General features: G+C 41.2%; 1 protein-coding gene and 3 pseudogenes across 2 annotated transcripts; 2 read left to right on the forward strand and 2 right to left on the reverse strand.

The window, feature by feature from the left end:
- The first annotated feature begins 48,692 nt into the window (after positions 1–48,692).
- On the forward strand, positions 48,693–49,227 carry LOC114224529 (ubiquitin-conjugating enzyme E2 N pseudogene; annotated as a pseudogene).
- Positions 49,228–67,792: 18,565 nt separating this feature from the next.
- Positions 67,793–193,207, reverse strand: KIZ (kizuna centrosomal protein). 2 transcript variants are annotated; one of them, XM_028123763.2, is made up of 14 exons: positions 193,000–193,207; positions 184,956–185,018; positions 182,335–182,497; positions 173,106–173,198; positions 153,352–153,997; positions 152,681–152,999; positions 114,757–114,870; positions 107,131–107,278; positions 99,172–99,337; positions 97,755–97,820; positions 84,251–84,355; positions 81,398–81,494; positions 70,287–70,330; positions 67,793–67,951 (listed from the first exon to the last, which is right to left on the reverse strand). In XM_028123763.2, the coding sequence occupies exons 1-14, from the start codon at positions 193,086–193,088 to the stop codon at positions 67,839–67,841; spliced, it is 2,226 nt and encodes a 741-aa protein (XP_027979564.1). In that variant the 5' UTR covers positions 193,089–193,207; the 3' UTR covers positions 67,793–67,838. The 2 variants fall into 2 exon arrangements, with proteins under 2 accessions (XP_027979564.1, XP_027979565.1); XM_028123764.2 differs by lacking the exon at positions 114,757–114,870 and having other exon boundaries at positions 193,000–193,206.
- On the forward strand, positions 121,771–122,912 carry LOC114224501 (annexin A1 pseudogene; annotated as a pseudogene).
- Positions 193,208–231,014: 37,807 nt separating the features above from the next.
- Positions 231,015–232,003, reverse strand: LOC114224533 (glyceraldehyde-3-phosphate dehydrogenase pseudogene; annotated as a pseudogene).
- Positions 232,004–288,358: the final 56,355 nt, after the last annotated feature.

Below are 288,358 nucleotides of genomic sequence, written 5' to 3' on the forward strand. Positions count from 1 at the left end.
AATCAGAGCATGTTTAGAATGGGTTTAGCCACTCGTTAGCTCTGTTTCCTGGTTGCTCCCGGTTTTGTGGCACTGTACGTATCTGGTCTATTAAAAGGAGTACTTTTAAATATTTTGCCCTCACGATGTTTGGTTTGCATAACGAGTTCACTCTAAATACTTAAAAGATGGAATCTAGCCGGCGTTTAGCATTTAATGCAAATTTCCAGCTACATTTATGAGTATAATTGCCGATGTCTAGCGGGTTTTTTGAGCGTTTACGATGTGTGAAAGCATTGGCTAAGGGATTATCTCATTTAATCGTCACTTGAGCCTTCAGGTACCATTACATCTTTATGTAACAGATGAGAAAGTCAAGTTGTAGGGGGATTTGGTCACTTGTTTATTCACACAGCTTGTGTTTCAGTCCAACTAAAGATCATTGAATCCTCTATCCTTGCACTAAAAGGATACTTTTATCCTTTGTTTTGTGGTGGCTTCAAATATATTTTTCCAGAGTATAAAAATACCTCCTCTCAGAGGAGGTGTTTATGTCCATTTGCTCAAGCTTGGAAGTCTCTCTCCCTGGAATCCCTTCTTGGCTTGACAGATCACACTCAATCCTAAAGGCTCACCTCAAGAGGCTTTTGAAGTATTTCTCCTTGCTACCTGGCATGCAATATTCATTGCCCCCTCCTCTGTGATCTGATGCCATTTTGCTTCAACTTGTGGAAATTAGAGAAATTGTTATCCAATATTTTACTTAAGAGCAGCTGAAATTATTTTTTTAAATTTTTATTGTTATGTTAATCACCATACATTACATCTTTAGTTTTTGATGTGGTGTTCCATGATTCATTGTTTGTGTATAACACCCAGTGCTCCATGAAGAATGTGCCCTCTTTAATACCCTTCAGCAGGCTAACCCATCCTCCCACCCCCCCTCCCCTCTAGAACCCTCAGTTTGTTTTTCGGAGTCCATTGTCTCTCATGGTTCGTCTCCTCCTCCGATTTCCCCCTAAGGGCAGCTGAAATTATTAATGTCTATGGTGAAATCCCTCATTTCTCCTGGAAACAGCTCCTCCTCCTCAAGTATTTGGTTTCCTTGGGAGGTGCTGTGTTCTTATATGAACACACACACATCATATTGGTGGATGGACAGCTGGGTAAGTTAGGCCACTGAGAGTCCTTGCCCAGCATTTTTGAACTTTGAACCATAAGGAAGCTAAGGTACCCCTCCCAGATGGTTGAAACCTGAAAGATAAGAATGGGATTTGTTTCCAGTCTGCAAAGAAAGAAGTTTTTAGTTCCCGTTTTTTTTAAAAGGGTTTTCTTTTTAAGATTTTTTATTTATTTATCTGTGAGAGAGAGAGAGACAGAATGAGAGAAAGAGAGAACACAAGTGGGTGAGGAGCAGGAAGAGAAGCAGACTCCCCTCCGAGCAGGGAGCCACCATGGGGCTCGATTCCGGTACTCCAGGATCATGACCCAAGCTGAAGGCAGACACCTAACCGACTAAGCCACCCAGGCGCCTCCCAGTGATTTTTGAGTACAGCTAAATCCCTCTTCCTGCAGTTTGGTTGCTAAACCTGTCTAATTCCATGAACCAATAAATTCTTTTGCCCTAAGCTGGTTTGGGCTTAGTTCCTATCCCTTGCAAAGGAAACAGGACAAACAAACCAGTAATGGCATTTGAGAAGTACACAACTAATTCACTGGATGCTAAAATTGCTTTGCATGAAAGAGGAACAAAAATTGACATTTTGAGCAGAAAAAAGGAGGGTAAAAGGCAGAAAGGAGAGGGAACCAGAAATGTGGGAGGAGAATATGAGCTGTGTTCTGAGATACCTTTCTCAGCCCAGGGTTTCCAGTAAAATCTAACAAACTCAGGCTAGGTGTCAGTTTTGTTTAGTTTTGTTTAAATCAAAAAAGAGGATGAGTCTCTTGTTGGGGTCACTGTTGTCTAAGACCGTAGGGCTGGGCAACATAGTAGAGCTCTAGAAGCAGAAGTGAGGAGAATTTATAAGCATTGGAAATAAAACATTTTTGCCTAGACTTGTGGGCAGAGAAAGGCCTCCAGCTGACATCTGGATTATATTAGTGTGAAGAATAATATGAAATATATAGAAACCAGTGTTTTTAAACATTCTTAAATTTATGTTAGGGTTCTATCAACATTGTAATTATAGAAAAGAATCTTTGAGAAATTTTTGCCTACTATTTATCTCTGGATTACCAAGTGCTTCCTTTCCCTCATTGTCTTTATAGAATTCATTGTGAATAACATGATATATTTGAAATAATAGTTGTGATGGTTAATTTTATGTGTCAGTTTGACTAGGCCACAGAATGCCCAGATATTTGGTAAAATTTTATTCTGGGTCTTTTTGTGAGGGTGTTTGCATATGAAATTAGCATCTAAATTGGTAGAGTAAAGCAGATTGTCCTCCATAATGTGAGTAGGCCTCATCAAATCAGTTGAAGGCCTGAATAGAACAAAAAGACCAGCCTCCCTGAGCAAGAGGGATTTCACCAGCAGACTGCTTTCAGATTCCATCTGCACCATCCGCTTTCCTGGGTCTCCACGCTGCCAGCCTTTGGACTGGAACTGCACCCCCCTCCCCCACACTGTCCTAGGTCCTGGGTTATCCAACTCACACTGCAGATTTGGACTCAACAGTCCCCCTAATTGCATGAGCCAATTCCTTATTTTGTATATATATACATATACATATGTATATATATATATATATATGTATTTCTATTTCTCTGGAGAACCTTGACTAATACAGATTCTGGTACCAGGAGTGGTTCTAGAGGACTAGAATCTTAAGGATGAATTTTCTGAATTGGTTTTGGGGCTTCTGGAATTGGCTGTCTAATCTGATTAGATTTAAAGACACTAATGACTGTTTCCCGTAGTAAAGAGAGCACTGATAGTCCACAGCATGACCTGGCAAAATATCACCATTGGGTATCCTAATCAACCTAATCAACTTGTAAGAAGCAAGGATCTGAGTGACCGTGTATATGGTACTTCAAACATTTTTGTCAAACCAAAAAATAGATAATGAGATTGGCTGATTTCCCCTAACATCACCGAGCAAAGTAGGGAAGAAAAGGATGAGCTCAGGGATTCAATTTCCCAACTCAAGCATCACATAAATGACCTAATAGTGTCTATCTGCCCTGGAAGAGACCTTTATCACCTACAGCAGGGCTGAGATTGCTGAGAGCCAAACTCAGAACCTCATTGTGGAAGTGGCTGACCTTCAACACACATTGAATTCTCAGCCTCACAGGGTGTCTCCAATTAAGGTAAAGGCACTGATTGGGAAGGAATGAGATCCTGGAAATTGGAATGGGGACATGGAGAAAACTGATGGAGTTGGGGGCCTTAAGACTGCTAATTCCGATTTGTCTTTGCCAGTAGAAACAGCCTCTCTATTCCCACCTGTGGGGATTTAATCTGTATTACCTCCAGAAAGTGTAATGGCTTCTCCTCTGGCAGTTGCCCTGAAAGAATACTGATTCTCCCAGGACCTACTCTCACCACCCCTCTTTGCTTCTAGGCAATGTCTTAGTCTGTTTGGGCTGTCATAACAAAATACCATAGACTGGATGGTTTATAAACACTAAAACTGATTTCTCACAGCTCTGGAAGTTGGGAAGTCCAAGATCAAGGAGCTAGCAGGTTCAGTGTCTGGTGAGGACCTGCTTCCTCATTGACAGTCCTCTTCTCACTGTAAGAAGAGGTGAGGGATCTCTTTAAGGTCTCTTTTATAAGGACACTAATCCCATTCATGAGTAGCCACACTTCCCAAAGGCCCCGCCTCCTAATATCATCACCTTGGGGGTTAGGATTTCAACAGAAATTTGTGAGGAGCACAAACATTCATTCTATCTATAGCAACCTGTAATTAAACGCAAGTCCTAGCAGGCCACTAAAAGTGAAGTGCAAAATGTGACCCATGAGGTGCACTACCTTCCAAAAGAACTGCTTGAGTTTTCTAATTTATAGAGACAGAAATCCAGAGAGTATGTATAGGAATGGATATTAAGTGTGTGAAATAATGGTAGAAGAAACCTCAAGTTGGGTCAGGCCACATTTATTGAGATGGGCACACTGAGCAGGGATTCTGTATTGAATGTTGCAGCTCAGGGGAGGGGTGTTAAAAAGGACTCTGACAGTTTGTTTGGTTGGCTAAAACATGGATAAAAAGATGGCCCACTGTAAGTGAGTTAGAAATACTGGACCTGCTTTGGTTTAATGTAAAAGAAGAGAAAACTCAGGCCTGGTTTACAGATCGTTCTGCCTAATATGCAAGCACCACCCAACAGTGGACAGCTGCAGCACTACAGCCCCTTTCTGAGACATCCTGAAGGACATTGGTGAAGGGAATCCTTCCAGCGGGCAGAACTTTGAGCAGTACACCTGGCTGTTCATTTTGCTTGGAAGGAGAAATGGCAGATGTGCAATTATATACTGATTCATGGACTGTGGCCAATGGTTTTGCTGGGATCAAGGACTTGGAAGGAACACAAATTGAAAATTGGTGAAAAGGAAGTCTGGGGAACAGGTATGTGAATTGATCTCTCTGAGTTGATGAAAAACATGAAGATATTTGTGTGCCATGTCAATGCCCACCAAAGGGTGACCTCAGCAAGGGAGGATTTCAATAATCATTTGGCTAGGATGACCCATTCTGTAGAAAACAGCCTCTTTCAAAGCCATCACTTTCATTGCCCAGTGGGCTCATGAACAAAGTGGCAAATGGAGGCAGGGATGGAGGTTATGCATGGACTCAGCAACATGGACTTCCACTCTCCAAAGTCAACCTGGCTACAGCTGTGCTGAGTGCCCAATTTGCCAGCAGCAGAGACCAGCACAGGGTCCCAGTATGCTACCATTCCCAGGAAGCATCACTCAGCTACCTGTGGTGGGTTGATTACTTTGGACCACTTTCATCATGGAAGGGGCAGCATTTTGTTCCTAATGGAACAGACACACCTGGATATGGATTTCCCTTCCATTCACATAATGCACCTACCAAAACTACCATCCATGGACTTACAGAAGGACTTATCCACCATTATGGTATTTCAAACAGCATTGCTTCTGATCAAGCAACTCACTTCATGTCAGTGAAGTGCTACAGTGGCCTATGCTCATGAAATTCACTGGTCTTTCCATGTTCTCTACCATCCTGAGGCAGCTCGCTTGATAGAACAGTGGAATGACTTTTTGAAACTCTGTTACAGTATCAGGTGGCAATCAGTACCTTACAGGACTGGGACAAGGCTCTCCAGGAACCTGTATATGCCCTGAAACAGGATTCAATATATGATGCTACTTCTCCCATAGCCAAGACTCGCTAGTCCAGGAATCGAGGGGGTGGAAATAGGAAATGGCACCACTCACTATTACCCATAGTGACCCACTAGCAGAAATTGTGCTTCCTGTTTTTGTGACCTTATACCCTGCTGACCGACAGGTCTTAGTTCCAAAGCAAGGAATGCTTCCACCAGGATACACGGCAATGATTCCAATGAACCAGAAGTTAAGACTGCTACCAGATCATTTTAAACTCAGGCAGAGAAGGGAGTTACTGTGATGGACCATGACTACCAGGGTAAATGGGACTGCTACTCCATGGTAGAGGTAAGAAGTTGTGTGCTCAGAATATAGGAGACCTCTTGGGGCATTTCTTAGTATCAGCACACCCTGTGAATGAAAGTCAATGGAAAATCACAACCCAATTCAGACAGGACGGCTAAAGGCCAAGACCCTTCAGAAGGGAAGGTTTTAGTCACCCCACCAAGTAAAGAACCAAAGCCAACTGACGTATTTGATGAAGGCAAAGGAAATACTGAGTGGGTAGTGGAAGAGGGTAGTTATGACTACCAACTACCCAGAAATGAGAACTGTAATTGTTGTATTTCCTCCTTATTTTGTTATGAATGTTTGTGTGTGTATAATATCTTTGTCTTCATACTTCTTTTCATGTAACATAAAATGCATTGACTGTATAACACAATATTTAAGTATTGTTAATTTTATATAGTAGTATTTAAGTTATGGGGTATCTAGAAGAGTAAATATGACCCAAGGATTTTGCATCCTCTTCTGGTTAAAGGGTTAGTAAGGTTTTGGTTGTATGCAGGATAGTTGGATCATGTTAGGAGAAGTATGAACTTATTATTGTGTTTTTTTGAAGATGCATATGCATGGACCTGCACATGTATAAACACTTGAAAAATGACAGAGGTTGCATTGGAGAGGAGTGGAGAAAGGATACTTTTAAAATAATGATGACAGAGGGGCACCTGGGTGGCTCAGTCAGTTAAGTCTCCAACTCTTGATTTCAGCTCAGGTCATGATTTCAGGGTTGTGAGATCGAGCCCTGCATCAGGTTTTGCGTTCAGCGGGAAGTCTGGTGGAGATTCTCTCTCTCTCTCTCTGTCCCTCCCCACCTCTCACTCTCTAAAATAAATAAATAAATCTTTAAAAATAATGATGCCAGAATAATTCTTTATCTATATGGAAAAAATGAAATTGGATATCCTACTAAAAACCCACAAAATTCCAGTTAGATTATAATCCTAAATATGAAAGGAAAAATTAGAAAAATTTTAATATAGGAAAATATCTTTATGACATCTGGATGGGGGAGATATAAAAAACACTAACCATAAAGGGAGATATAAAAAACACTAACCAAAAAGACATAAGACTGACTACACTATAGTTAACAACTCTGTTCTCCCAAAACATGATAAAGGCAATAAAAAGACAAACCCACCAGAAAATTAGGAAAAATCATTGCAACACTTATAACTGACGAAGGACTAACATGTAGGATATTTAAGGAACTCTTACAAATCTATTAGAACAAGGCCTAAAACCCAACACAAAATTCAGATAAATGTTTGAACCAGTCTTTCCCAAAGAGGAACTCTAAATGGCCAAGTTATGTGAAAAAATGCTCAGTCTCACAGGCAATCAGAGAATTGCAAATTAAAGCCCCATGAGATATCATTATGCATCTATTAGATTGGCAAAAATTAGAAAGTCTCACTCTACCAAGTTTAGTAAGAATGTAAATTAGTAGAGGGCGCCTGGGTGGCTCAGTTGGTTAAGCGACTGCCTTCAGCTCGGGTCATGATCCTGGAGTCCCGGGATCGAGGTCCGCATCAGGCTCCCTGCTCGGCGGGGAGTCTGCTTCTCCCTCTGACTCTCCCCCCTCTCATGTACTCTCTCATTCTCGTTCTCTCAAATAAATAATCTTTTTTAAAAAAAGAATGTAAATTAGTAGAATCTCTTAGAAAAAGAATTCCATGTTATCGACTAAAGTTGAAGATACACAACCTCTACTGTCCAGCAGTTTAGTCCTGGAGGAATGTAAGACTATGCTTAGCACCAGTGTTCAGGCTAGCTTGAAGCTGGAACCCACCCTAACTTCTTCAATAGTAGAAGAGATAAATAAGTTGTAATTCTCCAAGTGGAATACTCTACAGCAATGAAAAAGAGTGAACTGGAGCCTCACAAGAAAATATGGATCCTGGTTTGCTTCACAGTTTCAAGCATGCATGGTAGGGTCTGTATGTTACTTGTCTTTTGCATTTTTCTTAGCACTTAACTACTGTTACTCAAACATTTCTTTAGGAAACATTTATTGAGTATCTACTGTGTGCCATTAGGAGGGCAAAGATAATTTTCTAAAAGGAAGGTGGGGGAGATGGAAAGGATTACATTACCTGGCTATTTCTCCAGGTCCTCCTTCACCACCATCATTGCTCTTCCCCATGCCAGGCATTCTTCCCAGCTTCCCCATCTCCCCACCTCCAGCTCCAATGGGCTCATTGACTCCTCTTTCCAGATAACTTGGCCTTGCCCCAGCTTCTCTGACAAAATGCTCAGAAAAGCAGGAGGCTTATTTTTTTGGAAATATGACAACTTTCCATTCTTTTGTATAAAGACCATCAACTGTTGAAAAAGAGTTTCCCTTCTTAAGCCATATTATGAAAAGTCCAGTGTTCTCTTATAATATTTCAGTAAAAAATTTAGCTCCTAGAAAAATCCAGATTGAAATGGTTTAACAAAAGAGAAATGTTCTGTTCCAATTTTATCCAGTTTAATACCTCTGCAAGATGCTGTTAAAGTGACCATAGTCATATCATTTCCTCTTTATCTTTTAGTGACAATATTTTGTCTTTATGTGGTACACATTTCAGAAAACATCTTTGCACCCTTGGACCTAGAATGGGGATCAGGACATGGTCCCCCTTTGGAGTTGAAATATTTGCTGACATGGACTCAGTTCAATCCTAAAATGAACCTTGGTCTGTTAAGAGTCTTTGTGGATTTGGAATCAGAGAAACTTAGGGTCTAGTCCTGGGGTCTTGAGTGTGATGGTTGATTTATGCATTAACTTGGTTGGGCCATGGTGCCCAGATATTTGGTCAAACATTATTCTAGATGTTTCTGTGAGGATTTTTTTTATAAGATTAATATTTAAGTAGGTAGGCTTTGAGTAAAGCAGGTTCCTCTCCACAGTGTGAGTGGACCTTATCCAGTCAGTTCAAGATCTTAGGCGAACAAGATAGACTCCATTTGAGCAAGAAAGAATTCTGCCAGCAGAATGCCTTCAGACTTGAACTGCACCTCTTTCCTGAGTCTTCAGCCTGCCAGCCTCCCTCATCAGATTTTGGACTTGCCAAGCTCCACAACTGTGTGAGCCAATTCCTGAAAGTAAATCAGTCTTTTTCTCTCTGTCTTTCTCTCACTGTTTCTCTCTCTCTCCCTCTCTCTCTCTCTCTCACCCTGTTGATTCTATTTCTCTGGAGAACCATGACTAATATATTGGCCAAGATGCCTTAGTTTTCTACACCTTAGTTTTCCCAACTGTAAAATAAGGATTACATACTTCACAGGATTTCTGTGAAGATTCAGTGGTATAACAGAGCACAGCCCAAAACATGTTAAGCACCCAGCAAGTGTTAGTCATTGAATGGTTTTCTGTTGGGTTTTTGCCTTGAAGAAACCTATCAATTTTATTCACAAGTTCCTCTTAAAAGATTTTGGACAATTTAGTAATCTAGTAGAGCTTCATTTTTCCATCCCCCACCTAGTGTTAACTTCCTGATGTCGAGGCTGTCTTCATTCTCTCTCCCTTTTATTTCCTACTCGCTCCCACCTTATTGAGTATATGCTGCTAGTCTTCTCACCACCTTTCTGCCAATTCAAATTCTACTTATTCTCTTTCCTCTTCTCCATGGATATCTCCCAGAATGTGAGCCCAAACTGGCTCCTGCCCACTCTCATCTTCCATAGCACTCCCTTGACTTCCAACATGGTATTCCATCTTCCATTTCATTATTCCTCTTTCCTGTTTCATTAGTGAACATTCTCCTTAATCTATCAGGATAAGATAGGTTTTGCTGTGGTAATAAATAATGCCTGAAATCTCATTAGCTTACCATATGTGGGGGTGGGCTCTACCCCAGAGATGTCCTCTGTATGGTGACTCAGGGATCCAGCTGCTTTCTTCCTGTAATTCCGCCAGCTCAACACATGACCAGCACCATTGCTACGAGAGGGAAAGACCTACCAGGAGGGCAATCTTGGGTGTTTTTAAAAGCCAGGCTTTGTTGTGGCTTATTTATTTCCACTTTGGTCTATTTGATCAAAACCCAATCATATAGTCCCAACCCAACTGCAGAGGAGATGAGGAAATACAATCTTCCTGAATGCCCAAGGATAGGAAAAGGAAACAGGATTGGTGAAAACATAGCATTATCTCTGTCACACTCCTTAATAAAGTTGCAAATCAAATTGTTAAATATATATTTAAGATCCACAGTCTTTGCTATGTATGTTGGGCACCATAAGCAAAATAAATTATTTCTCTCAAAGAGCCTACCATCAGTAGCAAGGATAAGATACAGCCACAAAATATAAAATAATAAGGGGCACCTGGGTTGCTCAGTCCATTAAGCATCCAACTCTTGATTTTGGTTCAGGTCATGATTTCAGGGTCATGGGATCGAGCCCCGTGTAGGTTGAGTCTGCTTGTCCCTCTCCCTCTGGTCCTACCCCCACTCATGCTCTCTCTCTCTCAAATATATAAATATATAAAATATTTTTAAAATATGAAATAATAAAATGAGTCACAGTTTGACCAACAACAAATAAGTCTCATACCACAGTATATGATTAAAATTCCAAATGGACTGCACAGACAATAATTGCTACAGACATTTAGAAAAGACAGAGATCTCGTTATCTAATGGGGTTGTCAGGTGGTAGAGAGGAAGTGAAATAACAGTAAAATTTGATTGAAAATAGGAGGTGTGGAAGGAGACACTGTAAGTTCCCTGGAGACCAGTTTGTGTCTTTTCATTTACCTTGAGGTGGGCATCCAGTAGATTCAAAATAAATATATTTATTGAATTAAATTCTTAGAACAATAGTTCTCAAAATGTGGCCCAGAGATCCCTAGAGTCCCAGAGACGCTTTTGGGGAGGGGCCATGAGGTCAAAACTTTTTTCACAATATATTCAGATGTGGTTTTCCCTCTTCACTCTCATTCTCCAAGTGTAGAGTAGAATTTTTCAAGAGGCAATCAGATGTGATATCTTAACAGACTGAAAATCAGGAGCAGATGTGGCAGCAAGCTAGTTGTCCTCTATGAAGCCAGACATTGAAGGACTGCAAAAAAATGGAAAATAATGCCATTCTTCTTACTAAATTTCTTTTGTTGGGGAAATGGAGTTATTTTCATAAAATATGTTAACATGCATGGGTTTCTTGCTATTCTTAAGTGAATTGATAAATTAGTATTTTAGAATATTCTCAAGGTTGATTTGTAACACAGTAAACATTGATAGATAAAATGTACCTAAACAAAAGCTCCTTGGGGTGCTCAATAATTTTTAAGAGCATAAAGGAGTCCTGAGACCAAAAACTTTGAGAATCTGTGTCCTAGAACATAAAATGGAAATGGAGTCTACATGTTTCTGTCTTAGAACCAATGTAAAACTTGTTTTTCACATTTCCAAGATTTTTATATATTCAGATGTCTCAAATGCTCCTTGCTACCTAAAACACTCTGCAATCATTATCACCACATATAATTCACAGTTACAAATGAGCATGACCTTGGTGAACAAACACACAAACATCTTTGTTTATATGCAGTCCTATCTTCATTGAACATGGGAAATTTCGCTCAGAAATAAAGGTACAGAAAGGCAATACAGGAATGTAGATAACCAAAAGATATATTTTTAAGGCCTTAATACGTACACATTGCTAAACTTATTCATAAAGATTATTTAACTGTGAAACTTTCTCAGTATATGCTCATACCTTAAGTTAACCAAAGAGATATAACAATGAGTAGTGTACCCCAAAGTGTGTGAGAAAGAGGATCTACAGTCAAATAACTGTGGAGGCATTGGGTTAAATTGAGCTAAGCAGACCATATTTCTGTGACCCTTTTAGAGCCTTTTTGTATGCCCCATCTCTAAATATCTCTAACCATGGAGACCCCCCCTTTTTCTTACAAGGCATCTTGCAGGCTTTGTATCCCTCAGAAGTGCAGAGAAATGATGCTCAAATGTGTACGTGTGTACAGGCTGCTTCTGATGTTTTAGCAAGGTTTGGCTGCATGTACTTAGGTTGCCAAGGACAGGATTTGACCAAAACCATGAATCTAAATCCATACTTGTTATTACATGGATTTAGATGACAAATTCCATGCTCTAAAATGTAACCCCAAATAGTCAAAGCCTGCTAGAACATTATTCACCTGTAAAGCAGGTATAAGATGCCCTAGATCCGGCACTATGAAAGGGTCTTACTACATTTCAATTCCTAATATGACATCTGAGAAAATTCTGGCAGATTTCTGTTTAAGGCCACAGGTTGTATTGTCTCCTAAAGCAAAAGACAGGGAGTTGACAGAAGGCACATATTTCAAAGAGTTCAACAGTAATAATTCCGTTTGGGGGTATAAATAGGGGAAGCTGGATAGAAAAGACCTTGTTTAAAGGATAATAAAGTGTAAAGCACTCAGAAGTGTTGAAGGTAAGACCTCAACCCTACAAGCTGATAAGCAGGCCCAGACTTTTATTTATAGTGACATGAGTGACATTTATCTGCCTTTCACTAGAACATCTAATCCACTTGTCAAGGTGTGTCTTGAACAGAGACCTGGTTTCTGGCCACAGTTGGCAGGCTTCGCATACAAATGTGACTACCCTGGCTGGAATTCCTGACTGAAAAACACATCAATGGGATACGAAATTATTGGGTAAATATATCAAGTCAATTTCAATTTGCCTGAGAGAGGACACTGTCTGAAAAGGGTCTTGGCGTTGTGATAGAAATTATAGCCTGTCCATGAAAGTAGAAGTGGAGATGAATTACCAAGGGGTTCACAAACTCCAGTGTCTCCTTCCTTAGTCCCAAAGTGCAAACATAATGAGGCATGGATGTCTCTTTTTTACCCGCAGTTGTTAACATAGTCCAGTTTTAGGAACTGAAAATCTGGATGAATCAAGAACACCTACAAAAACGGCCCAGCTGCTATAGTTAAGGAACTGTTAGAGATCCGGGGTACAGTGCTCTCTTAAGGAGCTTGTTATAGATGATGAGATGAGGCATGACCACATTTAAAATTAAGTAGTGATAAGCAATTTGAATAGCAGTTCAGGAAAAAGAAGGCCACGGTTATCACCAAATTAAACACACAGAACTTACTAGAAGACTTCAGAGGAGGGAAAGAAGAAATAGTTGCTGTGGGTAGTTAGTCCAGCATGTATTTATGGAGGAAGTGGGAATGGAAGTAAGTCTTGATGGAAGAGTGAGATAAACAAGATCTTCAGCAAAATTGACATGCTATTAATTAATTCCAGGCCATAGTGATCCCTTCACACACACACACACACATGCACATGCACATGCACACGCACACGCACATGCATGCACACACACTCTGCTCTTCTATTCTTCATACCCACACTGACATCCATTGTTTTTCAGTATAGGGTCTGTGTTATGGGATTTCACCTCATCTTCATTCTAGGTGACAAGCACTTTAGGAAAGTCTCTTCTGTCTCCTCTTTGCCTTGTGTAGAGCTCTACCCAAATATAGTTTTTCCCCACCAATCAACTTTATTGGGGTATAATTTACATACATTAAAATGCATCCATTTTACATGTACAGTTCAATGAATTTTGACAAATGTATACACTTGGATAACCACAACTACAACCAAGATATAGAACAATTCCATCGCCCCCAAAGTTCCCTTGTGCTTTTGTGCTGTGCCAACTACCTCCTCACCCCTGGCATCAGGCAACCTTTGATCTGCTTTTTGTCCCTATACAGTAGATTCATTTCTAGAGTTTCCTATAAAGGAATTCATACCATTTATAGTCTTTTGTGTGGTTTTTTTTACTTGGTATAATATTTTTGGAATTCATCCATGCTGTGTGAATCCATCGTGTTTTTACTGCTGTGTGCTATCTCATTGTGAGGATTACCCTTTCATCAATTTGGTTACCCATTCATCAGTTGATGGATATTTGAGTTGTTTCCAGTTTGTTGGAATACAGCTCCTATGGACATTCCTGTACAAGGTTTTTTTTTTGTTTTGTTTTGTTTTGTTTTTGAGGAAGTACATTTTTATTTCTTTGGAGCAAATACCTAGGGATAATGGTTGCATGGTAAGTATATGTTTAACTTTGTAAGAAACTACCAAAATGTTTTCAAAATAGTTGTACCATTTTACCTAAATATATGCTTGATGATTATAGGAATGACCTCCATGAACATTGTTGTCACTGTTGAAAAACTTGGAAGGCTCTCTGATTTCTATAGAATGGAATTCACACTCCTTAGGTTTGCATCCTTGACCCTCTACAATCTCCCCTTATTTCACTTTTTGGACTTTGTCTTCCACTGCTCTGGTATATGCTTACTTCACTCACGCACCACTGAACTCTTTGCCCGCTCACAGGTGAGCCATACATAAGTCACAGTGTAAATGGATTCATACAGGTCCAACTCCTTTGTTTGCCTCATTGTCCATGTGATCAGTGTCTCATGCTTACCAGTCACAAGGCCAGGGTTAGGGCTCAACAGGGTCAAGATTAGGCACCAACTTACATGTGTGACTCAGTACATTCCTCAGACAGATTTCAAAAATATTATTAATTTCAAAATTATATTTGTCTCTAAACATGCCAAACATGCATCTAGGATTTGAGAAATCCTTTTTTTGAAAAGGAGGGGAGTACAAAGGACATTCTCTCTTCACAGACACAGTTTACAAACATTTAGTGAGCATCTATATGAGGAAAGCTTTATGGGAGATACAAATCTGTAGTGTCTCTGCAGGATGGGTGTGAGTCATTGCAACAGTATGAAAGGGGGGAAATAGCAGATGGTTTTTAGAGAGCCTGAAGTATCTAAGTAGGCTGACATGATTTTAACTGAAGCACAAACTGGAAAATTGGAATGTACGGTTCATGACAAAAAGGAAAGAAAAAAGAAAAAGAGAGCAATGCAGCCCACTCTGCCTCATTATTCATTCATTGCTTAAGCAGATAAACTTAAAATCAATCATTTGGTGATGCTGAATTTGAATGAAGTCTATTCCTCTTAGAAACATTGTCATGGGCAAGATTTGGCCCCATAATGTCTCCTGGGCTCAGCTTGTAGTTTCTCCAAGGTAATGCTAATCACGAAGATGGGGACCAGGATGGAAAGGAGAAGAATCATGTATTAAAAAAAATCACCAATGGCTGATTTTGCTTGTAACACAATGATATCAATTTTTTTCTTTTTTTATTATGTTATGTTAATCGCCATACATTACATCATTAGTTTTTGATGTAGTGTTCCATGATTCATTGTTTGTGTATAACACCCAGTGCTCCATTCAGTACGTGCCCTCTTTAATACCCATCACCAGGCTAACCCATTCCCCCACCCCCTCCCCTCTAGAACCCTCTGTTTTTTTTCTCAGAGTCCATAGTCTCTCATGGTTCATCTCCCCCTCCGATTTCCCCCCCTTCATTTCTCCCTTCCTACTATCTTCTTCTTTTTTTTTTTTTTAACAATAATGTATTATTTGTTTCAGAGGTACAGGTCTGTGACTCAACAGTCTTATACAATTCACAGCACTCACATACCCTCCCAATGTCTATCACCCAGCCACCCCATCCCTCCCACCCCCCCACCACTCCAGCAACCTCAGTTTGTTTCCTGAAATTAAGAATTCCTCATATCAGTGAGATCATATGATACATGTCTTTCTCTGATTGACTTATTTCGCTCAGCATAACACCCTCCAGTTCCATCCACGTCATTGCAAATGGCAAGATCTCATTTCTTTTGATGGCTGCATAATATTCCATTGTGTGTGTGTGTGTCACACACAAGCACACACACATATATATATATATGTGGTATATATAAAATATATATATATATAGGGGATATATATATATATATATACCACATCTTCTTTATCCATTCATCTGTCGATGGACATCTTGGCTCTTTCCACAGTCTGGCTATTGTGGACATTGCTGCTATAAACATTGAAGTGCCCGTACCCCTTCGGATCACTACATTTGTATCTTTGGGGTAAATATCCAGTAGTGTGATTGCTGGGTCATATGGTAGCTCTATTTTCAACTTTTTGAGGAACTTCCATACTGTTTTCCAGAATGGCTGCACCAGCTTGCATTCCTACCAACAGTGTAGGAGGGTTCTTCTTTCTCCGCATCCCTGCCAACATCTGTCGTTTCCTGACTTGTTAATTTCAGCCATTCTGACTGGTGTGAAGTGGTATCTCATTGAGGTTTTGATTTGGATTTCCCTGATGCCGAGTGATGTTGAGCACTTTTTCATGTGTCTGTTGGCCATTTGGATGTCTTATTTGGAAAAATGTCTGTTCATGTCTTCTGCCCATTTCTTTTTTTCTTTTTTTTTTTTCCTAGGCAAAGAATTTTATTAACCTTGTTTCAAACTTTATTCCCAGGCTTCTTCAGCTTAAATAGCTGCAAAGAATGAATTGTGTATAAGCAAAAACTGAAAAGAGCTGCAGTGTCCAAGGGGCTTGGGCTTAAAAATATTAGAGATCTAGATTTTATCAGATCCATGAACAAAATTTTAAAAAGCAGTCATAATATAAAATAGCAGCTCCCAGTAACTTCTTCAAGTTTTATGTTCTTCAGAAGTTGACTCAATTCAGTTTGCTTCATTCTTAGAAGCTTCATCAAAATTCTCCACAAGATCCGGAACTTCATCATCATCATCCTCTCCGGTAGCAAGTGGTGCTTTTCCATCCACAGATTGTTTGGGCAGAGCTTCAGCCAGTCTTCTTAAACTAGTCAGACTGTCTGCACCAAGTTGGTTTAAGATACTGGGTAGCATTTCTGTCAGCTGCTTTGTCCCAGCATGGCCTGTAATGGTGAAAGTGTTCGCTGCCAGTGATGCCTGAACTTTGGGGTTGTTAAAATGGATCACTGTTCCTTGGTTTGTGAACATATTCACTTCTTCAATACCAGAGATATTGTTTACCCCTAACTTCTTTAAGGAGAACTGAAGTTTTTTTATCATCTGCTGTAGCCGTTCTATGAACCACCTTCTTCTTTCGGCAAGCAGTTCCTTTCCCACCAATGCGCACTTGTGCTTGCAGCTTGGCGAGTTTCTCCTGGTTCATGATAGTTTCTTTCATCTCATTGGAGCGGAAATGGGACCGCACGGGGGAATAGGGTTGGCGCTCAGGGGGTCTCGGGCGGACCAGCTGAGATTAGGTGCACACACGCGGGGACGCAAGATGGCCCTGCCCGTTTCTTGATTGGATCATTTATTCTTTGGGTGTTGAGTTTCATAAGTTCTTTATAGGTTTTGGATACTAGCCCTTTATCTGCTATGTCATTTGCAAATATCTTCTCCCATTCTGTCGGTCGTCTTTTGGTTTTGTTGACTGTGTCTTTTGCAGTGCAAAAGCTTTTTATCTTGATGTAGTCCCAATAGTTCATTTTTGCCCTTGCTTCCCTTGCCTTTGGTGATGTTTCTAGGAAGAAGTTGTTGTGGCTGAGGTCGAAGAGGTTGCTGCCTGTGTTCTCGTTTAGGATTTTGATGGACACTTGTCTCACATTGAGGTCTTTCAAACATTTTAAGTCTATTTTTGTGTGTGGTGTAAGGAAATGGTACAGTTTCATTCTTCTACATGTGGCTGTCCAATTTCCCCAACACCATTTGTTGAATGATATCCATTTGAAGGAGAAAATACATTAGTAACTTAGTGTACAAAGTGTGCAAGCACTATTTCTCATTTCTTGTCTCTTTTTTTAAACCTGGTTCACACTGTTCTGTGAATCCTCATATTCTTTTCTGAAATGAATCTTCTACCTGAACTAGTGTGTTTCTTTGTCCTAACAGATGTTACTTAAATAGAATCATTCAAGAAACTTGGATAAGAGCTAAAACATAGAATTGGACTCTTCTGTTATGCAAAAATGAGTCATTATTTGGCTTATGGCTGCACAATGTGTGCTGCTCATACTCCAGATGTAGTACAGCATAATAGGAGAATGCTTAAATTAATTAGAGCTCTCAGGAATGCAACAAAGGTAGGGATCCCAAAGCTTTTCGGTGACTGAATAGCAGTAAACATGTTTCTTTCTTTCTTTCTTTTTTAAGATTTTATTTATTTGACAGAGAGAGCACAAGCATAGGGAAGCAGCAGGCAGAGGGAGAGGGAGAAGCAGGCTCCCCACTGAGCAGGGACCCCGATGAGGGGCTTAATCCCAGGACCCTGGGATCATGACCTGAGCTGAAGGCAGCCGGTTAACCAACTGAACTACCCAGGCATCCCAGTAAACATGTTTCTATCTTTCTATCATGGAATCACTTTCTTGAGAAACGGCTCAGAAATCTCTAGCTTTAACAGAGAGTTCTTTAGCTGATGGTGGGGGGAAAAGAGGATTTTATGACACTAAAGACCAGGAATTTTTTTCGTGCAGCTGATCCCACTATCCAAGGCAAATCGAATGACCTAAAAACTCCAAAATAAAATGCATTGTCCCACTGTAGAGTACACAGAAATTCTGCCATCATGTGAGCATGAATTTTATCATCCAATTCATAGTCTCATTTCTAAAATCTCATTCATTTTTGTCCAGTCAGCATTGTCAGGCTAGGAATGATCCTTTCTGAAAAGGTGCTGCCCTAGAAAGAGGGGCTGTCCTTCTCCAGAAGAATAAAACACCTGGAGCTTTAACTTTACCTAGTGACCCAAGTCATGGGGCCTGATTCCTAAACCTATTGCTGTGTGACCCTGAATAAGCCTCTCCCTTCCTTTGGATCCTACCCTCCTCACCTGTAAAATGAGGAGCTACACCAAGTCACCTCTAAGGATCCTCTGGCTCTAACTGTTCAGAATTAGATGCTTCTTCCATTGTCTGAATGCCTATGACAATTGTGATCTGCATTTAATATGTTGATATATATGGCCTTATTGCTACTTGTTTTCGGCTGACGGTCTTCCTTTCCTGGAGCCATTCAATACAGTCAATAACATTTGATAAATTTGACTGAGCAGCTAATGTGTGCTGGATTCTGTTGTAGGGGCTGAGTGTTGGGCACAAAATGCCTGTTCTCTTAAATTTTACAGTCTTGTTTGGGGTGGGAGAGAGATAGTAAATAAGTGAAAAAACAATGTGCAATACTGTGTTGGACTATGATAAGTGCTTTTATTTTACTTTAAAACAGGGCAAAGGGATGGGTGGTAATGGTGGGGTGGAGCCTCTATTCTAGGGTCAAAGAAGATCATTTTTCCATTTTTTAAATTGGGGTATAATTGACATACCATAAGATGAACAGTTCTTAAATGTTCAGTCAATGGGTTTTGGCAATCGTTCAGACCTGTGGTTGTGTTAAAACATGTCTGAAAATTCTGTGGCCTTTGTGACTTGATTCCAGTGCTTAGAATGTGGTAGAAGGGACACAGTATGTCTTCTGAGGCTAGGTTAGAAAAGACAATGCATGACCACCTGACACTCTCTCTCTCTCTCTTTCTCTCTCAACCCATCCACCACGCTGTGAGGAAGCCAAACAGCCACATGGAGGTCCTGGTCAACATCAACATCAACTGCCAAAAAAAAAGTGAATGAGTCTTTGGATAATTCCAGCCCCAGCCTTCAAGTTCTCTAGCTGATATCCCAGACATCACAGAATACATTGTTCCTACTGTGCCCTGTCCAAATTGCTGTCCCAAAGAAACTCTCAGAGTTAATAGTTGTTTTGCATAACTGAGTGTGGGGTCAATTTGTTACACAGCAATAGACAACAGAAACAACATCCACATGAGAATCACCAACCAAAATAAAGTACAGAACATTTTCATCCCCCCAGAAAATTCCCTTGTGCCCCTCCAGGCAATTCCCCATCCACCCAGAGGCACCTCCCTCTAACTTTTACTGTCATAGATTAGTTTTGCTTATTCTAGAGAGGGAGGGCCCTCAGGACGAAATGAGTTTTGATTAGACACCCGCAGGAAGTAAGGGAGTGAGTGACCCAGGCAAAGATCCATGGGATGTAGGCAGAGGGAATAGCCAATGGAAAAGCCCCCAGACAGAAACATAACTGGGGATTTTGAGAAACATCAGGGACTACTGTGGCCTGAACGAGGTGAGTAGGAGATGGGAGCTGGGAGAGGGAGCAAGCATCAGATGAGACCGAGTTGACAACCATGATGAAGAATTTCAGTTTTAGTCCAGACAAGAGGAGAAACTACTAGAGAGTTTTTACAGTAGGAGTTACATGGTCTGACTTATGTTTTCAAAGAAGTCTTGAAGTTATGTGGAGAATTATGGGATGGGAAAGGTGGAAGCAGGAAGAACTGTAGGGGTTAAAAATGACCACAAATTCTTTGCCACTCCTCCCATCCAGAGGTGGAGTTTATTTCTCATTACTTGAACCTGGCCAGTCCTGTGACTGCATTGACTAAAGGAATGCACAGCAGTAATTCTGTCTAACTTCCAAGACTGTGATTTAAGAAATCTCTATTTCCCTTTCAGTGCAGCTCCCTCATAGAACCCATGTTGTGTGGCAGCCTAAGCCATCACATGGAGATTTGAGGCCAGTGTGGAGGCCACTGGCTAATAGCTCCAGCTGAGCTCCCAATTGGGCTGTGATCACAAGCTGCCAGCCACGAGAGTGAGTTCATATTAATCCTAGACATCTTACACCCCAGCTGACACCACATGAAACTGTAGAACTGCCTGATCAACCCATAGAATCATGAGAAATAATAAATAAACTGGTGTTGCCTTAAGCCATTAATTTGGGGATTGTTCATTATACAGCAGTAAATAACTGAAACAACCTGTTAGGAGACCATTAGTCGGGGTGGGAAATAATGATGGCATGGCTGAGGGTAGTAGTAGCAGAGGCCATAAAAAGAGAGATGACAGGATTTGTTATTGTGGAATAAGAGAGAGAGAAAAGACATGGGATATGCCAAGGATTTAAGCCTGAACACTCGGAAGAACAGAGTGGTCATTTACTGAGATGGGAAGAATGCTAGAAGAGCAAGTTTGGGGAGAAGTCAAGAACTCAGATTTGGACATGTTGAGTGTGATATGCTGATTAGACTTCCAAGAGGAGATGTTGAGTAGGAGGTGGATCTGTCAGTCTGAAGCCCTGGGCAAGAATTTGGGCTGGAGACATAAATTTGGAAGTCAGCAGTATATAAGTGTTATTTAAAGTCATAAATATAGATGCAATTACTTTGGGTTAGTATTAAAAGGGAAGGGAAGGGTTGTGAGCACTAAGCCTCCAGGAAACTTCAATATTTAGAGGTCAAAAAGATGAGGAAGAATCTCAAAGGAGACTGAGAAGAAGCTGTCAGTGAAATGAGAAAGAAATCAAGGGACTGTGTCCCAGAGGCCAAGAGAAGAACCTGTTTCAAGAAGGAAGAACAACTATACCCAATGCAGCTGATGCACTCCTTGAATGCAGCTATGAAGTCTTCTATTGTACCAATAATTTTGTATTTGTTGAACTTGCTCTGTGGCTGAGTATGCAATTAATGTTTATTAATGTGTCTTCTACAGCAGAGGGGTGCAATATTCTGTACAAGTCAGATAAAGCCTGCTAATTGTGTTCAAATCCTTTATATCTTTCATTATTCTTTTGGTCTGCTTTATCTATCCATTACTGAAAATAGCTGGTTAAAATGACCCACTAATGGGTGATTTTATATATTTCTCTTTGTAGTTTTGCAATTTTTTTCCTTTATATATTTTGAGGCTATGTTATTAGGGGCATTCAGATTTAGGTTGTTTAGATTGTTACATCTTTATGAAGTGATTATATTGAGAAAAGCTTTGTGTCATAAAAATCTAATTTGTATAATATTCATACAGCTATACTAGCTTTCTTTTGATACTTGTCAGATATATAATTTCCCATTCTTTTTCTTTCATTCATTCTGTATTCTTAATTTTTTATGTGTTTCTTTCAAATGAAAAAATAGCCTTTTTTTTTTTGAATCCAGCCATCTCAGTCCAGGTGCCAAACAGGTTGAAGTAGCCATCCTGGACATCCAGCCCTGGTAAGCATTCAGATGACACCAATTTCAACCATGGGGTTACCACATGCAAGATCCCAGGCAAGCACCACCAAGCTGATCCCAGTCAACCCAAAGAATTGTGAGAAATAATAAAACATTGTTTCAAGCTATTAAGTTTTGGAGTAGTTTGCTACATATCAATAGGTAACTGAAGAGAGAAATTTCTAATATCAGAATAAATAGAATAGTGGAAATTACAAAAAAAGGAGCACTAATGATTTGACTATATATAAAATATTAAACTTTTGTATGTTAAATTAAAAACTATAGAAAGATAGAGGCATATTTGGCTTCCAGTGTCATGAGAGGCCAAGGGCTCTGGGCCCCTTTAGCCCCACAACAGCTAGATACTACACACTCTCTGAGGCACTGCCAAGTTCACAAGAAGTTTGCAAGATCTCCAGGGGTCTTTCTCCTTCCTTATCCTCCAGACAAACTACAAACCAGAGTTGAACCTGGTGGATCATGGATCTGGGAGCCAGGGACTGGGCAGCCAAGGGCCAGAGTAGGAATGCCTGAGGGCCTTGGGCACAGAAGCAGGGTGGAAGTAAGAGAGAGTGGTGAGTCATGTTGCAGCCAGTGATGGAGTCTAATAGCTACAGCCCATCAGGGACAAATCTAAAGTCCAACAAAGTTGGATTTGATAGCATGCTACAATGGGGGAGCCCCTCACCAATAAAGGAAGAGGCAGGGATATTCTAGGATTGGGGAAAAGTGGAGTTTAGGCAAAATCTGAATAGAGCGGTATTTTGATAGGCTCAAAGCAAAGCCAGGTTGTGTATAAAGGAGTTTATATTAGTCTGGATTGAGAATTTCCTATTTACTTGGACCAAGATTCTATTTACTTGGAAACTACAAAATTAAAGTAAATGGTACTGTTGTACAAGGGTAGACATGGAGGCTGCTTGTCTTTGTCAAAGTGACCCACGATGCTCATCCTCAGAGCAAGACAGATGCTACGTTTTCACTAATAAGGGTTCAAGCAGCAGAATTTCTTTTTTGGAAAAGAACAATTTTAGAGAACAAGATTTCTCAGCACCTTGTCCTTTTTGTTGATTAGCAAATTGGCTTTTGTAGGTTCTCACCCAGAGTTCTTTAGCAACAGTTTGTTGGAACGGCAGGGAGGAGAGGAGGCTGTCTCAGATGATCATTTTTGGTCTAAACCCTCCATGGGGGCTGAAGAGGTAGGTACAGCACATTTCAAGGCAGCACTCTTTGTAGGAAAAAGGAGAAGGGAGAAATGGTTAGATAAAGGTGGTATATTGATATAAAGGAATACTGTAGCAATGTAAAAAGACCAAGGTAGAGTTATAGGTAGCAATATTTTGTCAACTGTAGCACTTTTGTAACCAGACACAAGAAACTTAAAATTCCTAAATGTAAGGGCATATTTGTAAGTGCACAGCAAAACATCTCTAAGGATACTTACCTATTTATGGTTTGAATAGTATAGAATGAAAACCTATTCCTGTGTTATTTGGACAATTAAAAATTTTATAGGGAAACTAGAAGCACATGAAGCTAAAATTTCTACTGCTTGTTTGGGAAGCTAAGACTACAGTGTTTATTTTCTTCTGTGTTGACATGTCTACATTTAGTAGACTTTAAAATTTTTTATATGGTAAGTAGGACAGTGTTAGAATAACAATTAAAATAAGAAAAGAGATTACCCAAAATGAAAAATAACAAATAGAACATGTTCATTAAAGGGGATGTGAAATTGTACAGCAAGTGCTCCTGAGCACGTTCCAAACTCTTCCTTTCCCGGAGACTGTGTACATGGTGGTGGGGGCAGAGAAGGCATACAGGACCTCTGGAACCATTGTTCTTTTTTAAAATTTATTTATGTATTTTTTAAATTAACATATAATGTATTATTTGTTTCAGGGGTATAGGTATGTGATTCATCAGTCTTACACAATTCACAGTGCTCACCATAGCACATACCCTCCCCCATGTCTATCACCCAGCCACCCCATCCCTCCCACCCGCCTCCACTCCAGCAACCCTCAGTTTGTTTCTTAAGATTAAGAGTCTCTTATGGTTTGTCTCCCTCTCTGGTTTCATCTTGTTTCATTTTTCCTTCCCTTCTCCTATGATCCTGTCTTGTTTCTCAAATTCCACATATCAGTGAGATCATATAATTGCCTTTCTCTGATTGATTTATTTTGCTTAGCTTAATACCCTCTAGTTCCATCCACATCATTGCAAATGGCAAAATTTCATTTTTTGATGGCTGCATAATATTCCTGTGTGTGTGTGTGTGTGTGTGTGTGTGTGTGTGTGTGTGTGTGTGTGTGTATACCACATCCATCTTCTTTATCCATTCATCTGTCCATCATCTAGGCTCTTTCCATAGTTTGGCTATTGTGGACATTGCTGCTATAAACATTGGGATGCACGTGCCCCTTTGGATAACTACATTTGTATCTTTGGGGTAAATACCCAGTAGTGCAATTGCTGGGATATAGGGTAGCTCTAGTTTTAACTTTTTGAGGAACCTCCATACTGTTTTCCAGAGTGGCAGCACCAGCTTGCATTCCCACCAACAGTGTAGGAAGGTGGAACCATTGTTCTTTGGAGACCCAGAATTGGCATAGTAGCCTAAGATGGATGGCCAAGAGGTCCTCTAAGAGCTAGGAGCATCCCCATGGGGTCCATTTGACTTGATCCAGAGAGAAAACAGTTTCCATGGATAACAACTGCGTAGCCAGGACCAGTCTAACTTGGATGCAAGCTGTTGCCACAGTGAGGACCAATTGCCACCACTACTCTCCCTTCCTTCTCTGCCTGCTTTTACTCCTGCTCAGCTGCTTGGCTGGTGGCAAGCTGGCAGGGTTGGTATGTAAGCCAACTGACAAGCTGCAGCTGGCCAAGTGTGACACACCCCATCTCCATTCCCTCTTTGTACCACAGATCTTCTGAGAACAGAAGTAAAGCCAGAGCCTTCCTTCGGATGAGGGCTGCTCACTTTTCTACTAATACTAGTTTAGAGTCCAGGTTTCCCCATTCCCCTCTTTGGTTTCCTCGACCTCTGGATTCTAACAGTCCTGACCAATGTTAATTGGCCAATGGATTTGACCTTGGCAGTGCCCAGAGGTCAGACCAGGGGGTGTCTCTGGGCGGCGTAAACAGAACGTGAAGTCTGAGCACTAACCCTCCATTTGTTAAGACTTCCTTTCTACTCCAGGCCCAAGACCCTCTTTGGGACCAAGAGAAAGAAATCCTGAGGTTCTAGACAAGAGTGTGCACCCAAAATTAGAAAGATTCAAGACAGAAAGTACAAACAATGCCCCAGGGGGAGGCAAAAAAATTGCTTTGCCATCTAAATAAAACCCCTTATAACGTTTATTCCATTTGGGAGTGAGAAGATGATCCCGACAGTGACCTCTGAGCACAAATAAGAGTTAGTGGTGCCCAGTATCAGAAAACAAGAAAACCTATGTTTTTAAAAACTTGTTTCATTTTGAAATAACCTCAAACTCTCAGAAAAGTTTCAAAAATAGTACAAAGAATCCCATTTACTCTTTATTCAGATTCATGACTGGCCCATATTTTGCCACATACGTTTTAGTATTCTTTCTCTCTTCCTCTCCCTCACATGCACTTTTTTTCTGATCCATTTGAGTACAGATATCATGTTCCTTTACCCCTTGAGATCTGAGTGCTTTTCCTAAAAACAAAGAAATTCACTTAGACGTGATCAAAATCAGGAAAACTATCAACACAGTATTTTTATTATGGAAGTATAGTCAACATGCAATGTTATATTTTTTATTTTTTTTAAGATTTTATTATTTTATTTATTTATTTGACAGAGAGAGACACACACACAGCGAGAGAGGGAACACAAGCAGGGGGAGTGGGAGAGGGAGAAGCAGGCTTCCCACTGAGCAGAGAGCCTGATGCAGGGCTCGATCCCAGGACCCTGGGATCATGACCTGAGCCGAAGGCAGACGCTTAACGACTGAGCCACCCAGGTGCCCCAACATGCAATGTTATATTAATTTCAGATGTACAGCATAGTGATCTGACAATTCTATACATTTACTCAGTGTTCACTATGATAAGTATAATCACTGTCTGTCGCCGTACAATTTTATTACAACATTAATGACTTTATCTCTGATGTTGTGGTTTTCATATTCTTGACTTACTTATTTTATAACTGAAAGTTTGTACCTCCTAATCCCCTTTACCTATTTCACTCACTCACCCACCCACCTCCTCTCTGGCAACAACAGTTCATTCTTTGTATTTAAGAATCTGTTTTTTGGTTCTTTATTCTTTTGTTTTGTTTTTTAGATTGCACATATAAGTGAAATTGCATGGTATTTGTCTTTTTCTGTCTGACTTATTTCAGTTAGCATAGTGCCCTTTAGGTCCATCCATGTTGTTGCAAATGGCAAGATTTCATTCTTTTATGACCGAGTATTGTTCCATTGTATGTATATATATCAATCTTCTTATCTATTCATCTATCAATGAGCACTTGGTTTAGATTCAATATTATTATTAACTAAACATTCATCATTCAAATTTTGCCCTCAGTCCTAATAATGTCCTCCATGGCAGACTTTTTCCAGGATGGGACATAATTCTGGGACAGTTCCTAATTCTTTCTTTGTCTTTCTCAACCTTTACATTTTTTGGAAATACAGGCTAGTCTTTCCACAGGATGCACCTTAGTGTGGGCTTGTCTGATTTTTCCTCATGATGAGTTTTGGACTACACATTTTGGGAGGAATAGCCCAGAATTCACACTGCATTCTTGGTGCATCAGAGGTCAATGTGTCCCATTGTTGGTGATGTAAATACTGATCTCAAGTTTCTCCACTGTAAAGTTACTATTTTCTCTTTGTAACTAATTAGTAATTTGAGAATAGATATAGCATCCATTGATGATTCTTGCATCACTATTAATATGATGATGACTGCAAAACAGTGATATTTCTAACTGCCTCATTTCTTCTATATTTATTAGTTGTCATTCTATGGAGAAATAATTGGGAGAGAAGGAAAGCTCTTTTTATAGTAGAATGCCAGCTAATATGTACTATATATAGGCACACACATATATACATAATATATTAATAATGTATGTGTATATATACTTTCTATATGAAGTTTACACTATTAATTGACATTCTAATATCTAAATTTTACATATGCATATGTATGCTTACATTCACACACACACATATATATATGCAGTGTGTATATAGTAACCATGGAATGGTAGATTCTTCTTTATGGGTTATAATCTATTATTGTCAGTAATTACTTTGATGGTCAAATTGTCTCAAATCTGGTCCTCTTCACGATAGTTCCTGCATCCTTTTGATATATTTCCATGATTTTTAGAGTCAGTCCTTTCTTTCTAGCACAAGAAGTTGTTCCCAGCTCTTCTTGGACTTTCCATGCCCCAGCACTAGAATCAGCTACTTCTCCAAAGTGCCCTGGAAGCTTATATGTTCAGAAATGAAACCAGGTCTAGTAAAGAACCAGTATTGTCTATGTCTAAAGCTCTTGAAATTGCCCCAAATGCTCCACTGGGATATCCACGGAGCATCCCATCTTGTTACAATAAAAGTGGAGGTGTCCTTTCCTTCAGCACTAACATTTCATGTAAAATGAAATTTTATCTCATTTAATTTTGTCTTAATTATTTGTTGTATAACACATTGTAAAATAGTTATTAAAAAGAGACTTTTGATGTGTTCTATATGTTTAAATATCTTATGAAATTTAGAACAAAATGTAAAATGGCTTCCTACCTTTTGTTTTTGGATACAATGAATATTTTTGGCCACATAATGGAATGAATAAGCTTCTATAGGCTCATCTGAACACCTTCCTAGCTATTATGTAGAGTACTGTTTGTATGGGAAAATGCTTTCTGACGGTAAAAACAACCAGTTTGTAAATGGACTTTGAAAGATAAATGATTCATAAGATGGGTTCAAAAGGCAGTTGAACTAGCCAGTGAAGTTTAAATTCTCCATTACTTATGAAATTCTTTTGCTTCTATTCACCTGTAATTACCTTTAATTGGGAACCAACTCAAAGCTTGACTCTGAGTGGTAGCTGTACATGGAAGGCAGCCTTTTAGCACCTGAGTTGGCTCTTCTATTCTTTTCCATCTTCCACCAGGGGTCAGTTCAGAAAATACTTGTCTAATGAACTCAGGAAAAAAAGGGATTTTCTACCATGTCACATAGTTTGGAGACATGGTTTGTCCAAAATGCAAGGATGTGCAAAGAAAACAGGGTGAGAGAGGGTAATTGATGCCACAGAGATTTTAGGGAAAAGTTCTCAAAGTGTGGTCACCCAGACCAGCAGTAACAGCATCTCCTGGAAACTTGTAAGAAATGCATATTCTCAGGGGCGCCTGGGTGGCTCAGTCGGTTAAGCGGATGCCTTCGGCTCAGGTAATGATCCCAGGGTCTTGGGATCGAGCCCCGCATCGGGCTCCCTGCTCGGCGGAGAGCCTGCTTCTCCCTCTCCCTCTGCCTGCCGCTCTGCCTACTTGTGCTCTCTCTCTCTCTCTCTCTCTGTTAAATAAATAAATAAAAATCTTAAAAAAAAAAGGAAAGAAATGCATATTCTCAGGCACCTGGGTGGCTCAGCCTGTTAAGGGTCTGCCTTTGACTCAGGTCATGATCTCAGGGTCCTGGGATTGAGCCCTGCATAGGGCTTCCCACTCAGCAGGGAGTCTGCTTCTCCCTCTCCCTCTGCCCCTCCCCCACTTGTGCTCTCTCTCTGTCAAATAAGTAAATAAAATCTTTGAAAGGAAGGAAGGAAAGAGGGAAGGAAGGAAGGAATAAAGAAAAAGAAACGCATGTTCTCAGTCCCCACCCAGACCTCTGGATCTGAATCTTTGTGGGTGGGGGCCCAGAAGTCTTGGTTTTAACACTCCCTCCAGGAGATTCTGATGATTCTGATGCCACTCAAGTTTGGGAATCAATGTTCTAAGGAGTAGGGTGGGAGGTCAGAGCCGCACTGCTTAACAAGCCAGTCAGTTTTCCAGTGGACACAGGCAGGCAGCAGGAAAGGGAAGCATCTTATGCTTAAGGGGGCAGGCTCAAACAGCTCTAGGTTTGTCCAGATCTGGGTGTTCAGGTAAACCAGAACCTGCAGGAAAACCTCCAAGTAGAGAGTTCTATGTTCACAGAAAATCCACAGTGAACTGTGTTTGGAGATAAAGTGAGGAATATTAAAAATTATAAGTTAATTTGTGGGGTGCCTGGCTGGCTCAGTCAGGGGATCATGCAACTCTTGATCTCAGGGTTGTAAATTCAAGCCCCACGTTGGGTGTAGAGATTACTTTAAAATCTTTAAAAAAATTATAAGTTAATTTGAGCAAAAATTGATTTGAATCAGGGAGCACCAAACAGGAAGTGGTTAGGAACAGTCCATGTACAGGAGGTAGGGAAGGACTTGCATAGAGAAGAGGCAGAAGCAAAGCAGAGAAATTATTTGATTGGCTGAAGCTTGAGTGGTTGCCTTATTTGGAAAAGTCTAGTTTGCTGTAACTGGTTGACCTTAAGTTTTAATTTGTAAACTTTGAGAGATTTACAGGCTTAGGTTTTGGTTTGCTTACTTAGGTTACTAAGGCATTAAAGCCACCTCACTGAGTGGCCTCCTTGTTTAATTAATTTAACACCAGTGAGACCAAAAATAATTTCTGTTTGCTGTCTCTCCTGGTTCCCAGCCTACACCTGATTCTGTTTCAGAGCACTCTTCTTGGGATGTTGAATTTCTACTTGTTGAGTCTCACCTGACAAGTGAGGATGTGGGGGTTCGAAGGGAATAGCTCTGGGAAGCCCTAGCAGAATAGTCTTATGTGGAAAAGGTTGGGAGCCAGGGACTGAGGTCTAGTGGGTGGAGACGAAGGTGGAGGGAGCTTCTCCCTGACCTTGTGGTCTGTCATTCACAGGCCAGGGAGCACCCCCCAACTCCATTCCCTCAATGACAATGCAACCACCTCGGAATCTCTGTTCATAATCACTAGGATGGGGGAATAGGACCATGATCCCAAACTGAAGCTATAATAAGATTTGACATCTATTTACAATTTCAGGATTAAGCTTTCTGCTGTCCTAGAAAAAGGGACTGGTGTGCTGGACAAATGGAGGCGCCAGGAATGGTCTTGAAAAGCCTTGTAAATAAGCTGTGCAAACAGGACCCAGTGTGCTACTCTGGACTTGTGTGGGCCAATGTCATCTCCCACTTTCTGCAAATAGAGGCTCAGGGTGACTTAGGCTTCTTCAGGAAATTACAAAACTAGGATCTGTGACAAATGCTTTCCTGACAAGGGCAGCACAGGCAGCATAAAGATCTAAACGCTCTGTATTTAAAGATGAGTTCAGGCCAAGACTGGCCTCAGACGGAGAATCGCCGAGTCTCTTTCTGCCCACTCAAAGCCGGGCTTGAGAGTCCTACTGGGCTGAGAGGCTCTTCAAGGATCTCAAGTTTGCCCAGCAGGGACGATGTTGACCTTCTGTTTTAATCAATGGTTCTTCCCCTGAGGCCACACAGAAGATGGAGCCTGCAATCTGTCCTTTTGCCTTCTTTTCTCTCTCTAAAGCCATTCTTCAGGTCTTGCAGAGCTGTTTCCTTAGGAAGAAATAGGTAAACATTTACATCTGACTTCCACAGTCCTAGGGATAGTCTGCGGGGTTCCTGTAGCATTCTGTTTTCTGATGGTTTCCTGGGATGGAGGGTGGAGGAGAACTGTCCAAACCAAAGGTCACGGTCCCTTTTCCTGCAGGTATGGGACTCGCAAGAAAGGGACTCCACCTAGAGAACCAAGATCACGAAGAAACCTTCCAAAGTCCTTGTACACATTCTGGCATCTATTAGAATAAAATAATAACTCCCCCACATAATGTAAAGGCGGTAGAAGCTCACCAGGAACCTTCAGGATCCTTCCATGCAGTATCAATAAGAAGCTTGTGAATTTATTTGGCGTTGGGCTTGATAATGCATAAACCAAGAAGAATTATAAGAGTGTATGTCTGGTTCTTCGTGCAAGAAAGATACTTCTGTTCAGTGCCATGACTAGAGTTAATAGATTCTTGTTTTCTGGACTCCTCCCTGTGTCTGGAGATGTGTTACCATATCTTTCACCAACAGAGGTGGGAAGGCCCTGGGTTTATTTACTTTCACTCTCTTGATACCACTTTGAAAAAACTGTTCTTCCTTCCTCTTTTCTTCCCAACCACCAGGTCTCACTCTTTCTAAGCATCACCCAGAGTGATTTGTCTCTACTCAAAAAAGGTATAGTAAAGTAAACATGAAGGGGGTAGGGGTTCCCATAAGGGAAATGCACAGCTTGGAATCACTATGGAGAGAAAGAAATGATCCACTAAGAAATAAAATAAGAACAGGCATAAGACCCATAAAGAAGCCACTATACCAAATACCAAGGACAGTAGGTTTTTATGTATGACCATAAATGAAAATAATATACGTGAAAGCACTTTATAAACTAGAAAGGACTAGTTTAGAATAGGATTCACCACAAATGATAACACCTATTAAAACTTAGGACCTATGACAAGGGTAGAACAAGTGTTGCTCTCCATTCTGAGAGGAGCAAAGAGCTGCCCAGATAATAATCACACTGGAATTTCTAGTTATGATCTTTTTCTTCAGTTATTTCAAGAATTCATCATGTCTATAAAAACCAAATGCAGTGAGTAAGCATCAGGTAGTTTCTGCAGCTTAAAAAACTTGCTATAAGAATTTATTTGGGCACAGATAGCAAAATTCAAATGTGGATTGTATGTTGAATGGCATTGTTGAGTTAAATGTTGATTGTCTTAAATATGACAGTAGTACTATGATTAGGTAGGAGATGTCCTTATTTTTCAGAGATGCAGGCTGGAGAATGTAGAACATCGGGGAAAAGGGATACCAAAGATGAAAGGGAGAAGGAAGATATCAGAAGCCCCCACTGGTCTGCTCAAGACCCCACCCAGTCAGATGGAAAACATACTGTTTTGCACATCTCTTGTTGCATAAATAAACCAGCCTGAAACATGGAGGCTTAAAGTAACAATTGCTTGTTTGTTTCTAATTTGCACTTAGGGCAGGCTGCTAATCTCTGCTTCATGTAGCATCACCTCCTGTGCTCAAAGGGTTGAAAGCTGAATGGAATGACTTGCTGTTGCCAGGTTCCTTGGTTCTGCTCCTCAGATCTTCTCATGTGGTTGGCTTGGGCTGCCTCACAGCATGGTGGTCTCAGAGAAGTTAGATTTCTTACACAGCAGCTGGTTCCCCTTGAAGTGTGAACATGGAAGCTTCCAGAACTTCATAAGCCTTAGGTCTAGAACTGGCACTGTGTCAGTTCTGTGCAGGTCATAGGGCCAGGTCGGATTCAAAGACCAGAGGGAGAGGCTCATTGTGGGGGCCACTGAACGAACAGTTTGCCACAGACAGGGATCAGGAACTGTGGTCAGTGGAATTTCCTGTAGGCCAGCAACTGCAGGAACAGGGCACAAGAGAGGCGACAATGTTTCAAAAAAAAATCTTTGGCTCCTTGATCACTGTTGAACAGTAGTGACCAAACTGCTCCATGAAAACAGGGGAAAACAAAGGTATCTTTATTGAAGCTCCTCTCTGAGAATTGAAGAAGCTTATATGCACTGAGGTATAATATAAAGTATTTCCCAGACCTATCTGATCATGTTGCACACTTTCTATCAGAGTATCATCTGGGCTGTAAGGACTGTAAAGACTCCAATTTGGATGAAAGTAAAATTTTTAAAATTTAATAGCACTTAAAAAAACTGTGGTAAAATACACAACATAAAATTTACCATCTTAACCATTTTCTTAAAGATTTTATTTATTTGTCAGAGAGAGAGACAGCACAAGCAGGGAGAGCGGCAGCCAGAGGGAGAAGCAGGCTCCCACTGAGCAAGGAGCCTGATGCGGAATTCGATCCCAGGACCCCGGGATCATGACCTGAGCCAAAGGCAGACACTTAACGACTGAGCCACCCAGGCATCACCTAAACATTTTATTTTTTTTTTTAATTTTATTATGTTATGTTAGTCACCATACAATACATCATTAGATTTTGATGTGGTGATTCACGATCCATTGTTTTCCTATAACACCCAGGGCTCCATGCAGTACGTGTCCTTTTTTTTGTTTTTTTTTTTTTGCAGTACGTGTCCTTCTTAATACCTATCAATGGACTAACCAATCCCCCCTCCCCATTTTTCCCTTCCTTCTCCTAATGTCCTCCATGCTATTCCTTATGTTCCACAGATAAGTGAAACCGTATGGTAATTGACTTTCTCTGCTTGACTTATTCACTTAGCATAATCTCCTCCAGTCCCATCCATGTTGATGTAAAAGTTGGGTACTCATCCTTTCTGACAGCTGAGTAATATTGCATTGTATTTATGGACCACATCTTCTTGATCCATTCATCTGTTGAAGGGCATCTCGGCTCTTTCCACAGTTTGGCTATTGCAGACATTGCTGCTATGAACATTGGGGTGCATATGGCCCTTCTTTTCACTACATCTGTGTCTTTGGAGTAAATACCCAGGAGTGCAATTGCTGGGTCATGGGGTAGCTCTATTTTTAAATTTTTGAGGAACCTCCACACTGTTTTCCAAAGTGGCTGTACCAACTTGCATTCCCACCAACAGTGTAAGAGGGTTCCCCTTTCTCCACAACCTCTCCAACATTTGTTGTTTCTTGCCCTGTCCATTTTTGCCATTCTAACTGGTGTAAGGTGGTATCTCAATGTGGTTTTGATTTGAATTTCCCTGATGGCTAATGATGATGAACATTTTTTCATGTGTCTGTTAGCCTTTTGCATGTCTTCTTCAGAGAAGTGTCTTTTCATAACTTCTGCCCATTTTTTGACTTGATTATTTGTTTTTTGGGTGTTGAGTTTGAGAAGTTCTTTATAGATCTTGGATACCAGCCCTTTATCTGTAGTGTCATTTGCAAATACCTTCTCCCATTCTGTGTGTTGCCTCTTTGTTTTGTTGACCGTTTCCTTTGCTGTGCAGAAGTGTTTTATCTTGATGAAGTCTCAAAAGTTCATTTTTGCTTTTGTTTCACTAGCTTTTGGAGATGTATCTTGAAAGAAGTTGCTGTGGCTGATGTCAAAGAGGTTACTGCCTATGTTCTCCTCTAGGATTTTGATGTATTCCTGTGTCACATTGAGGTCTTTCATCCCTTTTGAGTCTATCTTTGTGTATGGTGTTAGAGAATGGTCGAGTTTCATTCTTCTGCATGTGGCTGTCCAATTTTCCCAGCACCATTTATTGAAGAGACTGTCCTTTTTCCATTGCATGTTTTTTCCTGCTTTGTCAAAGATTATTTGACCATAGAGTTGAGGGCCCATATCTGGGTTCTCTATTCTGTTCCATTGGTCTATAGGTCTGTTTTTGTGCCAGTACCATGCTGTCTTGGTGATCACTGCTTTGTAATGTAGCTTGAAATCGGGCAACATGATGCCTCCAGCTTTGTTTTTCTGTTTCAACATTTCCTTGCGATTCAGGGTCTTTGCTGATTCCATACAAATTTTAGGATTGTTTGTTCCAGCACTTTGAAAAATGTCACTGGAATTTTGATCGGGATGGCATTGAAGGTATAGATTGCTCTGGGTAGCATAGACATGTTAACAATGTTTATTCTTCCGATCTGTGAGCATGGAATATTTTTCCATCTTTTTGTGTCTTCTTCAATTTCTTTCATGAGTGTTCTGTAGTTCCTAGAGTATAGATCCTTTACCTCTTTGGTTAGGTTTATTCCGAGATATCTTATGGTTTTTGGTGCTATTGTAAATGGAATCGTTTCTCTAATTTCTCTTTCTACAGTTGCGTTGTTAGTGTATAAGAAAGCAACTGATTTCTGTGCATTGATTTTGTATCCTGCCACATTACTGAATTGCTGTATGAGTTCTAGTAATTTGGGGGTGGAGTCTTTTGGGTTTTCCACATAAAGTATCATGTCGTCTGCAAAAAGAGAGAGTTTGACTTCTTCTTTGCCAATTTGAATACCTTTCATTTCTTTTTGTTGTCTGATTGCTGTTGCTAGGACTTCTAGTACTATGTTGAACAATAGTGGCGAGAGTGAGCATCCTTGACGTGTTCCTGATCTTAAGGGAAAGGCTCTCAGCTTTTCCCCATTGAGGATGTTATTCGCTGTGGGTTTTTCATAGATGGATTTTATGAACTTGAGGAATGTTCCCTCTATCCCTATACTCTGAAGAGTTTTAATCAGGAAAGGATGTTGCATTTTGTCAAATGCTTTTTCTGCATCAATCGAGAGGACCATATGGTTCTTCTCCGTCCTCTTCTTAATGTGTTCTATCACATTGATTAGTTTGCGAATGTTGAACCACCCTTGCATCCCGGGGATAAGTCCCACCTGGTCATGGTGGATGATCCTTTTAATGTATTGTTGGATCCTATTAGCTAGGATTTTGGAATCCTTATTCATCAGGGATATCAGTCTGAAATTCTCCTTTTTGATGGGGTCTTTGCCTGGTTTGGGGATTAAGGTAACGCTGGCCTCATAGAATGAGTTTGGAAGTTTTCCTTCTGTTTCTATTTTTTGAAACAGCTTCAGGAGAATAGGTACTATTTCTTCTTTGAATGTTTGGTAGAATTCCCCAGGGAATCCATCAGTCCATGGACTCTTGTTTTTTGGGAGGTTTTTGATCACTGCCTCCATCTCGTTACTGGTTATTGGCCTATTCAGGTTGTCAATTTCTGCCTGTTTCAGTCTTGGCAGCTTATAGGTTTCCAGGAAGGCCTCCATTTCATCCAGATTGGCATATAGTTGTTGATAATAATTTCTAATAATTGTTTCTATTTCGTTGGTGTTAGTCGTGATCTCTCCCCTTTCATTCATAATTTTATTAATTTGGGTCCTTTCTCTTTTCTTTTGGATAAGTCTGGCCAGTGGTTTATCGATCTTATTAATTCTTTCAAAGAACCAAGTTCTAGTTCCGTTGATCTGATCTACTGTGTTTCTGGGTTCTAATTCATTGATCTCTGCTCTAATTTTAATTGTTTCTCTTCTAATGCGTGGCTTAGGCATCGTTTGTTGCTTTTTCTCTAGTTCTTTAAGGTGTAGAGTTAGTTGGTGAATTCGGGATTTTTCTATTTCTTTGAGTGAGGCTTGGATGGCTATGTATTTCCCCCTTAGGACCGCCTTTGCAGTATCCCATAGGTTTTGGACCGATGTGTTTTTGTTCTCATTGATTTCCACGAATTGTTTAAGTTCTTCTTTGATTTCCTGGTTGACCCAAACATTCTTGAGCAGAGTGGTCTTTAGCTTCCAAGTGTTTGAATTTCTGCCAAGTTTTTTCTTGTGATTGAGTTCCAGTTTTAAAGCATTGTGGTCGGAGAATATGCAGGGAATAATCTCAGTATTTTGGTATCGGTTGAGACCTGATTTGTGACCCAGTATGGGGTCTATTCTGGAGAAAGTTCCATGTGCGCTTGAGAAGAATGAGTATTCTGTTGTTTTAGGGTGGAATGTTCTGTATATATCTATGCGATCCATCCGGTCCAGTGTATCATTCAAAGCTCTTGTTTCCTTGTTGATTTTCTGCTTAGATGATCTGTCCATTGCTGAGAGTGGAGTATTGAGGTCTCCTACAATTAACGTATTGTTACCAATATGACTCTTTATTTTGGTTAACAGTTGGCTTCTGTAGATGGCTGCTCCCATGTTGGGGGCATAGATATTTACAATTGTTAGACCTTCTTGTTGGATAGACCCTTTAAGAATGATATAGTGTCCTTCTGTGTCTCTAACTGCAGACTTTAGTTTACAATCTAATTTGCCTGATATAAGAATTGCTACCCCAGCTTTCTTTTGAGGTCCGCTGGCATGGAAGATGGATCTCCATCCCTTCACTTTCAGTCTGGATGTATCTTTAGGCTCAAAATGAGTCTCTTGTAGGCAGCATATGGATGGGTCCTGTCTTTTTATCCAATCTGCAACCCTGTGCCGTTTTATGGGAGCATTTAGGCCTTTCATGTTGAGAGTGATTATTGAAAGATATGAATTAATTGTCATCATGTTGCCTGTGAAGACGTTGTTTTTATAGATCTTTCCTGTAAATTTCTGTTGTATATCACTCTTGGGGTCTTTCTCCTTTTATAGAACCCCCCCTCAGTATTTCTTGCAGGGCCGGCTCAGTGGTCACATATTCTTTTAGTTTCTGCCAGTCTTGGAAGCTCTGCCTCTCTCCATCCATTCTAAATGACAGCCTTGCCAGATAAAGCATTCTTGGCTGCATGTTCTTCTCGTTTAGTACCCTGAATATGTCTCGCCAGGCCTTTCTGGCTTGCCAGGTTTCTGTGGATAGGTCTGACATTGTTCTGATGTTCCTCCCTCTGTACGTAAGGAATCTCTTCCCCCTAACTGCCCTTAAGATGGTTTCCTTGGTTCCAAGATTTGCGAGTTTTATTATTACATGCCGGGGTGTTGGCCTGTTTTCCTTGGTCTTGGGAGGGGTCCTCTCTGCCTCTAGGACGCGAATATTTGTTTCATTCCCCAGATTAGGGAAGTTCTCAGCTACGATTTGCTCAAATATATCTTCTAGTCCTCTCTCTCTCTCCACTCCCTCCGGGATTCCAATTATTCCCACATTGGAACGCTTCATGGTGTCACTTATTTCTCTGATTCTATTTTCATGGATTCTGAGTTGTTTTTCCTTGGCCTCCTCTTTTCCCTTTGTATCTATTATATTGTCTTCCAGGTCGCTTATTTGTTCTTCTGCCTCACTTACCCTAGCTGTTAGATTATCTAGATTGGATTGGATCCCATTGATAGCATTTTTTTAAATTTTTTATTGTTATGTTAATCACATACATTACATCATTAGTTTTGGATGTAGTGTTCCATGTTTCATTGTTTGTGCATAACACCCAGTGCTCCATGCAGAACGTGCCCTCTTTAATACCCATCACCAGGCTAACCCATCCCCCACCCTCCTCCCCTGTAGAACCCTCACTTTGTTTTTCAGAGTCCATCATCTCTCCTGATTCGTATCCCCCTCTGACTTACTCCCCTTCATTCTTCCTGTCCTGCTATCTTCTTCTTTTTCTTTTTTCTTAAAATATGTTGCGTTATTTGTTTCAGAAGTACAGATCTGTGATTCAACAGTCTTGCACAGTTCACAGCACTCGCCGTAGCACATACCCTCCCCAATGTCTATCACCCAGCCACCCATCCCTCCCACCCCCGACCACTCCAGCAACCCTCAGTTTGTTCCTGAGATTAAGAATTCCTCATATCAGTAAGGTCATATGATACATGTCTTTCTCTGATTGACTTATTTCACTCAGCATAACACCCTCCAGTTCCATCCACGTCGTTGCAAATGGCAAGATCTCATTCCTTTTGATGGCTGCATAATATTCCATTGTGTATATATACCACTTCTTCTTTATCCATTCATCTGTCGATGGACATCTTGGCTCTTTCCACAGTTTGGCTATTGTGGACATTGCTGCTATAAACATTGGGGTACATGTACCCCTTCGGGTCCCTACATTTGTATCTTTGGGGTAATTACCCAGTAGTGCAATTGCTGGATCGAATGGTCGCTCTAATTTCAACTGTTTGAGGAACCTCCATTGATAGCATTTTTAAGTTCTGTCAATTCAGCTTTCATTTCTGCCCTTAGAGACTCTATGTTGCCCTTAATTGATTTCTCCATTCTAGCCATTGCCTTCACAATTGCTAGCCTGAATTCCATCTCCGACATCTTGGTTATATCTGCATCCATTTGTAAATCTGAGGCATAAGTCATAATCTCTGAGTCTTTTCTATTTTGGGGGTTCCTCCTCCTAGTCATTCTGTTGATGGGTGTTTGAGGGAATGTATAGAGTCCAAATTGTTGACCAGAACCCAAGCAAGATGCACTTGTTTTCTTGGGACCTTAGTGTTGCTGGCCTCTTATTTTCCCAGCCTGTCTTCTGGCGGAGGGGCCTGCCATGCTGTTACTCAGGCAACCCTGTTTGGGCGGAGTTGCCCTGCCCCCCTGTGGCGGGGGATGGGCTCAGCGGGAATCAGTTTCGGGGGCTTTTGTTCTCTGGCAGCTTTCCCTGGCAGCTTTCCGTGCCTCCTCCGCAAGTCAGAGCAGAAGAGACCGTTTCCAACCCTCTGCCTCAGAGCAGAGAGACTGCAGTCTGTTCTTCAGTGAGCTCTCCAGGCCACACTGTCTCCGTTTCTGTCCGTGCTGCTATAAACTGCAGCGGCCTGGGTTGTGCGCCCCTCAGCAGCGCTCCCAGTCCTGCCTCTAGGTCGGGGCACATCTCTGCCCTTTGTGCTTCTGAAACTACCAGCTGCTCCCAGTTCGCAGGCGCGACCCCCCTCACTCCCGGTTTCTGCCCTGGGGGCTGCCCTAAAGTCCTTTCTCCACGCTACCAGTCTGCCAGTCTGTGCCCCATCACCAGCGCGCGATGCTGTCACTCACTGGCGGTGTAGGATTCCCCACGGCCAGGCACCCCCCTCCCTGCTGCCATTTATCTTCCGATATCTGCTGGCGGAATCAGGGCTCCCCACTTCGTACCTCGAAACCAACCGCCTGCAATATTTTGTTTGTAGAGATCCAGACCTTCTTACATCTCAGGCTGGTTTCGTGGGTGTTCAGAGTGGTCTGGTAGATATCCAGCTTAATTCCAGGGACCAGTTGAAATAGGGTCCCCTACTCCTCCGCCATCTTTCCTTGGTTTTTCTATAATTTTTTAAAGAAAAGAGTCATGAAGAGCTTTGTTTCCCATGCTAAGGAGTTTGGACTTTCTTCTGTTAATCAGTGTTTGGAAGCCATTTAAAGGTTTTAAACAAAGGAAAAGATTTCCATCTAGAGAGAGTATTTTGCACTCTCATCTTAAGCTCATTCAGCCCATCAGCTAATAACAGTCAGGAAAAATATTTCATTGTTTCTTTTTTTTTTTCTTCACATTTGAACAACTCTGCAATTGGCATGTGTTGTGCTGCCCAGTCAACACTCGGGGCATAGGCGTCGTTGCCTGTGCTGATGAACCAACATGCAGAATGCCAGTTGTCAGCCACTTGGATGAAATTATGGGGACTCTAGAGGAGCACTCTTAAATGCTACACTGCCAACACGCTTCATGGCACAGAGAAAGAAAACAGGGAGAATCCTCGATATCAGCAACTCTGAATAAAAATGTGATTTAGAAGATGCACATTCTGTACGTGAAGGAGTTTTAGGAAAGCACTGACATATTTAATTGTTTGATATTTGCGTTTTTATATGTGCACAAGAGTGGAATGATTTTTTAAGGTTTTTTTAATTCAGGTAAAACACACATAACATAAAATTTACCATCTTAACCATTTTTCAGGGTACAGTTCAGTAACATTGAGGACTTTCACATTGTTGTGCAGCTATCACTGCCATCCATCTCCAGAACTCTTTTCATCTTATACAACTGAAACTCTGTGCCCATTAGACACCAACTCCCCAATCCCAGCCACTATAAAGAAGCCGATGTCCAAATCCTATACATCTGATTGGTAGGACCTGCCTAAATCACAAAGAACTCCACCTTCAAGGGGATCTAGAAAGTGTAATTGTTAGCTTTTCAGGCTCTGCAGTATAGCGAGCATACCACAAGGAGCTGGAATGGTTGCTGAGCGCCATCCTACCATATCTACTATAAATATTTACCAGTGCTGGTCCTGGAATACACTTGGGAAGGATTGTTCTGAACAGGGAAACCAAATTCAGGGGTGAATTCTGTTGAGTTTGAATGACCAAAATCAACCTCAATGAAGTCTGTCCCCAGGACCAATCCCTGTAACTCCCAACAGAAGCCTATGCAGGGTTTTTCAACAACAGTGGGAAATCACACTTCTCCTGGCATAAATCCTATCAAGGCCAGTCCTGGCTAAAAGACCTGACATTTGCTGCCACTGGGATTTGGCTAACCTTGAACCTTTCTTTCATCTTGGTGAATTGCTTTTCTAATTGCACTTCCTTTTCAAATGGTCATTTGCCACTGTGTCTTCCCAGACTTCTCTCATCATCATGTGGTTTGCTACTCTCAGCATTTGATTGTGTCATTGACTGACTAGATTTGTTTAGGGCCCAATTCTCTATTGGTGACAGCTCATGAGTTCCCTCCTCTTTTTCCTCAAGAAAAAATGTGGAAAACAAACAACTATGAATCCTAACAGCTTTTATCCAGTTCTCAAGCTTTCGTCCACTTTCAATATTCCTGTCACTACGGCTGTGTCATCGGCAGAGTGCTTCAGTGACGATCAGATTTCGATGTATCAAACTGGCAAAAACACATTAAAGAAGATTGCAATAATTCCAGCCCCAAATCCAAGCAGATAAGGATTATATTACTCAAGAACTTAGCCCGAGTGACAGAAACTGAACTCATCCAGTGGAAACACTCATTAGCATTCAGCAGCCAAGATTTCAAGTCGAACTGCTTCTGGTAGTGGTTCTGTATATTTATTTCAGAATCATCTGGAAATCTCTGGCTCCTTACGGTAGCTCCCTTTAAATCTTTTTGAACGACATGGTGTCGTCATTTGCCTTACCGCACTGATGTTTTCCATTTCCTCAGACCAGTCCAGCCATTGACACAAAGACTAATATTTGATGACAGATGGCTCTGTGAGCTTCTGGTAAGGCCATATCTCACTTTTGGAATGCAAGTGATAACCGAGTTCCTCTAGAGCCTTATTTATTATACTATTATTGTGCACAAACTCATTAGATGTAAAACATTCTGCCAGTCAACCTGATCCTGCTCTTCCCCAGCTGTCATGCTGGCAGCTCAAAGATGGCGACAGATGATACTGATGGACAGTACCACTGCCATCTCCTGCCTTCCCAAATTTAAAGCTGGATGCTTCTCAACTGAGGGAATGTGTTGGAGAAAAGAGCTAGGAAGTCACTCTGCAGCATCCTGTGGTTTACCATGGTGACATGGTAGTTTACTAAATGGTATTCATAGGACCCTGCTGGCCAAGTTTTCATAGCACTTGCAAACATACTTATGGCAACCGTATGAAATCAACTGAAATCAAACTACATCCCTCCCTCTGGTGCAACAAGAATGCTGTCAGTCTTGCATCCTGGTCCCAGTTCTTGCCAAGGACCAGTCCTTTCTCCCTTTTCAGATACACATGTTTCAAGTCTCAATGCTCATACATTTCTCATAGGCATTTTAACAATAATATAAGAAGTAACAATTTATTCAATCACTTGTTTAACAAGAGCATTCATTCTGGAGTACTTGCTATGCCCCAGCCACTGTGCCAGGCCAAATATATGGAGAGATGAATCAAGGACTTCCCTGACTCATAGGAAAGAAACAGGTCATCTATATGCAAATTATTTAGGGTGACATTTTAGCTGCTGTGACAAATAGGCCTCCAAATACAGTGGCTTTGAGAAAATGGAAGTTCATTTCTCTCTCATTAACAGACCCAGGATTGGCAGGTGGCTCTTCTCTTACATTCAGAAATCCAGGTCCCTTCCTTTTTTTCTTCCACTATCCCTAGGTCATTATCCTGGTCTGCATGGTGAAACTGGGTTGCAGACACAGGAGGTACAGAATGGAAGTCATAGGAAAGGAATTTTCTTTTAAGGAATGACATAGGTATTTCTCACATTCCATCAGTGAATGCTTAGTTATTTAGCTACACCTAGCTATAAAACAGATTGGGAAACAATTTCCAGCTGGTCAGCCATATTCCCAGGAAAAAGAGGAAAATGAATTTTGCTGGAAACTGGCAGTCTTTCCCACACAATACTATGTGCTAAATATTGTTAGAGGAACATCTCTGGAGAGGCCAAACCATGAAATGGTCAAACACCCAGGTTCAGGAGTCAGACAAGCCTATATTTGAATCCCAGTACACAAGACAATATCATTTACTTATTAGGTACCAAATAAGTATTAGATAAGATTATTATTTGCCATTCCATGGAAATACAGTCAAAAGATTAGATAGACTGCCTATGAGTGGGTCTTATCAGGCTTAGATAAGGAGGTAAATTTTGGCTGAGTCTCAAAGGACCAGCAGAAATCGAACAAGTGTGAGTTCAGTCATTTTGGGCACACATGTGCCAAAGGAAGTACACGACCAGGTAAAAATTTTTTTTTTACCTGTGAGCAATTAAAATGTTCTCATACCAAGGGAGCTCATTTTAGGCTCCTGAGTCTCGCATTCTGACTCCATATTGACATTGAACCTCAGATCCCCTTGGGAGGATGTGCGAGAAGAGAGATTATCAACATACATCATGAGACTCAGGGGACAGGTGTCATGTTGGCACCAAAGACAGGCAGCAGAAAAGCCAGAGTTATAATCCAATGAGAAACTCATCCTCCACGTTTGGAGGACAAGAATCCAAACAAGAGAATAAAGGATTCTGGGAAGATAGCAGAGTAGGAAGCACCAGGAACCTGTCCCCGATCTAGGCAGTAATTGCACTGGCAAAATTGCACTGATGTAAATATTTTGGAAGTTTGGAGTCTGTTTCAAGGCCTACAACTTCCAGAGGAAGATTTTAATGCCTATTGCAGTTAACTTTAGTCAATTTCAGCTCCCAACATGGTAGCCCTCCCCCCATCCCCACCTCCCCACTCTCAGTCATATGGCATACAGCTTCAGTCAACTTTTGGGAACCAGGGTAGGCAATAAGGACACTGTCCTCCAAAAATTGAGTATCTGTGTCCTGACTGCTCATTGTTGCTGCTGATCTTGGAGATGCAGAAACACAGGCAGGTGGCCCTTGTTGCACTTTTCCTCACAATCTTGCAAGCCCTTCCCCCTCCAGCTGAAGCAACTCCCAGGGGAATTCGAGGGCCAGTACCCCTTTTTTCCCCTCTTTTTATCCCCTTCATTTCTCTCCTTTCCTTTTCCCCTTTCTGAGAGCCAGACATTTAAAGTCCAGGGATTTCAAAAGGAACCACAAACATGAAGGAACTAAAAAAGTCACCATGCATGACTAGGGAAAGATGCAGGCTTTGAAAAACACCTGAGAAGACCTTAAGTTTATGCTTCTGGCTGATTCCCAGCATGGATACAGCCTACAACAATCAAAACACAAAAAGAAAAATCAGCAACCCCGAGGAAGAGGGAGAATCTGATTTCCAGAGTTACTACATTATTAGACTGAAATGTCCAGTTTGTAACAAAAAAATCACAAGCCATTCAAAGGGAAAAAGAAAGCAACAGAAACCATCAGCAAGAAAGACCAGATGACATGACCAGATGACATGGGCGCCTGGGTGGCTCAGTTGGTTAAGTGACTGCCTTCAGCTCAGGTCATGATCCTGGAGTCCCGGGATCGAGTCCCACATTGGGCTCCCTGCTCAGCAGGGACTCTGCTTCTCCCTCTGACTCTCTTCCCTCTCGTGCTCTCTATCTCTCATTCTCTCTCTCAAATAAATAAATAAAATCTTTAAAAATAAATAAATAAATAAAATAAAAGACCAGATGACAAACTTGCTAGACAAAAATTTTAAACAACTGTATTAAAAATGCTCAAAGAACAGCAACAACAACAACAACAACAAAAAAAAACAAGGAGAAAGTCAAGAAAATAATGTATGAACAAAATGAAAATACCAATAAAGAGATAGAAAACTTAAAAGAAACTAAAAAGAAATTCTGGAACTGAAAAGTACAATAACTGAAATGAAAAATTCACTAGAGTGATTCAAAGGTATATCAGAGCAGTCAGAAGAAAAAAATGCATGAACTTGAAGATAGGACAATTGAAATGATCAAGTCTGAAGAACAGAGATTAAAAATACTGAAGAAAAGTGAATGGAGCTTAGAGGACATGTGGGATACCATAAAATGGACCAACATATGCATTATGGGAGTCCCAGAAAGAGAAAAGAGAGAAAGAGGCAGAGAGATTACTAAAAGCAATAATGCCCCAAAACTTTCCAAGTCTAATAAAGGACATGAATATGAACATCCAAGAAGCTCAACAAACTCCAAGTAGGATGAATTCAAAGAGACCTTATTATGGACACATTATAATCAAGCTGTTCAAAGACAAGACAAGAGAATCTTAAGAGCAGCAAGAGAGAAGTAATGCATCACCTACAAGGGATGCTCAATAATATTATTAACAGATTTCCCATCAGATACTTTGGAGGCCAAAAGGCAGTGGGCTGTTAAATTAAAAGTGCTGAAAGAAAAAAAACTGTCAACTGAGAATCCTATATCTGGCAAAACTGTCCCTCAACAATGAGGGAGAGATTAAAACATTCCCAGATAAACAAAAGCTAAGAAAGTTCATTACCACTAGACCTGCCTTGCAAGAATGCTAAAAGGAATGCTGCAGGTTGAAATGGAAGGACACTAGACAGTAATCTGAAGCTATATGAAGAAATAAATATCTCAGTAAAGATAAATACATGAACAATTGTAAAAGCTAGTATTATTTTAGCTTTGGTTTATAGCTCCAAGTTTCGTATTCTACATGATTTAAGAGACTAATACATTTTCTAAAACTATTAGTTTAGAAACTACTATTATAACTTTGGTTTATAATTCTACATTTTTTTCTACATAATTTAAGAGATTGATGCATTAAAAAACAATTACTAGTTTATGGTTTTGGACATACAATGTATAAAAATGTAATTTTGTAACACCAATAACTGAAAGTGGGTGAGGAGTTTTGTATGCTACTGGGATTATTCCGGTATAAATTCCAATTGGAACATTATCATGTTAGGATGTTAAATGTAATCCCCATGGTAACCACAAAGAAAATAGCTACAGAATATACACAAAAGGAAATGAAAAGAATTACAACATTTCAGTGCAAAAAATCAACTAAATAAAAAAAAAAAGACAGCAATGCAGGAAATAAGATACAAAAAACTACAAGGCATATAAAATACAACAAAATGACATAAGTAAATCCCTCATTATCATAATTATTTTAAATGTAAGGGGACTAAGCTCTCCAATCAAAAGACAGAGATCGGCAGAATGGATTTTTTTAAAGATTTTATTTATTTATTTGACAGAGAGAGAGAGACAGTGAGAGAGGGAACACAAGCAGGGGTACTGGGAGAGGGAGAAGCAGGTTTCCTGCCAGGCAGGGAGCCCTATGCGGGGCTTGATCCCAGGACCCTGGGATCATGACCTGAGCTGAAGGCAGAGGCTGACAACTGAGCCACCCAGGCGCCCCTGGCAGAATGGATTTAAAAAAGAAAACATAATCCAGCTCTATGCCATCTACAAAAGACTCACTTTAACTCTAGAGACACAAACAGGTTGCAAGTGAAAGTATGGAAAACTATATTCCATGTGAATAGTAAACAAAAAAAAAGTAGGTACGGCTATCAGTAAGCTAATCACACACACACACACACACACACACACACACACACAAATCCTGTATGATTCCACTTACATAAGGTACTTAGGTCACAGACAGAAAGTGAAGTGGTGGGTGCTGGGGGTTGAGAGGAGAGGGAAATGGGGAATTGTTTGATGTATATAGCCTTTTAGTTTTGTAAGACAAAAAGAGTTCTGGAGATGGATGGCAGTGACGGTTGCACAACAATGTGAATGCACTTCATACCATTGAACTATTCATTTTAAAATGGTTGGGGGGGGAGAAGAAAAGATGGCAGAGGAGTAGGGGACCCTATTTCAGCTGGTCCCCGGAATTGAGCTGGATATCTATCAGACCACTCTGAGCACCCATGAAATCAGCCTGCGATGTAAGAAGATTGGATCTCTACAAACAGAATATCACAGGCGGTAGGTTTTGAGGTATGAAGCGGGGAGCTTGGATTCCACAGGCAGATATCAGAGGATGAACGGCAACGGGAGGGAGCCTGCCCATGGGAATCCTGCACTGCTGGTGAGCGACAGCCTTGCGCGCTGGGGACGGGGGCACAGTCTCACAGATCATGGCGGGGAAAGGACTTTAGGGCAGCCCCCAGGGTGGAAACCTGGAGCAGCGGGGGTCATGCCTGCAAACCGGGAGCAGCTGGCAGTTTTAGAAGCACAAAGGGCAGAGACATGCCCCGACATGGAGGCAGGACTGGGGGCGCTGCAGAGGGGCGCACAACCCAGGCCGCTGCAGTTTATAGCAGCACGGACAGAAACGGAGACAGTGTGGCCTGGAGAGCTCACTGAAGAACAGACTGCGGTCTCTCTGCTCTGAGGCAGAGGGTTGGAAACGGTCTCTTCTGCTCTGACTCATGGAAGAGACACGGAAAGCTGCCAGGGAGAGCCCCCAGAGAACAAAAGCCCCCAAAAACTGGTTCCCACTGAGCCCATCCCCCACCACAGGGGGTCAGGGCAACTCCGCCCAAACAGGGTTGCCTGAGTAACAGCATGGCAGGCCCCTCCCCTAGAAGACAGGCTGGGAAAATAAGAGGCCAGCAACACTAAGGTCCCAAGAAAACAGGTACATCTTGCTTGGGTTCTGGTCAATAATTTGGACTCTATACATTCCCTCAAACACCCATCAACAGAATGACTAGGAGGAGGAATCCACAAAATAGAAAAGACTCAGAGATTATGACTTATGCCTCAGATTTACAAATGGATGCAGATATAACCAAGATGTCAGAGATGGAATTCAGGCTAGCAACTGTGAAGACAATGGCTAGAATAGAGAAATCAATTAATGGCAACATAGAGTCTCTAAGGGCAGAAATGAAAGCTGAATTGACAGAACTTAAAAATGCTATCAATGAGCGAATATCATTCTCAATGGGGAAAAGCTGAGAGCTTTCCCCCTAAGGTCAGGAACGTGGCAGGGATGTCCACTATCACCACTGCTATTCAACATAGTATTAGAAGTCCTAGCCACAGCAATCAGACAACAAAAAGAAATCAAAGGCATCCAAATCGGCAAAGAGGAAGTCAAACTCTCACTCTTTGCAGGTGATATGATACTTTATGTGGAAAACCCAAAAGACTCCACCCCAAAACTGCTAGAACTCATACAGGAATTCAGTCAAGTGGCAGGATATGAAATCAGTGGCATTCCTATACACCAACAACAAGACAGAAGAGAGACAAATTAAGGAGTCGATCCCATTTACAATTGCACCCAAAACCATAAGATACCTAGGAATAAATCTAACCAAAGAGGCAAAGGATCTATATTCAGAAAACTATAAAATACTCATGAAAGAAATTGAGGAAGACACAAAGAAATGGAAAAATGTTCCATGTTCATGGATTGGAAGAACAAACATTGTGAAGATGTCAATGCTACCTAGAGCAATCTACACATTCAATGCAATCCCCATCAAAATACCATCCACTCTTTTCAAAGAAATGGAACAAATAATCCTAAAATCTGTATGGAACCAGAAGAGACCTCGAATAGCCAGAGGAATGTTGAAAAAGAAAAGCAAAGCTGGCGGCATCACAATTGCAGACTTCCAGCTCTATTAGAAAGCTGTCATCATCAAGACAGTATGGTACTGGCACAAAAACAGACACATCGATCAATGGAACAGAATAGAGAGCCCAGAAATGGAACCTCAACTCTATGGTCAACTAATCTTTGACAAAACGGGAAAGAATGTCCAATGGAAAAAAGACAGTCTCTCCAACAAATGGTGTTGGGAAAATTGGACAGCCACATGCAGAAGAATGAAACTGGACCGTTTCCTTACACCACACACAAAAATAGACTCCAAATGGTTGAAAGACCTAAACGTGAGACAGGAGTGCATCAAAATCCTAAAGGAGAACACAGGCAGCAACCTGTTCAACCTCAGCTGCAGCAAATTCTTCCTAGAAACATCGCCAAAGGCAAGGGAAGCAAGGGCAAAAATGAACTATTGGGATTTCATCAAGATAAAAAGCTTTTGCACAGCAAAAGAAACAGTCAGCAAAACGAAAAGACAACCGACAGAATGGGAGAAAGTATTTGCAAATGACACATCAGAAAAAGGGCTAGTATCCAAAATCTATAAAGAACTTATCAAACTCAACACCCAAAGAACAAATAATCCAATCAAGAAATGGGCAGAAGAGCCCCTGGAAGTGGAGCCCTGGACTTCCACTCGTGCGTGAGGCGAGCGGAGCCAGAGTCGAGACCAGAGGCCGAACTCGGGATCTGACAAGATGGCCGGGCTGCCCCGCAGGATTATCAAGGAAACCCAGCGTTTGCTGGCAGAACCAGTTCCTGGCATTAAAGCAGAACCAGATGAGAGCAACGCCCGTTATTTTCATGTGGTCGTTGCTGGCCCCCAGGATTCCCCCTTTGAGGTAGGGACTTTTAAGCTTGAACTATTCCTACCAGGAGAATACCTGATGGCAGCCCCTAAAGTACGTTTCATGACCAAAATTTATCATCTTAATGTAGACAAGTTGGGAAGAATATATTCAGATATTTTGAAAGATAAGTGGTCCCCAGCACTGCAGATCCACACAGTTCTGCTATCAATCCAGGCTTTGTTAAGTGCTCCCAATCCAGATGATCCATTAGCAAATGATATAGCAGAGCAGTGGAAGACCAACGAAGCCCAAACCATAGAAACAGCTAGAGCGTGGACTAGGCTATATGCCATGAATAGTATTTAAAATCGATCTGATCATCAAGTTCTCCTCTTCTCCTGTTCTGCCAAGACTTCTTCCTTTTTTGTTTGCATTTAATGGACACAGTCTTAGAAACATTACAGAATAAAAGCCCAGACATCTTCAGTCCTTTGGTGATTAAATGCACATTAGCAAACCTATGTCTTGTCCTGATTCACTGTTGTAAAGCATGAGCAGAGGCTAGAAGTACCATCCGGATTGTTGTGAAACGTTTAAAAGCAGTGGCCCTTCTCTGCTTTTATTCATTTCCCCATCATGGTTTGAATATAAAGCACTGTGAATGAAGGTAGTTGTCAGGGTTAGCTGCAGGGGTGTAGGTGTTTTTTTTATTACTTTTTTTGAGGGGGAGAGGTGGTTTTATTTTAATTTTATGGGCTCCTTTCCCCCTTTTTATGGTGATCTAATTGCATTGGTTAAAAGCAGCTAACCAGTTCTTTAGAATATGCTCTCTAGCCAAGTCTAAATTTATTTAGATGCTATAAATGGACAAGCTTGATTGTTTGAACCAAAATGGGAACATTAAACAAATATCACAGCCATCACTAATAACATTGTGACTTGCTGTCAAGTGTAGAATCCTTCCTTCAAGAAAAAGCTTGTGACCATTTTGTATGGCTTGTCTGGAAACTTCTGTAAACCTTATGTTTTAGTAAAATATTTCTTGTTATTCTAAAAAAAAAAAATGGGCAGAAGACATGAACAGACATTTTTCCAAAGAAGACATCCAAATGGCCAACAGACACATGAAAAAGTGCTCAACATCGCTCGGCATCAGGGAAATCCAAATCAAAACCTCAATGAGATACCACCTCACACCAGTCAGAATGGCTGAAATTAACAAGTCAGGAAACGACAGATGTTGGCGGGGATGCGGAGAAAGGGGAACCCTCCTACACTATTGGTGGGAATGCAAGCTGGTGCAGCCACTCTGGCAAACAGTATGGAGGTTCCTCAAGCAGTTGAAAATAGAGCTACCCTATGATCCAGCAATTGCACTACTGGGTATTTACCCCAAAGATACAAATATAGGAATTCGAAGGGGTACATGCATCCCAATGTTTATAGCAGCAATATCCACAATAGCCAAACTGTGGAAAGAGCCAAGATGTCCATCGACAGATGAATGGATAAAGAAGAAGTGGTATATATACACAATGGAATATTATGCAGCCATCAAAAGGAATGAGATCTTGCCATTTGCAACGATGTGGATGGAACTGGAGGGTGTTATGCTGAGTGAAATAAGCCAATCAGAGAAAGACATGTATCATATGACCTCACTGATATGAGGAATTCTTAATCTCAGGAAAAAAACTGAGGGTTGCTGGAGTGGTGGGGGGGTGGGAGGGATGGGGTGGCTGGGTGATAGACATTGGGGCGGGTATGTGCTACGGCGAGTGCTGTGAACTGTGCAAGACTGTTGAATCACAGATCTGTACTTCTGAAACAAATAATGCAACATATGTTAAGGGAAAAAAAACAAGAAGAAGATAGCAGGAAGGGAAGAATGAAGGGGGGGAAATCGGAGGGGGAGATGACCATGAGAGACTATGGACTCTGAAAAACAAACTGAGGGTTCTAGAGGGGACGGGGGTGGGGGGATGGGTTATCCTGGTGATGGGTATTAAAGAGGGCACGTTCTGCATGGAGCACTGGGTGTTATGCACAAACAATGAAACATGGAACACTACATCCAAAACTAATGATGTAATGTATGTGATTAACATAACAATAAAAAATTTAAAAAAATGCTATCAATGGGATCCAATCCAATCTAGATAATCTAACAGCTAGGGTAAGTGAGGCAGAAGAACAAATAAGCGACCTGGAAGACAATATAATAGATACAAAGGGAAAAGAGGAGGCCAAGGAAAAACAACTCAGAATCCATGAAAATAGAATCAGAGAAATAAGTGACACCATGAAGCGTTCCAATGTGGGAATAATTGGAATCCCGGAGGGAGTGGAGAGAGAGAGAGGACTAGAAGATATATTTGAGCAAATCGTAGCTGAGAACTTCCCTAATCTGGGGAATGAAACAAATATTCGCGTCCTAGAGGCAGAGAGGACCCCTCCCAAGACCAAGGAAAACAGGCCAACACCCCGGCATGTAATAATAAAACTCGCAAATCTTGGAACCAAGGAAACCATCTTAAGGGCAGTTAGGGGGAAGAGATTCCTTACGTACAGAGGGAGGAACATCAGAACAACGTCAGACCTATCCACAGAAACCTGGCAAGCCAGAAAGGCCTGGCGAGACATATTCAGGGTACTAAACGAGAAGAACATGCAGCCAAGAATGCTTTATCTGGCAAGGCTGTCATTTAGAATGGATGGAGAGAGGCAGAGCTTCCAAGACTGGCAGAAACTAAAAGAATATGTGACCACTGAGCCGGCCCTGCAAGAAATACTGAGGGGGGGTTCTATAAAAGGAGAAAGACCCCAAGAGTGATATACAACAGAAATTTACAGGAAAGATCTATAAAAACAACGTCTTCACAGGCAACATGATGACAATTAATTCATATCTTTCAATAATCACTCTCAACATGAAAGGCCTAAATGCTCCCATAAAACGGCACAGGGTTGCAGATTGGATAAAAAGACAGGACCCATCCATATGCTGCCTACAAGAGACTCATTTTGAGCCTAAAGATACATCCAGACTGAAAGTGAAGGGATGGAGATCCATCTTCCATGCCAGCGGACCTCAAAAGAAAGCTGGGGTAGCAATTCTTATATCAGGCAAATTAGATTGTAAACTAAAGTCTGCAGTTAGAGACACAGAAGGACACTATATCATTCTTAAAGGGTCTATCCAACAAGAAGGTCTAACAATTGTAAATATCTATGCCCCCAACATGGGAGCAGCCATCTACAGAAGCCAACTGTTAACCAAAATAAAGAGTCATATTGGTAACAATACGTTAATTGTAGGAGACCTCAATACTCCACTCTCAGCAATGGACAGATCATCTAAGCAGAAAATCAACAAGGAAACAAGAGCTTTGAATGATACACTGGACCGGATGGATCGCATAGATATATACAGAACATTCCACCCTAAAACAACAGAATACTCATTCTTCTCAAGCGCACATGGAACTTTCTCCAGAATAGACCCCATACTGGGTCACAAATCAGGTCTCAACCGATACCAAAATACTGAGATTATTCCCTGCATATTCTCCGACCACAATGCTTTAAAACTGGAACTCAATCACAAGAAAAAACTTGGCAGAAATTCAAACACTTGGAAGCTAAAGACCACTCTGCTCAAGAATGTTTGGGTCAACCAGGAAATCAAAGAAGAACTTAAACAATTCGTGGAAATCAATGAGAACAAAAACACATCGGTCCAAAACCTATGGGATACTGCAAAGGCGGTCCTAAGGGGGAAATACATAGCCATCCAAGCCTCACTCAAAGAAATAGAAAAATCCCGAATTCACCAACTAACTCTACACCTTAAAGAACTAGAGAAAAAGCAACAAACGATGCCTAAGCCACGCATTAGAAGAGAAACAATTAAAATTAGAGCAGAGATCAATGAATTAGAACCCAGAAACACAGTAGATCAGATCAACGGAACTAGAACTTGGTTCTTTGAAAGAATTAATAAGATCGATAAACCACTGGCCAGACTTATCCAAAAGAAAAGAGAAAGGACCCAAATTAATAAAATTATGAATGAAAGGGGAGAGATCACGACTAACACCAACGAAATAGAAACAATTATTAGAAATTATTATCAACAACTATATGCCAATCTGGATGAAATGGAGGCCTTCCTGGAAACCTATAAGCTGCCAAGACTGAAACAGGCAGAAATTGACAACCTGAATAGGCCAATAACCAGTAACGAGATGGAGGCAGTGATCAAAAACCTCCCAAAAAACAAGAGTCCATGGACTGATGGATTCCCTGGGGAATTCTACCAAACATTCAAAGAAGAAATAGTACCTATTCTCCTGAAGCTGTTTCAAAAAATAGAAACAGAAGGAAAACTTCCAAACTCATTCTATGAGGCCAGCGTTACCTTAATCCCCAAACCAGGCAAAGACCCCATCAAAAAGGAGAATTTCAGACTGATATCCCTGATGAATAAGGATTCCAAAATCCTAGCTAATAGGATCCAACAATACATTAAAAGGATCATCCACCATGACCAGGTGGGACTTATCCCCGGGATGCAAGGGTGGTTCAACATTCGCAAACTAATCAATGTGATAGAACACATTAAGAAGAGGACGGAGAAGAACCATATGGTCCTCTCGATTGATGCAGAAAAAGCATTTGACAAAATGCAACATCCTTTCCTGATTAAAACTCTTCAGAGTATAGGGATAGAGGGAACATTCCTCAAGTTCATAAAATCCATCTATGAAAAACCCACAGCGAATAACATCCTCAATGGGGAAAAGCTGAGAGCCTTTCCCTTAAGATCAGGAACACGTCAAGGATGCTCACTCTCGCCACTATTGTTCAACATAGTACTAGAAGTCCTAGCAACAGCAATCAGACAACAAAAAGAAATGAAAGGTATTCAAATTGGCAAAGAAGAAGTCAAACTCTCTCTTTTTGCAGACGACATGATACTTTATGTGGAAAACCCAAAAGACTCCACCCCCAAATTACTAGAACTCATACAGCAATTCAGTAATGTGGCAGGATACAAAATCAATGCACAGAAATCAGTTGCTTTCTTATACACTAACAACGCAACTGTAGAAAGAGAAATTAGAGAAACGATTCCATTTACAATAGCACCAAAAACCATAAGATATCTCGGAATAAACCTAACCAAAGAGGTAAAGGATCTATACTCTAGGAACTACAGAACACTCATGAAAGAAATTGAAGAAGACACAAAAAGATGGAAAAATATTCCATGCTCACAGATCGGAAGAATAAACATTGTTAACATGTCTATGCTACCCAGAGCAATCTATACCTTCAATGCCATCCCGATCAAAATTCCAGTGACATTTTTCAAAGTGCTGGAACAAACAATCCTAAAATTTGTATGGAATCAGCAAAGACCCTGAATCGCAAGGAAATGTTGAAACAGAAAAACAAAGCTGGAGGCATCATGTTGCCCGATTTCAAGCTACATTACAAAGCAGTGATCACCAAGACAGCATGGTACTGGCACAAAAACAGACCTATAGACCAATGGAACAGAATAGAGAACCCAGATATGGGCCCTCAACTCTATGGTCAAATAATCTTTGACAAAGCAGGAAAAAACATGCAATGGAAAAAGGACAGTCTCTTCAATAAATGGTGCTGGGAAAATTGGACAGCTACATGCAGAAGAATGAAACTCGACCATTCTCTAACACCATACACAAAGATAGACTCAAAAGGGATGAAAGACCTCAATGTGACACAGGAATACATCAAAATCCTAGAGGAGAACATAGGCAGTAACCTCTTTGACATCAGCCACAGCAACTTCTTTCAAGATACATCTCCAAAAGCTAGTGAAACAAAAGCAAAAATGAACTTTTGAGACTTCATCAAGATAAAACACTTCTGCACAGCAAAGGAAACGGTCAACAAAACAAAGAGGCAACACACAGAATGGGAGAAGGTATTTGCAAATGACACTACAGATAAAGGGCTGGTATCCAAGATCTATAAAGAACTTCTCAAACTCAACACCCAAAAAACAAATAATCAAGTCAAAAAATGGGCAGAAGTTATGAAAAGACACTTCTCTGAAGAAGACATGCAAAAGGCTAACAGACACATGAAAAAATGTTCATCATCATTAGCCATCAGGGAAATTCAAATCAAAACCACATTGAGATACCACCTTACACCAGTTAGAATGGCAAAAATGGACAGGGCAAGAAACAACAAATGTTGGAGAGGTTGTGGAGAAAGGGGAACCCTCTTACACTGTTGGTGGGAATGCAAGTTGGTACAGCCACTTTGGAAAACAGTGTGGAGGTTCCTCAAAAATTTAAAAATAGAGCTACCCCATGACCCAGCAATTGCACTCCTGGGTATTTACCCCAAAGACACAGATGTAGTGAAAAGAAGGGCCATATGCACCCCAATGTTCATAGCAGCAATGTCTGCAATAGCCAAACTGTGGAAAGAGCCGAGATGCCCTTCAACAGATGAATGGATCAAGAAGATGTGGTCCATAAATACAATGCAATATTACTCAGCTGTCAGAAAGGATGAGTACCCAACTTTTACATCAACATGGATGGGACTGGAGGAGATTATGCTAAGTGAATAAGTCAAGCAGAGAAAGTCAATTACCATACGGTTTCACTTATCTGTGGAACATAAGGAACAGCATGGAGGACATTAGGAGAAGGAAGGGACAAATGAAGGGGGGGAATCGGAGGGAGAGATGAACCATGAGAGACTATGGACTCTGAGAAACAAACAGGGTTTTAGAGGGGAGGGGGCAGGGGGGATGGGTTAGCCCAGTGATGGGTATTAAGGAGGGCACGTACTGCATGGAGTACTGGGTGTTATACGAAAACAATGGATCGTGGATCACCACATCAAAAACTAATGATGTATTGTATGGTGACATAACATAATAAAATTCAAAAAAATTTAAAAAATAAAATAAAAAATAAAAAATTATAAACTATTGGAAACACACAAAAATGCAGAGAACAGCATAACATGAATGACATGAAACCACCACTCAAATTGAACAGATATTTGAGAGATGCTAACATTTGACCATATTTGCCTAGAATATTTGTGTTTTAATCTAAAGAAATAAACTGTTACTGATACATTGAAGTTCTCTGTATACTGCCCACCATAGTGCCTTCTTTTCTTCCCCAGAGCTGATTGCTTTCTTGGAGTTGTCACGAAACCCCTTCCATGCATGTTTTTATACTTTTAGTATATACAAACCTTTCCCTCTCTTTCTGTAAACAACACACTGAATTGTTTTGTGTTTTTCCACTTTTACCTGTATTTTATCAACTGTATAAATCCTCCAGCAATGTGTTTCTTATTGTTTTCCTTTTGGTGGGCACTAATGTTTCCAAACTTTTACTATTTCAAACAATTCTACAATTAAGTTTTTGTCTCTCTTTGTACAACGCTGAGAGTTTCTCAACAGCAGTTTTGTCCCATATAGATATCAGAGAGCCACAAAGGTGAGTTATGCAGTAATTTTACATTTTCTAGTAGCCACATTAGAAAATTAAAAAAAAAAACCCTGGTGAAATTAACTTTATATAATAATATATTTTAACTCAACATATGCAATGTATCCATTTCAACCTACAACTGATATAAAAGTTAATGAAATAATAAAATAATGAAAAATATAATGATTTCACATATATATGGAATCTAAAAAACAAAACACACAAACAAGCATAAACAGACCCATAAATACAGAAAACAAACTGGTGGTTGCCACAGGTGGGGATAGAAGGGTGGGCACAATGGGTGGAGGAGAGTGGGAGGTACAGGCTTCCAGTGAGGGGAGTATAAGTCATGGGGGTAAAAGGCACAGCATAGGGAACAAAGTCAATGGTATTATAATAGCGTTGCATGGTGACAGATGGTAGCTACATCTGTGGTGAGCGTAGTATAATGTATTTAAATAATTAATGAAATATGTTACATTATTTCTTTCATACAAAGTCTTAATCCAAAATGAATTTCTCAGTTTCGGCTAGCCAAACTCTCAAGTGCTCAAGAGTCACACATGGCTGGTGATTACCGTGTTGGGCAGTGTAGCTCTAAATATTTAGAGAGGGAATCAGAGGGTCATAGAATATGATATGCCATCTGCAACCTTACTTGATACTGCAAATGTGTTTTTCATAGTTTATGAAAGTCCCTCTTTCCTGTTATCTTTCCCAATGCTCAGAGTGATCTGCCTCCAAACTTGGCCAGCTTACTGGGCCTAAAATGGCACCTCACTGTACTATTTTTCTTTTGCTGTTTGCTATACTAGTAAGTCTAAGTACTTTTTTCTCTTGTTTCAGGAAGACAGCAGTGTTTTCTTTTTTTTCTTCATTTTATTTTTCTCTTTAAATTTTTTTATTGTTATGTTAATCACCATATATTACATCATTAGTTTTTGATGTAGCGTTCCATGATTCATTGTTTGTGCATAACACCCAGTGCAGAGCGTACCCTCTTTAATACCCATCACCAGGCCAACCCATCCCCCCACCCCCCTCCCCTCTAGAACCCTCAGTTTGTTTTTCAGAGTCCATCGTCTCTCATGGTTCATCCCCCCCTCTGACTTACCCCCCTTCATTCTTCCCCTCCTGCTATCTTCTTCTTCTTTTTCTTAACATATATTGCATTAGTTGTTTCAGAGGTACAGAGTTGTATTCTTTTTTATTGATACGTGGTTGTCTATATATTCTATATACAGATCTTTGATGGTCATATATCCTACCTACAACATCTTCTAGCCCATGATTTGTCTTTTCATATTAGTGTTTTGGTTATACAGAATATTTTCATTTCAATGTGATAATATTTATCAATATTTTCTTTTGTGAGTTTGTGCATTTTCTGCATGGGCTAAGAAATTCTTCCTTGTTCTGCAGTCATAAAGATACTTGCCTACTGTTTTTCTTTAAGAGTTTTCAAGTTTTTTTCCACATTTGGTTCTTTATTTTAGCTCGAATTTCCTTTGTATGAAGAGTGAGGTAGAAATTCAATTTTACCACCTCACACCCCTTAGGATGGTTACTATTGAAAACACAGAAAATAAGTGTTGGCTAGGATGTGGAGAAGGTGGGTCCCCTGTGCACTGTCCTTGGGAATGTAAAATGGTGCAGCTAGTGTGGAAAACATGCATGGTGCTACAATGATCATTAAACAAACAAAAAACCAAAAAGCAGTATGGCGGGTCCTCAAAAAATTAAAAATAGAATTGATAATCCATATGATCTAGCAATTCCACTTTTGCGGATATATCCAGAAGAAATGAAATCAGGATCTTGAAGAGATATTTGTACACCCATGTTCATAGCAGCATTATTCACAATAGCTAAAACATGGAAGCAACACAAGTATCCATTGACAGATGAATGTAGCGTATGCATATGATGGAGTATTATTCAGCCTTAAGAAGGAAAGAAATTCTGACATATGCTACAGTGTGGATGAACCTTAGGACATTATACCATTATACCTAGTGAAATAAGCCAGTCACGAAAAGACAAATACTGCATGATTCCACTTATATGAGGTACTTCGAGTGGTTAAAATCATAGAGACACAAGACAGAGGATCATAGGAGAAGTAAGGGAAAAATGAAACAAGATGAAGCCAGAGAGGGAGACAAACCATAAGAGACTCTTAATTTCAGGAAACAAACTGAGGGTTGCTGGAGTGGTGGGGGGTGGGAGGGATGGGGTGGCTGGGTGATGGACATTGGGAAGGGTATGTGCTATGGTGAGTACTGTGAATTGTGTAAGACTGATGAATCACAGACCTGTACCCCTAAAACAAATAATACATTATATGTTAATAAAAAAAGACTTATAAAAAATAAAATAAAAAAGATTTTATTTATTTGTCAGAGAGAGAGAGAACACAAGCAGGGGGAGCTGCAGGCAGAGGGGGAAGAAAGCTTCCCACTGAACAAGGAGTCTGATGCAGGACTCGATCCCGGGACCCTGAGATCATGACCTGAGCTGAAGGCAGATGCTTAATGATGAGCCACGCAGGCATCCTGACAATTCCTTTCCTAAGAATTATTAGGCCAAATGTTAAGGGAAAAAAATCTACTTCATAAGCCCTTAAACAATCAACCTGTCTCCCTTCCTTCTTTGCATTTTTCTTTGTTTTTTATTATTTGCTTTTTAAAATATTTAAAGTATGAGAGAGTAGAAGATAGCGATGCATTTAAATAATGGGGAAGCTCAAGAATGAATTAACAGAGAAGGAATCACTTGTTCATCTTCCTATTTGAGTCCGAATACTTCATGAATACAGTTGATTCTATGCCCCCCCCCCAAATCATAGAGACAGAAAGTAAAATGGTGATTGCCAGGGGTTATAGAGAGGGAGTATTCAGAATTTTAGTTTTACAAGATGACAGAGTTCTGGAGATGGATGATGGTGACAGCTGCACATTGTGAATGTATTTAACACCACCAAACTGTACATTTAAAAATGGTTAAGATGATACATTTTATGTTACATATATTTTGTCACAATAAAAAAATTGGGGAAAAATGTACTGGGGGAGGTGGAAGGGCATCAGATTTGCCCTAAGTGAATAAATGAATTAATTGATGGTGGGAAAGAGTGAGGCAGGAAGAGAGAAGGGCCTTTTCTTTTCTTTTTTCATCTGGAAAGAGAGAAGATGCTAGCCATGAAGAGATGGCAATGAAAGGAAGACAAAGGAGCTTATAGTTCAATCTTAGCAAACACAGCCAAGGGAAGAAAGAAGTTTAGAAGGGTTAGAGTGGTAGTGTGCTCTCCTACGGAATTGACAAAAGGTCATTAAAGATGTCCTGAGACACTGACAGTGAAACTGATGAAAAAACGAATATTTTATGATTACCACGTAAAAAAAATTAATTTGGTGTTTTGCCATGTGGAGCACCATTCATTGAAAAGTCTGTTACCACCTCACTGGTTACTGAAACTACACCTGTCCACACTCAGTTCTCTTGCCTGGGACTATCACTAGGGCCTCCTTTCTGCTCCATGGTTCTATCCCTGATCCAATACCACAAGGCCTAATTACTATTCTTAACAATAAATCCTGATGTTTGCCACCGCAAGACCTCCTTTTTATTCTTCAAACCTGTCTGGGCTATTATGGCCCTTTAAATTCCTTCTGAGTTTTACGACCATCTTGTCAAGTTCTGCGAAAGACCTGTTGGGATTTTGATTGAAATGGAATTGGCTTTCTGGATCAATTTGGGCAGAATTGTGAATTTTAAGATATAGGACTTTCCCCCATGGAACATTGAGTACTCTCTTATCAATAAATGTTTTAAATTTTGTCTTTCAAACTGAGAGCTTTTCCCATAAGATCAGGAACACGACAGGGATGTCTACTCTCAACCAATCTTGTTCAACATAGTACTGGAAGACCTAGCCTCAGCAATCAGACAACAAAAGGAAATAAAAGGCATCCAAATTGGCAAAGAAGTCAAACTTTTACTCTTTGCAGATGACATGACACTCTATGTAGAAAACCCAAAAGACTCCATCCCAAAATTGCTAGAACTGATACAGGGATTCAGCAAAGTTGCAGGAGATAAAATCAATGCACAGAAGTCAGTTGCATTTCTGTACTAACAATGAGGCAGAAGAAAGAGAAATCAAGGAACTGATTCCATTTACAATTGTATCCAAATCCCTAAGATACCTAGGAATAAACCTAACCAAAGAGGGAAAGGATCTATACTCTGAAAACTATAGAACACTTATGAAAGAAATTGAGGAAGAAACAAAGAAATGGGAAAACATCCCATGCTCATGGATTAGAAGAACAAATATTGTTAAAATATCTATGCTGCCCAAAGCAATCTACACATTCAATGCAATCCCTATCAAAATTCCATCAGCATTTTTCATAGAGCTGGAATAGACAATCCTAAAATTTGTATGGAACCAGAAAAGACCCTGAATAGCCAAAGGAATGTTGAAAAAGAAAACCAAAGCTAGAGGCATCACAATTCTGGACTTCAAGTTGTATAACAAAGCTGTAATCATCAAGACAGAATGGTATTCACAAAAACAGACATAAAGATCAATAGAACAGAATAGAGAACCCAGAAATGGACCCTAAACTCTATGGTCAACTAATCTTCCACAAAGCAGGAAAGACTATCCAATGGAAAAAAAGACAGTCTTCAACAAATGGTATTGGGAATATTGGACAGCCACATGCAGAGGAATAAAACTAGACCACTTTCTTACACCATACACAAAAATAAACTCAAAATTGATGAAAGACCTAAATGTGAGACAGGAATCCATCAAAATCCTAGACGAGAACACAGGCAACCTCTTTGACCTCAGCTATCACAACTTCTTGGTAGACACATCTCTAAAGGCAAGAGAAACAAAAGCAAAATTCAACTATTGGGACTTCATCAAGATAAAAAGCTTTTGCACAGCAAAGGAAACAGTCAACAAAACTAAGAGGCAACCTACGGAATGGGAGAAGATACTTGCACATGACATATCAGATAAAGGACTAATATGCAAAATCTATAAAAAACTTATCAAAGTCAACACCCAAAAAACAACAAAAAAATCCAGTCAAGAAATGGGCAGAAGACATGAACAGACATTTCTTCAAAGAAGACATACAAATGGCCAATAGACATATGAAAAAATGCTGAAAATCACTCGGCATCAGGGAAATACAAATCAAAACCACAATGAGATATCACCTTACACTGGTCAGAAAGGCTAAAATTAACAACTCAGGAAATAACAGATGTTGGTGAGGATGCAGAGGAAGAAGAACCCTCTTACACTGTTGGTGGGAATGCAAACTGGTGGAGACACTCTGGAAAACAGTATGGAGGTTCCTCAAGAAGTTAAAAATAGAGCTACCTTAAGACCCAGCAATTGTACTACTAGGTATTTATTCAAAGGATACAAACAGTGATTTGAAGGGGCAAGTGCACCCCAATGTTTATAGCATCAATGTCCACAATAGCCAAACTATGGAAAGAGTCCAGATGTCCGTTGACAGATGAATGGATAAAGAAGATGTGGTATATATACACAATGGAATATATTACTCAGCCATTAAAAAGAATGGAATCTTGCCATTTGTAATGACGTAGATGAAACTAGAGGGTATTATGCTAAGCGAAATAAGTCAGTCAGAGAAAGACAAATACCATATGATTTCACTCAAATGTGGAATTTAACAAACAAAAAAATGAACATAGGGGAAGGGAGGAAAAAATAAAATAATATTAAAACAGAGAGGGAGGCAAACCATGAGACTCTTAACTATAGGAAACAAAGTGAGGGTTGGTGGAGGAGAGGTGGGTGGGGGGGATGGGGTAAATGGGTGATGGGCATTAAGGAGGGCACGTGATATAATGAGCACTGGGTGTTATATGCAACTGATGGATCACTAAATTCTACTCCTGAAACTAATACCGTGTATGTGAATTAAATTGAATTTAAATAAAAATTTTAAAAATTTATCTTTAAATAAACTTTAAATAAACCCTTATAAACTTTAGACTTTTTGCATATCATTTTTGTTGTTACTGTTAATGACATCTTTCAAAGGTTTTCAAACTGGTTTTCTTAGTGTATTGATATACTGTTGATTTTTGATGAAAAGCCACCAATTTTGCTGAGCTTACTGGTTCTAACACTTTGCCTTTGGAGTCTCTTGATTTTCTTTGCAGACAATCATACTGTCTGTTAAAACACATACAGAGACTAGTCTTGAAAATTGTGAGTGGACAAAACCACTTTAGTCATCAAGCAAATCTTAATTTAGCTTATTTTGTAAGACAAGAGAGGCTCACTTGAACTTCACTTCTTGCTTATGCTTCTGAAAATCATAAGTGAAACTTAAATTGTTCCCCCAAGTTGATATGTGGTAGCCACTAACCAATTCCCTTTCATTTAAGAAAATTCTAACGTAACCAATCACTGTGAAGCATAGTCCCTGGCTCTGCACTATATAAGTCGCTTGACAACAGCAGACCTCTGAGCCTCGTCCCATGTTATGGTTTCAGTGCTCCCACTTTGCAAACCATTTGGTATGTGCACAACAGAGTTTTACGAATTACTACTTCAGTGATTCACTGGTTTTACTTGTTTTTTTTTTGAACATTTGACATCTGTGGATAATGCACACAAATTCTTTCCCTCCCAGCTGGAGTTGCTCCCTTCTCTTGATGTGTCTGCCTGCCTTCACAGACTCAGTGCTCATCCTTGCTGCACACGTGTCTTGTGCTAGCCTCACGCAAGGACTGCTTGCGTTTCCTTTACATGTTCTTTTGTGCCTCTGAGCCCTGCAAGTGTCATTTCTCTGCCTCCAGTCCCCATTCCCCCAGCCCTACCCCATCCCAACAAATGTCACCTTCCTTAACTCAACCCAGGAGGGACAATTTTTTCACTCCTCTGAGCCTGTGTGTGTGTAAGCTTATCTATCATCTATCAATCTATCATCTATCTATAATATACTGTACATAATGTGCCATGTTTCAGGCTTTTTCTCCCTCATTGGAGTGTGAGCACCCCGAGGTTAATGACTGTTAGATCCATCTTTGTATTATCCCCAATGACTAGCACACCAGTGCCTGACACGCAGAAAGTGTCGGAAGAGGCTTGCTAGTGAGCAGATGTTAAAGTCGTGTCTGAAGCTTGGTTGGTAGGTGCTGGGAGGGCAGTTACCCCCCCTCCACACACACACAGAGTTGAGTCCTTAGCACTGAGCTCTGGTGCTTGATTCCATCAGGTCTTCACATTAATCAAGCTCACTGAAATCTGATTTAGAAATTGGAAGACCAGTGGGAAATAATAGAAAATGTATATACTGGTCTCTGCCCCCCCGGGTTCCTGACACAGAGCTCTTAAAATTCTTGGAATTTCCCTGGGTGACTGGAGTGGGCTTTTGTTCTATTGAGGTGACGCTGGGTGGGCTCCTGACAGCTTCAGATTAGGGGCTGGTCGCCAGAAAGACCAAGCCATGAGGAGGAGCTTGGAACTTTCAGCCCCATGTTCTTTGGAGAGGGGGTGGGGCTAGAAGTGGGGTTGCTAATCTGTCATGCTTATATGATGAAGCCTCCCTAAAATTCCCAATAGTATGAGGTCTGGAAGCTTCCAGGTTGCTGAACACATGGGGTTGCTGGGAGAGTGGCCAGCCCGGCGAGGGCAGAAAGTTCTGTGTACCTTCCCACATACCTTGTCCTCTGCACCACTTCCATCTGGATCCTCATCTGTGTCCTTTATCACACCTTTTACGATAAACCAGTAAAAGGAATTCAGTGTTGGGGCACCTGGATGGCTCAGTTGGTTAAGCGTCTGCCTTCGGCTCAGGTCATGATTCCAGGGTCCTGGGATCGAGCCCCGCATCCCGCTCCCAACTTGGCAGGAAGCCTGCTTCTCCCTCTCCCACTCCCCCTGCTTGTGTTCCCTCTCTGTCTCTCTGTCAATTAAATAAATAAATAAAATCTTAAAAAAAAAAAAAGGAATTCAGTGTTTCCCTGAGTTCTGTTGAGCCATTCTAGCAAATTATCAGAACCAAGGAGGGACTGTGGGAATCCAGCTTTGCAGCCAAGTCCGACAGAAGTTGTGGGTAATCTGAGGACCTATGACTTGTGGCTGGTGTCTGAAGTGGGGTGTCATTCTTGTGGGACTGAGCCCTTCACCTGTGAGGTCTGCACTAAGTGCAGGTGGTGCCAGAATCGAATCGCATTGCAGGACACCCAGCCAGTGTCAGGGAACTGGTTGGTGTGGGAGAACCCCACACATCTGGGGTCAGGAGCATTGTGAGTTGTGGTAGTGGTGTGAGGGTAGAGGGGAGTTTTTCATATAAAGAGTTTATGAACTTATACTGTCCCACTGCCTCTACCTGGGGAAACAAGACCAGCCACGGGTCCATGCATGACCCTCCAGAAACTGAAGGCCCTGGAGACCTCAAAATGGATCAGAGAGTTGTCTGGTGAACACAGCAGAGCAGAGCTTAACCATCCACTTAGCCAAGCCCTCCTATCCCTTGTACTGTTTATTTTCTTAGTGTATTTTAAAAAGTTGATTATCTTCTTTTCCCTAAAATGTATATAAAAAGGAAACTTTATATTATTCCTATTCATTTTAAATCAGGGTCACTTAAGAAAAATAGAAAGTAACTGAAAAAAGAATATTAAATTTAGCTGGAAAATTTGCCTGCTAAAGGTGTTGGGCCCCAAGCCTACTCTACCACTATTCAGAAGTAAGATTAAGTGTTAGCAAAGTGGTGGATTAGCACCAAACCGAGGATTTTTTCTGGATCATCATCAGTACACATGACATGTGATCTCCAGTAAAAGGTGTCCAGATGTAGGACTCTGTGCTTTTTGTTACCACTGCTGACAAATACCTGGTTAGTGTCCTGGCTGAAAGGCTATTTTATTTTCTGATAAGATTTAGAATTAAAAATAGAAATGTTTAAGATGATTTAAAAAACAAACATTTATACACAGAGACAGTCTGGAAGGGTATCACCCACTTGTCAATGTTTACTGCTGGATTTTTGTGTGTGGAATAATTTTAGAAGACCTTAGAAAAGTTGCAAAGATAATACAGGTAATACAGAGAGTTCTTGTATTACCTGGTTTCTAATGTTACATCCCCCTGATCTTATGTTACCATGGTTCATTTGTAGAAACTAAGAAACACACACTAGTACATTACTGTCAACTAAACTCCAACCTTCCTTTGGGTTTCCCTAAATTTTCCATTAATGCCTTTTTTTTGGTTTGAGGATCCAACCTAGGATCCCACATTGCATTTAGTCATGATGTCTCTGCTGGCTTGTGACACCGTCTTTTCTTGATTTTCATGACCTTGACAGTCTTAAGAACGGGACATTTCGGGCGCCTGGGTGGCTCAGATGGCTAAGCGTCTGCCTTCGGCTCAGGTCATGATCCCAGGGTCCTGGGATCGAGTCCCGCATCGGGCTCCCTGCTCCTTGGGAGCCTGCTTCTCCCTCTGCCTCTCTCTCTCTCTCTGTCTCTCATGAATAAATAAATAAAATCTTAAAAAAAAAACAAAACGGGACATTTCGCTGAATGTCCCTCAATTGGAGTTTGTCTGATTCTTTTTTTTTTTTCTTCTCATGATTAGACTCTGGTTATTGAGTTTTTGGAGAGAACACCACAGAGGCAAAGTATCCTTCTTGTCGCAGTGTAATAGGGGTGTGACAAGCACATGACCTCTCACTGGTGATATTAAACTATGGTGACTTGGTTAAAGTGGTGTCGGCCATATCTAGTGGAAATGAGTCAGCCCACGCTACAGGGGGCGAGGGAGGGAAGAATTACACTCCGCTTCCTGGGTCAGAGGGCTGAAGGAAACTTACTTATTTCATCTATTATTTTCCAGATGGGATCTACGTAAACACCCAAAGAAATGTTCCAGATGCTGTGCGGGCTGTCCTGAGATCCCACTGGGCTTCACAGGTGCTGGGGTAACACGGGGATTTCCCTGATAACTGCTTCCCACCTTTTGGTCCTTTTGTGGAATTGCCAGTATTTCCCAAAGTTGTTGCACCGTCTCACATCCCCACCAGCAGTGTGTGAGGGGTTTTCTCCATATCCTCACCAACACCTGTATGACTTTTTTTTTTTAAAGATTTTATTTATTTATTTATTTGAGAGACAGAGAGTGCGAGTGAGAGAGCACAAGCAGGGGGAGCAGCAGAGGGAGAGGGAGAAGCAGACTTCCCACTGAGCAGGGAGTCTGATGCGGGGCTCGATCCCAGGACACTGGGATCATGACCCAAGCTAAAGGCAGCTGCTTAACCGACTGAGCCACCCAGGGCCCCTGTTTGTTTGTTTGTTTTTTTTTTTACCTTTTTGATTCTAGCCATCACGTGGGAATGAGGATACCCTGTGATTCTGATTTGCACTTCCCTGATGACTAATGATGTCAAGCATCTTTTCACGTGTTTATTAGTCATTTGTATATTTTCTTTGGAGCGACATCGATTCAGATCCTTTGCTCATTTTTAAATTGGGTTAGTTGTCCTTTTATTATTGAATTATAAAAATTCTTTATATACTCTGGATACAAGTCTCTTTTTAGGTATATGATTTGCAAGTATTTCACCCATTCTTTTTGCTTTCCTGATGGTGTCCTTTGCAGCAAAAAAGTTTTAATTTTGGTGAAGTCCAATATATCTGTTTTTCTCTGTTAAGGGCTTTTGGTGTCATAACAAAGAAACCATTGCCTAATGCAAGGTCACAAAGATTTACACCTATGTTTTCTTCTAAGAGTTTTATAGCGTAGCTCTTACATTTAGGTCTTGATCCATTTTGAGTTAATTTTGTATACAGTGTGAACTTCATTCATTTTCAGGTGGCTATCCAGTGGTCCCAGCACCCTTTGTGGAAAAGATCATTCTCTTCCCATTGAATGATTTGATGCCTTTGTCAGAAATTAAGTGACCATATATGTGAGGATTTATTTCCGGTTTATCTAGATTATATATAAATCAATATTTCATTGATCTATATGTCTATTCCAGTCCCACACTGTCTCAATTACTACAGTTTTTAAGTAAGTTTCAAAATTGGGAAGCATGAGTACTCCAGTTCTGGTGCTCTTTCTCAAGACTGTTTTAGCTATTCTAGTTCCCTTGGATTTCCACATGAATTTTAGGATCACCTTGTCAATTTCCACAAAGAAACCAACTTGAATTTTGATGGGCACTGCATTCATCACTTTGCTTTTTGATAGCACTTCAAATGAATATGCTAGTTTATGTTCACACCACAAAATTTCACCTCAATAGCAATGCGGTCCCAAATTTTCCTGTCAAACAATTAGAAAGCTTAAAAAGACATGTTTGTTTAGGGTATCACATATGAACACAGGGTTTTAGTTTGTTTGATGACTTTATTTCCAACAGTTGTTACTGCTCATTAGTCATAAAAATCATAAAAATCATCAAAATCATCCGCGGATGTGTTGTGGTTTCTAGGACGTAACGCAGCTTCAATTTCTGAGTTACTGTCATCAGACTCACCCCAGAAGGCTGGAAGAGAAAACCAGGCAGCTATTTAACATCTCTCCATCTGAACAGCTGGCCTTCATCAGCAGGACAGGTTAATCAGAGCGCTGGCCTACAAAAGGCCTACCAGGGACACCAAGGGATGAACCTGACAGATGCATCTGGAATGCGTGTCAGTACTGCACAAATTCACACATTTCAGTGTTTTTTAGGGAAAACACTGCAGAATATTCCCTTCCCTTTTCATTGTGCCCAGCTCCTTACTGCAGGATGGGGCTTTAAGGCCAGGATTACCACAGAAGCAGGGTTAGGTGGGGGTTTCATCAGGCCTGGGCCCGCCTCAGCTCAGCCGCTCTGGCACTTTGATCCCCTCTGGTCTCCACAAGAGCAGAGAGGAGAAGGGAAGGCGCAGGGGAAGAAGAGCTGGCCGTGGGTGCACTTGGTTTACTTGGGAGGTGATCCTGGGAACAATGGGAGGGGCTGGAAGAGCAATGCAGAAGAGAGGAAGCCAAGAGAGGGTGTGTTCATGAGGGGGCGGGCAGTGTACAAGGGGGCTCAGTCCTGTAGGGCACCCTCTGAGAAACTCAGAACTCTCCTCAAACTGTCCCAACAAAGAGCAAGGAGATGGGGTTATTCACTGACCAACTTCCATTTCTTGTTGGTTGAGGTTTATTCTCAAGCAGGGCATCTACTCCCTGGCCCTGGGGGCTGGGCCTGCTCCCGCGGCCAGACAAAGCTCTGAGGCAGATGTGCAGAGCTGCCTGTCCCCGCTGAAGGCCATGGGCGCTTCTGAGAACTGCGCTGTGATCGCCAAGGCGGCCGGACAGGATGTGGGGGGACACGGTCTGCTACACTGACCATCTCCATGACCACCGATATCTCCTTGGCACTCACTGCCTGCCATTCTGTGATGACTTCTTATATCCGGCCCATTTCATCCTTGTACCAACCTGGGAATGCCTCCATCTACTGAGCAAACAGGCGGAGACTGGCCCCAATGACAGCATTAATGGATGTTCAAGCTTACCAGTCCCACCCAGGTTGTCAGACTCACACCCATGCTCTCGATCACTAGGGAGGGAGACTAGGCTGACAGGAGTAGAGCGAGCCCAAGCTCTGCAGGGGACATGCCACAGTGTTGGCATGCAAGGTGGAGGAAATTCTCCCTGTGAGCTGGGGCTTCAAAGCTGAATAGGAGCTTACGGTGCTAAGGAAAAGGGAAGGAAGAGCAGGAGCAAAGGCACAGAGGTGCAACTGTGGTGTCCAGGCATACCTCATTTTCCTGTGCTTCGCAGAGATTGTGTTTTTTACAAATGGAAGGTCTGTGGCAACCGTACATCAGGCAAATCTATTGGCACCATTTTTCCAACAGCATTTGCTCACCTTGTGTCTCTGTGTCACATTTTGGTAATTCCCTCATTATTCCCAGCTTTTCTGTTATTATTATATTTCATACAGTGACCTGTGATCAGTGATTATGACTCGCTGAAAGCTCAGATGACGGTTAGCATCTTTTAGCAACAAAGTGTTTAATTAATAATTTTTAAATTAACATATTTTAAATTAATTAATGTTAATTAACTTTTTTTTAGACATAATGCTGCTGTACACTTAAGGGACTACAGTATAGCGTAAACACAACTTTTATAGGCACTGGGAGACCAAAAATTTTATTTGGCTTTATTGCAGTAGTCTGGAACCGAATCTGCAATACCTCTGAGGTATGCCTATATTTGGAAAAAGCTGCTTGTGACTCAACCCGAAGAGGACAAGACCTTGGAAGGAACTGAGCTGGAAAAAAGGGAAGGGCCAGACCACAAAGGGAGAAAGTTATAGACTCTATCCTGCACTTAGTGGGGGGCATTAGCAATTTTTCACCAGGAAGGTAAGAAGGTTCAATGAAGTTTTAGATGCTGGGGGCCAGGTGGAGGGCAATCAGGACTTGGGAAGGGGCTGGATGTGAGGAAACCAGTCAAGGAGCCCTGTCATGTCATGAGCAGTGGGCACTTGTGGGGCATTAGCTGTGAGGTTGGGGACAGAGGCAAAAAACATTTCATAGGTAGAATATACCACTGTTGGCAATCAGTTGGATGTGGAGGCCAGGATACCCCGCAAATTCATACTTGCAAATTAGAATGCTGAGCCACATGGCCTGCGGCAGCCCTGTGTGTTGTCAGGTCCCAGCCCTGTCACTGAAGAATGGTGCCTCGAGCAGCCTTCCGATCCCCTCAGAGACTACACCACCCCAGGGGTCCCCTCTGTGATCACAGGCACCGTCACAGCCCTTACACGAGGGTGCAGAAAACAAATAAAAGGTCCTCACCAACTCTCGGTTAAAACACAAAATGAATTCTCTTACCTTTAGACTCTAAATTGGTAGTTAATTTCTTTTCATTTTCATGCCTGAAAAATAAAGAAATAGCCTAAGTCCTGAAAAAATGTGACGAACACAGTGATATTTTTACAATGAGCACATCAGCAAAGAAGCATGTGTGGTGCACTGAAGGGCCAGGCATTTTATGCGTGTTCCCCAAGTCTTTTCTTTTTTTTAAAAGATTTTATTTATTCGTTTGAGACAGAGAGATACAGAGAGAGAGAGAGAGAGAGAGAGAGACAGAGCACGAACAGGAGGAGCGGCAGAAGGAGAGGGAGAAGCAGACTCCCCGCTGAGCCGGGAGCCTGACGTGGGGTTGGGATCATGACCTGAGCCGAAGGCAGACACTTAACCATCTGAGCCACCCAGGCGCGCCCCCCCATGCCCCCCACGCCCCCGTACTCCCCAAATCTTTAATTTTTTGTTATGTTAATCACCATACATTAGTTTTTATTGTTATGTTAATCACCATACATTACATCATTAGTTTTTGATGTAGTGTTCCATGATTCATTGTTTGTGCATAACACCCAGTGCTCCACGCAGAATGTGCCCTCTTTAATACCCATCACCAGGCTAACCCATCCCCCCACCCTCCTCCCCTCTAGAACCCTCAGTTTGTTTTTCAGAGTCCATCGTCTCTCAAGGTTCATCTCCCCCTCCGACTTACTCCCCTTCATTCTTCCCCTCCTGCTATCTTCTTCTTTTTCTTTTTTCTTAACATATGTTGCGTTATTTGTTTCAGAAGTACAGATCTGTGATTCAACAGTCTTGTACAATTCACAGCGCTCACCATAGCACATACCCTACCCAAAGTCTATCACCCAGCCACCCCATCCCTCCCACCCCCCACCACTCCAGCAACCCTCAGTTTGTTTCCTGAGATTAAGAATTCCTCATATCAGTGAGGTCATATGATACATGTCTTTCTCTGATTGGCTTATTTCACTCAGCATAACACCCTCCAGTTCCATCCACATTGTTGCAAATGGCAGGATCTCATTCCTTTTGATGGCTGCATAATATTCCAGTGTGTATATAGACCACAGCTTCTTTATCCATTCATCTGTCGATGGACATCTTGGCTCTTTCCACAGTTTGGCTATTGTGGACATTGCTGCTATAAACATTGGGGTGCACGTACCCCTTCGGATCCCTACATTTGTATCTTTGGGGTAAATACCCAGTAGTGCAATTGCTGGATCGTATGGTAGCTCTATTTTCAACTGTTTGAGGAACCTCCATCCTGTTTTCCAGAGGGGTTGCACCAGCTTGCATTCCCACCAACAGTGTAGGAGGGTTCCCCCTTCTCCACATCCCTGCCAACATCTGTCGTTTCCTGACTTGTTAATTTTAGCCATTCTGACTGGTGTGAGGTGGTATCTCATTGAGGTTTTGATTTGGATTTCCCTGATGCCGAGCGATGTTGAGCACTTTTTCATGTGTCTGTTGGCCATTTGGATGTCTTCTTTCGTACTCCCCAAATCTTAATAGCAAGAAGAAAATGTAAGGACTGCGGCAGCAAGAGGTATTTGCTGATGCTTTGGTGGGTGGGTCCCTATTGTGACAGAATCACAGGGTCCCTGAGTATATTCCCTGCTTGCTCTGCAGAGACCAGGTCAGACTGCTCCCCGTGGGTGCCGCCCGCAGTGCTGAACAACGAGCACATGGTCAGTGAGGCAGAGCACTGACCTCCCATCAACAGCCCTCTCAAAAACACGAACGGGCAAAGCTTTGGCACTTTGAGACAAGCTACAAGTAAAATACTTGAAGTAGAGAATCCAGGAGGGAACACAAGAAGCTGCTGAGGAAGTTAAGACTCATCTCTGTCAAGCCAGTGATGGTAATCCTTAACAGCTTAACAAGGGAGTTCAGGATAAACTCTCAGCATGCTTAAATGAATATACGAAGGCATGGTAGAGAAAAACACAAGTATCCTGGACACCGATGTGTAGGCTTCTGGGTATCCCATGCACAAAATGCTAGCATCTAGGCATCTCATACCTAGCAATGTGCTCTTGCCAAGGTATTCGCTGGCATTCACATTTACAGATTATTTCATTAAAACAGATTCCGTCCAGCCTTTTAGATGAGTAGAATGAAGAAAAGACAGACGCCGACGTGCACAGTTCCTGCTCTGGCCGGGATCCTGGTCCTTTTGACACAGGAAACCCTGTGAACTCATCTTCTCCCTCCCTATGGCTAACATATGGCTTAAAACCTGCTGTTTGCCATAGCTGCTGTAATTTATGGGTTTGTTGTTTTTTTTTCCTGTAAAATAAGCTCCACTCAGGTATCATTTTTCTAGGCTCAATATCTGTCAATGCTTCCTTTAAACTTGGTGCCTGTTTCATGCTCTGCCACAACCACCTAGCAGCCTGCAGCTATTTTCCCAAGCAGAGGGGGCAGCCCCACGGCCACCTGAGAGGGCCTGGTGCTCACCAGCAGCCACGGAGGCAGCAGGGACCCACATGGGTCCATCTGACATGAAGTCCTAGTTGCACCCCCAACACACACACACACACACACACACACACTAAATGCAACTACTGGGTTGTCTGTCTACTGTTTACCTAGTTCCCATTTCATGAGGACACTGGTCCAGATGCCAGGGGCAGAGGCGGATTGTGACAATGCTGGTGGGGTAGAGAGCAGTAATTTTCCAGCTGTAATCCAAGTAATGAGAGCTGCAGGGGGAATGGGCAAGAGCGCCAAGGGCTGGGAGAACTGCGAGCACAGGGTGGGTGATGGGTGGCTGCAGGATCCCTGAGAAGGCAGGACACCTCCTGGATTCTGCACTGAAAGCTGGAGCAGACCTCACAGGCCGGGATGGAGGAGGAGAATGTGGTGGGATGTGGTAGCCGGTGAGTGCAGGCCAGATCCCGATGGCCCCGGCCACTTCTCTGAGCTCCAGAAACATGGCCAGTGCTCACGTGCTAGCTCTACTTGGCTGTCTCCAAAGTGCCTTGTGGTCAACATGCCCATCCACGACCAAATTCACAATCTCTCCAGTGTGGTTCCCTTCCCCTGCCAGGCCAGGCCCCTCCTGTCTCAGCCAACGGCACCTGGACCCTCTGCTCCCTCCCCAACCCTTTCCACTCCTGTGCCCTCCTGTGTCCTCCTGCACCCAATCAGACCCTAGGTCCCGCCAATGTACTTCCCAGTACTTCCTGAAGTCCTCGCTCTTCCCTCTGCACTGCTGCTACCAGCCAGCTACACCAGCATCTCTTGCCTGGAATTTGTAACAGCCCCTAGCTGGTGATACCACAAACACCATGTCCCCTATTCTCCATTTTCCACTCGGAAGCAAGAGTGGACTTGTCGAAACACAAACCTAATCACTGCACTTCCTCGCTAAAGCCCCTCGATGCCTTCCCATTGTTTCTTGGCAAAAAACTCTAAATCCTGAACAGCACCTCCAAGGCTGATCCCCAGATTTGGCTGGCTCCTTCTGCTACAGCCTCCCCATCCCTCCCATCCCCCACCGCCACCACTGAGTCCTCATCCCAGCTGCTGTTTCACATGCATCTGTGTAACTAACACATGTGTAATCACTCCCCCTCTAGAGTGTGAGCTCTGTGAGCGACCATACCTGTTTTGGCTCACCTGGGTGACCCAGTGCTTTGCAAGGGTGCTCAGGGATTATGTACGGAATAAAAAGAGTAGGGCCCTGCTTAAAGACACCTGACCAATATTTGCTGACACAGTATTTGATTTGCAGGTTTTCTACTTATGGGACTTCAGAATCAGGTTGTTCACGTTTCTTACTAGAAATGTGCAAAAATTATGTTGCAGAACTAAATGTGTGTAGTTCACCCACTGAGAAAAGTGGATAATGCTTCCAGGTGTTTCTTACTCTATCCCCATATCTTTGGGGCAATTATTTTTCCCTGTGGGAAACCCACCCCAAAGTTGATTTGAATCACACACACAGTTCTTCGGGTCAACAGTTCTTTCGAAGCTGCACCTAATGTGTAAAGCTCAGATGAGGCCAGTGGGCATGATGGGAGAACTTTCCCTAGAAAACTGGACATAGCCAACTTGTTTAGCTACTATAACAAATAAGAGAAAAAAATTTTTTCACTTCGGAAAGCATAAGAAATGGAAGAGTTAGTCTTATAGGCCATGAGATAGGGTCACCACAGTCCATCACATGTGCTTGGAATCTGACTGCTTCATCTTCCCCGAGAGCATGCAAGGAACATTTCCATCTTATCAAGCTCAGGTTGGCAGAGGTTTGCTGTGAAGAACCAGAGAGCAAATGGCTTGGGCGTTGTGGGCCATATCGTCTCAGTCACAACTGCTCACTTCTGTGGTTGTGGCATGACAACAGCCATGGTCGGCATGTAAATTGGTAGATGAGGCTGTATTACAATTCAACCTCACTGACAGGCACTAAAATTTGAATTTCATAGGACTTTCACGCAACATTAGTCTTCTTTGGATTTCCCCCAACCACTTAAAAATGTAAAGACCACTCTTAGCCTGCTGGCTGTACAGGATCATGCACTGGCCAGGCCCGGACTTGGCCTTGGGGCCACAGTGCACCAAGCCTGTTGCATGGGTGATGCGTGCCATACTTGCAGCCCACTGAAGGGCCTGCCTTTCCCCTGCATGGTCTTTCATGGGTAACTCTTGGAATCCAAAATAGCAGACTTGACTTTTTTCCCTAGAAGTTGACTTTAGACTTTACTTCTACATTCTGCAGAATTTCCCAGTAGTTTGGCAATTTCTCCCCTTACCTATACAGTGAAAACCATGTACCCATGAAGGGCATCCTCAATTGTTTACCTGTTGCCATATTGGCTTTATCACATAGCTTCCCTCTGTCTGTCCATCACATTGTCTTATTTTATGAGGCATTTCAGTAATTGTTTATCAATTCCCCTGCCATTGATAAACCAGATTAGGACAACTCTGTGCTCATCCTTGCTGAACTTAAGAACTTAAGGCTGGCCAGGGTCTTACCAGGTTCTAGTCTAAGAGCAGCACCTGACACCTACGTATGCAACCATGGCGACACAGAGTGTTAAAGAAATAGCTGAAATTATGTGTGTCAAATGTTCATTTTATAGAAGCAAAAGGCTAACATAGCTAGAAACAGTTACTTAGTCAACACAGTCAACATCAACACAGATAGATGACAAGACCTATTGTAAACATGAAGTTTTGCTTTGTGGAACCAACAAGTAGAGACAAAAATGAGATGTAGAAAACCTATGAGTTTCTAGGAAATCTATTATGAAATTATAGCAGAGCGTTTATGGATTATCAATCCAGCGCTTTCACCGTCTGGGTAGTGGGGCCCAGAGAGGCTGAGTGAGGGATGTGTCCCAAGACTCACAGAACCAGCAGATGGAGGGGCAGAAGTGGGACAGAGCTCCTCCCGGTGCACTGACACTTCCCAAAGGCACACGTTGCAAACACCTGTCCCCAGAGGAACAGGTGAGAAGTGGGCACACAGCAGGGTGGGGAGAACCTAGGTTGGGACAGCTGGTCCCTGTCCCAGTGCGGGACTGCTGATGGGAGACAGCGTCAACTCTGGGGCCAGACAGCCTCTACCCCGCCGTGCTCAACTCCGTTCCCTGTGAGGCCCTGGGCAAGTTCCCTACTTCTCTGAGCATCCATTTTCTGCCTTCCTTGCAGTGTCCTGGTAAGCTTCGAGACAATCGTGCTCAACAGCCTGGTACAGCAGGCCTCGGGGAGTGGCCCTGCCACAGGGTCGAAGCTTTCAGGTGAACAAGGGCATGTGCTTGGTTTAGTGATGTGCAGTCATGGGGTCTAAGGAGAGGTGACAGGTCCTCTGGCACAGTGACCAAGAAAGGGAAAGTCTGGGGACAGACTGAAAGGAAACAGTCCTGAGATACATGAAGTCTCCTCCTCGAGGAGCCTGGTGGGGTGAGAGGCCTGGGGGAAGAGACTGCCTCTGGCGGGCCTGGCACACGCAGGTGGGCTGAGCATCTCATCTGCAATGGGTTGTTCATTTGTTGGCTCACTCACTCGTTCACTCTCTCATAAATCCCATACAGGTGACACTACACATCTGCTCTGTGCTGGGGCTGCAGCACAAACAAGACATAATTGATTCTGCCTGGGCCTCTCATGCTCCAGTGGGGAGACAGACACCAAAATAAGAACTGTGACACAAGCCAAAGAAGGCAACTATGGGGTGGGCTGAGAATTGATGGCAACAGAATTAGGGGGCAACATCCAGGCCCCCAACATGTCCCAAGACCCCACAAGCCCTTGTCAAATTCAGGGCCAGGAGCCAGACATCCTTTCCCCAACAGACAGGATGGCAGTCAGGCAAGGACCCCAGGAAGGCACTCTGTGCACACCCATGTGCTCCCTGGAAGCCAAATGCAGAGTGTGCGAGCAGAGCACATGCAGTCAAAGTTGACTGCAAGAGTCTCCCTTGGGAAACGTGCATGTGCCCCCGGCCTTCCCTCTTCCACACCCTCGTGCAGAGACCTTCGGGGAGTGCATGATTCCCTGCGGCTGGGGTATGTGATGCTGCCCAGAGGTGAGGGCATCTAAGACAAATGCTTGAGTGAACGGTGGAGCTGTATACAGATGTTCACTCACTCAGCAAGTCCAGTGGTTATTGAGCACTGGTGACCGAGAAAAGCCCCCCATGCCCCAGTGAGGAGCTCACAGTGGGGGCAAGGTACCTGCAATTTGCTACCACCCCTATGCTACAGATGATGCTAGAAATAGCCATGGGGCCACAGGACGGGTGTATGACCAGATCCTCTTAGGAAACTTTTAGAAGATTAATAATTAAGCCTTGACAGTCTAGTAGGCATCAGCCAGGTCAAAGAGTGGGGGCAGAAGCATTCTGGCAAAAGAGCAGGACTAGAAGCTGGGGCACATGACCCAGCAGGTTGTATGAGGGCATGACATGAGGCTGTCCAATGGGCACAGGGATATGCGGGAACAGGCTGGGGGCCACTGCAGACGAAAGGACACGCAGTGCTTGAGTGGGGGTGTGGGCAATGGGAACCCTTGAGGGTTCAGCAGCAGATGTACAACAGTCAGGCTAGGGTGTCAGACACTCAATTCTTGGCCCTGTAGGAGGAGGAATCTGGAAAACAGTCAGACCTGGGGGATGTCCTAATATTAGTAACACAATGACTCTCAATCTCATGGTCAATATCATTGTTTTAAAGGAAAAAAAGTGTCCACAGCCTGTTAACAAACTACCCAAGTTATCATGACTTCGAGGTCATGTTAGTGGAGTCTGGCAATGAGACTCTTAGGATCCTGCTGAGGGCAGGGTCTATGGTGTTGGGGACAATGAGGAGGGGCTCCTAGTGGGAAGTGCCCTTCCAGTTCTAGGCTCTTACTCTAAGACTGAAAATAACTATCTAATGAGAAGATGTGGTCTCTAAACTCTGAATTCTAATTTTTAATGATTTGATTGCTAGCTAGAATCAGTGTTAAAATGTCCCAAATAGCATCTTCAGCTAGAATTTTCCTCAGAAGAGACAAATATTTCTGAAAAATAGAAGGCATAAAATAATTCAGAAAGGAAAAAAAAAAAGCCCACAAGTATGCCAACAAATCTCTGTAAATACTAATTTTAAGTTTTAAGAGCAGACTGAAGGCCAACATAGTTTTAATTTGACAAAGTCCGAGCGCCCCCTGATGGTTAGCCAGGCACCCTGCAGCAAATGCCATTTTTTTTTTAGCTGCCTGGGGTCAACTTGTTAACTCAGCTAGTCAAGCAAGTGACTGTTCTTCCATGCTCTGTGTAGAAAAAATAAAGTATGTGGGTTTGTGAGGAGAAACATGTAGGATATTTAGGCAGCTGCTTATTCAATAGCATTTAAGGAGAATGCAGATTTGTTTAGCCAGAGACGGAGAATGGGGGCTTTAATAGGAGAACCTAAAGGACTTTCAGGAAAACTCCATTTTTATTTCACTGGTACTGATTCCTTGTGATCTTTGTATTATCCCAAGGGAAAATGGCACAGTGACCAGGCAAGAAGAGAGATACCATGGTCCCCACCAGAGCATCAGCTGCAGCCTGGCGCCCTCCACTGGCCACGCCTGTGGCTGCAGGGTGGGCACAGAATGCCACCCACAGCGGCCCTGCCAGGGTGCCGTCCCTGGGTGACTTCTGCTACCTTTCCCCCAGGCAATTATGCTGCAAGCACACATCCTTTTCTTTCCCTAAAATGTTATCTCGATCCAGCCGGTAAACTGAAGTTACATGGCAGGCTGTTAAAATATACTCCATTGAATAAATGGATCCCGGAGCATGAAAACCGCTTCCTGGGGAAGGTAAAGCGAGACAATGTTTGCGGAGGAGAGGAAGCTCTGGCATGCACCCCTGAACAAAAGAGAACAAGTGGTCTTTACTCGGAGAACGGCTTCCTATTAGGACTCACTCCTTCGTACATTATGCCTTTCATCCCCACTCAACCACAAAATGATTTTGCTGAAGCAAATACAATGGTAGAAAAAGATTTACACTGAAAGAATCTTTAATAATAAACTGTTGCCGATCTGCCTACTTGCCCGTGATTTATAATACAATAAACATCGGATTCTATTACGGCTCATGCACTGAAGCTGCTGCTCTGAAAAACGGAATATGAAAGCACCCGGATCCCACCACCATCACAATGAAATGAGCATGTATAAATGTGCTAAGAGTATCTCTTTGCATCTTTTATAGCTTGTGTGTATTAATCTGTAACGCTTATTAAGAAAGTCATTGCTATGCAAAGCAGCACCCAATCCCTTTCTCTGGCTTTTCAACAGAGTGCACTGTTTAGCCAATAGGACGGACCCTCTGGCCCTCATTCTGCATTCATCACAGGCAACATTTGCACAATGTATCTCTCAAAGGCGGCTGAAAAGAAGGCCTTAATACTCATGTAAACAACTGCAAACCAATTACTTAATGAATCAGGCCCACACATAATGAGGTGCAGACAAAGAGCTATAAATGCATTTTTGCACCCAAGCCGCTGCTTTAAAGTAAAATCCCTCAGCTGTAGTTTGGGCTTAACTAGCACATCATAATTATTGTCTCTAGGACATCAGAGGAAGCCCCCCCCTTTTTTTTAAGGTCCAGCGGGGTCTTTTTTTTTTTTTTTTTGAGGTTGCTCATCAGCTCACTGACAAAATAGAGCAAAGAAGAATTTTTAAAAGTGCTGCAGCAGCACTGCACTGTTATGTTTATTCTGAAGTACTGGGTTTCGAGACCACTTGTAAAAGCAATAAAGCACAAGGAGTGACTGCAGTAAGTGGGATCCTTAAATGTAAGCCTCTAAGAAATTTCAGTGAATCCAGGAGCAAACAGCAAACCCAGAGCTCTCCAAAGCCCAGGGTGCTGTACTGACAACACCAAACCCAGCACAGGAACCACGCCGTGACAAACAGCATGCCAAACCCAAACACTCAACGCCCAGGCCTTTTCATCACTGGATTATTATCAAGGGTCTAGAACCAAAGGTTCCTTGAAGACCTTTTTTTTTTTCCTTCTTAAAGGGCGTGATGAGATGACTTGTAATTTATTTAGAAAATTAATTTCATGCAGGAACGATAGGTCCTTGACTCAGAATGAAGGGGGAAGACAGTGTGAATTTACTTTAGTGAAATACAGACACAAGCCTGAGGAAATGTTCTTGGGGCCCAGCTGCTTTCTAAATGTATTTTAAAACTGCCTCAAGCATGTATACCTATAAAGACAAGTTAAAGAAGAATTGAGCTTTTTCGTGCCCCTAAGATATAATGGAAAAGAGCACTTTTAACAATCTTTAACAACTACAGCATGTGTTATTGAGCCAAATGATACAGGAAGCCCCGAAACTACCTGTAGAATTCACTACCTTTAAAGTATTAAATTTAAATTTAAAGTATTAAATTCACTACCCTTAGAAGACCCAGAACTTGAATTTACAGTATAATCCAAAAAACATTAACACTTTAGCACTCTTCCTGTCCCATGATTCATTTCCTCCCACTTCCTTCAAAAACATGGATGAAAACCCAGGTATTACAGATGCTAATTTCTGAGAACTATGTGAGTGATTTTCTAAAATTGAACTTGTCAGGCAGGTTTCTAAATGCAACAATCTAATTTTAGAAAATCAATCTCATTTTAAGATATTCCGAATCCTAAAAATATTACAATGTTTTTCAAAATAGAAGTGAAAGAAAGTAGGATCTTTTTTTCTTGCATTTTAAAAATACTAGATTTCTGGATCAAATCACTTTGTCTTATGGGACACCATATGTGACATTAGAAATGTAAAGTTTCTGTTTTAAAATTTTATCAGGGTAAGAAGCTCATTCACAAGTAATGCAATCATCTAAAGGACATTGCTTTAATAAGAACTGTTATCACAAAAGGAAATTTGTGCGGTTTTAAGCAACACGCAGCCCGAAGCCAAAACGGTAGGTATCTCCTCAGACAACTGCTTCTATTCCCACTGATAAATTCTTTTTGACCCAACGCCACTGCACGGTCAGTATTTCATGTCGATGACAAATCCAGCACACAACTCACCAACTCGCTTATTGTTGCCTGGAAAACTTACGAGAAGGGCTACAGTTTCCACAGATGTGAAAGGATAAATTTTGTTCTTTCTGGACAATAAGCAGGGAAGTTGCAGGAAAGGAAAGGGTAACCCAGCCCAAAGGCTTGGTGAAAAAGAGGAATACGAAAACAAATCCCCCAGCAATTGCCAGTATATATGTCAGCCGCCTCAGGAAGAAGAAACAGGCCACTTTATTTCTTTTAAGGCCCGATGTTTTCTCTCTGCCCTTTTCCGACACCCTCCATTGTGTGGTCTCTAAGCAGCCCTACCGCGAGCAGCTGTAGACGCTAATTTGTGGTTCACTGAGGTGTCAATTGAGTCTTAAACCAACGAAACAACAGCTGCAAAACAATGCTTGGCTCTGGTGCAAATATTTTCAAAGGTAGACTGAAGTTTCAACTGTTATTTCAGATCAACAGAAACCCAAACCGTAACCTTCCCTCGAGTCACACAACAAAATAATACACAGCCAGAGTTTCATTCATTACGAAGTGACATTTCTCATCTTGTCGCCGCTGTCCAGAAAGGCTTTCACGACTTTACCTTGACAAAGGACTTCCTTCGCTCGATGAAAAACTAGCCTCCAAAGCGATTTTGTTAGCTGTCTTTGTCTTGAATGTCCCGCTGCCAATGTTCAGACCTGTGAGAAGCACAAACGTGGAGCGTGAGTGCTGGCCGCCACGCAGCGAAGAAACGCACTGAATGGCGCAGCAGCCGCACGACAACTTTGGTGGAACAAACGTTGACGGGGGAAGACGCTGTTCAAGCCGCAGAAGGCAAGGGAGCTTCTGAGGCAAGGAACAACATGTTGGCAGAAAGCTGAAAGGAAGTGTGTGTGTGTGTGTGTGTGTGTGTGTGTGTGTGTGTGTGTGTGTGTGTGTGTGTGGCGGGGGGGGCTCTGTGTGTGTGTTCCTGAGACACACAGAAGCCACAAAAAGTAAAAATCACTCCAAGAGCTCTATTTTAAATGACCAAGACACACGTGCACATGTATGGTCTCTCCCCTGGCACTAAGCACTAATAATCCACCTTGTTGTAACACGTGGACCCCGGCAGTGAGAGGTCACCAAAATGATGGGTGCTGGGAACCAGGTCTCAGAAATCACTGACACCCCAGGGTGATAGTTACCTCTCTGCCAAATCCTCTTTTTTCCATCTTGTGAAGGAGAATGAACCGCCATTGAAAGCCATCAAGGCCACTCTTTAACCAGCCTGACAAGGTTGATGGGGAAAGATGCACAATCTACCTCTTCCCTGGAGAGGGGGAACCAGACTGTCCCCACAGGGCAGGCCTGACCCCCACCTCCTGGGCACCCTTGGATGTGTCGGCTACCAGTCTGATTCCAAACTGGTGGTCACTGGTGTCACAGTTGGAGAGTGCACAGGCATCGCTGGGAAAGGCACTGGCTGAGTTTCTGACCTGTAACCTGCTCGCCTCACAGAACATCCACAGCGAAGTGATGCTCTTAACAAGGTACCCACATTTGCCCGAAGAGAGTCCCCACATGCTTAACACGACAAGGTCTTTTCAGACGTGAAAATGAAGGCACAAGGTTGAAGTGGCTTGCCTTAGTGACAGGTCCAGAGACACAGCCTAAGACATCTGACACAAAAAGTAACTGAAATCTGCACTTCTTCCACAATTAGATGTAGGGGGGGCTCCCGAGTTCAGGATACTCACCCCTCCCACTACCTGTAACAAGCCTGTTAGGTCTAACACAGGTACATGGCTTCCATTTCCCTCTGCCCTCCCAGCTCACTTCCTGCTTTTCTTTGGAGCTCAGAGAAGTCCCTGGGATTAGAGTGGGCGTGAACGTGAAAAACTGTAACCAACTGTAAAATAAATCCTAGAAGCAGCATCTAACTACAGTGTCAGCCAGGACCATGAGAAGGGCTTCTGTGATCCCAGTGTTAGAAGATCTGGAATTTTGCAAAGCACATAGCGTCATTTTGAGGGTAGAGCGAGGAGACTGAATGAGGGGTGCCTGACAATACAACCTATCACTTCACTTATGAATAATTAATCAACAAATATATTAGTACTATATTAACAGTACCAAGCCATTTGATATACAGCCAAGGGACTATAACTTATGTCGACTTTATTAATCCTTTGGGCCTGTCCAATGAACTATCGCAAATATACTTAGCACAAACAGACTTATGGAATCACCTTCCAAACGTGTGTGTCTGCTGACGGGCTCTACTGCTCTGAGAGAGGCCTCTCTCTCTTGGGACCCCATTTGTAAAATGAGGGGTTAGATAAATACTTTCTAAGATCCCTCGGGACTCTAATTCTGTGACTCAAATGTGAAGAAGGCGATGAAAAGCCCAGTTGAGGGCTCACAAGTGCTGTATCTTTCCAAAGTGCTGAAGACCTCCACCGGGGCAGAGGCCCTGCTTTCTACAGCAACAGACTGCAAGGTCTCATGTTTGCGGAGATGAGATCACCACCACCACCGCTCTCCAAACACTTTTCTCTAACAGGCGCTATGCTGGGCATTTAACCTGCAGTGACTCACTGAATCCTCAAAACAACCAAAATAACTGAGCTTTGCAGCAACTGATTCTAACACTAATATTATCTAGGAAATAGCTCTCCAAAGACAGACAGTGAATACTGATATACTGTAAGTACGTCCCTCAAAAAAAAGGTCTCATGAGATGACTGGGAAATCTGGGTATGGACTGGGAATTATGTGATTTAAAAAAAAAGTCACTATTCCAGTAGGTGAAATTATGACATGGTGGTTTATGTAAAAATAAGAAAGTAATTAAAGCATATGTCGACGCATTTACTTTCACAAAGGGAGCCGAGGTGACTCATACTAAAAAAAAAGGTGTAACAAGAGAAAGACCACTGAAAACAATAAAAATACAGTAACAGAATGTATGAAAACAAAGAAAATTACAGTTCCAACAAAAATTCTAGGTTGAAGGAACTATATTTAAGCTTAAAATTTAGCTTTACTGTGATTTAGAGTATTTTCATTTAAAGAACACAAGTCCCCCGACATTCTAGGGAGGGAAGGTAGCCTGGCATGATACTCCCATTGATGATTAAGGAACTGGGAGATGTAGAGAAGGGAAGGAATTTGGGGTGTTTCCAGTGGTACTTAGTGACAGGTTACTATCACGACATACCAGGTAGAATCCGAGGGTTCTGTTTGGGCCGTTGCCATGCTGGGGGCCAGCACATACCCAGGAGGGAAGACTTCCAAACTGTTGTTCATTAAGAACTGAAAAAGTACTGGTTTAGTCTGACCTGGTGACAGCTTGTTACAGAGCGATCTCCAGAAACCTTCAAAGGATGACCGCCCTTGCCTGAACACAGCACCGGCTGCCCCCCTAAGTCCCCTGGACACTGGCTTTGAGTGCTGAATATGCTCTGCTTACCTGACAGTTGTAACACAGAAACATCCATCTTTTGGAATCTGTCATCACTGTGATTTATATTATCCTGAAGGGTAGACTGCTTCAGCAACTGGTAGGCTTTTGTTTCTACAGATTTAAAAAAAGACACAGATAACTGGATATCCACATGCAAAAGAATAAATTTGGACCCTTGCCTTACACCACACAAAAATCAATTCGAAATGGTTTACAGACTTAAACACAAGACCTAAGACTATTAAATCCCTGGAAGAAAACATAGCAGAAAAGTTTCAGGACATTGGACTTGGCAATGATTTCTTGGATGATACTAGTAACCTAGTTGACCAAATTAAAAATAGACAAATAGGACTCTAACAAACTTACAAACTGTTGCATGTCAAAGGAAAAAATGAATAGAGTGAAAAGGCAACCTACAGAATGGGAGAAAATGATTAAAATAACATATTTGACTAACGGTTAGTATCCAGAATATATAAGGAACTTCTACAACTTGACACCATCACCACCACCACCACCAACAACAAATGACCCAGTGAAAAGGTGGGGAAAGAGCTTGAACAGACCTTTCTCCAAAGAAGACATACAAATGGTCAATAAACACAAGCAAAGATGCTCAAAATCACTAATCATTAGGGAAATGGAAATGAAAATCACAATGAGATAATCACATCCGACCCTCAGAATGGCTACTATCAAAAGAACAGAAAATAACAAGTGTTGGAAAAGATGCAGAAAAGTTGGAACCCTGTGCACTACAGGTGGGAGTGTAGAATGGTGCCACCATTCTGGAAAATACTATAGAGGTTCCTCAACAAGTTACATATAGAACTGCCACATGATCCAGCAATCCTACTTCTGAGTATATATCCAAAAGAATTGAAAGCAGGGTCTTGAAGAGATATTGGCACACCCATGTTCACTGCAGCATTATTCACAATAGCCAAGAAATAGAAGGAACCCAAATGTCCACCAACAGATGATAAACAAAATGCAGCATAGATAAAGAGCTGAATATTAAGCTGCCTTTAAAAAGAAGGAAATCCCGACAACATGCTACAACATAGATGAACCTTGAGGACATGATGCTGTGAAATAAGCAGTCACAAAAGAACAAATACTATATGATTCTGCTCATATGAAGTATTGAAAGTAGTCAAAATGAACGAAACATAAAGTGGAAAGGTGGTCACTAAGGGCAGGGGGGAAGGGGAAGGAGGAAATCAGTGTTTAGTGGGTATAGTAGTTCAGTTCTGCAAGATGACAAAGTTTCAGAGAGCTGTTGCACAATAATGTGAATGTACTGAACACTACTGAACTGTACACTTAACTTGGTTAAGATGGTAAATTTAATGTTATGTATTTTTTATCACAGTTAAAAAAAAAAGTAGAGTGACCAGACATCCCAATTTGTCCATGACGATGCAGGTTTATGCCTGTTGTCCCAGTATAACTATGAATAGAATTCCCTTTTGTTACCAAATGTTTCCTTGTTTGGATAGTGACTTATCTGGTCACCCAGACCAAATGCAGTGTGGTGGCACAGTCTGGCTACTGACTAAAGAAAAAAAAAACCTGTAAAAAACATTAAAACACTGACTGGATAGTTGATGATACTGACAAATTATTATTAATTGTTTCATTTGTGGAAAAAAGGCACAGAAATACAGAATATTCTTTTTTTTAAGATTTTATTTATTTATTTGAGAGACAGAGTGAGAGAGAGCATGAGAAAGCGGGGTGAGGGGCAGAGGGAGAAGCAGACTCCCCACTAACGAGGAAGCCCAATGTGGGGCTCACTCCTGGGACTCTGGGATCATGATGTGAGCCGAAGGCAGATGCTTAACCGACTGAGCCACCCAAGCGCCCCAATACAGAATATTATACGACCCAGAGAAGTTTCTTAAATTCTTCCTATAATGTTAACACTTTCAAACGCATGCAAATTATTTTTTGAACGTCACTTTTTAGAAATTCTGAAAACAAACAAAAAACAATTTAGTTGAACCCAGGTTTCAAGACTCGAAGACAAGTTGTAGGAGTTTATCTTCATGAAGTGGCCAAATCCCAGCCATTATTTTGAGTGGGGTTGTGGGTAAGGCTCCACATCCTAGTAAAATGGTTTCTCTCTTCTCTGGGCCTTGCAGAAGCCACTAGAGGAACGAATCCAAGAGACAGCACTGATTGCTTTGGTCTCCCAGTCCCTCCAGGGCACTCCTGGCTCTAGAGGGCAGTGAGGGCTGAGGAAAGGCTGGGTGAGGGCAGGAGGGCCAGGAAGACCAGCTGCCACAGGATGTGCGCAGAGGCCCGCAGCTGAGAAAATTAAACCTAGGCTTATTGTAGGGACAGAGCAAAGCCAGGTGCCCCAGAGGGATCAGCAGGAGCATGGACCTGACACCCAGGTCCATAGGACAGGGGGCCCTGTGGGGCTTTTAATCATGTCTGCCACGAGTTAATGTGGGAAGACTATTGAGAACAGCGACAAATAAAAACCACATAAAGGACCGGAGTGACACAACCTTCCCTATCACCTCAAGTCTCCAGGATACCTGAATGAAACCAATAGCACAGACATAACAAAACAGGATCCACAGCTGTATCTTCAACGTGGCCACAAAAATAAAAGGATTCCTGCTGTCAGCACCAGGGGCTGCATTCCTGCGTTTGCTGGCTCCCATTTAAGAACTTAACCATGAGCCCCTTATTACTGGATTAAAACTACCATCACACTGAAGAATAAGAATATAACTTCTCTGGTCCTACTAAGAATCAATCAAGATAAAAATAAGTATTGAAAATGAGCATCGTATTTTGGAATGCTAAATGATACATAATTAAAATATGTACAAAATATGTACAGATCAAGGACTCTTTACTCTGAAAATAATAAATTCTAAGGCAACATTTTTAAACACTGTTGGATTGTGAAATCAGTTTGGTGCATTGGAACAAGATTTGTGAAAAATTTAATACAGAAAACACCAGATGCAGTGCATGCAGAATGGGAAAGTACTGTTGTGTGTCCTGTGTGTATGTGTGTGTATGTGTGCGCGCACGCATGCATGCTGGCCTGGGACAGAAAGTATTTTTTGCTGTAGATTAGTCTCATTGTCCTAGGGTGGCTCCAATAGGAAGGCATCATAATATTCTCCAATTAATCCTAATGTCCATTATTACTTCAGACTTGTTGTAAGGTTATTTGGGGAGAGGGGAGATATTAACAAAATCAAAGACAGAGCAGAGCCTCTGGATTCTAAGTAGGTAAAACATCACTGTAAAGGAGGGGGAAATGTACTGTTTTGTTTTTATTTTATAAAAACTTTCCAGCTTTTAAGATCTAAGTCCAGAGCATAATGACCCTATGCTATTTCTGCATTCAATTACACTTAATTGGTCAAGGAAGAGATAGTGAAGACAGACATTTAACAACAACAAAACACAGAGGCTCCTGGCAGCTGGAGGCTGGGATTGGGGTTCCTCTCGTCTATTATCTTAAGGTAAATCATTTCACTCCAGTGGGCTGGCTTTCCTGCTTCTCAGAGACAAGAAAGACATGTGCCTTTTATTTTCAGGATAGGGTTTTTCTGAAAAATGGCAAGCTAGTAGTTGAAAGGTAATTTCAGATTTGGGGGGAATTAAATGTTCCCATCCAAATATTAAACAGTACTAATATTGTTAGTGGTCTAAGTCTAGCAAGGGAGAAATGTGAAGTGAGTTCACTCTTAGCAGCAAGGAACCATTTTACTACTCTGGAAAGATCAGCCATTTCCATGTTCTACATACTTTCTATTCTGGTTTCCTTCTTCTTTTTTTAAACTGAGGTATAATTGACATACAACATCATATTAATTTCAGGTATACCACATAATGATTCAGTATTTGTATGCGCTGTAAAATGATCACCACAGTAAGTCTAGTTACCATCCATCATCTTAATAGTTACATTTTTTTTTCCTGTGATAAGGACTTTTAAGATCTACCTTCCCTTCCTTCTTAAGGGGTTTGGGCTCTGTAACTGGGCTGTGGCCTTTCCCTTCAAGGCTGCTCCAAGTCTGCTTTGAGAGATGGCTCATCTCTCCTGTTCCATTCAACCAGAGCACAACCCCCTTCCCAACCATGGATCCTCACTGGTATTTGATCTTCAAACCTTCTGTGGCCCTTCTCTAATAAGTCGCTGAAGCCCACCCGGACACATTTTATCTGCAGCTACCCTGACCTGAGTGAAAGAGGGTTTTGGCAAAATCAAGCTGAGGACTGCTGGGCACATCGCCTGCTCCATCCCTATGCATGATTCCTTCAATGGTTTAAATGGCAAAGTGAAGCTTAAAAGGTAAAATGATTAAATGCATTCACTGGGAGGAATAGACACTAATGGAGACAGGACCAGAGACACCAAAACAGCTGGAGGAGTTGGAGCAGACTGTGCTGTTGGCCATCAGGAGGTCTGTGTTGAGGATCAGGTGCTCAGAGCTAGGAATTACTCTCCCATGGAATGTCCATATCCTTAGTTTAGCCAGTAGAGCTGCAATAAGCAACATATGGAGGACTGGGAGCTCACCCAAAAACGGTATGGTAAAAAAAAAAAAAAAAAATAGCCAGGAGAGGCTAAAGGCTACATAGCCTGTGTAGAAATAGGGGAAGAAGGGTTCAAGTACACAGATACTGCACACAGACTGGACAGGGCAGGACTGTAAATGCAGATGCTTTCTGGGGCCAAGCAGGTACCGTACATAAGGTACTCTGGTGGGGTGAGAGCGGCAGGAAGGGGAGCCCTGTAGCAGGCTGGAGAGCACGTGCCTCCTCCAGAGGGGACAGCTGATTTGCTGTCGGGTGGGAAAGAGGGACAGACTTCTTGCCAGACTTCTTATCTTTTTTAAAAAAATAAAACCCTGCACAGGCCAAACAGTACTTGCCACCTCAAAACTTGAAGATGGTGCACAATTTTTTCTGTGTTCACTGTATAAGCACAAGAACGCTTAGAGAAAAACTTCAGCCAAGGGATACAAGTTCGATGTCAGGAAAAGCCTTCCCAGTGGAAAGTTGATTGGAATGTACTATCAAGGGGGGCTGCAACAGCTGTGTGCTTTTTAAATGGCCGTCTGTATTAAAGGGACCAGGCTGCACAGTCTCTGGAGGCAAGGGTGCAGTTTTTGCTAGGGGCGCTCCGATAATTCAGATACAGAAGACTGGGACGACGGCTTTACAAAGCAAAAAGGCAGAGCTACAGGCACGAGGTTTCTGGCAACTCCGGCCCAGGCTGGAGGGAAGCCTCAGGAAGGAAGGAAGAATCAGGCTGTTAAAAGTTACACTGTGTTGCCCTGCAAATTCATAGTTATTTAATGAATGAATGAATAAAGGAGCAAAAGTAACAAATCTAGAGGTTCAAGGTAGTCTGCTTAAATAAGGGAAGGGCAAGGCTCATGGTTCCCAGCGAAAAGACTTTAGGGGCGCCCGGGTGGCTCAGTCGGTTGAGCGTCTGCCTTCAGATCAGGTCATGGTCTCAGGATCCTTGGATGGAGCCCCGCTGGGCTCCTTGCTCAGCAGGGAGTCTGCTTCTCCCTTTGCCCCTCTCCCCTGCTCGTGTGCTCTCTTTCTCTCTGATAGATGGGTAAAATCTTAAAAAAAAAAAAAAGACTTGCATTTTCCCAACTACAAGTTAACTGAAGTCTGTAAACTGGAGACCTGGGTGGCCCCTTAAGGCTTCACTTTACGGCCTGTGCCTTAGAACTCTTCTCAGTATTGTCAGACTCTTAGAAAATTACTGAGTAGTGCAAATAATTCGATAAAACAAATATTTCTAAAGAATACAACTCTTTTTGATTAGAATGTTCCGGTGTACACAGAAACACACGCGTGTGCTCAAGCGTTCTGTTCTGGAGCTCTCAGTTAAGTATCCATAATATATTCAAATCTACGTCAAGATTTAGTTTAAAAAGTAGAAAATAGTGGAGTTTAAAACATAAAACAAGGCAAGGGGGTTAAAAATCTATCCCTGGCTATTAATTTCAGACCAGTGACACAACGAGATAAATACATTTTTTCCTACTTCGTTACATGAGCTGGCCAAACCCAATCATCTGTCTTCCTGCAAAGTGGGTGAGGGATCACTGAGACTGTTTTCCTTTTTGATACGCATTTTGTGTCTAGAAAATGGAACAGCCAGGGAAAGAAAGAGAAAACATGCTGAAAAAAGGGAGGTAGGAGAGATGATGTTGGTGAGAAGGGGGAGAGAGAAAAAGCCTCAACTTCTTATCTTTGGTTCTCTTTTATATGCAAATGTACACCTGCTAAAATACGTCTAAATCTACAAATAAAGAGTAAAAGAAAATATCTGATGAACAAGTGCTTTTAACAACCCTTTACAAGAGCCAGATAAACGTGGGGTTCACCAGCCTCGAAGGGGTGTCTCCAAGGCAGAGTCAGCCCAGAGCTTTCGCAGAAATCCCTCATGAAAAAAAGGGAAGAGATGGGCCTGGAAAAGGAATAACAAAAGGGGATGCAAACAATACTATCACTCAGGCTAGGAAAAAACGACCTTGAACCGACAAAGAACTGGGTATCCTCGAGTACAGGAGGATAATTACGATTCCTATATGAAGTGTGCAGTAATTTTAAAATGAAATTTGAAAAGCATTTTCTGTCTGCTGAGTTTCCCAGTGCTGTCACCCTTCACATATGTATACACCCATGCAATTTTTCCCTCACACTGTGCTCGATGTGTGGCTGATTGCGGCAAACCCAGTCATTTTTGCGAAGGAAAATAAAAATTGTGGGATGTCTTTCTAAAATTAATTCTAAAGATAAAGATTATTGCTTAAAATCCAGAAATCACTTGTCTAATAATCTGCTCAAATGAAAATGAGAGAATATTAGGATATGGGGGTTTTCATGGTCAGAAAATACAGAAAACTCATCTATATTTAGGATTTTTAAATTAAAGGCCGTAAGTGTATGTGAAGGTGAGACACACAGGTTGGAGCTTAACAAGAATCGCTTTTCATGTCCAGATTTTCTGCAGTAAACCCCACTCCACCAAGTCATCCTAAGCCCGTAGATCTGTCGCCAAGGACAGGGCTGATGCATACAGAAGGGACGAAATGCCTGATCCAGATGAGTTGCCTGGAGCTGCTTCAGAAAATAAGTATTTACATCACATTCTCAATTTCTGTGGAGCAATCAACAATTACACTTGAAAATAAATGGCAGGCTTGTAACCGCCCTTTAACAAACATTTCAAAACCAAACCGAAACACTTTGGGGGGTATTACATCACATGTAAATTTATAGCCCTAGTGCCTGCCACTTAACACTGTTCAGTCCTGGGAGGTGAGTGTTTCAACTCTGAAAGTCATGGAAGCTTCAACTTTTCAAAGACAGAGTAATCTGATCAGGAAGCTGTATTTCATTGGCACACAAAGCAGGATTTTTAGCAGCTTTGCACGCAATGATTTACAGGAGAAAAATCAGAAATAAAGACGGTAATATTATCATTATCATTTATAGTAGGACCAGGAATAATCACTGTATAAGATGACCTGGATGCTAGAAATGTAAAATATGCAGAAATCCCTCCTCATCCACTGTAGTGGGTTGCAAAGTATCTCCCCCGCAGGTTTATGTCCACCCAGAACCTCAGAATGTGTTCTTGGGAACAGGTTCTTTGCAGATGTCATTACTTATGGACCTTAAGATGAAATCATCCTAGATTTATGGTGGGCCTTAAATCCAATGTCTGCGGTCCTGGTAGGAAGAGGAGTGAACAGAGACACAGGAAAAAAGGCAAGGTAAACATGGGGCAGAGACTGGAGTGGTCCTGCCACATGCCAGGAGCCACCGGAAGCTGGGACAGGCACGGAGGAGTTCTGCCCTCGAGCCTTCAGAAGGAGCACAGTTTGATTTTAGACTTCTAGCATCCAGAATTGTGAGAGAATACATTTCTGTTGTTTTAGGTTTGTGGTACTTTGTTATAGCAGCCCTGGGAAAATAATACATTCCCTGAGTCCCAATTTTATGGAAATATCCAAAGCCCAATCCCTTTTCTTCCTTTCTCTTCACTTGGGTCTCTTATGTAAAATGAGGGTGTCTCACAACATGACCCACAAGGGCTCTCTCAGCTTTGAGACCTCCTGCTTCCTGGTTCTCACATCTGGGGAGTCACCTGGGTATCTAGAAGGCTGATGCCTGGGCCCCACCTCCAGAGGTTCTGATGTGACTGGTCAAGGGTGTGGCTTGGGCACGGGCATGTTTAAAAGCCTGCACAGGATGCTACTGCACAACCACTGAGGAGAATTTCTCTAGGCACTTAGGAGTTGATTTCCTTGAACACAGGAGCCTCTAACCAAGAGCACTCTTCAGAAGGGTGCCTTTCATTCTTTACCGACCACTTTAAATCACCACAACCACCCTCAATGCCATGAGTGAGGACTGCTTTGCTGGAGCAACCAGTAGGCAGCAGGTGCCATGGGTGAAGCCCCGGCAGCCTGACCCCCACCACAGAGACAGGGCTGTGTGGACTACAGTGGGCAATCCAGCAGCATGTGGCGGCTCCCTTGGTTTTACATGAGTTGGGGGGGGGGTTCCGGTCCTAAGTTCGGCAAGTGACATGATTCTTGTGCACTTTTGGACAGGACAAATGAGACATGGTTCTCTGGCCGCCAAAAGTTGTCACTGCAGTCTTTTCTCCCAGGATAAATCTAGTCACCAATGACAACCTGGCTGTTGTAGGCTTCCAGCCCTTTTGCAGTGTGAGGAAAAACTCATGTAATCATGTTTGGGGAAGCACTGCCCAGAACCCTAAGTGGCAACCTTCAAATCTATGCTGACCTCCCACACAGCTTTTAAATGGACGTACCTTAGTATATCCTTGAATGTTTCAGCTTCCAAAGAATATCAGTGAGAAATGGCACAGTCAGGCAACCACTTTCAACACAGCTTGACCAAGAGAATTGGTGTCAAAAGAATGAGAGGCTGAATGGACATTCTTAGAGGCTTAATCCTCTTGAGATAAAAGCTGAGAGGCCTTTTCACATGGAGCTTAAGGAGATGAGTTTTGCCAGGATGGGCACGTGGGGTGGGAAAAGTACTGGTGGAGTGAATGACTGAAAGAGATAGTATTCTGGCCTGAATCAACAAGCATTAAGGAAACTCCTTAATACGCTCATTTTTATTCATTCGTTCGACAAAATGAGTGCCCACTGTGTGCGGGATTCTGTGTTAGGTGATGGGTTTTTATGACATTTAGCATAAGCTGCATCACTGGCTAAAATGAAAACTCACTTACCTCTCAAAGGTAAATTTAGTGTGAATACAAATAAAATTGCCAATGTGGTAAATTTTACTTGGGGGTAGAAGTCGTTCAGAGGGGGACTTTCTCTCATCAGCTAGGTAAGCATTGCCTTAATCCTGGCCTAAGTGTTTCAGGGAAACACTGACCTGAATAGCCTACTACTTGCACGTGGTCTCAGGCCTAACCGCACTCAGGTTTGCCCCTCTTTATGAAGGGCAAACTTCTGGTATAATCTGTACTCGGAAATCCTTGCAAGCCTCTCTCTAGGCCTGACACAAGGGAAAGGAAAGGTGTGGCTTTGTTCATCATAGCTCGCAAAGCATCCTTGCAGAGCTCATCTTTTGTGGGGATACACACTGACATTTCACTGATCCAGACATCCTGATGTGGGTGTCTCTCCTGTCAAATCAAAGGGGAAGGGTTGGTGGAATGGAAGGTCAAAGCTTAAATCTTGAAGTTTCAGTTCAAGACCCAACACACTAGCTACCTGGCCTTGAACAGGAATCTTAACCTTTCTAGGTTTCTGTTGGACTGTCTGTAGAATTAGTTACTGATGTTTACCCCACCAGGCTGTTATGAAGATTGGACAGGAGGGAGACTTAGTGAAGGCAGGATCGCAGGCTTTTGCTGTCCTGGTATTTCCAGGATGCAGCCCAAGTAAAGGTGTAGCATACACGCAAATGATATACTATTTATTATACACAGAAAACCACACATTCAGAGACATTCAAATTAATCTTTTTGATTCATACCTGGATTCTTGAGTGTGACTTGACAGACTAATAAAAGGAGTAGATAGTGTTAACAATGGCAGATCATACAGGCTGTGAGTGTGTATGGGTGTGTATGGAAGGATTTCTGTGTAAATTCTAGCACAGACTGTGGGAGCCAGAGTTATGAAACTCACACTCTCCCAAATGATGACTAACAAAGCAGATGCCTTTCAGAGTGACAGCAAATAAGTTAAAGATGAGCCCCTCTGCCAGGAAAACCATGTTTGGGAATGATAAACAAATGGAAAAAAAGAAATGAGAATGTTGGCACATTTGATTCCTTTGCTATGGACTGAGAATCACAGACTGCCAGCATTTGAAGGAATGTTAGCGTTCCCGGAAACAAGAATTCCTTCCACGGTGCCCCTCTAGAGAGCGGGTTCCTGCCATGGTGCAACCAGCCCAGCCAGCAGCTGGAAGACCCTCACCTTATTTTTGTTGGAATGAAGAGATAGAAAGTTCTTCCATGACCCAAGTGTGAATTTCTTCCTTGCCACACTCACATACAGGGCCCCCTGAGCTACACTCCGCAGTTACACTTGATAAATGTTGGTATGTGGCAGCCATTTTCAGATAGGAGATACGTTATTTGAAACTCTAGGTTCACATTTTTAAATGGTTCATTTATTGGAAGTTCTAAAAGTTCTTTAACATGCTTCAGAACACTGTGCTGGCTATAAAGGGAAAGACGGGTCACATAGGGTTTGGTCCCAAAATACATATTCCTCAAAGTATCTTCTGGGTGGAGTACTGCACAGAACAGATGGGGGGAAATGCTGCATCAGCCCAGCAACATTTGTTAGAGCACACCAGGGGAAGACTTGCCTGGTGATCAGGTGCCCTGCAATGTCCTCAACCGTGGGTATATCAGGCATGTGGCAAATGAGCACTCACAGGCAGAGCCGTGCGGCCTCTACCAGGGAGACCACCAGGAGTCACTTCATCAACTTCTGCTATTCTTCTTAAATGGTTTTTTCATGGGACTAATTAGAAGTTCCTAAAATATCATGAAACTCTCCTTAAGATTCCTTTTTGATAAGGTAAACATCTTTCTGGATTCAAACCATCCATTGAGTTTTCAAGTGGAAATTTCTTGCAGAAGCTAATTTAGTGGTACTACTGGGAAGACTGTCTATGAGGAGTTATGGCAGCACAGGGCTTGGGTGGGTCTTGGTTCCAAGTGCCTAGTGCAGTTCAGGAGGAAGCGTTCATATATTGAGTGTGTAGTACATGCTTGGCACTTCCACACCCATGATCTCATTTCAACTTTAGGACAATCTTGCCAGGTAATATGTCTGCTTTCCCAATAGAGAGACTCAGAGGGACGGAGAAACAGAGCAGGGAGTAAAGAGCTGACATAGACAGCTGATGCCAAAGCCCAGGGACAGCTGCCATATCTCCTCAACTCCCAGAGGACAGCCTCAGGAATATTCCTTTTCTTTGGAATACTCTAGAAGGAATGCAGCTCATACAACAGGAAAACCTCAGCAAAATTATTATGAAGGGAGAGGCAGACTCTATCTTAAATCAAAGGATATATCTGCCCTAACTCTACCAAAGGCCAAATCTCCAAATAATTATGCCAAAAGACACAAAGATTTAATAAAAAGATGATGGTCAAGAACTTGGAGATTGAACTAAGACTATGTTATATGACAATTATATCTTGCAAAAAAGTGGGGAAAAAAAGAACTTAAGATTAAAGTAACTTTAGTGACATGCGTGACAACAGTATTAAGCAGGGCCAAGGTGCCTGAGGCCCTCAAACATTAACTTCGTGGGAGGTCTGGCGGGTGGGGAGCACAGAGGAGAGTGTGATAGCCAGGACAGAACTGGCAATGCTCAAACAAAGTCACTAGCTTTGAACGTTTTTTTTTTCCTGATATATTTCCCAAGTTAGTTTATATGTCTACTACTTTGGCATACAACAGGCACAAAGCATTTTTTTTTTTTTAAACTGCCAACTGTTGATGGGTCAACAGCAGGCTGTTGGAACAGCAATTTCTTTGAAGATTCTAATGGCAAATAATCCTTGTTAAGCTTGTCACACCTTTCTGTACAAAGAGGAGAAAAATGTGAAAGTGCAGTACTTAACTATCTCTTCTACTCTAAAGAAAGTCTATGGAAAATACCATCTGCATTAATTTGGGGGAGAGTCATCTACTTGGAAGGGATGACTGGAAAGAATACTGGAGAAGTAAGAATGGGCAACTGGATCGTTTCCTGGTTTCCACCCAATAAGTCTTTGTCATTTTAACCGAAATAAGTTCAGAGGTCATTAGATACTTCTGCGTTCAAAGGCAAATTGCAAAGGAAAAGCATCCAAATAACTTTTTGGTTATTTGCAGCTTGGGATCATCTACACTTCTATTAATAAAAAGAAAACAAAGAAGAGGCTCTGCTCACAGTTTTCTCAAAATGAAGAATAAAAATGCAATAAACTATATCACTGGGAAAAAGCTGAAAAGAAAAGAAAACCTCTGTATTTTGGAGTGAAATATTATCTGATGCAGAATTTATACAATAATTGCTCTACTATCTACTCCTTTTTCAAAACCAGAGTTCATCACAGAAACATGGGTTTAAAAAATTAATCATCAGGCCATGAATTGTACTGCCATAAAAGAAAGCCATTCTTTTCTGCTTATAAACAACAAAACTACCACATATGCAGATGCATGCCTCAGTACCTCGGTGCAATGGTGTATTTACTTGTATAAATATTTAAAGTCAGACCTTTGAATTTCTAATGAAGTAGTACACCACTTTACAAAATAAGATACTAGTAAATTTAGATGTACGACAAATAGAACTCTGTTCAGAATACTAATTGCTGCTGTTGATATTCTAAAACTAAAAAAAGTAATGATATTCAGATTCCATCTAAACAAGCATAATACATGGGCAGAAATCTCGATAGGTCTTGATGAAATCTTACTGCTAAAATTGTTAAATTATCAGACGAGCTAACCACCTCCTATTTTTGGTTAGTTTTAAGTTATCGGAGGTACAAGGTAAGCTTCATGTCCGGCACTTCCTCCCCGCCCCCCACCCCACTCTTATTTTAATGATACACATTCAATTATCACAGGCAAGAAAAGAGTCACATCAGAAACATCTGTAGTTTGCCATATAATGACAGGGTGTTCCCCATGGAGACTGACCTTGTCACCCAGACGCAGGTGCTGAAAGGCTGTGTGATGGGGGTGCTCATACGTGTAAATATATGACATGATTATGAAGAATTCAATAGACACGGTTATTTTCCACCTTAGTTTATGTTAACATAAGCTCACACGTTCTGCTCTTATGATTAATCGCCTGCTCCAGCATGCAGCAGTTGAATATCCTTGCTCTTAGTGGAGTCCACAAACCACTAACCTAGAAGGTTCTGCTTATAAGATAAGGTTGAATCCTGTTTGAAATTCACAGGTGACTGTAACTTTACCTGTTATCGGGATCTTCGCTGCCATGCTTTCTTCCCTGCTCTCGTCTCCACAGCCACTGGAAACTTCTAAAAACAAAACACGTGATGATGAAAGTGTATCTCAAGGATATATTTATGGAGTGGACCTTTGTTTGCCTTTTTTTTTTTTTTAAACTGCCGTTCCTTTTATTTTCACTGCCTCCCCATGTCCCTTTCTGTGGGTTAGTTTATTTTTTTGTCTGAAATTGTACTGTTTCCAAAGGAACCCTATTCTTTTTTAAGATTATTTATTTATTTATTTATTTATTTGAGAGAGCTTGAGAGAGCATGAGCAGGGGGTGGGGGAGGTAGGAGGGGTGGGAGGGTAGAGGGTGGGAGGGGCAAAGGGACAGAGAGAAGCAGACTCCCTGCTGAGCAGGGAGCCCAACAAGGGCCAGGACCTGGAGATCCTGACCTGAGCCCAAGGTAGACACTTAACTGACTGAGCCACCCACGTGCCCGAAAAGGAAACGTGTTCTAAATCTAAGGTATCTCTATGTTGCCTTCAAGCAAAATACTATAGAGTCCAACATCTATCAAATTCAAATAGGGCTTAAAACAATTGAGCTCCAAATCCTGCCCATGTATATTGACTTCTGAGTATATCCTGAGCAACTCATGGCTGTCTTAGAAATGCCATTACAGCAGTTTCCTGGCATGCCTTAACAGTACTACTAAAATAATCACAATTTCTGGATACTAAAAATGGGCTGTTAAATTTGGGGGGCATAAACTCATTGATTCTTAGTCATCTGTTGAAACTTTTATAAGGTTCCATTACAATTAAAAAGAATGTTTACAAATTATGAGTAAATTTTATTAAGTGATATCAAAAACTTCACAGTATTTTATGGAATCATTGTAATGTAATCACCTTCATCCTTGTGACATGATCAAAATGATCTACTGCCAAGAGATTCATTTTGCTAACATTTCATTACTTATAAAAACTTATTGGAGGGGTGCCTGGGTGGCTCAGTCAGTTAAGCGCCTGCCTTCGGGTCATGATCTCGGGATCCTGGGATGGAGCCCTGTGTCCTGGGATCCAGCCCTTCACTGGGCTCCCTGCTCAGCAGGCAGTCTGCTTCTCCCTCTCCCTCTGCCCCTCCCCCCGCTTGTGCTCTGTCTCTCTTTCAAATAACTAAATAAAATCTTAAAAAAAAATTATTGGAAATTCAGCATAACAGCAGACCTATGATTAGGTCTTCCATTCCTGTTAGACTAAACGAAAACAAATATATTTCCTAAAAGGTGGTATAAAACAGAGAAAATATCATGCATATTAAAATCAGAAGTATTCTCTAATCAGCTTAATTTTATAAGTATACCTTAAGAAAGAGGGTGTTGCGTTGATTCTGAATGCATGTTTTCTGTGGACAGAATGTATAGCAATAGTTACCTTGTTCCTTTGTACGAACATTGTTGAGCCACTGAGCGGGTTTGGCTTCCTTTATTCCACTATTGTCATTCAGAATAGACGGCAAGCTGCAAGATGATTCATCACTGTGAATAGCTGACCTACCGTCACACTCTTCTGTAAGGGCTTTTTTCAATAATGCTGTTGCCTACAGTGTTTAAAAGAAAGCACAAAGAAATAAAAACAAACTCTAACCACATTACCCTTGGTCTCAAAAACCCAGCCTTCAAATGTAATTTTAGGTTAAGCTTTACTTGGGATTTAATTTGCTTCCTGACATTTAACTGAAATTAAAATGTCTTCAAGATGAGACAACATCTGATTATTTTCCAGCATAATTTCTTTACAACAACTTGCACTTGTGATAACTTCTTTGAGGACTTATGGAATGCAAAAGTGTTATTTGACTCATGAAGTATGTATATGAGATGTGACCACCTCCGTTAATCTGGGCTAGTTTATCCAAGATTTATCTTTCATTGCATGAATCTGTTTTTCAGGCATGAAGACAGTTGATTTGGAATGAGAGAGCTGGAAGGATGTGACTTTGAGGTATCCCCATCCTTCTAGAAATGACCTGTGAACTTCCCCAAATGAGAAGATTGCAGAAAAACTTTGTGGCTGAGGAGGATACACGAAAGCAAAAAGAGAACTAAACTTATTCTAAATCATAATCTTCAATTAAGGATAAAGACACTCCGCACTTTGCCCCTCAGTCTTCTGGGAGCTCAGGAAACTGGCCTGCCACACTGCCTATCTGTTTTCAAAGGGCCCTGAACTGTCTTTATCCATTATCACCTCATGTCTCGTGGGCAGACAGATGGGCACAGATTTCATCACGGCCAACTTGAGAGGTAGAGAACAAGTGGCAATTAACAGGACAAGTTAATACTCGTGTCTATTCATTTCCAGGTCAGTACTCTCCTCCTGAGAAATACAAATATACTGGTAACAAGAGGTAACCAATGATGACATAACCTCCTTCCAGAGTGTATGTTTCTCGTTCACTTCCTACTTGTAAGTGATGATTTGCCCAGGCTTTTGGCAGAGAAAACCTAGGTGGTGGTGCTGACCTATCACTGGTATCTGATGACAGGAATAAATACAGGGCAGTGTCCAACCCAACCCGCGGGAAACAAACATGAGATTCTACAAGTTAATATGAAGAGTGGGACAGGACAAATCCTCACGGGTCATCTTTAGTCTAAGCACAAAGGGGTAACACCATAATTATCTGGGGAAGAAGAGGGAAGACAGTAATTTTTCCTTGTGATTAATACGAAAGAAGGTGAAGATGCCCTGACATATCTGCCTCACTGAGGCAGAATATGGAAGATCTAGCCTTGTTGAGTTTGGCCTGGAACATACTTTGAGGTCACTGCCGTGGGCCTTGACATCCCTGCAAGGCTCTTGCCTTCTGCCCTCCCTAGGACCGGCTGGCCTCTTGGACTCATGCCCATCCTAAGGGCTGCAGAAACTGATTAGAGGGGATTTAAGAAGTTCTAGTTTCCTTGGCCAAGGGACCTGGCATCAAGTTAGACTTGCAGCCAAGACCTGTCTGTAGTTCACTTCTAGTAACCAGGTGCTTTTCCTTCATTTGTTTAAATTAGTCCTGGATCTTATTCCAATTGCGGTAACTCTATATTGAGATGATCTGCACAGTATCCCTGCAGACTAGGGTTCGGGTATAAAGTCCTGCCTCTGAAGCTCAGGCCAGGGCTGGTTCCTGTCCCTGGCTGTCAGAGTGCCCCAATCCCAGCTGCCTACATGGACCACTGCACTGTACCTGCTTCCGAATCTGTCCAGGAAGAGAGGTATGAAAAGTAGGACCACGTCCTTGAACTGCCATCTCTCAACTGTCAGTATGGTCTCTGGACCATCCTGGCGTGTCTCATTTCTAGATCTCTACCCATCCTGATCTAGTCTCTTCCCACAGAGAGTTAAGCTCCAATTCTGTGTGCCCAATAATCCTGGCTATGTGAAAAGCATTTTAGAATATGAACAAAAAGAATTGGCCCAGATTCTGTAACGAAAGCTGTAGTTTTCTTTTTCTGATAGTTAAAATAATCCAAACATCTGGAAGACCCTCAAAGATGTATTTCTTCCACATCTTATGCAATAGCTATAACTAATAATTTCTTGGCATGACTTCATTATAATGGCCTCTGTCTTACACATATCTTAAGAATAAAATTGTTTAAGAACTGTTGCAGCTTCCTGCACTTTGTGCTGCAGAATTTGCAGACAACGGAAACTGGGGTTGCCAGTGACTCAGATTACTTCTCATTAGGCCCTCAATGATGACACACAATTTATCTCACTGCTTTGTGCATCCCTTTACATACGAGACCCTCTTTTGCTTTAGTTGGGTTCCAACTGGGCCTCAAAATAAAATGCTATAATAATACTGCAAATGTCTAATAAGTCTTTCTATGCTTGATACTGATACAAGCCCTGCCACCAGTTCTATGCTGAGCCCCCCCTCTTTTTTTTTTACTGGGGTGAGGTAAGTAGAGTGGTGAGCATACTGCAGGTCTTTATTTATTTCGTACATTTCATAAATGAAGATAAATGATATTCACTACTCAATACTCCTATCTCTAGGATTTCTCATACTTTTTTGATAGGGACATTGATAAAAGGACTCATCTTCTAAGATAATTCTATAGATAATTTCGCAAAGATGAGTTTTTTCTATCTGTAAGGATTTTGGTAGAAGGTCCAATGAGAATGGCTGGCTTGGCTTTACTGGACCATGGAGCCAAGAGAGAGCAGTAGATGTGCCCAGCGGGTCATCCGTAAAAGAATCCACAATATAAGGCCCTAACAAGCAGGGAATAATGATAAGCAGGACAGAAAGAAATGTCAGTCTCAGACAAAGAATAGTCAGAAAGTTTTAAGTCAAAAACAACTTCGGTAGAGTCAGGAGAAACATCTGTAATACATTCCCAAGCTGCCCCAAAAGGGCAGACCTTTTAGAAAGACGTATTTTTAAGGAAGCCCCCAACTTGAAGGAGCTTTCGGCCTGAGGCTGCAACACTAACCCATACCTGCACAGGAACAAAAGCCCAGAGAAGAGTGAACAAGCTGCTTTACATAGCTCACGCTGGGACTGAATGAGCTCTGCAAATTGGAGCTCTCCTATGTGACAAATGCCACCAGACAACAACTTTTGCTACCGGCCTCCTGATGGTGCTTATGAATGGACTATGCTTGGGTTTCAACTTATCTGTTAGCTAATAAAGGCTCTCTTTGATTTCATACATTTTGAGCCCAGGAGGGGGATGGAGACTGCCTCACTGCTCTCAGCAGTCTGATGTTTAAGTCAATACCAACAAACTAGTCTCACTTTTCTGCCTTCCCCAGAGCCAGGAGAAAGGGAAATTCAATGCCAAGGCACACACTGCTTGCAGAATGACTGATGGTGATATCTCCACATTTCAGGTCTCATGAAAGATAAACCATCCCATGAATTATACTCAGCAGGACACCTGGAGTTATTCAGTCTACTAGAATTTTTCTCAAAGTTCAGTTTAAATATGGATCCTGCTAGGTCTAGAACCCCAAGAATCATCTCTTACTTTATATCCAGAAACAATCAATTGTGATATTACGTGCACAGATAGATGAACGTATTACTGGAAAAGACATTATGTCCAGAACGCCATTTTAAGAAATGAGAGGAGAAAATCAAATTGCTCAAAATATTGCAACAAATTGTACCAATTTCTAGAAAAAAAAATCTTATACGTCAATAAGAAAAAAATTACTTACCTAATAGAAAAATGAGCAAAGAACATGAACCTGCAAATTATTAAAGAAGAAATACGAATGGCTAACAAATAGGTAGGGGAAAATTTGACCTCAATTGTAATATAAAGGTCAAATGAACAAAAAAAATTGGATGTCATTTGTACTTCTCAATCTTAGTGTTCAAAAAAAAAAAGTCAATAGTATCCAGTTTCATTAAAAGCTCAAGGAAATGATATTTTCATTCATTCCTCATAACTGATGACCCTTCCAGGGTGAGATATACCGGTGCATAGTACGTACCTTCTGACCTGACAATTCCACATCTAGAAATTCATCCTAAGGAAACAGCGTGGACAGCTGTAAAAACTGAATAGCCCAGATGTTCTCTGAATTATTTTTTTACTAGAGGAACAATTAAAAACAAACTTCAACAACAGGAGTGTGTTTAAAGAGACTGGATATCCATACGAGGGTCTCCATACAGCCATTTGAAATGATGGAGAAGAACATGGGATGATATGAAGGGAAGCCCACTTGTGACAAGTGGGGAAAAAAAGCAGCTTTGTACACAAAAGTACAACCCATGTTTGTCAGTATATTAAATATTAAAAACCACACTCTGCAATGCCAATGGACAATTTTATTCTTTTTGTTTACCTTAATATTCCAAATTTGGAGCATTTTTTTCTTTTTCTTTTTTTTTTTTAAGACATGCTACCCACAAAAGAGTCCGATTTCTGTGATGGGTGGTACAAATATAAACAGAAAGTGAACGTGAAAGCATTTAGTAAAATTAAATTCTCTTCTATACCTAAATCAATGCTATTAATGCAGATACAAAAAAGCAAGAGAATTATGGCTGCAGACAGTAAGTGACATTTTTTTCCTAATACACAGATTTAACTGACCTTCCTCAAGAACTTTCCTTAAGAAAAATGCTCTTAAGTTATATCTAAGTTACAGGAGGGGAAGGGGAAAGGAGAAGGAAAGGGGATTTTTATCTATGTAGCAATTAAAAGAAATGGGAAAGTATTAATATGAGCCAGCAAATGAGTATTCAAGAGATAAGATCAAAAAACCAGTCCATCATTTAGGGAGAGGTGAAGGGATTTCTGTGACCAATCACATGTCTCTCTGGCAGTGTATGTGTGGTGAGGGGCAGGACTGACCTACTCTGTGGGTGACACCAGCAAGCCACTCTGCTTTGTCTGGAGAAGTTCTCCCGGGCAGAAAGAGACATCACGTAGGAGAAAAGGAGTATCAAGGCACTTAGTGTTTTAATGAAGCACCCAACTCATTTTTTTTTCTACATAAAGTAATTACAAATTTTTCTGATTTAAAAGCATGCAGCTCAATTATGTAATTACCTAATAGGTTATGCAGGTGCTGTGGATCTTATCTGGTCTCGAGGGGACATAATCCGAGTTTCGGTGGCTTTAATGATGTATTTACTCAAGAGACGGGATTGACTCCAGCTGACAGCAAAGGGACCCACAGGTAAACATCATTTACATGTGGCTGTTTAATTAGCCATTTACCCAAGAGATCAAAGTAAATATTTCTGAGCTTCGTTAGATTCTTCACCAAGTAATTTCTAGTAAAACTTTCTTAAATTTTGAAAACCCTTAGTTTTATGATTTTTATCTATGGAGAAATATTTAACCTATACTATTTACTAAATGTATATATTGTTTCTTTCTTTCTTTCTTTTTTAAGATTTTATTTATTTATTTGACAGAGACAGTGAGAGAGGGAACACAAGCAGGGGGAGGGAGAGGGAGAAGCAGGCTTCCCGCTGAGCAGGGAGCCTGATGTGGGGCTCGGATCATGACCTGAGCCAAAGGCAGACGCTTAACTGAGCCACCCAGGCGCCCCTATATTGTTTCAATGCAGAGAAATAACTCAAAGACACTTGATTTTGCTCACTGTGACAGGATGGTTGTGTAAACCAAAGCAGTTCTAGAACCCACAAAAGCATTTTGTTGTGAAGTTCACAAGGCTTGTCTTGCTCGTGTCATTTTGGTAACACGGTTCTTTAGGGCTGTGCATTTCTTCAGTCCTAAACTGACAGAAACGGCCCGCTTACTTCTACTTTTAAGGACAGACTTCGTCATTAATTTGTTGGTAGCTTTTATGATTGTTACGAAGATGAGATCATGATGATTTAAAAAGGAACAAAAAGCCTACTAGGGGAGGCAGAATATCATTTGATTCCTAAGTTCTTAATCAGGCAGCCCCCTTCCCATTAATACTGGAGTTATTATTTGAAAAATTATGAGTGAATTGGTAATCTGGAACTTGGAATATATGTTCTAAACAACTTAAATAACAACATGATTAGATAGAAAAGGGCAGTAGATCTTTCACCCTTGATGTGGCTGAGATGCGAAGTACTTGCAGTGAATGGAATGAATGGGAAACAATGTTGTTATAAAATAGTACTGAATAAAATGGACAATAAAACCTGAGAACAAAATCCTTCTTAAGAACTACATTTATCAACAGATACGGAATGGACCTACGAAACAAAGGTTCTGTTTTTCCTAAAGAATATCGTTCTTTATTTACTGAATCACATAAAATGCAGTAAAATGCAAATGTGTGTGAGAAGGATACATTCCAGGTAATCTGTGAAAAGAGAAACGGGATCCGTGAGAGGCACACAGGGGCTGTATCTATAACCGCAGCAGGTGATTTCTGAAGGAAGCAGGTAAGAGGAGGGTGAGGAAGGGCAGGGTGATGGCAGGGTCGGGGGAGAACGAAGCAGAAGGTGAAGTCTGAAACAAATCCGGTGCAATGGTAATGACACACATGAACTTGGGCAGGCATGGGACTGTTAAGTTCATTACATCATTCTATGTGTATATGTCTGAAATGTTAAAAAAATCTTTCTCCCCTTTTTAATTAAAGAGGCAAGGAAGGGGGGCTTGGGAAGCACTGAAGGTGCTCTGAAAGGCTTGGGGAAGGAAGTGATGGCAGCGACTTGACCACACAGTGACAGTGGTGTGTGACTTCGGTGCTGAGGTGGCAAGGCTTGCCTCCAGGAGGGGCACATGTTGAATCTTTGAACTTTGAACATGATACAAATACAAACTTAAAAAGGATCAAAGCCAGAAAACCCTACATTACAGATAAAGATGAAAAAACACACTTTGAAACAAGACACACTGACAAGACATTAAACTTAGAAGAAGCGCCATCTCTCTGAATAGATGGCCTTCTAGAGAATCATGAAGACTATACTAGGCACGCTCTAGACCTGGGCTTCTGGGTCCTCCCTTGCTCTCCTTAGGGACCTGCCCCATCTGTTCAGCATCTTCACACTCTCCATCGGGTGCCTCCTTGCTTAAAAAGCTCTCAGAGCTTTCCGGGTCTGCTAAACCAAACACAAACTCCCTACTTGGGCTGGATGGATGCAGCACACAGGGCCCACGACACCCTGGACCTTCTTGCCCACCTCCCCCAGCCTGGAGCCCACCCTCCAGCCAGGAGGACCGGAGCTCAGCTCTACTTTCTGGGTCTGTTCTTTGGCTCCCAACAGCCCTTCCCTGTTGCCCCTGCCATCACCTGCCTGATGCACCCCCCTGCACTCTTAGCCTGTCAAAATTCTGTCTCTCTTTTAAGGGTCACCTCACACCTTTCTACGCCCTCCACTGTAAAAGTCTGCCCTCATTCTATCTCCAGATGGCTTGGCTCCTTCTTCTGAAGGCCCATATCTTTTGCTATTTTCTTATTGCACACATCCCACTATGCCATTCCCCAGAAGGAGATGCCATGTTTTTATTTATTTCTTTCTCTCCAATGGATCTGGGCTGGTACCTGTGTACAGAGGTGGGTCAATACATATTTGCTGAATTAATATTTATGACTTTTCAGTATTTTTATATGGAGTGGAGAAAGAAAACCAGAATGCTACAAGATGCTTCTAAGTTCCTTGAAAAATGTTGTGTTTGTTATGTTTAAATAGGTTACCCCTAGGATCTGAATTAACTGTATGGAGGGAGTTGAGATTCCTACACAAAACTCTGTGCAAAAGGCCTGAAGTGCAAACAAACAAACCACAAAACCTCACTTACTATGTAACATTTTTTTCAAATATTTTAACCATTGTAAAGAATGTCACTATTTCCTCAAATAATCATTTGCATAAACTTGAAACTTATTTTTTAAAAAATAAATATTACTGACCCTTGTCGTCTGGTTCATGTTTTTGACTGGGAAAACTTTAGATGGCTTAGCTACCTCTTCTTTGATAGAATTATCATGTTCTTGCAAGGTGGCAACATGCCAATCCAAGTGTGCCCTCAATAAGGCTGCTGCTGGGGCTTGTTCAGATCTGTAAAACAGAAAGGGGAGACGCATTAAAGACTGGCAGTACTGTGTTACCTAGGAGATTCCTTCATTTTTAGAGGTGCCACAATCAAGTTAACAAAGAACAGTTTATCCAGAGAAGTCTGGAACCTAGTATATTCGGGAGTAAGGTAATTTCCAGAGTCCAGGTATCTTTTTTTTTTTTTTAATTTATTTTGGTTATGAGTTCACTTGCTAAATGAGCATTCTCAACTTTGATTGCCTACTGGAACCACCTGGGGAGATTTGCAAAATCTAGGTGTCTGGGGCCATTCCTAAAGGATCTAGTAAAACTGGACTGGGGTGTGGCCTTGGCCGTTAGGATTTTTTTAAGGCTCACAGAGTGGTTCTAATACGTAGCCATGGTTTCAAATCACAGCATAGGTGGTCACGCTCCTCTTATGTGTGGTTAAAAGAAACCGATCACATTTTATTCTTAACAACTCTTATCCTTGTTTACTCTTTGTTATCCTTGTTTATCCTTGTTATACTTGTACTATGGTCTACTTGTAATTAAAAAGCATTAAGATAATATTAGGAAAGAGTTCAAAAGCGAGCCTAAGTTATATGCCCAGACTATGGCATGTAGTACACCTCTGGGGTAGGAGACGGACAAGATGAGCCTGGAACACCTTGGTATCACAGATGAAGCTCTCAGAGACTATTGAGTCGTGTCTACAGGCCTCAGAGGCTATCATGAAGGGGATCCCACTGGCCCAAGATGAGACATTTTGAACACCAAAAAGAATAATGACTGCAATGGACTGACACACAGCAGATACATGAAAATCATGAGTTCATTTAAAAAATAAATAACAAAAAAAGTAAGGAAGCTTTTAAAAGAATAAAAACCTTTGGATTCAGCCTTAAAAAAGGAAGCAAGTCTTGCCACATGCTGCAACATGCATAAATCTTAAGGACATTATGCTAAGTTAAATAAGCTAGTCACAAAAAGGCAAATACTGGATGATTCGATTTACATAAGGTACCTAAAATGGTCAAATTCATAGAAACAGAGCGGAATGGTGCTTGCCAGGGAATTGCAGGGAGAGAGAAATGGAGAGTTGATTAATGGGTGTAGAGTTTGTTTTGTGAGATGAAAAAGTTCTGGGGATCTGGTGCCCAACAACATGAATATCCTCAATGCTACTGAACACTTGAAAATGGTTAAGACGGGGGCGCGCCTGGGTGGCTCAGTTAAGCATCTGCCTTCAGCTCAGGTCACAATCCCAGCATCCTGGGATCAAGCCCTGCATAGAGCTCCCTGCTCAACCTTGGGGTGGGAGGAGGGGAGTGGGGGGGGTGGTGTCTGCCTCTCCCTCTGCCCCTTCCCCTACTCATGCTCTTTCTCTCTCTCTCTTTCATTCTCTCTCTCTTGCTTTCAAATAAATAAATAAAATCTTTTAAAAAATGGTTAAGATGGTAACTTTTGCTGTGTGTGTTTTACCACAATTAGTAATATGAACCAACCAGCCAACAAACCTTTGGAGGCTGCTAGGGCAACCACTCATTCTGATAATTGGTAAGTAAAGGGACAGAATCATTTATCCTACCTTTGTGGTCAAAAAAATGCATTTCAGGATTACCAAGAAGTTGATGGGCAAAGTTCTTCCAACTAAAAAATGCACAACAAATGAATTAGTCCCCATTCTGTAAGTCCAAATTAATGAATGCATCCAAGAAATGGTAATTTTGTGAAAATTACATAGTGGTAAAATGTCATACTAAAGGCATCAGTGTGCCAACGCTTGAGCCTACAAATCAGTCTTAGCACCACTAAAAGTGGGACAACCTGCCATCCCGTGCTGCCTGCGGACGTGTAACAGAAGGACCAGTACCACCTACCATGTTGTCTTGCCCAAAATAACTGGTCTGGAGTATAATCTTTTTTCATTTATTATTATTATTACTGTTATGTTAATCACCATACATTACATCATTAGTTTTTGATGTAGTGTTCCATGATTCATTGTTTGCGTATAACACCCAGTGCTCCATGCAGAACGTGCCCTCTTCAATACCCATCACCAGGCTAACCCATCCCCCCAGGCCCCTCCCCTCTAGAACCCTCAGTTTGTTTCTCAGAGTCCATCGTCTCTCATGGTTCATCTCCCCCTCCGATTTCCCCCCCTTCATTCTTCCCCTCCTGCTATCTTCTTCTTTTTTTTTTTTTAACATATAATGCAGTATAATCTTGTATCTGGATTGAACCACCAGTTTATGGGTAACATCATTTGGATCCTTTTTCAAACAAATAAAATGTAAAAAGACTTTGAGACAATCAAGGTCAATGGGCAAAGAATAGGTATTAGATAAGGAATCTTGTTAAACAGTAATGTGTTAAATGCTTATCTGTTAGATAAGTATTTGTATTTGTAAATGAAATATGTTATCTGTTTTAAATGACTCAAGAAAAAAGTGTGGGGGAGAAAAAGAGATAACACAAGACTAAAAAAATGTTGACAATTGGTGGATCGTGGTTATAAATCATGGGATTTCATTATGTTGTTATATTTGCTTTTGTGAATTTTTTAAAATTTCAAAGTAGAAAGTTAAAAAAACCCAGGGTACTAATGTCTGTAATTACTTGTAAATGCATCAAAATAAGAGATTGAGATTGACAGACCGGTGGAAGGATGGAAAGACAGACAGATATAGGTGTGCAATAACATGTCAATGGTAGATCTGAGTGGTAGATATAGGGATGGATGCTCACTGTACAGTCCCTTTATTTTTCTGTATGTTTGGAAATTTTTGTAATAAAATGTTTGGGGAAAAAAGTAAGTCTATGTACAATTCAGAATATGTACATTCTTTAATGCAGCTTTATTGTTAAAATCTTTGCTTGACTTAACCAAGACTTGCATAAAGTAGGATGTGTCATGGGGATCCTTGAACTTCTTTAAAAACTTCCCAGAATGATTCCAAAGTTTCTGGCTATTTTGGCAGACAGCCCCTTCAGTAACTTGAATTTGTTGGTTTCTTCCAGACTTCACTGAAGTCATAATGCCACTCAATTCCTTTGTTCTGATTCTTATATAAATGAAGGAACATCCATCTGCATTTGGTTTCACAATAGATTTCCCTACTGGGAAAATGCACTCACAGGACATGAGCAAATTCTAGTCTATTCAGCTGTTGTATTTCTTATAATGAGTAAATCAATTGTGTTTCTAGTCTGAAAGCATGTTTAGTTAGGTTGAATTAAACTTGAAAACAAGTTGAATTAGAATGAATTACATTAATTAAATTAGTTGGGATGGATTGAATGATCAGAGACCAGTCTCTCAGGTGATTGATACACACGATTTCTGCAGAGACAAAGCCAAGGCAAGACTCTGGCTACTAATATCCCCACCAACTATAACCATCCCTCAGGTCCTGGGATGAAGAACTAGCTAAGGTTTCCCACAATTACTGTAAAACTTCACAAAAGGCCAAAACCATTAATCGACTTGCACAGGGCCAAGCAGCAAATGAACTACTGAAGGAGTTACAGCATCTAGAATCTTGTGACTTTGGAACAGCTAAGCCAACCCTTAAAGCACAAAAACAGGCTTTTCTGCAGATTTACTTCATGATCGACTGGGCAAGGAGGGCAAGAGCTATGGCTGTCTTTGCATGAGATGTTGCCCATGGTTCTACATAAATACACCAAATCAGAAAATTTGCAAAGCAGTACAAAGGCCTTACAAAAGTTGTTTTCTCTTTTGTCCACTTTCATTGGAAGATTTGTAACATCGGTGCCACAGAGAGAAAACAAAGTTTGGTGTCAGTTAAATGATATACTCCTCTAGTTAAAAATACAACAAAAGAAGAGACTCGAGTCTATAATTAATTTCATATATTTGGAATGGTTGCCAGTCAGAAAACTGCAGTTTACACAAATGTACCTGTGCTTCCTAACCACAACTGATTTACAACAGATTGGTAATTTGATCAAAGTTTTAAATGCAGAAAAATTAATGAACATCTTGCTTTTATTCTGAATACAGGCAGAATAAAATAAAGAGGTTTTTACATATTGTAATCCAAACAATATAAAGCTGACTCAATTTTTCAGCTCAAGTTTGAGAGCAAAATTGGGAAACCATATTTGAAAGGCAATTAATTAGTTGCACCTGGAAAAAAAAATGATAGTCTCATGATGGCTCATCATATAAGATAAAATTACTTATTAAGTAATCGTTTTTATCTTAAAATATGTTTTCCCAAAGGCAATGATGAACAAAATTTTTTATCAAGTACCCCCAATGACATGAATCATATTTTAGTAGCTAATTGTTTAAAATAGTGACCTGGTCCTCTACCTAGTAAAAAGCCTTTCTTCCAAATGAAGGTCTTTGAACACTTAATCCTTGATATAACAAAAATCAATAACAATGATAGTAATGGTCTTGTTCTTTTTTCTTTTAAAATGCTTCATTTTTTGAGCAGGAATTTGGAAGCCTTCACATTAGCTTTTAGAGTAGGTTATGGGGCAGGTGTCCTATTCTACAGATGAGATTAAAGAGACAGATGTCGATTGCCATGGTTTGGTCAGGGGCACAAGCAGGACTTTGGCCACACCAAACATGGCTCTATTCAACAGGCTTTAAGGAGTTCTTAACTTGCTAGAGGCTTCCCACTCTGCCTGGCTCAGACTTCTATGACATCAGAATCATTAGCAATCGAGGAACAAAAGCAAATCATTCTCTCCAAATCTGTGTTTCTGGAATGGTTCATCAAACTGACTAGTTTGGTCCAGGGGAGATCACCAAGAAGGCAGGAATATTTCACTTAGGGGAGTACCCAACAATAACTACCAGGTGTTGAGGGGTGTAGGGGGGTGGTTAGAGCAAGGAAGGCAGGGGGGAGCCAGATGCCATGGTTAAAACAGTTAGACAGAACATGTATTTAAAGACCTGACTACTTGTCTCTCACAGGTTCTATATACACTTGGCACTTTTTCCAAGGCTAGAGAGCAAAACAGTGACAATCAGTGTCACTATCTTTAGTGACACACTATCCCCAGTCACAGTACATGGGACAATTCTAATTGTAACAGAACATAACACTGACATTAGTAACCATTCCTGACTTCTTTATCTGGCTTTAAAAAATGACTCTGGTAACCAAACAGTCTTGAAGGCTCCAGATATTAATTTTAAAATTTGTGTTGGTCATAAAGAAGGATAATTTCTTAGGGAAGGCTGATTTATACACAACTGTAGATCAATAGTCGTGTAAAATGCAACCTTTCATAATGGAAATCAATGCTCTATCATGCATGTTGAGAAACTATAACAAACGTTAGTCTAGTAGATATAGATATTATATCTTCTCATCCACAATCACAGTTTGGCAGCTTAGGTTAAGAGAGTCAAACAATGAATCATTTAGTCTAACAAGTCAGTTTGCACAGAGAATTATAAATGCATATATGCTTCCTATGCCACATGCCACAACTGTGGTTTATGCCGAATAGTATATCAACAGATATAAAAGGTGGTGAGAAAGAAACAAACATGGCTCAAAGAGCCTCATGACACACAAGCACCCAACGACCTATAGAGTGCAGAAAGACTCCTCCCAGGCAGCTTCTTCCACCATCTTGTAAAGGAGTATTTGAAGACTGCTGTTTTTTATTTCACATGATAAATACATGGAAGAGGATTTTTTTGCTTTTACTGCTTTAGGTTGAAAAGCTACTGGCTAGGAGTCATTTCCAACATTTCCCATAGTTTGGGGATCACTAGTGGAGATGCAAAGGGTAAAGTAAACACACTTAGGACTTGTGAAGCTCATTGTGGTCTGTGAAATGGAACCATTTGACTGGCCAAGTTTTTTTTGGGATAAGGCCCTTTTAGAGACCATTATCCTGACTTCTCATGCCTTGATGGGATCAGACTTAGGCTGAATTCTAAAGAAAGTAGTGAACATAAAACAGCACACATTGCACATTAAAGGTAGAGAAAATGATGTTGGAGGTAAGATAACCAGACCCCAGGAGCCTCTCCCGTGCTCTCAGCCACACAAGGTCCTTGCAGATGGGCTTTCACAGACACCCATCTGCTGACCAGGCCTGAGTAATAATCTGTTCTCTGCTAGTAAATGGTAGGACTTTTTTTTTTATAAGAGGAAATACAGTCAATCCCCAAAATACAAATCAAAGCTAGAACACTGGCAACATTTGTGCCACATGAATTAGACACCTACCAGATGACATTACTGGACAAACCATTACACACATTACACATTTGTAATTTTATGAACTCAGCAAGTAGCCCAATGTCATAAAACTTCTGAGGCCATGAACAGAAACCCAGATTGCCTAAAAGGTGGATAGAAGGTATGGAATGGATCTGACTGACTTAAGGAAAAATGTACAGGCGTTATGTATGGTTCATATGTGCCAACCACCCTGCAAATAATTAACTCTGTCTCTTTCTCTCATCTCAGATTTGTGGCCATTTAAGGCATATCTTTGGAATGGTGGCTCTCAAACTTGAAGAAGAAGAGTTCCCTTAAGGGTGCATTAAAATCCAGATGGCCACACCCCATTGCCAGATTCCTGATTCAGGGGGTCTGAGGTGGGGCCTGAAAACATGTGTTTCTTTTCTTTTTTTAAATTTTTTAAAAAAGATTTTATTTATTTATTTGAAAGAGAGAGGGCACACAAGTAGGCAGAGCAGCAGGCAGATGGAGAGGGAGAAGCAGGCTCCCCACTGAGCAGGGAGCCTGACGCGGGGCTTGATCCCAGGACCCTGGGATCATGACCTTAGCCGAAGACAGACGCTTAACCGACTGGGCCACCCAGGAGCCCCAGACCACGAGTTTTTTTAATTTTATTTATTTGACACAGAGAGAGACAGCAAGAGAGGGAACACAAGCAGGGGGAGTGGGAGAGGGAGAAGCAGGCCTCCCGCTGAGCAGGGAGCCCAATGTGGGGCTTGATCCCAGGACCCTGGAATCATGACCTGAGCCAAAGGCAGACGCTTAATGACTGAGCCACCCAGGCGCCCCAGAACACAAGTTTCTAACAAGCTCCCTGGTCTTGTTGATGCTGCTGGTCCAGCGACCACACCTACAGATTGGAGGCCTGGGTCACTAGCATGACCTTGGACATTGAGGAATTCATCCCTCTAGGAGGTGGTTATACTGGATCATATCCTGGGTTGTTCTCAAGGTATGCTAATATGCCATACAAAGGCTACCTGTGCTCCCTCTCCCCAAGTAAGCCCTTAAAAACACTGCTATGAGCAGGGACTGAGTGGATATACCCAATTAACAGTTAGAAACAAATACATTTACAAAGAAGTAAATGTATTGTGATTTACAGTTCGTAAAAAAGTTAAACTGACGACTACAAGCATCTACCCCAGTGGTGACCAGGTGAGCTAGGGGTCTGCAACTCTGTGACCCTTCACATTTGGAAGCATCTTGGAGCAAGAACAGCCATTGCACCCCAGCAGCGATTAATACCTGACTTGCTTTTCATCGCTGTTACCCCCAGGTAAGGGTCTCGGAAGCTGGTGAAGGACAGCTGCTCCACAGGCTTCAAGGTCTTCTTTCAGAATGACATTGTGATTATAGAGCCTATAAAATAAAACAGGTGCTGCCTGAGATGTTTATTTAAGCACAGACGGCCCGCTTCTAGAATCTATGGTGGTTCTTCGTGGTTTATTGAAATATATCTGTAATATAATCTAGACATAAAAATGCAGCAACTAGACTGTCTCTCGACAAAAATGTAAAATGGGGCAGTTAGAAAAACTTGTTTGTGTGTATGTGGCAGTTTTAAATCCATCAGAGGAAGCAACTTTTAACCCTTTGAAGACTTTAATGTTGTTCAATCTACAGCTGTGCAATCTCATTCAACATTGCATCTGACTGATAGGAATGCTAGATAATCTTAACAGCAGAAAAGGCTAATTTTATATTGTCAATCATAACAAAGTTAGAGCTCCACAACTCATGTGAAATTTACTTAAATCGTCACTGCTAAGAAATTGGAAACTGCTGGCTGAAGTATAGGTTATGTCCTCTATTTCTGAATGCAGAAAAATGACTATTATTTCTCCATTCAGATCCCACTACGATAAAATTTTCTTTATTCTTAGTAAGAACAGGAAGGCGTGGGAAGAGAGACTGAGCTTTCATTACTTACTTCCAGGATACTGGGGGGACCGACAGAGTCTAACAATTTGACCACTGTTTCTAGTTAGGTCTGTCATAGTACCGTTAGCCTCCAAAGAGATTGGCTAGTAGCTTCCTTTTAAAAAGTGTCTATTTGGGGGAAAGTATGATTCTAAAAATCTATTGGAAAGGATATCAAAAACAAAACAGTACTTCTACTTTAAAGGAGATGATCACAGTTGGAAATGTTTGATATATACCCCCAAATGAAAATGAAGCAACTCCGAAAGCAATGTGTTAATTAGCAAAGTATTACTAATTTACAAATTACTTATGACCTACCTACTTCTATAGTTGGTTAAGTTACTGGATCCATTTGAGAGCCCTGTGCCTGATATCATGGGGATAAAGGAGCTGTGCTCTGTCCTACGGGAGGGTGAGAGACAACTGCAGGCATAGTCCCCCTTCTTCCCCTGCTATCTCCCTACCCTGATGTAGGCTTTTACTCTGGGCAGGAAACAAAAATGGAACCCCGGGATCTGGGACCTATTCTGGGCTCTGGGTCACACTGTCAGTGCCCCAGCTCCCTGGGCACTTGACCTCTTGTCTAGACTCTGAGTTTGGATTCTTAGTCCCTGTGGGCCAGGCCTGGGCTGGGACCTTCACTCCTGAGCTCTCCTGTCAAAAACCTTCCAGACTCCTGGCCTATGTCACTTATAGTACCTATGAATACTTTTTTTGGGCAAAATCTGGGTCCCAATTTTTTCTGAAAGACTTTATCTTGCCGCCACTCGATTCCTACAATAACACCTGCTCTTAAGAAGGGGAAGATAAGCCCACCACTGGTGAGCTGATTTTAGAGATGTAAAGGGGAGCTCAGAACCGGTGCGCAGACAATTAGGAATGGTGAGGAGGACCCTCGACCAGGCAACACTTAGACAGAGGGGAGATAACACTTCAAGCTTAGGAGCGGCACAGGCGAAGGTGACAGGAAATGCCAGGTTAAGAGGGGTGTAGGGACCAGCAAGGAAACAATTTGGCCAGATAGTGGTTGCTGTTGGTGGTGATAGGATAGTACAGGTGACTCCTGAAGAACACAGGCATTATGGGCACTGACCCCACCCCCAATACAGTCAAAACTCCATACATAACTTTTATTTATTTATTCTTAAAGATTTATTTGAGAAAGAGAGAGAGAAAGAGAATGTATGAGTGGGAGGGCAAGAGAGAGGGAGAGAGAATCTCAAGCAGACTGAGATCACGACCTGAGTCGACAGCAAGAGTAGGACGCTTAGCCGACTGAGCCACCCAGGTGCCCCTGTACATAACTTTTTTTTTTTTAAGATTTTATTTATTTATTCATGAGTGAGAGCGAGAGAGAAGCAGAGGGAGAAGCAGGCTCCCAAGGAGCAGGGAGCCCGATGCGGACCTCGATCCCAGGACCCTGGGATCATGACCTGAGCCGAAGGCAGACGCTTAACCATCTGAGCCACCCAGGCGCCCTGTACATAACTTTTGATTGCCCCCGAACTTAACTACCAATAGCCTACTGTTGACTTGAAGCCTTACTGATAACATAGTTGGTGAGCACACATTTTGCATACATATTATATACTGTATTTTTACAATAAAGCTAGAGAAAAGAAAAAAACCATTAAGAAAATCATAAGGAAGAGAAAATACATTTACAATACCATATTTATTGATAGAAAGCCACATATAAGTGGACCCGTGCAGTTCAAACCTGTTGTTCAAGGTGCAACTGTAATGGGAAATTAAAATTCGATATAAAACTCTGATGAGAAAATAGCGATAAACCTTTCAGATTTCTGAGCGAGGGCTGGTTTCCTGAAAGCAGTGTTTTCGAGAGGGTTAGCTTGGCAGCCATGGGCTGATGCTGTTGGTGAAGGGAGAAACCTGAGGCCCCAAACCAGCCAGGAGACTGAGCTTGTGCCGGCAGGGGCAAAGCACAGAAGTGGGAGAGCAGCAGCAGTGGGGTTGGCAGGGGCGGGAGCAAGCGCCCATGGTGGGGGCTGGTGGGGTGGGACTGTGGAAGGCTTGGGGCCAAGCTTCCAGCAAAGGGCTAGTCATTCACAGCTCCCACTGTGGTTCTCAGTGATGCTGATCTTCCTAGTGTTCAACAGAAGCCAGAAATCCACCATCGCAAGGTTTATTTTCATAGGCTATCTCCCAAATTTACAAATGTGGCCATTAATTCAAAAGAAGATAAATACTATGCTGGACAAACAGAGCCCGCCTGCAAGCGTGGGGTCTCCAAGCTTAGACTGCCTTTAGTCTGACTCCCTGAACCAGGTGGTACACCCGGAACAGGGACCACGGCTCGATGTTTCTGTAGCTCCTCTAGAGCGCTGGCACGCTAGTGGGAGTCAGCAGACACTCAGGATGCCGGTGTACCAAGGCAGGCTGTGCGTGCGGTGTTGCGTTGGGAATAGCCTCCTGCCGGGGAGGAGTAGTTTACCTTTGCCATTCTTAGGAATAGTGATAGGAGAAAGCAGACAGTTTTTGGCTATTGTTTCTAAATTCTCTGCCGACAATGCACCTTGCTGCCACTGCATCTCCCCCACCCTCCAGCCCCGTGTGCCAGTCTGGTCACATAACCTTTGTCCTTTTCCAATTTGAGCATTCCAAATGTCTGGGCTCCCTTAGACTACTAGCTCATCTCAGGCTTGTCTAGGCCCCTCTCCGACTAGCTCATTCAGGGCTCTTTCTTATCCCTAACTTTTGCTAGCACTCACTAAATAGACAGCATTCTTCATTGTATGGAACTGCCTTCTAGTTATGTCCTGTCTGCTTAGTCTGCTCTACAAAACCAAAAGCTTGTTGGGAATAGCAACTGGACTTGTGGATTTTTATCTTAAGTTTCACATAGCCCTCAGCATGACACTGAAGACACACTTAGAACACTGTGTGTTGAATGATGGGCCAAGATTTAAACCCAGATTAGAGAAATTCATGACCCACCTATTTCGACAGTATGTTTTTACACGGTGGTTGTTATACCAGCCCGGCGCTTCCGGGGCTGGGCAACAAGTGATCAGTAAGACCACTGTAAGTACTGTCTGCACAGGGCTTGGGTCTGCTCTAGATAAACTCAGGAGCTTCTCTGGCTAAAAGATGAGTTGGTCTGTGCTGAGGATTTCTAATAGCTTTATTTGGTTTTAGCTGACAAAATATCCATCAGTCCTTCGCTAAAAATAACTCTATTCAAGAATTCAAACACTTCGGAGCTAAAGATTAAAGACTATATCTTATGGAAACACTGCCTATGTTGGAATTCAAGATCTCAACTTCTTTTGTGTCTTCCATGTGCATTCCAACCAAAATAATTCCCGCCGAAGGGACATCAGTCTGATGAGGCTGGATCCAGTCTTTCCTGGGGAACCTGTGGACTGGCCTGGCATCAACACACAGGGCCAGTTCGTTCTCTGTGAAGTCCAGCAAGTGGACAAACCTGCTGGTTGACCAGGAATCGCTACAAATACAAATGGAACTTTAAAGAGGTGTATTTTATTTTACCCAGCAATGGTTAAAGCATACAATGCATAAAATTTTGGAGGTGTCAAATTTAAAGTAATTGCTTCCTAGCTTCATTTTCATATTTTAGTCACGCAGAATTTTGGAGATGATCTGAAAGAAAACAACCCCATTCCAGGCTAATACAAACACTCAAATTAATATACACTCTTTCTAAAAAACAAGGAAGGGAGAAAAAGTGCTTTTTCTTTCAGCATTGCAAACTGAGAATTACTTTTTGGCAAAACAAAAACACTAACAAAAATAAAAACAAACCCTGCATGAGCCTATAGAGTGTCAACTATTCCTCAACTCTGCCAGGTAACTGTCTCCCATTCCCCTGGTTATTAGCTTTTTGGGGACTTAGAATTTTAAGTGTTTCAGCTGCAGCATTACAGGCTCAGACTTTCAGGTTTTATTTTCTCTAGGGAACAATTGTCTCAGAATAGTGTGGTAATCACTGACCATAAATGGTAATGAGTTGGCTTACAATATTTACATAATCCATTGTTACTTTAAAAAAGTTTTATGATACACGTTTACTGTGTCTTTAATGCCACGGAAGGATCACAAAGCACCAGAGCGGGTCACCTCTAGAACAAAGTTTTAGGGAAGGAAATCTGCATTCCAAAATGAGCAACAATAGAGAGGCATCATTCGAAGAGGTAGTGCACAGGTTAGGAACATGTAGTTTAAGAATAACCCATACCCAGAAAGGTGGGAAAGGGGCAACACAACCGGCTTTTGTTTCCAATTCCAGTGCCTACAGCAACACTGGCTGGGAAATTCAACTTCTTCCTCCTCATTGGTCTGACCCACCTTCCTTTCCAAACATAAGAAGGCTTTGATCTTTAAGTTAAGAACACACGGTCTGGATAGAAAAGATTACTTTTTAAAACCGTCATTTTATCCAGTTCTGGTTCTGGTTTTTTACATTTCATTCCCATGGGCATTTGTTGATTACAATGAATGTTTAAAGGTTTAAAATCCTCCCAAGAACCCTGAGTATTCTTAAGTTTAAACAAAACTAAGAGTGTACATTCATGTACCAAACAACTCAGACCACAACTGCTACAAAATATAACTAATGAACCAAAGCCCACTGTTGTCAGTCAAAATCATCCTGAAGCAATTTAGCACCTTCACCAATAAGAGAAAACCTCCAGTGACCTCCCACCCATAGGTACACAAATACAACAGAGAACCAGAGAGGTCTCTAGAAGCTCTACCTCCATAAAGATGCAAATTAAGATTTAAACAGTGTAACAATCGGCCAGAGCTAATCCTTTTACAGAGGTGTAAATGGCCATTGAGAACCGAATTCCGGGCTGCTAGCTTTTGTTAAGTAGCATTACAGACAAATTTCATCCAAGAGCAACGCCAAGCCACCAACTCTGAGGACTATTGATAAAATAGTTTCATAAAGCCAGTGCAATTTGTTTGCTTTGATATCAAATTTCCTGACCATAAATCCAAACATGTAAATATAAACCGCATCAAGAATTAGTGCCCTGGGAAAATAAACTGGAAGCGACTATCTCAAGCCTGACACCCGATGGCTGGAACAGCTGTATGCACGGCCACAGTGAAGTTTGTATATGGGGTTTTGTTTGCCACACAAAACAGTTGTAGAAAGGACAAACACATACATAGTTAAACAGTATTTTTCTTTTAACGGGCTGTCTTACAAAACCTATGTTTTGGTGGCTACCTCGGTCCCCATTGTGCAGCCCCCTGGGTGGTCCCTTCCAGGGGGCCACTTGAAGGGAGCACAATGCCAAAAAGGAGGGAAGGAGGGGACGGTGACACAAAGGCCAACAGAGTGGGGCGGTATGCGGCAGGCTGAGGACCAGGGGTCAGCAAACAACGCTCCTTCTCTTTACCCAGGAAACAAGGGCTCCTTCTCTTTACCTGGAAACAGTGTGATTAAGCTGACAGTTTGAATTATGGGCTACATTTTGTAGGGTACCGTCCGTCTGTGTTAAGGTCCTCTGTATTGTAGCAGAGGCTCACAAGCAAAACCCTTGCCTTTTCCCCCACTTTGGCCTCAAAACAGACCTCATCATTCTGTTCCACTTTAATTCGCAGAACTACTCCCTCTCCCATGCCACCTTTTTTTCCCCCCCAAGTTCCTTAATGAGGCACTGGGCAGCCTGAGAGAATTTGCAATGGGTGTTTTCTCTATCCTTAAACAGAGATAAGCAGCCTGAACCTAAAGGAGTTTTTAGTAGCCCAGAATCATGACTTATGGCTTCAGACATTCTTTGTGAAATGCATAAGTGTTCCAGTTCATTTTATCCTTGATAAACTATGGATCCCAAACTTAACGCTCTGGTTGATAAAAATCCTTGCTAGAAGGGTGAAGACCAGAAACATTTACTCTTGCTCCTTGGGTTTCTTTTAAATCAGCACTGACATGTCACCAGAGGGGTGTCATCATTAGGGTCCTGGCTGCACTCCCCAGTCTGAGGCACACACAACAGATTTATGGAGCCGGTCCCCTAAAGCAACCTGGCTTTGACTATCTGCTGCAAAAAAGAACACAGAGGGTGAATGTCTTACTATTATGCAACTTTAGGCCTTTCAAAAATGGAATACAATCAGACCCTGCATTTTGGAAAAGTTTTAAAAGTGTTATGAACATAGGGGCGCCTGGGTGGCTCAGTTGGTTGGGCGTCTGCATTCAGCTCAGGTCGTGATCTCAGGGTCCTGGGACTGAGTCTTGCACCTGGCTCCCTGCTCAGTGGGGAGCCCGCTTCTCCCTGTCCCTCTGCCTGCCATTCCCCCTGCTTGTGTTCTCTGTCAAATAAATACATACAGAGTGGGAAACGTTCAGAGGAGAACCTCTCTTTAGTGCTTCGGAAGAAGGTGGGGAAAAAGGATACTTCTTTAAAAATGGCAATGGTATCAGAATTCCTCAAACAGGCCTGGTTTGTTGAAAATGAAGAGCAGGAATACATTAAAACTGTGAAAGGATCCAAAGGTGGTCCTGGGTCAGCAGTGAGCCCCTATCCTACCTTCAATCCATCCTCGGATGTTGCTGCCTTGCATAACGCTATAACAGTTAAAGGTGTGGATGAAGCAACCATCACTGACATTCTAACTAAGAGGAACAATGCACAGCGTCAGCAGATCAAAGCAGCCTATCTCCAGGAAAAAGGGAAGCCCCTGGATGAAGCTCTGAAGAAAGCCCTTTCTGGTCACCTCGAGGAAGTTGTTTTGGCTCTATTAAAAACTCCAGCCCAGTTTGATGCTGATGAACTTCGTGCTGCCATGAAGGGCCTTGGAACTGATGAAGACACTCTGGATGAAATTTTGGTATCAAGAACTAACAAAGAAATCAGAGAAATTAACAGAGTCTATAGAGAAGAACTGAAGAGAGATCTAGCTAAAGATATCACCTCAGACACATATGGAGATTATCGGAATGCTCTGCTTTCTCTGGCTAGGGATCTGAGGATTTTGGCTTGAATGACGACTTGGCTGATTCAGATGCTAGGGCTTTATATGAAGCAGGAGAAAGGAGAAAAGGGACAGATGTGAATGTGTTCATTACCATCCTTACCACCAGAACCTATCCCCATCTTCGCCAAGTGTTTCAGAAGTACAGCAAGTACAGTAATCACGACATGAACAAAGTCCTGGACCTGGAGGTGAAAGGTGACATTGAGAAATGCCTCACGGCTATCGTGAAGTGTGCCACAAGCAAACCGATGTTCTTTGCCGAGAAGCTTCATCAGGCCATGAAGGGTTCAGGAACTCGTCATAAGACATTGATCAGAATTATGGTTTCCCGTTCTGAAATTGACATGAATGACATCAAAGCATGCTACCAGAAATTGTATGGTGTCTCTCTCTGCCAAGCCATCCTGGTATGTTGTGATTTTCATAATGCCACCTCCACAAATGGCAGTCTTTTTGCAACTTCTCCAAAGAGAAAATCTGACTTATGTACCTGTAGATTTTAGATGTAAGATTAATTTGTTATATTAGGATATGTAATTTATAAGTAAATTGAACTTTCACTGGACTAGTGAGTTCTCTACTGAAAAACTACACAAATTTTTCAGTAGCCATGGAAATATTTAGTTTCCCATACATAAAGTTAGCAAGCAAAATATTTTAGTAGGGAGATATAGTTTGCAATGAATATTGATCAGAGATTAGAAACTTATTATTCTAAGCTTTCTTAATTTTGTTATATGTAAAATATAAAACATGCATGTTTAAATTTTCATTATAATGTTAAAAATAAGAAGACAAGTCAAGGGTTTTAAACTTATTGAAAGACTGAAAGATAGATGACTAATTCAAGTTAAGTTGTCACTTATACCGGATAACTAAATCTACCAAGAAAAGGTGAGAAAATTATCAGTTTCTCCCTGGTGAGTGAGTCAGATAGCCTTCACTATGATATGAAATTATACTGTGTTAAGCTCACTCAATTCTGTGTGACATTTAGTTCTTGGAAAATAATGGCTCTAATATACAACATAATCAATATAATCTGAATCTTGAAAGCTCTTGCTTTTTATGTAATAATCAATTAACAAATATCAGTTATCTGCTATATTAATTGTATTACTTAAATAAATGATATAATTATAAAAGAAAAAAAATACATACATAAAATCTTTTAAAAAATTTTATGAACTAAATAAATTTTTGCTTATTAGACATTATCATAATCAGTTCTATAATTAAACTCTGGGGGTGCTTTTGGTAAAAGGGCATCTGTATTGTCAGGGTGGAACCATCTTCGCTGGGCCTGAATGACTGATAGAGGACCATCAAACAAAACATCAGACTTTTGCTGTGCTGTTACATGTCTGCCTGTCTCTGTATGTGTGTGCGAATCTGCGCGTCCGCACGTGAGTGTGTGCATGTGTCAGAGGGGAGGTGAGGAGCCTCAGGCTCCTCAAGGGTTACAGCATGTGAGGGGATCTGGGGAGAAGGGAAACCACAGGAAACAATGGGGTGGTGGATGGGCTTATGGAGGGCTCTTGTCAGGTTCAGACCCTGTAATGAGTTAAGATGCCATTTCTGTGGGCTAGGTGAGTCTCCCCGGAGGCCAATAACTGACAAATAGGAATGGGGTCAAGTGCAGTCACCCTCACTGAGGGGGATCTCGGACCAGTAGGCCAGTTCCCTCTCTGGATTCTGACTCTAAGTTCTGGGTCTACCTCCATGATGACAATTAAATGGGAGTGGCAGTTCCCCAGGGGGGCACTTGCCAGAAGGAGACTGAACCCTTGGCTATTAACACTTGCCTTCTGCTGGGCAAGTATGGTAGAAGTCAAATGCAGGTCTGCTGAAAAGATGGTGCTGGTTTGCTGCTGGCCCTTCACAGGATCAATACTGTATGACAATGAAGAAGCCGAGTCAATTAATTATTCAAATGTCCGTTCACCTAAGAAGATGCTCAGAGGAAGCCAAAGACAAAAAGAGAAAACAGGAAACGAGAAAGTGGAAGATGCCAAGTCATCCTTATGAATGAATAAATGTGTTTATTGTAGAGGAGAGGCAGGATGCGTGCAAAAAAAACAAGGAAAGCCAATTGGTCCTCCTGGGCAGACCCTGGCAACCAGGTGAAAAGGTTTGTCTCCTCAGTGTCAGAGTTCAGGGGTGCTGGGCAAGCACATCCCTGATTCCTGCTAAGTACACTTTTCAAAACAATGGGAGCCAATTCGAAGTGTGCTCATGATTACAGATGTAATATTGTCCCAAGCCACCATATCCAGAGCATGTCCTTGTAATACATAACACAGCTGATCAGTAAGGACCGTCGGTCCCATGATTCCATCCCAGAAATTCTTTCAGGGATTCACTTGTCCTGGAAAGTGGTGCTTTCCAATGTTTAAGGTGGCACAACATCTGGAATACACAGAACTTTTTTACAAAACAGCATGAAATACTGATATATTTCATTTCATCATATACACTAGAAACATTGTTATAAGCAATATATGTATGCAATATAAAAATCAAATGATGAGTACGTAGACCCATGATTAAAAAAACAGTCAAAGCTAACAAGATCAGCTGTTCCCACACAGTTCATTATTACTCATCTGCTACTCTCATGCATTTTATCCTCAAGTAGGCAGGCAGTGGCAGGTACCAAAGTTTTAGTAAAATGATTTTGAGAAAGTTCTCAGAATTACAAAGATTCATTCTCCTACCAACTTGGAAAAGATCATTTTACTCAACTGCAGAGTAATTCTACTGAAATATATCTAAGAGTCACTGCAATAAAAAAACCAAACAGCATTGTTTAAGCAGCAGATTCAAACACACTTCCTGTCCATCAAAATGACAAACAAATTAAAATAAATTTACACTGACAAAGGAAAATAGGAAAAAAAAGTTAGCTAGTTGAAAGCCATAAAAGACAGGATTCAGAACTGCTCCTCCCATCTCTCCTGTAGCTTAAGGCAACACTAGTTTCCCAACTAGGACTCAAAATGGTGAGATTAAGTGTAAGAGTACGAGCAAATATCAAAGTCTCGTTTTTTGCTTAACTTTTGAGTTTTTCCTTGTCTTATCTGCTTGTCCTGTCCGCATACACTTCTCAACAAAAGCCCTCACTGAAGGGAAGCTTTCCCACTTAGCTATCAGGCTCAAATGTTCTTTGTCAACACCTTAAAATGCATTTGGTTTTTCTAGAGCCATGAGAAATATAAGTTAAAGAGAATAAAAAGAAAGATGAGCCATAAGGAACTGAAGGAAGAAGAATAAAATAGGCAACAACATGCAGAAGTGAAGTCAGGGACGGAGAGAAGGAAGTGTGGTGGCTTGCCACCCAATAGCCTGTAACATCTGTTTCGCTCTCTGATGGACTACCACTCCCCCATCTTAACCTACCCTCCTCAGATGGGGCTCAGGGCAAAGCATGGGGTCCAGGTGCAAGCCAGTGGTGCTCTCTCCTTCTTACAGTGACTGTGGAGGGGGTGGGCCAATGACAGGGTCAGAGCCAGTGAAAGGCTCTGGCTCAGCACGCCAGGACAAAGGCCACCAGGCTGCAGGGCCTGCGAACTGAGCCAATCCAGGAGACATGGAACCAAGAAAAAGAGAGGAGTCAGAGCCTAGTAGCATCATCTGAGCCTTGTCTGAAGCCAGCCTGCAGACCATCTACCACTGGACTTCTTGCCATATGCCAGTCCCTTTGACTTAGAACAGTTTAAAATAAGTAAATTTTTAACAACAGAAAGAGTCCTAATGGACACATAGAGTAAATAAGGTTTAAAATACGTGAAAAGGACAAAAATATTCAGTAATTTCTTGCTTCTGCATCAGTTTATTTTTTTAAAGACTGTATTTATTTATTTTAGCTAGAGAGATGCGAGCATGGTGTGAAGGGCAGAGAGGGAGGGAGAGGAAGAGGGAAAGAATCCCAAGCTGACTCTGCACTGAATGTGGGCGGGGCTTGATTTCAGGACCCTGAGATCATGACCTGAGCTGAAACCAAGAGTCAGACGCTTAACCAACTGTGCCACCCAGGCGCCCGCATCATTTTTATCTTTATTACAAGCACGTTAAGCATTTGATTATAAAATACAGAATACTTTCTATGGCATGATGGATATTTAATACATATCTCCAAAAAAGTGGTCATTAAAAGCATCCCCACTATAGGAAGATTTTAAAGGCCATCAGTGAAAGCTATGAAACTAGCCATATAAACAAAGGTGCCCTTGCCTCCACAGGGCAAACACCACAAAGCTGCAAGACATGTTTTTTAAGCTCTGGAATTTGGAAGATTAAAAAAAAAAGAAACAGCTTTACTGCAATAAAATTCACATAACATAAAACTCAATCACTTAAAGTATATACTCCAATTTTTTTATTAATATACTCATAGAATTGTGTAACCTCACACAATCTAATTCTAGAATTTTTTCAAAAGATAGTTTTGAGGGCTTGTTTTCAGTTTAATTATTTTTATGATTACAAAAGTAATACTTATTATAAAAAACTTGAGTTCTGCCTTGGACACAGCTCCTTTGCCTGTTTCCTGTATCCACAAACTCTTATTTTAACCAACTGTAGCAAAACTGTGGTTGCCTATTCAATGTCCAGCTCCTTTCTTTCCTTTCACAGAACCTCAATCTTGTTCAAGAATCAACCACCCCCTCGAGTAACCCAAATTCAGGAGTAAATCACAATTAGTCTAAGCCAGGAGTGATGGAATCCAGCCACAGCGTGCTTTTGTACCACTCTTGAGCTAAAATTTAAAAAGAGAAAGGGGGAGAAAAGGGGATGGGGATGGGAAGAGGAGAAGCAAAGCCTGAAATAGTTACTATCTGGCACCTTACAGTAAAGGTGTATCTCTCATCTCAGTCCGTTATAATAATCCTTGCTAGTGATTGGCTTAGGAATGGGCATGTGACTGAATTTCAGTCAATGAGATGTTAGGGGAAATCTACTGAAGGCTTTCCTTGCTCCTAACGAAGAGTGAGTGTCTTTCTATCTTTGGTATCTCTTTATCTTTGTGGTGTCAAGATGAGGTTCTTGGTACTTGTATTCATCAGCTTAGGCTGCTATAACAAAATATCATAGACTGGGTGGCTTAAAGAGCGTATTTATTTTTCACAGTTCTAGAAGCTAGGAAGTCTAAGATCAAGATGCTGTTTGACTTGGTTCCTGGTGAGGACCCTCTTTGTGGCTTGTAGAGAAGCCTTATCACTGTGTCCTCACATAGCAGAGAGACAGGGAGAGCTCTCTCATGTCACTTCTTATAAGGGCACTAGTCCCATCATGAGGGCCCTACCCTCACAATTTCATCTAACCTTAACACCTCCTAAAGACTCCATCTCCACATACTATCACACTGGGGTGAGGGCTTCGACATGACTTTTGAGGGGACACAATTCAGTCCATAATAGCACTGCTGCCACCATCTTGCTCCTGGCCTTAGGATGAGGCCAGCACTGATGACAGGGCAAGGTAATGGAAAGGACCTGGGTCTCTGAGGACAAAAGTGAAGGGCAGTGGTAACCAGTCCCAGAGCCTGCTTTATTCCTGGACTTCTAGAAATAAGAAATAATAAGTACATTTATTATTTAAGGCAGTTTGAAACAGCGTTCCTGTTATTTGTAGCCAACAGCAACCTGATATATCAAGCTAATTTATAGATGAATGTTCAACAAGGTCAAAAATCTAACTTTGAGAAAAAAAAAACTCTTATGGACGACTTTTCTTCTTTCTTCTTTTTACAACATTTATTTATTTATTTATTTATTTGGGAGAGAGAGACTGACAGCGTGTGCAAGCCAAGGTGGGGAGGCGCAAAGGGAAAGAGAGAGGAGAGAGAATCTCAAGCAGACTCCCTGCTGAGCACAGAGTCTGATGCAGAGCCTGACATGGGGCTTGATCCCATGATCCTGAGATCATGACCTGAGCCAAAATCAAGAGTTGGCCACTCAACCGACTGAACCACCCAGGCTCCCGATGGATGATTTTGCAGTAATTCAGATTCTTATTTCATTGAAAAGAATTTAAGGAGGTATCTTAAAATGACAATCCTGCCCCTGTCACCCTGGCCCCCACCATATCTCCTTTTTATAAATATAAGCAATAGCAGGATCCTTGCTCTTGGAGTGGCCGGCCATAGGAGGCAAAACCAGTGGCTGCTCCTATGCTGGCACTGGGGGGATGAAGAAAAGACCCTTGCAGTTCCTGAAAGTGTGCCCTTGACGTGCAGTGGGTGCTATACAGTGACCAACAGTTCCCTAGACCTGGGCTGTGCCAGCTTCTCTCTGGGCCTTTGCTCAAACTTTAGCCCTCCCCACAGTCTGGAATGGCTAATCTCCTTCAACCAGCCAAACCAATCATCACTGATCTTCTGGTTATCTAGTGCTGTGTTACAAGCTAACCCAAATTCAGTGGTGTAAAACAACAACCAACAACTTTTGCTATGCTCATGCTTTTGTGGATTGGGAATTTGGACAGGGAGCAGTGCAGGTGGCTTGCCTGCTCCATGGTCTGGGACCTCAGCTTGAACATCTAGGGGTGACCTGGAATTCAGGGGACTGTAACTGTTTGGAAGCTTCTACACTCACACCAAGAGCCTGGGCTGGGATGACTTCAGGCTCAGCGGGGCCTACTAACTGCCATGCCTACACGTGGCCTCTCCCCGAGGCCCATTTGCTATTAGCCCCACTTTCTTGGAAACCTGGCCATGTTCCAGTCTCTCCTACCTTATTTGGGTCTTAAACAACCAGGGCCTGACTCCCAGAGTTTCCTCTCCAACATCTGAAACCATGGTAAATTTGTCCCACTCAGAATAAACTACTTTCAGATCTCAAATTTGTATTGAAAGAGGTCTAGTTTTGCTATACTCCCGGCAGGATTTGGCCTGATTGTTGTTCCCTCCTTGGCAGAAGTATAGGTCTGCTACATTCTCTCACTAGCCTCCCTCTCTCTTCTTTCCTCCCCTTCCCCTCCATCTCTTGTTTGGCTCCCAGAGAGCTGGGGCACAGCACCTTACCACTCCACTGGGAGATCTCCCTCAAAATGTTGTAATTTACTGAAATATCAAATGGGAAAGAAAATAGTACCAGCATAGTCTTTTTTTTAAATCTCTCAGAATTCCCTTATAAAATGAAAAAGAAAGAGAACAACTAGGGGAGCAAACCAAAAACTCATGGGTAATATCTATTATAAAATTAGATGACAGAATGCAAGGGAGTGTGACTAACTCCTAATAGCAACCCAACCTATTAAACCCACAACTGTGCTGAAGGAAGTAGAGGGGCAGCAAAGGGATATGAGTCTCCCAGAATGTGAGAACCTCCACATCAGCAGGTGGTTCTCACTGAAGGACAGCAGCCCATCTGGAAGGGGGTCTGCAGGTCCAATTTCAAGGGTGAGAACACAAGGGGCTGTGGCATGGGCCCCGTGACTCTAGGACCTCACGGGTCTAAATGCCCTTTCAGCAGAGAGTTCAGCCCTTAGAAGAAAGTACTAGAAGCAAGCTCTACGTTGAGCTGAACTGAGACAATAAGAAAGAAAGAATCCTTCCACTTAAAGTGGAAGAGGGGAAAGAGGAGATCCAAGAAAGTAAGCCACACTTAGGAATATTATGGGAGAACCACATTAGAGGGAGCTCTGGAGCCATAAAAGTAGGCAAGCCAGCCTGGCTTACTTGTTCTTCCTGAGTGCAGAAGGCACTGGAACGCAGCCCCTGAAGAGATTCTGCCCCCTTATCAGTAAAATGCAGGTAATGACACCTCTACTGCATAGGACTGCTGTCATGAATGAGATATGTATAAGGTGGCTGGCACAGTGCTCAAAATAGAAATTATCACTATTATTATAAATATTAGCCTATCAAGTTTGTAGAATAACCTTAAGCCTAACCCTAACAAAGTACTAAAGATTTCAGGTGGGTCAGGTGAACTGTGGTAAAACACCACTGTCCCACTCCAGGGGGCACCTCCCAAGTTACTGTGCCCTGGATTCAGTGCCTCTCTCCCCACATCAGTACTGGATACAGAACTCCCAAGCTCTGCCCGGAGCCTTCCCCTTCCTTGTCTGCAGGCCGACCCTGTTCCAGCTGCTCACACGCCCTTGCTTCAGAGAGACCCCTACAGCTGATTAGTCTATGACTTTCCTTTATGATAACTTTTCAGCCCTGATTACAGGCACACCTCAGAGATACTGTGGACCACCGCAATAAAGAGAGTAGCTCAATAAGGTGAGTATTGCAATAAAGCATATCATGATAGAGTCAAATGAATATTCTTTTTCCAGTACATATAAAAGTTATGTTTATACTACTGTAGTCTATTAAGTGTGAATAGCATTATGTCAAAAAAGGCAATGTAAATACCTTAATTTAAAAATATGGCTAAAAAATGCTAACCATCATCGGAGCTTTCAGTGAGTCATAATCTTTTTGCTGGTGGAGAGTTTGCCTTAATGTTGATGGCTGTTGACCATCAGGCTGAGGTGGCTGTGGCAATTTCTTAAAATAAAACGATGAAGTTTGATGCATTAATTGACTTCCTTTCACGGAAGATTTCTCTGTAGCATGTGATGCTGTTTGATAGCATTTCACCCACAGGAGAACTTGTCTCACAATTGGAGTCAATCTTCTCAAACCCTGCCACTGCTTTACCAGCTAAGTTTACGTACTATTCTAAAATCCTCTGTTGTCATTTCAACAATCTTCACAGCATCTTCACCAGGAGTAGATTCCATCTCAAGAAACTACTCTTTGCTCATCTATAAGAAGCAACTCTTCATATGCGAAAGTTTTATCATGAGATTGCAGCAATTCAGCCACATCTTCAGGCTCCACTTCGGATTCTAGTTCTCTTACTATTTCTACCACATCTGCAGTTACTTCCCACTGAAGTCTTGAACTTCCAATTTGTAAAAAATTTCGAATCTGTGAAGCAAAATAAAGTGAAGCCCAATAAAGTGAAGCCCATAAAATCGAGGTATATTTGTATGTTTTTTTTCTGGAAAGTATCCCATTTTTTAGGAAAACTTCTGGTCACACCCATTTGGATGATGATTTCCTGGTTGAACTCTCAGAGTTCTGGGGCTTTGCAGTGACCTTATATACTGATGTTACATACAAACTATACTTACAGCGAGTGTATCATACCCAACACTTTTCAATGAAAAGGGCTGAGTAAAACAAAATGCCCATTTTGTCATGATTCTGATTCTTTGATGCTAGAAACTAAATTTAGCAAATTGCCAAGAGTCAGAAGTAAGAGACACAGAAGCCAAGTTCATTTCTAACTTAAAAAAAAAAAAAAAGTTGGCCATTCCTGTTTCATCTCATGTATGTCCCTGCATCTTGACTTTCAGAAACATCATGTCAGATTACCTTTAATTAAGTATCAAATGCCAACATGCACCAGCTACTGTACCAGGTGCTTTAGCTGAAAAAAGTTAATCTGATGAAGATGGTGAGAACTAGAAGTCAACTTCAATTAGTCACTTATAATACCGTCCAAAAGGAGATCCAAGATGACAATCACAAGAGGTCACAGCTCTGCCATTCCTCCTGTGATTTCACAACATGTCTACAGCAGGCAGAGAGCAAGAGAACATTCTAAACCAAATAAATGCATTCCTGATTTGTTTCTTATGATCATCTCTAGTTAACAAAAGGGGATTAGAGACAGCATTAACCAGACAGGAAAAATAAAAGTAAGGCAACAGGTTCATATTCTGGATGATTCTTTGTAAATGTGTATAAAACAACATTCTGAAATAGCATATTCTACATGTCAGCAGACAGTCATGAGTTTAGAAGGCTCTCTAGTAACGGCACACAGGGAAACAAGAAAGTATTGTGTGGAATCTAAAGAGACAAATTGTTAGAAGATTTGAGAGGGCTCATACAGGGAAAAAGATGAAATGGAAGGGGAGAAAACCTTCCAAGTAACAGATTTAAAGGGGAAAAGGCATATAAATAAATAAATAAATAAATAGGAAAAGGCAAACCAAATTAGGAATGCCTTGGCCAAAACTATGCATTTCATAGTTAAAATTGAAAGGGGCCAAATGGTATCTGGTTTCCTTGGTCTTCAGAAAAGAAGCAGAAGTCAGTGGAAGTGATGATGAGGGAGAAGGGAGAGGGGACACAGGGCAGGCTTTGGGTGCTGATACCATCTCTTGACAGGGTGGGGCTACCAGGGGTGTTCACTCGGTGATAAGTAATCAGACAAGTATATCATGATTTGTTCACTTTTCTATGTGTATGTTACACTTCAATACTAACATTTATTTTTAAAAGTGCAAATGACAAGGACTCCAGGTTCTCCTAATGGCACCCTAGGTAATGCAGGTGAAGCCTTGCATCAAGAACAAAAACACATATTTGAAAAATCTCCTTGATAGCATTAGAGAGATAAGTAATGAAGAATTACAGGATCAAAATGTAGAAAAAAGGAAATTCAGAGAAATGAACCTAATATGTGGGGCAATTTTCTTTGAAGGGCATGTGCCAATTCCAGAATAGGGAGCTGAGAGCCTGAGAAGCTGAGCAGAGCTTTAGACAACCCCACAGAGTTAGAGAATAAAAACTGACATTCAGGTTTACTAAAGAAGGGAACCCTAATAAATCACCCACACTTTGAACTGGAACCTCAAAGGGCTACTTCCTGCAGATAAGGGTGAAACAGAATAGTCTGGTGGTCAAAGGGACTAAAGTCTGGCTCCAAACCATCAAAATCCTCATACCTGGATGAAAGAATCCAGGATTTCTTCTGCCCCAGATACCTGCCAGAAGTATTCTGCCTCTTCAGACAAGGAGAACTTCCTAGGTCTGAAATAAATGTGAAAATGCTCCTATACAATAGCCATTCAAAAATTACTAGAGATTTGAGAAAAACAAGATAGTTATTAAAAACCAAAAGAAACAAAAGAAAATAGACCCACAGGGAGTAAATGGGGGTACAGTGTCTAAGGTACTTATATTGTCCAGGAAGAATGTAAGAATACTAATTAACAATAGATTTTGAGAGGTCAGAAACTTATAGATCAAAAATTAGTGGATACTCGGGTTAGAACTATGTAATTAATAAGCTTGAGCTAATGGAAACATACAGAACTCTACACTTAACAAAGAGTTGAATATACATTCTTTTCAAGCACACATGAGCATTTATATAAACTGGCCATTATTATGACCAATCAACAAGGGCCAAAGAGCAGATGCTGTTCAGAGCATATTCTCTGCCAAAAATGTGATAAAACTGGGTATCTAAAATAAAAAGATAATCCCTCTTTCTCCCCATGTTTAAGAAGTTAAAAAAAAATCACTTCTAAATAATGCCTGTGTCAAAGAAGAAAGTTTAATACTTATTTACAAACATTTAGATAATTAAAATATTTAAAACTGAATGACATTGATAGTGTTACTTGTCAAAACCAGTGGGGTGCAAGTCAAGCAGTACTTAAGAGGGAAATTTAAAGCCTTGGAAAAAGAACCACATAATAAAATTTAAAAAAGAAATAAAGGAATAATAAAGATAATAATAGAAATGAATGAGATTTTTTAAAAAGCAATAGATGGGATCAAATCTGATTTAAAGAAATTAATAAAATAGACAAATCTCATGCAGGGTTGATAAAAAATAGGGCAGACATAAAATTATGAATGAGAAAAGGAGCATAATTATTGACACAGTAGAAATTCTAAAATATAAAATTGGCCCACACATTTGAAAACTTAGAAAATGGATCTATTTCTAGCATAGTATACATTTGCAAATTGACTCAAGATGAATGAATGAAAACATAAATATACACATGAGCATTTAAGAGCTGGAATAAGTAATCAAACAAAAATTGATAGACTCTTCATTGGTAGACCTGTCTTCTAAAAAACATTTAAAGGTTCTTTAGGCTGTAACCTCACAAGTGCTTCTCAGTATTCCCCAAGCCTGTCTTCGCTACAGGTCACTCACTTCTTCTGACCCAGGCCAGCAGATAGGGTAGGGTGGTTGGCAAAGGCTAAGGAATCAGGTTCAAGATGGCCAATGGAGTTTTTTTTTTTAATCTCCTGCATAGATCCAAGTAACAATGACTGTGATTACTGCCTGTTTTGCTAATGATCAGGTGTCAAAACTACTGCCCTCTTGGAAACCTGATTCTGGACTTGGCAAATTTTAACCAAAGTAGGGAAAAGGTAAGTCTTAGATTTTTCAGACCAAAATGGACTAGCTAAAAGAAGAGGCATAAGCAAAACTGGAGAATGATGTGCCAAGTAGAACATGAAAAAGATACACTGATGGCAAAGGAATGAGATCTTGCCATTTGCAACGACGTGGATGGAACTGGAGGGTGTTATGCTGAGTGAAATAAATCAATCAGAGAAAGACATGTATCATATGACCTCACTGATATGAGGAATTCTTAATCTCAGGAAACAAACTGAGTGTTGCTGGAGTGGTGGGAGTGGGAGGGATGGGGTGGCTGGGTGATAGACATTGGGTAGGGTATGTGCCATGGTGAGCGCTGTGAATTGTGCAAGACTGTTGAATCACAGATCTGTACTTCTGAAACAAATAATGCAACATATGTTAAGAAAAAATAAAAAGAAGAAGATAGCAGGAGGGGAAGAATGAAGGGGAGTAAGTCAGAGGGGGAGATGAACCATGAGAGACGATGGACTCTGAAAAACAAACTGAGGGTTCTAAAGGGGAGGAGGGTAGGGGGATGGGTTAGCCTGGTGATGGGCATTAAAGAGGGCACATTCTGCATGGAGCACTGGGTGTTATGCACAAACAATGAATCATGGAACACTACATCAAAAACTAATGATGTAATATATGGTGATTAACATAACAGTAATAAAAAAAAGATACACTGATGGCCCCACCTACTAGCAATGGATTATTTTTCCAGAAGTATAATGTACAACCTTACTTTGGGAACAAAGGCCAGAATCTGTGGGGTGGCAAGAAAAAGCTCAGGGGGCAACCTGCACTGAGGGTTAGAGGTCATGTCCAGGAAAAAAAAGTGACAGTAGTGAAGAAAAAAAGCAACCGAGATATCTGAAGGCATCATCACATCTGAAGCAATGCTGAATTTATGTTTCCAGCTCCTCTTAAAGTGAATTTAGGATAAATTCTAAAGGAACAGTTATAACCTAAGACTCCTGACAATGTGATTTCCAGTAGCAAACCTTTCTCAGATACAAGAATTTCCTTCCTATGTTTAACTTTGATGAGGGGCTAAATTAATATCATTGGATGAGATTCATTCTATGTGATCACATTTTTATGACCTTGAGAAACCAAGGCTTCATTTGACTTAACGTATAAGGCAGCATTACATTTTGCTTTCAGTCATACTCCGGGGGGGGAAAAAACAAAGCAACTTTGCAAGTACTTTGTTCAAGTGTGAAGAAAGTCATAGCACTTCAACAGCTTGAGACTGGAAGGCACAAAAATCAATGTGCACAGAGCAAAAGGTCAAATTGCCACCGCTTAGTTTCTTTTCTTTTTCTAATTAAAGAATCTAATTTGCTTTCTGAACTTCTTTATTCAACCTTATGAAATATTATCTTTGATGACACTCCAGTTATTTAGGCAGGAGAGGGTTACCGGGAAACAGTCCAGTGTACCAGTTAGGACTGCAGACCGTGGACCTAGGCAGCCGAGTTCAAAGTGCACTGAGACACTTTGTGACTTTGAACATAACCTCTCTGTGTCTGTTTCCTCCTCTGTAAAATGGTGATGATAATAGGAATAAATGGATTACAAAGCTGTTATAACAGTGCCTGGCACAGAGTTGGTGCTATGAAAGGATACCATCGTCATTATGACTGTGATTTGGGTGGTAGAGCACAGAAATTAAGAGCATGAATTCTGGCATCTATCAGTATGGATTCTAGCTGTACCCTCTGTCTAGCTTTGTGACCTGGAAAGGTTACTTGATCTTTTTAAACACTACGTGAAACACTCCACTTGGCACCTACAGCACAACTTCTCGGTTCTCCTTTTCTTCCCTGCAGCCTGTCTCAGATTCCTTTGTTGGTTCCCGTTATCTTCCTGACCTTGACTATGGGTCAAGCTTGGGCTGTTTTCCTATTTATAATCACTCCCTAATGGTTTCAGGGTATATGATTTAAAAATGCATTTTAAATGGATTTCACTGATGACTCATTAAAGTTGCAAACTACAAAAACCAAATACAAAAATCAGTTTTGTTTTTATATAACACACAACTCAAAAAGGAAATTAAACAATCCCATTGACAATAGAATCAAAAAAGATAAAATACTTAAAATAAACTTAACCAAAGTGGCAAAAGACCCGTTCACTGAAAACTACATAACATTGTTGAAAGAAATTAAAGAAAACACAAATAAATGGAAAGACATTTCATGCTCATGGATTGGAAGACAATATTGTTAAAATGTTTGCACTACCCCAAAATGACCTATAGATTCCATACAATCCCTATCAAAATCCTAAGGGCATGTTTTACAGCAATAGAAAAAACAATCCTAATTCATACGGAACTACAAAGGACTCTGAACAGCCAAAATATACTCAGAAAAAAGAACAAAACTGGAGGACTCATACTTCCTGATTTCAAAGCATCTTACAAAGCTACAGTAATCAAAACTATAGCCAAATGGAATAGAACAAAGAGCCCAGAAACAAATCCACACATATGAAGTAAACTGATCTTTGGTCAAGACTATACAATGGGGAAAAGATAATCTGTTCAGCAAACGGTCATGGGAGAACTGGACATCCACAAGTAAGGATGAAATTGGACCCTTATCTTATACCACACACAAAAGTCATTGAAAATATACTGAAAATGTAAACATAAGACCTGAAACTGTAAAACTCCTAGAAGAAAACATAGGGAAACAGCTTCCTGACATTGGTCTTAGCAATTACTTCTTGGGTATGACACCAAAAGCACAGGCAATAAAAGCAAAAACAGACAAGCAGGAATATATCGAACTAAAAAGTTTCTACATGGCAAAGGAAACAGCCAACTGAGTAAAAAAGTATCCTATGGAATGGGAGAAAATATTTGCAAAACATATATATGATAAGGGGTTAATACCTAAAATATATAAGGAACTCCTACAACTCATTTGCAAAAACCAAATAACCTAATTTAAAAATGGGCAAAAGATTTGAATAGATATATCTCAAAAGAAAACATACAATGACCAAGAGATATATGACAGGAAGTTTAATATCACTTATCATCGGGGAATTGCAAATCAAAACCACAAGGAGATATCACTTCAATGCCTGTTAGAATGGCCATTATTTCAGAGGGGAGGGGAAAGCAAACAGAAAATAACAAATGTTGGTGAGGATATAGAGAAACTAGATCCTTGTGCACTTTTGATGGGAGTGTAAAATGTTGCAGCCACTATGGAAAACAGTAATTATCCAAAAGAATTGAAATCAGGATCTCAGAGAGAGATCATCACTCCCATGTTCCCTGCAGCATTATTCACAATAGCCAAGAGGTGGAAAAAAAAACTAAATGTCATAGGCAGGTGAGTGGATAAAGAAAATCTAATATATATACAGAATGGAATAGTATTCAGCCATTACAAGAAAGAAATTCTGTCAGATGCTATAGGATCTGAACATGGATGAACCTTGAGGACTTTATGCTATGTGAAATAAGCCAATCACAGAAGGACAAATACTGCATGATTCCACTTATATAAGATCTAAAGTAGTCAAATTCAGAAGGAGAAAGTAGAATGGTGGCTTCCTGGAGCTAGGGGAGAAGTCAATGGGGCTTGTTCAAAGAGCATAAAGTTTCAGTTATTCAAGATGGAAAAGTTCCAGAGATATCCTATATATAATATTGTGCTTACAGTCAACAACACTATACAGTACACTAAAAATATGATAACTTAACAAATGGTGCTAAAACATCCATATGCAAAATAAAATAATAAAATAAAATAAAATAAAATAAATAAATCCAGAAACATACCTTACATCCTTCACAAAAATTAGCTCAAAATGGATGACAGTCCTAAATGTAAAACAAAAACTATAAAACTTCTGGAAGATAACATAGAAGAAAACCTAGATGACCTTGGGTTACAGCTTTAACTTTTTTAGATACAACACTAAAGGCATGATTCATGAAAGAAATAACTGATAAGCTGGGCTTCATTATAATTAGAAACTTATACTCTACAAAAGGTAATATCAAGAGAATGAGAAGACAAGCAGACTTGGGGAAAATATTTACAAAAGACACATCTGATAAAGGACTTAAATCCAAAATATACAAAGAGCTCTTAAAAGTGGACAATAAGAAAATGAACAACCCAATTAAAAATGAGCAAAAGATCTGAACACACACCTCACCAAAGAAGATATACAAATGATAAGTATGAAATGATAAATATGAAAAGATGCTCAATATCACCAGGGAATTGCAAACTAAAACAACATGATATATCATTACATATCTATTGAAATAGCTAAAATCCAAAAAACTGACAACAACAAATGCTAATCAGGCTCTTAAGCAACAACAATTCTTACTCATTGCTGGTGGGAATGCAAAAAGCCACTATACAAGACAGTTTGGCAGTTTTTTACAAAGCTAAACATAGTCTTAGCATATAGTCCAACAACTGTACTCCTTGGTATTTACCCAGAGTTGAAAACTATATCCACATAAAAATCTGTACATGGATGTCTATATCAGTTTTATTTATACTTGCCAAAACATGGAAGCTGCAATGATGTCCTTCAGTAGGTGAATGGATGAAAAACTATGGTATATCCAGGTAATGAATATTATTTAGCACTTAAAAGAAATGAGCTATCAAACCACAAAAAAAAGACATAGAAGAACCTTAAATGCATATTGCTCAGCAAAATAAGCCAATCTGAAAAGGCTACAAACCATATGATTCCAAGGTTATGACATTCTAGAAAAGATAAGACTATGGAGACTACAAAAGATCAGTGGTTACTAACCAGGGGGCACAGGTAGGGGTATGAATAGGGGAAATGGGGAGAATTTTTAGTGCAGTGAAAATCCTCTTTCTGATGCTATAATGGTGGATACATGTCATCATACATTATCCAAACACAGAGAATGTGCAATACCAAGAGAGAACTGTAATGTAAACTATGGATTTTGGGTGATCGTGATATGTCAGCGAAGGTCTATCAATTGTAACAAACATACCACTTTGGTGCAGGATGTTGATAATGAGGAAACTATGTATATGTGGTGGTAGAAGGTATATAAAAAATCTTTGCACCTACCTCTCACTTTTGTTGTGAACCTAAAGCTATTCTATAAAAATAAAGTCTTAAGAAATGTTAGGGTAAGTCTCATGTTACGTGTATATGTGTTTTTTCAACACACACACACACACACACACACACACACACACACACACACACACACACACACACACATATATATATCTCCAGAATTTGACTACTTCTAACTGCTGTTACCCTGGTCAAGGCACTACCATCTTTCCCTGGATCACTGCAGTGTTCTCCAAATGTCTCCCTATTCCCACCCTTCCCCCAATAGTTCACTTTCCATTAAAAAGCCAGTGTGATTCTTCATTTCCCTTAAAGCATAATCCAAAGTTCTTCCTACACCCACAAGACCCTTCATGATCTGGCCTGTTGATACTTCTCTCACTCCATTTCCTACCTTCCCCCCCTCACCTCTTCTGGTCTAGCTGCACTGGCTTTTATTCCTTTCCTAGAAACATCAAGTATGTTCCTACTTGAGGTCCTTTTTACTAGCCATTCCCATTGCCTAGTATATTCTTCCTTAAGATATTCCCCACCCATCTCCCAGATATGAAAGGGGAGAAATGAAATATAAATTGATAAATATACCAGGGTGAAAATTAAGGTGACAAATAATAAAGCAGGTTAGGGGATACAGAAGGTATGGGTACAATTTAATGTGGCTTACTCATTCACTTACTTTAAGTCTCTACTCAAATGTCATTTTACCAGAAAGACTCTCCCTGATTAAATTGCATCTATGCCTCCTTTATACATTTAACCTGCTTCTTCTTTGTTATAATACTTTTTACATAGATTATTTGTCAGTTTATGGTATCTTCCTCCCCTCCACATGCATGATCACAAGTCCCATAAAAGCAAAATAGTACCTGGCACAGAGCAGGCACTCAGTAAGTATTTAAGGTAATATGATCAAAGTCCTTTAAAAGTTATATACAGACTCATAACAAACTACCCCAAAACTGAGCAGCTTTGAACAGCCACCATTTTATTATATGTGATGACTTTGTGGATCAAGAAATCAGGTAGGGCTTAGCTGGGTGATTCTTCTACTTCATGTGTTAATTGAGAGAGGTTGGTTGGTGATATTTTGCTGGTGGATGCACTTGTCAGGAGGGTCCCAGAAGGCTTCACTACATGTCTGGCACCTTGGTGGAGATATCTGGAAGGACTGGCCCAGCAGGGACCACAGTCTAGAGTACCTACACATAATTTCTTCAGCACAGCAGCCTTAGAATAGTCATACTTCTTACATAATGGTTCAGGGTTTCAAGAACAAGTGGTCTAGCAAACAGGGCAGAAACTACATGGCCTTTTATAGCTTAAATTTCAAAGTCAGAGTGCATCAATTCCACCACGCTCTATTTAGTTAAGTAGTTCATAAGCCCACACAAATTCAAGGGAAGTGGACAGAGACCCCATCTTTTGGTAAGAGGAGTATTGAAGAATTTGTGGCCATATTTTAAACTGCCACAACCCCATACTGCATAATACAGAGATTTGGGCCTAAGAGGCGTTCAAAATATTTTGGTTGAATCAAAATGGGATTATAGAACACAGTTTTCAATTGGGGTACTATAATTAGAAGGAAGAACAATTTGATTCTTTCATACAGGGACTTAGAAAGAATAATTAATTTAAAGTGGTCTACCTAATTTCAAAATCAAAAACATAAACATCCAATTCAAAACAGAATACCAGTGATGGACTCACAAGTAGACTGTACATAGCTGAGGAAAGAATCGATCAGCTAGAAGATATGTTAGTACAAACCTCCCAAAAAGAAATGCAAAGAGAAAGAACAATGAAAAAAAAAAAAAGGAACAGAATATCCAAGCACTGTGAGATAATTAAAAAGGGTGTAACATACAAATAATGGGAATATCAGAAGAAGAAGAAAGAAAGGAGCAGGAGAAATATTTGAAGTAATAATGGCCAAGAATGTTCCAAAGTTAATGACAGACACCAAACTACAGACCCAGGAAGCTCAGAGAACATGAAGCAGGATAAATATCCAAAAAACTACACTTAGGAATATCACAAAATCCTTAATGTGTATGCACCTAATAACATAGCACTAAAATACGTAGGCAAAACTGACAGAACTGCAAGGAGAAACAGGTAAATCGATCATCACAGTTGAATACTTCAACACACCTGTCAGTAACTGGCATATCCAGTAGGTAAACAAGCAGCATGAATATAGCTGAAGTGAAGAGCACCATTAGTCAACTGGATCTAATTGACATTTATAGGATACGCCATCTTAACAACAGCAAAATACACATTCTTCTCAAGTTCACATGGAACATTTGCCAAGGCAAACCATATTCTGGGCCATAAAACATACCCCAAAGAAGTTAAAAGAACAGAATTCATAGAAAGTATGCCCTCAGACCACAATGGAATTGAACTAAAGATCAATAACAGAAACATAGTCAGGATATCTCAAAATATTTGGACATTAAAGTATACATTTCTGAAGAACACCTGGGTCAAAGAAGATGTTTCAAGAGAAATTAAGTAATATTTTGACCAAGTGAAAATGAAAGCACAAATTATCAAAACTTGTGGGATGCACCAAAAGCAGGGCTTACAGGGAAATTTACAGCACTGAACACATATATTAGAAAAGAAGAAAGGTCTAAAATCAGTAATCTAAGCTTCCACCTTAGGAAACTAGAAAAAAAAAAGAGAAAATTTTCCAAAGTAAGCAGAAGAAATAATAAAATTTACAGAAGAAATCAATGAAATTGAAAATAGGAAAACAACAGAGGAAATCAACAAAACAAAAAACTGTTTCTTTGAAAAAAGAAAAGCCAACAAAATGGATAAATACCTAGCCAGGTGTCTCTTCCTCTTCTTCTAAGGGCTCCAGCCTTTCCGGATTAAAGCCTCATTTTTATGACCTCATTTAACCTAGATGACCTCTTCACAAGCCATATCTCCAAATATAGTAAACTTGCAGCACTGAAGCTTCAACATATGAATTTTTTAATAAAGATTTTATTTATTTATTTGACAGAGACAGCACAAGCAGGGGGAGCAGCAGGCAGAAGAAGAGGGAGAAGCAGGCTCCCAGTTGAGCAGGCAGCCCAGTGCAGGGCTCGATCCCAGGAACCTGGGACCATGACCAGAGCTGAAGGCAGACGCTTCACTTACTGAGCCACCCAGGCCCCCCTCAACATATGGATTTTGGGAGACAGAAACATTCAACCTATAATACAAGGCTAACCAAGGGGAAAAAAATATACAAATGTCTGAATGTATGGCTGACAATTATTATTGATCCCATGTGCACTAAAGAGATAATGAAGGAACAGTATAAATAATTCTATACTCACAAATTTGATAACTCAGATGAAATGAACCAATTCCCAGAAGGACACAATCTACCAAAATCTTACATAAAGAGAAACAGACATCTGAATAGAACTATAGATGTTAAATAAATTAGTAAGTGATAATTTTTCAAAACAGAAAGTACCAGGTCCAGATTGGTTCACTGGCAAACTCTACCAAACATTTAAAGAAGGAATTATACCAATTCTCTACAATCTTCTTCAGAGGACAGAAGCCAAAAGAATACTTCCTAACTCATTATGTAAGGCTAGCATTACCCTTACACCAAAACTAAATAAAGACATTATAAGAAAGGAAACTATAAATCAGTATCTCCCATGAACACAGATGCAAAAATTCTCAAAAAAATATTGGCAAACTGGGGTACCTGGATGGCTCAGTTGGTTAAGCGTCTGCTTTCGGCTCAGGTCATGATCCCAGGGTCCTGGGAATGAGTCCTGCATCGGGCTCACTGCTCTGTGGGGAGTCCTGCTCTGCGGAGAGTCCTTCTTTTCCCTCTCTCTCTGCCTCCCACTCCCCCTGCTTGCGCTCTCTCTCTCTCTGTCAAATAAATAAATAAAATCTTAAAAAACATATTGGCAAACTAGTCCAAGAATGTGTTAAAAAATTACAGACCATGACCAACTGGATTTTATCCCAGGTACAGAAGGCTGATTCAATTATTTGAAAATCAATGAATGTAATCCATCACATCCCAAGCTAAATAAGAAAAATCATATGATTGTACATTAGGTGCAGAAAAAGCATATAACAAAAGTCAACACCCATTCATGATAAAAACTCTCAGCAAACCAAGAATAAAGGGGAATTTCTTCAACTTGATAAAGAACAGATATTCTTCAACAGATAAAGAATAAAAAACCTATAGCTAACATTATATTTAATGTTAAAGAACTAGATACTTTCCCCCTAAGATCAGCAACAAGGCAAGAATATCTCCTCTCACTACTCCTACTCAACATTGTACTAGAAATCCTAACAAATGCAGTAAGGAAAATAATAAAAGGCATATAGATTGGGAAGAAAGAAATAAAACTGTTATTCACAGATAACATGCTTATCTATGTTGAAAATCCTAAAGAATCAACAACAAAAACTCCTGGAGCTAATAATAATTATAGCAATGTTGCAGGATATAAGATTAATATACAAAAGTCAACTACTTTCTCAGTAAAGGAAACAAAACTAAAAGGCAGCCTACGGAATGAGAGAAGATATTTGCAAATGTCTTATCAGATAAAGGGCTGGTATCCAAAATCTATAAAGAACTTATCAAACTCAACACCCAAAAAACAAAAAATCCAGTTAAGAAATGGGCAGAAGACATGAACAGACATTTCTCCAAAGAAGACATCCAAATGGCCAACAGACACATGAAAAAATGCTCAACATGACTCAGTATCAAGGAACTACAAATCCAAACCACAATGATATAGCACCTCACACTGGCTAGAATGGCTAAAATTAATAACTCAGGAAACAACAGATGTTGGCAAGGATGTGGAGAACCCTCTTACACTGTTGGTGGGAATGCAAACTGGTGCAGCCACTCTGGAAAACAGTATGGAGGTTCCTCAAAAAGTTAAAAATAGAACTACCCTACTACCCAGCAATTGCACCAGTAGGTAGTCATCCAAAGGATACATAGTGATTCAAAGGGGCACCTGCACCCCAATGTTTATAGCAGCAATGTCCACAATCGGCAAACTATGGGAAGAGCCCAGATGTCCGCTGACAGATGAATGGATAAAGAAGATATGGTATACACACACACACACACACACACACACACACACACACACACTGAACTATATTTACTCGGCCATCAAAAAGAATAAAATCTTGCCATTTGCAACCATGTGGATGGAACTAGAGGTTATTATATTAACTGAGGTAAGTCGGTCAGAGAAAGACAAATACCATATGATTTCACTCATCACTCATCTTCACTCATCTTTCACTCATAGGGGAAGGGAATGAAAAATAAAATAATATTAAAACAGAGAGGGAGAGACTTTTAACTATAGGAACAAGCTGAGGGTTGCGGGAGGGGAGGTGGGTGGGGAGATGGGGAAACTGCGTATTGGACATTAAGAAGGACACTTAAAGTAATGAGCACTGGGTGTTGTATGCAACTGATGAATCACTGACTTCTACCTCTGAAACTAATGATACAGTATATGTTAATTAAATTGAATGTAAAATGTTTTTTAAAAGTCAACTGCTTTCTTATATAGCTGCAATGAACAATTGGATTTTGAAATTAAAAACACAATATATTTACATTAGCACCAAAAAAAGAGAAAAGTACTTAAGAATAAATCTGACAGTATATATGTAGAAGACCTACAGGAAGAAAACTACAAAACTGATGAAAGAAATCAAAGATCTAAATAAACGAAGAGATATTCCATGTTCAGACATAGGAAGTCTCAACATTTAAGATACCAGTTTTTCCCAACTTGAATTCCCAACTCTGCATCTTATCTATCTATCTATCTATCTATCTATCTATCTATCTATCTATCTATCTATCTATCTATCTATCTATCTTAGTTTTAAAGTAGGCTCCACGCCCAGTGTGGGGCTTGAACTCATGACCCTGAGATCAAAAGCTACGGGCTCTACTGACTGATCCAGCCAGGTGCCCCTTCAAATCCCAACTCTGGATTCAATACAACACCAATCAAACTCTCAGCAAGTTATTTTTCTGGATATTGACAAACTGATTCTAAAGTTTATATGGAAAGCAGAAGACCCAGAGGAGCCAACAGAGTATTGAAGAAGAGCAAGGTGAGAGGACTAATACTAGATGACTTAAATATTTATTATAAAGCTACTATAATGAAGACAGTATAGTACTGGTAAACAGATCAGTGGGATAGAATAGAAAGCCCAGAAACAGACCCACACAAATACACTATTCAACTCTTTAATGGAAAAAGGATAGTCTTTTGAACAGATGGTACTGGAACAAATAAGACAACCACAAGCAAAAAGACAAAATGAATCTGGAAACTGACCTTTTGCCTTTTATAAAAATTAACCCCAAATGGATCACAGATCTAAATGTAAACTGCAAAACTATAATATTTCTAGAAGATAACATAGGAGAAAATCTAGGTGACCTTATATTTGGTGATGAGTTTCTAGATACAGTATCATAAGTATAATGAAAGAACAAAATTGGTAAGTTGGTCTTTATTAAAATAAAAAATTCCTGGGGCCTTGAGATGGTGGCAGGGGCTGCGAGAACTGGTGGGACAGCACTCACTGCTGGGATCCACTGCCCTGGGAGAGGCTAAATAAAAAAGAAAGAAAACAAAAAACAATGACAAAAAACTTCTGCACTGGAAAAGACACTATGGAAAGACAAGCCATACATTGGGAGAAAATATTTACAAAACACATGATCCCCTTGATAAAGTACTTGTATCCAAAATATACAAAGAATTCTTTAAGCTCAACAATAAGAAAACAAACAATCCAATTAAAAACTGGGCAAAAGAACCTCGCCAAAGAAGATAAACAAATAGTAAGCAAGTATATGAAAAGATGCTCAACATCATATGCTAGTAGGAAATTGTAAATTAAAACAATATACCATTGTGTACCTATTAGAATAGTTAAAATTTAAAAAAATTGACAATACCAAAGGGTGACAAAGATATGGAACAGGAACTCTCATTCATTGCTGGGAATGCAAAATGGTACAGCCACTTTGGAAGACAGTTTAGCAGTTTCTTACAAAGATAAACACAGTCTTACCACACGATCTAGCAATTACACTCCTTGGTATTTACCCAAATGAGTTAAAAACAGGTCTACACAAAAACCTGCACATAAATGTCTACAGCAGATTTATTCGTAATTGACAAAATGTGTAAATCAAAAAGATGTCTTTCAGTAGATGAATGGATAAACTGTTGTATATCCAGGCAACAAAAATATTATTCAGCACTAAAAAGAATGAGTTACCAAGCCATAAAAAGACAAGAAGGAATTTAAAATGCATATTGCTTAGTGAAAGAAGTCAATTTGAGAAGGCTACATACTGAACTATTCCAAGAATATGACATTCTGGAAAAGGCAAAACTATAAAGAAAAGAGAAAGATCAGCAGTGACCAGGGGTTTGGGTAAGGAGGGGGGAAAGAGGGATGAGTAGACAGAGCGTAAGGGATTTTCAGGCAGTGAAAGTATTCTGTATGATACTGTAAAGGTGCATATATGACATTATACACTTAAACAAAGCAAAACCAAGATATCCTCAGTATATTGCTTCATTCACTAGAGAAGAAACCAAAATATTGTTTGCATGAGAAACTGCTTGTTAAGTAATGCAGATGTGTGCACCCACTTTTCTAGGTCTCTACCAGTCTACCATGTTCCATCCCTGCTTACCCGCATGTGGCCATGAGTTAAAAATGCACTTGCTCAGATGGTGAGGGTACAGGGCAAGAGAAAGCACAGGTCAGCGGCTGGGCCCAATCCAGATGGTTGCTGGGCCACTCACTTTGCCACCCTGGAACCATGTGTTCCCACACTGGACCCTGAACACATCTGATGATACGGCCTGCCTTGGGTCAATATGGGTAGTGACTTCTACCCATACAATCCTTGCAAAGATACAATCCTTGATTCCAATTCTTCAATTGGATCATATTAATTTTCCATTGCTGCATAACAAATTACCACAAATTCTGTACCTACCACAAACTTATCTCAGTTCTTATTGGTCAGAGGCCTGGGTCTAGGGTAGTGGAGTCTTTTTTTTAAAAAAGAGATTTATTTATTTGAGAGAGAGTGTGGGCGCGTAAGCAGGGGGACGGGCAGAGAGAGAGAGAGAGAGAGAGAGAGAGAGAGAGAGAGAGAATCCCAAGCAGATTCCCCCTGAGCGCAGAGTCCAACACAGGGCTGGATCTCACCACCCTGAGATTGAAACCTGAGCCGAAACCAAAAGGTAGATGCTCAACCAAATGAACCACCCAGCGCCCCTAGGCAAGTGGAGTCTTATGCTCAGTCTCACCATGCAGAAATCAAAGTGCTGGCCAGGTCCGCAATCTTGTCTAACGCTGGGTCTCCTCCAAGCTCACTGGTTGTCAGCAAATGAATTTCCTACGAACTACTTCCTGCCATGTGGCCTTCTCTGCAACGGCAGTTTGCTTTTTCAAGGCAAATAGGAGAGTATATCAGCTGCTTTGAATCTCTGACTTCATAAAGACCCAAGCCCTTTTAAAGGCTGATCTGCTTAGGTCAGGCCCACTCTGGATAATTCCCTTTTGATTAGCTCAAAAGCAACTGATTTGGGACTTTATCATATTTGCAAAATCCTTCATGTCTGTCATATAACATAGACTAATCATGGGAGGGAAATCCATCAGATGCACAGTCCCACCCACACTCAAGGCAAAGGGATTATACAGAATGCATGCCAGGAGGCAGGACTCTTGGGAGCCACCTCAGAATTCTGCCTACCTTGTGGATGATTAGTTTTCTGATGAAACTAATCATGTCAGATTAATTCTCCTAAGTGAAGTTACTCACCATATGGTCGACCCTTCAGCGGTCGACCCTTCAGCGTTGTGCAAAAGGTAGAAAATGAACTCTAAATTCATTAACCTGATATTCTAGGCCTGTTCCCGGCCACACCTCAGGCACCATTTTAAACCTTTACTTCAAGGAGTCCTGTTCAGTGAGCCTCAGTCACACCCTTTGCTCTGTCCTCCCTTGCCCTCTGTGTGCTCTGTATCTACGTGCCCTCCCGCACTCTTCCTCCAGACCTAACACCTCTTTCCACCTCCTTCTGAATCGAAGCCTCGACAGCCTTCAAGATGCTGCATCAACACCTGTGCAAAACCTTTCTTGCCCTTTGGACTCACACTGAGCTTATCTTCATTTGAATTTGTCCTAAAGTACTGTGGTGGCTTGCAAAAAGTGACCATAAACTTCCCTTCCCTGTGTATCCCCCCTGCCCCCGCTTTGTAATGTGACTCTGACACTTATCCTATCAAGAGATGGACCTCTTCACTTTTCCATCTGTTGACGCTGGACTGGGGCCTGTGACTTTCTTTAGCCACAGTACACTAGCGAATGCGACTCAGGCAAGACACTAAAAGCATCTGGGCTCTGGGACTTGCAGTCTTGCTCTCTTGGGAACTCCACTACCACCACGAGGTGACAGGGTGAACTAGTCTCCTGGATGAAGAGGGGCACATGGCCAAATTATCCCTGTGGTCCCAACTGACACTGGGCCAACCACCTAATACATGAAAAGTAATAAATGTCTGGTGTTCTAAGTCATGGTGCTTTGTACCAACATTTGCAGCAAACTATTTGAAAAGCAAAATTCTAGGTCCTCCTTTTTGACAAGATTTTTTTTCCTTAGCTTCATTTTAGTATGCTTTCTTGTGAGAAGGGTTAATTATAACTTGTGATGAAGGAATTGTGCATGAAGCACAGCCTGGTTTTCAATGCCTGGAAGTATCCATGGGATTGGGTCATGAAGCTTCTCAAAAACACTTGGTTTTTAGGTATAAGCAACCCAAGTATCCATCAACAGATGAATGGATATACAAAATGTGGTATATCCATACACTGGAATATTATTTAGCCATAAAATAGAATGAAGTTCTGATATTTGCAACAACATGTTATGAACCTTAAAGATCTTATGCTAACTGAAATAATCCAGACACAAAAGGTTAAATATTGTGTAACTACCATTAAATAGACAAATTCATAAACAGAAAGTAGATCAGAGGTTATCAGAGACTGGGAGGAGGAAAGAATGGAGAGTTACGGCTTATTGATTATGGAGTTTATATTTGGGGTGAGGAACAACTTTTGGAAATAGACAGTGGTGACGGCTGCACAGTATGGTGAATGTCACTAAATTATATGCTTAAGATGGTACTTTTCAAATGTTTTTTTATATTATAGCACAATTTTTACAAATCAGTAACATAATATACCCCAAACCCTTGAATTGTACACTTCAAATGGGTGGATTGTATGGTATGTGAATTATATTTCAAAAAAGCCATTCAATTTTTTTCTAAACAAAACAAACAAAAACAAAACAACACAAAATAATCCTTGGCTTCATTTTTCCTCTCAGATGGAAGCTATTCAGCATACTGTACTCCTCTTTTCACCTTTATTGCCAGGAAGCTAAAGACAAGTTTTATGTCCAAACACAGCAATTCAGCTGGCACAAAGATGTGCTAAAACATAGTAACTGTCATCATCAGAGGTTCCAGTTTTCTGTTCGTATCTTCCTACGTGTCTGCCTTTGTCCCACCTCCTCATCCTTGTTAACTAAAATTCATTCAAATGACTTTTCTCCAAGCCCCCAAAAGACCCTAAAGTAAACTGAGATAATGAACCTTTGAGGTCACAATGTCAGCTCTGTAAATATGATTATAGCCTCAGATTAATGATTAAGCCTCAGAGCAAAGAAGAGTAGCTCATGCTAAAGAATAAATAAGAGAAAGTAGGGCCTCAAAAGCAGTGGGAATGTCAGCAGGTTAACCAGCATCATTTAAAACCACTTCCAACCTATTCGTGGGGAGTACTTTCACCACAAAAAAATCAATAGGCTCAAATCTGACAGCACAGACATCAGCCAATCCTGACTGACCTTTCATTCTGGGCATTCTTTTAAGGCAAATATTTAAAGATTCCCCAAATGCCCATATTTACCAATAAATTTTGGAAAACTATATCCCAAAATTCCAAGGAGCTTGGCTTTAAGGTCATAGGAAAAAGACATTCATATAGGAGAAAAGGAGATAGAATGCTCTTAATTCCACACATATACCCAATGTTTTTCATCTCAGAAAAAGACTGAATCCTGAGTAAGTACACTAGCCCCCTGGTTAGCCTACCAAAGTACTAACTTGGCCAATAAATTGCTATTAAAAAGAAGCCTGTGAATACAAAACCCAAAATAGATGATTTTATCTCTAGTAATAAAGTTTCTGATGACATAGTATGTAATATCTGTACCTCTTTGATGGGAGAGAAGTATTATGACTAAAAAAATCCATTTGGCTTGCCTCCACAATAAACCAGGACATGAAACTTGTCAGTTCTTCCATCCATAGTGCAAGCACTTTGTACTTGGGGGTGCTCTTAATAAATATTTCTTGAATGCCAGCTTGGAGTCAATCAGACTATAATTAAACTTTTCACGTAAGTAGATTATGAATGGCAAAAAGCAATATATTGAAAAGGACAAAGTACTCTAAAAGAGAATATATACCCTGATACACAAGAATGCCCACTTAGCTTTTCACTGTTGCTGAGATGGTTGAAAACAAACAGTGACACCATTGCGGTATAAAAGAAAATTCTGGAGGTAGTGTGGAGGTTGGGGAGGCAGGCTATATAGAAGGTCTGCCCCAATGGCTCAAATGTCACTCCTATGTCCTTGGCCTTGGTTTCCTCATTTTTAAAAGATGAGATCTATCTTAGGTTCCTTCTACCCCTACAAGAGATGTGATGCTATTTTTTATTGCAGAATTGCTTTTCTAACAGTTTCTATGCTCTCTATATAAGTCAGTAGTAAAAAACCATAAATGAGCTTTTATGAGTTGGATATTATATTTTTAAAGATTTATTTATTTTAGAGAGAGAGAGAGACAGTGCGTGCGTGAGTGGGGGGAGGGGCAGAGGGAAAGAATTTTTCAAGCAGACTCCCCACTGAGCACACAGCCCAATGCTAAGCCAGCTCTATCACATGACCCATAAGATCATGACCTGAGCCGAAACCAAAAGTCAGACTCTCAATCGACTGAGCTAGCCGGGTGCCCCTATGATGTGGATATTGTAAGTGCTCAGAATGTATAACACTAATGTTGTTCCTATTTAACATTAAAGATTCCAGTGTCCTCATAGTTACATTCAGAAAAGGAAAGCTGACTTAGAAATACTCTTAGCAGAGGGACACCTGGGTGGCTCAGTCGTTAAGCGTGTGCCTTCGGCTCAGGTCATGATCCTGGGGTCCTGGGATCGAGTCCCACATCGGGCTCCTTGCTCAGTGAGGACCCTGCTTCTCCCTCTCCCTCTACTGCTCCCCCTGCTTGTGTTCTCTCTCTCTGACAAATAAATAAAAATATTTAAAGAAATACTCTTAGCAGAACTTACAAACTCATATTTAACCGTAAGACACCGTGGCAAGGAATAGAGGGATTAAGCAAATTAATTAGATACAAAGTTCTTAGCCTCTAAAGCTGAACTCCTAGTAAGTTTAACTATTTGTCACTTTCTGTGTTACCAGAACTTCAAAATGATTTATTTTCTAAAAGGCTGGAAGGCAGGGTTTGGGGGGGCATGACTTCTGAATTAACTAGGGATTGTTTGGATATAATTATAAACTGCCAATCCACCATGATTCAATGATATTCAGACTTTTAAAGCTATTTCATTAAAAAAAAAAAGAAAAGAAAGAAAATTAGACCTTATCCAAAAGACTGTGTATGAGACTTAAGGAACTTACGAATTCATGGCTGAGGGTTCAATAATACATTCCCAGTGGAAGGGTCTCTAAAAATGTCTATAATTAAAAACAGAACAGTAAAAAAAGAAAAAAAATTGAATGGCTTACTCTCTTATTGGTGAGTTAGTGGAGGATTCCTTTTTTGAATCAGGAGAGCTTAGGGTTTGCAAAATACAATTATGTTTTTCGGTGGATAGGGCATCTCTTTCTTGCTCAGAGTGGATTAATTTTAAGGCCTCTATTCCATCTTCTCCCTCCATCTTGTCACTCGGATTTGGCTGTGGTTCTGGACTCTTGAAAATGAGATCATCTTCACTGACAGAGACTGTGAGGTCACTGCTACTGCTGCTCAAACTTTCCTCCGCCTGCTCTTCCTGCATTTTTCTGAAGGGTTTCTGTGACTCCAGGTCCCTGGGAGGAAGATGATCTGTAAGAGGGGATATGAACAGATTTCCGATCACTAACTTCAGGGAGAAACGAGGTAAACACGTTCTGCCTCACAGGCAGAATTACTCAGCTAAAAACATGTAGAAACAATCCACAACTAATTACAGTACGTGAAAAATCATTAAAAATATCACAGTCGGTTTTAAAATCAGCAAATAAGCTTGCAAAAATATTTCCTGTCTATAGTCAAGAATTCATTAGAATAGCCAAGTCCCTGGTTTGTTTTGATAGAAATAAAATTAAAGTGTATGTTGTTCTTAAGTAAGACTGCTACCACCCCCAAAACTGAACACCAACAAAAATCAGCGAACAATCTCAGCCTCTCGCCCCACCTGAGAAACCTTCCCAAGCAGAATCCTTCTCTTGAGAACACTTATTTTCAGATGCACAGTATTCTGAGACTGATACCCGAGAGACTGGAGGTCTGGCTCTTTCTTCCTTGACTTCAATATGTTCCTGTGTCAGTATTTCTCCTTCTGATCCCTCTGATCTGCTGGAACTGTCACACTTTATATCAGTGGTTCTGTTCTCTGGACTTAATCTTTTCCGTAACAGGGAATGGAGTTCAGCAGACTTTTCGCCTTCAGATAAACTACTCTCACCGTGACGTGTGTTGCTTCCTATCTGCAAGCAATGAGTTTGTTCCTCCTCAGACAATGAGCTGGCTGTGACTGGCGTTTCCCCACCAATCTGAAGAGATGTCTTTCCATCTATTTTGTCAGACTTATTTAAGCGCTGTGTGGCACTATTAGTTTGTACTACATAGCTGTCTGTCACATTACCGCTCTGGGCTGTCTGTCGGTGTGAATGTGGGTCAGGAATTGAAAAGTTCTTTGTGGGCTGGGGAGATTTCTGCTCTGTACTGAAACCTCCAATGCTTGAGATAGCTGACATTTGGCAGCCCATAAAGATTGTTGCTGGTTGATACAATCCTCTTGACATGGCTGTCCCCGAGTTAATTCCTGCCTGCCTTGCAACCTGCAACACCAAAAGAGATGTGAGTTAACATCCTGTGGATAAACAATTAGGTTGTTTAGGTCATTCTCAGAAATAAAATGAGGAAAAGGAAGTGTGACTATTGAAATCAACACCGACCTCATTTTATAAAACTCACAGCTTTCACAAAATAAGTCAGAAAAACAGTACAGTCCATACTAGTTAATTTTAATGACAGTATTGGTTCACAAAACAAGTATTATCCAGCAACTATGGAATCTGTATTTTTCAAAAACAGATGCACACATTGCACAACTATGTGAAAGTACTTAATGCCACTGAATTGTACACTTGAACATGGCTAAAATAGTAAATTTTATGTTATGTATATTTTACCACAATTTAAAAAAAAAAGCTGAGAGTTCTAACCACTTTTCATAGAGAAGCTTGGATTTAATAGAGCTAGGGAGATACTAGACAAAAAAAGGAGAGAGAGAGAGAGGGAGGGAGGGTGAGATACATACAAAGGACTATAGGAGGTTTCAAAACTCTATTTCTAGTATTATGTGTAATATTAAAAAAAAAACTTCAAATAATCACATTCGGGGTTACATTAAAATATATTCCATTTGTGCAAAATAATCCTAATTGCCAGTCAAACTGTAAATAACAGCAGTTTTTCCTGAACATCTTCAAGTAATTTTAAACACATGTAAAGCAATTTAAATTTATTGTCATGTTATATGCAACTGATGAATTACTGAACTCTACATCTGAAACTGATACACTATATGTTAACTGACTGAATTTAAATAAGTAAAATAAAATAAAAGGAAATAAGAATAAATTTACTGTCATGTCTATGGGGGAGAATGAGCATTGTCTCTTCCTTAAAAAGAGAGGGGGCTAGAAAAAAAGGGGGGGTGTTGGGTGGAGCAACAGAAGCACTTGGTTCAGTGGCTTGATCAAGGACACACAATGGGAAATAGAACTGGAAGTAACAATAATGAAGCCTTGAGGAAGTTAAGTACTTTTCTTCTAAAGGGACCAAAGCACCTCTACATACCTAATAGCCTTTAGTTCACAGAGCCCTACAGAATAGATGGGGAGATGTATTCACACCTCTCTTCTGTGTATGGGAAAATCTGAGGCTCAAACTGTAAGAGAGATAATGTTACACACACAACTGAAACAGAATCCAGGTCTTGCTTCTCTTCAAATATACTGTCCCTCCCTGAAACCATAAAACTTCCAGAAAACACAGGCAGTAATCTCTTTGCCATGAGCCTTAGCAACAGTTTTCTAGATATGTCTGCCTCCTCAGGCAAGGTAAACAAAAGCAAAAGTAAACTGTTGGGACTATACCAAAATAAGCTTTTGCACAGTGAAGGAAATCATCAATAAAACACAAAGGCAACCTACTGAATGGGTGAAGATGATTTACAAATGATATATCTGATAAGGGGTTAAAATCCAAAATATATAAAGAACTTCTACAATTCAACACCAAGAAATGAAATAATCTGATTAAAAATGGGCAGATGAGGGGCACCTGGGTGGCTCAGTCGTTGAGTGTCTGCCCTTGGCTCGGGTCATGATCCCAGGGTCCTGGGATCAAGTCCTGTATTGGGCTCCCTGCTCAGTGGGGAGTCTGCTTCTCCCTCTCCCACTCCTCCTGCTTGTGTTCCCTCTCTCGCTGTGTCTCCCTGTCAAATAAATAATATCTTTAAAAAAATTTTTTTTTAAATGGGCAGAGGACCTAAACAGACATTTTTCCAAAGAAGACATATAGATGGCCAACAGACACATGAAAAGATACTCAACATCACTAATAATCAGGGAAAATGCAAATCAAAACCACAGTGAGCTATCACCTCATACCTGTCAGAATGGCTAGAATCAAAAAGACAAGAAATAACAAGTGTTGGCGAGGATGTGGAGAAAAAGGAACCCTTGTGCACTGTTGGTGGGAATGTAAATTGGTGTAGCCACTGTGGAAAATAGTATGTTAGTTCCTCAAAAAGTTAAAAATAGAAATTAGAGAAGAAAAAAGCAATAGTGACAATCAACAAAACCAAAAGTTGATTCTTTGAAAATATCAACAGATTGACATACCTCTAGCTAGACTAAGGAAAAAAAAAATTTAAGTTATCAAAATCAGAAATCAAAGTGACTACTTTGTTACCAATCTTATAGATATAAAAATAGAAATAAAGATAAATATAAAAATATTATAAGGGAATACTATGAATAACTATATGCCAACAAATTAGACAACCTAGATGAACTGGACAATTTCTTAGAAAGACACACACTACTAAAACTGACTCAAGAAGAAAGAGAAAATCTGAATAGACTTGTAGCAAGAAATTGAATTAGCGGTCAAAAAATTTACCACAAAGAAAAGTCCAGGACCAGAAGGCTTCACTGGTTAATTCTACCAGAGGTTTAAAGAGTTAACACCAGTCCTTCACAAACTCTTCCAAAAACAGGCAAGGAAGAAATATTCCTCAACTCATTCTATGAGGCCAGTCCCTAACAACAAAACCAGACAACGATGTCTCAAAAAAGGAAAACTACAAACCAATATTTCTTATGAATACAGATGTTAAAATTCTCATCTAAATAATAGTGAACTGAATTCAGCAACACAGAAAAAGAATTATACACCATGACTATGTAGGATTTATGCCAGGAATACAAATTTGGTTCAACATATGAAAATCAAGTAATGTAAGACACTATGTTAATAAGGGGAAAAAAAACCCCAAAGATTATCTCCATAGACATAGAAAAAGCATTTGACAAAATCCAACACATATTCATGATAAAAAGCACCATAAAACTAGGAATAAAAGGGAACTCCCTCAACCTGATAAAGTGCATCTATGGAAAACAGAGAGCTAACATCATAGTCAATGGTGAAAGACTGAAAGCTTTCTCCCTAAGATCAGGATTAACACAAGAATGTCTGCTTTCACCGTTTCTATTTAACAAGACATGCAGATTCTAGGCTGGATAGTATGGCAAGAAGAAGAAATGGAAGGCATCTGTATTTCAAAGGAAGAAGTAAAACTATCTCTATTGGCAGATGACATGACCTCATATAAAGAAAAACCTAAGGAATCACAAGAAACAATTAGAGGTAATACGCAAGTTCAGCAAGGTTGCAGGATACAAGATCAATATACAAATAGAAATAATGTATTTGTATATATTAGCAATAAACAATTTGAAACTGAAATCAGAAAACAATTCTATATACAATAGCATAAACTGAAAACTATAAAACATTGATGAAAGAAATTAAAGAAGGCCTAAATAAATGGAAAGACATTCTGTGTTCAAGAAACATAAGACTTAATGTTGTTAAGATGACCAAATCTTACCCCCGAATTGATCTACATAGTCAATGCAATCTCTATCAAAATCCCAACTGGCATTCTTACAGAAATTGGTCAGCTGACACTAAAATTCATATGGAAATACAAGGAACCCAGAATAACCAAAACAATTTTCCAAAAAAAGAGCAGACTTGGAGACCTGATATTTCCCACTTTCAAAACTTACTACAAAACTAGGGTAATTGTAGACTCTACTGGCATAAAGATATACATAAAGATCAATGGAACAGAATTCAGAGTCCAGAAATATCCACATATCTACAGTCTACTGACTTTCTTAAAGACATTTTTAAAGAGTAGTTTTAAAAGTTCAAGACTAGAAGGGGCTGGAATTGATTATTTCCCTTCCTCCACACAGAAGGCTATATAGAGCCTTCCGAGGCTGGTATTTCTCTTCCCTCAGGTCAGTTAGGCTCTGGCCAGTTTCTCCTGAGGGCAGATCTTGCTAAGAACAGAATACTCTCATGTATTTAAAAATGGTACTTTTCCCCTGCCCATGCCTGAATTATAGGAGGATTTTTTTCCTCTGATACTGTGCGGACCTGTTAAAGCTCCCTGGAATTAAAACACAAAAGTGGGGGAAGGAAGACTATGACTAGGTTTCCCTGGAGTCTTCATCTCTCTGACCTGTCTATGCTGAGCCTCTGGCTATTTGTCAATTACAGTTCGTTTCTCTATCCTGGCACTGGTTCTTGTAGTGGTTTCAGCTCTGCTCTAATAAGCTGTGATTTTCTGTATTCCCTGTTGGTCTCTCCAAATTTAGCGGCGGCGGATTGCTCTGTAACCTCACTTCTCTGAGAGATCTAAGAAGAGTTGCTAATTTTTTTATTTGTTCAGCTTTTTACTTGTTAGGGTGGTGTGGTGACTTCCAAACTTCATATATGTTGGACCGGAAACCAGACTACATCGTAATTTCAGCAGCTGAATATTATCCCATTCTATAAATGTACCATAATTTATTTAACCAGTCTTGTTTTGATGGACCTTGGGTTTGTTTCCCACCATCTACCATTCCAAACCATGCTACAATGATTATCACTGAGCATGTATGCCTCTAGGCACACATGCCAGTACATTAACAAGACAGCTTTCTAGAATTGAAATTGCTAGTTCAAGACTGACTTACAGGATATTGCCATTTCACCATCCAAAGAGGCCATCATGCCATTAAGAATTTTCCATTGTACCATATGGTTTAACCAGCAAAATTATAGTAATCAACATCCTGATTCATTGATATAAATATTTGTGACTTCTATTCCTTTTGTAATTGAGAAGCTGATATAAGAACAAAGACAAATTTTAAAACAGGTGAAAATCACCTATTACCATTGTCCTAATCTAACAACTACTTTCATTTTTCCTGTGCTCAAAAAAAAAGTTTGTTTTTTTAATCACCATCCATTACATCATTAGTTTTTGATGTAGTGTTCCATGATTCATTGTTTGCATATAACACCCAGTGCTCCATTCAGTACGTGCCCTCTTTAATACCCATCACCAGGCTAACCCATCCCCCCAGGCCCCTCCCCTCTAGAACCCTCAGTTTGTTTTTCAGAGTCCATCGTCTCTCATAGTTCGTCTCCCCCTCTGATTTCCCCCCTTCATTTTTCCCTTCCTGCTATCTTTTAAATACATGGCTTCAAATGATGGGCTACTGTGGAGAACTCCAGCTGGTCATATGCTGAGGTCGCTTAGCAAAAACTTGAGGCAAATCAATGATCAGACTTGTGAGCTGGGGAGGCCTTTCATTTTTCACTTTCAAGACCCATTTAGGGAGTGTTATGAACCAACACTAGAGCAATTACTAACCCAGCACAGGCTGTACACACCTCCCTCTTCCTTGGTCTGCTAAAGGCCAAAATGTAAAGCAAAGGAGTGGGCATGCCTTAGAGATGAGAAAGCCACCTAGGGAGGGCCAAAGGAGTGCCACTGACTACTCCTTTCAACCAGTAATTCCCTAAGTCCTCTAACCTACTAAGAGGCCAAAGACCCCAAGTCCATTCCCACTTAACAAAGAACCCCAAGAGCCAAGAAATGGAGAGAAACAACAATATCTAAATAGTAACCCACACAGTCAACAAAAGTAGCATGTAATCATGATTTAACTTATATTAAATGCTTCTAGAACCACAGTAAGTGAAAAACAGCAATAACAACAACAATTTAAGATAGGATTGTTAACACAGGCTACTTCCTAAAAGCAGGAGAAGTTATAAATCTCTACAACAGCAAATGGTTATAAAATGCCAATTTTGTCAAGCATTCCAGACTTTTTTTTTTTAAAGATTATTTATTTATTTATTTATTTGAGAGAGAGAATGAGACAGAGAGAGAGCATGAGAGGGGAGAGGGTCAGAGGGAGAAGCAGACTCCCTGCTGAGCAGGGAGCCCGATGTGGGACTTGATCCCGGGACTCCAGGATCATGACCTGAGCCGAAGGCAGTCGCTTAACCAACTGAGCCACCCAGGCGCCCCAAGCATTCCAGACTTTTAAGAATATGGAACTGTGGGTCCTCAACAAATATACTAATTACTGATATACTAATTAATGAGAACATTACATCTCAGTGGCCTATAATAAATTAGGAGTTATGAAAAGGTGGCCCTTAATTATGCATAAAATCAAAATCTATGGGTTGGGGCATTTGTTCACCTGTAGAACCAAAACAGACAACTTGCATTTGAGGATCTGTTGAGACCCAATAGGAAGTTTTTGCTGCTATATTTCTAGTTGCTGTTTTTGGGGGGAGGAGGTTTAAGTTTTTGATATAATTTCAATGTTGCAGGAATCATAAGAAAAACTCCCCTTATATTTCTTAACTAGATTTATCAATCGTTTACATTGTGCCCATTTGTTTTATCATTCCCTTTCCCTCTACATATATGTGAATGTTTATACACACACACACACACACACACACACACACACACACACACACACACACACAGAGTTTTTTCCTGAACCATTTGAGGATAAATTGGAGATACATGCCCTCTCTCCCCGAAACATTTCAGTATGTATTTCCTAAGCATAGGGAAATTCTCCTTCATGAGCAGACACAGTTCAATGATTAAACTCAGGAAACTTAACATTGATAAAATGCTATTTTCTATCTCACAGTTCACATTCAAATTTTGTCACTTGGCCTAATAATGTCCTTTATATAGCTACCTTTTTTTCCAGGTTCAGGATCCAATCTAGAGTCAGGTCTCTTGAGTCTCCTTTAATCTGGAACAGCTCTTTAGTCTTTCTTTGTCATTCTTGACCTTGAAATTTTTTAAGAATACAGACTGGCTACTTTGCAGACTGTCTCTCAATGTGTGTTTGACTGATGTTTCCTCATGTATATGTTCAGGTTATGCATTTTTGTCAGGAAGACCACAGAAGTATGTTTCTAGTTTTTCAGTAACAGGAATAATACTCTGATAAAGCAAGTTTATTGGGATGGGAGTTAACCCCAATCCTCCCACTATCAAGCAGAATAATTAGAAATATTCCCTTAAAAACTTGACCTCTTGGGGCACCCGGGTGGCCCTGTCAGTTAAGTGTCTGACTTTTGGTTTTGGCTCAGGTCAGTGCAGAGTCTGCTTGAGATTCTCTCTCCCGCTCCCCCTGCTCATGCTCTCTCTCTCAAATAAATAAATCTAAAACAAAAACAAAAACAAAAACCTTGACCTCTTAAAAAAAAAAACAAAATTAAAAAAAAAAACAAAACTGACAACAACATAATGTCATTTTAAACCCATTATATTAAATCTTAGAAATTAAAATTAGTATACCCAATTCTGGATTGACCCATTATATTAAATCTTAGAAATTAAAATTATTATACCCAATTCTGGACTGGGTCCTAGAACAGAAAAAGGACATTGATGGAAAAACTGGTAAAATATGAATAAAATCCAGAGTTTAGTTAATAGTGATATACCTAAGTTGGATTTTTAGATTTGAAAAATGTGGCACTGTTATGTAGGTTGTTAAGAACTGTGTGAACTGGGTGAGGGAATCCAAGGAAACTGTACTGTCTCTGCAACTTTTCTGCAAATCCAAAATTATTCTAGAATAAAAAGTTTACTTAAAAAATAACCCCTGGGAAGTGGGGTGTTGGGGAAATCATTTAAGGGTACAAACTTGCAATGAGTAGTAAATAAGTCCTAGAGACCTAATGTACAATATAGTGAATATAGACAATATTATATTATAATCATCAAACTTGCTAAGAGACTAGAACTCAATTATCCTAACCACTGAAAGGAAATGGTAATTATGTAATGAGATAGAGGTGCTAATTATCACTACAATGGCAATCATATTACAATATATAAATGTGTCAAATTAACCTGTTATATACTTTATATATAGTTCAATAAAAAATAAATAAAATAACAATAACAATAAAAAAATCCCCAGTATTGATGAAGGTTAGGTGAAATAGAACCTCCTATATTGTTGGTAGCAAAATAAACAGGCAAAATCCTCTGATAGCAAACAGGAAAGAATACAGCATCAAAAGTCCCTAAACATCCTTATTGCCTTTGATTCTGTAATTTTACAGGGAAACACCTTAAGGAAGTAAGCCTAAAAGGAAAAAAAAAAAAAGCTATGTGACAAGTTCATTTGCAGCATTATTTACAATCATGAAAAGTTAGAAGCAAACTGCATAAAATAGGGCAAGATTATGAAATCACAAAAATGAGGCAAATGAAGACTATGGTGTAACAAGGGAAATGCTTAGATATGGCAAGTGAAAAAAATCCAAAATTATATATTCAGTATGCTTATACCTACGTAAAGATAAGTCTAACATAGGAAAAAGAAATTAAACAAAATGTGTTTGTATAGGATTATGCCAGGAAAATGAGTATTGTTCTGCTCAACTGTTCCTTTTTCCAATTTAACAAATTTTAACTTGACTTGAAATGTTAAAAATAATTTTATTCAGCTATAATTCACATACCATAAAATTCATCCTTTTAAAGTATGTAATTCATACTTTAATTCAAACTCCTATACAGAATTTCCGTATAGTCACAAGTGTGGAGCCATCACCACAATCAATTTTAGAATATTTCATCACCCCCAAAAGAAACCCTGTTCCAATTTAACAAATTTAACTTGACTTGAAATGTTAAAAATAATTTTATTGAGCTATAATTCACATACCATAAAATTCATCCTTTTAAAGTATGTAATTCATACTTTAATTCAAACCCCTATACGGGGTTTCCGTATAGTCACAAGTGTGGAGCCATCACCACAACCAATTTTAGAACATTTCATCACCCCCAAAAGAAACCCTGTACCCTTTAGCAATCACTCCCCGTCCTCCCTGACCAGCCCCCAGCCCCAGGCAACCACTTATCTACTGCACCATTTTACATTTCTACCAGCAATTACGTAAACTTTTATAACAAAAAAAATTACAAGAAACCTGCAAAAATGAACTGCTGCTTGCTATTAGGCAACGTTACATTTGAACCAGCTCAATGTTTGCAAAGTAAAATAGTGGCTCCAGTAAAATACAAGCTGGGCTTCCGCAGGTTGGCAGCTTTCCCGTTTGCTGAGATCAGGCAGTGAGACAGGTGCCTCTTTTCTTTTTTAAAATAGTCTGTCATTTTGTTTGCATAGCAACAGGAAATAGGGTGGTCTTTAATCTTAAAATTCTGACATTGTTATGTGTCTCACAAGCAGTTTCTAACCAGGAAAGCTGAAGAGAGAATGCCGTGTTTCACATTATTGTTGACACTGGAATAATATTAGGAATTGAAAAGTTTTTGAGAGATAGACGTTATTGCCAAAAGAAGGGGTGTGTATCAGTATTTAAGGATCTGACATAATGATCAATGTTTCTCCGCCTTCCTATTACTTTCTGTAGCTCAGTGCTTGAGGTAAATCTCTAATCCAGGATTTCAGTTCAGTTCTTCCTTTTACCCTGACACAGTTACCTATCTGTAGTTTCTTTAAAAATTTTAGGAGCCACCCAGGCGTCCCAGTCACACTGATCCCTTAATAAAAATTTACATATAGGGGCGCCTGGGTGGCTCAGTTGGTTAAGCATCTGCCTGGGTGGCTCAGTTGGTTAAGCATCGAGTCCCCCGTCAGGCTCCCTGCTCAGCAGGGGAATCTGCTTCTCTCTCAACCTCTGCCCCTGCTCATGTGCTCTCTCTCACTCACTCTCTCAAATAAATAAATAAAATCTTTTTTAAAAAATTTACATATAACAATCCTGAAGGAATTATTTTACTTTACGATGTGTTATAAACTGTATTGTGTCCCCCTCCTCCCCAAATTCTTATGTTGAAGCCCTAATTCCCAGTGTTACTATTCGAAGATAGGACCTTTAAGGTAAGGTGATTAAGGTTAAAGGAGTTCATAAGGCGGGGCCCTCTCATAAGAGGAGGAGATACCAGAGATCCTCTCTCCACACAAATGCACAAAGAAGAGGCCATGTGAGGACACAGAAAAGGGGCAGTCATCTGCAACCCAGAGAGAGAGAGGCCCTACCAGAAACCAACTCTTCTGGCACCCTGACCCTAGACTTTCAGCTTCCAGAATTGTGAGAAAATAAATTTCTATTATTTAAGCCCCCAGTCTGGGGTATTTTGTTATGGTCACCTGAGCTGACCACGACATCATGCCAACACTTAACACTTCTTCATTTTGCCACTGTGGTAAATTATAGGCACAATTAAATTTTTATAACTGAGACCACAAAGAGATATCTCTGGCCATTAAATCCAATAGTCATTGGAACTGTCTTAATTTTAAAATGGATCCATTAAATTTAGGCTTCAAAGGTTATGTTCTGTAAGTAATTCTGTTGGGTAAATCACTACAACATCGGTTGATTACAAGTTGCTATCACCCAGTGGCTTTATGTCCCATTTCTTTAATTCATAGGTAGCCTCTCCATCCCCAGAACTGGTGTCTCCACCATCCTAGATGAGTGGCAAGAAGTCAGCACAAAAGAATGGCTACCCTGGTGGAGGCCAAAGATGGAGATGATGGGGACAGTGGTGAGAGTGGTGGCAGGATCAGTGAACATTTGTCAAGCACTTACCAGGTGTCAAGAAGATTTATATTCATTACCTTTTTTCATCTTCAAAACAACCATTACTATTTCCCTGCTCTTATGGGACTTAGTTAGCAAGGTTGAAGAATTTGCTCTTGGTCACAGGATTCAGACCCACACACAAAGACTCCAATGCCCATCTCTTGGTGCTATGATACTCAAAACGAAATCAGTGAGACTCAAACTGTGTTTACTGAACCACAGCTATTTTGAAAAACAAACAAATACAAAAAATCTCTAATAATAAAGTGGAAGTCTAGGACTAATTTCCTACTAAATTCAACCAGTACAAAATCAGACCTACTAAAATAGACTCTAAATGGAACGTCTACGTAATAAATAAAATCAAGTCTATGTACACGGTAAATGGGAAGAGTAAGAGAAAAGCAGAAACCTCAACTGAAATTTAGCATTCCTAAATTGTACGAACTGGTGATTTTCAAAAAATAAACACACACACCCCAGCACCATCCTTTCCCCCATTACCCCCAGGCCTATGCAGTTGCCTTGAGTAAAACAGTACAAAGTCATGGTTTTCAAGAAGAGAAGCTTAACAAATATCTGAGAATATCACAACAGCCCTTTCTTAATATGCCCTGTATATGCATGGTTCCCACACAGGGTGGCTCAGGATATAACTGTGTCTCTTAGAGTTTCCTGTTCAAAAAGAAATGTGCAAAACTACATCAGAAAGGGAGAATGCCAGCTCCAGTTCCTAATTTTGAGAGATGTGAGTGAGGACAGAGGCAACTCACACACTACAATGAAAAGAGCAATCCCATCCACAGGCAGGGTCTTGCTTCCTAAAATGCTCATCGCTTCCTCAAACTTTTTTTTTTTTTACTGTATTAACATTATTAAACTAACTAGAGCTCCTATTTCTTTTTTTTAATTAATTAATTTATTTGAGAGAGAGAGCGAGAGCAAGTGCAAGCAGGGAGGGGGGAAGAGGGAGAGAGAATGTCAAGCAGAATCTTGGCTGAGCACGAAGGCCGACTCAGGGCTGAATCCCACGACCCATGAGATCATGACCTGAGCTGAAATCACTAGTCAGATGCTTAACTGGCTGAGTCACCCAGGTGCCCCTGGAGCTTCTATTTCTTGAGGATACATTACCGAAAGTTGGATTGCTGGCACAAAGCATATGTGTACAGCCAACCCCCTGCACAGTCAAAATCTGTATATAACTTTTGAGTCCCTCAAAACTTTAACTACTAATAGCCTCCTGCTGACCAGAAGCCTTACCTATAACATAAACAGTCAATTAACACATATTTTTGTATGTTACATGTGTTTTATACTATATTCTTACAATAACGCAAGTCAGAAAAAAGAAAATCATAAGGAAAGTACATTTATAGTATTGCACATAAATTTATTTTAAAAAATCTGTGTGTAAGTGAACCCGTACAGCTCAAACCCATGTTGTTCAAGGATCAACTGTATATTTAATTGTGATAATTACTGCCAGGTTCCTTTCCAAAAAAGTTCTAGCAGTAATTCATTTTTTTTCAGACTACATGAAAAAGACTATTTTTTCTAATAATACAGTATTTCATAGAATGTAAGTATATGAAGTTTGGAAAATCTTCTAAAGAATAAGAAATCAATATTTGTTCTCCTGTGGAGACTTCTGTAATCCCTTGTACTATCAAAGGGAGAAAAGAAACAGTGTTTTCCACAAAATTTATCTTCCTCTTGCTAAGTCAACTTATGCTTCCTTTTCCCCTTCTCCTTCATTTTTTCTCTTTTCTCTATCACTCCACTACAAGATGTGTATCTATACATACACACACACACACACACGTGCAATTTTCTCACTTGTAAGAACCTCTAACACATAGCACACTTGTCACATAATTCCACCACAGAGAGAGCAAAGGAAGATAGTTGTGTTGCCAAATGTCTCCACAAAAGGTAAGTTTAAAAAATATGGTTATTTTCATTCTTGACTGTGAGAAAGAGGCTAAGTCCCTTCCAGAAAGGCTTCTTTCCACCATTCTCCTAAGTGAAACCTTTCTTCCAGTAACTGAGAAGCAAGTTGATGTATTTATTAGTTAAGGCTCTGCCACTGACCACGTATGTGATCTGGAGACAAGTTACTTCTTTGGGCCTCCATCTCCTAATCTGTAAAATGGGTATAAAAACAAATCTTACTGTAAAGTTGTAACGAGTGTGTGTATATTTACATATATTTGTAGATGTATAATTTAAATCCGTAGAACAGTACCTGAAACAGAGTAAGATCAATGTAAGTGTTAGCTGTTAATCTGAGCCATATTACTCACTTGGGAGGTACCCTCGAGAGAAAGCAGAATGTGGAGAGTTCAAACTTCACCTGCCTTTGAAATCCAGTGGAATGGGGCACACATCTCGCTCAAGAAGAATGTCTCTCTCCTGTTCCTCACTGTGGACTGACAGGCTGCTACCTCCCACCAGGTGGGGCAGTGGATGGGGTCTATACCCTACTGTGCAGGAGCTCATGGTCTAGTGAGAAGAGCATTTTCTAGCCTCTCCTGAAAAAAGATCTGCAGATCTAGTTTTAGGGCCAGGATTTGAAAAACTATTTGTGTAATTCGGTTTAATTTTTAATTGTTTTGTGACTAGAAACACATACAAATAAAAAAGCTATTCAGATCAAAGAGGTCCAGCTGAACACCTTTGGATTTGTCATTGCCGAGGTCAAATAAAGTCACAACTTTGAGGATGGTAGAGCTGAGGGTGGGTCACCATCCCAAGCAAGGTATAACATCTTGGTATTAGAAACCTGGGCAACCACTCAGCATCCCACTTTAGGGAGATTCTTGCACTCTTTCTAATTGAGCAGTGGTTCAAGGAGACTGCTGGTGAATGAAGCACTGTGGGCCACTCCTTAGTGGCGCTAAGAAATTGGGGCTTACCAAAGATACAAATGTAGGGATCTGAAGGGGTACATGCACCCCGATGTTTACAGCAGCAATGTCCACAATAGCCAAACTATGGAAAGAGCCAAGATGTCCATCAACAATGAATGGATAAAGAAAATGTGGTATATACACACACACACACACACACACACACACAATGGAATATTACACGGCCATCAAAAGGAATGAAATCTTGCCATTTGCAACGATGTGGATGGAACTGGAGGGTGTTATGCTGAGTGAAATAAGTCAATCAGAGAAAGACATGTATCCTATGACCTCACTGATATGAGGAATTCTTAATCTCAGGAAACAAACTGAGGGTTGCTGGAGTGGTCGGGGGTGGGAGGGATGGGGTGGCTGGGTGATAGACATTAGGGAGGGTATGTGCTATGGTGAGTGCTGTGAATTGTACAAGACTGTTGAATCACAGATCTGTGCCTCTGAAACAAATAATACATTATATGTTAAAAAAAAGAAGAAGAAGAAGAAGATAGCAGGAGGGGAAGAATGAAGGAGGGGAATCAGAGGGGGAGACAAACCATGAGAGATGATGGACTCTGAAAAATAAACTGAGGGTTCTAGAGGGGAGGGGGGTGGGGGGATGGGTTAGCCTGGTGATGGGTATTAAAGAGGGCACGTTCTGCGTGGAGCACTGGGTTTTATACGCAAACAATGAATCATGGAACACTACATCAAAAACTAATGATGTAATGGATGGTGATTAACATAACATAATAAAAAAAAAAAGAAATTGGGGCTTATATAGATAACCCAACCCCTTTACCCCCTGCCCTGCACTGCTCTTTCCAGTAGCAGGTATGACAGAGCCAGACCCATATCCAAGGGAACCTCACCATCCCAGTACATGCCCACAGTGTGCTCCTGGGCTGGGAGCTCCCCTCACTGCTGTACAGCAGCCAGGAGTGGAGGCAGGCACAACATTCAGTCAGTGACAGATAGGAGCTAAGGAATAAACCCCTCTCTTTCCTGCTTCCAGGTGTGAGGACACTGAGGTGTGTGTGACACAGTCTTCCAAGGTTCTGCGATGGGACTTAGCTCCAGTTGCTCACAGTGGTAACCTACTCAGTCACACACTCCTGGCCGTGTGACTTTCTCTCTCCTCTATCTGAGCTTCCTGGGATCACCTCCCAAATAATCCACCTACATTCCAATCCTTATCTCAGGATCTGCTTCCAGGAGATTCCAACCTAGGAATTCCAACCTAAGTTATTTCCTCTTTAAATACGGATACTTTGGGAGAGTCTTATGACTCCTTTCCCCTTGCCATGATGTTTACCAATTCAATTGTGTGTCTCCTCGACACTGGTTGCTTTACCCCTTGGAGATGAGCCCGGGTCTCATAGTGACTGCCTTGGTCTTACACAAACTGCTCAGATCCCGGGAGCTGCAGTTTGTCTTCTGGGAGTGGAACCCTTCCCATCATTAAAGCATCTTCCCTGTCTGGTGCCTCCCCTGCAGCGGGGCTGCTCCCAATCCCAGCTCCACCCCCTCTCCCAACACGGCTCCAACACGGCACTGGGTGCACAACTGTCTTCTCACTTGGAGGTTCTTCTTCAGTAGAACTTTCAGGTATTTCTTCTGCCCTACCAAGTCAACTCAAGCAGATGCTCCTTTTATTGAAACATGAGCAGTTCAGAGACAGGCACTCCATTTTCCTTGGCTCACCTGACATAGCTGGAATACTGAGACCATTTCACTCTCTCCCAAGGTTAGGTACAAATGCAGCATCTAAATGGGTAACTGAAATATTTTGCATGATGTGGCCAGGCTGTTTTTACTGGATCAGGAATTTTTCCCAACTTTGGAAGAGAATTTCACCCACACCACCCTAGATGGCAGGGCAGCAAGATGGCTAATAGCATGGACGCCAAAGCCAAATGGTCTGGTTTTGAGTTTTGGCTCTGCCTCACTGTCTACTCTTAAGCAAGTTAATTAACCTCTCTGAGCCCTCCCATGAATGAAGGTAACAACAGCATCCACTTCCAGGATTGTTGAGAAGATCAAATGAGCTGATGAATATAAAGAGCTTCATGTAGAAGCTGGCACAGCATAAGTGTGCAATGATCATTGCCCATTGTTACTATTAGTATCAGAAGTGCAAGGAACAGCCTACATAACCATTTCTCCATGTGACCCTTGCACGAAGGTTTAAAACAGTGAAGTGGAACTCCCCAATTTGAACTTTAGCCCTATGATGAAATCCCCTGGTACTCCACAGCAATTCCAGCCAGGCCTAGCACAGTATAATCCTGCTGTGAAGTATCCAGTTCACTTCTACTTTTAGTAGAATATGTTTCACAGTATAATAGTTCAAAGAAACTTCACAACGCCTACCCCAAAATTTATACTCTCGTTCACAACTGCTATCTCCATCTCTTTTGGTACTTACGATTTGATGTATTTTTATGTATATTCTTTAGTCACTGCTCCTAGGCAAAACTGAGCAACTAGAACATGCCCATGCCTAAAGACCAAGAGAATTAGAGTTTACCCCCAAAACAACAAAAACAACAAAATGCAATGTATAATAGAGGAAAAGGATTATTAAATTATAGTAAAATCTGTGTGGATTCAAATGGGGGCTTGAACATTGTCTTTTTGTGTTAACCAAAAAACAAAAGTTTACTAAGTAAACTAATACTGGCAACGAGCTTGGGGAATGAGTAGACCAATTACTAATTCTCTTAAGAGAACACATGACCCTGAAGAGTAGCCACTGGATGCATGAAGACTCTGGATGTCTTATGAAACTGGGCTAGAGTTTTACCTTGAGAAGATGGACAACCACTACTTCATGACTTTTCTTAGTAGAGTATCTAAGTTACTGCTACAGTTGAAAGGTACACAACCATTTAAAAGACATATCTTCTTGTAATTCAGAATTATCACTAATTTGATAAATTCTCTCCCCCTCATTAGTGCTTTCCACTTCATTGGCAACCCCAATTTCAGCTCCTAACTCTTCCTGTCTGAACCAACCCTGATTTCTTCAGTTCTACCAACTCCTTCCCCCAGTTCCTCCTGCACGGCACCACCAGCCTCATCTTCCTGCAGCTGCATGCCGGTGATGACACTGCTCTGTTCACAAGTTCTGCCTTCACCTGCCCCAACACACACACACACACACACATATATACTCCCACGTACATGCACACACGATTCCAGGAGGAAATCTCAGTCCTTAACCTGGTACATATAAAAATTAACTGCCAGTCCCCGAAGACCAACAACTCCGGGAACAGACAAATTCATTTGACTGTCTAAAGAAGAGATGCGTGGGTTTCCACTGGAAAAGAAAATGTAACTCATATAAGGAATTGTTCTCAAAATAAGGAGGATTAACTAATTCATCATTTTACTGAAATGTATTTAGTTCCATAATGTAACTTTCCAAGCTCATTGTCTACCACTTCCCTACAAGAACATTAGACTTTAGTCAGGCTGAACAACCAACCACTGGGCTTTCCTGCTTCTGCTCCTTCACTCATAACATCTCTGAACCTTAGAATGTCCACCATATTCCCATTGACTGACATCCTTCCCATCCTGCACACTAGTTCAAACACCACCTCCTCCACCAAGCCTTGCGCCACTCGTGTCAGTGGAAGCAAACCTTTTTTCTTCATGCAGCACATGCCTACCCCATGTCACTGCCATTTATCACATAGTATCCTGTGCCTTAGAAAGGATATATCCTTGAAGGCCAACACTTGGAATTCATAGGGGGACCTACTGTGGCTTCTCATACAAATCTCTTGCTCAGAACCTACTTATTGACTTCAACCAGTGACACTATAGTGTGTGCTTCCAGCCAGTCCCTGAAGATGGACAACTCTGGGAACAGAGACGAATTCATTTGACTGTCTAAAGAAGAGATGTGTGGATTTCTACTGGGAAAAAAAATGTAACTCATATGATAAGGAATTGTTCTGGAATTAGTATATAAGGATTAACTAAGTCATCATTTTGCTGAAATGTATTTAGCTTTTAATTGATGGAACATCAATAGGAAACTGAAAAAGGCAAGATATAAATTTCTCAAAATGTTACCTAATTGATTCTTACATATAGTCAATAATTAAAGCTTTTAGGGAGATGACACCTTTCAAAATAAAGGGAAATACTTCTCTTCTAATTATTATATGTAACATCTTTAAGGGGTTGTCAGCTGTATGTCTCTTGTCCTAATTTTAAATATAACTTAAGGAGACTACATAACTGTATGTAAGGTAAAGAATCAGTAGTGCAAATAGAAAAAAAAAGTCTCCCGTTTTACTTAAGTACCATTGACACTGCCGTACTAAGAATGCGTTTATCAGGAATGGCATAGAAAGAACAAACCAGTTTATAGATTAAAAACACATCAATTATTTCATGACCCAATGTCAAACAGAAAAAGTGCCTGAATGGTTTAGAAGTCTATCACATCGTACCACGTTTAGCGTACATCTAATGGCACAGAAATCATTTATCATTAAAGGCCTTTTTATATAGGTCAAGGTTGCTGGAACTTGGTGTTTTATATCTTACAGTTTAAAGAATGCTCTAAATTCTAGGTTTTTTAACTTTTTAATCTTTGGGAAGGAAAACTAAAACTTCCTATAAACTCAGATTAATGCCTGCTAATGCATGGAAAAAAAGAAAACTAAAACCTTCCTCCTACTATAAAAACAAAATAGTGTGGCCTCTGTTTCTTTTCTGATAAGAGTCTTAAATACCAAACAGTTAACTGCATAATAACATTTACTGGCAGCCAGGCAGCCTGCTTAGCAGATATATAAAGCAGGTAAAAGGAGAAAAAGTTAATTTCTTGGCTGAATGATTCCATCGGTAGCTATAGGGCAAACCTGAAAGTCTTTTAGTAAAGTAGCAGTTGGTTCTTCTATCAATCTGTAGCACACATACTCTTCCAAGGAAGGCATTAAATATGAAAATCATATCCCGTTATCATCGGTTTCCAGCTTTCAGCCCAGTAAGCTTTTCTTAATGAATGCTGCAGCCTAAGGAACAAGCACGCTGTTGGCTTCTCTGAATAATGGAGTGATGCTACCATTTTTGCTTATTACAATATCGACTGGCTGAGGGGGGTTCACACATAGTCACAAGTGACTACTCTTGCCAGCATGCTCCAAGTTATTACAAGATGTTTTTAGACATTTCATCTAAAAGAGCTTTACTGCTTTTAGTGAAGAAAACATCTATGGTCTTGAACAGAATCATTTATATGGAGATAGGCTGCAGGATTAGAAGCCTGCATTACGGCAGATACATAGCAGAATTTATTTAAGTATTCCTTGCCAGTCTTTTTGTCTGTTGCTTAGATATGCAATCTTTTCTTTCCACTTCCTCTGTAAAAAGGTTAAAATGTACAAAATTATGTATACAAAGAAGAGAAGCAAAAGGCCGTATTTTGTTTACCTTTTACTTAAAACATTTCTGGAACTAAGAAAAAAAAAGTGGCTACAAAGCATTATTTAGACAAACATAATTTCACCCACTAACGCCTCTAAGGTTTTCTTGGGAATCTGTCTCTTTTAAACCTGCCCGTGACGGCCTTTCAGCACGTTTAATTGAATTAGACATTAAAGCAATACTCTATAAGGAAAAGTCTTTAAATAATACTTAAGGGTTAATCAAAAAGATCTTTTCAATAAGATGATTTTATTTAAAACACTATTGTAAAAGAGGAATACTCCAGAAATCCTCTGTCAACAGAAGGTTTATTATTTTAAGTTATTACCTTTCTTCTGTCTTCATCTTCCAGTTCGCCTCTTGTTCCCAGGCTCTCTTTTGACAGTAGCTGCATCTTCTTCATTTGAGCCTCATATTCATTCTAAACATAAACAAAGTTTTGATTTTTTGGTGGCTCTTATGACAACCAGTACCCGTCTATATTTTTCAGTCTTTAGAGCATAAAAAGAACACTGAAGTAGAAAGTAAAAGTTAATGTTGCCAAGAAATTCAACTTAGAAAATAGATAATTTCACAAATAAAATGTCAAAAGCTGAGTTCTATAAAATGCTATATTTTTCATGCATTTTTATTTAACTTCCCCCCCAAAACATTTAATTAACATACAATGTATTATTTGTTTCAGGGGAAAAATGCTTATTTTAAATAAGATTTGATGGATTCTCACTGTCTTTCATCAACATAGGGAATAAAACCTTGGCACATTAGGCGCTCAGGAAAATCCAGTTACTTTATTATGAAAGCAACACATTGGACAGTGTCTACTCTGAAAACTTTTGTCCTAAAGGAAAAGAAATCAATCCTACTGACTTCTTATCTGTGTGATATCTACATTAGTATCATGGTGCTACTACGATATACTATTTGCTAGATCATTGACTTGAAACAAATTCCATTTTCTATGAATAAAGATATATAGTAGACATCAGAGATCAGCACCATAGGAATGATGTTTGCTCTGGCACTAATAACTACATAAAGATGTCTGCTTCATTATCACACTATAATTGATGAAAGTGATTCCATCATAAAATGACTTTTTCTTAAAAGCAAGGCATAAAAGGTGCTTTGATTCAGTATGTTAGTAGTTAAAACCTTAAGAAATTCACTAATGGTGGTCCATCACAGATAAGTATCAGAACATGTTCTAAATTAGACCATGATGCACTGCAATTAGAAATACACCTATGGGAGAGAAAAAAGAAATACACCTATGAGATAATCAAAGTAGAAAACTGTTTCCTTAGTTCTCAGTCTGAACATGAAATTGGCCTCAGCTTTGTTCTGACATACAAAAAAACAGTGATGAAAATTAATTTGTTTCCCTCAAAATATCTTAAAGGGTATTATATGCTGCCCCATTTTTAATAACAGTTAAGCAGGGAATTTTTTCCTCTCTCAGAATATTAACATGATAGATGAAGGTAATGATCTAAAGAGATTCCTAATTAAACAAAAGTTTTATAAGGCCAGTACACACAATAAACCAAGAAAAGATAAAGAAATAAGGCAATTAAGATAATATAATTTACATCTCTCTGTTCTATATCTACCCCTTTGGACTCAGAGATATTTACTTTTTAACCCCAAAAGCTTTCAAAAGGCATACTTTACAGATTCTAAGGGAAAGTATCCTTATAAAGGGATGGGGTAGATTATGAAATAAACAAAATAAACATTGAGTTTTATTAAATAATTAGAGGTTAAACACAAATTCTTCATTCCTGTGGCTGCAAATATTTTCTTAGGTTCTTTGAGATCAGTTATAAACATGCAACAGGCATTGTATCTGATTTGCTCATTATGGGATTATTTCAGAGCCACACCTTCCAAAGGCAGAGTACTTTCTCATGGAAACATGTGAGTTTTCTTTAATTCATTTTGCTGCAGCAAAAATTGATAACTGCATTAAGACTTTATAAAAAAGTCTCTTCACTAGTCCAATTTAGACTGTTCTCAGTGCATCCAAAAAATTTACTGAATTATAGGTACTTTTCTAAATTAGTGAGAAAATAAAAACCGAACAATGTATTTGAAATTAAAAGTTGCTATAGGGGCGCCTGGGTGGCTCAGTCGCTAAGCGTCTGCCTTCAGTTCAGGTCATGATCAAGCCCCGCATCGGGCTCCCTGCTCAGCGGGAAGCCTGCTTCTCCCTCTCCTACTTCCCCTGCTTGTGTTCCTTCTCTCGCTGTGTCTTTGTCAAATAAATAAATAAAATATAAAAAAAAAAGTTGCTATAAAAATCGAACAATGTATTTGAAATCAAAAGTTGCTATAAGTGGATAATTGATACAAACTATAATTCTACATCCCCTAGGACAACAGACTTGCACCTACAAATGCTCTCTTTCTTTGCCTTTTTATTTATACATAGGACACTTGGTTACCATCCATCAAATCCACCTTCTGAACACTGGAGAGCAAGGGTTTTCAACCCCCACCTCCTATTCTATCTGCATATAAACGAAGGGTTGTACTATGTTTAAAAGTTTTTGAAGTTTGGAAAACTGTATAGATGAACCTTTCCAAAACTTTCACAGCTAACAACGTCTCATGAGACAGCAGAGCACACGTCCCAGTTTTCCAACCATCAGTCTTTCATGTTGTATTCCCCATTTCTTCTCTGATCAGGTCCCATTATATTTCCACAATACATCAGGGCTTGTATTGCATCCTTTCTGTCTGGTGCTGACTCAGGTCCCTGTTCCCTCCTTTGTGTGGCCTAGATTCCTCACTGTCAGATTTGCTGCTTTGGGGGCCAAAGTTCTTATGTCCCAGTAGCATCTCCAGTCCATAGCCTAAGGACAGTCCTTTCTTCCCCCAACTCCCCTAGGGAAATCTGTTTTAATAAACTCAACAGCACAGAATCAATCCATCAGGTAACTTGTTCTGTCCATTACCGTCTTGCTTCACAGCACTGGGCTGGATACTGCCCACCTACATTTGGGAGGACTCTTCTACTTACTTCCTTACTATGCACAAACCATTTCACCTCAGCTCAACTGATGAAATCCGTTGATGATGGTTTTGGGTGGTGGGAAGAGGAGATGGAGGTCCTTGCGGGTCTTCCAGGTCTCTAAGATATCTCTCCATGCTCATGACACATCTCATTTTCCATTCTTTCCTTCTTTTCTTCTGTATTCCCACTTATATTCCTTCAGTTTCCCCTCATCACATTAGCACTTGCCTGAAATGTCACCACTACCTTTTACTTAAACAGGCTTCCTTTTTTCAGTGGTCTTTGGGATTATATAAACATTTTCAGTTACAGAACTGAACAGACATTTAAAATCTACTGGCCCAGCCTCCTCATGTTGGAGTTGAAAAGATGGGTACAGAGAGTTACACAAACTGTCTGATGTGACCCTCAGGGCTACAGTTCATAATCTTTTGTTTTCTCTTCTATTTCTTCCAGTATACAGGTTTCCTCTTAAATGCTGAGTTTTTACAAAAAGGTATGGATAACACTTACTTATATGCAACTAATGTATATTAATCAAGTAAGACACTCTTATCTTAAAAAATAGGATAAGCTACAGACTGTCTTCCAGGAGCCTGAAGGCCATGCCCTGTCCACAGTGGCTGTCACAACGCTCAGCAGGAATTGAATGAGAACTCAAAGATTTGTTCTCCTCAAATTTTATCCCCAGTAGGCACATATCACCTAAGAACTGAATTTTTAACAAGAATCACATCTTTAATGGTAACATTATATCTTTAGAGTGTCTCTGCTATTAAACAGAAAAACTCCTGGGAAGGTGTAACACAGGATAGAACCAATACCACATTAGCTCTCCCATAGTTGTCCGTGGTCCATAAGAGAGAAAGATGAAAAATATGGAAGAATCAATTTTCGGTCGTGGGGGGTGGGGGGAGTCTCAATGCTTACTGAGTGCTTCAAGACTACGGAGGTGTTCCTCAATGCTAACCGAGTGCTTATTATATGCCACATTCTGGGTCAGATACTGACAGCATTGAAATAATAAGATGAGGAGCCCACAGTGAGGTGGGAAAACATGTAAACAATTGCACAAAGGAAGTGCTTACAGAGATAATTATGGCACAGACCTAAGGCAGGACAGAGGGAAAGAGGCCTTCTACTTGAAGAAGATAGGAGATAATGCGGTGCTTTCAAGGAAATACAGTGTTCAGCATGTTTAAAATTCAGTGGGTGTGCGTGAGTGAGTATAAGCATGTGTGAGAGAGAGAATGCACACATGTGTGGGAGATAAAGATGGAGCGGGATGGGGGGGAAGACATGGGGGTGAGGGAATATTGCATGAGGGGGTACGGAGGAGACAGGGGTGAGGAAAGCCGGGGGTGGGGAGAGGGAGCAAGCAGAGATAGGAGGCAGAGATGGGGAGAGAGGAAGGAGGTGGGGGGGAGGGGCGTGTGGGGAAGAGAAAATGTGCACATGTCTGTGTATTTGTGTGAGAGGGACAGTAAGAAGAAATGTGTTAGTGCGTGTACATGCATGCATGTGTTAAGGGTCATAAGGCTAAACTGCGGGATGGTATGCAGGCAGAGAGCAGCATCTGGGCTTTGTCCTAAAAGGCTGAGCAAGCACTCAAGGTTTTCAGGCAGATGAGAGACATAACCAGATGATGATTCTCCTCAACTGAGGAACCCCCTTGGATGGGCTGACATGCCCCTCATGCCTGGCACTTGAATAGGGAAGGCTGAAACAGAGCTGGTCATGTTCGACACATGCCCCTTGGGATCCTTTTGGGTGCTCCAAGTCCCAGCATCTCTGTCTCTGTGCCCAAGGAGCTCACAGTTAATTTCCCCTCACTGCCTCTCTTCCTCATCAGTCCTCAATCAGTGATGCTCATGAGCCATGTATGCATATTCCAAATGCTCTGAACCACTCTCCAGGGTTTCCCTGTGGGGTTAAGTTCTAGATGCCGACTATGGTAGTTGGCTTAGTGATACACCCTGTTCCAGCCACCTGTCCTTCCCTGTCTCATCTGCCTACCTGCCTACTGACACTCCCTGTACTTCCCAAATAAACCACTTACATTTGAATCCTTGTCTCAGGGTCTACTTCAGGAGAACCCAACTTGAGATAAGGTCAAAGGGCACCCAAGGAACACTGCTCTAAGGACCAACTGGGGCTCTTCTACAAAAGCACAAATGCAGGGAGCGGGGTCTGGAGGGGGTGCAGAAAGAAGGAGAGAAGGACACGATCCTCACAACACTACTAATATTTACATGCTTGAATGGAGTTTAGTCAGCCTCTTTATCTCACAAGTAGCAACATAGCCACAACACTGTATTTTCAAATCTACATGACAGATCAACAGTCTTTAAAAGCCCTGAAAATGATCACAAGTCCCCAAATAAAATAGTATAATTCATAAAGTCAGTTGAAAGGGTATTTTTTTTTTAGTCTTTATCCCATTTAAAAATATTCTCACATTATATCTACAAAGAGGGAGAAATGCACTTAATATAATTTGGGCCAAATGACAACTTCTTGCATATCGCTTCACTCTGTTTCACTTTCTGGAACTCTACCAATTGTTAATTCATTTGCATTAATTACAGTCTATTCAAGGGGAAATATCCCTGGCATTTTGGGGTGTGTGGGCAATATGCTCCATCAGAACACCTCTCTCCTAAGACTTACACGTGGTCAGCCAGCAGAGGAGGTAAAGACCTGATAGCTGAGTGGGGCGGGATTAAGAGGAAACAAGTTGTTCTGGCCTTCCTAAGACCACCACTGGACACCAGGACAAAAGGAAGAGACAGAAAGGAAGGGGAAGACAGCAGGAACAAACATTCCCTTCTCTGAAACTCTGCTTACTACACAGTTTGCTGAGGTAAGTGGTGTCACTAGCTGGAGTTTCAAGTATCACTACTTGGTTTCACGGGCACAGTTCAAGCATTCAGCTCTGGACTCAGGGTGACTCCCAATGTACAGTTCTCCATGGAACTCACATCCTTCCCAACTGTAGCTACATGGTCTGCTCTTCTATGCCATCACAGATTGTTTTCAAAAGGCATTCCTTATCCAAGACTCAATTGCTCTTTTTTGATTTGATTTGATTTTAAGATTTTATTTATTTATTTGACAGAGAGAGAGAGAGAGAGAGAGACAGCGAGACAGGGAACACAGGAGAGGGAGAAGCAGGCTCCCGACTGAGCAGGGAGCCCGATGCGGGGCTCGATCCCAGGACCCTGAGATCATGACCTGAGCCGAAGGCAGACGCTTAACTGACTGAGCCACCCAGGCGCCCCTCAACTGCTCTTGATATAAAAATATTTACAAAGGATCATTCTCCCTTTCAAATTCTTCCCTCTCACATTTGGCTATATTGTGAAATCAACAATTAAGTAAAGCATCAATGTAAAAATAAAAGGAAAACTTCTATTATTTCCTTTTTTCTGTTGGGAAGGCAAAATTCCCTGCTTTGTCCACCACTTTCATTTTCTCTATGGAATCTCTGAACAGCAAAGAGATTTACATTGTTGATACTAACAACTGCTTTTTGAATGTTAAGTATTCTAGTTGAATAGTAAGAGAAGAAAACCCAGAGTGCTGCAGCTAAAACTTCCTATTGCTTGAGCATATCTAACCTCCAGATCTTGGTTTCTAAACACCCTTCTCCACTAAAAGGAACCACAGCTCCTTGGAAAAGAGGCTAATTTCATGTCTGAGGCAGGGACATATCTGGTAAACCTGGCACACCTTGTGCCCCAAAGCCAAGAAGGCTCAGAATTAATGGGGTCAGGTCGAAAGGACACAGAAGCCAATTTGAAGAGACTCTCCCAGGCAAAATTTGGGAAAATATGAACAACAAAAAGAATAATTATAGTGATTGATAGTACACTGACTAAATAAAAATTCACAAGTCCATGATGATACTTAAAAAAAGAGAGAGAAAAGAAAGCAAGAAAGCTCTTCTCTATAGAAGAATGCCAGCTGATAAAGTACAAGTCTGAATTAGAAAAACCACCATTTCACAACCTCCACTATAATTGATTCAGGCATCACTGACAGATCCTCAAACCACTAGGTAAAAGACTGTTGAGGAACAAAATATTCCCAAGATGTCAAACTATCACTTCATAGATTATTTGCTCAGTTGCAAAAAAGGTACTATATAATAGAGAGATCTAGAGATTGCCATCTTAACCAATGCATCAAACTCAACCTCACTTAGATCAGACCACCTGACATCACAACTGATGAACCTCCTGATAGGATGCAATAGGAAGTATGTAACCTCAGCTGTGACTATTTAAATTTAACTAATTAAAATTAACAAAGTTAAAAACTCAGTCCTCAGTGTCACAAGCCACATTTTAAGCACTCAGTAGCCATGTGTGGCTAGTGGTTACTGTATTAGACAGCAACAGTATAGAGAGTGAACATTTCTATCACTATAGAAAGTTCTGTTGGACAGTGCTGGTCTAATCCAAATTTTCAGTTAAATGATATCTCAAAGAAATAACCAGTCAAATTCAGATCACAAATTAGACTACTTTCTTCAAAAAGCCAGTGTCACGGAAAAAAAAAAAAAGAAGAGTGGTAGGAGACTAAATTAGATTTGCAGACCAAAAAAGATACAATAACCAAGTGTAATGTTAACTTGGCTCCTGGTCTGGAAAAATAAAAGAGAATTTTGGAGGAAACTGGGGAAATTTAAATATCGGGTGGATATTAAATGATATTATTAGTTTTCTTAGGTGTGATAAAGGTAGTATGATTATGTAGGAGACTTTCCTTTTTCTTAGGAGATCGACACTCAAGTATTTAGGGGAGAAATGTCATGGTGTCCACAGCATACTTTCAATGGCTCAGGAAAACGTGTACACACATACACACACACACACACACACACACACACACACACACACACACACAGCAAATATGGTAAAATATTTACAACTATTGCAACTGGGTAGAGAGTATGTGAGTTTTCCTAGTCCATTCAGGCAGCTATAACAAAACACCACTGACTGGGTGACTTATAAACATCAGCAATGTATTGCTCACAGTTCCGCTGGAGGCTAGAAAGTCCAAGATCAAGGCTCCAGTGTGGTCACCTTCTGGTGAGGACCCTCCTCATTCAGAGCCATCACCCTCTCACTACATCCTCCAATGGTAGAAGGGACTAGGGAGCTCTCTGGAGCTTCTTTTAGAAGGTATCCTATGTCATCCATGAGAGCTCCACTCTCATGACAGAAGCACCTCTCAAAGGCCCCAGCTACAAATACCATCACACTTGGGGGTTAGGACTTCAAGATATGAATTTCAGGAGCATACAAACATTCAGACCACTGCATGAATGTTCATTATAATAATTCTTTTCATTTATCTACGTACTTGAAATAAAGGCTCAGTGGGGGAAACTCCTACTAGAGGAAAAAAAAAGGGAAGTACTGAAGTCAACTTCTGTAACCACTATTCAGTTGGGTTAACTTGAGCAACAGCCCTTGGCCAGCACAAATGGTGAGAAAAAAGGCCTAGCCCTCCATACTTGGCATAATTTGTGAGCCAAAGGTTGCCCAGCACCTTAGGGGAATGGGGTCCAAGAATCAGAGAGGGCCATGGAGAGCAGTTGCTCTGGGTCACACAGCTGAGGAGCATAAAGGCAAACTCCGTGGGGCCAGTTCTACCCTCTGTCTCTCCCCAACACACTGCCTGACCAGAACAGAAGAGCCCAGACCCCAGAAAAAGAATCCTTTAAAGGAGGTAGTCCCCAAAAAGAATGACAATGACATGGATGGAGCTAGAATGTATTATGCTAAGTAAAATAAGTCAGATAGAGAAAGACAAATACCATATGATTTCACTCATATGTGGAATTTAACAAACAAAACAGATGAACATATGGGGGGTGGGGGAAGAGAGAGGGAAACAAACCCTAAGAGACTCTTAACAACAGAGAACAAGTTGATGGGCTGATGGAGGGAGGTGGGTGGGGGATGGGCTGGATGGGTGATGGATATTAAGAAGGGCACCTGTTATGATAAGCAATGGGTGTTGCATGTAAGTGATGAATCACTGAATTCTATTCCTGAAACCAATATTGCACTGCATGTTCACTAACCAGAATTTTAATAAAATTTTTTTTAAAAGTTAACTTGATAAATGAAAAATCATAAATAAAAAAATAAAGAAGGAGGTAGTCTCTAGAGGGATCCCTAATGCTGCTCAAATTCAATCATAGGGCAAACAAATACCATATGCCAGGTCTGTGCCAGGTAGTGGCTAGTGTCTGTGCCTGTACAAGGTAATTATTTGTGTAGTGTAACAAAGTACAGATATTCCATTAATTCCTCAACTAAAACAGAAATCTGAGAAAATGCAATTTCAAGTTCCCCAATCAAAATTTGGCCACACAGAATCCACAGAGAAAATGGGCAATTAATCTTATGGATGAACAACTGAACATTAGTGACCACTGATCACCAACTGCTCTTACTTCCTTCCAATTTTAGCAAAAGAGACCGAGAGAGAGAGAGAGAGAGTAAAAACAAGATGTTACCTTCAGTTCTTGAAGCTTCTCTGTATTTGTGGTAAGGTGTCCAACATGAGCTTGGACATGCTCAAACCGCTTTAAATATTCTCGGTTTCGGGTATGAGCCTTCTTTTCTGATTCACATATTTCCTTCAGGTATTTCTTTAGTTTAACATACTTCAGCTTAACTCTAGAAAAATAAAAGCATATTTTTAAACATTGCAGTTAAACTCTGACAAATCAAAGGAGGAGAATTTTCTTTAACAAAATTGTTAATGAGACAATACATTCGAAGATATTTCACCCAAACACTGGAAGCTAAGGGCAGAATGTACATGCATTTTCAGAGAGAAGAAATTAATGCAACATCACTGAGTATCACATCCAGGCATAACTCTCCTGAGAAATGTATACAAGACTACATTATAACATTCACACAATAAAGATTTATATGGATTTCTTTCTCAAAATTAAATGTGATTTCAAGAGCGGTGTCTATGTGGTCATGGTCGGATGAATAGCCCATTAGCATTCTTTTTATGACAGACCATTTCAAAACTACCTGCTGAGATGGAAATAGAATCAAACTATAAACCAAAATCCATAAACATTAAGAGATTCCAAAATATAAAATATCCCAAAAGCTCTCATTCAGATAATATTAAAAATTTTAATTGGGAACTGTCACAATATATTTTTAAAATATTTTATGATATATATGGGCTGTAATTCAACTTGAATTGTGAAAAGACCTTTAGAGACTCTCATCCAAAGTGTAAAACAAAGAGTACACTACTCTTCGCACAGAACCAATGCTGCTCGCTCTAGCTCTGGGTGATGATGAAGATTACCCAGGGGCAGATAACAGAGGGTCTGGTAAGCTGTTGTGCCAGATACTCTGTAGGCTGTCCTCACACCCTCCTGGCCCAGCTCTTCCTCTGCCAGCCACCTGGTAGCACCTGTCTCAGCTGCATCTGGTACCTTGCTTTCCCAGAGCTACTCCTCTGAGTTCGCAACATGGATTCGAGAAGGAGTTAACACCTCCTGGGGCAGCCCTGTACAATGCAGAGTTACCAGCAGGTAAATGGCTCCCCTTCCTTCCCTTGAGTGGACACTTGTGAGGAGCAGGGAGGCGGGCTACATGGCTCCCCTGAAGGTCTGAAGGATGGAGCCCCAGGTGCCCACAGCAGTGGCCAACTCCTACTTCATTCTTCCCAGCTCTGCTCGCCAGTTTTATGTGACCACTTCCTAAAATAAACTACCATCCACATACAAACCCTTGTCTCAGGCTCTGCCTTCTGGAGGGGGCGGGGGGACAAGATTGAAATAGCCATGTCAGACAGTTTGGATTTTTATCCTGTTAGGAAGTCAAAGAAAGTTTATTTTTAGCAAATCATTCCCTCTGTCTTCCAGGAAACGAGAGGCTAAGTAAGAGAGGGGAACAAACTAGGCAAACTGATAGCTTGGTAAAGGTCCCCAGGAAGCCAGGAATAGGCTGCAGGTAAAGTCTCCACCCCTTCAGCCATCCCTTTAGCTGCGGGCTACAAAAATGGCAGCTGCCACAGATGCTCTCAGACTTGGGCCCATTTCTGAGGCCATGGCATCCACAACACTGCTATTACTTGCACCATCTCACTGGCTTTTTGTCTCTTCTAGAAATACTGGGGACATATCACTGTCCACCGTGACTGGTATCCTTGGAAGTACACTGAATCCTAAAACCATATGAGGAAACAAATGGATCCGATGGGAGGTTTGGTTTTAAAGTTTTCTCTCAATTCTGAATGATATGTTTTCATTTCTCACTCACATTATGCTGTGACTAAATCACAAAATTAATGCTATCACAGCGAGAAATTTTTCATATGAATAACATTGGAGGGGCGCCTAGGTGGCTCAGTCGTTAAGCATCTGCCTTCGGCTCAGGTCATGATCCCAGAGTCCCGGGATTGAGCCCCACATCGGGCTCCCTGCTCAGTGGGAAGCCTGCTTCTCCCTCTCCCACTCCTCCTGTTTGTGTTCCCTCTCTCTCTGTCTCTCCCTTTGAAAAAAAATAAAATCTTAAAAAAAAAAATTGGAGGCAATACCACACATTTGCCTTAAGGATGAAGTTCAGTTTCCATAAAATAGAATTAAAAATATTAAAAGTTGGCTCTTCATATTAGAACCCAGAAAGGATAACATGTATTTTATCCATTGCTCATAATAATTTTCACAGGCATTGTCAAATACCCATGAACAAATGAGACACCACATAACCTTGCCTTCAACAGTTGGTTGAAGGCCAGCTACAGTCATTATGCCTTGATCATTACACAGGCTTAATATGTTTAAATTGTGACCAAAAAGATAAGACTATATAACGTACCTTATTCTTTAGATATATAGGCCAAATAGATTCCTGAAATACCACAAGTACCAAATAGTGAAAATAAAACAATTTTTATCTTACACAAATATTAACGAAATTTATTCCTACATTTGATAGGATTATATTACATTTCATTGTTTACTGGAAATGAGTATACACTAGACACAAGAGAACAAAGTACTGCAATTATGGTATCTGTAACATACATAAGGGTTACATTTTTATTGATTAACATCAGCCAACTGGCTTAAAAACTGTTACCACTGTCACATCTTACCTGTATACATCAGATTGATTATATTCATACAGTTTCTTTTCCAGGTCCAGTCTCTTTTTTTCACTATAATATAGAAAGAAAATATTTTATAAATAAGTTACACTGATAAGTAATAGGCAGTTGGATTTAGAACATGATCTCTTTTGAAATTACACCTTTGTGAGAATGCTTCTCTGGTCTTTCTAAGAAGTAGAAAATGCCAGCTGTTTGAAACTCAAGACACAAAAATATTTGGTAGTCACCATGGAAATCTAAAAAGCAAAATGATACCAATATGAAGCAAAAAGAACAAGATTTTCAAAGTAAATGGTAGAAAGGCACTAAGAAAAGACTGGAAAGCAGGTTCATTCATTCAACAAGTACTTCTTGAGTGCCATGATGAACGGGGTACTGTTCCAGGCCTGAACACTAACATGGCGAACAAGCCAGCCAAGGGCTCTGCTGTGGGCAACTGACATTCTAGAGGGAAGGACAAGCAATAAACAAGATAAATACGTAGAATATACTATGGCCAGATTTTTCTGAGCTAGTGGCATTTGAGTGATGGGGGTTCTACCAGGTCAAGACAACATACTTCCACAAATCCACCCTGGACTGAAGACTGGTGGCCTGCTCTGCTCCCAGCCAGACCAGCCTAGGCAGAGCCAAGTCTCTGAAAAGTATACCTAGCTCCACTCACATTTAATGAAGACCAAGTCCCCTAACACTATTACTTTGGATTTGGAGGAGTTTCTTTTTATCTTTGTGACATCACCAGGATTTGTCACTGACTGCTACTCCCTGGAGCTACTTCCAGGAAGGACTTAACTTGTATTGTTCAGGTGGGTGCTGGCAGTAAGCTAGAGGACAAAGCTTACCCTGCATACCTGTACACCCAAGCCTGGAAGGGAAACTGGGCAGCAAAGGAGGTAGCAACAGTCAAAACCAAAGGGCTATGGGGTACAACTGCTGAACAGGACTAGCCATCCCAGTCCCAGAAAGAGCCCTTGGGGGGGGGGGGTTTAGCCACAGGGGGGTGGGGGTGGGGGCGGGGTTTAACCACAGAGTTTCTGTTCCACCACCAAAGTATAACCTTCAACTGAAGCCAAATTGCTAATCTAAATTAACATTAACTAAGCCCAAAAGAAAAATCACATAATGTCTGCAAGAAAATGCCAGGAAAAAAGAAAAGACTGAATCAAAGTCCAGCAGAAGGTGACCTCAGGTGGTCCAGCTAAGGGAAAGGGGCTGAACCCATGTTCCATGTGGGAGCTCTTAATTATTAGTTTCTGTTTTTCTTTAGATATGTTTTCCCTTTAAAAAAAAATTCCCAAAAGTTACTCTGTTAGCTACATTAGAAATTAAGTATATTTCTTTGCTTAGCATAATCTAGAATGGAAACTACCACTTAACCAAATTCTTTTAATGGGAAAATGGGGTCCAAAATCCAAACACCAAATCCTAGCTCGGGAACACAAGGTCTATTCTTTAGTTAGGGTGTGCCTATGTTTAAAAAGGAAAAAAAGATTCCAAGGAAAAAAAATCATAGAGATGCCATTTTTTTAAGTAGTAGCACCACACACATTTTTACTTTGTCATTAATAAGAGTGAACTTATTTTTTGTGTATGGTGTAAAAAAATGGTCCAGTTTCATTCTTCTGCTTGTGGCTGTCCAATTTTCCTAACACCATTTGTTGAAGACTGTCTTTTTCCCATTGGATAATCTTTTCTGCTTTGTCAAAGATTAGTTGACCATAGAGTTGAGGGTCCATTTCTGGGTTCTCTATTGTGTTCCATTGATCTATTTGTCTGTTTTTGTGCCAGTACCATACTGTCTTGATGATTACAGCTTTGTAATATAGCTTGAAGTCCAGAATTGTGATGCCCCAGCTTTGGTTTTCTTTTTCAACATTCCTCTGGCTATTCGGGATTTTTTCAGGGGTTTCATACAAATTTTAGGATTATTTGTTCCAGCTCTGTGAAAAAAGTTGCTGGTATTTTGATAGGGGTTGCACTGAATGTGTGGATTGTTCTGGGTAGCACAGACATTTTAACAATATTTACTTTCCCAATCCATGAGCATAGAATGTTTTTCCATTTCTTTGTGTCTTCCTCAATTTCTTTCATAAATGTTCTATAGTTTTCAGTTTACCTCTTTGGTTAGGTTTATTCCTAGTTATCTTATGGTTCTTGGTGCAATTGTAAATGGGATCCATTCCTTAATTTATCTTTCTTCTGTCTCATAGTTTATAGAAATGCAACTGGTTTCTGTGCATTGATTTTATATCCTTCCACTTTGCTGAATTCCTGTATGAAGTTCTTACACCATACACAAATATAAACTCAAAATGGATGAAAAACCTAAACGTAAGACAGGAATCCGTCAAAATCCTAGAGGAGAACATAGCCAGCAACCTCTTTGACCTTGGCTGCAGCAACTTCTTGCTAGACACATCTCCAAAGGCAAGGGAAACAAAAGCAGAAATGAACTACTGGGACTTCATCAAGATTAAAAAAAAAAGAAAAAAAAAGAAAAAAAAAGCTTTGGCACAGCTAAAGAAACAGTCACCAAAACCAAAAGACAACCGACAAAATGGGAGAAGATATTTGCAAATATCTTGTCAGATAAAGGGCTAGTATCCAAGATCTATAAAGAACTTATCAAAGTCAACACCCAAAAAACAAAAAATCCAGTCAAGAAATGGGCAGAAGACATGAACAGACATTTCTCCAAAGAAAACATACAAATGGACAACAGACACATGAAAAAGTGCTCAACATCACTTGGTATCAGGGAAATACAAATCAAAACCCACAATGAGATAACCACCTCACACAGGTCAGAATGGCTAAAATTAACAACTCAGGAAACAACAGACATTGGTGAGGATACGGAGAAAGGGGAACCCTCTCACACTGTTGGTGGGAATGCAAGCTGGTGCGGCTACTCTGGAGAACAGTAGGAAGGTTCCTCAAAAAGTTAAAAATTGAGCTACCCTACAACCCAGCAATTGCACTACTAGGTATTGACCCAAAGGATACAAACATAGTGATCCAAAGAAGCACCTGCACCCCAATGTTTATACCAGCCATGTCCACAATAACCAAAATATGGAAAGGGTATAGATGTCCATCGACAGATGAATGGGTAAAGAAGAAGTGGTATTATATATACAATGGAATATTAATGGGCCATCAAAAAGAATGAAATCTTGCCATTTGCAATGATGTGGATGGAACTAGGGTATTATGCTAAGAGCAAAATAAGTCAGTCAGAGAAAGACAAATATCATATGATTTCACTCACACGTGGAATTTAAGAAAAAAAAAAAACCACAGAGGACCATAGGGGAAGGCAGGGAAAAATAAAATAAGATGAAAACAGAAGAGACAAACTGTAAGAGACTCTTAACTATAGGAAACAAATTGAGGGTTGCTGGAGGGGAGGGGTTAGGAGGATGGGGTAACTGGGTGATGGGCATTAAGGAGGGCATGTGATGTAATGAGCACTGGGTATCATAAGCAACTGATGAATCACTGAACTCTACCTCTGACACTAATAATACACTATATGTTAATTTAAATAAAGTAAAATTAAAAAAATAAGAGTGAACGTAGAAGAGAAGTGAAGGAAATACGGCATAATTGCTTCCATGTTAGAAATTTTTATTAATCACTTTTGCCTCTTTTAAAATTTCATGATTAAGAGGATACTTAGTTCATGAAGAATGAATGACTGGACAGTGAGCTGTCATTAAATTACAAAGACAGAAAGACCATTAAGTGTGTCTATGACCTTGTGCCCTGATGTCATGCCTCACTTCTGTGCTATTCCTGCCAAGAAAGTGTTATCAGAGTCTGGTCATGAGGAACCATTAGATGGACCCAGCTTTAGGATCACCCTCTAGAATGAAAGTTGTACTCTGCAAAACTGTCAGGAATACAGGACAGGGAATGACTACGGAATAGCTCCAGACTGGGGGAGACTAAAGAGACATGGCAAATGGGTACACAGATGGGATCTTGGACCAGTAATGAAAAAAGACAGTCTTAGGACACTTGGCAAAATGGGCAGGTGGTGAAATTTGATTGGAGTCTGTGGACTGGTATCAATCCGTGTTGATTTCCTCACTGGGAGAGTTCCAGGGTGCATCCATGTCCAGGAGCATCCTTGTTTTTGGAAACAGACACTTGAGTTTTTAGGAGTAATGGGGCATTTTATCTGTAGTTCTCAAATGGTTCAGAAAAGACTAATGACTTTGGACAGATGGGCAGATGGACAAAAACAGAAAAAATATAATGAAATGTTAAGAACTGGGGAATCTGGGGGCACCCAGGTGGCTCAGTTGGTTAAGTGTCTGCCTTCGGCTCAGGTCATGATCCCAGGGTCCTGGGATCGAGCCCCACGTTGGGCTCCCTGCTCAGCAAGGAGTCTGCTTCTCCCTCTCCCTCTGTATGCTCTCTCTCTCTCAGATAAATAAGTAAATAAATCTTAAAAAAGAAAAAAAGAGTTGGGGAATCTGGGTGAGGGGAATCCCAGAAGTCTTTATCCTATACTTGCAACTTTTCTGTAAGCTTGAATTTAATTCAAAATAATTTTTAAAATCCACCTATGACCTCTGGTGAAAAAGGTCTTTTTGGGAATCCATCATCTCCTGTGCAGCAAGTGCTTTTTAATCATAAACACAGAACTTCTTCGTTCTTGCTCTGTCTTCAGTAGATACATACATCTGCCAGTCACAATGACCCATTACAGCACTTGACATGGTGAAAAACCACAAACATCTCCTGGCCTCCCACTGAGGACAACATGATGCTAATCTCATTAGTCTTTAACACAGGCCCTTTTCCTAACCTCCTCATCCACACTGCAGAGCTTCTGAATGCTGTTTTTCCTTTCTTTTTCAAATTTAAGACTTAAAACAAGATTATTTACCCCAATAAAAAGCCAGAGAAAGGTTTATGGGGAGGATTATCTTGCAACCCCTACATACTAAATCTTTATTTCAGAATCTCTGAAACACCCAGCCCTGGGATATAAACCCATAGCCCACGGTGTCCGTCACCTACACCCCTCACCTGGACCATTCAAAGGTTTACACAGATGGGTAGTCCTTAAGAGTGTAGCCACATGCTTTGCTTTTCTCCTTTTAAGCCACTTGTTATTCTGTTTTTGTCTCAACACCAACTTCAGCTTTACTCAACTAATATCTCAGAATCAATTTCTGGACTATTATGATATCTCACTCTGAATCAATAGTGGCATTGAAAAAACTGGGGCTGGTTAATGGGCCTTTTAAAGGGATGTTTTTATATAATTGTAAGAGTCAATTCCACTCACATGTTTCTACCATGCTTGTGGCACTACACACACCGTAACGAGTCACTCCAGCAGGCTCTTTAAGATTCTATGATTGATTTCACCAGAGTGCAGAGAAAACACCATACACAGAGGAAAAAATTAAGAATGTACATCTATGTGTGACTACAGCTGAGACAATTTGGGCTAGAAATACACCACTTACAAAGGAAAGGCCCTGTTATTAGACCAACTATATTAGACCAGCAATGAGCCAGCTCTAAGAAGGCCAGGAAAGGGCAGATTGCTTTTATTTCCCACCCCCAGGAAATTTCTGGACTGATAAAGCAGCTGTGATGACCCAGAGATGCAGCCTTTAAGAGTCTGAACTAAACAAAAAAGCAGGTACATTCAAACACTCAAATAGGATACAAACAATGACGCTCACTACTTGTTGCTTTGCAAACTACAGCTTCCAACTCTTCATTTGAAGCTCATTACTCTACTAGACAAAAAACAAATCTGTGGGCTTACTGTATATATAATTCAGTGCTCTTCATTTCTGGTGAAAACCCAAGGTTCAGAGAAGCTGAACAACCTGCTCAAGGTCACACAACTGTTCGTAGAGCAGAACCCAAGTTTCTCTGCATCCGAAGTTATTTGCCTCTGTACTTACTATGCATTAGTTATGGACTTTTAAAAAGAAAAATAAGGAGCGCCTGGGTGGCTCAGTTGGTTAAGCGTCTGACTCTTGATCTTGGCTCAGGTCATGATCTCAGGGTAGTGAGATCAAGCCCTGTGTCAGGCTCTGTGCTCAGCAGGGAGTCAGCTTGGGATTCTCTCTTTCTCCCTCTGCCCCTCCCCCCTTCCTTTCTAAAAAAATTTAATAAAACGAAAGATGAATACACATGCAACAGATTTGTACCAACTTAAAATTTTTTTAAAGACTCCAAATGCAGAACCATGAATGGGCTATAAAATTTGACTTGAATTCCTTATATAATTTCAACAGCCTCACCTTGCTTAACAGTTAAAACATTAAGTGTTAAACATAAAGTGAGTACTAATCATTACACAGTTATTACACTATAGGGACTATAAACAGCCAGGTGTTTCTAGCATAGGAAGTAAAAATGATAACTCACAATGAACTTAGTTCAGAAAGAATGCCATTTGGACCAGTAACATTTTAAAATTAGAACATGGGCTAAGAGATACAAATACCTAAAGGCCTCGGGTAACTAAGCTACTCTTCTAACAGAACAGTGTCAAAAGCACTTTAGGCGTGCTGATGTACAGAGCAGTGTCTTGTCTTTTAATTATAAGGTATGTGCAGACACTTAATACTGTCTTTGAAATATCATACTGTTCACTTTCCCTGGTTGACTGGAAAAGCGTCATGATTTAGTGACAATGTGTGGCACCAGTGTTGTATACAAGACATTTGTAACTCCTGGACCCTGGATGCTTGGCTTTGGGATTTCTGCCATTCACTCAACAAACATTTGTCAAGCCCCTCCTCCCCTGAGGTACTCTATTACCAGCTAAAGATCCAGCTAAATATGGTTCCTGTCCTCCTGGAATTCTCTCTCTAATCAGGGAGCAAGTCACTTAAGCCATTTATCTACAGTGCTGTAAAAATAAGAGATCACACAAGTTAGGGAATGGGTTGATCAATACTTGCCATAGGGAAGGCACTTCAGGAAGTGATTTTTTTTTAAAGTTGAAGGTGAGGAGGTCCCTGGAGTGGGCGAGTGGCAGTAGGTCAGAAAGAAAATAGGATACAGGAAAGGATTAAGGGGTAAAATATGGTAAGGACAATTAAGGAGGCCTGTTGTGGATGCTCTATAAATATTTGACAAGAATTAAATCTAGGATAAGATGAATATAATTCCTTTTCATAACCACATACTTCTGCCTTTACCTTGCATGTAATTATTTTTATCATTTTATAATTGTCACACACAAAGCTCTCCTCTTCACTGAAATGATTTTGTAACTTTTAACATTCATTAAACGCTTTGTTTATCAAGAGATCCAAATATCTACTTCCTTTCTTGTCAGCTAATGAGATTTCCAACTCCAATTAGTTTAGCAGCTAAATAATAGTTCCAACAACTTATCTTTTATGTGGTTATTTATAGTAAATTGCTTCATAATTTTCTCTCTGTGCTCTTAGATCTAGCTGTTTTCAGTGGCTCTCCTCTTTCATGTCTTAAAGTATCATGAACCCTCTGGAAGCTGGACTTCTGTAAATTTCATCCCTTTGCTGGAAATCTGGCCAGCCCTCGTTCCCCCCAAAAATGTCTCCTGCATTTAAATAGGGCATATTGTTACACACACACACACACACACACACACACACACACACACTCCCGCCTGCGTTCCCGGACCTGTCATCATTGAAGCAGTGCAGCTGTCAGGGTGGGATGACAATTTGAAGAGAGGCGAGGAGGCGTGTAGAAGGAAGTAGAGAAATTCACAAGGCGTGATTGAGAGTGACAGGCAAGAGAACTCCCACTCTCACTTCTGGGCAAATTCAGTGATGCGGCCGCATCCTCCGGCGGGAGACCTCCAATAAGGGCGATGGGGCACGGTATTTGGTAAACTTTGTCCTCCAGGGCCCACCGGGAGCCTGGGGGGAGGGTCGCGGGCGGACCCGGGCCCAGGGAAACACGGCGGGGGGAGTGGCAAGGAACCGGAGTTAGGGCACCGACGGACCCTTGACCGGGCCCACTCCCCGCCCCCGCCCCGGGTAGGCCATACCTGTCCCGCAGCTGGTGCTGGAGGCGGCCCAGCCTCTCGTAGTAGTCGGGGCTCGCCAGAGGCTCTGATGATGTGGAGGCCGGACGCATGCCGCCGCCGCGCTCGTTCCGCACAGCCAAGGGGCAGCCACCAGGGAGGGGGGCTGGCTGGTTGTCCGAGGCGACGGTCCCACCATGCACCGCGGGTAAACAGGGCGCCAGCCGCCATGCAGGAGGCGGGACCGAGGGCCTCAGGGGCGGGGCGGAGGCGGGGACACCGTGGATGGGCGGGGCAGACGTCGCGGAGGGGCGGGGCGGAGGCGGGGCGTCTTGTGAGGCTGCACTGGCAGTCTCCAAGAGGGTCCAAGAGGGTCGGTGGATCCTCTCTCGGTGCTGGTGGCGGGGTGTCAGGTCGTGTGGGCGCTGTTCCCCGGCTTCTCCGCCCCTATTCTGGCGTCTCCCTTTCCCCTAACCCTTCAGAATTCTTACGCGAGAGACCCTGGCCCTCCCAGAGGCAAGGAGCCCCACCGAAGGCCAAGTCAGAAGCCGGTCCTGATTACGCCCCCCGACACCTTGGTAGAGGCTGGAGGATTGGGGGGAGCGCAGCTGGGCTGGAGCAATTTACTTGTTCATTTTTTTGTTGTTAAAGATTTTATTTATTTGACAGAGAGAGACACAGCGAGAGAGGGAACACAAGCCCGGAGAGTGAGAGAGGGAGAAGCAGGCCTCCCGCTGAGCAGGGAGCCCGATATGGGGCTCGAACCCAGGACCCTGGGATCACGACCGGAGCCGAAGGCAGACGCTTAACCACTGAGCCACCCAGGCTCCCCTTACTTGTTCATTTTTGACTTTGTCATCAAACTACATTAATTTTCCGAGTTTCATTCTCTACTTCTTCCTACCACCTCTACTTCCCTTCTTCCAGGATTTCTGAGAGCCAGCACTGTGCTAAACTTGTTTTCCTACCACACTTAACAGCAAAACAAAACACCACAAAAAAGACAAAACCCAAAATACTGAGCAACTGCGCTCAGCCCTGACAGTAGAACAACCCCTTGCTTGAAAGTCCGTGCTGACCCAAGGATGTGGTTAATGCTGCAAATGACATTACTGGTTGGTGAAGAGGGAAAAGTTGCTAACTAGCTGCTTATGAAGCAGACATTTGTTTGTGCAGACGTGGCTCTGTGGGCAAAAGCCCTGCAGAATTCTTCAGCAGGGATTCTGGAGCCAGACTGCCTGGGCTGGAGCCTCCTTTTCCTCAGCCCAGCTGTGTGACTGCAGGCAGGTCATCCTCTTGATGCCCAGACTTCCTCTTGTAAAACAGGAGGCTCTTAGCGCAGGACCCACCTATGCCATTGTTATAATTACTAATTAATGTGTGTAATGTTTATAAGAGGGCCCAGCACATAGCATCAGTTTTTATCATCATCATCATCATCATCTTGGAGAATAAGCTTCCCAAAGAAAAACATATTCCAAAACGCACAGAGCAGAAGAAAAGGAACTACAGTAGAGAGTTTCTTTGGTCTCTTATTCTTCACTTGGTTTCTCTTCTCAGCCATTAATTTAACTTATTCTTATGTGCAAGGTGTGACTTCAGGTAGCAAATTGATCATTAGCGAGACAGGTGGACCACTTAAAGTTTGGCAATATAAAATTATAATGTTACTCAGCCTGCTCTTTATATTTGCCAGGTCCAGAGTAAGAGTTCTTGAAGGCCTTCGTGCTATCTCTTGAAGTATTAAACAATTATAACTCATGATGCCAAGTTGTAGGTAAGCTATGTTCGCTCCTCCTACCTTGACCAATGTGCCTTCATAAAAGCCAGGAAAGCCACTGGGGAATTTAGTTCTATGACTTTTTCCCCTACTTACCCTCTTATTTCCCACCTCCGGCTCAGTCCTGCACTGTGAGAGGTTCCTACACGGGCAGAGATGTGTGTGTTCCCCACCGCAGTCCACAAGTGCCTGCTCTATCCTGATCCCCACCTTAGCCTCCTCTTGGCCACACATCAAGTCTAATGGTGAGCACACCAGTGATAGTCACCCTTGCAGGAATGATCCAGGAAGGAGGTCTCTACAGGCCTTGGAAAGGAGCCTGGGCCCCTTTCAGCAAAGAATGTCAGCACCATAGGTACCCCAAATGTGTTCTAGAAGGGTGTGTGTGTGTGTGTATGTGAGCTCCAGGCAAGTCACATGCTGGCCCTGGGACCTCTTGGCCGTGTATGGAGTAGCGTGGCCAGAAAAGGGCCAGAACAGTCTCTATAATATACAGAAGCTGGGGCAGGGGTCCTCTTACCTGGATAGTACTAACGCTATATTTCTTAGTTGTTATAGCAAATCATTACACCAGATTGATGCCACAGTCATGTACAAAAGTTTATTTTGCTGATTTTAGTGCAAACTACATTTTACCCACCACACTGGCAAAAATAATGCATATTTTTAACATATTTTATTTAGGTTCACCTTCACCCAGATAAATTTTTTAAGGGAAAAAAAATCCCTCAATTAATATAACTAATTATTTTCAGCAAATACACAGAGTAAGCAGATGAAGCAGTCACTTAGCATCTCAAATTTTTATTAGGCCATATTAAGGGAGCCTAAACTTAAATATAAATAAACACGAATAAATAGATAATTCAAAATAATTATAATTTGCATTTTATAGCTGATTTATTAATGACATATGACAAATCTAGATGCAAGACCTTCTTTATTAACAATAAAACATAGCAAACTAAGTGAATATTTCTAGAGTATTTATGCTAAAATTATGCATTCTAAATGTTGACACTTTTAACAAATGCAGTGTTCTTCACTTTGAATATTTAATTTGCCAGAGTACTGTCTTTTAATATTGTTCTTAAATCCCTTTATATTAGCAGAACTGATTTCTATAAGCAGCTCTGTTTTTACTTATCTGGACTACAGACCAGCAAGTCTGCCTGGATTGGCAAGGCTTCCCATAAGCTACAGAATGTCTTAGGTGGAAGTTAGAGAGAATCTAGTCACCCCTTTATTTTTTAGAGGAAGAAAAGGATTCGGGGTAGGTAAGGGACTTGGCCAAGGTCACACAGCTGGCAATCTGGGTGATATCAGTGAATTTAGTTCTAAATATGGGTCTCCAGGAGTCCCACTAAACTAACAGTAAAAGAAAGCCAGTGTTTTATCCCTATAGTCATGGATCCTAGGGTGACCCATATGAAGCTGCTGCTTTAGTAAGCTCAAAAAACAGACTGATGATTGGAAAATTGGTTTTAGAAATATGTTGGAACTGGAATTCTACAATTTAAATTTTATACTTTTAAATGCCATTTTAAAAATGGAACCTGTATATTTGAGTCAAAACTGCTTGGATATTATGTTTGTTTGCTAGGGCTGCCATAATAAAGTACCCCACACGGGGTAGCTTAAACAACAAAAATTTATTGTGTCACAGTTCTGGAAGCTGTAAGTCTGAGATCAAGGTGTTGGCAGGACTGGCTCCATCTGAGGGTCATGAGGAAGAATCTGTTTCATGCCTCTCTTCTAGCTTCTGGTGTTTTTTTGGCAATCCTTACCATTCCTTGGCTCATAGATGCATCATCCTGATCTCTCCCTTCATTTTCCCATGGTGTTCTCTCTGTGTGCATGCACGTCTCCAAATGTCTCCATTTATAAGGACACGAGTCATATTGGATTAGGAGCCCACCTTCCTCCAGTATGACTTTATCTTAACTAATTATCATATCTGCAATGACCCTAGTTCCAAATGAGGTCACATTCTGAGGTGCTGGAATTAGGACTTAAATATTTGAATTTGGGTGGGGGGGGCAGTGCACAACTAAACCTACAACAAACACAAACATGGAAAAATATTTCATTTTGTGATCACTATACAGAAATATTAGACATTGCATCCTATGTTATTAGAAAATTCAGTTTGTACATAATAAAAAAAAAAGAAAATTCAGTTTGTAAGAAAAGAGGGCCCAAAAGTAGAAGGTAGGAGGAAAAAGAAAAGAAAAGAAAAGGTAGGAGAAAAGATTGTCACATGTATGTGTGTAGGTAACCCCTCCTGTCACTGAGCATTGACACTGGTGTAAATATTTGTTGCCTTATTTAAATGCCATGATGGTCCTTTGAGGGCAATATGAGATTAAGCAACTGGCCTAAGATTAAGTGTATTCTTGGCCAACTAGCAGTAGGGCTAGAATTCAGGCACAGACCTTTTCCAATTCCAAAGCCCTTCCTTTCTTAACTGCCATTCTACATGGCCTTAAAATTCACCGTTTGCTATTCATTGATACCTACTGATATTTTTATTTTCCTGTATGAGATGTGTAAAATATAATGTATGCAGGAAGGTTTTTACATATACATGTGTCATTGTTTGGGGGAATAGTATTCACTGACAGAATGCATTTTTCTACATGCTATGATACAGCATTATGCGTTCACCATTCTGTTCATTTTTCTCTTTGGCACTTCATTTCTCATCCTTTCTAGCAGTTAGATGGGTCTATATGGCCCAGTCTGGCCAATGAAATATGAATGGAAGTGATGCAGCCACTTCTTGGCATAGCCTTCAAATATCCTATAATTTCTTCCCCACTTTCCATTTGTTGACCCACTACGTGCAGAGATTCCAATGGAGAACTCTGTGGCTCTGGAAGAAGACAGAATGACTGCAAAGAGCAGAGGATATGACTTGGGCAAGAAATAAGCCTTTATTGTGTTAAGCCATGGATATTTGAGGGTTGTTTGTTTCAGCAGCTGGCATTACTTAGCCTGATTAATACACAAGCATTCCATAGAACAATTACACAAGTGCATTAAAATGCCTTTCCACGACATTCCCAAAGAGGATTTATAGGACTGTCCAGATGGTCAAGGAGATTGCAAACCTGGAACTCTGAGGTTAAGAGTCAATGGTCAATGTCTGAGGAAAATGCATCTAGAGCAGCTCTGTTAAATGAGACTTTCAGCAATAATGGAAAGGTTCTATTCTGTGCTGTCCAATATGATAGCCACTAGCTACATGTGACTATTGAGTCATTACCAGCTAGTGCAAATGAGGAACTGAATTTTTAATTTAATTTAATTTTAATTAATTAAAATTTAATTTTTATGGGACATATGACTACATGGATTACAGGACAGCTACTATGTTGGACAGTGCAGATCTAGAGAAAAAGTGACAAGATGGATAAGCACAGGGGGAGATCATAAGTTATTGGGAGTTAGAAAGGTAGGAACTAGAATGTGAGATGCCATCCTTGGTGGGAGGTGATGGTGGTCAAGAGGGGAGATGTGATCGTTAGTTTTATGTGTCAAGTTTGCTAGGCCATGGTATCCAGTTGTTTGATCAAATACCAGTCTAAATGTCACTGTGAAGGTATTTTTAAGATGTGATTAGTATTTATAAATCAGTAGATTTTGAGTAAAGCAAATTGTCCTCCATAATTGGACAGGCCTCATTCAATCAGTTGAAAGCCTTAAGAGAAAAGACTGAGGTCCCAGAAAAAAGAATCCTGCCTCCAGATTGCCTTTGGATTCAAGACTGCAGCATCAATTTCTGCTGAAATGTCCAGACTGCAGGCCTGCCCTATAGACTTTGGACTTGCTATTGCTTGTTTGTATAAGCCAATTCTTTAAAATATTTCACTCTCTCTCTTTCTCCAGATTATCCATCTATCTACATATCTATCTATTTATCTATCTATCTATCTTACAGGTTCTATTTCTCTGGAGAACCTTGACTAATACAGGAGAGCATGAGGTTACTAAGAGCATTTTGCTCAAAGGCACTTATAACAGATAATTTGAAACAATAAGAATTGAGTGCAAAGTCCAATAAACAAAGTGAAAACATAGATTTCCTCATTTTACTTCATATCGTGTAAGCCAAGCTAATAATATGTGGGTTTCTAAAATACACAAGTTCTGTGAAAGCTAAATAACAGCCAGAAATATAATAACAGAGCAGTTAGTCTCTAGTTAGAGACTTCTTCTTCTTCTCCTTCTCCTTCTTCAAGTAGGCTTCATGCTGGGCATGCAGCCCAGCATAGGGCTTGAACTCAGGACCCTGAGATCAAGACATGAGATGATATCAAGAGTTGGATGCTTAACCAACTGAGCCACCCCAGGTGCCCCTCTAGCTAGAGACTTCTTAAATGAGATGGGTTCACTTTGTCTCACAGCTCTTGCATACCTATGATTTCCATGGAAGTCCTTGAATTTGCTTCCATGAGGTCTTCAGGATTATCCCTTTGTTGACAAAGAGGAATCCTCAGAGGCAGTAGACCTGCAGTGCCAAATCCTTGTATGTATTCTTTTCTCCCTGTAGGCCTGGATGATGGCTTGGTTCTTCCTGGCAGGAACTGCTCTGCCACTGTGGATCGCTGGATGCATGAGCAGCAGCCCTGCATCCCTGTAGGTGCTGATGTCACACGTGAACAATCTTTGAATGCTGTGATTCTCCTCAAAAATCATTTGGTGGATTTCATAATTGTTTGCCACTTGGATACACTTCTCATCAGGGTTCAACAAGTACTCCTAACTAGAAGGATTGGAAACAAAGGGATGCTCTGGGCCTGTTCTTACAACTCACACACAGGTTGAAACCAAAGGGTTTTGCATAATAAATACCATTTAATTTGATGACTATGTGTTTATGTTTATAAGGTGACAGGGCGCCAGGTGAAGAATGTTCTACTTCTCATTGTCTGCAATTATCTATAGCATGTGTCTTTGTAGAAATGTTGACTTCATTCATTCCTGGGGCACTCAGATGGTGGCTGCCACACAGAGCACCCTCCCTGCTCCAGCAAACACTTGCCATCGTGTCCTAGAGAAGTGGTAGAATACAGAGGTTGGGAATTTTGGCTCAGGTGCCCCCTCTGTGTGGTACACTACCACCTCCTCTTACAAGCTATGCAAACTTGGGCAGATTACTTAAACTTGCTGTGCCCCAAATTCTTTAGGCGTGTTGAGAGGATTAAAAGCAGTGAGCTGTGTGATGCACTTAGAATCATGTCTGGTAGAATTAGCCCTCAATAAACATAAGTTAGCCTCACTTCTTCAGAAGGCAAGAAGAATATCCCTTTGGGAGATGGAGAGAGCCGTCAGAGGTAAGGGCCCACATTTTGCTTCTTACTATTTGTCTGCCTCTCAAAGGCATTTCCCAAGCTTTCTCTCCATCTTCCTTCTTCAATCCTCACATGCCCACTCAGACAAGTCAAGTCACTTGAACTTATCACCAAGGACCTGGTAGGTGGCGTTCAGTTGGGAATCTCAATCCATGATTCAGGTTCAGCTCTGGCAGTTGGCGGGATCCTCCCACCTCTCAAGAGTAGAAATCAAGGGCACGGGAAGGGGAGCGTAGCACCGAATTTTCAAAAGATCACATACTTTAACATCTGAAGACCTGAGTTCAAATCCTGACCCTGCCTCATACTAGCTGTGTGAACACATTTCTTAAGATCTTGAATGCTTCATTTGGCTCATTTCAAAAATGAGGATAGTGTTATGTTTTTTTAACAGAGTTACTGTGAAGTGTGAATATGGTATCATTTGAGAAGCACTTAGCACAGTCCTGGCCCATAGAAACCATCCAATAAGCAAATGGTTCCAACAACTCCCTGAGGACAAGGAGCATTCCTAATTTCTTAGGACTTTTAAATGTAACCAAAGAGGATGGCAACCAGTTCATTTCATTAATGGTTGTGTGTGTGCACACACACATGCACCAATAAATATCATCAAGTAGGTAACATTAATGGACTCTTACTTCATTCCTAACTCTTTATAAGTATCACCCCCATTTTCCAGATGAACAATCTGGGGCACATCTAGGGTACACAATCTAACTGAGGCCACATAATTCATAAAAGGATGAGTGGTATTATAACTTACATGAAAGAGCACAGAGCCCAAACTCTCAGCCGCTACGTTCTACTGCTCCTCACAAAGGCAAGTGTTTGTTGGATCAGGGAAACTGAAGCATGAGAGGTAATGCATGACCAGGGTGGGCCGGCCACTGCAGCTTGAGCAGAAGTTGGAGTGGGCCTGTGGAGGTGTGACAGAGGTGTTGCTTCTCCCCAGTGGTAGGTTTTCTCGGGCTGGACTCAAATCTGGAATCTTGGCAGCTATTTAAATAATGCATTGGGAGTATTTTAAAACTGTGTTTCATTACCACAACTCAATTGTAAGACTTCTGCAGGGAGGAAGACTGGCATATATTTCTTTGGTATTCTTCAGCCCAGCTCCAGGATGAGAAACCAGCCCCAAAGATTACCCCAAAATACCAATTGATGGGCAGATGTAGCAACAAGAAGCCATTTTTTAAAATCGCAGTATAGTTCACATATTATAAAATTCACTCCTTTAAAGTGTACAATTCAGTGGTTTTTAGTATATTCACAGAGTTGTGCAACCATCACCACTCTGTAATTCCAGAACATTTTATCACCCCCAAAGGAAACCATATACCCATTAGCAGTTACTCTTCATTCCCCTGGACCTCCAGTCCCTAACAACTGCTCATCTACTTTCTATCCCTACAGATTTACCTATTCTGGAAATTTCATATAAATAGAATTATACAATATGTAGCCTTGTGTCTGAAGAAGCCATTATTTTTTAAATGCAATAAGGTCAGTATGGGAGTTAGCTTCCACATTGACCCTTACATTAGTTTGCTGGGGCTGCCATAACAAAGTACCACAGATGGATGGCTTAAACAACAGAAATTTATTATCATCTTACAGTCTGGAGGCTGAAAGTCCAATATCAAGGTTTCAGCAGGGTTGGTCTCTTCTGAGGCCTCTCTCCTTGGCTTGCAGAAGGCCACGTTCTCCCTGTGTCTTCCTTCAGTCTTCCCTCTGTACTGGCTTATGTCCTAATCTCTTTTTATAAGAACACCAGGTATATTGGATTAGTCCCACCCTAGTGACTTCATTTTAATTTAATTACCTCTTTAAAGAGACTATCTCCAAATAAAGTCACATTCTGAGGTACTGGGGCTTAGGGCTTCAACATATGAATTTGGTGGGGGGGGGGCAGACACAACTCAACCTATAGCATTCCCTCAGTGTTCCTTTCTACCCAAGAATTCATGCCCTTATATAGTACCCTCCCACACTGAATCAAGGCTAACTTGTGTGATGGTGGTGACATCCAAGGATAGCTCTCTTTGAGGTAAACCAGCCACCATACTGTGAGGACACCTGAGTAGTCCCTAGGAAGGGGCCATTGGGTGAGTAACTGAAGCTTCCTGCTAACAGCCAGTACCAACTTAACAGCCCTACAAGTGAGTGGGAGTGGATCCTCTGGCCCTGTCTAACCTCCTGATGACCACAGCTCTCGCCAACATCTGACTAGAGAGAACTCATCAGCCAAGCTGCTCTTGAATTCTGGTCCACAGAAACTGTGAGGTAATAAATGATCCTTGTTATTTTAAGCCATTCAGTTTTGGGATTATTTGTTATGTGGTATCAGGTAACTGAAACAGTTGAGGTGATTAGTAGTGGTTGAAGAAGCCAATGACGATTATACACCCACTATCTTCTAGCCACAGAATCATCTTTGGTAATCCTCTATGAGCCTCACATGAGCTCTGCAAAGTGTGTGTTATCATCACTGTTTCATCGAGGCTCAGGGGTTAAGGGCATTGCTGAGGTCTTAAATCTATATGCTTTCCACTGTATCCCTGGTCTCCTACTGTAGAATACCCTCAGCCAGGACTGGTGTTGTGTACACAGTTAACTGCTTGCTATCGCTTAGCAGCAATGAGAGTGATCTAAAAGGTGTCTCGTACTTATCTTAGAATTCTACTTTGGAAAAGTCACTCTTTTGCACTCAATGTTTTCTTTTTCTTCCCCCTCATATATTTCTTTACTTTCTTTTCTTGTGTGTGTGTGTGTGTGTGTGTGTGTGTGTGTGTGTGTGTGTGTGTGTACGTTTTAGTGTTTTCAAAGAAAAATGACTTTTTATTTCCCATGAATCATGACTTGGATGGGTTCAGCTGGGTGATCTGGGTTGCATATTAGGCTGCATTCAACTAGGAGCTCAACTGAGGCTGGAATGTCCAAGGTGGCTTCACTCTTATACCTAGGCTTTGGTATAGCTATTGGCTGAACATCTCTTTCCACATGGTCCTGCATCATTCAGTGGTTTAGCTTCATTCTGCTGTGGCTGGCTTCCAAAAAAAGCTCTCCTATATTTTACTATTTTTAAAGCAATATGTCATGCAAAATTCAACTGAAAATATATAGCATGAAAATATCACCGTCACCAGACACTCCTATTTCTTTTCTCAGATGCACCCAGCTACCACTTTTTAAATCAGACTTCCTGAGTTATTCTGCACACATATGTCTATCTGTATATCTATATAGTTTGATCTATGTAGCTATTATATTATTTAAAATATTGACATTGGTGGCACTTAATGCAGTAACTACTTTTAAAAAATTGGCTTTATAATGTCATAGAGATAGGCATCTTTCCGGTACACCACAGTGTCACCCCACTGTGGCACTACAAGTAGGTCTTTCATCAGACGTGTACACGTGCCATGCTTATGGAAACATGATCCCAGAAGTGCTGCTGACTGATACCTCTGGGGTTTTTGAAACTTGCTTCATTAAGTCATACTTACAGATGTGCTCTACCACTTTAAGGCCCCTTTCCCCAATTTCCATTAGATTTTTTTAATAGCCCACTTCTACTCCATTTTCTTAGAGAAATTATCCCTTCTCGGCTTTAGTGACCTACACCTGAGCCCCACCTTCAATCATTAGCTGTTTCTGTTACTGCTCGAAACTACATAGAGTCAGATCTATTACTTTGTAATAATAGCCTTAGGAGACAAGCATGGCAGAGTCAGTACTGCATTGTTAGTATCCAAGTACATGCTGTTCAACGTTGTATCATCACTGTTTCAAGTGTATACTCCCATATTGAGTAAGATGAAAGACATAATCTAGAGCCAGAAGACTCTAGTTCTAACTCTAGCTCTGCTACTAAGGGGCTTGATCATTTGTTAAATGACCTGCCTTAGTGTGAGTTCCAAATGCACATCTCAAGGCAAGGGTTTCTTTGGCACAATTGGTTTGTTTAGGGGTGATCCCAGGAAGCAGTTGAGAAAGAGGGGGTGCAAGACAGGGAAGGGAAGGAAGCAGATATAAGGTGCCTTAATGAGCAGGTTACCACTATGAACAGCTATAACTCAATTCAATGGGGACATCTCAGCGACTATGTAGAATAGAACAGAATCATCCTGATTGAGGGATGAGGAAGTAGGGTTTTATTATCTACCTACTCCCATAACTCACTGATGGAAAGTTGCTCCTGGTGTTTCCAATCTTCCATGCACTCTCTGAGGCAGCCCCAGGACCAAAGAACACCTTCAGGCAGAGAGATACAGGATGCCCTCGGCTGTACAGAAACTGTGAAGGTCACTTCTAGGGGACCAAGGGAAAATGGATTTGGACAGAATCTGCTCTGTTTGGAAACAGCATATACATTAGCTAAGAACCTAGCCTTTGGCTCCTTGAGGAAGTACCTCATGGTAGGGCAGCAAGTAAGGATTTTTTGAGCACTTACTCTGGGCCTAGGGTGCTTAGCACTTGGGAGTGCAAAAGAAATTTCCATACAGGGCTAAGTGCCTGGGTGGCTCAGTCAGTTAAGCGACCGACTGTTGGTTTACACCCAGGTCATGATCTCACAGTCATGGGATCGAGCCCAGTGTGGGGCTCCACACAGTGTGCTCCAGAGTCTCTCTCCTTCTGCCCCTCCCCTGGCTTGCACTCTTTGTCTCTCATATAAATAAATAAATAAATAATCTTAAAAAAAAAAGAAATTTCCATACAGGGCTTAGAATGTCAGGCATATACTGAGTGTTTGCCCTGGGTGGGCCTTTAACATACGTGATCCCATCAATTCTAATGTAGTGCAGCAAGTTAAGCATTATTATTCTGAGGCTCAGAAAAGTTGATTTTTTTGTTCAAGATCCCACAGAGAAATAGAGGTCAACCCGTGGTCATCTATGTGACAGATGTCCTCTAAGCTGGCTACAGGGAGCAGGGACACCAGGCTATGGCTGACCTCTGGTTTCTGCTGGCTTGCTGAGAACTAATACATGAGGTTATTAAGGTTATAAGATAAAAGATCAATTTTTTAATAAATTTTTAAAATTTAATATTTTTTATTTGAGAGAGAGAGAGCAAGCGAGAGAGACAGAGAGCACAAGCACGAGCAGGGGAAGGGCAGACGGAGAGGGTGAAGCAGACTCCCTGATGAGCAGGGAGCCTGATGTGGGGCTTAATCCTGGGACCCTGGGATCATGGCCTGAGCCGAAGGCAGACGCTTAACCCACTGAGCCTCCTAGGTGTCCCAAAAGATCAATATTTTTAAAAAATCTATTTATTTCTATACACCAGCAACAAGCAATAGGAAATTGAAATTTTAAAAAATGCTGTTTATAATAACATAAAAAATGAAATACTTAGAGATAAATCTGACAAAAGATGTGGAAGTTTTATACAGTGGAAGCTATGAATATTGCTGAGAGAAATTAAAGAAGATCTAAGTAAATGGAGAGAACCTTGGATCAGGAGGCTCAATATTGTTAAGATGTCAGTTCTCCCCAGATTGATCTATAGATTTGGTGGAATTCCAATCAAAATCCCAGCAGGCTTTTTTTGTAGAAATTGACAAGCTACTTCTAAAATTCATATGGCTGTGCAAAGAATCTAGAATACCCCAAACAACTCTAAAAAAGAAGAAAGTTGGAGAAGACTGATTTCATTTATTACAGGGCTGCAGTAATCTACTACCTTGCTTAAAAAGAAACGGTTCAGCTGCCCCCACATGATTTGGGTAGAAGAACTTGGTGGATGCACTCAGAAACTGGAAGGTGGAGGGGATTGAGCTTGAGCAGGTCTCATCCTGAGCCTAAGTCTTGGGCCAGTTGGTTGCCTTGTGACAGTAAGAACTCCAGTGCATTCGAGAAAATGACTTTTTTACTTGCTGGTTATATATTTGCTGATTTTCTGGGTTTTGTTGTAAGATTGGGAAAAACACTCTCTCCAGCTCTATACATCACCAAGCAGAAACTGTAACTCAATGGAATGAATTTTAAATAAAAGGGAGAAGGGATGAAATGATTCAGTGGTCTAGAAGTGACTGTGAAATGAAAAGAGGGCCTCAGGCCAACTGGATGTTGAAAGATTGTCAGAAAGCCCTAGAGCACAACGTCAAGGTTCTCTATCACTTCTCCATTTTCAACACCACATGGGATTCCTTCTCCAACATTCCCTAAATTACTTACCTTGTATATTTCAAAGCTGATTCTCTCTACAGCAATAAATTTCTAATTAACATGGTGGAAATTGTGACATCATCTTTGAGCAATAAAAGGATAGAAAGGGAAAGAATAATCTGCTATCACAGTAGAAGAGGAATACTAAGAGTTCCCATGACTTCCCAAATCTCAGAAAATGCACCCTGCATTCCAAGAGTAAGAGAATAATTTGACCTCATGTTATTTTCATTAAGATATTCAGCTACATCTCTAGAATATTTTGGCCACATCATTCACAAAAATGATTACCTCCTGTAGACAAGGTCAATGTCATTGTATTTTACAGAAGCATCAGATAAGAATTCCCTCATCACAAAACCACAGAAATATTTAAGGTTTACTTAAGCAACTTTATAGAGAAAACGTAATAGAGCTTCTTTCACATTAACTTATCAACTATTTAATTCCATAACCTCTTTAGGTCCTAAAATTTTTATAATTCAATAATTGGTCCATATTATCTTATTTCACTTTTTATTAGGTGTTTCATATTTGCCTTGCCTCAGTGTTAATAACTTTAAGGATAGCAAAATATTCCATCTCATTAATGAGTCTTGGGAATTTGAGAACAAGAAATTTTGAAAAGATCTAAAAAATAAATCTGGAAGATATTCCCTGTAGAAATGATGAAACTGTGACCCCCAGAGAAGCAGAAATAGTAGACACTGTCAGTTCCTGTTCTTACATCTATTGTCGCATGATAAATGATTTTTTATTACCTGTCATGGTTCTGTGGGTTGATTGGGCTCAGGTGGGTGATTCTTGCTTGGAGTCTGTATCAGTCAGGGCTCTCCAAAGAAACAGAACCGTTTATATAATATGTAAATACTTATATATCATATATTTATATATGTAATTGGTTTTATAATTCATACAATTTATAAATATTATATAATATCAAAATAATACATTATATAAATTAATATAAATAATTCTAGTTATAATAATCATAATAATTATATAAATTGTATTACATAATATGTTATATAATTACATTATATAAGAAAATATATAAATATAATTATATTATACAATTATTATAATATATAATATAATCATAATAATATAATGTATTTCTATATAAATAAATATAAACATAAATATAAATTAATTATATAATTTATAATATAATTTATATATTGTATACTTACATATCTATACTTTTTAAAATCTGTTTTTTTAAGGAATTTAGGCAGGAATTGGTACAGCAGTCTTGAGGCAGAATTTCTTCTCTTCAGTTTTCTCTTAAGGCCTTCATGATTGGGTGAGGCCCACCCACATATTTGAGGATAATCTCCTTTTATAAAGTTGACTGATTTTAGATGTTGACTATATCTACAAAATACCTCACAGCAACATCTGGATTAGTGTTAGATTAAAGTGTTAGATTAACTGAGTACGATAGCCTAGCCAAGTTGACGCATTAAATCCATCCATCATATGGCCTCTCATATGGTTACAATTATATGTCTTCTCAAGGCTCCCATTGGGCTGGATGCCCAAGATGAGTCACTCCTATGGTGGTTGGTGCTGGCCATCAGCGGGAAGCTCAGCTCAGGCTCTTGACCATGCCAACCTGATCCCTCTCCATTGGTTTGGAATTCTCTCTGCATGGCATGGTAGCTGGGTTCTGAGAGGGAGTATCCTAGGAGCCAGCATTCCAAGAAATAGCAAACAGAGGCTGCTAGGCCTGGAGCCAGTACAGTGTTACTTCCACTATGTTCTATTGGTCAAAGCAGTCATGGGCTCACTCAAATTCAAGATGGTGGAGATATAGATTCCATCTTTTTATGCAAGAGTGGCAAGGCCACACTATAGAATGTATGGGCTGGGAGGTTTAGTTGTGGGTATTTTTGGAAAATATAATGACACTCATCATTTCCCTGTACACTGGCCAGCCAGCCAACTACCAGCACCAGCAACTCTTTGCTTCAGGGCTTTCTCCAGGGGCCAAGAGTCCGCTGTGCTTCTTGGGAGACAGGTCTGCAGCTATGGGAAATTCATACCTACACCCTGCAGTTCTCAACCAATAACTGACAAGAGTTGGATATTACAATTCCCTTGCTTCCCAGAGCTCCTCCAGTAGGATTAAGTTCCAGTTGCAGACAACGGTAACCTGCTTGATAATTCCCTCTTTATTGTTGCCTTCCTTTCACTGTTTCTCTTCCCTACTTTCCCAACTGTGTTGCTTCCTGAGATCACCTCCTGAAATATTTACTTGCCCTCTAATCTTTGTCTCAAGATCAGCTTCTGGGAGAATCCAACTAAAGTTATATAATTTGTCCAAGGTCAGAGCCTAAACTAGGGGCTAAGCTGACTCCCAGTCAAGAGTACTTCCCATATACGTTATATTCTGAAAGAGTTTCAGAGTAATCAAGAGCTTGACTTTATCGAGTGATGGGGGGAGGGCTCACAAAAGAAAAATTTGAAGTGTATATTAGCTATATTAAACAGATGTTGCTTGGAGGGAGCCCTGGACTGAGTCAAGGAATGTGGGTTCTCACATGTTCTGTGCCATGAATATGTTGTGTAACTTTCCCAAGCATGAACAGGAAAGACTAAATTCCCATTCCACAGTCACACCTCCAGCATTCCTGTAAGACTCAAACGGATGACGACTGCAAAAGCAGTATCAGGAAGAAAAACAAGCAAATGAAAGGAACAATTTAATTTTTCTCAATTTTGATGACTCATTCAACAAAATATTATGTATTAAATTTTCTTGCAAGCCTTGATCCACATTCTACATATTAGAAGTAGACAATTACCCAATCCATCATTCCACACTGTCTGGATAATCAGGTTATGTTGAAAGCTTCTGCTTCTAAAACAAAGTCTTCAGATACAATTTTTAGCAGACAGTTGCTACTGGGATAGAAAGTGATCTCTCCATCCGAACAACAAATATTCCTATCATTGCAGAACATACATAGGCATGAACTGCCTATTTCTCCATTGGTTTATTTAAAAAAGAAAAGTCCACGTATTATGCTTCCCCCCACCACTAGCTTCTTTAGGATTTATGAAATTCACCTAGCTCTGTGTGGGTGTGTTGAGTTTTTGATACCTATCTCTTTGTGTGTTAGTGAGTAGGATGGAAAAATACAGAGAACAGATTAATAGGAGAGAGATATCTCAAGAATGGTCTTGGGCACAAGTAATAATATAGATACTGTTCCATGATAAAACGTAATGACAGGGTCAGGATGTACGTAGTTATTGGCTTACTAAATTGATCACTCTTTTCTGGGTGAAAAGGTAAGATGTAATTTAGGTGCTAATAATTTAGAATTTACTTGGTTTGACATGTATTTTTATGTTATATTTTTTAAGGGAAATAATTTGATTCGGTCTACAGTTTGTTTAGAAAACTTTACTTTCCAACTTTAGTAAATCCACAAATGCTGGAACTGGCCTTCCCTTCTTACACACGAGCCTTTGCTTCTGCTAAGGTGGGAAAAGACTTAATTTGGGAGTTACATTTCTCTCAAAGATGAATTTCAAACTGGATATTTTAAAAAAGATATGTTGGTTGACAGATTCATATGTACATTAACCCCTCCAGAGCAGGGGATGCTCTTTCTTTTGTTTATTGTTCTGCTGGTGTGTTACATCTTGAAAGCTGAGAACTAATTAGCCTCCTCTGTGTCACTAAGACAACTTTTTATGAGCACTTGCTTCTTCACTGTATGGAATCAAATACTAGGAACTTTCATTTATTTGGTATATTCATTTTTTAAAGATCCACCTAATAGACATAGGGAAAGGGGGGGAAAAAACCCTAGGAAATAAAATCGGTTTCTAAGACGTTAGAGTGAAACGCATAGATTTATTTTTTAAAAGAAAGCCTCAAATTAAGGATTGAATTAAAAAAAACACTTTTATTTTCCTTTCTTGACATCTACAGTATGCAAAAGGTAAGAAAGCCTCTTTGAGTTGGGGGAAAAGTTGTCCTTTGAAATGACTTCAGTGGTAGGATTTCATCTGTATTTCAAACGCATTAATTTCACACCGTCCACAGTAGGTAATGATGCGCAGATTCGGGTCAAATTCACCGTCCGGAAAAACTGCAAATTAAGATACTGTTGATTGATCCGCTGCCGGCTGTCTTAATCATCGTGATCAAAATCCAAATATTAAGAAAAGGGGCCCGGAGGGATGCCTTTGGGCTTTTGACAAACCCTTGACCAAACTCGGAAGCCCAGCCTGCGCTTTTCCTAATCTTTTTCTAGGCAAGAGGCCCCATCAGCCCGCGTGGGGCTCGTACTGTTTCTCGAGAGTGCTTCCACACCCCCACCCCCAAACCCAGACACACCCCGACCCCGCGAACGGGTCTGGGCTGTCAAAACACGCGGCGGCGTGCTGAGTCCCAGTAACTTGCATGACGATTAATGAGCGGCTTGATAATTTAATATCGCGTGTGATTAAATTATAAGGCGTGGGGGAGGGGAGCTCTGAGCTCCCTCGCCCGCCAGGGCCGACGCCGCGGAGCCTCCGGGTCTCGGCTGAGTGCGAACCGCGCTCTCCCTTCGTTCAGTGCCAGGCAGGCTCCGCAAGCGGCGCGTCCGCGCCTTCCCAAGGTCAGTGGGCCTCGGGAGGGGAGGGCGGCGGGGTGGGGGCTTTGGGGGAAAGGTAGCTCAAAGAGCCGAAGAGGGAGGTACGACGGGTCTGAGCAGAAGAGCTGGGAGAGCGGCCGGCTGTTCTCCCGGCAAAGGCGCGGAGGGGTCGGGCGATGGCCCCATGCAAGGGAAGATCTCTTTCTTAAATCCCCTGTCCCTCTGCCACAGAGGTTTAGGGAGTCCTTGGGACCCCGAGACTACTGGGAAGAGGGGGCGCGGGGCCTGGCCCAGCCGGGTCTGCGCCCGGCCCCCGCCCCCCGCGCGTGGACTTAGAGAGGGTTTCCCTGCAGGCGAGGAGGTGGTGGCCGGGTTGAGTCCCCAAAGCCCCTCTCCTCCCCAGCCGCGGACCCCAGCCCTGTCCCGTGCCGGGCGGTGTCCACGCCAACCTAGGTTTAGGCACGTCGGGAGGAGAGAGGGAGTATAAAGTCACGCAAGAGCCTCAAGTCTCGGGAAAGCGGACAGACGCTGACAGTGTCGGGGGTTCCCAGCTTGATTTATTGGGGAGGAGGCGCGGGAATCCGATCTAAGCCCCTTTGAGGTTACTGGAGGGACTCCTTGCTGTCATTCCCTTCTCCTTAAAGGATCACGGGCAGGCTCGGGCGTGGCCACCCTTTCCTCTGTAAGTGCGAGCACAGGTTTGGAGGCGAACGCCCAGCGTGCGCCGGCGTGGGTAAAGGGGCCGGCTGCCCGCACAGTCCCCGCAGCCACGACGCAGTTCTTCCGCGAGGGAAGTGGGTGGCTGCTCTAGCTGCAATGCAGAGCGCGCAGTGTACGCGGAGGACAGCAGTATTGGAGGGAGAAGCCCCTCGGTGGGCCAGACAGAGCGCTGCCTCTTCGTGGTCGCATCCAAGGGCTTCACATTCAGTACAGGGAGGGCAGGCCCTCGAGAGACGAGGATGGCCCCGAGAAGACCCTAAGGAAACCACCCCGGGCTGTTCAGACGCCGAGCAGGAGGGTGAGAAATGAAAACGCCGGTCAGGGCTCCGGAGGGTGGGTGTCCAAGCCATGCCCCGGGCCGGCAGGAGGACCGGTGCTGGCTGGATTTTCAGCCAGGCAATGAACTCTGGAGGGGATGCCGCAGGCTGAACCCAGGCTACCTGCCGCCCTTCAACTAGAGAGGGCCGGGGAGAGCTCCAGAAATGGCGCTTCTGGTGTCCGGTGCTTTGGGGTCCAGGAGCGGTGGCAGAACCTCCCTCCAAGAAAGGGATAGAAGCTTCCTAGGCCCGGTTCCTCGGATATGCAGAATCACAATCCTTCTTTGGCTTCTTTAAAAATTTGGAAGTATCTCCAAGCAAGGGGGAAAATCAGTAGCAACTAAATAAACTTGTAAACAAAGGTCATAGTATGGGGGATATATATTATATATTTACATATATATAATATATGCATGTGTAATATATGTATATATAATATATAATATAGATTATATATATATATAAAACATCCAAAGATACTATGAAAATGAACCTGCCTGAGCAGAAACAAACCACAAATCTGTTCAAGGAGGCTTAGTGTGAAATACCCCAAATTAGCAATGGGTGTAGGTAGGCTGTACCTACAAACCCAGGATATTCGGAACATACAAAATGTCCCTTAGGAAGAAAAGTTTGAAGGGTGCGATGGGGTGGGGTGGAGGAAACACACCCAGAAGCCTTCTTTCGTCCTTGGCCTGCATGTGTCTTTGGAAGTGCCTGTATCCTCGGTGGCTTTGTTCTGGCGCAACTCCTTTTTGTCCAGGCCCGAAGGCTCTGAGGAGGAGGCCACCCCTTCAAGGTGTCTGAGTAATAAGTAAAAAGGTTTCAGAGTCAAGGCTGCTGCCTGCAACTGCCTCTGTATCTGGGAATCATTCTGCAGAGAGGTAACCCAGGACATCACAGTGTGCACGCTGGCCCTGGCCCTCAGCGTACTGACTCATCCCAAAGTCAGACAGGAGATTGTGGACTGCCGCTTTTGACCCTTTTCTTAAAACATTCCTTAAGTTTGCTCCTCCTCTGTGCCTTTCTCAGACACAAGCTGCACCCCTTTATCTGGTTTCCACCCAAAACAGTGGCTGGGCCCACGGAGGACAATTTGAAAGCTCAGGGCCAACTTCATCCTCCAAAAAGTGCCACCTAAGGTGTAAATAACAGACGCCTCGTGGACACAATACCTTTCTCAGGAATTAAATTTGGGTTCCAGAAATCGGACTGGGAGAGTCTAGACAGAAGCATGTCCTTGCAAGGAGGGGCTCCACGTTCACAACAGGAACGTGTCGTGACGAGGGGCGCCAAGCTAGGTTTTATTTCCCCGATTATTGTCAATCTGTAGTCTGACTGAAGGACGCTAGGATACCGTGAAGGCGAGGGCCGGCTCCAATTTCTAACTCCCAAAGTTGCTAAAGAAGGAAGAGTTCGTTTTCTTTCATCCACAAGATCACTCCTGTCTGAGGATGTCGGACACCTGCAAAATGACGTCGAAATCGGTGGCGCATGGGGTGGCATTGTTCATTCAACCTGCCAAGACGCGAATGGTGCTGCCTTTTTCCTGCCTCCGGAGGGCGAGTTCGCGCATTGATTTCACCCCTCGCTCTCAGCCCTGCTGCCGAACACCATTTAGGCCAAGATCGGGTATAATGGGAAACACTATCAGCAGACAATTACCCTTTCAGAGGATTCACTTCTCCTCACAGACACTGTTATTTGAGAAATAGGATCATTTGATTTCATATTGCACTAAATAACACCCAGCCGGTTCAAATTGCCAGCTTCTTAAAAACCGCCCATTGGAATAAATTGCAGCGGCCTCTTTTGCTTTTCAGGGCAACATGATGGGCACCGGGCAGAACTTGTAAAAATAACTACAAAGCCAGCCCCGAGCTGCCGCTATTGGTGGGAACAGCTATGCCACCCCGCAGGCAAAGGCATTTAGCCACCCGGTTTCCTGCCACCTCCCCCTCCGCCCGCCAACTCAGAGATGGTTCAACCACTTGGCTTTGGGATTAAAATGAACAGCACTAGCCGCCCGGAGAAAGCGCTTCGGGACACCCCAAGAGTTAGTGATAAGCAGAGAGAGGTGGGCGGGTGCTCGAGGCACAGATTTCCGTGGGTGCCGCCGCGCTGCCTGCAGGGCTTTGGCATTTGGAGACAGCCGAGGGTCTGGGGTTCGCAGTCAGGGTGTGCGCCCTTCAGGTTCGTGGGTCTTGGGATCCCACCTGGAGCGTGCCACTGTCGCCGCGCCCTACTACCCGTGCGCGCTGCAGACCTGCGGGCCGCCGCTCCACCCCCACCCCCCCCCCCCCGCCGGCTGACCTCAGCACCTGCGCCAAGCCGGGAGCTGTGGCTCAAAGGGTCCGACTGGGGACAGAAACAGGAGGGAGCCTCACTGTGGCTTCAGCGAGGAGTCCAGAGGGAGAGAAAGAGGGAGAGGGAGAAAGGTAGAGGGACGAGCCTCGAGTTCGTTGCACACCCGCCGCTAGAGACATTTCAGAAAGAATTAAGCTTTTTGAAATCAGCCGTAAGCTGTGGTTTAATAGACACTCTGTTCAACTGGGTGACAATTGTTCTGCTTGATGGGGGCGTTCCACCTCCCCCTTTTATGTAAAACAATATTTGACTCTTTGGTGCTTGTTTTATTTGTGCCAAGGGGCTGGGTGAATTTAAGACGGCCGGGGCCTTGGCGAATCTGTCTTTTGAAGTCTTTATTACATTTGTGCTAGTGTACTTTACGAAGGCCGAATTAGATTCTCCCTCAGGTAAATTAAAGGCCGTATCCCGGGGCCTCACCTGTGCACCCCGATTCTGGGCCTGAGCTGGAAGGCCCCTTTAGTGGATCTCGAGCCCCGGAGGGAGTTAGTTTGGGCCTTTGGGAACTGGGTTGGAGCCTTTTCCCTTCCCTGGCACTGGGAGGAGCCAGGGAGCAGGGGTTGTGGGCATGCGTCCAGGAGGAAGGTTACAGGCGCGTAGAGAAACTAAATTCTTCTTGCTGGCGCAGACAGCAACTCGGGGCCGTTTGGCGCAGACATTAACTCGGGGCCGTTTCTGGGGTTGAGGAGAGGGCGCGGGCGTCCGCCCTAGATGGGGTGATGAAAGTCTGGCGTGCCCTCGCCCTCCACTTGGCCTTGCCCTGCGGAGCCTGAGCCGCCCCACCCTTTAGCGTTTCGTCCCTTTCAGTCTTCTCCCCAGCAAATAAAACCACAGTCCCCGAGCCCCGAGTGTGCTTACCCACACCAAACCCTGGGCCGGGTTGTGCCTCGGGTCTTTGAAAAGCTGCCCTCTCGGCCTAGGACGAGGCCGCGATGCGCAGTTTCCCAGCCTCCAGCTCTAGCCCTGCGCGTCTGGATCCAAGGCAGGCCTGGGGCTGCCTACCCGAGCCCAGGGAGAGCCCCGGCGCCTGCTCCATCCAGATCCCTACCCCAAGGCCCTGGCGTCCCCACACCGCGCCGCTCTCTGCTACAGCCCCTCGCACTCAGGGAGTTCTCTCCCCAACTTCCCACTCCCTCCCGGTGGGGGCGCAGCCAAGGAACCCTTTTCTTGTTAAACGCCAAGCCCAAACGCCGCAGCTTTTCGAGGAGGCAGGAACGGGGTGATTAAATTCGGAGGAGCCGGAAAACACTTCTTACCCGGCTCCAATCTTCTCTGCAGGCGAGAATGGAACCGCAGAGCTACGGGTGGAGCCGCCGCGCCTCGGTCATCGCGACTCTGACGCGGTGCCGGAACCCTAGAGCAGACGGAGGCCGCTACCGCAGCTGGCTGCGCCTTGGGACCCCCAAAGGGGACTCTCGGGACCGCGCGGGTGGGCCTTTCCTCCTTACGCATCTCTCTCACTCTCCGACCAGAGCCGGGGCAGCGCGTTCAAGGTCGGCCTCCAGCACTGAGTAGGGGAGCCTTGTGTTCGCCCTGGCCTGGGAGCCCTAGGTGAGGGCGGCGAGAACCAGCTGTCGCAGCTCCTGTAGGCTTCGGCCTCGGGCCCTGGCCGTGGCTAGAATGTCATCCCCTTTGCTCACTATTCCCACCCCCATCCCAGAACTCGACTCGGCAGTGCAGGCCCCCGCGCCACCCTCCCTCGCCCGCTCTCCCTCCACGTCGCCGCGTTTACCAGCGCGTTTTGTTCCCCTGTCGGATTCCCGGCCGAGGGGCAGTTACCGTGCTCTCCTTCGATGGACGCTAATCAAGTAATTTCCCCATCCCAGCCCCATCAAATTGCTCTTTAGCTGTTGAACCGCGGAGTTTTGCTCGCCTTTTCACATGCTAATCACACCCATTCAGCGGCTCTCGGCGGGGCTGTTTGTCGCTGGATAAATCTCCTTGTTTGCCGGCTGCATGATTAATTGATATTGTTGTCTGGCTTTTGTGGGGGCCGCGAGGAGCTGAAAGGCGGCGCGTCGTGACTGCGCCGGGGGCCGCTGGCGACATCATCGGGCTGCCGAGGTCCCGGCGAGGTCGAGCCGGGGCTGATGACATTATGCGCCCGATTTGGTTTTCCTTATTAAAAGGATGATGAAAGACTCAGAGACCCCAGTTTTACAACCCACCACCGGGGCTTGGAAACCGCGCAGAGTTTAAGCCACAAGCGCAGACAAAGCCCGGGCGTTTGCTCAATTCTGAGAAGAGAGTGGGTGTCACTTCTTCACGCACGAGACAGTTAAATCGCATTTCGGCCTACCCGGGATTTCCATAGGAGTTGAACACGAGCCCGCAGCGTTGTGGTTTGTTTTTTCAAACAAAGTTGTTTTTGTTTTTGTTTTTGGAGGGTGGGGAGGCGTTGCAAAGATGGGTCAAAACCCTTGAAAGATAAGTAAAGGGATGCCAGACATCAGGAGACCTTACAGGTTGCGGTCAAGGAAAGCAGCGCAAAGGCGCTTCAAGCCTGACCCAGGTTTGCCAAGGGCTCGGTGTTTAGACCGAATCGCGGGCCACGAAGGAGCCAGGCACTAACGCTCGGCTCTCGGGATCACCAAGGCCGGCGACCGCCTGCAGGCCAATGTATTTGCCATCACCCGTCCCTCCTCTTTGCTGTAGTTTTCCGCCGCCCGCAGGTGTACAGTCAAACCAACAAATTCCTCTGCCCTCCGCACCCCTCCCTCCCCTGCGTCCTGGGGTTTTATCCTCTACCGACATCCCTGAAAACTTGGAGATTCAATTAAATAATTCCAGTTACGCGGTGCTCCTACCGCCTGCTTATCGCAAATATTTCCTTTTTCGAGTTCTTAAAAAAAAGAGAGAGAGAAGAAAAGAAACTGTCGCCTTCGCTTTCACAGCGCGCGGGGTAATTGATAGGCGCCATCGGAGGTCAGAATTTGCATAAGAATTAAGAGCAGTAAATTAATTTAATATTCCATGCACATCTCCAATTATTTCTGGAGACCTTTGTCTCCGCGGCTGCCAGAGAGGGGATTCAGCTGCTCTTCAGCCAAACAACATCTGTGCGCTTAATAATTTGATAAACAGCTCATACAAATAGTTTCTGAATTATCTGGCAGCCCAATGACTATTCAGTTTGGAAACGTTTTGGCAGGGTCTCCCAGCGTCCTCCGAGGGCCTCAGGCGTCCGCCCAGACAAATGTCTTCTTATCTTTTAAACATCAGCAGACCACAATGTGTACAATGAGTCATTATCATTAAGTAATAACCCTACCCCTTAAAAAAAGAAAAGAAAAGAAAAGAAAAACGCCTGGGTCATCACGGTGTCGGCAGGTCGTGTATCAGACCCTGAGATTAGTAGACCTGTTGGGGAGGGGGTACTCAGTGAAGAACTAATTGCCTGAAGGGAAGAAGACTTGGGTGTTGGGGAGGGCTTGAGGTAGGGGGCTGCTTTCTTTAATATCATGGATTGAAATTGACTGCACCTATGTATGCAAATATCTACTGGAAGGGGAACATGGTAGGTGGGTGAGAGGGGACCGACTTTTCATTGGATTGCCTTTTGTACCTTTTGATTTTTCCCTTCATGCAGGTATTATTTATTCCAAAAATAAATACAGAAAAGACAAATTGAATTACCAAAAGCAGAGGTGAATTATTTTGGCTGCCTATAGTCCTTAACTGACTTCTCCCCATTCCTCTGTCCTACCTTCCCCCCACCCCAGCCAGTGCCTCCCACTCCCATTCTGATACCAACTTCCCACAAAGCACAAGTAGGTCAGCCAAAATATTGAGTTGGCCTCAGTTTGGAAGGAAGCACTTGTACAATGATGCCCTACTGTTGTCAATACAGACCTGAATTTAGACACTTTTCCTTTGCCATTCCTGTCTCTACACTGAAGATTTCATGGCTGCGATTATGTTCGTTTATCTTTCTGCCACCCATAGCAGAACCCTATTCTTGACATTAAGTCTAGAAAAGAACCATTTGATCTTGAATGAGACTTAGACTGCTCTAATTTTTGCAACCTGTGTATTGCAGCTCTTTTGACTAAAGTCTGTTTACCCTGGAATTGTTCTGCTCCGACTTCACTGTAACAGGATGTTCGACTGGGATCCTTATCTCTGGCTATACATTCCTACATGTTTGATGTATACACCTCACCCACTCAAAATGTTTTCTATTTCCTACACTGCTGACAATCTAAGTACTTGAAGCCACTGAAAAGTACCCTGAAGTTCTGAGTAGTGTCCAAGCAGCAATAAGATCGAGCTTTGTCCTTGTACTCTAATGAGCCTGGGGTAGCAGTGAGCTTTAAATACAGGCAAGTCCCTCAGACTACAGGTCTAAATATACAACTTTACAATGAATACAATGCTTGCCTGGCTCAACTGAAGAATTACTTTTCCAGAAAACAAGTCATTGTGTCACAAGAATACAACAACAGCATTTCAACCAAGCACATTCATTTCTATTTTTTAAAAAAACATTTTCTTCTTGCATTTCATTAGGTTTTTTTGCTGGGTCTTGCAAACTTTAAAAGCATACAAATCGTCTCTGTTATTTATGATTAGGGGTCTCTGTCTGCATCTTTTTATTAATTTCTGACTTTGATTCAGAATTCCAGTCAGCAGAGTGATTTGAAAACATTTCTTTTCTTAAATGGAACATTATCAATTCAATTGGGAACCATTCTAATTTTAAACACCAACATATTCAGTTTCTTAATCTGCAGCTCTGATGTTACTCATTTTTATGCACACAACCTATCCCCTTTGGCAGTAGTTTGTTTATGCTTGATATTTATCTTCTTTACATTTGACTATTTTTCAAGGCAGTAGATGGGCAGAAAATGGCTATTAAACAATAAGGTAGGAAACTCTGATTATGTTTTTGCCTATGTAAGTAAAGCCACAGACCACTGAAATTTTGAGGCTGTCTTTCTTTCTTTCTTTCTTTCCTTCCTTCTTTCTTTCTTTCTTTCCTTCTTTCTTCTTCTCCTTCTCCTCTTTATTCTGCTGCTGCTTCTTCTTCTTCTTCTTCTTCTCCTTGTTCTTCTTCGTCTTCTTCTTCTTCTTCAACTAATGAGCGCTCTCCAGAAAAGCCTTCTGGATACCATTAAAGCTGATGAATTTGGAAGGATTATCTTGATAAATGCTTGGCTTCTTGGTGATTAGACACACATTTTCAGCACAGTTTGCTAAATGAGACTGAGGTCTGCATTTGGAGGGAGGTTTGCTGAACATAACCAGAAATTGTTGGCGCAAATAATCTAGAGTATCACTTTACTTTGTAGAGTTCAAATCAAAGGTAACTGCTACTCACGTACACTTGCAGTAAAAGTATGGAAATACAGTATTAGGTGATAGTCAGTAACTTAAATGACACATACCATGGGTATTTCCAACCAAATAGTAAAAGAAATAAACCTTCTCTCTTGTGAAAAGTTACAGAATGGACAAGGAGCACAATAATGATTTTAAAGTTACTATCTTCATCAAGGATAAAAATACTTTTTTTTTTTAATTTGAGGGAAAAGAACAGTGCAGAGCCATTAAAAATTTTTTCCCAATAAACAAATTCTTTCAATTCATTTGAAAGAATGAATGATTCTGATTTCCCTTAAGGAAAAAAAAGGCCATTTCTACATATGTGGCCAGCTTAGACCCAAATCCATGAAAAAACTGAGCTTGAAAAATATAGGTTAGCATGTAAAAGTTATGAACAGGATTCACTTAGATAATCCTGTCTCCTCTCCTTCTCTTCAATTTTAATATCTAAATAAGCTGAGCTGGGTGCTGATACTGAGTTCAAAAGAAAAGAGCTTTGGCACTTATCAGCCTGTGGATAATTGCAAGCCACAAAACAAGTCCTGATTCCTCAAAGATGACTGTAAAATGTCTCTGATCATTGTGGATGTCAGTTGGCTCCATGGTTCTTTCCTCTCTTTCCGCTCCCTGCAAGAGTCATGATTACAATCGACAGGATGAGCTTCACCTAACTCTAAGGACACCATTCACACCATAGTCATTGTAGATGTGTATATTTTTTTATGACACTGTTCAGGGGTTTGGCTGTAAACTAAAGTCGAGGAAGACGGCCATTATTATTTCTTTTCTTTTCTTTTTTCTTTTTTTACAAATCTATACCAAGGGGCAACATGGGTTAAGTGTGAGCGTGGCTGGCTCTGCTTGAGAGGGTCATAGACAGTGGGGACTGTGGACTCCCTGTGCCATTTGCTTTGGCCAGAAAGTTCAATCCAGTAGTCTAGTGTAGACTGAACTTGAGAGGGATTCCAAGGACTTATTCTGCTTTGCTGACTCTGTGGGGCGAGGAAATGGATCCTGCAGAATATCAGATTCATAAGCATGACATTTGAGACCTGCCACAGTCTGGTTGGAATCAATGTCAGGGTAGAAGGAAAAAAAAAATGGTGGGCAGAGGCTATGGTCCTATTTGTCCACTAACTGGCTGTACACACTGGGACAATCACCTAATCTCCCTGTGTCAGGGAATCTTGTCTGCCCCTTCTCACCACCAATTTATTCTCTTCTTGCTAGGCACATGCCTGTCCAGCTGAACTACATTTCCCAGCCTCCCTTGCAGTTGTATAAACCCACCTGCCTAAGTTCTTATCAGTGGACTGCAAGCAGAAGTGATGGGAGTAATTGTCATCTCATACTTGCACCTTCCAGTTCCTTCTTGCTAGCTGGGAACGATGCTAATGGAAGCCACATATGGAGGATGACAAAGCTCCCCCAGTGACCTGGGTTCACAAGATGACTCCCTGGGGCAGAGTCTGTACTTTCACCCTGGACTGTTACAAGAAGAGAAATAAATGTCTATTTTGTTTGAAACACTGCATATTGGGCGCCTGGGTGGCTCAGTTGGTTAAGCGACTGCCTTCGGCTCAGGTCATGATCCTGGAGTCCTGGGATCGAGTCCCGCATCAGGCTCCCTGCTCAGCAGTGAGTCTGCTTCTCCCTCGGACCCTCCCCCCTCTCATGCTCTCTCTCTATCTAATTTAAAAAAAAAAAAAAGAAACACTGCATATTTTGGTTCACTTTGTTACAGCACTTACCCAAAGTAATCCACATTCCGGCTTTATTTTTCTTAAATGTAAAATTGTATCTTAGTTTGGGTTTCCCCCAAAGCAAGCAGTTTATTGGGAAGTGATCTGAGGAAATGCCAGTTGAGGAGTGGGGTTGACAGACAAGAAAGGGAAGCCATTAAAGTGCACTTTAAAGCAAATTACCATTGTGGGCAACTGGGATTTAATTCTATCGAGGCGACTCTGGGATGCAGTATAGAATGCTTGCTTTAGAGTAAGTCCACCTGAGCTGGAGTATTTATACACCAACTCCCATCAATTGTTAGCAGAGGGTTACTTTTCAAAGGCATTATTTCCCTAGCACTTCTGGCCTGTTGCATAGGCAGAGTGGGCTTCAGGGACCAAAAAAAAAAAAAAGGCACCAAGGCAATGCAATGCAGGTGCATTGAGCTGGTGGGCACTGAAATTTAAGGGCAAAGGTCTACTGATAAGATACTGACCACATTTGCTACAGAGGGCATTGGTGAATAGTCTTGAAGCTCCCCTTCCTACATTAAAGTTATCTGGATTCAGTTTATCTATCTGTTCTTCTAGGTGCTAATCTGAAATCCCTGCTCTAGCCAGATTGGTTTACTTGATTTAGGGCTCACCAAATATCATGAGCATTTATTTTCCTTTTATTTGTGCCATACTTTCCCAGGAATGCATCTCATCAATGATATACTCCCCTTTATCTTCACTGCTTGACCAACAACTCTGGAACTTAGTGGCTTAAAACTACAACAATTTATTATTTTTCACAATTCCATGAGTCAGGAATTTGGGCAGGACTTGCTAGGCACTTCTCCTCCATGGAGTGTCAGCTGGGCCTATTCATGTGGAACCACCACGATGGCCTCTTACCTTCAAGGGCCTCTCCTTGTGCACCCACTAATCATTCAGTAGCCCAGCCAGAACCTCCCTACAAGATGGCATCTGGTCTCCATGAGGGAAGAAGTGGAAGCTGCTAGTCCTTTTAAGGCCTGTGCACCCATAAGTCTCAAAATATCATTTCCATCTCATTCTATTGGTTAGAGCAGGTCACAGGGTCTGCTCAGGTCAAGGGGGGCATTAGACTTCTCCTCTTGGTGGGAGGAGCTGCATGTGTGTAAAGGCATGGGAGGGACTGTCAGTGGACTGATTAGGATACTGTTCATCATGCCTACCCACCCCTTGTGCACTTACACAAATCCCCAAGACATACTCCTATCCTCCCTTGTATAGAAAGCCTTTGCTACTGGGGTCTTGTAGCCCCATCTGAACTCTGTAGCCACCTCTTATTATACACATTTCTTATTTTGTCCTTAGTCACTTGTTGTCTTGTAACACTTTGCTGCTACATATTATTGGCTCTTTGAGGGCAGAAAATGCATGTTAGATTTCCCAGAACACACTTTGTGCAGTGTGTATCTGTTCAAAAACAAAGGAAGGGGCATAGAAGTAAGGGCTGGGTGGAAGGAGTGACCAGCATGCATATACTCCTGGGCTAAGATCTAGATCAGTAGAACTCATTTCTAGTAGATTTATCTGGAGCCCTCAACTGTATGTTTTGAAAATCAAATAATTCTGAAATCCTTTGAGCCTAAGTGAGGCTTAGGGAGGCACACATATCCACATGCGGGAATGGCCATGCTTGTGACTGGAATGGATCACCTGGAAGGCTTGCCCTTCCCAAACACTACTTCTCTGTCATGATGATTCCCTTGTGTCAAACTTTGCCCTCTTTTAGAATGCAAGTACTACCTGATGGAGGTGGAGTGGGAAGGAGAGGGGTGGGAATTTGAATCTCTTAGTGATAAATTAACTGATAAGAGAAGTGTTTCTTTCTCTCTCAACAGAAGAAACTGGGGCAACTCCAATGTGCTGGAAGATTAGCGCTCACTGAGGCTGAATGAAGGAGAATGAGGAGGAGAGGTCCTGATGCACAAGTGGTCTCCTTTATTTTCAGCCAGGCCAGTTGTCCAAGAGACATTCAAAATAATGCATTGCCCCAGGCGTTAGAAGGTGGCTAGCTTTCTCATGGACAACAGGAAAAAACAGAAACATGAGCCAAGGGAAGATTCCAGAATCCTTGCACATGTTTTTGTGGGTCTGCAGTCAGCAAATGGACATCTCTTCAGTCTCTGGGATTCAGTCTCCTACACTGTGACTAGGCCCTTTGTCACTAGGTCTCCAAAGGCAAAATAAGCCTGTGGGGAAACCTGGCCTATGATGTCCACGAGAAGTGAATTAAGAGTTGTTGTTTTCTTTTAACAGACTCACTAAGGGAAGATCAACAGACAACTGGGATGACTATGAGTGCAAAAGACTGACAAGGATTCCTCTGTTGCTCCTAGTGACAAGTGGGGGTATTTCTATAGCTCCCTGAACATGTTCTCCCTGTAACCTCCACTCTACTTTTTTATTAAATGCCCTGAATTGCCCTTTTGGATCAAAACTTTCTTTAACATGTCAGTCAAAGTAGCCTTGCTTCAGCTCACCTCATGGCTAAAGATATCAGATGTGTAAAAGATGATGGGTTAGACACATTTTCATCACTAGCAGCTCTTTGTGCATTGAAGTTAGCTAGCATCAGAAAATGTACTTTACTGCGCTCTTGGAAATGTGTAATGGATGTTGGCTCTAGGAGAGGCAAAATAGAGCATGGATTCTGCCACGGGTCACGCTTGGGTTTAAATTCTCCTTCTGTCACTGCACTTGTGACTTTGAGCACATTTGAATTCTTATTTAGATATGTGAAAAGTTTTCCTCATCTGGAAAATGAGAATAGCAATACCTAAGTCATGGGGTTGTTATATTCAATAAATAAATATGTGCTAGGTTTTTAGAAAGTTCCCTGAAACAAAGTTATATTTAATAAATGACTTTTAAAGCAAGGTTCTTTTTTTTTTCTTCTCTTGGAAGCCTGTACCTCCCATTCCCCTTCTCACATTTTATCCATTCTGCCCCCCATCCGCATCCCCTTCTACCAGTTTGTTCCCTGTGTTTATGGATCTATTCCTGCTTTTTGTTTGTTTGTTAGATTTTGCATATAACTAAAATCGTAAGGTATTTGTCTCTGTTTCTGATTTATTTCTCTTAGCATAATACCCTCTAGGCTATCCATTTTGTCACAAATGACAAAATTTCTCTTTTATGACTCGGTAATATTCATTTTATATATATATGTATATATATAAATATATATATAATTATATATCTCACATGTTCTTTATCCATTCATGTATGGCTGGACACTTGGGTTGCTTCTATATCTTGGCTATCGTAAATAATGCCACAATAAACACAGAAGGGCACATAACTTTTTGAATTGGTATTTTTATTTTCTTTGGGTAAATAACCAGTAGTGGAATCAATGGGTCACATGGTATTTCTATTTTTAATATTTTGAGGAACCTCCATTTCCCACAGTGGCTGCACCAAGTTACACTCTCACCAAGAGTACATGAGGGTTCCCTTTTCTCCACATCATCTCCAACACTTGATATTTCAAGCTTCTCTTTTTGTTAGTTATGATCTGATCATTTTACCATATCACCGTGCTTGCATACTCTGTGTATGCATTTTCCATTGACTATCAGAAATTTACAAAGGCATGAATCCTTAAGATGGAGAAGAAAACCAGAGGATCCAGGACTACTAGCCATCCCATTACTTGAAGAGAATCTTTTGGTTCCAGTTCAGGGGATTCATAAAGAAGACGAGGTATATAGCAGCGAGGTATTCTTTTTGATGGTTGAAATAATAGATATATTATATCTATTATTAATATATATAACCAATATAACCAGTTGGTTATAAAAATTAGCAGAAACCTCTGGCTGGAGCTCTTCCTTCTGCTCTGAACATTCAACTCCAGATTGCCCATTGACAGGGAACTCCTAATGCTTTATTGTTACAATCTCTTATAAGTGTGCAAAGAAACCCTTCCCTTTTGGATGGCCTCTAGTTATTGAGAGTCATCCTTTTTGGCATTTGCTGAATCCCAAAAGCATTGAGACTTGCTCCTCAGATGGGAGACTTGGTAAACAGTCCTGCTTGTTCCATCTTTATCCCTTGACCAAACTTCTCCATATGCAATCATGTCAAAAAAAAAAAAAAAAGCAAGAGTAATCCTTCCTATCATCTTCTCATCTTCCAAAAGCTATTTGTTGGTTGATGACACTACGGAATTTGCAGTGTCAAATACTTGGTGGAGCAAACATCTTTCCATTGACTCTTTAATTGGGCTGAAGCACCCTGATGAGGGGTCTTTATTTAGCCTTTTCAGTGAATTATTTGTCAGGAAGCTAGGGCCCAGGGATTTCAGAAAGAACAGAAAGAACTCAGTAACTTTCTAAGACTCTGCTCCAAAATCGAAAGGAGGAAAAAAAATGTCTGGAGAAATTAAAGATAAATACCAGACAAATCTGGGAAATTGCTGGGAATGAATGTACTTACAGATGTCACCTTTCTGAAGGCAGTTAGATTCTTGAGTTTCATTTCCATTATAGTTTGTGCCCATTGCCAAGGATGTATTCTTCCAGGAAAAGTAAAGGCAAATTTCTTGGCATTTGCTTTATATACCCTCACTGCAAAACACATTGAAGAGCCATTCCTGATGGCAACTGGAGATGTAAATGAAATGGTCTCCTTTTAGTATTTGGTTGAGATGGCCCAAGTGTTTGGCAGTCATTAAAACTTCCCCAAGCAGCATTTATAATATTAAACCAAAGTTGTCAATCGGCAACATCATTAAAGCTCTGTCAGTAGTCACCATTGGAAGGGAAATGGAAATCAAGGTGCATCAGAATGTACTCAGTTCCAAACCAGGGCTTCAGCTCCACTTTTTGGGGCAGAGGATAGATTCCAGTCTCTTTACTGAGTTTTTAATCGAGTTGCTATTCCACTCTTTCTTTTATGGAGCCATAGAAGTGTCTGTAATGAAAGATTAAAATGGTCCTGTGCAGTGGTTTGCAGTGGCTATGCCCAAATAAAATATGACAGCTCTCTCGTAGGGCCTATGTGTAAGCAGAGGGAGCTTGGTAACAAGCCGCATTATGCTCTGCCACGCATACTGATTGCAAATTGTGTGGGTTCTCCTCGATGCCATAAAAAAAGAGAAAAGGTGTGTGTGTGTATGTGTGTGTGTGTGAAAGAGAGAGAGAGATTTTTTTCCCAACTGATTATGAACCTCATGCACAGCAAGCAACGGAGAAACCACGTTCAAATATCCTGTAGCAGAGGACATACACACACACTACTTACACACTGACAGGCTAATGGCTACTTTCCCAAAGAGTGGTTAGAAAGAAGTAGTAAATGGGACTGTGTGGCTGCCGCGAGAAGACCCGGGCAAAGATCAAGATACCCAGCAACATATCGGATAACACATAATTGGCGGGTCACAGCCAAATGAGTGTAGTCATGCATCGCTGGGCAGGCCTTTGCCGGTGATAAAGACACTTGTAAACAATTCAGTCCCAGAACATGGCAATAATATGTTGATCCGGCGTGTAATGAGGTGTCCCTGGAATCAATAAGCAGTCCTGGAGAGCAGGGAGCAAGGGCAGTGGCTGTCTTTTTGATGACCTTTCCTCACCACCGAGGACCCCATCTCCCCTGAAGAGGACTTTTCTCATTTTGCAGCCAGCTCCGAGTGTCAGAACTTCCATTCGCAGCCGGCAAATGAACAGCCAGGCCCTGCATGCTAATGAAGTCTGGGCTATTTTGCACCTTTTCATCCGCACATTATGCTCTTGACTCTGGAGAAGGTGGGAATTAGGCCGGACCCCGGTGTCAGACTGCCTGATGGCTCGGCTCCGGAAAACTGGTAATTGAAGCTGATGACTGATGCGAGGGAGGCCTGAATTTGGAAATAAACAGTTTCAAGCACTGCATGTCATTTCTAGAGAGACTGCTGCGAGAATGGAAATGAGCTCTGTTTCTTGAATCTAATGCAGTTTCTCAGCGGGAAAAACACCGTCTTTTAGACAACAATGCCAGTCATTAAGATTTAAATGTTCTGGCGATAATAGAAGAACTGGCCTCCCTGTTCACAAACAGCACTTATGTAAATGTATTTCAACACCCAGATCTACATTTAATCCACGCCCAAGAAGATAACTGTGTCGGAAAGCGGAAGCAAATGCAATTCTTAGTCTATAAATATCATACATAAGGAGAGAGAGGAAAACAGTAAAATTGTTTGCCGACATGTCACGGAGCCCGGCCTGTCAGCGCCGGCGGGAACGGCGACTCCCTGTCGGAACAATGAGAAGACATCGGGAAGTGTCCAATAAAACACCAGGAAGCCACACTTTTACTGGTTCTTTGTGCACTGCTGCATTTCCTTCCAGATGCCCTTCTAGCCTTTCATGTCGAAGTGGCCCAAATATTCCCCAGCTTAGATGCAGAATCTGTATTTGGAGAGTGGATCCCTACGCTCAGGGTTGCAATAGAAGCCCAAATCTGGACCCATTCGCTTGTAATCTTTTAAAAGAAGTTCCTTCGTCGGGTATTTATTTCATTTTCTCATCCCATCCCTGGGCTGTCACAAAACCCCAGAGCAAACATGACATACTCTTTCATCCCTTCTCCCCAGTCCGCCCAGATTAATTGGACATTGTGTTGCTCATGCAAAAAGAAAAGCTCGAAACCGACACACAGCCTTTTGCGTTTTAAGAGGCTTTAAAAATCATTTTTTACTAGCATCCCTCCAGCCCAGTTCTTCCTGTGCAGGTGAGACACCTTCAGGGAAAAAATTATGAGCCTGGAGAAGAGGAGAATGAGGCCAGGGGTATTTATTATGGCAGGCCAGAGTGATTCATGAATAACCATCGGTTTGCTCTTTTCCTAATTCTCTTTCCTACCAGAAGTGAGATTTCGATACTTCAGGCCTTTTTCAATTTAATGGTGACATACAGGATTCTCACAGGCAGGCTTTGGTTTGTTAGCAACATCAAGGATATCAGTACAACTTGAGAGAAACCGAAGATGGCTGGGGTGTTATTGTCACTTCAGTTTAAAGGTAGCAAACCTATCTCACAAAGGATCAACACTGAATTATTTCAACATTTCAAAAATATAGATAAGCAATGCATTTCTAATAGCATACTTGGGGATACTAGATAGATCAATGAATATTCAGCAATCCTTTGCATGAAATATATGAAACTCAATGAGAAAAAGGATAAATCCTGAAAACACACACATACGGGCACACCTACCCCTCACTGTGACAATGTCCCTGTATCTCGTGGGGTCTCCCACAACATAATGGCTAAAAAAGAGGGAGAAAATTGGGGTCACTAAAATGGGATAATGATAACTGCAAGGCTTTCTGTGCATGGTGTACATGTACACCGGGAATTCAATATTTATACAGTGATTCTTTCTTTGGCCAGGATGGCGTTGATTTTTTGAAAAGCTTTTATGTGTATTTCCTCACTGGACTCTCATCACAAACCTCTGGCACAAAGGCTTATTTTATTAACATGTAAGAAAAGGGAGCTAAGAGGCATGAGATGATTTTTCTAGGATCACACAGCAGAGTAGTAAAGCCAGGATTGGAACTTTTGTTTTAAACATTTGCCACATTGTTCGTTTCTCTAAGCCCATGCTCCCCTGTGTCGACACCATCAGTAAAGGCAGTTAGGTAGTATTCAGCTATTTCTACTTTTATTGTTCATGACCTCTACCTCTTCTGTTGCTGTTATGAGAATGAAATTGTTCTGATGCGGAAGCAGGATGTGCAAGTCCAATTGTCCTGAGGAAGAATAGCCAAGAGGAAGATTTTTTGCCAGTCTTTAGCGGCCAACTGGAGGTGACTGCTATAGTGAAAGCATCCTTTTGTGTGGAAAGTGTTGCCTGGATAAAAAAAGCAGTGATTCAGCATAGATTAAGGGTCACGATCATGGGGTTGGCTTTGGTTCAAATCCTGGCTCCACCACCATCTCAGTAATAACATAAAAGGAGAGTGGGTCAAATCTCATTCATGTGATAGGAATTCCAGAAGGAGGTAGTCCAGGGTGTCTAGGGTGGAAGAGAACAGGCCTTTGATCCAATATCAACAGGATATTGACACGATCAATATCCCACGTTCTTATTGTCTCCCTGTTCTACCTTTTTTGGTGCTTCATTTCCCATCTCAGGATTGCCTCAGGGGTATGTCATGGCTGTACAGCTTGAGTCATCTCATCTTAAGGGAGAAAAAGGGAGGAGAGCAAAACAAGGAGTCAGATGGGCACTGCCCTTTCAGGGAGCTTCACAGGAAACACCTCTACCCCTCAACTGCATCTATAGCTCATCCGTAGAGCTTTCACATGGCTATTTCTACCTACAAAGAAGGCTGGAAAGGGGAGATTTGAAGCTGACAAGTTGCTGCTCCCTCCACAGTCTGGGTTCTCTTACTGAGGAAGAAGAGAACAGATACTGTGTAATTAATGAGAAGAAGAGTTTGCTGCCACCAGCACTTACTAGATGTATGAATACAAGCTAGTTCAGTTGACTTACCTGCCACTTGGGAAAAAATAGTGGCTCCTTCCTCACTACCATACCAGGGCGGGGGGCTTGTGAGAATAAAGTGAAATATTTTGCATGAAGTACCCATTGCAGTCTTAGGCACATAAATATTAAGATATGGTGATCTAAGAAATAAGGTATGCAAATATGCTCAGCTTTACTAGAGATCATGGAAATGCAAATTAAAACCTCAACAGGATGTTATTTTTCTCTCCTTTCCAATTGGCAAAAATTAAAATGAACAATAATGTACACTGTTGGCAAGTTTATGGGGAAATGGGAACTCGTAAACTACTAGGGAGATAACTGGAACAATGGTTTTGGAGGGCAATTTGGCAGCAGTCCTCCTTGGAATCCACCCTGGGGAAATATTTGTGCAAATGTATAAGGAGACCTGTCTGACAATGATCATTGAAGTACTGTTTGTAATAGCAAAAAAATGAAAACAAAAAATCCAAAAAACAAAGAAACAACAAAAACTGAACACATCCAAAAGAGGAATGTTTAATTGAACAGTAGTGCATCCATACCATGACTCACTATGCAGAAAATTCAGAAGAAAGAGGAAGATCTGTGTGTATGTAGTGACAAGGAAAGAGAAAAGGGAAGAAATATGAAGACCTTGTTAAGTGAAAATAGTAAGTTACAGGATGACATGTAGAATATGATGTCATATCTTTAACTCATGCTGTACTCCAAATATTTCGTTTCTGTTTCTCTCTCTCTGTCTCTATATATATACTACACATATGTATATTGGTGTGTATAGGCATACATAAGCATACATATGTAGATACTTGTAATTGTATAGCTAATTGTCTAGAAAGGAATGCACCCAACATTGATCACTTCTTGACTTGGAAAAGGGAAATGGTCAAAGAAACTATCTTTAGCCTCGTCTGTAATGATTTGCTTAAATGATTTTTTGGGGGGATACTGTATACTTTATTGATGGTACATGACAAGGTAGGGGCTCCCAAGCCCCTTCCTTCTTCAAGGGGTCTGGGATAGAAACTGTGGAGGTCAAGAGATTCTCAGTGTGTTGGGGGATGAGTTGAGGCAAGGACTCCCCAGCTGCTGAGGGCCTCTGTCTTCCTCTTGCTCTTGCTGGGGCTGGTGGTCCAGAGGGCTCTCTTACTCCTTGGAGGCCTTGTGGACCATAAGATCCACATAGCACCATATAGCACCATCCGGTTGCTATAACCAAATTTATTGTCATACCAGGAAATGAGGTGGACAAAGTGGTCATTGAGAGCAATGCTAGTCCCAACATTGAAGGAGGAAGAGTGGGTGTCACTGTTAAAGTCGCAGGAGACAACCTGGTTCTCAGTGTAGCCCTGAATGCCCTCGAGGGACCCTCTGGTGCCTGCTTCACCACCTTCTTGATGCTGCCATATTTGGCAGCTTTTTCCAGGTGGCAGGTCAGATCCATGACTGACACATTGAGGGTGGGGACACAGAAGGCCATAACAGTGAGCTTCCCATTCACCTCAGGGATGACCTTGCCTAAAACCTTGGCAGTGCCAGTAGAAGTAGGGATGATGCTCTGGGCAGCCCCCCAGCCATCACGCCATTTCTGGGTGGCAGCAATTGCATGAACTGTGGTCATGAGTCCCTCCACGATGCTGAGGTTGTCATGGATGACCTTGGCCAGAGGGGCCAAGCAGTTGGTGGTGCAGGAGGCATTGCTGACAATCTTGAGGGAGTTGCCATACTTTTCACGGTTCATGCCCATCACAAACATGGCGGCATCAGCAGAATGGGCAGATATGATGACCTTGTTGGCTCCACCCTTCAAGTGAGCCCCAGCCTTCTCCATGGTGGTGAAGACCCCAGTGGACTCCACAACATACTCAGCACCAGAATCAGCCCCGTTTGATGGGGAGATCTCACTCCTGGAAGATGGAGATGGGCTTTCCATTGATGACAAGTTTCCCTTTCTCAGACTTGATTGTGCTGTGGAATTCACCGTGGGTGGAATCATACTGGACCATGTAGACCATGTAGTTGGGATCAATGAAGGGGTCATTGATGGTGACAATATCCACTCTGCCAGAGTGAAAGGCAGACCTGGTGACCACGTGCCCAATAAGGCCAAATCCATTTACTCTGAACTTCACCATCATGTTTTGGGACACGGCTGGCACTACACCAGAAGATGTGGCTGTCTGTCGAACAGGGAGGAGCAGAAAGCCATGATTTTTTTAAATATACATTTTTATTGTAATATTGTTGGGAGGCAATTTTCCACAGGTCTTGTATTTATACTTCATGTCTTGTGAGCAGAGGCACCAACAGCTTTTGTTCCAGACTATCTGTTCAAAGATGTCTTAGGGGAAGACAGGAATGGTCTCTCTCTGAGACAAGGCTAGGTTTGTCTGCTGGTCGATGTAGTAAAGATAATATCCCCCTCTGGGACAAAGATTGAGCAGTTTGCTTGCAGCCACTTTAAAAGACTGAGATTTCCTAATCCTAGGGTCCCTCGGGTCTGCTGCAAACCCAGTGTGTATGCCGCATCCACCTGGGCTCACCTCCATGTCACCCCCATGGTACTTAGGGGTCAAAGGGAACTGATGCAAACATGAAGCCCATGATTTCTGAGAGCAATAAAGTCCTTTGTCTCTGACCTGGGAGTCTCATATCTTCCACTGGCATCCATGAGATTGTGGCAGGCTAAAATGTCAGCATGTTCACAGTGCAATGTAAATATTGAATAAGTAGACTCACACGTGTAACCAGCACCAGATCCAGGAAAAGACCATTACTAGCATCACAGAAATCTCCTTGATGTACCCTTCAGTCAATACCCTCCCAAGGGTAACACACTTTCATCTAACAGCAATACTCTTTTGTGTACATTTCTTGTAACATTATGTTTATAAGATTTATTCACTCATATTGTTACAGGTAGTTCATCATAATCATTGCTGTGTCAGTAAACCACAATTTACGTACCTATTTACTGGTGATGGAAATTTATATCATTTCTAGTTTTTCACTATGTGATTATTTTATACCAGTTTTATTGAGATATAATTGACATACACCACTATATAAGTTTAAGGTGTGCTGCATAATGGTTTGAGTTACGTGTATTGTGAAATAATTACCTCAATAAATTTAGTTAGCATCCATCATCTTACACAGATACAATAAAAAGAAATGGCAAAAAAATTTGTTTTCCTTGTGATGAAAACTCTTAGGATTTACTCTGTTGACAGCTTTCTCATATACCTTATAGCAGCATTAGCTGTGCCATCATGTTATATGTTATATCCTTAATACTTATTTATCTTGGGAACCTGGGTGGCTCAGTTCGTTAAGCGACTGCCTTCGGCTCGGGTCATGATCTCAGGGTCCTGGGATCGGGCCCCGCATCGGGCTCCCTGCTCCGCGGGAAGCCTGCTTCTCCCTCTCCTACTCCCCCTGCTTGTGTTCCCTCTCTCGCTGTCTTCTCTCTCTGTCAAATAAATAAATAAAATCTTTAAAAAAAAACTTATTTATCTTATAACTAAAAGTTTGTACCTTTTAACCACCTTCCCGAATTCCCCCAATTACTTCTTTTTTCTAAAGGAGAGCATTTTTATATATTGCTTGTATGATTTTCATTGTGGAAATTTTCAAACACGCACACAAGTGAAAAAAATAATATAATGATCCTCTATACACCCACAGCCCAGCTTTAACAAATATTAACTTCTGACATTTTATGATAATTAAATTAAAATTACAGTTTAATAATATTTAAAAAGGAATCAGCCTTTTGATTCCCTGAATTACTTTCAAGATGAAAGCATCTCCATGATGAAAAAATAATACCAAGTCACTCTCATAATCATGCCTTTAAGTACATTTATATGTAGCTGACATCCAAATTTATTTCTCTGGCCAAAAGCCCTCTGATGACATTCAGATTCATATATCCATCTGTCTCCTTCATATATCTATCTCTGCTTGGATTGTCATTTTAGGTCTGGCTCCTCAGAAGCAGACCTTAGATGAGGGTTTGTGTATATGATCTACAAGGGGCCACTCTTAGGAGAAACTAGTAAGGCAATGGGGGAAGCAGGATAAGGACAGAGCAGGCGAGGAAACCAAGCAAGGGACGATACCAGGCAAAGTTCTGCAGAAGGTGGCTTCAGCTTGGTTCCTACAGAGGTGCTCTGGAGTGTGAGTTATGGCTTTAAGTCTGTTCCAGTGCAAGAAATGGGAGCTGGGCTATTATATTCTTGCACTCTTCAGTCATTGTCCACGGTGGCTTTGGGGGTGGGGACACAAACTCCCAAGCACTTCCAGCTTGTCGGTGGAGCACCAGCAGGGTCTGCTTCTGAGTCTATTAGACAGCTCAGACTAAATATGTCCAAAACTTCTGACTCCCCTCCCCCAATTCCCATCCCCCAACTCCATCCTTCTAGTTACTTACACAGAGCTCCTTGGAGTCATCCTTGACTCTTTCTGTCACACCCCCATCAATATATCAAGGAATCAGGTTGGCTCTATGTTGAAAATATATCCCTCATCACATTCACTGCTACCCTGTTAAGCCACCATCGTGTCTCACTGGAACTGCTGCAAGAGCTTCTTAGTTTGTCTCACGGTGCCTATGCTTCAACCTACCCCACCCATCTCTTCTCAGCAAAGCAGCTCCCTTCAGCTAATGGCTGTTTCTGGGGAGGGACTCAACAGTAAGTCCTAAGTAGGCACCTGCCATATACCATACAGTGAGTGCCTCAGTCATAAAGGGGGACTCTGGATGGTCTTACAGCATCCACCATAGAATGCCCCTTGTTCTCTGAGATGCACTTGCTGTCAATTCACCCCTTCAGGATTCTCCTTGTTTTTCCCTGGGGAAAAGGTAATTTTAAGAGGAAAGTTAGTCAGATGAACCTGCTGCTCCAGCTATCTTGGGACTGCAGTTGATACTCATTTTTTCCCCTCCCTTGCTTTCCATTCTTGATTTCTCTCAGTCTCAGCCAGCACCTCCCATGGCCTCAGTGGCTTACCTGATGGGGTGACCCAGGAGGAGGCATCTCTGGAGAATCTGAGCCTCTAGTCTCTATGCCCTTTGCAGACTGTTGCTGCTCTTGTCTATTTACCATCAAAACTGGTCAGGGAAAGGCTAAGATGCGCCCAGTGTGTCACCTGGGTACCCCACATGTTCCTCCCTACCCCACTATGTAACAGCAACCCCGCATCTTCCTGATCAGGATCAGTTACCTTGCCAGGATGGTGACCCATCTCCTGGCTTGCTAGTCTTTTGGCATGAGGATCCTGAAGTTGGTGTTCGTATCTTAAAGTTCAGTAGGACACTTGCATCCCCTGGTGGAGTGTTCCCCTTCTTGGGAACCAGAATGTCTAGAACCACAGAACCTAGAATTACAGAGATAGAAGTACAGATTCTCCAAGTAAATCACCGGAAGTGATGGTGTATGGGGCCACTTCTATGTTCAGTAAAGACCTATTGATTTCACCTATTGGAAACATAGTACCACATAATGGTCATTACTTAGGATATTTGCCACATTCTGGAGGACAGAGACTCATTCTTGCATAATGTTATTTCTCAGCTGGCACATTGGTTGTGCCTTGAAAGTGTCATTTAGCTACTCTGTCACGTTGCCAGTTTCTTTGTGGTAGTGAATGTAATAGAACCAGTAGACATGTGACTACTGGTGGACCACCTTTGCTGTAAGTAGGTCTTCTGGTCCAATGTGACATAATGAGGGATCTTGTGTTGGTGGATCAAATACTCTGTAAGCCCTATAAGAGTGCTCCTGAGGACAGGACAAGCAAACTCATACTTGGAATGTATGTTGTTTTGGTCAAGATGAATGGTCACTCCTTCCAGAGGAGAAGAGGTCTAGCGTAATTAACTATCAATACTATCAAGTAGCAGGTTGGTCTCCTTGAGGAATGGTACCATGATAGGACCATTGGTCTCTGTGGTTGGCATATTGGACATTCAGTAGCAGCATTAGCCAGGGTGAGAGAGAGCCCATTCTGTTGAGCCCATGCATAACCCCCAAACCTGCCATCATTCCCTATCAGTTCACATACTTATTTTGCCAGCACTGGAATAGTTGATGATGCAGGAATGCTGAGCCATTTTGTTTATTGGATCTTTAGTAAAAGATCTTTTCTGTGATGGACATTAACATGAAATAGGGAAAACATTATATTTCATACTTACTTCAATATGTCCATTCACATGCCCCTATCTCAGAAGACCCACCCATGTGGTTCAGGTATTAGCTTATGGAGAGAAACTGGTGGTGGATGGCATGGAATGGCCACTAGCTTATGTCATTACCTGTCCCTCTTGACCTTTCATTCCTCATCCTGGATCTGCTTTGTCCATCTTAGGAGGAATTACTGTTGGGCCCACCCTTCCTGAGTCTCATAGAACCCAGTTTATGGCAGGCTATTCTGGCTGCAGAGTCACTTGCTTCTTCATTTATCAGGTTTTCAATCTTTGCCTGCCCCAGAAAAGATTGCTAATAGCAATTTTCCTCCAATCTTTTTTTTTTTATTGCAGTAAAATACACAAACCATAAAGTTAACCATCTTAACCATTTTTAACTGTACAATTCAGTGGTAATAACTACATTCATATTGTTGGGCAACCATTACCACCATCCATCTCCAGAACTCTTTTCATCCTGCAGAACTGAAACTCTGTGCCCATTAAACAGTAACTCCCCATTCTCCCCTCTCCCTGACCCTGGCAACCACCATTCTACTATATGTCTCTGTGAATTTGACTACTCTGTGTACCTCATGGAAGTGGAATCATACAACATCTGTCCTTTAGTGTCTGTCTTATTTCACTTAACATAATGTGCTCAAGCTTCATCTGTATTGCAGCATATGTCAGAATTCTTTTCCTTTTTAAGACCAAATAATATTCCATTGTACGTACATACCACATTTCGAGGAGCAGGGGTTTTTTGGATGGTGTAAAATTCTGTACTGCTGACTTATTCTAGAACTCTAGAGTTTATATTGTGATTCATTTACTGAAACTTACATAAATTTCACTGACATCTTTTCCCATTACATATACCTCTAATATGACCAGGTCTGCTATATTGTGTGGCCCAAGTAGCAGGCCTGATCTGCTGCAGAGACCTTTTTTGCTCTGAGCCCCATTAAAGCGGGCAGCCTTTTGTGTCACTCAGTAAATGGGTTGGAGAAGTTTCTGGGTTTACCAGGCATTGTGTAAGATGCAATAATTTGTTCTTTCCCTTGAAGGGGATGTTCTGTCATGCTTCAGACCACTAAAAACTTCACTGTTGGATGGGTTCCTGAACAGGGTTTATTTCACATTGTCTGGAGCACATATATTGTACCACTTGTTGCTGATTTGGTCCTATTAACTTAGTCATTGATACATGGACCAGTGTGATGCTCTTCAGGATGTCTAGCCCGTTGAAGTCTCTATGGGCCTTAGAGCACGTAGTCCATAGGTTTAAGGGAGGGAGAGTTTACATAGCCTTGGGCCAAGCCTGCAAATGCATACTGTTGTCCATCTTGAGTACATACAAACTGCTCTGGTTCTCATTCCTGACAAGTAATGGAAATGAAAACATCCTCCAAATCAATGGCTGCATGCCATGTAACCAAAGCATGTTAATCTGTCATACAGGTGCCCCAACTAGCATAGCTGTCATTGTGGCTATGACCTGGTTCCATTTGAACTTAGTCCACAACCATCCTCCAATGTGTGTCTTGGTTTTGCAGGGCCAGATTTGTGAATTAGATGAGAATATAATGGAATGACCCCTCTTTCCTTTAATTTGTAATTCCTCTTTCTAATAATTTCTGCCATTTACCCTGAATATGATATTGTTTTTGATGTAACCTCTTGATGAAGAGCAGGGAGGGACTATGTCAGAGGGGCTCTTTCACTTGGTCTTCCCCACTATGGTAGCTCTCACATTGTGGACAGAAGATCCAATGTGGGGATTGTGCCAACCACCAAATATGTCCATTTTATATTATTAGATAAGTCCATGGATTCAGTGAATCCAATGGGAGCCTAGCCAAGGCTACTTATACCTGCCCCAACCTAATTGGAAGTCCGTGATGATGCTTTGGTTCCATGAGTATCAAAATCACATCAGACACTCTGTCCAAGGGCCTTCAAAATGTTTGGGAAGCAATCCCTTTTCCAAAAGGTCAACCTGCAGGGGATCAAATATGGACACTTTAACCCTTCCCACGGAAGTATAAATTTTGGTCCCAATCTTATATTAAGGTTGGGTTATGGAAAGGTTTTCAGGGGAGGTGTTTTTTTTTTTTTTTCCTCCTGCCTATTGTCCATGTTGAGACAGGGACATTTTTTGCTTTCTATGTACATGGGGGAGATTTTCTTTTCTAGTTTGCCTTCTACTGAGGTATGCTATTCTGCAAGATGCTGTTTTATGTGAGGTGTTTCTGATTCCCCATGTAGTATGGGCCCTGTCTTCTGTCTTTATAGGCAAGTCATCAAAATGAAAGCTCTTTACTACCAGTTAGTGATATTTGGCTTTGGTTAAGCTGATGGTTTCAACGTGTGTCTCTCTGTCATCCTGATTTCACTTTGCTTTGGCTCCTGGGGATTTTGGTTGCTTTCTTACCTATGTGTTATGAGGTGAATTGTGTCCTTCCAAAATCAGTGTGTTGAAGCCCTAACCCCCAGTACCTCAGAATGTGACTGTACTAAGGACAGGGCCTTTAAAGAGGTGATTTAAGGTAAAATGAAGTCATTAGAGTGGGCCCTAATCCAATCTCATTGGTGTCCTTATAAGAAGAGGAAATTTGGACACACAGACACCAGGAATGCACATGCACAGAGGAAAGTCCATGTGAGGACAGAGGGAGCAGGTGGCCATCTACAAACCAAGGAGAAAGGCCTCAGGAGAATCCAAATCTACTGACACCTTGATCTTGGACTTCCAGCCTCCAGAAGTGTGAGAAAATAAATTTCTATTGTTTAAGCCACTCAGTATGTGGTATTTCTTTTTTTTTATAGCAGCCCTAGCAAACTAATATACTATGTTTAAAAAAGATTTTTAAAAAATTTATGTGAGTTGTTAATGGTTTTGCAGCAGGATGTTACTCAGAGTAAGTAGCCAAAATAACTGCTAGGTCCATCTCCTTTATTTTATGAGTTTTTCCTGTGAAGTTGTTATGAGTTGTATACAACTTTATGACTATTGTCTTCTGAATGGATTTTTTTTCTCTTACAAGTATAGCACACACATTTTTCTTATTTGTTTCTTGTTTATTTACATAGTTTTATAATCATATTTGGTCTAATATATTGCTACTCTTTCTTTCTTCCCTCCCACCTAATGCTAATCACTTCCTTCCTACATTTGAATCATGTATATTTTCATTTCCTTTATTTGCAAACTTCCTGTGTTGTTTGCATTGGATTGCTCATTATTATTAGATTGTGTATATATAATTTTTAAACTTAAGTCAAATTTTGAATTCAGTTAAAACATATATATATTCAATGGTATATGATATATATATCTAGATTGTTAAACATGGATTACTTGTCTTTTTATTGTTGAGTTGTAAGAGGTCCTTATATATTCTATATACTAGATTTGTAGCTGTTACATGACTTGAAAATATTTTCTTCTTTTCTGTGGCTTATGTTTTCATTTTTTGATAGTGTCTTTTGAAGCACAAAAGCTTTTAATTTCGACAAAGTTCAATGTATGTACTCTTAATTTGATCGTCCCTTTGATGTTATTTCTAAGAAAATGTTGCCCAATCCAATGTTACAAATATTTAAAAGAGTTTTATAGATTTAACTCTTATATTTAGATCTATGATCTATTTTTTAATTATATGTTATGTTAATCACCATACATCACATCATTAGTTTTTTTATTATTCTCTAATATTTTATTGTTATGTTAATCACCATACATTACATCATTAGTTTTTGATGTAGTGTTCTATGATTCATTGTTTGCAAATAACACCCAGTGCTCCATGTAGTACGTGCCCTCATTAATACCCATCACCAGGCTAACCCATCCTCCCACCCCCCCACTAGAACCCACAGTTTGTTTCTCAGAGTCCATAGTCTCTCATGGTTCATCTCCCCTCTGATTTCCCCCCCTTCATTTCTCCCTTCCTACTATTTTTTCTTCTTTTCTTTTTTAACATATAATGTATTAATTGTTTTAGAGGCACAGGTCTGTGATTCAACAGTCTTACACAATCCACAGCACTCACAATAGCCCATACCCCACAATGTCTATCACCCAGCCACCCCAACCCTCCCACCCACCACCACTCCAGAAACCCTCAGTTTGTTTCCTGAGATTAAGAAATCCTCATATCAGTGAGGTCATATGATACATGTCTTTCTCTGATTGACTTATTTCGCTCAGCATAATACCCTCCAGTTCCATCCAAGTCATTGCAAATGGCAAGATTTCATTCCTTTAGATGGCTGCATAATATTCCATTGTATATATAGACCACATCTTCTTTATCCATTCATCTGTCAATGGACATCTTGGCTCTTTCCACAGTTTGGCTACTCGGGACATTGCTGCTATAAACATCAGGGTGCATGTATTCCTTCGGATCCCTACATTTATATCTTTGGGGTAAATACCCAGTAGTGCAATTGCTAGATTGTATGATAGCTCTATTTTCCACTTTCTCAGACACCTCCATACTGTTTTCAAGAGTGGTTGCACCAGCTTGCATTCCTACCAACAGTGTAGGAGGGTTACCCTTTTTCCGCATCCCTGCCAACATCTGTCGTTTCCTGACTTGTTAATTTTAGACATTCTGACTGGTGGGAGTGGTATCTCATTGAGGTTTTGATTCGGATTTCCCTGATGCCGAGCGATGTTGAGCACTTTTTCATGTGTCTGTTGGCCATTTGGATGTCTTTTTTGGAAAAATGTCTGTTCATGTCTTCTGCCCATTTCTTGATTGCATCATTTGTTCTTTGGGTGTTGAGTTTGAAAAGTTCTTTATACATTTTGAATACTAGTCCTTTATCTGATAGATCATTTGCAAATATCTTCTCCCATTCTGTCAGTTGTCTTTTGGTTTTGTGGACTGTTTCTTTTTTTTTTTATTTTTTATTGTTATGTTAATCACCATATATTACATCATTTGTTTTGGTGTAGTGTTCCATGATTCATTGTTTGTTCATAACACCCAGTGCTCCATGCAGAATGTGCCCTCTTTAATACCCATCACCAGGCTAACCCATCCCCCTACCCTCCTCCCCTCTAGAACCCTCAGTTTGTTTTTCAGAGTCCATCATCTCTCCTGGTTCGTCTCCCCCTCTGACTTACTCCCCTTCATTCTTCCTCTCCTGCTATCTTCTTCTTTTTCTTTTTTCTTAAAATATGTTGTGTTATTTGTTTCAGAAGTACAGATCTGTGATTCAACTGTGGACTGTTTCTTTTGCTGTGCAAAAGCTTTTTATCTTGATGAAGTCCCAATAGTTCATTTTTGCCCTTGTTTCCCTTGGCTTTGGCAATGTTTCTAGGAAGAAGTTGCTGTGGCTGAGGTCGAAGAGGTTGCTGCCTGTGTTCTCCTTTAGGATTTTGATGGACTCCTGTCTCACATTTAGATCTTTCAACAATTTTGAGTCTATTTTTGTGTGTGGTGTAAGGAAATTGTCCAGGTTCATTCTTCTGCATGTCACTGTTTGGTTTTCCCAACACCATTTGTTGAAGAGAGTGTCTTTTTTCCACCGGACATTCTTTCCTGCTTTGTCAAAGATCAGTTGACCATAGAGTTGAGGGTCCATTTCTGGGCTCTCTATTCTGTTCCATTGATCGATGTGTCTGTTTTTGTGCCAGTACCATACTGTCTTGATGATTACAGCTTTGTAATAGAGTTTGAAGTCCGGAATTGTGATGCCACCAGCTTTGCTTTTCTTTTTCAACATTCCTCTGGCGATTCGAGGTCTTTTCTGGTTCCATACAAATTTAGGTTATTCCATTTCTTTGAAAAAAGTAGATGGTATTTTGATGGGGATTGCATTGAATGTGTAGATTACTCTAGGTAGCATTGATATCTTCACAATGTTTGTTCTTCCAATGCATGAGCATGGAATGTTTTTCCATTTCTTTGTGTCTTCCTCAATTTCTTTCATGAGTATTTTATAGTTTTCTGAGTACCGATCCTTTGCATCTTTGGTTAGATTTATTCCTGGATATCTTATGGTTTTGGGTGTAATTATAAATGGGATTGACTCCTTAATTTCTCTCTCCTCTGTCTTGTTGTTGGTGTATAGGAATGCCACTGATTTCTGTGCACTGATTTTATATCCTGCCACTTGACTGAATTCCCGTATGAGTTCTAGCAGTTCTGGGGTGGAGTCTCTTGGGTTTCCACATAAAGTATCATATCATCTGCAAAGAGTAAGAGTTTGACTTCTTTTTTGCCGATTCGGATGCCTTTGATTTGTTTTTGTTGTCTGGTTGCTGTGGCTAGGACTTCTAGTACTATGTTGAATAGCAGTGGTGATAGGTGACATCCCTGCCATGTTCCTGACCTTAAAGGGAAAGTTTTTCCCCATTGAGAATGATATTTGCTGTGGGTTTTTCATAGATGGCTTCTCTAATATTGAGGTCTGTACCCTCTATCCCTATACTCTGAAGAGTTTTGATCAGGAAAGGATGCTGTACTTTGTCAAATACTTTTTCTGCATCTATTGAGAGGATCATATGGTTCTTGTTCTTTCTTTTATTAATGTATTATATCACGTTGATTGATTTGTGGATGTTGAACCAAACTTGCAGCCCAGGGATAAATCCCACTTGGTCGTGGTGAATAATCCTTTAATGTACTGTTGGATCCTATTGGCTAGTATTTTGGTGAGAATCTTTGCATCCATGTTCATCAAGGATATTGGTCTCTAATTCTCCTTTTTGTTGGGGTCTTTGTCTGGTTTGGGTATCAAGGTAATGGTGGCCTCATAAAAGGAGTTTGGAAGTTTTCCTTCCATTTCTATTTTTTGGAACAGTTTCAGAAGAATAGGTATTAATTCTTCTTTAAATGTTTGGTAGAATTCCCCTGGGAAGCCATTAGGCCCTGGGCTTTTTTTGTTGGGAGATTTTTGATGACTGCTTCAATTTCCTTTGTGGTTATAGGTCTATTCAGGTTTTCTATTTCTTCCTGGTTCAGTTTTGGTAGTTGATACATCTCTAGCAATGCATCCATTTCTTCCAGGTTATCTAATTTGCTGGCATAGAGTTGCTCATACTATGTTCTTATAATTGTTTGTATGTCTTTGGTGTTGGTTGTGATCTCTCCTCTTTCATTCATGATTTTGTTGATTTGGGTCATTTCTCTTTTCTTTTTGATCAGTCTGGCCAGGGGTTTATCAATCTTATTCATTCTTTCCAAGAACCAGCTCCTACTTTCGTTGATCTGTTCTACTGTTCTTTTGGTTTCTAGTTCATTGGTTTCTGCTCTGATCTTTATGATTTCTCTTCTCCTGCTGGGCTTAGGCTTTATTTGCTGTTCTTTCTCTAGGCCTTTAGGTGTGGGCTTAGGTTGTGTATTTGAGACCTTTCTTGTTTCTTGAGAAAGGCTGGTATTGCTATATACTTTCCTCTTAGGACCGCCTTTGCTTCATCCCAAAGATTTTGAACAGTTGTGTTTTCATTTTCATTGGTTTCCATGAAGTTTTTAAATTCTTCTTAAATTTCCTGGTTGACCCATTTATTCTTTAGTAGGATGCTCTTTAGCCTCCATGTATTTGAGTTCTTTCCGACTTTCCTCCTGTGATTGAGCTCTAGTTTCAAAGCACTGTGGTCTGAAAATATGCAGGGAATGATCCTAAACTTTTGGTACTGGTTGAGACCTGATTGGTGACCTAGGATGTGATCTATTCTGGAGAATGTTCCATGGGCACTAGAGAAGAATGTGTATTCCCTTGCTTTGGGATGGAATGTTCTGAATATATCTGTAAAGTACTTTTGATCCAGTGTGTCATTTAAAGACTTTATTTCCTTCTTGATCTTTTGCTTAGATGATCTGTCCATTTCAGTGAGCGGGTGTTAAAGTCCCCCACTATTATTGTATTGTTGTCAATGTGTTTCTTTGGTTTTGTTATTATTTGGCTTATATAATTGTCTGCTCCCATGTTAGGGGCATAGATATTTATAATTGTTAGATCTTCTTGTTGGATAGACCCTTTAAGTAGGATATAGTGTCCTTCCTCATCTCTTATTCTAGTCTTTGGTTTAAAATCTAATTTGTCTGATAGAAGGATTGCCACCCCAGCTTTCTTTTGGTGTCCATTAGCATGGTAAATGGTTTTCCACCCCCTCACTTTCAATCTGGGGGTGTCTTTGGGTCTAACATGAGTTTCTTGCAGATAGCATATCGATGGGTCTTGTTTTTTTATCCAATAGCCTGTGTCTTTTGATTGGGGCATTCAGACCATTTACATTCAGGGTAACTATTGAAAGATATGAATTTAGTGCCATTGTATTGCCTGTAAGGTCACTGTTGCTGTATATTGTTTGTGTTCCTTTCTGGTCTATGTTACTTTTAAGCTCTCTCTTTGCTTAGAGAACACCTTTCAATAATTTTGTAGGTCTGGTTTAGAATGTGCAAATTCCTTTAGTTTTTGTTTGTCCTGGAAGCTTTTTCTCTCTCGTTCTATTTTCAATGACAGTCTAGCTGGATATAGTATTCTTGGCTTCATATTTTTCTCATTTAGTGCTCTGAATATATCATGGCAGTCCTTTTTGGTCTGCCAGTCTCTGTGGATTGGTCTGTTGTCAATCTAATTTTTCTACTATTGTAGGTTACATATCTCTTCTCCCGAGCTGCTTTCAGGATTTTCTCTTTGTCTCTAAGACATGTAAGTTTTACTATTAGATGTCAGTGTGTTGACCTATATTTATTGATTTTGAGAGGGGTTCTCTGTGCCTTCTCGATTTTGATGTCTGTTTCCTTCCCCAAATTAGGGAAGTTCTCTATAATTTGCTCCAATATATCTTCTCCCCCGCTTCTTCTGGGATCCCAATTATTCTAATATTGTTTCATCTTATGGTATCACTTATCTCTTGAATTCTGCCCTCATGATCCAGTAGTTGTTTATTTCTTTTTCTCATCTTCTTTTTTTCTATCATTTGGTCTTCTATATCACTAATTCTCTCTTTGGCCTCATTTATCTTAGCACTTAGATCCTCCATTTTTGATTGCATCTCATTAATAGCCTTTTTGATTTTGACTTGGTTAGATTTTAGTTCTTTTATTTCTCCAGAGGGGTTTCTCTAATATCTTCTATGCTTTTTTCAATCCCAGCTAGTATCTTTAAAATCATCATTCTGAACTCTAGTTCCAACATCTTACTAATATCCGTATTTAGTAGGTCCCTGGCAGTCAGTACTGCCTCTTGTTCTTTTTGTTGAGGTGATTTTTTCCATCTTGTCATTTTTTCCAGAGGAGAATAGATGAATGAGAGAACAAAATGCTAACAGGATAACAACATCCCCAGAAAATATACACTAAGCAAATCAGAAGAGACCTGATATCGGGGGAAAAGAAACGAAAGAAAGAAAAAAAAAAGACAATAACATAAAGACAAACAAACAAAAACAAAAGAAAACAGAATATGATCAAATATGATCAGGCTGGTGCATATATCAGTGGCACACATGAGATTTTGGGTGTATTTTGGTCTGTTAGAAGAAAGTGCCTCCCAAAATTTTAAAGAAAGAAAAAGTTATATATTTACAAAAATAAGGGTTAATACGATGAAGGGATGGAATATGACTGTAAAGATGGAAATTATAAAGATCTTATAAAAGGAATTGATAAGATAAGTAGTTGTTTGAAAAAAGAAAGAAGAGGATTTGAAAAAAAAGGGGAGAGGATGTGATCAGGTAGGAGACTAGAACAAAGCCATACACTAGAGATTTAGGGTATATTTTGGCCTGTTAGAAGAAAATGTAACCCAAAATTTTAAAGAGAGAACAACTTATATATATATGTATATATACATATATATATATACCAAAAATAAGGGTAACTATTATGAAGGGATAGAATATGACTCTAAAAATGAAAAATAAAAAAGATTTTTTTAAAAAAGGTGATAGATATTGGTTGAAAAAGGGAAACAGAAAAATTCAAAAAAATAAAAGAACGAAAAAGAAAGTTAAAAAAAATTAACTTGGAAAAACTAAAGAATCATGGGAAAAAGGCCATGAATTCTATGTGCAGTATGCCCCTAGCGCTGGAGTTCTGCCGTTCTCATTGATGGGTAGACTTGGTCTTGGCTGGCTGTTCTTGCTGATCTTCTGGGGGAGGGGCCTGTTGCCATGGTTCCCAAATGTCTTTGCCGGAGGCAGAATTGCCCCCCCCTTGCAGGGTCTGGACTAAGTAATCTGCTCGGGTTTGCTCTCGGAGCTTTTGTTCCCTGCAAGCTTTCCGTACAACTTTGGAGGATGAGAGTAAAAATGGTGACCTCCCAATCTCCTCCCTGGAGTAGCCGAGAACTCGGGGCCCCACTTCTCAGCAAGCCCCCAGAGAAAAGCATTCAGTCACTCCTGTCTCCCTGATCTCTGGCCACACTCTGTGCTCACCCAATCTGTGAGTGAGCATTTCTATCTCTGGCACCCAACTAGTTGTGGAGTCTACAAACCCAGCAGATCTCAGCGGTGCCCTCCCATGCCGCTCCTCCCAGGGGAGGAAGGGGAGTCTCCCCGGATCTGCCGCTTGTTGGGTCCCTGCTGGAGGAGCAGTGGCTTGACTGTGCCGTGGATTATGGTTTATGGCAACCCCGAGCTGATAGCCTGAGCCTCGGCTCCATCTTTGCAGCCGGCTTCCCTGCTCTGATACCTGGGAGCTCTGCTGCACTCAGGCACCCCCGGTCTTTCTGTGGCCCCGAGGGTCCTGAGACTACCGTGTCCCAGAAAGTGTTCCACCCCCCACTTAGCCACTCGAGCGATGTCCCTCAGTGTAGCCGACTTCTAAAAGTTCTGATTTTGTGCTCCGGGGCCCTATCACTTGCCAGAAGTGGCCAATTGAGGCCCTCTCCCCTGCTGTCTATCTTCCCGAATATCACCTTGGTTTCACTTCTCCTCACATCCTACCTTCCAGAAAGTGGTCACTTTTCTGCCCAGACTGTTGCTGCCATCTTTTCTTCGATCTCCTTTTGAGTTCGAAGGTGTTTTGAATTGTGTGATCCCTATTTAATTGAATTCCTGGTACCAGACGAAATTTAGGTCTCCTACTCCTCTGCCATCTTGCTCCTCCCCCCTCTACAATCCATTTTGAGATAATTTTTGTATATTTTGTGAGGTAGGGGTTCAAATTCACCCTTTTGTGTGTTGCTGTCCAGTTGCACCAGCACTTTTTGTTCAAAAAAATATTCTTTCCCTCATTGACTAGTCTCAGCAATCTTCTAACAAATCAATTGTTGATAAAATGAGGAGTTTGGGGGGTGGAGTAAGATGGCAGAGGAGTAGGAGACCTGGATTTCGTCTGGTCTCAGGAATTCAGCTGGATAGGGATCAAAGCATTCTGAACATCTACAAACTCAACAGGAGATCAAAGAAAAGAATAGCAACAACTCTCTGAACAGAAAATCGACCACTTTGTGGAAGGTAGGACGTGCAGAGAAGTGAATCCGAAGCGATATTCGGGAGGATAGATGGCGGGGGAGGGGGCCTCCGTTGGCTGCTTCTGGCAAGTGATAGAGCCACGGAGCACAAAATTGGAACTTTTAGAAGTTGGCTCCTCTGAGGGACATTGCTCCAGTGGCTAAGCAGGGATTGGAACCCTCGCGGGACAGTGTGGTCTCAGGACCCTCAGGGTCACAGAAAGACTGGGGATGCCTGAGTGCGGCAGAGCTCTCAGGTATCAGAGTGGGGAAGCCAGCTGCCGAGACGGAGTCGAGGAGAGGGCTCTCAGCTCGGGGTTGCCATAACCCATGATCGGTGACAGTCAGGTCACTGCTCCTCCAGCAGGGACCCAACAAATGGCAGATCCGGGGAGACTCCCCTTCCTCCCCTGGGAGGAGCAGCGCAGTAGCGCACTGCAGGGATCTGCTGGGTTTCGAGACTCCACACGGGTTCAGATGCCAGAGATAGAAACTCTCGGTCACAGGCCGGGTGAGTTTACCGATCAATGAGAATGGGAGAACTCCAGCGCTAGGGGAATACTGCACGTAGAATTCGTGGCATTTTTACCATGATTCATTAGTCTTTCAAAGTTAATTTTTTTAATTGTTTTTTTTTTAAATTTTTCTTTTTCCTTTTTTCAACCAACAGCTTATCAATCCCTTTTTAAGAAAACATTTATTTTTTCATTTTTAGAATCATATTCTATCCCTTCATAGTAGTTACCCTTATTTTTCGCATATATATATAAGTTGTTCTCTCTTTAAAATTTTGAGATACAGTTTCTTCTAACATATCAAAATATACCCTAAATCTCTAGTGTATGGCTTTGTTCTAGTCTCCTGACTGATCACATTCTCTCCCCTTTTTCTTTCTTTCTTTTTTTTTAATCCTCTTCATTCTTTTTTCAAGCACCTTATCAATTACTTTTTAAAAATTTTTTATAATTTTCATCTTTATAGCCATCTTCCATCCCTTCATTATATCAACCCTTATTTTGTATATATATAAGTCTATCTTTCTTTAAAATTTTAGGAGGCACTTTCTTCTAACAGACCAAAATACACCCAAAATCTAGTGTGTGACACTGATCTATGCACTAGCCTGATGATATGTGATCATATTCTGTTTTTGTTTGCTTTGTTCTGTTTTTGTTTTTATCTTTTTCTTTTTTTTCTTTCTCTTTCTTTTCTCTTTCTTTTCCGAAATGGACTTCACAGACATATTCAGAATATTCTATTCCAAAGCAACGGAACACACATTCTTCTCTAGTGCCCATGGAACATTCTCCAGAATAGATCACATCCTAGGTCACCAATCAGGTCTCAGCCGGTACCAAAAGATTGGGATTATTCCCTGCATATTTTCAGACCACAATGCTTTGAAACTAGAACTCAATCACAAGAGGAATGTTGGAAAGAACTCAAATACATGGAGGCTAAAGAGCATCCTACTAAAGAATAAATGGGTCAACCAGGAAATTTAAGAAGAATTTAAAAACTTCATGGAAACCAATGAAAATGAAAACACAACTGTTCAAAATCTTTGGGATGAAGCAAAGGCGGTCCTAAGAGGAAAGTATATAGCAATACCAGCCTTTCTCAAGAAACAAGAAAGGTCTCAAATACACAACCTAAGCCCACACCTAAAGGCCTAGAGAAAGAACAGCAAATAAAGCCTAAGCCCAGCAGGAGAAGAGAAATCATAAAGATCAGAGCAGAAACCAATGAACTAGAAACCAAAAGAATAGTAGAACAGATCAACGAAAGTAGGAGCTGGTTCTTGGAAAGAATGAACAAGATTGATAAACCCCTGGCCAGACTGATCAAAAAGAAAAGAGAAATGACCCAAATCAACAAAATCATGAATGAAAGAGGAGAGATCACAACCAACACCAAAGACATACAAACAATTATAAGAACATAGTATGAGCAACTCTATGCCAGCAAATTAGATAACCTGGAAGAAATGGATGCATTGCTAGAGATGTATCAACTACCAAAACTGAACCAGGAAGAAATAGAAAACCTGAATAGACCTATAACCACAAAGGAAATTGAAGCAGTCATCAAAAATCTCCCAACAAAAAAAGCCCAGGGCCTAATGGCTTCCCAGGGGAATTCTACCAAACATTTAAAGAAGAATTAATACCTATTCTTCTTTTTTTTTTTAAAAAAATGTATTTATTTATTTGAGAGAGAGAGAATGAGAGAGAGAGAGTACATGAGAGGGGGGAGGGTCAGAGGGAGACGCAGTCTCCCTTACTGAGCAGGGAGCCCGATGTGGGACTCGATCCCAGGACTCCGGGATCATGACCTGAGCTGAAGGCAGTCGCTTAACCAACTGAACCACCCAGGCGCCCCAATACCTATTCTTCTGAAACTGTTCCAAAAAATACAAATGGAAGGAAAACTTCCAAACTCCTTTTATGAGGCCACCATTACCTTGATACCCAAACCAGACAAAGACCCCAACAAAAAGGAGAATTAGAGACCAATATCCTTGATGAACATGGATGCAAAGATTCTCACCAAAATACTAACCAATAGGATCCAACAGTACATTAAAAGGATTATTCACCACGACCAAGTGGGATTTATCCCTGGGTTGCAAGGTTGGTTCAACATCCGCAAATCAATCAATGTGATACAATATATTAATAAAAGAAAGAACAAGAACCATATGATCCTCTCAATAGATGCAGAAAAAGCATTTGACAAAGTACAGCATTCTTTCTTGATCAAAACTCTTCGGAGTATAGGGATAGAGGCTACATAACTCAATATCATAAAAGCCATCTATGAAAAACCCACAGCGAATATCATTCTCAATGGGGAAAAGCTGAGAGCTTTCTCTCTAAGGTCAGGAACGTGGTAGGGATGTTCACTATCACCACTGCTATTCAACATAGTATTAGAAATCCTAGCCACAGCAATCAGACAACAAAATAAATCAAAGGAATCCAAATCAGCAAAGAGGAAGTCAAACTCTCACTCTTTGCAGATGATATGATACTTTATGTGGAAAAGCCAAAAGACTCCACCCCTAAACTACTAGAACTCATACAGGAATTCAGTCAAGTGGCAGGATAGAAAATCAGTGCACAGAAATCAATGGCATTCCTATACACCAACAAGCAGAAGAGAGACAATTTAAGGATTCGATCCCAGTTACAATTGCACCCAAAAGCATAAGATACCTAGGAATAAATCTAACCAAAGAGGCAAAGGATCTGTACTCAGAGAACTATAAAATATTCATGAAAAATTTGAGGAAAACAGAAAGAAATGGAAAAACATTCCATGCTCATGGATTGGAAGAACAAACATTGTGAAGATGTCAATGCTACCTAGAACAATCTACACATTCAATGCAATGCCATCAAAATACCACCCACTTTTTTCAAAGAGATGGAACAAATAATCCTAAAATTTGTATGGAACCAGATGAGACCCCGAATAGCCAGAGGAATGTTGAAAAAGAAAAGCAAAGCTGGTGGCATCACAATTCCGGACTTCCAGCTCTATTAGAAAGCTGTCATCATCAAGACAGTATGGTACTGACACAAAAACATACACATAGGTCAATGGAACAGATTAGAGAGTCCAGAAATGGACCCTCAACTCTATGGTCAACTCATCTTTGACAAAGCAGGAAAGAATGTCCAATGGAAAAAAGACAGTCTCTTCAACAAATGGTTTTGGGAAAATTGGACAGCCACATGCAGAAGAATGAAACTGGACCATTTCCTTACACCACACACAAAAATAGACTCCAAATGGTTGAAAGACCTCAATGTGAGACAGGAGTCCACCAAAATCCTAAAGGAGAACACAGGCAGCAACCTCTTCAACCTCAGGCACAACAGCTTCTTTGTAGAAGCATCGCCAAAGGCAAGGGAAGCAAGGGTAAAAATGAACTATTGGGATTTCATCAAGATTAAAAGCTTTTGCACAGCAAAAGAAACAGTCCACAAAACTAAAAGAGAACCAACAGAATGGGAGAAAATATTTGCAAATGACATATCAGATAAAGGGCTAATATCCAAAATTTATAAAGAACTTATCAAACTCAACACCAAAAGAACCAATAATCCAATCACAAAATGGGCAGAAGACATGAACAGACATTTTTCCAAAAAAGACATCCAAATGGCCAACAGACACATGAAAAAGTGCTCAACATCGGTTGGCATCAGGGAAATCCAAATCAAAACCTCAATGAGATACCACCTCACACCAGTCAGAATTGCTAAAATTAACAAGTCAGGAAATGACAGATGTTGGTGGGGATGTGGAGAAAGGGGAATCCTCCTACACTTTTGGTGGGAATGCAAGCTGGTGCAACCACTCTGGAAAACAGTATGGAGGTTCCTCAAACAGTTGAAAATAGAGCTATCATACTATCAGCAATTGCACTACTGGGTATTTACCCCAAAGATACAAATGTAGGGATCTGAAGGGTACTTGCACCCCAATGTTTATAGCAGCAATGTCCACAATAGCCAAACTGTGGAAAGAGGAAAGATGTCCATCGACAGATGAATGGATAAAGAAGAAGTGGTATATATACACAATGGAATATTATGCAGCCATCAAAAGGAATGAGATCTTGCCATTTGCAATGACATGAATGGAACTGGAGGGTGTTATGTTGAGTGAAATAAGTCAATCAGAGAAAGATGTATCATATGACCTCACTGATATGAGGAATTCTTAATCTCAGGAAACAAACTGAGGGTTGCTGGAGTGGTGGGGGCTGGGAGGGATAGGGTGGCTGGGTGATAGACATTGGGTAGGGTATGTGCTATGGTGAGCACTGTGAATTGTGGAAGACTTTTGAATCACAGATCTGTACATCTGAAACAAACATTGCAATATATGTTAAGGAAAAAAAGAAGAAGAAGATAGCAAGAGGGGAAGAATGAAGGGGTGTAAATCGGAGGGGGAGACGAACCATGAGAAACGATGGAGTGTGAAAAACAAACTGAGGTTTCTAGAGGGGAGTGCGTGGCGGGATGGGTTAGCCTGGTGGTGGGTATTAAAGAATGCACGCTCTGCGTGGAGCACTGGGTGTTATGCACAAAGAAGTAATCATGGAACACTACATCAAAAACTATGATGTAATGTATGGTGATTATCATAACAATAAAAAATTTAAGGAAAAAAAATTAGGGGCTTATCTCTGGGTTCTCAATTCTTTTCCATTGATCTTTATATCTTTCCTTAATGCTAGGCAACCACAATTTTGAGTTATGCAGCTTTCCAGTAATTTTAATATTGGAATATGAGGGTCCTCAAAGTTTATTCTTATTTTTCAAGATTGTTTTGGCTATTTTTCATCGTTTGCATTTGTATATGAACTTTGGAATAGAACCTGTCATTTTCTGCAAAAAGACAGCTAGATGGGATTTTGATAGGGAAAACATCAAATCTGTAAATCAGTTTAAAAACTGTTACCACCTTAAAAATATTAAGCCTTCCAATCCATGAACATAGGATGTCTTTTTATTTATTTAGATATCCTTTAACTTTTTTCAACACTGTCTTATTTTTTTCGGCATATAAGTCTTACATATCTTTTGTTACGTTTATAACTAAATGTTTTGTTTTTCTTTAAGTGTTATTTTTTCCTTGACTAATTGTCCTAGCTAGATTTTATAACCCAATCTCAAAGGCTTTGCCTTTTAATTCAATGAAGAAATCATTTACTTACTGTAAAATGCACAAATCGTAAGTATGCACCTTGTGGAATTTTATATGTGTGTACACGTAACTGCCAATTAATAATGGGACTTTTTCACCATCCTAGAAAGTTTCCTCTTTCCTTCTCTGAGGTAACCAGTACAAACTTCTTTTAACACGGTTAAAATGTTAGTTTTGCCTACTTTTGAACTTCATCTACATGTAATTATATAGTAGTCTATTTTTTTTTTGTGTACCTGGCTCTTTCACTCAATATAATGTTTTTGAGATTTCGAGATTAAGTATGTTTGCTGTGGTGTGCTGCCCAATTCCCCTTTTCAAGACGGGTACTATTTCTCAGTTGCTGGGAGTTCTCAGGTGAGTTCCTCTCTAGGAATCATCCTTAGCCTAAAAGATCAGTTTGGCTGAAGGTCTGTCATATGGTTTTCTGATGTATAATAATATCCCATTTATATGCTTATTATTCACTTGGATATTTTCTTTTGAACGTGCTTATTCAAGTCTTTTGTCCACTTAAAAAATTGGTTTATTTGACTTTGTTTTCTTGACTTACAGGAGTTATTTATAAACTGTATATGAGCCCTTTGTCAGATATTTCTATGGTCTGAATGTTTGTGTCCCCACACCCCATTCATATGTTGAAGTCCTAAGCTCAAAGTGATGGTATTAGAAGATGGGGTCTTTGGGAGATGATTAGGTCATGTGGGCGGGACCTTCATGATTGGGATTAATGCCCTTGTGAAAGAGACCCCACAGAATTCCCTAGTTCCTTCTACCATGTGAGGGCACAATGAGAAGGCATCAGAAAGTGGCTCATCATCAGATAATGAATTTTTTTTCATCAGACAATGAATTTATGAGCACCTTCATCTTAGACTTCCTAGCCTCTAGTACCGTGAGTAATAAATTTCTGTTGTTTATAAGCTATCTAGTATGGGTCGCCTGGGTGGCTCAGTCAGTTAAGTGTCTGCCTTCACTCAGGTTGTGATCCCAGGGTCCTGGGATTGAGTCCCACATTGGTCTCCCTGCTCTTTGGGGAGCCTGCTTCTCCCTTTGCCTCTACCTCTCTCTCTCTCTGTCCCTTATGAATAAATAAATCTTAAAAAAAATAAGCTATCTAGTCTGTGACATTTTGTTAGCAGCCCAAATGGACTAAGACAGGTGTACAATTTGAGAATATTTTCTCCCAGTGTGTGGGGCTTGCCATTTCATTTTTTTAATGGTGTCTTTTTATGAGTATAAGTTTATATTTTGATGAGGTTCATTTTATCAGTTTTTTTTTTTATGGTCCATAGTTTTTGTGTTGTGTTTAAGAAATCTTTGCCTACCCCAAGTTCATGATGATAGTCTCCTACATTTTCTTTTAGGACCTTTATAGTTTCAGATTTCACATTTAGATTTACAGCTCATCTTGAGTTAATTTTGTGGATGGTGTGAGGTAGGGGGTCAAGGATCATTTTTTAAATATAGATTTCCTGGGATGATTTATTCAAAACGCTGAAAGAATGAAACTGGTAACCGAGAATGTTGTACTTGACAAAGTTGTCCTTCAGAAATGAAAGCTAGATAAAGACTTTGCCAAACAAACAAATGCTGAGGGAGTTCATCACCACTAGACTTGCTTTATAAGAAATGCTGAAAGGAGTTCTTCAAGCTGAAATGAAAGGATGCTAACTAGTAGCATGAAAACATAGAAAAATAAACAACACACCCAAAAAGCAAGTATACATCAGCTTCAGAATACTGTAATATGGTGGCATGTTAGCCACTTAACTCTAGTATAAAGGTTGAAGGACAAAAGTATTAAAGATAACTATAGTTACAATAATTTGTTAATGAATACAAATATAAAAACATGTAAAGTCTGACATAAAAACATAAAATGTGTGTGTGGAGGAATGAAAGGTTAGAGTTTATGTGTGATCGAAGTTAAATTGCTATCAAATTAAGATATACTGGTATATCCATAAGATTTTAAGTAAGACTCAGGGTAACCACCTATAAAAATACACAAGATTGGGAAAGTATACTACTATGGAAAATCATCAGTTCACAAAGGAAGGTGTCAAAAGAGGAAGAAAGGAAAAAAAGAAACTACAAAACAGCCAGAAAACAATTAACAAGATGTCAATAGTGAGTCCTTACCTATCAATTACTTTAAGTATAAATGGATTAAGTGCTCCAATCAAAAGACATAGTGTGGTTGAATGAATTTAAAAAAATAAAAGACCCAACTATATGCTGCCTACAAGAGACTCACTTCAGCTTCAAGGACACACATAGGCTTAAAGTGAAAAGATGGAAAAAGATATTCCAAGCACATGGAAACCAAAAGAAAGCAGAAGTAGCTATACTTATATCAGACAAAATAGACTTTAAAACAAAAAGTGTAAAAAGAGACAAAGGTCATTATATAATGAGACAGGGGTCAATTCATCAAGAGGATATAATAATTATAAATATATATGCATCCAACACCAGAGCATCTAATTAAGTAAATACTAACAGATCTGAAAGAAGAAATTGACAACAATAAAATAATAGCAAAGAGCTTCAATATCCCTACTTTCAATAATGGATAGATCATCCAACAGAAAATCAAAAAGGAAACATTGAACCTGAACTATACTTTAGACCAAATGGTACTGACAGACCTGCAGAGAACATGCCATCCAATAGAAGCAGACTGTACATTTTCTCAAGGGCATACAGAACATTCTCCAAGAAAGATTATATGTTAGCTCACAAAATAGGACTCAACAAATTTAAAAAGACTGAAATTATACCAAATATCTTTTCTGACTACAATGGTACAAAACTAGAAATCAATAATAGGAAGAAAATGAGAAATTCACAAATATTTGGAAATTAAGTAACACTATTATTGAGGAACCAATGGGTCAAATGTTTATTTACTTATATTTTTCATTTTCTGTCCTCCGGTGGTTGCCTCCAAAATTCAATTAATACAAGTTCTTTTTTGTTTGTTTGTTTGTTTGTTTTGTTTTGTTTTTTATTATGTTATGTTAATCACCATACATTACATCATTAGTTTTTGATGTAGTGTTCCATGATTCATTGTTTGCATATAAAACTTAGTGCTCCATGCAGAACGTGCTCTCTTTAATACCTACCACCAGGCTAACCCATCCTCCCATCCCCCCACACACAAGTTCTTGATTTTTTAAATCTTTTCATGTTTTCTACTGAACTACTTCTGTTATATTACATGAGGATTTGGTTGATGTATATCCTTTCCCTCCTAAGTTCGGGTAAGTGAATATTTTAACCAACATTTTTCCCTTGTATTTTCTAATTGAAACCACTTTGCCATGTATTGTTGCTACACAGAAAAACATTTGCTTTATGCATTTGAGACCAAACACTTATATATCACTTTTCTGGCTGTAAATATTTTTTCCCTTTTGGATAGTAATGCATTTTCCACCTTCGATTCAGTTGGCATCACTTCAATTAAAGGACAGAAAAATAAGACTCACAAGGGAATCGTGTGTGTGAAATGGAAGCCTCATCAAATGTTAAACCACACAAACACACAACCAAACTTAACACCTGATTCTTCCTTTTATCTGAGCAACAAGGGTGAGAGACTCTTTGAAATCCTCCCTGGGATCCATGTAAATGACCAAGATAGTTAGGTAGCAAATGATCTTCAAAGCGGGCATCCTTCCAACAAATGTTTGCATTGATTTCATTATTTCTAAAGGCTGATTGATGCCAGAAAGAACAAAGAGATAAGGCAAAAAAACATCTCTTTTATTGCCCCCACATTTTGGAATGAGCATGTGATATTGGACAAATTCTGTGGTCATTTAAGGAATTTCAGACATTCCCTACTCAGGGCAGGCTGGTGGGTAGGATAAGGACAAGCTGCACCATGGGGTCAGGTGTCCAAAAGTTCTGTCTGCTCTGTTGCTTGTTAGTTGTTCTTTATGACATTTACAGATTAAGCTGCTTAAGAAAGGGTTAAAGACAACTAACCAGTTATGCTAACCTAATATCAAACACTTATTTTGTTTGAATTTTTAAATTTTAATTTTTTAATTTTTAAGATGTAAAATGCAGTCTGACTTTTCCATATTGCAGATGAAGAAATGAGAGCGGGTTTTCAGCTTTTGTTAAATAGAAATAAGGAAAGGGTATCAAATGCCTTATCTGAGAATTTCCTAGAACCTGAGGCAGGAGGATAGGAAAACAGAAAAAGATGAGAGGGTTGAGAGGACAAATGAAGCCAGGGTACTGTGGAGAAAAAGCCAGGGCGACCAGGGTAGCCAGATTCATTTATGAGGAAGAATTTTTTCATTATGAAGAAAATTATTCGTGATTCTTAAATATAGTGTGTGATAACAAGGTTTTAATGTTGAAAGTATTATTGAGAAAACTTACAAATATGGCAAGAAATGGGAGCTTTCATCATATACAGCTGACTCTTGAACAACACGGGTTTGAGCTGTAAGGGTTCACTCACACACAGATTTTTTTCAATAAATTCAGTACAGTTCTGTAAATGTATTTTCTCTTCCTTATGATTTTCATAACGTTTTCTTTTCTCTAGCTTACTTTACTGTAAGAATACTAGTATCCAAGAAGTAATGGTTGGTTTTAGTTATCCTAATCTTAGTACAAAGGATACAAAAAGGCATGGAACTTTAATCATTTTGGCTAAAGGAATATTTTTTTCTCTTTAAATTTTTTATTGTTATGTTAATCACCATACATTACATCATTAGTTTTTGATGTAGTGTTCCATGATTCATTGTTTTTGCATAACACCCAGTGCTCCATGCAGAACGTGCCCTCTTTAATACCCATCACCAGGCTAACCCATCGCCCCACCCTCTCCCCTCTAGAACCCTCAGTTTGTTTCTCAGAGTCCATCGTCTCTCATGGTTCGTCTCCCCCTCCAGTTTCCCCCATTCATTCTTCCCCCCTGCTATCTTCTTCTTCTTCTTTTTTTTCTTAACATATATTGCATTATTTGTTTCAGAGGTACAGATCTGTGATTCAACAGTCTTGTACAATTCACAGCGCTCACCATAGCATATACCCTCCCCAATGTCTATCACCCAGCCACCCCATCCTTCCCACCCCACCCCCACTCCAGCAACACTAAGTTTGTTTCCTGAGATTAAGAATTCCTCATATCACTGAGGTCATATGATACATGTCTTTCTCTGATTGACTTATTTCCCTCAGCATAACACCCTCCAGTTCCATCCATGTCGTTGCAAATGGCAAGATCTCATTCCTTTTGATGGCTGCATAATATTCCATTGTATATATAGACCACATCTTCTTTATCCATCCATTGTCGATGGACATCTTGGCTCTTTCCACAGTTTGGCTATTGTGGACATTGCTGCTATAAACATCGGGGTGCATATACCCCTTCGGATCCCTACATTTGTATCTTTGGGGTAAATACCCAGTAGGGCAATTGCTGGGTCATAGGGTAGCTCTATTTTCAACTTTTTGAGGAACTTCCATACTGTTTTCCAGAGTGGCTGCGCCAGCTTACATTCCCACCAACCGTGTAGGAGCGTTCCCCTTTCTCTGCATCCCCGCCAACATCTGTCGTTTCCAGACTTGTTAATTTTCATTTTGGCTAAAGGAATTTATCCTTTAGTTTATCCACTGATTCAACTTTGGTGAGTGATGGGATGTCAGAGGATTAAAGTCTAACCCAATGCTGTCCAATAGAAATATGGTGCAAACCAGACATGTAACTTTAAATGTTCTTATTATAAAAAGTAAAAGAAGAAATTAATTTTAATAATATTTCACTTAATCAATATATTAAAAATATTTTCATTACAACACATAATCAGTAAAAAATTACTAATTAAGTACTTTTCATTTTTTTATCCTAAGTTTCAAATTTCAGTGTGTATTTCACATAGCACATCTCAATAAGGACACTCAATTTTTAATAGTTGAAGTGAAATGTATCCCTACTAAAACAATAAAGTTGTGTTCCACAGAAAAACATTTTACATTTCTTTAGTTCTAAAATTAATTACAATGACCTAAAATTAAAAGTTTCGTTCCTCAGCCACACTAGCCACATTTCAAGTGCTTAATAGTCACATTTTGAACTGCATAACACTCACCAAAGCATGCCTTTAACACTTTCATGTGGTCCAATTCTGCTGCCAATCTTCTAGCCAGAACTTCTTGGGTTAGAATAGTCATAGTTTGGGCACATCCTGACTATTATGGGCTGAATTGTGTCCCTTCACCCCATTCATACGTTGAAGCCCTAACCTCCCCCCCTCCACCAGTATTTCAGGATGTGAATGCCCTTGGAGAGAGGGACTTCAAAGAGGTAATTAAGGTGAAAGGAGGTCATATGCATGCGCTCTAAAGCAATATGACTGGTGTCCCTATAAGAGGAGGGAATGTGGACACATGAAGAGACATGAGACATGCGTGTGCCCAGAAGAATGGCCCTGTGAGGACGTGCTGAGAAGACGGCCATCTGCAAGTCAAGGAGAGAAGCCTCAGAAGAAATCAAACCTCTGCCACCTTGATCTTGGACTTCACTCCAGAGTGTAAGAAAATAAATTTCTGCAGTTGAAGTCCCCCCAGTCTCTGGTACTTTGTTATGGCAGCCTGGGCAGACTGATACACTGGCCCAGCACATAGAGGGTTAAAAGAAATAGATAAGGTCTTTACCATTTCGGATGTATTCCATCTATTTTGTCACCAGCTTCATATTTGAATATCCCACAAATCCTTAGATCTTGGCTTTCTGAAAACCAGGTAAAGACAATAAATGTCAATAGGGTGTATTTTTCTTTTTAAACTGGCCTCGTTTGCAAGTTCTTTAGTGGCTGGCTGGACAGGATGCTATGTGTGTTTTCCTTTTGGAAGGTGGGGAGTGAATGAGTCACATCAACAAACCACAAACACATGGCTTTGAGGTTCAAGATGAAGTGTCTGTTCCCATCAAACCGAGCCTCTTGCCTTTGTCCATCACAGACGTGGAACCTCTTCAGGATCGCCAAAGTTCGTTAATAGCGTTTGTGTCTATGCTAATACAATCAGAAAATTATGCAGACCGTCTATTTCTTTCCAGAGAGAACAGGGTGATCAGCCATTAGTGATTCACACTGATGAGCCTCCTCTAATTGTGTAGAATGTAATTAGTGATTATATAATATTTGAGCTCTTGCAACTGTCATTAATGTCCACAATTCACCAGAGATGGGCCCTACTGAATGGAGTATGATTGCCGCATGCTAAATCTAGTTAATCCAAGGTATGTTAATCAGCACAGGATGCACTTTAGGCAGTGGTTAAAAGCTCTGGTGACCTCACAAAAAAACCCTGACATCCACCAAAGTCTGAATTGCTTACAATAGAGATCCTTTTTAAAAGAGAAATTTAATAATTAAATGGCCTGGAAAACTTGAGGGCAGAGTTATTGGATGGTATTAACACATTTAGATTCTTCTGTAACAGAGATGGTGACCAAAATGTTGTATTAGTGCTGGCATTAACTTATGCTATATTTGACTGTTGACTCACAGTATATTGTATGCTAAAGTTATCATGGTTGTCATGTGGCTAAGGAAAACTGGATTAAGAAATAGTTCTTTTTAAGAGGAAAGATGGGGGTGCCTGGGTGGCTCAGTTGGTTAAGCTTCCAACTCTTGGTTTCACCTCAGGTCATGATCTCAGGGTCCTGGGGTTGAGCCCCTTGTGGGGCTCTGCGCTCAGCAGGAAGTCTGCTTGAAGATTCTCTCCCTCTGCCCCTCCCCCCACTTGTGTTTTTTCTCTCTCTCTCTCAAATAAATAAATAAATCTTTTTTTTTTTTTTTTAAAGGACAGATGACTGTAATTGCCCAGATCCTCTTTGGAGCACAGTTTTGGAGGTTCATTTAATGGAACACAGTTTTAGAAGCAATAACATTACGGTGATATTTTGCTCCCTGTAATAAATAAAAGTTGGGTTCTAAAATGGATTCATATTTCACTGTGTCTTGAGTCATGACAGATTTTCAAGACATTTTTTCATAGCAGATGCTGTAGATGCCCCAACCGGTTCTCCCTTGGTCATTGCATTCACCTGTAACTATGGTGGACAGTTTCCATATATACTGTAAACTTCACACCCCAAGCGTTTTTGTTTTTCTGCTTTTCTTCCCAAAGGCTTTCTTCAGCACCCCATGAGCTTAGTCAACCCACTTGTAGGGCAAACTGTAAGTGTCAAAGATTCAACAACTTGGTATAAGTCTCAACCAAAGGGGGCTGAGCATTGGTGGATTAATTTCCCAGCTTCCTCCCCCTTTGGTGGCATAGTTCTGAGGGTGTGTTCCACATGGTTTTTCTGAAGGTCCCCAGCACCTCTGAGCACCTTTGCCCATAGTGGTAACTCACTCATGAACCCTGTCTTTATCTGTTTTCTCCCTTCCCTGCCTCATTTCCTGACTCCCTCACTTGGGTTTCCTGGTGTCATCTTCTGTAATGCTTAATTTTATGCATCAGTTTGACTGGCCATGGCATACCTAAGTTAAGCATTGTTTCTGGTGTGTCTGTGAATGTATTTCTGGATGAGATTAGCACTGGAATCGGTGCTCAGCAAAGTGGATTGTCTTTACCAGTGTAGGTGGGCATCATCCAATCCACTGAGGGCCCCAGTAGAACAAAAAGCAGATGAAGAAGGAATTTGCCCCTTTTCTTCCTGCATCACTATTGAGTTGGCACAGATGTCTCATCTCATTTTCTCCTGCCTTTGGACTCAAGACTGAATTATATCACCAGTCTTCCTGGTCTCCAGCTTGCTGCAGCAAATCATGGGATTTCCCAGCTTCCATAATCATGTGAGGCAGTTCCATGTCTATCTATCTATCTATCTATCTATCTATCTATCTATCTATCTATCTATCTATCTATCTACCTACCTACCTACCTACCTATCTACATACCTATTCTATTGGTTCTGTTTCTCTGAAGAAAATTGACTAATACAGCTCCCAAATAAACTATCTGTGCTGAAGCCCTTGCCCAGGTTTGGCTTTTGAAGAAACCCAACTGAAAAAACCCTTCCCTACTTCTCCTTCATCCAATCCCACTACTCATCACCCAAGGAGAATGTACCCAACTGTGATAACTTCCAGCAGCTCCTTTATATGTGTAGCAAGCCCTGAGTAGTTCCGTCCTGATATGTACTTTTTACTGGTGAATTTATGTGAATTAAAACATTTTATACCAACCATAATTTGTGCTTTAAGTGACAGAACATACGAATGATTATTTCCAGTGTGGGATTTGTACAGGTTTACAAATTTCCAAGGCCTGGATAATTTAACATGGTCTAGTTCTTTATGAAATAATATGGCTGTTGTAGACCCCAATAAAAATAGCAACTTATGATTTATGTGATTTCTTCCCATTTATGCATTTTATATAAATAATAAATACACTGGCACTTTTGCTTTGTAAGGTGCTTTCTAGTGGTTGTTTAATCAGCTTAAAGTCTTTCCAGGATTATTTGAATAAAGTTCTGCTGAGTAATAGTGACAAGAACTTGTATCATCTCTTACTCTGTGCCAGAGACTGTCCCAAGCTTTCTGCTGTAAGAACTATAATCATCCCCAGTTACAGGTGAGAAAAATAATGTGTCTTAAAAAGGTTAAGAGAGAGGGGCGCCTGGGTGGTGCTGTTGGTTAAGGATCCAACTCTTGATTTCGGCTCAGGTCATGATCTCAGGGTCCGGGGATTGAGCCCCGTGTCAGGCTCTGTGATCAGTGGGGATTCTGCTTGAGGATTCTCTCCCTCTGTCTCTCCCCCTACTTATGCTCTCTCTCTCTCTCTCTCTCAAATAAATAAATAAATAAATCTTTAGACAAATAAGACAAAAATGTATATCCATTCTGACTACATATGGCCCTTGTATATCAAGTAACAACTGATAGAACAGCAGGGAAAATTAGATAAAGCATGTCTTTGAGGTTTTAATACAGCCCATTCAGAAACTATTAGAACAAATAGATTAAAAATAAGCAGAGATACAAAAATTAGAACAGTGTAGTATAGCTTGAATTAATAGACATATATAGAGCTCTATACTGAGAGAGAGAGATTGATTTTTCTTGATCACCCCTGGAACATTTTTGAAAACAAAACATTTATGAGGTCATAAAGGAAACTCAATACATTCTAAATAACCAGTATATGTATTTTCTCGGTATGACTATTTCCTCTGCCATAATGGGATCAGTTAAGAATTAAGACCAATAATAGCTAAAAATTGTATATATTTATAAATTAAAAATATATTTCTATTAATCCCTGAGTTAAAAAAGAAATCAATAAAGAAGTAAAGGAATATTTAGAACTGAATGATAATTAAACCCTACTTTTCAAAATTTGTGGTTCATAGCTAGACACAGAACTTTTTTTAAGATTTTATTTATTTATTTAAGAAAGAGCAAAAGTGAGTGAGATCACAGAGGGAGAGGGAGAAGCAGACTCGCAGCTGAGCAGACAGCCTGATGAAGGGCTCAATCCCAGGACCCTGGCTCATGACCTGAGCTGAAGGCAGAGACCTAACCAACTGAGCCACCCATGTGCCCCAAGACATAGAACTTACAAGAAATTTTTTAAGCTTCTAAGTATACTAATTAGAAAGCCAGAAAGGTTAGTAATAAATACATATTCAACTCAAAAATTTGGGGGATTCCTGTGTGGCTCAGTCAGTTAAGAATCCAACTCTTGATCTCAGTCTTGAGTTCAAGCCCTGTGTTGGGCTCCACACTGGGTGTGGAGCCTACCTAAAATTTTTTTTTTTTTTTTGAAAAAGCATAACAGGGCAAGTTACAAAGAAGAAAAGAATAGAGCAAACATTCATGAAATAGATAAAAAATAAGTAAGCGTTCTGAAACCAAAAATGCGTTCTTTAAAAAGATGGATAAAATAGGCTGACCTCTGACCTCTGCAAACAAAGAATCAAAGCATGCTGAAGCTAATATGTTAGCTGTATGTTAACTATACTGGAACTAAAAAAAAAGAGAGTAACAAAGGGTAAGCAACCATACACCAGAAATTTAAATAAAATAAAAGGATATTATTATGTATGTATGTGAAAAAAATAAAAACCCTACATGAAATGGTCAAATTTCTAAAAAAAAATAACATCCCAAAATTAGTATAAAAAGAAATCAGTAACTTGAATAACCAATAAATATTAAATAAATTGAAATCATGACCAAAAATTTGTTTTTTTCCCAAACTCACATGCCTAGATAGTTAATGTAAGTTCTTTAAAAAAATTATAAAGGGCAGCTAGTTCTTTCTTAAACAATATTAGAAAAGATTAGAAAGAATATAAGAAAATATAGAAAGAAAGTATTAGAAAGAATATAAGTTGCCTGATCTCTTTTATGGCATCATTTTGGTTCTAAGACTTGAGAACAATACGAAGAAGGAAGATCATGGGTCTATTTCATTGTGAACATGAATGCAGAAATCCTAAATAAAATATCAGTTAATTGCATCTAATAATATATAAAAATGTTTCAGTATCAAGTAAGATTTATTCAAGGACAGTAAGGATAGTACATTCACCATAAAAATAAAATGAAGGAGAAAATCATGTGATTTTTCTTAATTAATGCAGAAAATAATTTGATAGGGGGCACCTGGTTAAGCATCAGCCTTCCCCTCAGGTCATGATCCCGGGTTCCAGGGATCAAACCCCTAGTTGGGCTCCCTGCTCAGGGAGCCTACTTCTCCCTCTCCCTCTGCCTGCTGTTCCCCTTGCTTGGGCTCTCTCTCTCTGTGTCAAATAAATAAATAAATAAAATCTTTAAAAAAATAATTTGATAAGATTCAACACCTATTTATGATAAATTTAAGAAATCAAAAACAAAAGTGAACTTTTAGTTGATAAAAGATTTATACCAAAAGTTGAAGCATTTGCTATACTTAATGAAGAGTTTACAGTCATTGTCTTTACTATAAAGACATTGTTTGAGAGTATAAAATGGAATCACTGGACTGGAGGATACCAGGATGACAATAGAGTAATACCATAATAAAAACAGAGGGATTAATTGAATGTTACATTCTAGATTCTCATTCCTCTTTCAGAGCTTCCCAGAAAGTAGAAGTCAAATGTTCTCCATACAGAGAGAAGACTGGAAGACTTCACTCCTGGAAATTTGAACACCCCAAAAGGAAATATCCAAAGATATGAATATTGAGGTTTGGCCACAAAGAGCCTGCTCAGATTGCCCAGAAGTGAGGCTAAAAGTTGATAAGCCCCATATAAAAGCACCAAGCATATATAGGACACAGTGAGAAGTTCTAAACACGTAAATTCGGTGTCTGAGTGGAGTGAGGTGGGGGAGAATGGGCAGAGGCAATATTTGAAGAGATTGCAGCTGAGACTGTTTCAAAGCTGGTAAATGATATCAAGCCATTGATTTAAGAAGCACTATGAACCTCAGACAGGATGAATACAAAGAAACCATACCTACGGATATCATGCTAAAACTGATGAAAACTAAAGACCAAGAAGAAATCTTAAAGGTAGCTGGGGAGTAGGGTCATGGTGGTGATAGAAGACACATTATCAATCCATAGTTCCTGTTAAGAAATTAACCATAGGTTTAATGTTGCAGTCACCAGCTGGCCCAGACACAAGGGGAGGGGACATGGTCTACATCTTTAGATGGGAAGAGCTTCAAAGAATGTATGGTCTTAATTTAAAATGCCCTTAACCCTCTTGGGATGCCTGAGTGGCTCAGTCAGTTAAGCATTTGACTCTTGGTTTTGGTTCAGATCATAATCTTAGGGTCCTGGGATCCAGCCCCATTTTGGGCTCCTCACTCAGTACAGAGTCTGCTTGTCCATCTCTCTCTCTGTCTAAAATAGATAAATGAATCTTTGGGGAAAAAAAAGTTAAAGCAATCTACAGATAAATAATTAGGATTAACACACGGGCTTAGCAAAGCTGCTGAATATAATGAAAATATGCCAGAATCAGATTTTTTTTAATATATTAGCAACAATTAGAACATGAAACTTTGAAAAAATAATTATTTCCAATAGCATTAAAAATGAAGTATTTAGGAATAAATATTGATGTGCAAGAGACCTACACAGAGGTCCACACAAAATTACTGAGAGATATTAATGGATTGGAAGACAATATTATAAAAATGCTCTCTATCTGTAGATTGCAATTCTAGTAAAAGTCAGCAGATTTTTTTGTGTGTGGTAGAGATTTATTAATTGATTCTAAAATTCATATGGAAATGAAAAGGGCCAAGAGTAGCCAAGGCAATCTTGAAGAAGAACAAAGTTGATGGATTTAATTAATTGCTTTATTATAAGACAGTATGGAATAGATACAAGATAGACAAATAGACTAATGGAACCAATAGTCCAGAAGCAGACTCACACATTTAGTTTCGTGATTTTATTGCAAAAATGCCACAAGGGTGCAGTAGGGGAAGGATGGTCTTTCCAATAAATGATTCTGGGTTAATTGACTACTCACAAGGGAAAAAGGATCTTTGACTTTTCCTTATATCATAGACAAAACCAATTCCAAGTGCAATGTGAATTTAAATATGAAAGGTAGCATAGGCACATATCTTCATGACTCTGAAGGCTATTCTTCTTTATATTTGACTAATTTTATTAACGTTGTCTTGAGGAAATCATTCTTTCTTACTTTAGCAATTTCCAAATAGGTGATCACAACACCAGGCTTTGCATCCTAGATAAATTAAATCTCAGCTTTAGGATATATATTAATTTTATAGACATGCACAGTCAATTAACTTTTGATCATCCTAAATATTTTTTAAGGGTATTCATTTAGGATTGTAAATGGACTTTTGAGTGTATTTCTGAGAACATTTGCAAAAATATCCTCACCCTTTTCTAAACTGGGGCTCAGCTTATATTTTTTTTCCCTCACCCCAAAACTCAGTGTCATGGCTCATTCCTAGAGTTTGTCTTCCTGTCAGCCTGAGACACTGTTAATTCAATGTTCCATGATTTTCTGTCAAACTAAGTTGGCTCGCCTGATTGGCACTTTAAGAATTTTTATGGATAGCAAAAGTGTTTAAAGGGTCCCTTTCAATGTGACCTTGAAGATTACTTTGTGGCATATGAACCATCTTGTTTCCTCAGTTCTCTTTGCTTTCTGGAACAATCCTGCATGAAACCACCCCACAGACTCACAGAGGGCTCTGTTTCATGAGGCCTTCTGCAGCAACACCTATTTATTTACAATTTAAATGGAACCCTGGGGAGATTTCCCCTCAGCTGGCCAAGATTTAGAAGCTATATGATCTATAGCTAAATCTAAAACAGTGAATAAGCTGATAACAAGCAGAAAAGATCTTTTTGAAGAAGGTTCTCTGAGGATGGAGGAATGTCCATGCAACATGGGAACAAAAGTGTTAAAATCAGCCTGCCTGGATTAAGGGTTTCCAGCGAGCTTTGACAGCTAGAATCTTTCCTTTGTCTCAGCATGCCCCCAGCTGGCAGATGGGGCTCATAATTTGCTTTCAAATATCTTGGCCTGTCTCTGGGATCTGATGTTTAAAAGGAGAAGCGGCGGCGGATGGGCGCCTGGGTGGCTCAGATGGTTAAGCGTCTGCCCTCGGCTCGGGTCGTGATCCCAGGATCCTGGGATCGAGTCCTGCATCAGGCTCCCTGCTCCTTGGGAGCCTGCTTCTCCCTCTGCTTCTCTCTCTCTCTCTCTCTCTCTCTGTCTCTCATGAATGAATAAATAAAATCTTAAAAAAAAAAAAAAGGGAGAAGCGGCGCATGAAGATTTCCCCAGTCTGCAACACTCTGGGCCAATAATAATGTTTGTGGGGCGATCTTCGGCTGTTGTAACACACAACGATTAACCATTCAGATAAAGTTCCTTCTCTATTTGAGAACAAGCAATTCATTCAAGCCGTTTATCTGCTCCTAGCTTTGGCCTTTGGTGTTTTTACACCAACTTTTCCCACTCTGTCCATCCTTCCCTCAAACCCTGGAGGAGGAAACATTAAGTACAGTCAGGGTCCCACTCGCTGCTCTTCTATCATCTGAATGAATGGTTCAGCCAGCAGACCCATGATGAGCAGGAGAAAGTCTCAGTTCTGAGTTTTGTGAGCGTAGCAGATGTGGTTAAGATTCTGCCCACCTCCCTAACCCTACTTCAGAGGTGGCCTGAAGATAGCTTCCTCCCTCACTAAGCTTCCTTCATCATGCAGGGGGCAGACCATGGGGGCCAGGGAGTTAACACCCCAGAAGTGACCCTCAATCATTGAGGGGTGGGAATTAGCAGAAAACTGTTCCAGCCTCTCAGAGGGACAATTCTCCACAGCCTCTTAGAGGATCCTGGGGGATTGTGCCCTGGGTGCCCACTGTGGTAACACCCTCCCTGCTGTACATCCGGTTACCTCTTGCCTGACTTCCTCCATCCCTTCCTCACGGGGCTTCCTGAGACTAACTCCCAAACAAACCATCTGAACTCAAATCCTTGTCTCAGGCTCTGCTCTGGGGGGAAGATAAACTAAGTCAGGCACCCTGTGCCAGTGACTGAAGCTGCCAGGGATGGGCCCAAGAAGCAGTGGGCAAGAAAGGCAGTTTTGTCTGTAGCATCCACCTTTCTCTTTAGTGTTTGAGATCCATGGACATGGTTCCACGCTTGTCCTTTCATGCAGAGATAAGCCAACAGATTCAGGTACCATGTTCTTTTTTCTTTGTTCCTCACAGGGGCTGTATCACCTGGTGTGTCCTTTGTCTGCTCTGAGCTATAGTATGTGGGTGACATCCTAGACATCCCCAGGGATGGGTGGGCCATAATACAGCTCTCACACTGCAGATGGTCCTCGGAGCTACCAGTCCTTGAGCACTGCCCCACGCCTCATCTGCTCTTCTCTGAAAGGAGGGAGTCAAATGCAATGATTTCTTCTTTGGCTATAGCTTTATTGTCTTTTTGTAAAAATTACATGCTTGCTACAAAAAATAGCTAAAGTACAAGAAACATAAAGAAGAGAATAAAGAATCTTGCTCACCAGGGATGATTAGCTTCAACAGTTTGGTAAATATCCGTCCTGACGTTTCTCTGTGTAGATTGTACATCTCTTACACCCTCCTCAAAGCCCCTTGGCCCACCTTTTAACTCCATCCAGGACCAACAATTGTGCAGGTGTAACCCCAGCTCCCCTGCCTACCTGTGCCCCAGGGCGCCTGTACCACTGCAGGTGGAGCACCTGTGCCCATTTGGGGCAGGTGCTCACAGGAAGCAGAAAGGAAGAGAATACCCTACAGGGCAACCCTGGATCAGTGGGGCCTGGATCCAGTGAATAAAAACACTCCTCTCCTGTTCTGCAAACAGACAATTCTGAAGCTGTCTACACAGCTCCTGAGAGGGTCCCAAATAGGACTGAGCCCAGGGTGATTGGCTCGACAATTGTCCCTGGGTTGGTTTACCCTCCTTCCCTGTTTCACAGTTCTCCAGCTCTCTCTTCCTGTTTTAGTGATCATTGCCCAAAATAAGCTGTCACTCACAAGCCCTTGTCTCAGGCTGATCTGGGGCAGGCGTGGGGGGTGGCGGGGGGGGGGGGAAGCGACATACACTAAGATACCCTGTGTATATGTGTGTGTGTGTGAATGAATGAATAAACGTATGGTGTCAAATAAAAACATATGCTAAACACACACTTCTATAACCTGGATTTGTACTTTCCATGTCAGTAGATACAGATCTATATCCTGATTTCTATAGTGGTGTAGTATTCTCCATTGTATATATACCATGCTTTCTCTAACTCGTTAAATGCTTTCCAGGGTTTTGCTGTCTCACATAGGACCCCAGCCTTAAATGAAAATAAGCTGGATTACTTCCAAAGTATTAACTAGTAGGAACTAACCAGCCTTGAAAATTCCACTCTGGGGATGCCTGGGCGGCTTAGCCAGTTAAGCAGCTGCCTTTGGCTCCAGTCATGATCCTAAGGTCCTGGTATCGAGTCCCGCATCTGGCTCCCCGCTCAGCAGGGAGCTCTGCTGCCTCTGCCTGCCACTCCCCCTGCTTGTGCTCACTTTCTTTCTCTGATAAAAAAGAAAAGAAAAGAAAATTCCACTCTGATTGGTAGCTGGAAATATCAGTTCTATCTCACCAGTTAATGCTGCGCAAAGCTAGGATCCTTGCCCGGGGTCTAGTCTCAGCCTGATCCCATGGGGTGCTCTGGAGTGTGAACTGCACCGTGGAGTTTATGTCTCTTTAGGGACGTTCGAGCCCTTATGAAACAGCCATTGGACACTGGCTGCCCATGGAGTGGGCTTATTACCCCATGGGTGAGGTAGCTTCCCTTTTGGCAGTGGGCGATTCTCTGGAGAAGGAGACAGGTGAGAGTTGTTAGTAGCCACCACTCCCAGCAGCTGGTGGATGGCACCTGGCCCCATAAAGGAGGCCTGGGTGGGGCACCGACAGCATTTATATAATGTAAACACCTATAGAGGTAGAGAATATTACCTTACTGAGGTGTATGCTCGTGTATAGAATTCTACTTTACTGAGAATTATAGTACATTCTCTTTATGATATATATGGATTATCAATTTTCAACCCACACCTTTGCTATATACTCAGTGAGGCTGCCCTGCCCATTCCATTTCCAAATACCCTGATGAAGATGTATTAGAATAAATTTCAATTAAGCAATAGCAAAATCAGTACTTATGACATAATGCACCATTAGGCTTATAGTAACTAACAGAGCTTAATGAGGCCCAGTCTCTCAAAGCTTTGTAAAAATCAGTTCCATAACATAATAAAATTAAATTAAATTAAAAAAATTTTTGAAAAGAGGAAAAAAGGAAAAAAAAATCAGTTCCCAAAGGCACACGACGTCCCTGGGCACTCTCTTACTTCACCAGCAATATGCAATTTGTCTCATGTCAGCAGTGTTCTATGCCAGCATCCGTTCTTCTCTGCAGGTGAAGCTTTGTGCCTTCTTCTTGCTCCTGGGCTCTGCTCACTGTCACCCCGTAGAGGATGCTCTGGTGGCCATCACTGCAGTTGCCCCCCTGGCCCCCCAGGAAGACCACAGGTTGTCGGTAATCTGGCACTCCAGCTCTTCTGGGGAAGCGTGAAGGAAGCCTTGACTCTGCGTGCTCTCCTCTGGGCACTGCTGGGGTCACTGCTGCTCTCCTCTGAGCAACTGACCTCCTGTGCCTCGGTTTCTCTGCCACACCATGCATTGGAGCCCATCTGTAGCTTTGTAGGTGAGCTGGAGGAGGGACTTGTCATCCAGTCTGTTCTCAGTTCCACTGAGAAGCAGCAGCTACCTAGGGAAACACCGGGACCTCTATTTCCCCCTTTGCGTCTGACATAACTGTACAATGGGAGGAAGAGCAGTACAGACCTCATTGAGTTTTTAAAAGGCTTCAACAAACCAATATGTGGAAGGTGCCCAGAACAGTGCCGGGTTTGTGTAGGGACTTAATAAATATTTGCTATTATTGGCGTAAGGTTACCCAACCACTAGGCTCTCTTGCCTCTCATCAAGTCTCATGGTAAAAATGGATCTTTTCCATTTGTCTATATTGAATTAAGAGTTTGTTTCGACAAAAGCAGTCTCAGTGAGTCCTGGGCTTAGTCTATCTTGGTGTCAATACAGCTGGGAAACAGAAGGCAGGTACCATCCAGCTGAGTTAGACGCAAGCAGTGTGGGTTTTAGAGCTGGAGAAGATGGGTTGAAGTTCTGATGAACTCATCTGGGCCTTAGTTTTCTCATCTGTAAAATGGGCACACAACACCTCCATAATAGGGTCATTATGGGAGTTAAATGAGGACATAGAGCCTGGTAATTGAGAGTGTAGCAGGTTCTAGGGCCGGACTGCCTGGCTGTATCCAGTTATACGACTGCCATCCGTCAGTTGTATAATTGTGGGCAAGCTATTTATTTAACCTCTGTGCCTCAGTTTTTCCTATCTATAAACTGGGATAATAGTAACATCTACTTTGTAGTACATTAAATGAATTAACATCTGTGCAAAGCACTTATCTATGATAAGCACTTAATTAACACGAGGCTCTTTATAAATATTAAATTATTATATTACTATCAATGTCAGTATTTAGTTGTTAGCATACAAATGAAGATGATGACAGTTATGTAGTGAGGACACATTTATATGAGTTTAATTTAGTATAATATAAAATATTAGTTGTTTTATATATTTGCTCCCAATTTGAAACAATGCGAGTCTCCATGAAATAAATATTAACCCAGGATTGTATAATTTCAAAGCTAACAGGTTGGGGGGAATCGTACACTGGTTTTATGCTGTTGCCACATGGCTGGTAATGAGAAATACTCACCACCTTCTTGGGATTAATGTTGAATAACGCAGGCTTTGCATTACGCAGTTTCTTCAGGAACAATACCCTTTGCATAAAGTGCCACCACCTTGCATATAAAAAGCCCTTGAAGGCTGCGCTACATGGAAGAGGCACACCATGAATGGCAATTAATCTAAGGTGTAGTCTTCATTTAGGTACCAAGCAAATCACTTGTGTTCCTGCAAGCTTGGTTGTGCCTGAGTCCTTTTCCACCTGAGTCCCCAACCCATAGGGACTCCCTGGGAACAGAAAGGCAGGTGCTATCATTACCCTGATATCACCGCCCAGGGTGGAGGTTCTTTCTCCGCAAGCCTCTCACCTGCCCGAGTTGTGGTACACCATTCCTGGGTCTTTGCTGTGAGTAAGGGTCGCTCCTCTGGCCACATTTCAAGTGCCGTGACTTTGGGGTGTGCCTTTTCTCTTGCACTTGTTGCATTGTCGAACAGAGTGCTGGGCCCATGGTTAATTAGCAATACATTTTTTTTGACTTAAATATTTTTCAAAATGTGAAGCAAGACAGGGGAAAGGCTGTATTTGACAAAATTCTCCATTCAGGACACGTGCATTTTTAATACATTTGTGTGGATGTTCACATGCACATCTTCTGGCTGCCTGATAAGAGCATGAATGAGGGTGACCTCTGTCCCTTCCTGGTCTAGTCTCAGGTGGGGCACAACCACAGGCTCCACCTTCAACAGCTCCTCAGACATTTTCTATGATCTGAAGCAGCAGTGGAAGAGCTGGGGGGTGGGGTCTGAGACGACACCCCCACCCCCACTGCCCATCAGCCTCGTTCCCCATTATCTTCATCTGGGTTCCCTCAGAGGCAGACTCTGAGATGAGGATTTGTGGACAGGTGCTTGGGTGCGATGCTGTGAAGTGCCATTGGGCAGGGGAATTAGGCAGTGGGGAAGGCAGCCAGAACAGTGTTATAGAGTCCATTACCACTCTGAGGATGGGGTAGAGCATGGATCGGACTTTTCCCATCTGAGCAATAAAGTGTTGGGCTATTTATCCAGAAACTTCCATCTTCCATTAATCAAGGGCTTCCCTGGAGGCAACAAATCCCTAGGACTTTTGGCCTGCCCCTCTGTGGCCATGCAGGTTGCAGCCAGGAGAGCCCCCAAGGAGAGAGTGACAGTGGCTCTCAGGAAGAAGTCAAAGGCTGGTATGGGAACCATGAACGCCAATGGGGTGTGGACATAGCACCAACAGAGTCTGCTCTAAATATTGAGAAAAAGAGTACATATATTGAAATATTCTAACCATACTCATGTTGATACAAGTATGCAGTCATGTATTGCTCTAAAATATCATGCCAAAACTTACCGGCTTAATCTCCAACCACCATTTTATGACTCCTGGTCTCTGTGATCAAGAATTCAGGAAGGCTTCACTGGACACCTTTTATATGCAGTTGCCATCCATTGGTGGCTGGAGCTGATGGAGCAGATGGCTTTCTAGAGCAGCTAGAGATGGCTAGGAATCTCTATCTCTCTCCATGTGGTCTGTCTGCATGGGCTTGTTTGAGCTTCCTCACAGCATGGCGGCCTCCTGGCCACCAGGCTCAGCAGCTGAAGTCTGCAAGAGAAGGTGTCCCTGCTCCTAAGGTAGAAAGTGCATTCATTTTTATGATCTTCCCTTAGAAGTCACTTCTGCTGGAATCTGTTCATTCCAGACTTGTTGTGAGACAGCCCACATTCAAAGGAAGTGAATTAGACTCTGCTACTTGATGGGGAGGTGACAAGGTTCTAGAAGAGCATGTGAGACAGGTAAGAGTGAAGTGGCCCTTTGGAAAAAATACAACTTGCTCTGTGTGTGTGTATTCATATTAGTAGGTGCTGCCATCTTTCAATACCAGTGAAATAAATAGTACCACAGAATAGTAAATGAGTCTGGGTAAGTACAAATGCCTTAACTAGTAAGATAGGCAGAAATGTCCAAGTTTGGTAACTGTCTGAGGATACTCACTCACAGCTGCTGGTCTGAGCTGTCAGTAGATCTGTTATAATTCTCAGCCAGCTGGAGTGTGCATGTATGTGTGTGTGTGCGTGTGTGTGCATGCGTGCACACATGTGCATTCTTAGATGAGACCCTATTGGCTAATGATTATCAGCAACTACGGAAATTAAGAGAATCAGTGACACAATAAAAACTCTAATTGCTTGGCAACAGTGTTTAGGCCTCATTAGGTAGATTTGTAACAGCTTCAAGAGAAATAAACTCCTGTGTCATTAGATAACAAGGCAAGAAATAGGTTATTTCCTTTTTGAAAGGTATGAAAGCTTCCAATTGCTTGATATATTCGCTTAGTAGACTATTTTCTGTCATCTCAGTTAATTGAATTTTATCCCTTGCTCTTAAAATGGTTTCCTTCAAAATAAGGTTACAAAGTTCAGAAAAGTCATATTTGAAATCATAGACATTGAAGGCAGAAATCAACCTTATCTGGACCAAGTGCTCCAGGAGGAAATAAAAAAGCCTAAACCTTTAGAAGATCACCTTTCCCCCCATATACTTGGGTGACTTGGTATTGAAATAATATTTTGTAGAATACGTATTTGCAATATAGCACCCAATTAAGATTTTAAAAGAAAACTAAAAATTATTTGTGGTTCCATTGATAGTCTTTCTATGAGAATGCCATCAAAGCTGTCATTGTTGGAAAGTTTTTATTTTAGTTAAAAAGGACAAAAATCAGAACTGAGGTTTAATTCCAATATAAACTTGGCTTGTAATATATTTGGTAGTATCATGCTTTCAATCTGTCTATGACGTATTTCAAGCCGGCTCTCTTGTTTTTTACACTCTGGAGTCTTCCAGATTATGCACACCCCTCCCCCCCACACATACACACACCTTCACGCTACACAGGCAGATATAATGTGGGACATAAATAAGCTAATCTTTTTCTTTTAAATGCTAAAAGGTGAACCAAACCAATGTAGCAAAAATGCTTACAGTGTCTCATATCTGATTTGCAAGGCTTAAATTTCCTTGACCATAATGTATACCATTTTCTGTCTTTTACTACAGACTTTTAAATCCATACACTCTTAGGCAAAAGGAATATATGGGCATTTGACAGTCTCCCTTCCTGCTGCCTTGAGTATGCTTTAGTTTGTTTTACTCAAAGCCCCTGTGCCCCAGGCCCTCAGAAGTTTTGGACCACGGCTAAGAGAAGCAGGCAGAAGCCAACTCTCTGGGAATTCTCCAGCACACTTTGACTTCTTGGTGCCAAATAATGTCTCATGCAGAAGGGGGCTCTGATATCTTCCCTCTCTCATGGTGAGAACCTGGAAGAGTCTAAGAAAAGAATATTCTATCTTCAGTGGTCATAAATCCAAGCCCTTGGCCACAATAATTTTCTTAGAAGGAGAGGTAATTGTTAAAATTTGAAGCCAAGAATACCTTTGTAGATAGTGTATACAGTGCATACTATATAGTATATAGGAGTATTTAGTAAACACAGTGGGGCCAGCAGTGTCTGCAGCCATCCACATGCCTGTCCCCTGGCCCTCACCATTTTATACATCCAGTGCCTGTGTCAGGCAGAGAACCTGCACAGCTCAGGCACAAAACAGGCCAAAAGTGCCTGGAAATTAATGCCCTCAACCACTGACAGGCGGAGTTGGTGGATACAGAGCCCAGCTTCCTTAGCCCCGGTGGGACAACTCTGAGGCACATTGGACATAATCACCCATATGTCCCCCGGGGATTGGGTCCCAGCTGCTCACCATGGTAACCAGCTCCTGAGAGCACCTCAGATTAGCTTCCTTCCCTTCCCTGTCTCACTTCTCCATCCCCCCACCATTTTTCCTGGAATCACCTCCCAAATAACCTACTTGCACCCAAATTCTTGTCTCAGGGTCTGTTTTCAGCGGACCTAGCCTAATTCTACCTGTGAGGGCAGTGAAATTTAATAATAGATGCTCTCTTTTGACAAAGATGAGGCCAGTCCATGTCGAATGGATTAGAGTTGGCTATGGTCCCTCCTGTGTGCGGGTCCTTTCTGGTTCTTCTGCATGCTAAGAGGCCACTCTCTGAAGTTAAACCACCTGTGCTTATTTCCAGGCTCAGCCATCTGGAGCTGGGTAATCCTGAACAAGTTACTTGTCCTTTCTAGCCAGAATTGGAGATCAAATGGTTCTTACATTATGGGGTTTGCAGGAGATGAATGAATAAAATGTAATGGGCGTGGTATAGTGCCCAGCACACAGAAAATGCTTAATAAACGTTAGCTCTGATCACTATTATTATTACTACTGTTATGGCCACTTTTATGCCTAACTTTCTAGAATGCATTTCTGCACATAATTTAGAAGCTTCTCATCTATTTCTCTGGCTCAGTCTTAAGGTAGGTATGCCATAAGGAACCCAAATGGACGATGAAATTTTGGTTCAGAATATTTCTACAGCACAAAATATCTGAATTCTGGAGCCTGGCATTTACAGATCCTAAGTTGTATAGTGACAAGCCCTTTAATGCCCCTTAAAAGGATAAAGTTTCATCCGATTTTCTCTCCTTAATTGCAACTTCTGGAGTGTGTTTCTAATTGTGTTTACAATTTTGTGGAAGCATTATTTGGAAAACATACCCATTTAAAGAATATTTTAACTTAAAAAAACTTTATTTATTTTTTAAGATTTTATTTATTTATTTGACAGAGAAAGAGAGAGAGAGAGCACAAGCAGTGGGGGAGTGGCAGGCAGAGGGAGATGCAGGCTCCACTGAGCAGGGAGCCCGATGCAGGACTCTATCCCAGGACCCCAGGATCATGACCTGAGCTGAAGGCAGACTCTTAACTAACTGAGCCACTGAGGTGCCCCTAAAAAAAACTTTTTAAACCTCAAATTTTCTCTCTCCTATCTCCAAATTATGTTCCCATCTAACACTTGTTCTCGAGGGCAAGTGTACCAGAAAGTGACAAGGGGTTGCCGTCTTTGGGTGGATAATTTACTACTTTGATTTTGCTGTGGCTCAGACAAGCAACTGCATAAAAAGAAAAGCAGAATCATCTGGGGAGCTCTTCTTGTATCCTTCCCTGACCTTATAGTCCTAACCTCATCCAACTTTCTTCCTTGGGAACTTCTTTCTCAGCCCTCTCCTCCTTTCCTGCTCCACCAAATAGCCTGGTCCCTTGGCATAGGTTTCAATTCAGAAGCTTCCATCAGTGAGAATTCTTTAACAAGTGATTCCTAGTTTCCTACAAGGAAGGGGATGCTCTGGTGATCACATTGCATGATAGAGTGTTCGAGGCTGGATGGAGTGTTTCTGTCCCCTTGTGCACTCATATGAAATGGGTGATACTGAATTGTGCAGTGAGCTAAGTCTTTGCCTGCAGTCTTTTTGGCAAGGATGCGTCCTTCACTGCCACGTCACCCTTTCCAGTGCTTAATCTCTTCCTTACTGTTTGTTCCATTTTTGCCCCCTCTCTGCCACCAAAGTTCAGGAAGAATCTGTGGTTAAGTCCTTTATGCCCTAATGCCATTAAGCGGAATTAAGGTGTTTGATGTTATTAGGATGGCATAGGAGCCAAGAGAGCAGGCTCTCCTGAGTACAACCTGGACTGCAGTTGTTTTCCCTCAAGGATGCCATTCAAGATAGAGACAGGGATAGCAGTAAAGGAATGTGAGTCCCTTATTGCTGTCAGTCATGGTTGGGCTGCAAGTGTGCAGAGCATAGAGCTCTGGGATGCTGAGCCCGAGAAGATGGCCCCACCCAACACAGCTTCCCCACAGCAAACCCATGACCTCAAAGTGCTCCATGCACTGGCTAGTTACCCAGAAGGTCAAGGGACCCATAGAAGGAGAAAACCAAAATGCATCAGGGAGAGCAGAATGGCTTTGTGGAAGGAGGAAGCAGGGAGGGAGAAAGAGAGAGAGAGAGACAGGCAGAGAGAGACAGAGTGAGGGAGGTACCTGCAAGATAAAACAAGAGCATCAGGCCTCCTTTTTGTGGGCAAGGCTTTGCGCCAGCTACTGCCATTGACCTTCTGGCACAAATAGACGTGCCCCAATTGATGCCTTGGAAACTGACCAATTACAGTGGGGTCCCTCCTTTGGGGGAAGAAGAGGTGTAGAGACAGGAGGAATTAAGGTGAAAAATTCCCATCTCTAGAGATCTCAATGAATATAAATTAATTTTTCCCTATGCCAAGGTCATTTGCATTTTTAAGCTCCTATTAAAGGAATTTCAGGCACCATTGAATAGGTGGGAAGAGGAATTTGGGCTCATTGATAGGGCCTTCTACCCTATCCTGGGAGTGTCACTCCAGCCTGAGTCAATAAAGGTCCATTTAGTAACTTACAAAGCTGTGGCTGAAGAGATCCGAGTCAGCCTGGAAGTGCCTGGGAGGTTGGACAGATTAGCGCCTCTTATCTCAGCATTGAATTGAAGGTCAATACCTTGAATTCTCCTGCAGTAAGCGGGTGTCTAGAGAGTATAGATTTTCTGTTCTATAAGCTTGACTCTCCCTTATTGTTGGTCCACATCAGGCCAATTTCAAACCCATCAGAAGATATTATGGGGAAGCCAGCCTTTAACAAACCCGCACATGGTGTTTCTGGAACTTAGGGCTGATGTTGGGCAGTAACTTCGCTCCCTACCCCCCGCCCCCCGCCGCACTTCTCATCCCCTTCCCTTTTATATTTGAATGACAGCAGACCCTGACTGGTAGCAGCATAGCAAGGATATCACACTCTAGAACAATTCACATTTACGGTTTTGTATTCATCCATTGCTGTAACTGTTCTGGAAAATGATGGATGGTGGATGAGCCACCTCTGCCCGGGGATTTGCCACATGGTGAGAGTACATTTAAAGCCTGTTGATAAGCATAAAACCAGTGTGACGGTTAAGTTTATGTGTCAACTTGACTGGGCCCACAAAGTGCCCAGATATTTGGTAAAAAATTATTCTGGGTATTTCTTTGAGGGTGTTTTTTGATGAGCTTAACACATAATTTGGTAGATTGAGTAGAGCAGATTGACATCCCCAAGGTGGGTGGGCCTCATCCAGTCTGTTGAAGGCTTGAATAGAACAGAAATGCCGTCCTCCCCTGAGTAAGAGAGAATTCTTCCAGCCCAATGGGCTTTGGACTGGGACATCAGCTTTTTCTTGCCTTTGGATTGGAACTGAAAATGTCAGTTCTTCCTGGGTCTTGAGATGGTGGCCCTTGGACTGGAACTACATTATTCATTCTCCTGGTTCTCAGGCCTTTGGACTCAGACTGAAACTAAATCATTGACTCTCCTGGGTCTCTAGTTTGCTGATACCCCATAGAATCTGGGATTTGCCAGCATGTATAATTGTGTGAGCCAATTCTTTACAATAAATCTTTACACACACACACACACACACACACACACACACACACACACACACTCTATTGGGTCTGTTTCTCTATACAATTCTGGCTAATACAACCAGCAACTCAAAATAGGCATTGCCTACTAGTTCTTTCAGTGTTTTCCTTTGGTTATTATGCATTAATTCATTGATTCCTCTTTCTATGCACTCAACAATGACTCATTAAACATTATTATTTGCCAGACACTGTACTGTGGGCTGGACATACAACAGTTAACAAAACAGTCTCTGCTTTCATAGAATTTAGAGTTTATCTGTATTAAATAGCAATTGCCACATGTGCTGCATAGTTCACAACTATAACACTTGAAGGGCATACAACAGCAAGCATTCAGTCAACTCATCCATTTCTGTGTTGGCTGGGAGGTGAGCTGATCTTGAGTGGTATTGTCTGGGCTAGGTCACATATCTGAGGGTTGGTTGAGTTAGAATGGCTTGACTGGGCAGCTCTACTTCAAGATATGGCTCTGCTCTGGCTTATCTCCTTCCTGAGGCCTGATCTCAGGCCTGCTCTACATGTGTCCATCTGGAGCTCAGACTGAAGGGGATGCAGCTATCCTAGGGGAGGGCTTCTCATGATGGCTAAGATGTATGCCCCATTGTGCAAGACTTTTCAAGCCTACAGTCATGTCACCTCTGCTTATATTCCATTCAGCAAAGCAAGCCACGGGGCCAAACCTGCCATTTTGAGTGTGGGGAATATACCCAGCTTCGTTAGTGGGAGGAGATACCCAGTCCCATGGTGAAGAGAGGGATGAAGATTCAGGGTCACTAATACAACCTACTCCACCCATGCCACTAGTTTTGTCTCTCAGAAGGGACTCCAAGATCCAGGCAAAATCTTCTACCAGAAGTGTTGAGCATTAGCAAGTAGATGCCTTGGTATGCCAGGTAGTGTGTGGTGTAGGGGACATTTTCAGACCATAGAACTATTGGTGAGAATGGCTCCAGGGGAGCCAGGATGGAGGCCTGCAGGACAAAGGTGGTGGTGGTCCAAAGAATGGGTGAGCCTCAAAATGAAGGCTGAACTCACCTAATGACATGGGAAATCTGGATGTCATTGTGTATGCATGTGTATGTGTGGCTGTGTCTGAGTGAGGGGCAGATTGAGAGGGACTGCCCACAATACCTATTTTGGAAAACAATTTATAAAGAAGAAAAATGATAAAGAATGGGTCAGTTTCCTTCCATCTTGGCTATGTATCAGGATGTTTTAAAAAATGTACCTGGCTGGATCCTACATATGGATTTCTGATTCTGCAGTTTCATAACAGTCCAGTTAAAAATATTTATATTCATTCTGTTTGAAAACTGTTCTTTGTGTGTTTATACAGTAAGGCTAAAAGTTGAAAACCAATAACCAATACTTACATTCTTACATTATTGGCATTATGTGACTATTTGTTCACCAAAATGTTACGTATAGGGCTAGAATATGTCTTTCTGTACATTTCTGAGACTACTCCGGATTGATTCTTCTTTGCTTCAAGGCTAAGGATGAGCTGTTTGGGGTAGGCAGGCCCACTGGTGCCCATGACCTTAAGCCAGTGGTTCTCAGCCCTGACAGCCCATTAGAATCACCTAGAGGAGCTTGTAAACCCTCCCAAAACTTGAATTGTAACTGAGACCAATTAAATCAGAAACTCTCAGGGTGGAATCCAGGCATTGTTGCTTTTTAAAGCTCTCTACATCCCATCCTGTAGTCCTGCTTGAGAACCACTCTTTACTCATTCAGGGTCCAACTCACTTCACATCCCTGCCCTACCGTGCCTGCCCCATCCCATCACAGCTTTGGCTGGGTTTTGCCGGGCCGGTGGGTGCCCCTCCATCTCAGCCCCACCTGCAGTGTTTTTGCCTGTGGCAACGTTCATGTCATTCACTAATCTCACTTTCCCCTGTCTTCCAGAAATGTGCTGAAACCTCACTAGCTGCCTATATCTTTTATCCCATTTGCTTTGCTGTTACTGCGTTTTATCTTTTTAAATCCCGTGTTACAATTTTAACAGGATCTCAGAAGGGTGTGGAGATAAAAAGTATGTGCTCAATTCACTCTCTTGAGCTGCAAAAGCCCAGGATGTTTAAAAATATTTTTGGTAGTTTTTTTTTTTTTTTAATTTTCTGCTTGATAGTGACTCAGATGAGCATGCTGTATCCACTTGGGAACGGTGGATACAATGGATTTCTCTCCCATCATACAGTTTTATTGAGATATAATTGACTTATGACATTGTATAAGTTTAAGGTATAAACATAACGATTTGATATACGCATATCTTGTGAAATGATCACGACAATTAAGTTTACTTAACATGCATTACATCATATGGTTATAGTTTTTTTTCTTGTGATGAGAACTTTTAAGATCTACTCTCTTACTGACTTTCAAATATGTATTTGAAATACAGTATTATTAACTATAACTACCATGTTGCACATCACATCCCCAGGACTTTCCTATCTTATAACTGGAGGTTTGTACCTTCAGGCCAACTTCACCCACTTCCCCCACCCCCAACCCCACCTGTGGCAACCATGAGTCTTACAATGGATTTCTTGAGAGATTTGTTCATAGTACCTGATAATATCCGTCAGATTGATAATGTGGTTGTTTAACCACCAGGTGCTATATAGTAGAGGAATATGGTCTTGGAATCACGTAGATGTGGATTCTAATTCCAGTTCCAGGAAAATTATCTAACTTTTCAAAGCTCAGTTTCATTATCTATAAAATGGGGATAATTACACTTTGCTTTGCAGGGTTGTTGTGAGAATTTAATTATATCTCCTATATGGAAGCTTCTGGTACAGTGCCTGGCACAGGTTATTCTCCTTCCTACTTCAAAACTGCCCCTGGGATTTTGCAAGTGGACCTGGACCTTCTGTCTAGATCAGATGTCTCCTTATTTTGTTCTATGATAATGCAGGTATACCAACACAGGAAACTGTCTGCATTTTTCAAAGGAATTTAATGGGCAAATGCAAATGTAAGAAGAAATTGTTATTTCTTTATGAGTAGCATCTGAATGTCCCTCTTCTGTTTTAAGGTATGCTTAGCCATGCACTAATTTTTCAGTAATGCAATTTCTTTTCTTCATAGGCAAACCTGAGCAGATGTTTTTATCTTCTTGGTTATCTCTGGCATATGTTGTTCCTTCTATTATTTGGTTTCTTAGCTATTCTAAAACATTCTCTCCCCTAACCCACATCATTATAAAGAAAAGGCCCAAAGTAAAGTTAAGGGTATTTCTTTTTTTTTTTTAAAGATTTTATTTATTTATTTGAGAGAGAGTGAGAAAGTGAGAAAGCACAAGCAGGGGGAGGGGCAGAGGGAGAGGGAGAAGCAGACTCCGGATGAGCGGGAACCCCATGCAGGGCTTGATTCCAGGACCCTGGGATCATGACCTGAGCAGAAGGCAGCTGCTTAACTAACTGAGCCCCCCAGGCACCACTTAAGGGTATTTCTAACTGACATCCATATTTCATGAAGACTCAGCTGTTGCTCCTTGGTGATAAGCTGACAAGAGTAGTTTAAGTTTCACAGGAGAAATAATGCTGAGAGATTTCGACCTTAGCAAGTTGACATCCTGTATACTCTCTCAGCCAGGGCTGTCTCAATGGGAGGGTGGGGCAGGGGTTGGGGCTTACCTGGAGAGCCCCAACTCTACGTTTCCTGTTTTAGTCACCATCCTTCCTCCTTTTGCTACCTGGAAGCATTGCATAGTGTTTCAGCCCAAGACCCTTGGAGAAACAAACATTGATTTCAGTCCTGGTAGGCCTCATATGGCCATGAACATTTGCACCTCCATCCCCTCCAATCTCTGCTGTAGCTTGGATACAGAGATCTTTATCCAGCACAGCTGAGTGAGGAAGGATCATGGCATAGGGTGTGACACATAGTACTAGATAGTGGCCAGCATCATTCCATTACAGAGTGGGACTAGAGATGAAAAGGAGAGGGAAACACTCATCATATCATTTTCCCCTGGAGAAATGACTGAAGACGATGGAACTTAACAGCCAACATGAGGCGTGGGGGTTGTCTGTTGATTTTGGAAGCTAGTGTAAGCTCTGTGTATGGAAGATGGGAGCACAATGTCTTATCTCTAATTAATGATGCCATGGACTTTCTTATATACAATGTCATTTTATCCTCAACCATCTCCACAGAGCCACGATGTCAGGTATTACCCGTATCAGCCTCAGTTTTTGGTGGCATCAATGGTGGTTGACCTTGAAAAATGAAGAGCAGCATTAGGACTGGAATCATAGTGTTGTGATCAAATAAAACTTACATTGGAGTTGATCTGACACATTTAATGAAATGCATCATCATCTCTGGACTAGGTGTGAATTAGGCCCAGGATAAGTCATGGGAATGACTTTGGTTCTTTCTGAGTGACTGTAGCGGTGGAGGTATGGGAATGAAGAAAAGGGTAACGTCAACTGGATCATAACCTGCAAGAACCTAGGCTTCTTCCCTTTCTTCCAGGAGAACCTACAACCAGGTGTTTCACCCACCTCCAGGTATGAAGAATAAGGACAGGGTAGATACTGAGTTTCATACTATGTAGTTAGGGGCAACCGTTTGTCCTGGAAGATGTCTCCGTTCATTGAGGAAGGAGGATCAGACAGGGCAGTTAGGACTAAAAGCTAATGAGTGGCCAACTTATCCATTTAGTTGGAGAAAGAGTTTATCAGGGAAATAAGAGTATGTGTGGTGGTGAACCCTTCCTATTCAGACCAATTTGAAATAACAAAGAAAGCTGAGTGTCATGAATTATGACCATGAATTGCACCAGTATACACAAATTCCTTACTTACATGGCTTGAAATATTACTAATTAAAAATGAATTTCAGCAAACAAATATCTTTCTGTGAAAAGATAATAGCAAGTTATTCTCTACCTAGTATGAATTAATTTAATTGGCTTGTTTTCCCAGAGCCTTACAGAAACACAGTAAGGGAATAGGAATTTTGTTAGGGTCAGCTGTTGAAGCAGGATCAGGAGACTAACTTTGGGGAGCTGCAGGACATGTCAGGACAGGGCTGGATGCGTGGATGCCATCTATGGCTGCAGGCATCTCAAGCCAAGATAAAGTGGTTGAATTACTGTCAGCATATGTGTGTGTGTGGTAGATGTGTATGTGCTTACATATGTGTGTGAGGGGGGTGCTGGTGGTGGTAGAAGTATTGAGTATGTGGCATGGAGGCAGTAAGCAAAGTAAGAAGACCAGGAAGTAGAAATAAAGGAAATAAAAAAAAGAGGTGTGAAGGAAGCTTATTTATTTGACATATTAATCATCTACTATGTACAAATGAACATTTTTGTTCTCAAACTTTTTATAAGTAAAACCATCTCTTTTTGTTATGGACCAACCACTTCATAGTAGTTCTATTTTTTACTATCTCTTGACTAAAAAACAACAAAATGAGAAAAAGTTAAAGCACCCCTGGCCCTGGCTCACAGGGTTAGAACTACCTAGTGGAGCATACAGAGATTAATTAAATGCACATGTTGTAATAATTTTAACAAAGCATTTCTCAAACACTGTTCCAGGTCTGCTGCTAATTGCTTCACATGGAATATCTCATTTCAACTCTCAGAATAGCCTCATGAAGAAGGTATTATTCCTGGTCTGTTTACAGACAGAGAAACTGAGGCTCAGAGAAAAGGAACTTCCTCAAGGCATCGCGGTGAGGCGGAGACTGCTATGTGGTCAACAAAACCCATTTTTTTCTTTCTCCTAAGCATCTAATTAAATTCTACTTCCTCAGTTGCCCCTGTAGTTATGTGTGACCATGTGAATGAGCTTTGACCAATTGATTGTGTGTGGAAAAGACCACACAAACCTGATTTGAAGAAGAGCACTCTCTTCTCCTATCTGGCAGCTGAGTACTGAGGACCCAACAGAGGACTCCAAGGCCCTGGGTGATGGTGAAACCACAAGATGGAAGGGAGTGGGATTCCTGAGCGATCACGTGGAAAGTACCTCCTGACCAGAGATAGCTACTTTGGATTTTGTGTGTGCAAGAAATCAACTCTTATTGTGCCAAGACGCTGAAATGTGGGACTTTGTGATAGCAGTTGGTGTTATGCACACTACCTCATTCACACAGACTGCAAGCATTCATGTCGTGGAGCCAGGATCCACCCAGGTAGAGTCTGTGAGCTGGCTGCATTGCCACGCTGCTCATAAACAGTGAAAATACAAAGGAGAAAGTGACAATGTCTTTCTTCAATCTTCCTGTTCCCATTCTTAATGCTCTTAAGAGACCTACCTATCCCTTTATTTTGGCCTTTGGAAGAATGGTCAGTGGTGGATATGAACAGATGAGGAATGGGGTGGGCACCAGAAATTTGAGAAGGGAAGTAAAGTGCAGAAAGTGCACTGAGCTGAATCATGTGGTCAGGAAAGTTTAAAGTTGTAGCTCAGATAGATACCTAGTAGGTCATGGGGATAGGATGGCTCTTGGTGGTTTTGTTGTTGTTGTTATTGTTTAATAGTTCTCATTTCTTTATTAAGATGCCCCTTTTGTTTCCAGTTATGGTGTATTTTTCTTCAAACCTTTGAATATATTTGTAAAAGCTGCTTTAAAGTCTTTGCTTGCTGATTCCAATGGTGCTGTCATCTCTGGGTCTGTTTCTATTGACTGACTTTTCTTCTGATTGTGAGTCCCATTTTCCTACTTTTTTTGCATAGATAAACTTTTTTGATCCTATGCTGTTGAGTTCTGGGTTCTGTGGATTGCTGAGTGTCTGTTTTGGCAGGCATTTAACTTGCAGTTACTTGCAGATCAGTTTGACCCCTTGGAAGTTTGTTTTTAAGCTTTGTTAGGTTGGGTCTAGAGTAGCCTTTACTTTAGAGCTAGTTTATCTCTCCTCCCAAGGTGTGATATTTTGGGGCTCTCAACTCATTGTCTGGAACATGGAGTGACATCTTTCCAATCTGGTCATTAGAACTACAATGTCTCCCTGTCCTAGTCAAGCTCCAGAATCCACATTTGGCTCACAGCACACCACCCCACTCCACTGATGGCTCTTTCTCAGGACTCATGAATTCTTACTCTGGATATGTGCAGCTCGGTATTTGACCAAAAGCTCAAGGGGAACTTTATCCAGATTTGTGGAGCTCTTTCTCTGTACGCCTCAATCCCCTTTGTATCCTGTCCCTGGTACTCTGTCCACTGCAGCAGACCTAAACTCTGATCTTTGACACCTCACATCAGTGAGACCACCAGGGTCTGTTCAGTCTACAGCTCTCTATAGTGTGTTCTGGAAAACACCTCTGGGTAGATAGCTAAGGCAACATGGATCTCACCTTGTATGGTCTCTTCCCTACAGGGCCACAGTCTTGTGCTGTATTCCAATGTCTAAAAACAGCTTTTTTCCAATTTCATAGTGTTTTATAGGGGGAGGGCTGGTCTGCAACTTGGCACCCCATCATTATGGGAAACAGAAGTTATTCTCCTGTTATTCTGATGCTCTTGGATTTGGAAAGAGTAAACTGCCTCTTCCATCCTTTCACACCCGCTCAGTGTTTGTTGTTGCAAGAAGGCTGGAGGGCTCTTTTAGGGGAGAAGCCATCCTGTGCTGTGGATGGGGTCAAGACCTCAGAGGGGCAATGAGTGCACAACAAGAGTTTGTGCCTTTCCAACTGAGGCCAGCATTGGTTGGGGTTGGCTGCTCAAGTCCCTCTACTTGGTAGGATGAGGCTTTTTGTTAGTTTGTTTTCAGTAGGGAGTAGGATAGAGCTATGAAGAATAGGAGGAGGTCTGGACTAGAAAATCTGGGGACTAGAACCATTTCTATCATTTAGAAGCCAGAGGGTGTTGGACAAGCCATTTGGATTCCGAATTCCATTTTCTCACTTGAAAAAGAGGAGAAATGGTCACATTATTGTACAGCACCAGTGAGTTCATGAATATGAATGCATCTTGTAAGCCATGAAGACTCTTATCTACAGGAAGGGTTTTTCCTGTCAAGGAAGTGAGGTGAGGTATAGAGTTGGATTTGCCCAGGGCACCGACATCCCTTTGGAGAAACCCCAGATTGCTGAAAGAAGCAACCAAGGGAAAGACTAGGGAGAGACTCCTCCCACCAGCCCCCTCCAGGTTTAATCAGTCCATCCGTTTCTTGGGCAGTAGTGAAATCAAGCCTGTCCTCTTGGGTGTGTGTGTGTTGGGCGTTTTTGGTCCAGAAAATAAACAGGCAAACCTGAGGCTTGCAGTTACCCTGGGGAGGCTTCCCCAGCATGCCTGGCCTACCTCTACGCTGCAGGGTGGCCAGTCACCCAGAACCCAGGCTGGTTGGCTTTGGGGTCCCAAGCCTTTCTCCCTGTGAGGGTTTTGACTTCTCTCCCACCAGCCCACTGTGCCCCACAGGCTGC

The sequence above is a fragment of the Eumetopias jubatus genome, unplaced genomic scaffold (genome assembly GCF_037043125.1).
Source record: "Eumetopias jubatus isolate StellerSeaLion01/CBP00866 unplaced genomic scaffold, mEumJub1_p1.0 scaffold_9, whole genome shotgun sequence".
NCBI lineage: Eukaryota > Metazoa > Chordata > Mammalia > Carnivora > Otariidae > Eumetopias > Eumetopias jubatus.

Excerpts from the sequence above, each read along its gene's own strand:
- KIZ (XM_028123763.2), bottom strand. The coding sequence starts at position 193,088 with ATGCGTCCGGCCTCCACATCATCAGAGCCTCTGGCGAGCCCCGACTAC. Across the intron at positions 173,199-182,334 it reads AGAAGCTTCAAGAACTGAAG|AATGAATATGAGGCTCAAAT; the intron begins GTAACATCTTGT and ends GTTTATGTTTAG. Across the intron at positions 81,495-84,250 it reads TTCTGTGTTACAACTGTCAG|GTCTGAACATTGGCAGCGGG; the intron begins GTAAGCAGAGCA and ends TGCTTCTCACAG.